The 288,358-nt window shown below is 43.9% G+C and overlaps 3 protein-coding genes across 3 annotated transcripts; 1 reads left to right on the plus strand and 2 right to left on the minus strand.

The window, feature by feature from the left end:
• Positions 1 to 20,175: 20,175 nt before the first annotated feature.
• On the plus strand, positions 20,176 to 21,209 carry LOC122395183 (magnesium-dependent phosphatase 1-like). Its single transcript, XM_043392571.1, has 4 exons — positions 20,176 to 20,398; positions 20,495 to 20,549; positions 20,630 to 20,851; positions 20,947 to 21,209. The coding sequence occupies exons 1-4, from the start codon at positions 20,353 to 20,355 to the stop codon at positions 21,104 to 21,106; spliced, it is 483 nt and encodes a 160-aa protein (XP_043248506.1). The 5' UTR covers positions 20,176 to 20,352; the 3' UTR covers positions 21,107 to 21,209.
• On the minus strand, positions 21,154 to 22,752 carry LOC122395182 (DNA primase large subunit-like). The gene is made up of 4 exons (XM_043392570.1): positions 22,574 to 22,752; positions 22,188 to 22,456; positions 21,545 to 22,110; positions 21,154 to 21,461 (listed from the first exon to the last, which is right to left on the minus strand). The coding sequence occupies exons 1-4, from the start codon at positions 22,750 to 22,752 to the stop codon at positions 21,210 to 21,212; spliced, it is 1,266 nt and encodes a 421-aa protein (XP_043248505.1). The 3' UTR covers positions 21,154 to 21,209.
• A 7,487-nt stretch (positions 22,753 to 30,239) lies between these two features.
• On the minus strand, positions 30,240 to 159,608 carry LOC122395106 (discoidin domain-containing receptor 2-like). Its single transcript, XM_043392437.1, has 16 exons — positions 159,553 to 159,608; positions 112,485 to 112,663; positions 104,934 to 105,039; positions 90,762 to 90,993; positions 76,072 to 76,219; positions 75,025 to 75,332; positions 64,975 to 65,182; positions 54,416 to 54,755; positions 52,971 to 53,161; positions 52,548 to 52,729; positions 46,356 to 46,478; positions 44,603 to 44,712; positions 40,407 to 40,607; positions 39,686 to 39,778; positions 31,693 to 31,834; positions 30,240 to 30,674 (listed from the first exon to the last, which is right to left on the minus strand). The coding sequence occupies exons 2-16, from the start codon at positions 112,582 to 112,584 to the stop codon at positions 30,324 to 30,326; spliced, it is 2,835 nt and encodes a 944-aa protein (XP_043248372.1). The 5' UTR covers positions 112,585 to 112,663; positions 159,553 to 159,608; the 3' UTR covers positions 30,240 to 30,323.
• Between the last annotated feature and the right edge of the window lie 128,750 nt (positions 159,609 to 288,358).

A 288,358-nucleotide genomic window follows, 5' to 3' on the forward strand; every position in this document is an offset into this window, starting at 1 on the left:
TAGTGGATCGTCCACGTGGGGGGATACGCGACAAACGATGTGTACTACTTTGGAGGTTGTTGCTATTTAACTTGGCCAGTGGTGCAGAAATTAAGTTTTTACAACGAAGTTGAACAACATACATTCTTCACGAAGACAATAATTATTTGCTCTGCTTTCGGGAATAAACGATTTGAACGGTTGGCAAAAAAGTATCGTTTGGCAACTTTCGGTTGAAATTTTGGTAGAATTTGGGTTTTCCGTTTCTGTTTGTTTTTCTTCGCGAACAGCATCCCTTTGGATTTGCCGCGGACATACTGTTGGCAATAAATACCTGGGGGCAACATAATTCTCCAGGACGGCGCCATGCGTCATGCTAGATTGGTATCGGAGACGCGTTATCGCTCGGCGCGACTTTACGGTATAACCTTATACCTTACACGTGTACAGGAGAAGGGCCCGCCACCCTTCTCGCGTCGTCTCTGGACGTCGTTCCGACGGTACCCTAAAATATGTCCCCCGACCGATGTATATTTTACAGGACGAGACTGAGTCTAGAAACTAGACAAAAGACTCGGTAACCTTTCCCGGAAATTCCGGCCCTCTCTTATCTCTCCTACGCGACGAACCAACAATTACTTCACCGTTAATAATCAATCGAGTTCAAGCATATCTGCGAAAAATAGAATTGAATCTTACTTCTCTTTCCCGAAGAAACAAAATTATTCCAATCAAGATAATCGAAGCCAAGCGACTTTAAACTTGAAAATAATCAGAAATTACTGAACTGGTATCTCAATGGAATGTAACTGCATTCCTTTTTCTTAAATACCTTGTTAGGTAACAGTTTTTGTTTCCCATCGACTTCGATTTACCGAGATCCGACCGCATTATTATTTCGTCCACGTAGTTCCGCGCTCCGACGAATATGTATGAAGAGTTCTTAACGAGTTCCTGGAAGCGAGCGGATTTTCAGCAATTACCAAAAGAGGTTGAAATTAAGAAAATGGTGAGTCACGGGGAATACCGATGGGACGAAATTAATCGTCCATTTGGGAAATCAAGCGTTTCGCGAGTACCGCGGAGGACCGCAAAGGCGATCCGGCAGGGCGAAGGAATTCGAGGAACCCGCTTGTAGCCGAGCGAATCGGTGGAATAGCAAAGGGTACCGAAAGGCGTTCTTCCTTCGACTTTGCAAAAGAAGGGACCGCCGTCCGGCACGTTTTTCCAAGCCGCGGAGACCGCGGTTTACAAAAGCCGATGTCAGTTCCGCCGATAGAGAGATTCCATTGGTCCCTCTCTGCTGGCGCTGCCGGGCAATATCGACGAGCGACGATCTACCCAATTAGTAACCATCGCGAATTCCCATTAGCCCATGCAAACTATCGGCCAATCTGCAGCCTCGAGCTCCTTTCCTCCGCGTACATTCGTCACCGAAAGTGCACGCAAGGTGGAATCGTCCCTCGTTATTGAGCCCTTCGCCTATCGAGAACCGATAGACAACAGTAAATAGTAACTTCCGACCGGTCGTCGATGTTTCTCGTCAGATTCCATACCGCCTGCGTTCCGTGCGCGAACGATCGAGCAAGACGTAGCCGAACGATTTCTTTCGTGGATGCATTCGAAGCTCGACACAACGATATCGATATTCTCGTAGACGACGAGTTCACCGATCGACGCGTCGGTTCCGATCATTTGAACCTGGACTCGCGCGCGTCCGTGTACTTTTGCTTACGAGTATACGCAATCGCGACCGCGACAATCGGACGAGAAACATCGTTAGGGTATCTTCATATCAGAAGTTGAGTTCTATACGAAAGACGTGTGACTTTTGTTCGATGCGACGTGTTATATGCCAAGCGTAATCGTTGGGATTTGAAAGTCAACGTCGGTGCGGAGAAAATGATGGAAAAATCGACGATTACGCTCTTCGAATAATAAATATATTATCTTCGAAACATTTCGGGATTCGAAGCAGACGTTGGATAAAGATTTTCCAATGCTGTACTGGAAACTAGGTACTTTGGAGTTCGTTCGCGACTAGTCTCTTTGATGTGAAGGCGGCTTAATCCCCGCACGGTCGGCAAAGCAGAGAGCTTCCCAGCGTAAGGTTCTCTTCGGCAATTGCATCCGTTGGCCTCTTGCCTCGGCAGATTGTTGACCGTGATTGCAATTAGTAACCCGGCGGGGGCCCTCTGTGCCTCGGAAAGGCGCGTCTCCGCACTCCCCCTTTTCTCGTCCTCTTTCTCTTCTGGCTAATACCTTAGGCCCCCCTTCTTCTTTCGGCCCTGACCGCCCCCGAACATGTCAACCGGCCGTGTAGCCGAGCAGCCAGCGGACGAGGACCAAGAAGACGACCGTAATGGACATTTGTTAGGAGAGAAACGACCGATCGAACTCCTTCGCGGCCGGGATTGCTCGTCGGCTCCGCCGGCCAGGAGACATCGAGATACCGAATCTATTCCGCGTAATTACCTGGAAAGACGCCGGCTACGCATTCAGACGGCGTAACGTCGCTCACGCATGCGGCCGCCGCGGTGAGAAACATTCTGGATTCTTCTTGGTCGGTTCCCGAATCGATGATCGCAATAACGTCCGCGGGACGCGCGGTTTCTGACAGAGGGTATTTACAACAGAACGGTTCTCCGGTTTATTTATGGGGGTCCGCTCCGACGATTTTCTACGCCCGTAGATTTAATCTAACGCCTAGCCGTCTCTCCGCCGGTGGAACCGGAGGCTCCGTTCGATAATTCACCTATAGCGTTCAACGTCCACAAAACTATAATTCAGATTCGTCCGAGATATCCGGTGGCAACCGGTGGAATTTCCCGTCTCACAGACGCGACCGAACGGGGAATCGTTATCGGGACCCGGCGTGTGCTGACGGGAAGCCACGCTCCCACGTGCCCAAAGTACGATCTAGACGCGAAAGATCGCGAAGGAGGATGCAGAACGATCGAACGGGCCGAGAAATCGATTCGCTCCCGATACGGGCCCGATGGCTCTACCGCATACCGGTCGATGAAATATTGGAACGGCCTTTTATATGCATCGTTCCGCGGTAGTTAGCCTCCGTCAGTCCCGAACACACGCGAACGACCGTGTTACCGCAGGTGCACATACGCAACGTGCGTAGGCAGCGCTGGTAACGAACAATCAGCGGCGCCCGTTACAACCGTGATTTTATGTTCCAATTTGCAAACGCGACGTTAAAAGCCCTCTCGACGTCGGCAACCGACCAACACCATCACCGTCGTCCTCGTCGTCCTCGTCGTCGTCGTCGTCGAGCGCACCGTTGTCTTTCTCCGTCTCCCCTCGCGGCGCGCCGTGAGAAAAGATTGCAGGCCTGGACAGCGTTGCGCCGTGCAACAGGCGTCGTAACATTCATCACGAAAATAATATCGCTGCGAATTAACGGCCGGGATTAACGCTCGCATGCCAATATGGAAATTCGTGTTAGAAGCGCCCGACAAAGAAGAAACAACGACTCGAAACAGTGTCTCTCAAACTTTGCGGATCGCCAAACCGAGGTTTGGCGAAACATTGAACGAACTCCCTAAAATAATCTTTTTCTTCCGAATAAAGAATTATTTACACGGAGTTCGTGGTAGGCAAAAGATTAAGAACTTGTGGCGCTGCTTTGCTAGTGGTAGGAAATCGAGAAAAGGTCGTAGGAGGGTAGAAAAGTATGGGAGGCGGCGCCACAAACTATTAATCCTGAAACATTTGTAAGCTACAAGCAAAGATTCTAAAATATAATCGACACTGACACACTATCCAACGCTTCAGGGAAGCGTGTCCCTTGCTTCTACATTACACAACAAATTTGTGATAATTAAAACTTACGACGATGCTGAGTACCTAACTTATATACACATCCTGTTCAATACTGTTTATAATGGCGAGCCCCCGAATTTATTCGCGCCAAGTATAGTAAAGAACACAGAACCGCTTGCTGGAGATGAAATTAAGCTCATCTCGTCGCGAAACACCTTGTTAATCCGAAACGGACGGCTATCTGGCCGCCATTGTTTATTAAAACTGTTTCCCATTCTTACAAGTACCGCGTGCCTTTGAAGTTCCACGCCAGCCACACCGCACGCTTCGTATAATCGAAATCTTTTCCCAGGGGGGATACTCTTACGGCGCGTTGAATATTCAACGTCGAATTGATCGATCGAGCTTGCCCGGATCGGACATACGACGGTATAAAGAAATGAGGAGCCAAGATGTTGTTGGAACAATAAGATCTCGCGACGCCGGTCGACAAACGAACGCCGAGGATCGAGGTTAGCCACCCGTTACAGGATATAATTTACATAAACCATAAACATCAGGATCGAACAATAAACGTAAATAATTACCTATATTCTTAAACTGTCGTAATAAATTCCGCGCATCCATAGTTGCCGCGGCTCGTTCCGCTCGCGTCCGCGCGATGGTTCCTATCGCGCTCCTCCGACCCCATAAAGATCTCTTTTCTCTTTCGCGCGTCGACCTCATCTTTTCCCTCTGCTCTTTTTCCTTCTTCGGTAAATTATATTTTTACGAGGCCGGATCGAGCGCTGATTACGACGCGAGTTATCGCCGTCTCTAATACAACGGAGATCCGATCAGGAACGAAGTACTAACAAAATGGATCGAGATCTGCGTTATCGCGGTAGCTTCTTTCGTATACCGTAATATACGAAATAAAGAAAATGAAAAAGGTTTCAATTGTTAATTATCGCGACGATATATAAGCTAGAGCCAGCAGGAGCACAAAAGAAACGAAATTTAAAGGAAATTCATTTCATCTGGCTCTCTCTTCGGATCACGTACACGATCTGGAACGTATGACCGAGGATCTAGGAATTCGAGAAAGAAACTTGAAATGTTGCAGGACGAGATCTCGCAAGAAGTTCATCTAGATCAAAGGCTCCGTTGACCCTCTGACTGACGAAACGCTGGATTTATTCCGACGTTCTCCACCGCCTTCTAAACAACCTGGGCACGTATACCTCGAAAGAACTAACGGAGATATACACATTTGGTGAAAGAGAGACGAACGGAACTACAGTTAAAGGAACAATATGGGTACACAACTTTCCTGCTATCTCAATCGATGCAATTTTTAGAAATAGTATTCGTCTTCTTTCTCTTAAGTTGCTTTTTTAACTCTTGAATGGATTATTGGGGCTGCTGCGACCCTCCACAAGTTTAAACTAATATTAATTCATACTCCATTAATTCATTATTTTTTAAAGGAAAATTGATTTCCATTTACCAAAATCAACATTAAGTAAAATAATTCAGTTGAGATTGTGAGTCCACTTAAGGGTTAAATACTACTCAACTTCGGTTATCTTTAAGATAATAATATAGAGAATTAACTTTGTATTGAAAAGTGTATATGAATTTATGGACCAGTCTGAAATTTACTTCCGAATAACCTCCACGGCGGTCGTTGAAATAAAAAGGTATTTCTTGACGTAGGACCTATCTTATTAACGCGAAAATTTCCGCCAATGAATCCGCGCTGTGTGCAAGTTACAGGATTTCAACGAGGAATCGTCGCTGAACCCTGGCCCATTTGCAATTCCGAATTGTTTTGGAAACTAATTTCTACGTAGACCAAGGAAAACCACCTCGGTGTGTCTGCGCGGTTACACTGTCGTGTACAGAACCTTCCTGTAAATTAGATTAGTTCGGATGTTCGTTGCAATCGCGCCGACTCGCGTTACTTCGTTACACCGAAGGGACCGCGCGACGATCTCATCGAGGGAGTTCTGCCTCAGCCTGGGACGGGTATTCCGATTTTTACTTATTTCTGGAAGTTGCCCGTGCGCTCGGTGGAAATTTAGATTGAGATGAAAAAAGGGACGCCCTCCATTACAAGTTAAATCATATAGCCGACGATCGATTCGAACGAGAAATATCGTTGAAAAAACGTGCCAGGGAATAAAGATCCTCCTCTGGCCTACGAATCAGCAATTTAATCGATCTAATTTAAACGTTAGAAGAGCGAAATACAGGCGTCTGAAAATCAGAGGAACGATTTCTCTCCGACTTTTCCCTCCCTATTCTATACTTTTGAAAATCCCGACCGACCCAAAGGAACAACCTGCTACGAACCTGGTACGAACCTGCTCGGAACGAGCAACGTTAACATATTGTACGCGTGTAAATCAAGTAAACTAATTCCGGGCGCAGAATCGAAACGGTCCACGGTGTAATCAAACTTCCAGGACGCGGAACTCCGCGACAACTGCGAGACTCGATTCCTATACCGTCTGTGTTCTGCACCAGACGCCTATCGACGACCTGACAATTACCAGCGTAACAAACTCGTCCGACGATGAGACACGACTTTGATCGAACGCCTCGTTGTCGATCGTACGATCGACGGTACGCTATCTTAAACAAGGAAATCGATAGGGTGGTTAATCCCTGGAGAGATAATCGTGGAACGGAAGCGAGGAGGAGATCCGGCGATCGGCGGAACACCCGTTAAAATTAAATAAAGATTTAACCAGCGTCGAGGCTACTTTACTGCCGGCCCCGTAGGACAGCGTGTTCGTGTTCCTGTCTTGTCGTGACTTCGCCGAGGGGCAGAGGAAGGAGAAAAGGGGGTGCTGGAAGAACGAGGGGACCAGAGTTCGAGATTCGCGACAGCTCGAAGCGCTTACACGATTTATCTGGCGGGTCCCGCTTACGGTTCGATCGTATCCAACCATTAATCGATTAATCAATTAAGCGGCCGATTAATTATCGAAGCCGAGCGCCGGTGTGAAGGCGGAACGGTAGAGGGGAAGACGCCGCGGTAATTAAATCGTCGCGTCGGGACCAATCGGACGCGCTCGAAGGACCCCGACGAGAGGCCACAAATGATTTTGTCGTAACGACGTTGGAGCACCCTGGACCGACCCTGCCCGGCTAATTAAGTCTTAGTCGTATTCGTTTGTTTCTTTTGCTCGATGATCGTTCGAGCGGGCTAACCGGCTCGAAAGTCACCGCTTCAAGGCTGATTCACACGAGACGACACCCTACGCTCCTACCGAGGCCCATACTGGTAGCGTACATTGAAATATTATCGCGCTACGGTATCTCGAGTACGCTCTTGTTCTAGCCAGTCATTTGCATGTTCCCCGTTTAACCGAGCCGCTGAAGAGGACGTTTTTCTTACTCGCTTCTTCTTTCGTTTCCACGTCAGTTCTCGCTACAAACGGATACTTGCCAAGTGAAAACGAGCCGGGTTCGTGCGACCGCAAACGGTGAATTATATTCGCGAGCCTCGGGTTCTACACAGTGGGTGTACAAAGTATTCGTGCAACGAGTTACTTGAAATAAAACTCTTTACGGGGTGTACCGGCTACTAATGGTAATCCTTTCAAGTCCCATGTTGGAATTCCACCACGTCAAGATACCACATGCAAAACCACCACACCGATATAATATCGCGTCGATACAATAACGCAAACCGACCCTCTAATGTATTCAATAATTCAGCATACGAAATTGCAAAAGTGCTTTACAATTTTAAAATAATATTGTCGATAATGGACAGCTATTCCTGATATTTTACTACAACGATACGTCTCGTGATATTTTATTTCTGTGTTGTGACTTTTTATGCAGTGTTCTTGACTGTCATATTATAAACAAAATTATTTTGAAGAAATTGAGAGCCACTAGTGGCGAAGAGTTGGACGAGAAAGGACCAATCGTGACGTCGTGCTCGCAATCTGGCTCCTCGTATCGTCGGAGTCGACTTTCGCGATAAGTACAACGGAGACGATAATGCGAAAGAGCGACGAAAAATCTGTGTATATGCACGCGTCCAGTACGGGCGTGGGAACCGCAAATAGGGGTCTTATCGTTCCACACAATAGACGATAGCAATTTTTCTCTTTGCACGGTTTCACGATGATCCCGCTGCAAATCGCGTGGACGATCTCTGCCGATGAATCTGATGCCTTTTCGACCCGTGAGAGTTAAAAAATCGTACTGGTTTCATGCCCCCTGTTCGGTGACACCTGGGAAGGGTTCCGAAACAGAAATCGATTAACGCGGATGCGGGACAGGACGCCATTGTGTCCAAGCTTTATCAAATCGACGATTATTTGAGCATCGTGATTTTTACGTATCAACGACTTGTCATAGCCTGTTCATAATGCACACAAAGGTTTCCTTGCTAGTTAGGATGGAATAATGCCTATAGAACTACAGTTTGCAAACGCGTTCTTACAGATTAGAAAGCACATGCGAATGTACAGATAATTCTAGATAAACTCTAACTTCTTTTCTAAACGATTCAAGAAACTGTGGAACCCTACAACGAAAACTATCTTTTGATATAATTTTTTTTTGCAATCTGTGTTTGAGATTGTTTTCTATTGGCTAATTGGTCTTGAACCAAATGACTGACCTTTGCCCACTATCTTTTATGAACATAAAAATCAACATTAAGTAAAATAATTCAGTTGAGATTGAGAGTTCACTTAAGGATTAAAATCTTCTATTTCACAAATTGTCTCTTTTATCGAATACCTAAGATTTTACACGCGTTCAAAAATTACACCTCCACCCTCTACTAACCATCTCCCTATCATCTTCTCTTAAGGAATTGCATACCCGTTCCTTGCGATTCAAGGACCGATAACCCTATATAAACTTCTATTTTATTCGTAGCCAAGATGATTATGTTCATACGCCGAAGTCACGTATCAATACTTAATACGCGTCTTATACGATTCTAATATTAATATAATACGTAGCTACGCTCGGAGGTACGCGTTTCTATTGATACCTTTGGGGTTAACCCGCCTTTAATAACAATCCCTGGCAGAGAGGTCGCCTCGCCATCTGGCGTCTGCGATTTCGTGCCCGTTGTTCTAAAACACGACTCGTTGTTCCAAACTGGAGAACGATCGTAAAGGCGCGTTCGCTGCCCGAGGGCCTGTGATGAATTTCTCGCGAAATGTCTGACATTAAGCCACGACGAAGTTCAGCGCCCAGGGCGCGTGCCGTGTGGTGCGTATATTTGTAATTCTAATGGCGAACGTGCTCGACTCGAATGCTCTTCGTAATAGTCGCGGTGGAATTCGGGGCTGAAGGCTCCAGGCCTTCTGGAAACAAGAACCTTCGCAATTGGGCGCGATACACAACCTCCTAGATCGCCCAGAATGTCCACATCCACCCTTTTACCCCAGAATTCGGTCGCCTGGTAGAACCGCGTTATAAACCTGATTCGCGTCAAGATACACATAATAATTCGTGTAATGCAAACATTACACGGACGTTAATAACGAGTTTAATGCACGGGCATTATGAACGACCGTTTCTAACGACCACGTGTTAAGCGAAATGATAATTTATTGCAAAGGCGAAATAGCGTGTAACGCGCGGCTCGAACAGTAGCCTCTCGGCCGCGGTGGAAATTATTATACATTCATATCATGGAAAACGTAATCAACACAGCCTGCACAGCCCACGGTTCGGCCAGGTAATGCATACCCGACTGTGAGAACTTTCGCGTTTACGTTTCGAACGGCGTTCTCGCGCTGACAAACTCCAAGGCAGACTTAACGGGCGAAAATTAATGACAAAACCGATCAACACCTTGCGACATCCTGTTTAATCGCGATCTTAAATCCGGTCTGCCTTACACCATTCGTCCGTGACGTATTCCGCGGACCTAACGAAAGGCTTTAACACCGGAACGCCTTCGATTCCGATGAGAAAAATCGCGGTTTAAGTCACCGATAAATAAAAGGTTATTGCGCTCCATTCAGCGACCGGTGGGCCTCCGAGGTCCCCATAAGTGGGACAGCTTTACGCAAGTTTTTATATCCTGTGCATTGTCACGGGGCTGGCCCCTTTCTCCCGCTTCCTCGCTCCTCGCCATCTTCCTTTAGGCCAGTCATTGATATACGCCGACCGTAAAAGCGCGGTGCCGCTCTCTCGATAATGCGAAAGAGAAAAGGCGGAGAGAAAGAAGGGCGAGAAAAGGGCTACGAAGGAGACGAAGACAACGCACGATGGTTACAGCGAACGTAGGAGCGACGACATAAATAAGGATTGTTGGTACGTGCGCGGGTATAACTGTTTTTCGAAGTACATACGTGTATACGCTTCCCTGTGTAATCTGGCCCTCCCTCGCACACCCCCACCCTCATTCATGACACAGTGAGAACCGCCAGAGGCGCTTTTAACGCTGTCAAAGATAACACGTTCTGTACGTGGCTTATTCCGTTCTATAAAGCAACCATTTATCGAGATCGAAATTTAATAGTTCTTTGGGGGTCTTGTGGAAGAGATGGAAAGAAACCCTATCTTAGACGCCGAGATATTGGGGGTCGATCGAGCGCTTGTGAGAGAAACGGTCCCTCTAGCGACGAGTATGGGAGGCAATGGACCCACAGCTCGATCACTAGTTTATTACTACGAAAACAAATTAAGTTTTGCTACATCTTTTTGTTTAACCGAAATAAAGAATTCGAAGCAACACCTGCTAAATTGTAGGTTTCATTTAGAACGTAAGCTCATATTATGTCGCTAGCTCTGAAGATGATGGGACATTTTCGTAATTAAATATTGAATTAAGCTTCCAAGTACCGCGGAGAATATGCGTACCGGCCATCTCGTTTCGAGCGATAATCGAAGTTGATAGTATATCTCTCGATGGGTCTATGAAATCCGGTGAAACAACGATTTATTTGAATTCCCGGCAACAGCAGCATTCGGTAGGCACGGTTGGGAATTAAAAGATTATTAATTGTGAATATCGAGAGACACGCCGTAGGGGGTTCCGTGAGAGGAAATGCGGAGGATAACGAACGTCAGGTTAGATTATCGTCTCCCGTGGATTTTCATCCGATCGGCTTCTTATCGTGCCGACGATCGTCGTAATCTTACGAGTTTTTACTTCGCATCCCACGAACGAATCCGAGCGTGAAGCTGCGAAGTCCACGGGTGGCGTACCACTACTAACAACTGTCTATGTAGGTGTTTCTCCTTCTCTTTGTCCTTTTCTTTCTTTTTCCTACGAACTCTACCTTAATGAGAAGCAACGTGTTGACCGATCGCAAAGGCTGACCGGTGAGCGGTCGTAATCGGCGCGTGGAAACCTTCAAAACTCGTCGAATTCTTCGTCTCCAATTTCGCCAAAAACACCGGGAACCGTTACTCCAAGCCTAGCATCGGGTTACAATTTGAATTTTTCGAACATTTCGACCGGATCCATGAATATTTAAATAGAATATTTCAAACAATTTCGTCTTACGCGCCGATTTTATCGATTATAAAATGTACATCCTATACGAAAATTTTACGAATCGTTTAAATATTTTGCGTGATAGTGTATCGACGAATGGCCCTAATGGAAATCCAGCTTCGATCACCAAATATATAAGTGTAAAGTGTGGTTTAATATAAATCGTAAATAGTGGTCGACATGCCATCTCATGGAGGCGGCGGTAAATGCATTGCCGACTATCGGTCCCGGGACCCCATTACCATTTTCGTGTCATTCGCAACGTTACCGACAGATTCAGAAATGAATTTTAATCTCTTCCATAGTCAATTCACATGTATTTACGCAACACTACAGCTGTCTGCCTATCAATGCTAATTCAATGAATAGTTTCTCAACTGATCGCCATCCATGAGAAGAGGCCGCTAAAATGAACTCCGAATTTTCAGGTCGGTATGGCAGTCAGATTCGGTCGCGAAAGTCCATAAAGTGAAACTCGTATACCTCGTCTGTGAAAATTCAGAGGTGACTTCGTAACTCCTACATAATTCCTACAATAATGAATGTATTTCAAATTTGTCGACGAGTACTCTAGAAACTTTTTACCATTTCAGTGTCGAGCACAGTGTTATTGGTTCGGAATGGAATAAGACTACAGCGCTACCAAGTAAGCGAAAAGCGATCAAAATGCGACCATTATTAGAAGCAAATAACAAAGGGAGAGTTCTCAAAGAAAACTGCCCAATAAAGAAACCAAAAATCTAACAATATGTTAATACATGTGAGACGATCCAGCACATGTTTTCTAAGAACGAAATAGGAAAGTGCAACTGCACGTACGAATTCTGATTATTACATGGTTGTAATTCGATAGTGTCCAATAAGGCACTGAAAAACGTAGTGCACACAGAAAAAGATAATTGTTAATCGATCATAGTAAACTTCCACGAGTAAAAATTCATATTAGAAAATTTAGAATCATACATATTAACTATTAAGAAAAATTAAATTCCTCACAAATCTGTGATAGAAATGTTTGAATACATGAAAATTATAAATTCAGAAAAATTACAAATTTTTACACGTTATGGAAAATTAAACAATTTGGTCTGTATACAACAGTATTTTTAGCAGTATTTCCATTGAGAAATATATAAAAAAGATATATTTCACATAGAATAATTTGTCCACTTCGAGGTTGAGCCATTCGAGGCTTTGCAGAATCACAGCTTGCTCCTTGATGATCCTGGTGCAGTGGCCAGCGTTTTGGCCAGCTTTTGGGCATTGAATCGCAATTCTAATTAATAAAAAACGCGACAAGTCAAGATCGCAACGCTAATTTATAATATAAAAATTCCAAACGCGATTTATAACAATAAAAGCAACCGCGAATGGTGATTATTCGCAACACTACCCTGAAAAGCAAACGCGAAAAATAGTAATTCGCAACGCTAAGAGCAAACCGATCAGTGCATTCGCGACACTATTCTTAAATAACAATAAAAGCAATCGCGTATGGAATTCGCAACGCTAGCCTGAAAAGGAAACGCGAAAAATAGGAATTCGCAACTCTATATAAACAAACGCGATTATTGTATATTCGCAACTCTACTTTTAATGGAAATATGTTTATGTTTCGCAACGCTAATACAAATCGCGTTTTGCTCAAAAATGCTGGCTCATGGCGTTGGTGTCTTCCGTGGTTGATTCAAATACACATGCAATAAATAAACTAACTACTGCAAACTACTATTAACTACAATATAGTGGCATATGTTGGGATGAAGCTAGATGTTTTAAATAACGCAACACTAAGGGGCAAGCAACGCGAGAAATCAACAATCGCAACGCTAATTTATAATATAACAATTACAAAACGCGACTTGTAACAATAAAAGCAATCGCGAATGAAGATTATTCGCAACACTACCCTGAAAAGCAAACGCGAAAAATAATAATTCGCAACTCTAAAAGCAATCGCGTTTACCAATCATTCGCAACCCTATTTTTAAAGCAAACTCCCGGTTTCTATGTATGCTTAAAAACAATCGCGAATCGTGTTTATTCGCAACACTGACATATCAACGCGATAAATATCTATTCGCAACTCTACGAGTAAACGCGAACATTGTATATTATTCGCAACTCTAACTTTAATCAGGGGCTATTGGTACATGTACATATAAATGTACTGGCCTCAATATAAACTAACTATTACTAGTACTACAATTGGGGTAGAATTTGGGCATTGAAAATATCGCAACAGTAAAGAAAAAAATTTATAGTATGAAAATTGCAAACGCGGTTAATATCCATTATATGTATAAAAGAGTAAAAAAACAACGCGAATCGTGATTGCTCGCAACACTACCCTGAAAAGCAAACGCGATTATTGTATATTCGCAACTCTATTAATATATAATGAAAAAAGTTATTAACACATTGACTGCCACGTTTAAAGAAATTATAGCATGAAAAACATAAATATATTAAATGATGTATTATTTGATAATTATATAGAAAATATTAGAGTTCGTTCAAAGTATTATAAAAGAATTAATATAAGTTCGAGATGGCAGTAAACGTGTTAATATTCATATTTAAACCGCGAGTTGCCCTGATGGCTGGCATGTATGGTGCAATCATGTACAAAACTACATGCATACGTGAGCCAGCCAAGAAAACAGAGGGGATGATTGGCATGTATGGTGCCATCATGTACAAAGTACATGCATACGTGAGCCAGTCAAAGAAACAAACTAACTACAAAACTACTGACGAGATAAAGTGACAAAGTAGTAACATTAATGACTTTCCATCTTCATCCGAAGATGAAAATGAAGAGCCATTCGTTGTAGCCCACTCTTGCGACAGTTTGTCAGGGCCTCTTCGACTCTTTGAGAGCCTTTTCTTTCTTCGGCGGTCCTGCCGAAGCCTGAAATTTACACCTAGGCTCGAGATTCCGTGCAATACACAGTCCTCTAACAATTCTAGGAATCATTATTGAAGCAGGTGTGTAGAAACTCGAGCAGGACGAGCGTTTCGAAGAACCTACCGCGACAGAGAACGCGACCGCGAAGAGCGACTCTAAAGTCGCGCGATTCGAAGAATCGAAAGTAAGACCAAAAGAAATGGTACAATCTGTATGAATCAGCTAACGATTCGATTCTCCAAATCGAACTACAGAAATAGGTCTGCCACGGAAGTAAAATCTGCGACAGCTCTATTCTGACCCTACCTACTTAGGTCTAAACACACACACCAGAAAGTAAGCTACCTACCTACCTAATCCCATATTTAAAAAATAGCAAAACTCATTCTCGCAAACATACACTCCACGGTTCTCACACATAATGTCCGGGCGCAAGAGCCTAAACTAGAGAGGACTCCCCGGGGTTCCTCCGACACCCGAACATTGAATACAACATTCACAGTCTAAGGTACGTACCAATTTCCTGAAATCGGCTGACAAAGGCTAGTGACTATTGCGTTTTAATTTTACATAGTCTGATAAAACTATTCGTTACGTCGTACATGTCCGTGAACTCTTCGACAGACATTCTTTACAGATCGTCGTCGGCACATAATTCGAGGGGTCTACAATTTCTTGTACCCATCTCGAGAGAATGTCGTAAAATTCTCAAGCTAATATTATTAATTATTCAAAAATTATTCGAAAAATAAGAAATAAAAGTTTAATAATTTTATTTGAATTCGTAAAAATATATTATTACAAAATACAATTTCATTTTTAAAGTATAATGAATTTTTAAACGACGCAATTTCCACATCCTAACCACACACACACACACACGAGGAAAGTACGTCGTGCACAGTACGCGTTTTAATTTTACATTGTCCGATAAATGATATTTTATATGGATCCATCTGCTTTCGTTACGTCGCGTCGTACGTGTCCGTGTGCTCTTCGACAGACATACCTTACAGATCGTCATCGGCACATAATTCGAGGGGTCTACAATTTCTTGTACCCATCTCGAGAAAATGTCGTCAATTCGTGCAAAAAATCCCCAAGCTAATAATATTAGCCATTCTATAATTATTCGAAAAATAAGAAATAATATGTCGTCCGTGTGCTCTTCGATAGACATTCTTTACAGGTCGTCGTCGGCACATAATTCGAGGGGTCTACAATTTCTTGTACCCATCTCGAGAAAATGTCGTCAAGTAGTTGTAAAAATCTCAAGCCAATATTATTCATTATTCAAGAATTATTCAAAATATAAGAAATAAAAGTTTAATAATTTTATTTGATTTCATAAAAATATATTATTACGAAAAACAATTTCATTTTGAAAGTATAATAAATTTTTATCGACGCAATTTCCACGTTCTAACCACACACACACACATGGGGAAAGTACGTCGTACAGATTACGCGTTTTAATTTTACATTATCTGATAGAAGATATTTTATTTGCCCCTCTTATGCTTTCGTTACGTCGCACGTGTCCGTGTGCTCTTCGACAGACACACCTTACAGATCGTCATCGGCACATAATTCGAGGGGTCTACAATTTCTTGTACCCATCTCGAGAAAATGTCGTCAATTCGTGCAAAAAATCCCCAAGCTAATAATATTAGCCATTCTATAATTATTCGAAAAATAAGAAATAATATGTCGTCCGTGTGCTCTTCGATAGACATTCTTTACAGGTCGTCGTCGGCACATAATTCGAGGGGTCTACAATTTCTTGTACCCATCTCGAGAAAATGTCGTCAAGTAGTTGTAAAAATCCCAAGCCAATATTATTAATTATTCAAAAATTATTCGAAAAATAAGAAATAAAAGTTTAATAATTTTATTTGATTTGATAAACATATATTATTACGAAATACAATTTCATTTTGAAAGTATAATAAATTTTTATCGACGCAATTTCCACGTTCTAACCACACACACACACACACACACACACATGGGGGAAGTACGTCGTGCACATTACGCGTTTTAATTTTACATTATCTGATAGAAGATATTTTATTTGCTCTTATGCTTTCGTTACGTCGCACGTGTCCGTGTGCTCTTCGACAGACATACCTTACAGATCGTCATCGGCACATAATTCGAGGGGTCTACAATTTCTTGTACCCATCTCGAGAAAATGTCGTCAAGTCGTTGAAAAAATCCCCAAGCTAATAATATTAGCCATTCTATAATTATTCGAAAAATAAGAAATAATATGTCGTCCGTGTGCTCTTCGATAGACATTCCTTACAGGTCGTCGTCGGCACATAATTCGAGGGGTCTACAATTTCTTGTACCCATCTCGAGAAAATGTCGCCTACTCGTTATAAAAATCCCAAGCCAATATTATTAATTACTCAAAAATTATTCGAAAAATAAGAAATAAAAGTTTAATAATTGTATTTGATTTGATAAAAATATATTATTACGAAATACAATTTTATTTTTAAAGAATAATAAATTTTTAAACGACGCACTTCCACATCCTAACCACACACACATGTGGAAAGTGCGTCGTGCACAGTACACTAACGCAATGTCAGCCGCTAATGATATATATTAGTAACAATTTTTACGAACTAAATCATCGTGCCCATTACCTTCGCTCATGCAAATAACACCTGGGCATGTGCATGAGCTTAGACAACAAACACGGAAAGATTAGTCTGAAAATCCTGACTAGAAAAAGTGGTTAATTAAATATAGCTAAACGGTTTTTCGTATTTAATTCTTAGTTAAAATGACTCGAGTTGTTATATCTGGTATATCAACAGCAAAATAAATTAATAGTGAAAAATATTATCATTAAAGAAAATTATTATGATTGAAATTTAATTATTTGAAACGAAAGACTTCATTAAGATTTTATGATAATTTACTTTGAGAATTGAAATTTATTATTAAAACAAATTTAATAAATTATTATTTTTAAAATTCAAAGTCGATTCTGTCGTCAAAGTAAATTTTTAAAAATATGAAATTATTATAAAATGCATGTTACTTTGACTCAAAAATCGACCTGTCGCGAAATGCCTTCTTGCACGTTAAATACATCATATGATGTATTAATTAATGAAACGAATATTTAATAATTATCATTCATATTCTACTCGATCGTATGATTAATATATTGGTTCCACATTATATCAATTCATATTCTACTCAATCATATAATTCATATGAAATTAATAAAAATATTGCATATAGTTTACAAAAATTGTTTTATATATTATTATAAAAATGTTATAATAATCATATTGTGTAATATTTATTTGTAACATTGAAAAACGCGAGTGCAAGAAGACCCTAGCCTGCACTAAAAAAATATAACAAATAATGTTACTACTCACGGGTACTTTTCATACCCGCGGTCACTTAACTCGTCAAAAATACTAAGTATACAACTGGTCACCCGTGTTGATTCGGATCTTTTATCCTACAACATGATTGGGGACCAGAGGAATAAAAATCACATGCGACTCACCAATGCTGAACTGGTACTTCTGGGATGACTGCCTGATGATGATTCTGCTCACTGGAAGTCATCAGTCATCCAACAGTCAGCCTGGTCCTGCTGGTTTCCAGGATCAGGTCCAGAAACTGTAAGAAAACTGCAAGAAAACAATTAGAATCTATTGTTAATACTGGAATAAATTTCAGCCCAATATCTCAATTATTCTGTGTCTATTTAGATACAAAATTGTTATGCCCTTATTGAAAAACCCTTTACTTACATTGTTTGCTCGTGGAGCAACGCCCAATAGTCCTCTTCAGTGATGCACCGACTCTAACCCCGGTAACGAAGAATTTTAATTTCAAATTAAAAAAATAATCAAGTTTATTAGATATTAAATTACATTACCGCGACCGAAGATTGAAATCGGCGAACAAATGATTCTATTCTCGCGATTCATAAAACGAGGAGAGCCACGATGCTCTGGAAATATTTTAAAATTGCGTAAGAAACACTGATTCTATGCTCGCGTTTGCCTAACTACGTTGTACGACAACCGACTCTTTAATTAAGACGTGAACGACAACCGACCGGGGTCACTTTGCCCAGAAAAACAACTGTTCCTACGCACAAACACTGAAGCTACTGGCCGCATTGCGCGCGGCCAACAAATTTTCTGGAAAGATAACAAGGTAAGGACACAAGAAGCACGCTCTTTTTTTGTCTCACTTCATTCAGAAATTCTCAATAGAAATACTGCTAATTCTTTAGAATGATAAATGTAAAATAAAAATTAAATTCTCTCAACAATTATAAATTCGAATGATAAAATGTTATTATAAATTGATAAAATCATAAAAATATATAAATAATATCTGTATAATAAATTTTACCAATCCTTATTAAACCATTTGATATTGGCGCCATTTTAATATTTCCAACTGTAATGGCGTCGATTTTTTGCCGGTGTCTTGTCTTGATTTCGAATTCCAATCAGAGACTATAACAGAAATAGAACAGAAATTAAAATGAAATGCAGTACACTAAACATATCTAATCATAATAAAACAATAACTGATGTACAAGATACGTAATTTCGTTTAGGAAAATATAATGAATCGACGCCGGTTAGATATCGAAGAAAACGCACGAAATTCAGTTTTTGCCACAATTCCGATTCAATTTGTAGTAGAAACGTATTAATATTACACGAACGCACCGTTACAGAGTAAACGCGTGTAGTAACAATGGTGAAATATCAATAGGTTAGAAATACGTACCTCGTTAATAGCGAAACGCCGACAGATCTCGACACGTCTTATCGCGCCAATTTTTCCAGTAGGAATGGCGCCCCCTCGCTGCTCCCACCGACGCTCGCGAATTGGGGAGAAGTTCCGCTGTCAGAAATCCGTTGATTTCGATTTCTAATAAGAGATTGTAACAAAAACGAAATAAAAATACATTAAAGTACATGAACGATAATTATAATTGAGGAATGATTAAATTCAAACTGTATTACAAGAAATCGTAATTAAATTCAGAGAGACATGTTAACAATTAACACCTGTTGAATCTTGGAGAAAACACGCGAAACCCGATTCACTTTGTGCCACAATTCCGATTTAATTTGTAATAGAAACGTATTAATATCACACGACAGCATCGTTAGAAAGTATACGCGTGTAGTAATAATGATGAAGTATCAACAGGTTACCTCGTTGGCAGCGAAACGTCGACAGGTCTCGACACGTCTTATCACGCCAATTTTTATAACAGGAATGGCACCCCCTCGTACTCAGCAGCGCTCGCGAATTAGGTGGTGGGTGGAGGGAGCCACCGATGTTTCCTAAAACTTCCATTTCAAGAAAAAATTCCTTGACTTCGAATTTCAGAGACTGTAACAGAAATAAAACACAAATTAAAAGTAAATGCATTACAGTAAACATAATTAAGGAATAATAGAATATCGCGAATTTGTCGATATCACAGACATCACACTAAATCACACATTTTAGAATGAATATATTTTATACAATAGTTTAATGACTACTTAAGTATTGTGTACACCACCGATTCAATAATAGGTTATTTTCTAACGAACCGAAATACTGACCACGTGCGAAATTAGTTGTTTTACAGCGCACTCTAGGGATAATGACTCTGGGAATCATATTTAATCCGATCATCGACGTCGGTAACACCACAAATTCATAAATTTTACTTTTGATGCGATATCGACAAAAAGTTTTGATCGAAAGTTATTTACGCATTATTCGGTCTTATAGTTCCAAAGTCAAGATATTTTTACATTAGGGTTTCGAAAAACAAACGCAAAAAATTGTTATCGATTGCAACTCTAACTAGAATTTGCATAGCACTCACATATGTTTACACACAACACAGCTGTTTGACTACCAACACTAATTCAGTGAATAGTTTCTCAACTGACAACCATCCATGAGAAGAGGACGCTACAATCACCTCCCCAAATTTAAGTTGGCATGACTGTCAAGTATATTTCGTCTGTGTATAAGGTTTGCATCTATACCTCGTTTATGACTGTAGGTTAGATATGTAAATTCATAAAATGATACAGTATATTTAAAAATGATCGATAGTCGCTTAAGTCGATAGTTTTCTACTACTATTATTTATGTTCAGTATTATGTAATAAACAGCGCAGTAGTTTAATAGAAAATGTGTAAAATGACTCGGCAACCTAAAATAATTGTTTTTGATTTGGGTTAGGACATTTCTCAAAGAAATGTTATTTTCATATTACAAGAAGTTGTGTAAATAAAATGTGATTAAATACGTCTATAATTGTTTCATATTTCAGATTATACTTTATGGCCATTCTGGGTAGATACACATGTTACTCCGCCATTTAAAAAGTAAGGGTTAATATTTTACGGTTATTTACAAACAAATGGAGATAATTAAATATTTATTGTCGCAATTAATGTTTATTTAGAAAAGGGAACGAGGTGGTAGATTCGTATGGTCACGTGATACGCTATTACAAAGAAGTACCTGACGTTTTAAAATGGTTATCAGATGAAAAATATGAACTTGGTGTCGCATCCCGTACTTCAGAAATTGACGGAGCTAAGCAATTGTTAAAATTGTTTAACTGGGATAAATATTTCAAGTACAAAGAGATATATCCAGGAAGCAAAGTAACCCATTTATCTAAGTAAGTTTTCCATAAACATTAAATTTAAAAAAATATTTTTGTTTCATGCGATTTTACTATTATAATTTATAATTAACTAAATCGTTTTATTCCAGAATTCAAAAAGCATCAGGTATTGATTACAAAGATATATTATTTTTTGATGATGAACAAAGAAATATTGTTGATGTTAGCAAACTTGGTGTTACTAGTATACTTGTAAAAACTGGTGTGACTCGAGCAGTTATAGAAAATGCTTTGAAAATTTTTTCGTAATTTAAATTAGATATACATCAATAATATGTACATGATTTAATTTATTAAAGATTAATATTTCGGTTATAGAACTGTTCGTTATTCATTAGATTTGATTAATCATTTAATGCTCAGCATTAACCATTGTTAGGTAATATTGTAATGGACTGTTTATAACAATGTTATCACTATTTCTTTGATCGAGTATTTTGAAATACTCTGCACAAGCAATTTGAGGATTTTGAGGGGACGTAATGTTTAATAGTTTTGTTACTTGATCATCTGATAATGATGAGCTTAAAAGTTTTTTTACAATATTTATATCAAAATTTTTAAACGGACATCCTCCTTCGTACATTGGACTAGAAAAATTCGTCTGTAATAGAATTGAAAAAGAAGTAATTAGCAGTTTTAACAACAGAATACTCATTTTTTACAATATATTAAAATTTGACTTACACACATAAACTCGCAATTGGGTGACTTATAATTTTTCCGAGATCCTTCTAAACCATAAAGATGTCTAATGCTATAGACAAATTTACGTTCATTTGATTGCCAATGATGTGAACAGAGAGAGGAACATGAATGAGGTTTGGAATATTCTTCCTTCCAATAACTTATAGCATCTTGTAAAACCATGCCACTTTCTTTTAAAAAAAGGCTATAGTGTAAACGAGCATAGTGACTAAGTCTATGCGTATTTCGTAATTTTTTATGCAAATGTTGCATACAAAGTGGAAAATTCTTAGACTCTATGTCTATATTGTCTATAGTTACACGTCCATGTCCATAGTTTTTCTTAAATATTTTATAATAGATCTTTTGATACAAATAATCAAATCTGGCATCATGATTTATAGTATGTTTTGCTTTTGATTTCATAGATATTAATTCTGTAGTCATGTATGTAGAAAATAATGATGAAAGTATTTCTTTCCATTTTGAGCAATATACAATAGCATATCCAGCATTCAAATTTAATTTCCTTTCTTTTATTAAGTCTGGTACTAATTCGAATCTCACTTAAAAAAGTAAGAATAAATATAATTTTTAAATCATTGCCCGTTAAATAACAAATTTTATTTTTTTTTATGCGTACCTTTAGTGTGAAAACAATTACAATTCTTTTTGTGATCTTTTGATACAATATGTTTAAAAACTGATTGATTTGATAAGAAAATACATATGTCAATTAATGTTCTATTTATTAATTTTTTTGTATCTGCAAGTAACCTTAGCTGGCATACAATACGTCTTAATAGTCTATATAATTGTCTAGGTAAAATATGATGCAGCCTATTTTGGAACAATAGTGTTTCCCTGACAATCCAATAGTTGCATAGATCATGTGACACTGATGCTAATAGTCTGCATTAAAGACATTAATAATCAATAGTCCACAAAGCCAATTAAACAAAATTTTTAATTTCACCTTGTAGACCAGTGAAATTAGTAATTATTACAGTTACTTGAATAACCACTTACCGCAATGAAAAATGTCCAATTTTATCATACACAGAGTTTTCTAATAAATATTCAAAGTTACCATCAAATTCATGAGCTTTAGCTTGATAAAGTAATTGTAAATATTCTAATCTAGCAAGAATGCATTTTTCTAAAACGTGAAGCGATACTTGTCCCGTAGGAGCTTTAATATAAAACATTTTTCGTATGAAAAAGTGTTTTATTGAATATTATTCCTATCATACATCCTACCGATACTTGGTAACGCATACCATATTGTCACATTCGATTCGTAATTTTAAATCATTCAGTAGTACCATATAAAAATTTATTTCTGTGTAACATGTTTACATTTTTTACGATTATCTTCTAAGACTGTGTGTGTTATTTGAAAAACCACAATTCAACATTTTATTTAATTGTTTACAATTTTGTTCTTGTATCCATTGAGTTTTAATACTTCGCGTGGAATCTTACATTTCATTTTTTAGTGTATCAGGCGACATCTATGCGAAACAGACGATGTACTTCGCGTTAAGTCCGATTTCTATGAAACGCAGGATACGCGATTGGATAGATTTGGGAACACTTATTCTTTTAGGTGGGAAATGATCGACGACTATAAGCTACAGTTCTGTAATTTAAACAGGATAAGCTTTCTTTTTTGACTGCAACCCTTGTTTTTGCAAGATATAGAGAAGGTAAAGTGAGAACTTCAGGAAATTATGGATTTTCATTGAAATATGTAATATCATTTCATTTGACTGTTCGATACAAATAGGTTTCATCGTTGTGCTTCCCGCGTACTTGAACTTACAATGTGTACTTCCACCTTTATCGAGACATACATATAAGATACATGAATAGAATTATCTTGCGCAAGACTTAGATTACTGTCAGTAACGTTTAAGCGATAGTTCGCATTTGGAGGCAGATCGATTGAAATAAAAATAATACAACAATCCAAACTTATTCTTTCGCCAGTAACAAGATACAAATATACATTAATCGTGATTTTTAGAAACTTAGGAAAAAAAAATCAGAGAAGACGTTTTTATCTAGAATATAAATTTTTTTACAATCGCTTCATTAAATTAGAAAATAAAGTTAGAGCAACACGTTCTACGCATGTCACGTTTATCGTAGAAGATACACTTTAACCGTTATAAAGTGCCGTAAATGACTAGTTGGATTCTACGCTGTAATACTGTACAGGGTTTCCCAAAAGTATCGGTTTACAATAAAGCTGAAACAATTCCTCCTAAAATTCCCCGATTATTTCTTAGTATCAATACAAAATAACGTCAACGTTTAATAGGACTATGATTTTTATTAGAGTACGACAAACGAACAATTTCATTTGTTCGAACATACAATTTCTCTGTCTTTTTAAAATCAATAACGCGAAATGAAATAATTATCTTCTCGTAAAAATTTCGTTTAGAATTCAAGGGTTAAATATCCAAGGGAGGACCCTATACACATACGTGGCTATCGAGTAACATGTATACTTTTTTTTTTTTAATGATTTGTCCCTTAAATTGTCACCTGTATAATACAAATAGTTCCTAGATCGTTGTACATTGGTATATTACCAGTCCTCGCCTATGTGAAATTTAATTACATCTTCTTGTTCGCCTTCTTAATCGCTAATTAAAATATAAATACTTATGTATATATATATATATATAATTCCCTTTACATAGTCTACTTATATCGATTTTGTTTAAGCTTTATTAGCCATAGACAATCTGCTTGGTATTTACAGAGATTAGATACAAAATTATAAACAGTTCTTAGTACAAAATAATTTTATGACTATAACGATTAAGGTTCAATAGCGTAGAGCAGGCCTAGGCAACCTTTCACGGCCTATCAGCAATTTTTCTCCCCCTATTTCTCTCTTTCTCCCTCCTTTTCTCTCTCTCTCTCTCTCTCTCTCTCTCTCTCTCTCGCCATCTTTTCGACGATAATTATCCGGATGAAAGATCAATTTTTGTCGGATTTCCGGAGTGCGATATTTACAGATTTTGTAGTAATTTTTATTAACACGATTCCTGCCAAGAAGATCCCCAACGATCAGCATCGCGAGATCTTAATCACGGTGTTGATCGGTGACGAACATTGTCCACTAAAAGTTTACGATATTTTTTTTTTAACAAAGCACTTGGAAAGTAAAAGAAAAAAGAACAATTATCGTTTGAAGCTGATAGAACTAATTAATACTGATAGTTTCGTAAGAACGAAATATAGTAGCGTAATGTAATTTGTCACGCTTCATCGTATCGAGTGTTCGAAAATTATTGCTCTACACTCTACGCAGTGGCGCATTGTAACTTCATCAAGTCTAAAACAATTTTCCAAAAGTTTCATTTTGTTTTGGACACAGCACAAAACGACACATCGGGAAAAGTTGATACTAGACCTTGAATTGTTTCGTACGTTAAAGAAGATCAATTTAAATTTTCGTTTCTTGTAAAATGTATGAAATGGATTAATTCTTTTTCAAAAATAATACCGATCGTTTCTTGAAATGTTTTCTAGATAAACGCGCCACTGTCTCTACGAAGAGAAGAACGCGGAAAGAATCGTTCGATGGAAAACGAACGTTGAACAACGCGGCTTTATGCCGTAGTGAGAAATTCTGAGATTGCCCTTGCCTGAATAGAAGATACAGCTAGGTGAGCTCTCCACAGTCTTTCGCGATTACCTCTAAGATTTCTCTCAATTCCACGTTAGGTTAACAATCGGATGTCTCGGAAATTAAATTCGACGAATACGTAGATAACAATGCTTCGTTGGTATCTACAATTGCAATAATAGAACTGTATTCTTCGCTTAAGAAAGTCAAATCCATGGAAAGTTCGTTTCACGTGATGCGATCCAATGGCGATACTTTACGATTTAAGAGCCATAGAAGTTAGTTTAAATTTTCCAGAAAAATAAACTGAGTATGACCAGATTTTTCGTTCAATTTTGTTACTACTATGCCTTGCTGTTTAAACATTCTATATAGAAATAATTTTTAAGCGAACGATACTGAGTACTACACCATGGAAAGCTTATACGAACGGATCATAAGCTTAAAAATTCCATGTATTTGGATATGTTCATAATCTTACTCGATACTGATCGAGACAGATATGTCTTTCAATGTGCTGTATTCATTTTTAAATCTAGCCTCGTCGATTTCTCTTTTCCTCTTTAAAATTTTGATCGCCATCATGTGAAACGCGCTCGATCGTATCGTAGTTAGGTAGCGAAATAAATTGCAAGCGAACCGTTCGCAACACAGCGCACAAACTCGGTGCGGACCCAGTCGCAAAATTCTACGCAACAAAAATTGGAATAAAAATGTCAATTCCACTGTTTACGATTCCCTTCTCAGTGTCAATACTACTTGCAATAGCACCAACATGGAAGATTGAACGAACACGGAAGTCTCGAGGGTTAAGCGTGATTGTCGATCCGTACATTTGTCGCAAAACATTACTTAACCAAGATGAAGCAAACAATGTCTTTATCTCGTGGAAACTCTTACCGATTGCCAATTCACCCATTCGAGTGGATCGTCGAGATCAACGTGGAGCTCACGAACCTTCGATGAAACGTCCAATTCATTGAAACCGAGTGTCTTCGAGCGAACGACGGAAAATGTCTATCGATAAAAGTGTCCGCGAACGAAAACGGCGAATCCTCAGAAATCACAGGAGAAACGATTCGCTGTATCGCGCGACAAATAACCCTCGAAGTAACTCTTTTCGACGTAGCCGTTTCGGATGGTCGTTCGCTCGAATATTTTCAATTTTTGGTTTCCTTCCCCCGCGAACAACGTAACCTTTCGACGATCGTCGGAAAACGGACATACTAGGTACAAGCAAGCTATCTAGATTATACAGCGCGAATCTTTGAGCAGAGAAAGGATTACGTATTTCCACGATAGAAAACTCTGTTTCAAATTTCAGCGAAAACAAACAAACCGAGCTACATGACGTCTCACGAGGTTCTCTTAAGAATAACTCTCCCCTTGAAGTATTCCTTGGTTATTGATAGTCAAGAACAGGCTTAGTTTAATTTCTTTTTTCGTTTCTCTACCGACCAAGATCGACTTGGCTTGAAATTGAGATTGAACGCAGCGCAAGACGAATAATCCTTTTGCTACTGAGAACCGGTAGGTACAGGTAGATACGTAGAGATATACTAAATTATCACATGAGTAGACAAGTGAGTTACTCGTTAGCAGTAGGGGGCAACGATACAGCCAAAGGCAGCAATATGCTTTACATCGATGAATCTAAACGCAACTATGAGTAGTTTTCAATTTCCCTCGCTTGTTCGGTGCTTCTTCGTCTCTTCGATGTTAACGATGCCACGACCATGTATAAAGTGCCTGATTTCCTTATAAAATGCTAAATCGTTAAATTGTTCTCCAATTGCAGTTTACCGAACGTAACTATTCTTATTTCGATGATTCTACAATATTCGTTTTACGATCTTTCTTTTCATCTTTCAATGATTTTCTCTCCCATTTCGTTCCCATTTTCTCGACACAACGACAGAGAAGCGATTCCTGTTACGTTTAAATTCAACGGACGTTTTATATACGAACGGCTATGTCTCTGATTATCTACTCCTTACGCGGCGAATTACATTAAGATATATAAATAGTATTTTTAATGTTATAACGGTAACATCACCTACATACTAGATATTGCGAATGCTATCGATAGTATTTCATCTGATATAAATACATGGAACATAACGATTCGTGTGATTAATTAGTTGAATGTCGTGAGAATAGCATCGCTGAACGAACGTTTAACTTCGAAACACTTTTGAAAAGTCGTCGTTCCCTGTTCCACCATGCTTCTTGGTTCTACGCGAGATACCAAGTCTCCGATATGTCGATCGCACCGATAAACGCTTCTTCGCGCGAAAATTTCGCTCCACGACTCCCAGAGCAACCGAATTCGATCGTCCTTCGGGTAAATCGCGTCCAAGACAGAAGACAGAGAGGAACGCAATACCGAGGACGATTCGAATCGCTCACCCTACGCTAATTTCGTCCACGTTCGCGTCAACGCAATGATAAACGTCTCTTACCTCTCGATGTACGCCTATATGTACAATATACTAATTCTTTTCTTTTTTTTTTTTATGTATGTTTGTATTGATCCCGCCTATTATATAAAGTTACAATTATGATGTGTCATAGTCGTGGTGCGAGCCACCACTTCTTAACAGAAAATATGTATACCGTTTCGCCTCGTAAATCACGAACTATGATATCTAGTCGAGCCCTCCCGCATAATCACGATCTCGATAGAAATTTGTTAACGCAGTTTCTGTTCGTCGAAATTCTAATTTAACGTTCTCGTCTGACAAGGGAATTTTCTCAATTGTAGAGCTTGTTATACCGACGGTAGGCGATACGTGATTTTAGATGCTACCGGCTAATAATTCAGGAGATATTTTTATTTTATTCTTACTTATTTAACGTCGTTACGAACGTAACTACAACAGATAGGTAATATACAAATTTATATAACAAGTTCGTTACGGGAGGGCTGGACGAATCCGAGTAATCTTGACTAAACAAAAGTCGATTCGTGTCAGAATCGGGCATACCTAGCTTACGCTACGATATACAGGGTGTTCGGTCACCCCAGGGAAAAATTTTAATGAGAGATTGTACAGGTCAAAATAAGACGAGAATCAAGTATTAAAAAATTAAATTCAAAAATTTCAAATCATTCTGAAAAAATTATTTTTGGTTGCGGGGGTTAATTACAATCATTTTTGGTGAATGGACATACCCCCGAAATCCTGCGCATTTTCGAGAAAAAAATTCAGTACTGGCGGAACTTTAAACGTTAATAACTTTTTAACGAAGCCTCCATCAACAAATTGGTATTCTTGATTTTTGTCTTATTTTGGCTTCTAGAATCTCCCATTAAAATTTTTCCCAGGGGTGGCCGAACACCCCGAATATCAATGTACCGAGATTTAACATTAAATATCTCGTGAATTATTAGGTAGTAGCATCTAAAACTATGTATACGTCGCAAACTACAGCATAAGAAGCTGTTTCGCTCTTAGGGTATTTTCCTTCAGGAGTATCGTCGTCGAATCTGAACGAATGCAATCTGATTCGTCGGTCTACCAGCCGAGAAATAATTATCTACGCGAGATTTTGATACGGTTTCGCCGTGCACGCGACAAGAGAGCTCCTTTAATCGTATCTGTTAGTTACACAAAATTCGACAGTCTTCGTTTGCTTCGACAAACCAAATTCGAAGCAAGCCTACCGAACGCCTACCGATTACGATAAATTTACGCACGATGAGAAATTGTAACCACCTACGCGTCCACGAACACACGCATTCATACTCACATGCTTCATATGTATATCATTTTCATTTTTTTTTTTTTTCTTCCGATTAACAACTTCTTCCGCAATGGAGTTTGATATTTTTAGTTACCGTATTGCAGTTTTCCTGCGTTCGTTTCTTTACGAACGGGAACAACATCGTTTCAGATACAAAATAATAGCACGCGCGTGCTATGTTCAGTTTCTCAAACAGAACTTAGGATCTTAATTGCAGCAAACGGTCCAAGAACGGGGAAACTGGCATTGAATCAGATCGTCTCCACATTCTGCCATATTAGATAAATTGGTACAGTGATCCCTCGCTAATGTTCGCTGGCTCGGGTCCGCGACGCGAACATTATCGAGGGATGAAGCGAAACGATTGCACACTTAAGGAGGTTTCTACTTTGTCGGGTTAAAAACGTTTTTTTTTTTTGCATTTTCTAAAAATCTGTACACTTAAGAATATACATTTTTACGAAGACCGATTCAATATCAGTTTCCTTCAACCTCTATCGTAACGTTTACGTACTATTTGCTGCAATTATGGAACCCTGAGCGATCTTTAAGAAATTAGAAATACGACGCGTGCTATTATTTTGCTCATGACTGTAAGAAATCACTAATTCCTTAAGTAACGAGTAATCCTTATTTACCTCGAAGATATAGATGTATCTTTAATCCATGCAGGAATGTTCACAGCTGTATTACGATTACACGATATTGCTCCTAAATTTTCGACGATCATTACGCGACGCGTTTCACGGAACTTGGCGCGAAATGGTACCCCCGGTGAACAAAGGTCGCCTCGCGTCCTCTCGCTCGATTGTCGAATTCACAGTTTCACGTTTGTATTCCCTAGAGATCTTAACGTCTAAACAACAGTTCATCGAATGCTCTCGCATTGTTCGACGTCGACTTGCGTCCCGACGGTCTTGCGCGTTCGTTCTCACGTACGAAAGCGAAAAACACCCGAACTCCCGACCAACCTTTCCGTTGTCTCGAGTTCTACGGAGGCCGGTCTCTGCCAGCCAACGACAAAATCCCGCGTTCGCCGTTGGTTTCCTCGAATCGGGTTCGAAGCAGGCGAACCCGTCGGCATCGTCGAGATTTCGAGCGACAACCGGGTCTCCTGAGGTTCAACTTCGTTGCTGGAAACCAAGATTGGACCGTTGTCGTTGTATCCGCTTCTTCGATGTCTCGTTCCCTTCGATCCGTCCGTTCGACCGAGTGAAAAGCTCGTTCCCGCCAAAAGAATCAGAACTTGGTTCTCATGGTAATCCAATGAGGGTACATCGCGTCGTCGACGGTCTCTCGGTGAGTGTTCGAGCGATTTCCAGCCGGGCAGGAGCGGCAAACGCCAAGAACATCGTGCTCATCGACGTCGCGGTACATTCAATATCAGGACGTGGGCGCGTAGCCGAGGTTCTTCCGCTGCAGGAACATCGAAATCTCCCGGAAGGTGGGCCTTTCGTTCTCCTCTCGTCGCCAACACTCGAGCATCAGATCGTAAATATCCTTCGAGCACGCGGTAGGTCTGGCCAGATAGTCGAAAAGGTTATCGGTATTCTCTTTGCATACGTTGTTCTCGCCACCGGTGTCGGTGCAGTCCGCGGCGCGATGCAGTCGTCGCAGGCTCTGCACCACTTCCTCGTCCGACAAGTGCTCGTACGGAACCCGTCTGCCGAGGTTCAAGATCTCCCACAGGGTCACCGCGAACGCCCATACGTCACTCTTCGTCGTGTACTTGCCCTGCGAAGATCGTATCGATTATCGCTTACTGCTACACGGTGGAATTTAAATCGTCGGTCGTGAGGTCAGTTACATTCGATTTCAGGGAGGAATTCTTCGACGGACAGACTGGGTAATTTTCGTTTTGTTTTGTTTTTTTTCATTCCACGCGCGTGCGCGACTTGCTCGATTAGTTCTCTTTCCGGGAAAGCGAATGCAACTGATTGCGCCTACGTGACGGTCATTCGTGCACGCGTAACGTCGGGGAAAAATTCAATCCGATTAATGATTAAGATTACATTTTTTATTATGATTGAATTAATAAGTTCATAATGGGACGTTAATAATTATACTGGGTAATTTTTCAGAAAATAGATATTAATTAAGTGAACGGGTAATGGAATTAATTATGAAATGGAAACTAATGAATTATGAAATGGATACTGAAGTATAAATTGCTTTTAGTACAATTCTTGTTTCGAACGTTCCATTTGATTAATATTTCAATAAGAAAATTTTGTTTGAGCTACACAATTGATGGAATAATTAGTGCGCGAATTGTTACATTAATTGGTTTTGATCGACCAATAACAATTCACTTACTACGTGCCTCCGTTTTACATATATTAATTCAAGAACTGTTGAAAATTTCTTCGACCGGTACAATAAAGTGTACAACTGTTTCACGAGGCTAATATTACGGCTATTATCAACGATAATAGTTGGAAAGGGGTTATCGAATAAAAATTATACGATAGGGGATGGTCACGCGTATAAATAACAAGACAACAACAATTACAGAAACGTTAAAACGAGCACAATCGACGCAGTTATTCAATTAGCGTCTGAATTATTGAACGAGACAATTTGTATAAACACCGCGAATAATGATAAAATCAATTTCGTATGTGCATATCGTATCTGCCAGTTTGACAATTCGTAAATAAGTAATAACCGCAATAACGGTTAATAAAATAATATTCGTGCTGCGTCAAACGCGTGTATCCCGTTTTATTTGGAACACGCGAACGAAGCTTACCAGAAATATGGATTCCCAGGCCATCCAGCGTATCGGCAGGGGCACAGCGCCGTCGACTTTGTAATAATCGCACGCGTACAACTCGTTGTCCGTGCCGAAATCCGAGATTTTGATGTGATAAGCTTTGCCCACCAAGCAATTCCTGTAATCGAAATCATAGTATCGATGAATACAACGAATCGTCCCACTCCGTTCTACGAACATTTAACGGACGCCATTTAATTAACTTCGAGGCATCAACGGCCGGGGGCTTTTATCATTATTAATAATTTTCTAATTTTCTCTTCGATCGCCAATTTCATTCTGTCCATGAAATTACTATTCCGTTAAATTCTGCACGCTATTCGCCGACAGGAGGACGATCAACGACGCCATTTTTCGCCCGTGACTTTCGCTTTAACCGCAGTTTGCTCGTGCACAGCCTCAAAGGGAAACTATAAGAGAATCTCGGACGATATAGGCACTGTTGGGAACCCTTTGAATATCGCGATAGGGAATGTTTTTTCAGAAATCATAATTTGTCGTTTAGTTTGGAATTAGGCATTTCTCAGATTTCTGTGTGGCGAATTTTGGGTAAAGACTCTGAAAATTCTATATCTAAAATTTGTATTCGATCTTCGGAAGTATAATTTGTCGAGATCAGGCCACGGGTATGCTACCCTCTTTCACAGAACGCACACTTTGGGATTATTCTAGGCTCGGGCCCCAGACACGCGAATCAGTTTTGACTCGGGCAGCCGGAGAATCCCCGAATACTTTTCCGACCGATTCATTGCGAATGAAAAAGGCAGGATCGAATCGATCTCTCGTCGGTATGTGGGGTGCATAGCGCGGCCGCCAATCTGCATACGCGTACGCATTCTGTGCATGGCAGCCGACCGGAAGCAGGAATGGCTGTCTGCGGGCTGCATTTGCACGTACGTGTGGATGAGCTACGTTTCCTGTACAAGCACACGCAACTGTACAATTGAACGTAGCGTTGCGGCAAACTTTACCGGCAACGGGGTTGGATCGCTGAATGATCATTGTGGATCGTTATGAGGCGGGATAAGGTTCGTGGTCGACGGAGAATGCGGATCTAGATGCAGACGGTGACGTAACGCGTACGTGAACGGATTTATACACTCGCTATTGTACATTTCTAGGACACAATTTAGATTGGCGCGTTCTGAGCCCGAGCTGTGCTTAATTACGCTCTAATTCGTCCTAAAGATCTGGGTACTGCGCTCCTCGGCAACAGTTAAGGGATCGTATTTACGAGAAGCGAGTGTATTGACTTCGACGAGAACCGTGCGCACAGGGATTGAAATATTCATAGTCCGTGACTGTTAAAAATGAAGAAAGAAAACGACAGAAGGTTATTTACTTTCGTAGTGAATTTGGAGGTCTAGGACTAGACAGGGTCTTAATAAAAGCGAATCGGTGGTCGATGAATTGCTCGGTGGTCGAACGCGATCCGTATCCATTTCGTCGGCGCGAACGTAGTAAATTTGTGTCTTCATAGAAGACACCCGTACACCACGAAATGTCTGTCTAGCAGCACTGGATTCCGGTTTCAGGAGGTGACTGCCTTTTGGTTTCAAAGACGAACTATAATTCTCACCGAGACAAACGAGCAACTGAACGGTGTTCGAGTATCCAGCGTTATCGAGTGAATAGAGTCAATTAATTTCGTCGGCGGAACAAAGCTCCAATTTGGAGGCAGAACCTAGGTAATTAGCCGCGCTTTATTGATCACTGTTATTGGCTATACCACGCTCTTGGAGTTCACCGACTACGACGGTGACCTGATCCACCGAAGTCCCGGGTCAGAACGTTAATGCAATAAGCAATGTTCACTCGGTGGATCCTATAGTCTTTGTGCGCCTTGTAGGATATCGTCCTGCGAGCAATTCTGCCTCTGCCAGCACGCACAAACGAGGCGAATTAACAGTATTTTTCAATGAATAATCTCTCATAAAATTCTTGCAATTTTTCTTCACCTTTGTTATCGTGTGTTTTTATTTTTGACTTCATTCCTTCTTATTCAGGCCGTTGATAGGGTGATTGTCCTTAACTACACTGTGAATTTTGACATTCTACTTTATCAAAGATGAAAATTTCTATTATTCGAAGAATTCCCTCGTCCAAATAGTCTTATCTCTCTATTAATAGAACGGAGGTTCAGCCGTATTCGAAAGGTACAATTCAGTAGGACAAAAGAATTCCACCGGCGCGTAGACAGTGGAAGACATTTCCCCGAAGACAGAGAGTATCCACTTTCCCGTCATTTCCCCCGACAACCGAGAAGAGTCTCCTCTTATGGCTATTATCGATTCTCGTTGCGTTGGAGTGCGCCTTTGGTGATACTTTAACGTTAGAAGCGGCGTTAGGTCGAGCATGGGGCTTCCCTCGGAGCCGTGGCGGCGTGTGATCGGTAGGACTTCGACCTCGCGATGCCTCGACGTTAGATCGAAAGGTAAGTACGGGGTCAGCTTGTCGTTGGGAACGGGCGCAGGGAGAGGTGAACGATCTTAGAAAGAAAAGGACGAGAGCAAAAGAAGAAAGGCCGTTGGGGAAAGTGGTGGGAGTCAGAGAAAGCCATTCTCTACATTTGTAATCGAAGTCGGAACAAAGGCAGTCCCGCTTACTCGGGGGTGGAGTGCCTACATTGAGTCTTCGTCGTTCTCCACGGTAGAGCTACACGCTCTTGCGGCGTGTGCGACCACTATCACTGTTTCTGGTAACACCACCACCACTGGTATCACCGCTATCGCCTCGACCACACCGAATACCGCTCTGGCTGCTACCTCCACCCGGTCCTTTCTATCGTCTTTCTCAGTACCCTTAAGTGTTTCACCCATACGCGCGTTCCCATATACTTTTATACCCGATCACACGCACGTTCCTCTCTCCTTCGCCAGGCTATTACGAACGCGCGCGTGCACCAACCTCACACACACGCACACACAATCTCTACGAACCCTTCCGTTCGCTCTCGTTCGTTCTTCCTTCAACCGGGCCAATTGAATTGCATTACCGTTTGATCAGCAATCGATTCTTTCCTCTTTTCCACTCGGTCCGGCTCTGAGAATGACTTTATACGGCGAGCACTCGCGAATAAAATAAGGTGCCGGGAGAAATTGGCTGGCGGGTGTTAGGATAAAAGTCCGGGGTTGCGGAGCCTCGACGACACATACGTGTATGTACTTTCGCCTCTTCGAATTGATTCCTTTCCCTTTGTGTCCCCAGATTTTCATCAGCCGAGCGTACCAAATAACAACCCTTTCGCGCCCTCGTATCGCCCGGTTCGGTCACGATAATGGGTCACTTCGCGTACGATTTACAGGAAGACGAGTTTTCGTTACAAAGTACGAAAGCAAATTGTTTCCGTATACACTACGTGCCATAACTGTACAACCAAAAATTTTCAATTTTATATATATTCTTGTTGAAATTGAAGAAACGGAATATACCATATTTTAGAGTAGATTCGTTATTGTTTCATAACTATAGAACCAAGCATTCGAATGTTGTATTCTGTCGATATTTTTTACTTTAGTTAATAATATCACGTGGAAGTTATTTAGGAGAGCAAGAAATGCAAACATTTTTTCGCGAAAGTAATGTGAAAATACGTGAAATTGCACAAGAATAAATCAGCTTTCTGTAATTATTCCTTTTTCATTGCCTTCCAATTTCAAATATGGTACACCTTGCTTTTCATCATTTTAACAGCAATATATAAAACTTTAGCTACCGGTGGTGTATTTTAAACGAATATCCCAGTTATTAACAGAACAGATTTTTTTCTCCCGGCTTATCGGAAACGGACGTAAATTTTCATTTTTACGTACAGCGCCATGCACGAAACGGATTGCATTTTCGAAACGGGATCACGCGCGCGCATCGCGGTCATTTGCGTTATTCTTTCGACGCGCACAGCCGCGAAGAATTTACGCGCCGTAGTAAAATTCCTGCAGAGACATATGTTTCACCGGAAATTGTCGGTTCGTCACGTGGACGCCTACCATCGAGTCGGACGTTAAGCGTCGGGCATTACATTTTGATTAAATTCCGGATCCGTCGTTGAAATTCTGATTCCTTTTGCAAGTGGATTCGCCGCGATCTCTGGTTCCATTGGGCGTCAACGGATCGTTCGACTTGTCGACGAGCCTCGTAAAAGCCGGGTTAAATGTTTTCGCGGACGCCTCTAATGACTCGCCGCGTAATTCTCGAAAATCGAACGAGCCTCGCGAGAATAGGATCCGCTCGCGCGTCACGAACTCGACGCAGCGTTTCGCATCGAACGACAAAACTAAAATTTTGTAAACGCGATATCCATCTGTTATTCGGTCGAACAATTTCAGAGTATTCGACGAGTAAATTCTCTTTTTTAACAACTATACCTTTCTCATTAATATTCCGCGTGCTGCGTTCCACTTTTCCGTGGGCGCAAATATCACATACCGATGCAACATCAAATTTGCCAATTGTAACGCTATTTTTTCACCAACCGCGAGGTGTTTTCGAACGACCCATTAATCATTTTACAACAGTTATACCTACGTTTTTAAATGGAAGACTATAAGTGAGAATATATTTTCATTAGAGAGATGTTACTTTTATTTTAATTCAAGGTAATAATGTCTCAAGCAAAACAATATACGAAGCACGTTACGTGCAAGGAATAAAGTTTCATTTACCGTTTTTTTTATTAGAGAAGGTAGAGCGAGCATTTATTTAACCATTTTACGTAACATTTCGTTCTCTCTAATGTTTATTTCAAACATTTTTTAGGATTTTTACGAACACAGGTAGTTCTCGCTTTACAAATTCTCGTTTTTGCGAATTTTATGTCTCGGTTTTACGAACGTTGTCCCGCCAAGCTGTACTTCTGTACGCGCGCGTTTATGTAGATTCCAATTTACGCTATGCAGTTACCACGCTGACGCTGTTAAGAGTAACTGCACAACAATGTTACGTGGTATTTCAAATTTACAGGTAGTTCACTTTTTACGAATTTCCGCCCAACGATAGAAAATCCGGAACTGCCTGTATTCGAACAAACCCAACAAACTACAAGAACTAGTCCTACCTTTAACCACAATTACAAACACTGGATTCCCTACTTTTAGTTATAACTGTTTATCTTTTTATAACAAACTATATTATAAGTTTAATTTACAATAGCCAGACAGGTCCAAAATTTGCCAATTTCTGTGCTATTGTTCCCTCTGGGTGCATGATTGGTGAAATGTAACGATATATCGGTCGTGGTGTCGTAGATTCGAGGGATGGTGAGGCTGGTGGCCCAATCGTCGACTTAAATCGTCCTACAGGCATTTGGAAGCACGTGCAGTGTCGTAATAATACCACGCCAAGCGCACAGGAAGCGCATCCTGGTATTCTATTAAGATTTACGAGCGGTCGTTTGAGAGACACTGGTCAACCGGAAACTAGGTTCCACGTGTTGTAAGAGCACCGCGGTTAGAGTGAATATGTATGTGGAGCACACCCACACATACGTGAATCCATACTTCCCATCGATTCGACAGGATGGCCATTGCATTTCAATAACAGGAACGTGGATGGGTTTCGTTGCATACCGGCTGTGTACGCTTTTGTTTGTGAAAGTCGAGGGTTCTTGGTCCTGAATATTGTACGCCTTACGTAGGATGTCAGAGTTCATCGGAGACCGTCGGACAATGCGGTACTAAGCTAATCTGTCAACAATATTTATATTTTTTTGTTCACAGACAATCGATATCGAATGCAGTGTGAATATCTTCGAGTAAAATTCATTTTAAAACTGAATAAAGTAATCAAGCTTCGACAGAGGCAGGTTTTGTTTTAGAAATCGTTCAAATCGGATTTTTAATTGTAATTGCACGATATTTAAGAAAAATCACCGAAACGATAATCGTAAATCGAGCGACACGTTAAACGTAGCAAAAGGAAATTGACCATTGTCAATATTAGATCGTTCCATAGAATTGGAAACGCCTTGCATTAACCAACGAAAATTCTCTTTCGAAGCGATATTCTGTGTACACTCTATAAAAGTTTATCGAACCTTCCTATCGAATTGAACGTTATTCTGGTCCAAACATTGCGAAAAGATTCGAGGCAAGACAATTTTGCGCAAGATAGGCAACTGTTAAGACTCACAGTGTCAGTTACACAGATTCTTCGAAGAAAGAAATCGAGATACTTTATAATTACGATAGACTGAAAAAATTCTTCTGTCTTTTTCGATAAAGTATTTTATCGTTTCACGAACGCATATTATATTAATTTAATTAATACTTTGGATACTTGTTCTCCGTTTTAATTAAATACTGTACGCGATCAGGCTTTGTATCGAGGCAATAAAAACTTATTAAACGTCGTCAGAATATAAGCGAAAGGTCTACGAACTAAATTTGTGTAATAATTAGCAAAATGCTCAACCGCAACCTAAAAGTTTGTTCAATTAGACCGGCGATCGTATTAATTTAGCCACGACTTAATTGTTATTTTCCGGGAAAATAAGCTACCGTTCTTGCTGTTTTCCGCTCGACGGATCACTAACGAATCGTTGATTTCCCATGAGGGGTTCTAGCTTCGTTTGTTTTGGGGCTTATGGAAATTCACCCTGGGAAAGCTATAATTTAATTTCAACCTAAGTGTACAGCAGAGGCGGTGGATACCGGACTTTCGACTTGTTTTAATGGCTGTTTATGACTTTCCAAACAACGTCACCTTTCTTCGTGAGATAGTTGCAATTTCATAACTTTGTTAATTGTTGGGAAGAACGATGCTGTATTCAGGCAAATTAGGATATTTTGCTTTGGGTGACGAGTAAAATAAACGAATCGTTGGGAACACCTTCTACATAAATCACAGACCCACGTACAACAGAATTTAAAAAAGATTCATTATTCCCTTTCTATGTTTTCTTTTAAATTTCAATTTTTAAAAACATTACGCTGAAATTCGGGCAATTAACAATAATTTACACCGAACTCTCCACTGTAGGTGGTCGAAGAAAATAAAACTTGTAGTTTTCGTTTCGTCGAGTACCTGCTTTTAATTTGTTATAAGCACCACTCTATCATATAAACATGAAATTAATTACTTCCGTTGTATGTCAACGCGTTCTTTTCACAATTTGCTTGCCCTAGTTGTCTGCAATCAATACCGGTTCGACGGATACTCGATATTACAAGCATGAGGCAATATCAGATGAATTTTTAAAAATTCTCTATACTCTGACATCGCGTGACGAACCTTAAATGGTTCATCTTGAGAGTAAAACAAATCAACATTTTTGTTACATTAAAATTGTTAATATCATAGGACTTTGAATCGAACTGTGTACGTGCTCTCCAAATTTTAAAACCGTGCTTCTGGAAATGACATTTTCCAAGTAGGTGACACGATATCTCGGGGGCCAATAAATCGATTGATTGAAAATTTGACATAAATGTGAAGTATATGTCACAAAGAGATGCACTAATGACGTTTCTCGGTCAGCAGGACTCGTTTATAAGATGTAGGACAAATAGTGTACAACTTACTTTACGATTACATGTTTCAAACCATTGTCAAACGATGGAGTTAAAAAAATAATAATATAAATGAAGCGGGTATAGAAAATTAAATGATTCAAATTCTGAATGTTTACTCGTTGGATTCGCTGTTTAGCTATGATCCGAAGAAGGGTCAAACTACTTTTAGTATTCGTACTTGAATCCACCTATGAGGATCCAAACCCTGGATTCGCTAGGTGCACGAGGCGGAGGTGATTAAAGGGCGACGTTTATACGTATGTACATCCGAAACGCGTTAACGCGTTCGCCATTGCGCGAAGTCGAAACAACGTTTACGTATCTCTCGCAGAAGGACAAAACATCTGCACGGAGATGGCGGCGACGACAGTTTGGTTGCGCGTAGCTAAGACTCGTTCATCCTCGTGGGAAGCAGAGAGATCCGCGCGGATACGTTCGCCCGGAACTTCTGCCGTACTCACCTAGTAGCTAGATCCCGGTGTACGAAGTTCAGATTCTCCAGGTACCGCATGCCCGACGCGATCTGAGCCGCCATGTAGATGAGACAGTTGAAACTGAAACGAGGAAACGGCGTGAGTCGCGGGTGGGCAAAGTTGCGCCGCGAGGCTGTAGCTTTTCGGGGTCGTCGCGGAGGGGGTTGGAAAGGGGTTGCCAGGGTCGTGGAAACGACGGAACGCGAAGGACCCGTGTGTCTGCGCGAAGGCTACGTCGCTCACGATTAATAAACGCTTCAAACTCCGGTCTGAGAGAAACTTATTGGGTGTTAACTTCGCGACGCCTTGCCACAGCGGATGAAACTGAATCTCGGCTCACGGCGACGAAGCTGATGCTACGCAGGGGAATAGCATTGAAATTCTCCGCGCAGCATGATTAATTTTCATGCGCCACTCGATACGAGACACCTGCAGCTTTGTGCCGTTAACGAGACGTACGCAAAAACGATGTCAAATCCGCAGAAATTCAGATTCCTTTCGTTAGACGCGATCTCGGTTCGCTGAGGGATTGTCACCGGATATGCAGAACGTATCGCGACACTGGGGACCCACTTTAACGATGGGATCTGACCCTGTTTCCCAGTTACAGCCATTTTTGATCCACGATAACATTCTTTGCGGTTTAGGGTCGACGATAAATTTTCTCATCAAACTTTTATTTTTATCGATAATTGAAGTCTGCGATTACCTGAGTGTTTTGACGCCGATCGGCATAGAATGGGCGTCCTCGGCAGTGATATGGGTCTTGAGAAATTGATTGAGGTCTCCGTGTTCCAAGTACTCCATCACCAGACAGTAGGGCTCCTCGCGGCAACAGGCTCCCAGGACTCTGGCGATGTTGCGATCCTCCAGGGCTGCCAAAATTCTGACGTCGCGTTGGAAATCCAACCTTAACAGATTCGATCGCAATTACTTATTAATACGATTCGAGCAATTGAATTCACCACCTAGTATATTTATGATAACCGTAACTTTACAGATTTTTAAAAATTTATATCGTTCACTCAGCACTCGAAGCTTACGCTTACCGATATTCTCAAAAATTTGAGACATTCGAATCAGTTCGAATCTGTGACAAAACACACAATAAGATTCGAAGCTTCCCTATCGACATCCTATAAACAATTTGGTTTTGATTTCTAAAAAACCATTGACATTCATGTTGCTATTCGACGTTTCCCTATTATACCATCTCTGTGAAAAGGATAAGTAGGTTGCAGAAGGTTAAGAACCGTTTCTTCGGAGGAATCTTCCCTCGATATCGGGGCCAACCACGAAATCCGCGCTGGCTACCGAACACGATGCAACGGAATCGTATCCATTTCGCTAACAGCGCAAGAAGTAACATAGGTCGCGATGCAGGACCATTCAGAGCGCATCGAAAGACCGTCCACTCCAAATGGCTGTCCCGAGCATAAAATTCATAGCGTAGGTTCGTACCGAATGTCCTGGTTTCTTCCGAAAGCGAGGACACGGTCCCCAGCAGCATGCCGCGTCGTTTATAGAGGAAACCCCACGGCGGTGAAACGTCCAGATATACCGGCGAAGACGATCGTTCTCGCAGCTATCAAGCTAGACATCAGAAAAAGGCCAGTTCGATTCCACGAATGGAATAGATTTGCATACAATGACCGGGGAGATAGGGTATCGAGAGTTCGGCGCGCTTCGTGGCGACGCGAAAGTGGAGACTAGAGGAGGGGAGGGAAGTTAACAGAGAGAAGGAGGAGGCGGAAGGACGGGGAGGGCCGAGCGAATCCGCCGAAGCAGATGACAAAGCTTCCTTCCAACGAAAATCGACGACGTCCATCGGATATCGTAGCAGTTTGGGCTTTTGTGAACGAGAAACTCCGTGTCGGGAGCAAAAGTGAAGTTTCGTCGGCGCGAATGAGTTATCTGATGTTTGCTGAAAGGGGATCGAAACGGCGCAAAAAGATGATTCGCTTCGAAGACTTTTAAGCCCCTGGCAGTTCGTAACTAATTCCAGCGATATCACGAGGAGACGATTTGTTCCTCACTGGGGGCGCGCGGAATGGATTTGTTCGTCGTAAAAAAGTTGTAACGCGTTTGCCGCGTATTTTCCATACCAACGTTTGGTTTTAGTCAGGGTTGAAATCCTTGTCTAGATTACAATTTCAAATAACTTGTCTCTTTGGGTATTTTCTATTTGGTTCTAGTCTATAATATTCCACAGTAACTAGTGTTACACCACCTTTAGTCGAGTCGATTCTGGCCCTTTTACACAAAGGTTCAAAGACTCAGAATTACCAGCCACTTTCCTATCATCCAGAGTGAACAACTTAGTCTTTGGTTCTCTTGAATATTTCCTAGTTCTAGTTTAGGATATTCCAGTGATCGCCAGACCCAAAGATAGTCGATGTCAAACATGACAAAATTTAGCGATCGTTCTCGCGAACCTCGTGCCCCGGTAAATATCTGAATTCCACCCGCAGCGTTTCCAAAAGGTAGAACGCGTTCGATTTATCACATAGAGCGATCGTTTCTGTTAATGTACTCCCGCTCGCCACGGTTTATCGTGATTTGTGTAAACATCGGTGTACCCGAAAGGCGCGCCTCACGCACCGCCATAAATAAAAACCGAAACGATCGGATCCGATCCGTAGCGTTTCCACGGTTCCTCGGCGTCTGCTCACGCAACAAGTCTCCCGCCGAGAGGATGACTTATCGCGCCCCTATCGTGACCGGAGGCCTGCTCCAATTCCCCACGTCCTTTTCCACCTCGTGCATCCACCGCGACCACGCGATCGGAGAGATCCTTCCAGGGAATAAAGACAAAGGCGTTCACGGTTCTTGTTAAGGGGTTAGACCACTATGCGAGTGGAAAAAAGGCAAAGTTTGTGAATCTTTTGCGCGAAAAAACTATCGTAAAATTAATCATAAAATTAATTAAAGTTTCCTGGCACGGTCCAGAGACGAGCAAAAGTCATAAATTTCTAGAAACGAATAAAGATGAACAGTGTTCGATCCAATATCTGCAATGTGAATTATACTATGCTATTATACTTGGCACAGAAAGTAATAAAAATTTGTTTGAATACCTTCAATAAATTCATTAAAATAAATCGCTGTGCCGCGTTTTTGTTCATCTATTATTCGAATAAAATTTTGCCCCTTTCTGGCGCGTTCCCGATGAGAACATAGAGCGCGTTGGTGTATTCTTTGATCCCGCCGCGTTTACGCTACCGTCGACACTGGTCTTTTATGTTTCGTTCCGTTTATACTTTGTTTGTCATTGAAAATACCGTTGTTTTTCTCGGTGGGTTTATTTAACTTTGAACCGCGCCGTTGAACAATGCCTGAAATTTTGCAGCTGCACCGTGGTATGATTCTATGATCGTATTATCAGCGCCCGGAGGGAAACGACGGAGAAACTTTTCATTCCGTTAATTAAATTTTCAGTAACGTAATTCGAAAATTATCAGGTTTTAATTGAAATCGCGAATTCGCCGGTTTATCTCGACCGGTGGCCTGTTTTGTCCGTCAATATTGCGAGCCATCGGCGCGACAAACGTTTAACTAACCCAAATCGTATTGCTTTCGTTTCATTCGCGGCCAGACTTCGCGCTCCTCGGTCGCCTCATTTCGCGGCCGTGAATATTCATTGGAAAAATTAATTGCGTCGCTCGTATCCGCCGTAACGAAGATTGCGCTAATGAAATTGATGGAACGATAAGGGGGCAACGGGGCGCTCGAGAACGCGACCGATACGATAAGGCGGATTGAAACACGAATGGGGGCCCTCGGTTAACGCGTCGACTTCGCAGCCATATTTGGCTGACGGGTTTATTTACACGATTAGGAATAAATTTACCAAGTACTGCTGCTGCTCGAGTAACGCGGATCCCTAGATACCGAAGCCTGATCGTAATTTAACAAGTATCGCGCTGGTTATTCGAACGATATCGTATTTCCATTCTTGTTGGAAAATCCTCGAAGACCGTCGGTCTCGCCCACGCAGCTCGAAGATGCCGCGACGTCGCTACGCACCAGAATTCGCCAGTTTATGGGGAATCGATACACCGGGCCTCGGTAGTTTTGTTAACGGTCGCATTAAGCTATCACGCGAGAGTGCCATTACCAACTCGATCGTAAGTAAGCCCGAAGTAACGATGCTGCGTGGAAACGCGGCTTCTCGCGCGTGTATATACGCTCCTGGGAGAAGAGCAGTTTCCTTTACACGAAATTACGTCGCGGTACGGACTAATCGAATCGGCCAAGTCGTTTGCTCTGCACGGGTATGCAAACGAAATGCCGGAACTTCGCGCGAAAATCTTACGGTTATTTCGCGAAACGGACACCGTCGGACGGTGCAATAGTCCATTTCCACCTTAACAATCCCCGTAGTTTTCTCGCGTCGACGTAAAATCCGATTCCCGGCGCGCGGTGTTTCCGTGTTACCTCGTTTGGAAAGTCCACGGAATGAAAATTTGGTGAAATTCGCGGAAATTTGGTGCAACGGAGCTCCCAGTAGCAATGGGAAGGAAAAAAGAATGATATTACTTCGGTTCGGGAACTTGGGTCTTTCGTTTCCACGAGACACCCTGTTCATCGAGACTACGCGTGGGAGAACTTTCGGGATATATTGGGTCTGCAAATTAAAAGTTTGAACTTTGCCTTCGGTATTCGCGATCCCTGAGCAATTCATTAGCCGTCGAAGATCCACTTATGCCGAATGGCCGGGACGAATCCCGCGATAAAAGTCGTGTCCCGCGTAACCGAACATTCTCTACGGCTGTAAAATGTTTATCGCCCACCATAGAGGAATAACGAGACGATAGAAGCGACGATCGTACGATCGAGCTGTAACAACGGAACGGAATGGAAATTCCGCGTGAACGATAGAAGGTGCACGCGTGGTATACTCACTTTTCCTTTTCGCTGGCTTCCGGCAGTAAAAATTTGACAGCGACGAGACGCTTGCCGACGGTGGTCGTCGTACCGTACTCCGGGATCCCCTCCGCCTCCGCCACGTACACCTTTAATGGACATAATTTGTTTGCGTTACACGGGAATCGTTTCCAGGCGAACGAAGAAAAATTCGTCCCGCGCAATGGCCGGCACCGTTGGCCCGGCGCCCGGTTGCATTTATTACGGAATAAAAGACGAGGAACCAGCAGGCTCGTTAAAAGTCATAAATTCGTCTAACGAGAATGGATGATCCCCGACCGCGATTATTCGTTGCTAGCAAATTTATCGCGTAACTTTCGTACGGTACCAAACATTTTCGTCGGTTGCCGCGGGTGGTCGAACCGGAAGTCGAAGGATTAACCCATCACCCACATATAGGTAACATGAATTTTCACTGAGGAGCTAAACAAATTATTTCTCCAGATTAGATGTTAAAGAAAATAAATCTGGATAGAAGTCTTAAATTTTAACGAGGCTGTAGGAATAAGTTCTGCGACAAACTGTGGTAGATATGCTAGTTTCCAATTGTCCAAAAAAAAGTATTTTTTAAAATACAAATTTTATTTTTATTTTTCACCGCGACGTCATGAAACTTTGGCATTTAATTTCTGAATAGTATTACTCTCGAAACAAAAAATTAATTTTCTGGCCCCCTTAAAGTGGAAACAGTCAACTTCTCGCGAACACGCGATGCAGTAGCTCAAGTGTCGACAATTTTTCGATCTAAAATCAGCGATCCCTTGATTTCTACGCGCAGTGCGTAAACGCAAGATAATAGACACTCGCTGTAGCCGGATTCCAGGGTTAATTTTGCGTCGCGTACGCGGTCGACGGGTGGCACGCGTCCGTTTTCGGAGTCGCGAATCGCGCGTAGTTGCGGACGCAGCTCCGGGCTGACGCGGCCGAAACGCGAGCGGAGCGTCTCTCGGTCGATCATTAACGACGTACCGGCGCCCGAACAGGAAACAAAAGGGAATTATTAGCCGCTCTAACGCGTTCTAAACTGATTATCCTCGACGAGCCAGACGAGGCGCTATTGTGACGGGAAGAATAACAGGGTGGACACTTCGTTAATCGACGTATTGTTGCGCACTGCCGGCGGCGAATTGCCCGCGTACGGCCAACAAACGGATTGATTTCTCTGTCGTCGTTCACCGACGCGACGGCAAGGAGAGCTGCCGGGGTTACGTACGCTGTTCGACGCGAAATCGACGCCGCGACGCCGCGATACCTCTCTGCCGTTTGTCGCGCGTTGTATCCTGCAGTTCGTTGCAATATCTGCCGTTTGTAATTCAACCCTCGAGGGGCTCGTCGGTATTTGAGTACCCGACATTATGCGTCAGCGCGGTAAAGCGACACTTGAGGTGCAGGAAGTGTATCATGATAATGTTACGCAATTTGTATGGAGAAGCATTGGTTTGATGTTACGTTAGCGCGATGATGATACGAACACGGAACATTCGGGAGTAAAAGTAATCGATTCTGGGCCAGACACGGTATTGGTAGTGCTCTTCTTCGGACACTGACGGTGACAACGCGTTCTAAGGAAACCTCTCGAGTATAAATATTTATAGAAATGAGCGGTTTCGCAAAAGTAACGCATGGTAATCCGTCGTCAAAGTGGACGTGACGAATCGTCGGTCGCGCCCATCGTACTGCCGTGTCTAATTTAAAATAGATATGTGCCCGGACATAATAACGATGTCGTTACCGTTCCAAAGGCCCCTTCGGCAAGTTTCGAGAGCATGCGGAGGCGATGCCGTGGGAAGAGTGGGACGCTCGTCTGCTCCAGACGTCTCTTCAGGGCTGAAAGTACCTCCTGTTGAGTCGGCGACTGAAACAGGAAAGAACAATGCATCGTTCGTGGTATCTGCCGATAATCAACGATCTATGATCACGCTAACCGCGCCAAGACCTATTAAAGGGCTCGCGGAGGGTGGACGATGGATGAATTATTCCCTAGATCTCCGTGACCGTAAATTCCTCGTGATACATTACACGATCCCGACAGGCTAACAATAATTTAAGTGACGAGATTGCTGCTATAAATTCCGACCAATCTCTCCTGGCAAAGGCTCTACTTCGTCATCGACTTTGTCGTTCGACACCCTCCAGGCTTCCCGGGACGTCGGAAATACACTCCGGCTACGAACCTTTGTTACCCGAACGGATACTCTAATCGGAACACCCTGCTATTCGCAGGTTCCATTACTTGAACGTAACATGTTCTTGTTAAATGTCTCCCCTTGAGGAAACTTTCTCTTATAACTGTTAAAACTCTTTCTGATCGTCGCGGTAAACAGTGCTGCCTCGCTACTTGCATCAGCCTGCGTTAGGGATACTTGTTAAAAACAGTTACATAATATTCTAAGTGTTATAGAACTGGCACTTTTCAACTATGATTCGGTTCTATGCAGATAATGGGTAGGCTGTTATAAAAATTAACAATTTCGTCGTTTCTGTCAAGCTTTACGAGCACGTCGAGCATGAATAATGGAGACTGTAACGTGCAAAGTCGATCATCCCGCGGAACGATACTCGATTGTCCCTGCGCGTTCGATTGTTCCGAAACTTTCACTGTTGTCGAACGGGTATGAAATACGCGTAGAGGTCACCGAAAGGACCAATCGAACGTGACGGGTATAACTTTGGACGTCGGGACGATTGTAAAGGTTACGCGACAACCCTGCCGCGTTAAACGGAGGACGATCGTTTCGGTCTAATGACGGATCACGCCGGGGGACAATGATTGGCGTCGCTACGATGCGTCAAGGCCAGGCCCGACGCACCCGCACGAAATGTTTTGACTGTTTCGAGTGGCGGCGTCGGGTGTCAATCACGCGCAGACGTCCCGACGTAGACGTCCACTTTCGGGGCATTGTGCTCGAATCAATCTGGCTGCGCGTCCCGGAAATCGCGCAACCGATTCGAAATCCCTTCCATCCGGTAGATAAGCGCGCGTCTTCGTGCCAAGAAGAGATCAAGCTGCCGTTAGAGAATCCATCGTTCAACCCAGCAGACTCTCGAGAAAGTTCGATTCCCGTGTTCGCGGCAGCCAGTCATTTTCGAATATTAAGCTTAGGAAGAAGGAATTTGACGGTCGTCTGAATAGCTCCTCGCCGGTTCGAAGGGGCTGCAAGTGTGAAAGGAGTGTGAAAGACTCTCGTTCCGACTGTTGCATACGGGGTGTCTCAGCAATCACCACCATCGAGAAAGGGGTGATTTTTTTCTTAACTTTGACGGAACTTTTTACAATTAAATCTTGCATATTTTAAACTAGAAACACTTGCAATTTTTTAATTCTTTTATGTCCTCGAACTCAATTCTCTCAAATGTCTTTTTACGCTTGGAGGAAATCGAAAAAATGTCTCACGATAATGTTGATAATGTTAATTTTCTCAAGTATATTTCGATTCGTTTCTACACTCAGCAACCATTCCTTGGTTTTGCCACGATTACCGGAACACCCTGTACAGCGAATTCGTCGGTTACCTAGTAGATACGTGCCTTAGACGCAGAGACATTCCGTATTAGGGCAGGGGATCCGCGCGAAGGAATCGGTGGCTCGACGAGAACTCGAGGAAACTGATAGAAAGTCTATCCATGCGCGCCATCGTTGCAGACATATTTTTAATACGACCCGTTCGATATTTGTTCATCAAACGGCGAAAAATATTACGAATACCTGTCCGTTTAATAAACTGCGATTTCGAAACGCGCAATATTTTCAGGTATGCTAACGTTTTCGGAATAAAGAATTCACCGACGGGCCGGTTAGTTTCGATTTTGAATTCCAGTCCGGCGAGATCCGATCGGTCGATCCGTTTCGTTCTACACGCGATGGTCGTTGATTTAGGATTCGATGGTATCCGTGGTTCGATATCCGTCGGAAAATGCACGCGACGAGTTCGGTGTTCTCGAAAAATACGCCTATGGTCGCCGACGGGGCGCGTTCTCCGCCTGCAACCGCTGGAAGAAATAAATCACCGGCGTGCTACAAATTTGGCGCCGCGTATTTTTATTCCGGCAGATCGCGGCGGTACGATTTAGGCGCAGGTTGCCGAATCAACCATCCTTTTCCCGACCTCCCCGCCCCCGTTCTGCCGCGTAATATTTCTGCAATGTCGGCACGCGAGTCGACAGAGACGGGAACAGAGGCAAGGAGGATAGAGCAACAGAGGAAGAGAGAGAGAGAGAGAGAGAGATGAGATAGGATTGCAAACGTGATTACACGACGCGCTTTCTCTCCGCAATTAACAGAGCGAACTGGCCCGGAAGCCACCGGACCGCGTAATGATGATACATTCCACGAGGGTCGTTCCGAGGGTATCCGCGGAAGGGTTCGACGCATCCCGTTGACGGCAGTTCGTTTATATGTCGGCGAACCGATCAATCGAATGATTCTGCAGATTGTGCGGAAACGTTGCTGAATACGCGATACTTTATTTGTTCGCCAGCGAATAACCCACTCGGCGCTACTTGTTTGCGCGTCAGCCGGTGTGGAAACTGTGAGCTTAGTTTACGCCGTGCTCGTTTTTGATGCTCGGATTAAAATAGTACCCACTAAGCATTTAATTCGATCGTGTTTCAAACGGGCGCACCAAATTTACGAACAGTACCGAACGATATACAAAGAACGCGCACGGGTTGATGAGTATATATGGGTCATTCCAAACCGACCGCTTTTGATCCAGCTTTTCCTACGTTAATAAATTGCAATGATTATTGCACGCTTCGTTTAGGCGCTTTAGTTATTTTAACCGCTTGCCTCCGGTTTCGCGTTGAAAAAAATGTTACGAATTTAAATAATCGTATCAACCAGCACTCTGTTCAACGATCAAGGGATTTTTTCACCTTGTCAGGTCACAAAGATCAATTTAAAAATATTTAAATAAAATTCACATTTCACAGAGAGTTCTTTATAGCCACGAATTAGAATTAATTCTATCTCGCCTGTGGTTCCTTTTAAATTAATATTTAAACATTTAATTTAAAAATCTGTCAAGCGTAGAATTTCCATTTAATATCTTTCCTTCCAGTTTCGGTTGTAATCGCATTCGTTTCGAATCTATTCGTACTTTTTATTGCAGATGTTCGGAACGTTATGTCAGCGAAGAGAAAAATTTTCCGTTTTTGCAAAAAAAATAACTAATTTAATTTATTGAATTTGGGTAGATACCACCATTAATAATTTATGGAACTTGTTTTAAGAGATCGCCAAAATAGCAGCATTGCTCGAACTTATTGTTTACTTCCCCTGCCTCGTCTCGTGCAGGGTTAAGCTACGAGAGTATTATAACTCACGACGTAAACATTTACTGGCTGTCCTTTACGATATGTCGTTTCCGGGTGCATGGAAAATGCATAACCATCGACGGAGGCTCGCGCGTTACGTGCAAAGTATCGATACCTGCTTCCTTATTGCAGACAGGGTGAATCGTCCAAGTCGATTGGCATCGTTCGATTATTGGCCAATTTAAGGTGGCTCGCGCTATCGATCCCACGCTCTTCTATCGACCTTTACTCTCGATCTGGTGATTTTTTATGCCAAAAGGGAACCCTGGGGATCGTCTCGCGCGTTTGACGCCGACGATGCCTAGCTTCTCGGCGTTTTTTTCCACGAACTCTTTCCAGCCGCTCCCCCACGACCCCTCGGAACAGTGTGCTTCGGTATTCCGGATACGAGGTACGTTATACTGTACCCACGGGAGGTATATCCACCCCAAATGGTTTTGCACTCGTTCCGCCATATTGATTTAAATTATTAATTGCGAACTTTCCCTCGACGAATAGAGTGCACGTTTAATGGCCGCTGTAGAAATGCAAGTACATTCGGCCAAGGGCGGTGATTATTTATGGATCGCGCGATAACGTAGTTGAATTTCTGCACTTCGGTCCCGTTCACTTTGTTCTCGATTTAACGTCGCGATTATTTCCTCCCTTGTTAAACGACGTTCTATCGGCCGTGACATTGCTCCCTCCCCGACCCCGTTCGGTTGCCATTTTGTATAACTTCCTGCCGTGAAATGGAATCAGGGTACGCGCACGGAAAGATCAGAGTATCGAGGGAGCTGGCGCGCGATGAACATGCTTAAAAAGTATCGTTGCTATCTCCGGTTAGAAATATACGAAAGTTATTGGCGATAGGATGACGTTGGAACGATCCTGCTTTCTGTACTTTGAGAGAATAAGTCTCGGGCTAAAAAGGAGTATAATTACTTTCTCGAAAGCTTAATTTTGTATAAACTTAGTCCTATAGTTTCGTAGACTGTGTATAGTGGTTCGAAATTCGAAGAGAAAGCAAAGTGTAAGACTGCAAGGGGAAACGGAACGTTTAGGGTCAGACAGATCTTACATTGTGTCTCGCCATCGAAGGTACTCGTACAACGAAGGAGAGGGTGATTCTATACGAGAAAACGAATAACATTTGTTCTTCGTGCTGTTGATTCGCACAGTGTTACACGCATTACTTTGTCGTACATCATAAAAATACGAGAGCTTCGTTTGATCGCAACCTGTTGATTGCTAAATTAAACAACTTTCGTCTCCCACCGAGCGCTTAAACTTTTTTGCAACCCTACTTTTCCCGACGCACTCGGTAGGTTGTGCTCGATCGTATAAAACCTTCTCGTTCGCGTCAACAATAATTAAGCGTCGTTAAAGATTTCAACAAAACGTGAAATATCCGAGTGTGAAGAGTAATTCTGATACATCGCGTAACAAATCGCCACAACGTTGCTATAATTAATCTGCGTTCCGCGTGTAGATCTTTCGAACGTGCTTTCCAAAGCCACGTTGCGTGCTGATGCGACTCGACGTTGAAACAAAGGAAACGTAAAACATGGTTCTCATGATAATGCACACAGTGTGTGGCGCGACTATTGAAACAGAGGCACCATAATTAAGGTAGATGTTGCGTTGCAAACCTCTGATGTCTCCGCATTTTCAAACAGTTGAGTGTTCTGCGTCGTGGTACGAGCGTGTCTGTCGAATGGACGAGTGGTGGATTGATGACGAGTTGCCTAAAGAATGTCTAAATACGTGACTTGCGAGGGTGAAGCTGTCGCTGAGGAACGTTGGAGAACTTGGAAGTGTATCTCTACCGACTCACAGTGGGGTATTCGCCCCGAAAAGCCGGACATAAGACGATTTTAATAATTTGAGGTAGTTGAATATGCGAGGAACATTGCATCAACATTCTTTTTTTCATTTGTGCACTCATAAACGCTACGTCGAAAGTTAAGAGATTTTATGGTACACGTTTCTACCTTGACCATTCTCTGAAACACTGTTCGCTAATTACCAATTTTTACATGTTCTAAAGGAGTTGTATGAACTTTTCCATTATGGAAGCTTTTCAGAGAAATATAGACTACACTTTTGAACAGTTTTTCCTTTTTCATCGTATATTATATTTGTATAGTTATTAATATTTGAAAATGGCCAATAATTCAGTGATGTTCTTTACGATTATTTGACTTTATTAATGGTTTTGTTATAATTTAGGGTGTCCTTTATTTTATTAAGTTTAAGTGTTATTTTGGTTTCCGTCTATACTTCTCGGGTGTTAATAGTAGTATATATTTAGCAATATATATTAGTAATAAATTGATATACAAAAGTAGAAAGTTCAAACTTTAAAATGCTTTTTCCCTCATCAAACTTCAATGAATATTAGCGCAATTATGGGAGTTTCAAGATTGATCAAATTTCATAATAGGCATGTCCGGTTTTTCAGACCAAAAACCCTACTGTGCGACTCTAAGCTGCTTAGATGGCCGGAAATATTAAATGTTAAAGGAGCATCGTCAATTTTTGGCTATTATAACGCTGATACGTGAACTGTTCTTGTCGCGAGCGTTGGTCCCGCGCGGACAGCGATCATTTGGGGGAGTTAACGTACCTTTTTGTCCTCCGTCTTGTTGCCGCGGGAAGAAGTCTTGGAGAAGATGCTGTCCTGGTCGCTGGCGCCGCTGGAAACGGCAGGTCCGCGTCCTGTGCCGTCCTGGTTGAGCAGAGGCACCGTGCCGAGTTCCGGTACCGCATAATCGTACGATGTGTCAACTGCACCGTTCGCGTACACCGCTGCGGATGATATAGCAAAGGAGGAACGGGCGCACGTACGGGTAGAGGGGGACGGTGTATTGATTGCGGTCAGGCGAATGCTTTGTTGTTTGGTACACACGTGCATACGTGTACCGTCGGGTACTGTGTACCCGTGGCGGAGCGTTTAATGTGTATCGCGCGTATATTTATACGCGGTACGCGTGTGCACGCGTGCACGTGTAAAACAACACGCGCGGGAGTATGTTCGAAACCGGCATACCTGAGTGATTGATGTTGGTGCCCTTGTTGTTCAGCATCATGTCTTTCATCTCCATAACGACTGTGCTGTAGCTGTAGTACGGGGCATACTTTAAAGCCTGGTACGGTTCTTGATAGTCGTCGAGTTTCACGATGTCCAGAAGACGATTGCCCAGATCACGCGGCAACGTCGGCAGGGAGCCACCGGCGTACCTGAAAACGAGTCCCAAAGTTCAGCCTCCTAGATCAAACGCTGGGGCATTCGTTGCAATCTTTTTATTCGCGAGTTTTTCTATTTATTAAATAATAAGCCAGCTACGCGAGAGTCGAGAGGTATTCGCGAATATTTAGAACACGGTACCCGTGTTGTTTCAGAGAATGGTAAACCAACGGTCCGTCACGCCGACACGGGGGTTGGTTCGACCTTAAAGAGCCTTTTGTAGCGACGGAAAGTGCATCGTTTTTCGAGAGGGTAGTTTTTACTTGGAAGTTTCGCCGTTCAACTCGAGCGCACGTCAGATATTCGTCAAAGGGCGGTAAAACGTTCCTACGCGCGCTTGAAACGACGCTCGCAACACGTTCCCTTTTAGGACGTTCTCCCGGAACGGTAATATCAGGTTGCTCAAAGCAACACAGAGGTTGAACATCAATGTTGAAACGTGCGTGTCGCGGCCGAGTTACGACGGAACGGAGGATCTCGTCCCGAAGACATTCGTGCCGTACAAACTCGATATATTGTCCGCGGATGTCCGTTATTGGACGTTATTGGACGTCCACTAACGAGCCTGGCGGATGGAAAGTTTATTGGAAGGTGTCTTCCGGTCGTCGTCGAGCATTCGAATGGTTGTAAAGTTCGTGAACGATATTGCGGGGTTCCGCGTTGTTAACAAGTTTTCGTAAATATATCATTTTCACTCGACACGAAATTGTAACGTTAATTTTACCGTTAATAATATCCATTCTCGTGCACCGGTGTGCATTGCGTCAATTTCGTGCCGACAGTTCGCAAACACAGTTTCGTCGAGACCTAAGCAAGGTACTAAAATCGGTAAACCTTAACGTTTGCTTAAGGTAGACACGCAATCGGCGCGAGACCGTAGGCCTATCTTGAAAGCCAATATTATTAGTAGTAATATTTACTGTGACAGCGAGAGCCACAAATCGTTTGTGTCCACATCGTTTCGTTTCATCCTTACGTAGCAACGCTATCGCTTAATAACAAATATTTAAAGAAATCTCCCGAACAAATGGTCGAGGCTCGGCAAACAATGAATGGCAATAGGTAAAATGTCTCCGAAGATTGCTCTTTCTATTCAGCGACGTTCGAGATATAAACTCCCCTTCGAGCATTAGTGGGAAATAAATAATCATCCCTTAGTTTTCCGCGATAATAATCGAACGCTCTGCATTTGCATCTTTTGAATTTCCCTGAATTTAGAAGCGTGAAAATTTAAGAACTTGTCTCACCTTTCGTCATCCTCCAAAGTGTACGCCATCAACGCGGCGCCTTTCTCGACGGTGGCGCAGGTAGATCCAAGATGAGACGGCGCCTTGCCAGTCATGGGACTGGCGAAGCACTTGCGTTGTCTGTGCCTCGAGACAATCAGAAATATCGCCACGGCGAGCAGAAGGATCACGGCGGTTAGCACGCCGATCACGACCGCCATGTACGTCGGGTCGTCGTGCTTCGCCGTCGAGACCGGAAGTTCACCCTCCGCGGCACCGTTTTTCTCCACGAAGACGTCGCTCTGAATGGGTGACTCGGTTGTCGGTGCTTCCTCTGGCGTGAAGTTACCGTGAGCCACATCTGTGCAAAACGACAAGAAGAAAATAGTAATTTGCTCCTCACTGATACAAACCCAGCAAACTATTATTTATCGTCATTTTTAATTTATACTTATTTTATAAATCACATCAGGACATTTATTCGATCGCATAACTTTGTTCAAGAGCCAAATTCGGGCTATAGAGGATTGAATAATGGAACGAGTGTACCGTTGAGTTTATAAAAATAATAACAATTCCGAACTGCGTCATTCGCGGTTCGGAACGCAAGAGATCAGTGTTCGTTTTTATCGTTCGATACGGTTGTGGAAATTGCTCGAAACCGGGTCACCGAAAATGTTGCGACGAACAAACGGGGGCTCGCTTCGACATTTCATTTTCTCGATATTAAAACGTTCTGCCCGAGAGATCGCGAATCACGAATTTATTATTTTTTTTCTTCCTTTTTTTTTTTATGGCGTCACACCATGCGTAAGCGCGCTTAAAGACCCTTGTTACGGCGAGCATTTGGGGCAGAATACATTAACGTACGAACCACTGAGTAAACGCGGAATCATTAAGCGGAAAGAAGGTGCTCGTGTGAGCGCATGTAGAGCGCATAATCAGCCTGCATGCGTTTCGATGAAAAAAAAGTGCGCAACGTTCCGCGGAATTTTCCATTTGCTTGATTGAAAGACCGCCGAACGAGTGTTGGTTGTCTAATTACAGCGTTCTCCTCGGATCTCCCTAGGGCGTTTCGTCGAGATGGAATTTTTAATAATATCTGGCTGTCTTCCCAACGCTCGAAAGGGCGACAAAATCGCGTTTTACGCTGTCACGAACAAATAAACGCGCAGTAACTGGACATTGAACAAATTTTCACCTCCCAGTGACGTGCACGCGTTTATTGCAGTCTTGCTTATAGCACGAAACGATTAACGATTACACGTTTTTGTTTTACGTTCTACTTTCTTTAATTTCTCAAACATATTTCGTAGAATCGAAATAACCGCGTATAATATCAAACGGAATATTTTCAGTAAAAACGGTGAAAGATGGACGCTGGTGAAACTTCTTTCCTTCGCGGTTGCCCGTGTATCACGTGCATTTTTCCCCCGGATGTTCATGAATCCTATCGCCGCGGTCTGTTTCGTTAAATAAAATCTTCCCAGACATCGGGAGGGACGTGGCCTCGGCCTGGCCGTCCGTCAGGGCAGCAAAAACTGGGGTCGTCGAGCAAAAAGAACGCCCAGGGTAAAAGGAAGATCGACTCGTAAGGGTGTACGAGTCTACCCAGGTTTCACCGATGAAGCCTTCCGCAGCCCGATCCACGGGCGCGGCGCTCTGTGGATTCCTGGCAGGATTATTCTGGATGAAACAAAGCTGTCGTCGCGTTTGATATCGGCTTTTACATGGCCTTGGCAAGCGTCGTGCTCCCTTCTGTCGCTTCTGACAAACCGTCTGCCGTCCCGTGTATCCCGTATGAAATCTGATATTAAACATTCTTTGCTCTAGACGGGGGTTAACTGTGAAAAGGGGTTTTGTTTCGCGGGGGCCACCCGCGTCAGGTGGTGCGGCGCACCTCGCTCCGTCGAGCGGTTCTAGCCGCTAGCTCGTTGGCAATTTAACGAAAATGAGTTTCCATGCAAACAGGGGTTGCAGGTGTCGCTGATGAGGACCAAGCCGGTCGAAGAACGTGCTCCTCGTTTCCGTGTCCTCCGGCACGGGAGAAGCGGATTTCCCTGTACCGGGGACCGTGATTTTCTTACAAAGGCGGCTTCTGCGGCGACACCTGTGGCACTCGTCGTTACGGAGCACTTCGTTACTTCTTATTTTCACAGGTTCTTGCTCGGGAATCGACTCCTTCGTACATCCTCTCGCGTAGGGTTACGGTCGCCGTGTTTGTTAGTCACCTGTTCGAGTCGCGTGACATTTGTACATTTAGCAGTGCTTTACGAGTAATCGTTAGAATCGTAAAATTGATTTAAAAAATTCTTGATCAGGAAAGCAACATTTTCGCGAATATTAATGAGACGGTTCACGAGAACAACGTGATAACGAGTATCGAAGAAGATCAAGGCACTCGAAAAACGAATCCCTCTATTTCGCGTATGTACTTTCTGTTGCGAAAGATACGGGATTTCGAAAGTGCAACGCGCTGCCCGTTGTCGATTGATACTTGGAGAAACGAGTGCAATTTAAATTAAAACGACCCGTGTACGCTGTGCTAAACAATGCGTTAAACAATGTTCTCGTTTTTGCGCTACAATTACACCCTTGTCACGGTTACGCGCGTGCAAAGGACTTCGAGTGTCATAATCGGAATTGAGTTTCCAATTAAATTCTTTATACGGCGCGCTCGTTACACTCGCGCGTGCTTGTATGCTGGATTGCGTCTGCTTTGTGCGCTACAATTGATCGAGCGATTTTTTTCTTATGAAGGAGAACGATATAGAACGTACCTATGACGTCCGCGTTACACGTATGTAAGTGAATTTGAATAGAAACTACGGCGTGTTCTTGAATTGCGCGGTTAATTCGTTCCGGAGCTTCCACTGCAAGTCCAATAATTTCAGATTCTGTTATTAAGGGGAATAACATTTAATAAAATTCCTGTTTCTCGCTTCAGGCACTTCGTGTCTCGTCGCAAAAGAAGATAAATAGAAAGAAAAGCGATAACTTAATACGTTATTTACTTCGGTTTCCCAATAACACCAGCGAGTCAGTACAAACTTTCTTAACGTCGAGACGAAACAATATGGCCGCGAGGCAACCGTTCGACTTCTTTGAAGCGACGGAGTTCTCCTTTTGTCGTTCGATCCGATGATACGACACTTTCAGCAAATTTCTAGCGGAACCGTTTTCCTTATTCCGCCCAGATCCCCGAGGTTTAGAATTCTTCGAAACAAATAATAAAATACATATTTTTCCAAAATATTAAAGTGGAATACGAGCTTATCGAGCGACGCGAATTCGTCGCGTCGAAAACGAAAGGGAGCGACTCGAAATAGAGTTCGAGCCCGCCGTATATTACCGCGTCTCGTCTAAATATTTTCGAAACTGGCTCCGACGTACCGCGATACCGAGTTTCCCGTTTAATTATAGCGGGTCCCGTAGCCCCCGCGATTATTTCGCCATCAAAACAATAACAGAATCGGTCTCCCGGTTGCCGCATACACTCCGTGCCTCGGTACAGAGTACCAGCGGTAGCCAGATTTACGATCGGATCAGGATGCTGCGCGATTGCGACAAGGGTGGGCCATAACTTACGTAGGTGGATCTTCCGCGTATAAATCATCGCGCGCTGGAGAGATGTGCAACGGGATGCCTTTCTTCGGAGCACGGAATGAAAATAAAATCAATAAAAAGATCTCGACGGAAAGGAGTTCGGTAAGGAGGCTCGTTCTTTCGCCCCGCGGTTTCCTCGCGTGGTTTTGTACCCCGTCCTCTATTTCTCTTACCTCCATCTCTTATTTATCTTTTTTCCTACGGGTTCGTTCCAGCCCCGTTGCGTTCCCCCGCGTCAGCCAACGACGCCGGGACAACGCGACGGTGCACGTGCTGCTGCGTGCATGTGCAGCTGACGCTCGACGTCAAATGCAACTAATGCGCTCCTTGATCTCGCGACGCGTTCTCGCGAAAGAAGAACCGGAGAGGAAAGAAGAGGCTCGGCAATTTTAAAGTGCTTTGATTTACCGCTGGAAACGGAAATGGAGCCGCGGAGCATCGTTTCTGCCGCGACCTGCTTTTCAGCCGACGGAGGCTTAATCGAACCGCCGGCCATTGTGAATCGGCCACCGTGGGATTGTCTGACGAAAGGATGCTTCCGGTGCTTCGAGCACATCAGACGTCGCCGCCAATCGGTGCCTTAATGCGTCCACCTCGTTTTACTTTTATTTATCGGACGCTATTGTCGATCGTTCCGTGACGAAACTGATTGCACGCTCTGAAATTAATCGCACGTCCAATTGTTTCTGTACATACATTTTCAGAATACCTTCGTAATTAGAGGTCGAATAAAACAGTTAACTTTTAATTCTACTAGGAACGTTGAATTTTAATTAATCGATTAATAAAATATCGCATAGAAATCTAGCGTTCAACGAGTTAATTTTTGCAAAGTTTTCTTGCGTTGCTATCCAGCCCGTAAATGCATTTAATTTTTCGTACTCGTTATTTCACGACTGTTTTCGTGAAAATTTTTTAACAATTTTATTATATACTTGGTCTGGCAGTTTCTCGGCTGCCCGTTGCACGTTACATTTTGAACGCATGTCGCTGCAAGCGATCGTTTTCACGAGTTCATTATTCCTCTGATCATTATAATGCGATACCTCGTAACTCGAATAATACAGTTTTGTCGTGCTTTTAGGTTTCGCGCAAAAACAATGTAGCTTTGTTTCAATCGACTTTTCCGTCGCTACGAATGCCTATGGGCACTCGATAAATTTTCTCTGCAGGTATTTAACAGGCAAATTAATTCTGTCGTATTATGTGACGGACGCTTATGGACGTTCGGTTTGCTGTTAAATAATACCAAAACGAGTTTGCATTACAACTATTTCTACCAGAAATTAAAGTCACGGAGCAGCGGTAAAATAACAATGAACGGTGTTTTTATCGTTCGTTCGATCGTTAGCATTAAACAAAGAGCAACAACGAACCATTAAAGGAAGACGTTTCACTAAAAGACATAGAATGTTCGTTAAATAAAATAAAAGGTGTTTATGTGCCTATCGCGACTCCGCGTCTTCTCGACGGGGAAAAGTTTCGGTCGTTAAGCGAGAGAATAGAGTGCGCGGAAGAGTTTGAATTCTAAATAGAATCGTAGATAACTAGATAACTGTGGACTCCATCCTCTGGAATCTAAATTAGTTTCTGATTGTGGATGGCGCAACTTCGACAGTTTACCGTACCGTTTATAACGCGGATCATTGTAGCAGAAGGGTTTACATTTCGCCGGTTAATAACGTAGTTGACGAAGTTCCCAGTTTCCAGACGACGAGCCGGGAAAGATCGCGATTAATTTCGTCACCTGTTTGCAAGGTTTTTCACGCGAACGGTGCAAGTTAATCTCACGAAGCAGCGGTCTCGGTAATGGGATTATTAACGAGATAACTTTGGGTGAATTTTTCCGCGACCCTCCCCACACCCCTGGTCCTCCTCTTTGTCGATTAATAATCGAGTATCCGGCGTGGAATCTTAGGGTAGACGCCGGAGGCGGTTCCCTAATATCGCGAATGCGAGCACAACGACGCCCGACGCGGGGTAAATGCTCGCGATATATCAGCGGAGGGACACGATATTTTGAATATTTAAGGAACAGAATGGGATGAGCGATCCTCGACGGTGAATCATTTTTAGGACAGCCACGGTAACCGGAGAGGCGGAGAAGAAAGAGGCATGCATCCACCTGGCGGGACGATTCACGCCCGGCTTCTCGTATTTCCCTGTCCAATTACGTCTCTCGCGGAGGAGAACAAGAAGGAACAGCGAAATCCCTGCAGGACCTTCGCCAGGAACGAATGGTAGCTGAAAGAATCGGGCCGGGTGCATTCATTATTCCTTTTTTTCACTCTCCCGTTCCTCTCTGTGGACGTGCTTAACGGCGGATGGAACGATTGTCTTCAAAGGGATCGCGAAAAAATAAACGGGCACGGGCACGACTTGTCGATAAACTTTTTAACGAATCCTTTTTCCTATCAACGGAACGCGCGATTGGAGGAGCTATCTGAAGGACCGTCAGACTCGATTGCTATGTTTCTGGCCCGACATTTTCATCGGGTCGCTTCGGCCCCTCCATTTCGCGCGTAGTTTCTCGATAATTGTTACTTTTGTAAATTTAACAATGTTTACCAAGTATAATCCGTGGATTATCCACGTTTATACAAACGTAGGTTCGAAACAAGGTTTTTTATAATATTTTTGCGAACTCAGAAGGCGTATATTTTCATTAAGACCGACAACGGACGATCCCTAACACGGAAATTCAAACAATTCTAAAACTTTGGGGATGCGTAGGGCGTATGTATTAATTTACTTTAAGGGGTAGAAATTATTCCTAAAATATTATTATTATAGTTCACAAATTGCACAAAGTAAAATTACGAAGTTTAGTCGAAGATTTAGCATTTATTCGAGCTAACGTTTAGACCTTTCCAGCTGCTGTATCAATATTAGGGTCACTAGAGTTACTTTTATCTGACAAGTAACACGTACGAGGCGTTAGACGTCAATTTTAACGAAACTTTGTAGGTTTGTGGAGCAGCTAAAAATAAAGCACTGGTATTACTTTTAAACGAAGAAACTCAGTTTAAGGAGTGGAACTAAGCTCGAAACTTTTACCCCTATACTATGTTTTCTCGGCATGAAACGTTATAAAGAATTTATTTAAAAAACTTTCTCGTGCCTCCGATAGATGCTCAAGATAGCTTCAGAGAGTTACAACTTTGGGGATCGAGATACCCCGGTTAAAAATATTCCTTTATTTTTGGCTGTTCTGGGAACTCGCAAATTTTTATTAGCAATAGGATGAAAATACTTTTTCGGTATTAGTAAATTTCCACCTTTAGTTTGTGGATTAGAAAACGTGGAGCCAAAATTTGAGTCCAACTCTCGTTTCTCTATTAACAAGTATGCGACGTTTGAATGAAATTCGAGGAAAAGGAATTATGTTCTACGAACATCAGTCACACGGTGGTCACATTTGTAGGGTGTGTCGTCGGACCGAGTCATTTTTCTTCGGTCGCCATTCCCCGCTTTTCATCCCCTACGGTCTGACTCTTCTTTTCTTTCGAAATAAATGAGCGGATCCTGAATCAACGAGCATGAATTTCACGCGGAGCACGCGAACGAGATCCGTATGAAATTATCTGTCCAGAGGGGACCGATTCGGTGGAGGGATCCGAGAAAGGGGTTGCCGGCGGTACTGAAAGGGATGGCGCGGACGAAGTTGTTGAAATAAAGTAGTCCGGCTGACGCGTCATTAGCAACAGCAGCCCATTGCCGCGAAGCTCATGTTTCGTGGCTTACAAAGGCCTCGTCCTTTCAGCCACGGTCTTGCTCGCATTAATCGTAGAATCCTTTCGAATTCGTTTCGTCACGGCCGCGATTCGTTCACCTGCGTGAAAAACAGTTCCGACGGGGTTCGTTTGGGGGAACGACGCGAAAGGATGAAACGCGATTACCGAGGGTCGTTGCCTAGAATCATTTATTTTACCCGGAAAATCTTACGACAACTAATCCCTTATTAGTTCCGTCAAAGGCAGGACAATTTAGCCCCTACGAACTAAAAATTATTTCCGTTTTTCGAACGAATTATAGAAGACTTTATCTCCAATTCGAAACCATTTAATTGGATAATAGAAAGATATTTTCCACATGAATTAAGATCTTTGAAATTCGACATTTTCCCCTTTGAACTTCCGCGGAGGAACGCAGCGACTTCAACGTTTTCGGCGAATCTATGAAACGAGACCGCCTACAAAATCGCGAACCAACGCATATCGATTCAGCGATCGCGTATTTCGGATCTGTCCGCGTCTTTTTCCAACTCGTTCGCTCGACGGGAAAATTGTTTGGCGTGCATTTCCGTTGTACATCCTTTGAAACGAAAAAAAAAAACAGCGGTCGACGGAACGTTGACTGGAAAACTTTCGTTGCCGACTTTATGAACCCGTTGTTGGGTTGGAAAATCTTGCTGACAAAAAGCTCATTGTGCTCGAATACCTTGCATAATATTAAGACGTTTTCTTCCATACTTGCATCATCTTCTATTCATAGTTCCGTGAGTTTTAATAAAAGAAAAAGAAGAGATTACGGTACGGGGTATCGTCGTTTCACACGCGATTCCATGCAGGCCCTGATGTTGGTACGGGCGTTGTTGTCTCTTTTTCCCTTTTTCGTGCATCAATTCTTCCGCTTCAGGAACGTCTTTGATGCCCATTTAGGAGCGTTCTCCGGTTAAATGATAAAGCTCGGAAGTTGAGTTTCGTGACACGATTCTACGAGGAGGGCAGAGTTCTCTGCCCGATTGTTCGGTGACTCGAGCACCGTTGCGTTTAATTCCTCGGTACGGTTAACAAAGAATCTTTCTCCACAGGGCCGTGGTCGGTAGCTGGAAACGAAGAGCACTAGCGCGTTTCGTTCTTGTTGTTCGTGCTTTTCACCCGGCAAAGGTCGTTCAGCCCTTTTTTTTACCTCCTCGTCGGGTTTGTACGTCATCTTCGAATTAATTGGATTTCCTTGCCGCGGTTGCGCTCCGTGGAGGCGCTCGTCGATTCAATCACTCGCTAAAAGTGAACTAATTCGTCGGAAAATAAAGCCGGGAGCCGTTTTAAGCGAGCAAGAATGACGAAACTGTTACATTTTCGCTTGACTTCTCAAGACGGGTAACTAGGGCGTAGGAGATCTAAGATCATCTTTGCGATTAGTACTCATTTTTCGTAACCTCGTTGAAATTCAAAATTTTGTCAGCGAATTGCGAAACTCCGCGTCCCGTATTTTTCAGATAAACGAAAAATCATCGAAACGATGACTTAAACCTCCAATAATTTCACACGGAGTACATCATATTTCATTTTCATCGAAACCCGTGACATCGAGCGCTAGGAGTGATCGATTTGGCGTGGAATGACTCATTAGTATTTCGACGCAACGGGAGATTAGTCGAGTGCTTGCACTGTGCTGCGAAATCAAATGCTTGATTTTATTTTTTCTCCCCCTTCCTCCCACTTACCGATCCTGTCGTTCTGATATCGTTCCCATTATAAATCCTCTTTACTTGGGAACGGGCACCGGCGGAAAATCTTCCGTAAATACGGCTAAACTCGACATAAGGAAACGATTTCCATTTGAATCGGACGGAACTTATATTCCAGTCGAGAGGATCGAGGACACTCTGTGCAACGTCGACGTGCTCCGCGATTTTATATCACCGTTGATAAAGCGCTTTCCCGTGTCTAACGTTCACGACGTTATTTCTCTCCCTCTTTCGCGCTGTGTCCCGCCCACCCCCCGTCCAGAATACGGACAAGTTGATTTCTATTGAAACAGAACGTTACCTCGTATCGAGCCAGAAACTCTCCATTCGCGTGGAAGGAAAATATGGAGCGCCGTCGAAAAAAAAAGAAAAAAAAGAAAGAAAGAGACAGAACGGTAAAACACCCGACGACCAGCCGGTCCCGGTTTGCTTCCCACCCCCGCCTACGGCCTCGGGACGAATCCGCTTTTTTTTCGTGGACGGTGCACAACTTAATCGAAATCGTCCGACTGACAGATATATAATAAGCCGTTGTCAATTAACGTGTATCAATTTATACACGCGAGCCGGGGGTTTATTTTCCAATGATTGACAGTCGGTAGCCGGCCTATCGGATTGGCGTGCAGGGGTTGGCGAGCCAGCGGATCGTGGCCCGAAAGAGGGTGGCGTCCACCGGTCGCGTCGAATCGGGAACGAAACGACCCGGAATTATAAAAAGAAACGTACCGAGCGTTTCAAATATTTAATCACCGTTTCCTATTCCCTCGGTTCACGTCTGTCTTTCAAATTTCTACGTTTCTTGCTACCCCCGTCCTGTGTTAAGTTTGGTTTTACACGGGTCTATTCTAGTCGCCGGGACAGACTATAGCTCTGTTTGAACAGAGACCATCGCTCGAGCGTTACTCGTCGATTTCGATGAAGCTCGGCGTATATAATGGACGGAGCACCTAAAAATATTACGCGCGTACCTTTTTTTAGCCACCGGTGATTCGTGCTCGAGGTATGAAATTACCCTTCGAAGTTATGGGTTGACTGGAGTTAGGAACAAACGATAAATAGAAAAGTTGCGCGGTCTTTCACGAGATATTACATGGTACGATTGGAACTTCTGCGAACTTATAGATGTATACCTTGGTATCATTTAAAGAACAGCTCTATTTTGTCCAGGAGAATTTTCTAATGCAAACTTTCCTTAACTGTTTGTTAAGGCTTTAATCTTTAACAGATTTTACGATGAAAAGGGGGCATTCGAGGTACGACTCGTTAAGAAAAGGGGTTTCTACTCCGGTGTGCCGAAACTTTTAAGCCGTATTGTACGTGTACCTCGTCGGGCTGTATTTCAAACTTGTGAATAGAACGGTTCGACAAAGATTGTGCAGTATATCACACGGAAATCGCACGTTTCGCGTATTCATCCTTTCTTCGCCGGAGCTAGCGCATCCAATATATTCTTGTTGATTGGCAGTAGTTTGAATAGGAATGATTGGTTCCGTTTACTCACCGGAGTCAAAGGTCACCTCGCTGATCATAATCCACCTATCCGAGAAGTGGAGTCTCAGCTTGACGTATTTGCCAACACGATGATGAAGCTTGATGGTAATGTTCCTCGATGTCTCGAATATCTTGTCCTCCATGTAAGTGTAGGTGATTGGTTCGCCTGTATAGTACTTCCCGCCGATGCTGAACAGTATATCAACTTGTGAAAACACCTGCAACCCAACATCGAAGGATCCATTTATTGATTAATCCTGCAGTTTATGAATTAACCGTACGTTAAAGGTGGATACAAATTTCTGGTTTGAAGAACCGAATGAAATTGTGAAATTTTGTATTTAAGAATCCTGTCAAACGAATAAACGAAACATTTTTCTGAATTTTTAGTCTGGTTTTGGAGGAAATACCAAGATCCAGAACCCGTATATCGCGATGAGACGCAGCAAAATAAATATCCATTTTTATTATACTTGCGGCAAGCTCGAGAGATTGATCGCGGTAGCCTTTAAACGCATCGGAAAACCTAAATAAGCCCGTGTATAGATGAAATAAAACAGACACAGACGAAGTATGACGTTGATGGATAGGGAGTCGAGTCGAGACCAGCTCTCGCCAAAGAAGATTTAGGAACAAAGTAAAATACGATCCTCCCACGCGAGGTGGGGACGAAAGTCGTATGACTTTTGAGGATGTTATAAAACTTTAATGCGTCTCTGAAGTTCGATAGGGTACATGATCTGATCATAAATCAAAGATATTATCCAAGGTCCCAAAAGGCTTTACTTAGCCAGAGTGTGTTGAGGTTTCGTCCATATAATCTCGTCTCATGTTGTGCGCTTTACGAGCCACCCAGCCGCCATTTGTCTGTACAGGGTGAGGCAACAACGTTATCACCACAAAAATCTCCGTTTCCTGCTTTTTTTTTACGCGTGAAAATTTTTCAGAGGGTAGATCACCTTTTCAAGGTTATATCGGTCACGATTAAAAGATTTTAATAATAAAACGATGATTAAACGGAAATATCGTTTCGTGACACTCTGCATAGATGCTTCTGCCAATAGTTGACAGGTGTCGACATTTCGCATGAAATTAGGACGTTAATTGCTTGCGGTCGAACCCCTTGCGGTGCGATAGATAACCAATTAGTTTATTGTCGGTATCGCTCGAATCGTATCGCTAGTAAAACTGTTATATTAATATCGATTTTATCGTATACTTTATTGCACAAATTTTCGTTCCTTCGATTTTACTGTAAAAGTGTACTTTGATTAACTTTCGTAAGAAAGATTGCAACAATTTTTGCAGGAATCGCTAGTCGTACTAAATCAGATGTTTCAGTCTCCGAAGAACATATCAAACATAGCAAAATCTATTATCCCGTAGTCGAGGAGACACAAAACCTTTCAAAGTTCGATAAATGGCCAACCGCAGAGATCCCTTTCGCAGATCTAATACCCGACACGCTTCCACGGGCTATCAAATTATCCGACGAAAGAAAACTTCCCTTCGGCGGCTGCGGTTCGAGTCGAAAGTCGATAACGTCATTGTCGCAAACCGCGGGGCAACATCTGGAGCGGATACGACGCCGCCGGAATCGGCTCCCGAAGATTTCGTTATCGTAACTCGCGTCATGTAAATCCAATTACGAAAGATTCGTTTCAGAACCGATGGGAGTCGGAAACGATATCCCGGTGACGGGAGAGGCGTTTATCCGATGGCATCGGTTATCGATGCCCCGGTGTATCTGTCCGCGTGTAGCCGATGGCTCGTCATAAAACTCGTTTGCTACTCCCTCGTTTCTCCGCGTGTCGACGCTCTGAGTCCACCAGCGGGGCATATTCAATCGAAAACGACGGGGACAAGCCAACCTCGGTTTCGCGTGCACCAAACGATGCATCCGGGATGCCCTTTGCCAGGGGCCTTTCGACAAGACAAATTTCTATTCAACGAAACGAACAGACATCGCAATATTTTCGGACACATTACTTCGACGCGATATACTAAGGCTCGTGGGACACATTTTTTACTATTTGTTACTATACGATAAGTTGGACGTTAGTTGAGAATTCAAATTTCACTTATTTTTAAATCGAAACACGAGTTGGAGGGGGTGTGGCTGGATTGGAAGTTGCATCGTAGCGATGGAAACTGTGGCGTTGGCTATAGTTCGCGTGTTCGCGATCCGCACCAGGAGTCAGACGCAGAGACACGGGTCCGCTCGGCTTATCCGATATAATATGTATACCGGACGAAGCGCAATAACTGATCTGGAAGTAAATCCCTTTTTTACAGTACGGTTCAACGGAGAGAAATGGAGTTTTGGGGGAGGGAAGCCGGCCCCGGACGCGAGGCTTTTTTATTCCCCGACTCCCCCAGGCAAATAGTTTCGCCGCAACGTTGCTGCAGTCTCCGGGCAAACAGAGACTTATCCTCAAAGAGCAACGTTACATCGTCCTGTCCGTGACTAAACGCGAGACTGTATGCAAACCTAACCCTTTCGCTAACGATTCTAGTCATCCTCTATGGGTACGATCAACGACTTTAGTCCTTTAACAATAAACCTATCACGACCGATCAAATGAAATAAAATTTTTCTTATAATGAATTTTACAATATTCACTTCTATTTTTATTGGTTGGTTCCTGAGACAAATATGTATAACAAAATTTGGTATGAAATTCTAGTTAGCTTTCGATGTAAATAGGGAATATATGTATAGCAAAGACGACAGGAGAGAATCTTCAGTTTCCACTGTCTTAGAATAGTCTAAAAATAGTTAAACTTTAGACGCGTGCAGTTTCGAAACCACTAGTGTTTTATTAATTATTGAACCATTGTTAGAAGCAGCAAGGCCTCCCCTTTAAAAGGTAATTTTAAAAATTTCGCTGTCTCTCTTGAGGATGCAGGATGTTTTCGGCCTCCCCGTGGTGATTTTAACGTATATAAATTGGATTTCAAGTATCAAACTAATCTCCTCCCTAAAAAAAAAATGTTTTGCTCCAATATACGTCTTCTTTGATACGTGCATATTTTTCGTAGATTATCCTATGCCTTTTGGAGTATATGTACGTCCTTCCGAGGAAAAGTGTTAAGAGTTGCGACGGCCTTCGGGCGTCTACCCGGGCATCAAAGGGGAACGCGTCGTCCATGAACGAAATTGAAATGGAGTCCGTAGGAAAGAGCATTCGTAAATAAAATTGACACGGGAGTCGGTGAACGGACGGAAGACCGTTGCATCGGGGCCGGGATGTAATCAGGGAAATTTATGCACTTTGACGAGCCGGAAAGAGCGGATGGCGACGGGACGCCGGTTCTTGTACGAGTCGAGGATAAGTATTTGCACACTGTTAGAAACGCGGCGTAGGATCTTATCAGACGTAGCGGTGATTTTGCTCGTTTTCATTTCTTCTCTCGAGGAGACCGGCTGAGTAAATTGACTCGCAGACGTCTCGGTCGTTACGTTTATTAAATTGCGACGTCAAACGTTCCCCGAGTGTACAAGGAAATTACAAAGTGATCTTGTTACTTATGCCCGAGATTCCGTGACCGGAATCATCGTACGAGGAGTTGGCATTCGTTGGCGGCGCTCGCTGCGAAACGGCATTAAGCGCGAAACCGTTGAAAGGTTTCCACGTTCGCGATGTGTTACGCGATTTACGTATCGTTCGCCCGAAACTGAGCAACATTTTGCCCGGTGGTTACTATTTTGTTCGATCTCTGCGCCTCGATTTTTACGCAAACGCGAGACTTCAGAGCACGACTTTGTTGTTCCTTTGATACGCGGCGCCATCGTCATACACGGTACAGAAACGAGCAAAATAGCACAGAAGTTACACGTTTGCGCAAATCATCTCTCTAATAGCAAGTTAATCTCATTTGATCCTTAGTTTCCAATATTTGCTACATTACACATTCTACATAGCTGGAATATTTGGCCAAAACCTGAGTGGTCTAATTCGAGTACGTAGAATCATCGCACAAGCTTCAGGTGGCCGACGACCCGTAATTCACGTTGACCTGGTTCCTTGAGGTCTGCTAATTTATGCTCTTATACTACATTGAATGGCACGCTATTGATCTCGCCTTAACAAACGCTGTTGTAGTATAAAAATGCACAGTATTCCAATTAAGAACCGTAATTTGAGTTATACAGTTAATTATACAGTGCCTCCTTCTACGTCAAATAATTTTCGTCTTTGGACAAAGTATTAAATTTGAAAATTCTTATCCGTATATTGTATCATTGTACTCTTCGTACAAAGTAATTCGTTTCTATCTTTCTTCATCTTTCGCAACGAGAAATTTATATCTGATATTTTCTTTGGTCGGAAGGATTCCGAAACGCCTTGATGGTTCGAGAGGGGCGGTGGTTTCCCCTTGAAGAACCGAAAAGTCAACGTAATTACGAAGTTGACGATTCACGGTTCCTTTCGCAGCTCGTCGTAGCTAATTTCGTCCCATCTCTCAAGACGACGTTTCCTTTTTATCCGCGTCCCGGAGCCGCCCCTTTTGGCAACAGTGGCAAAACGCGTAGGAGGGCTGTTCCGAGGGACGGGGGGAAAAGGCGGTTTCGTATCGCAGTCTATTATCGCCCGTAGCCGGCCGTGTGTTTCGCTGGCTGCTTCCGTCGAAGGGGAAAATGTTATTTGGATATCAAAGATGCGCCACGGGCAAAGCCCCGACAGAGCCATTGTGCGGGGGTTCCGGTTTATGAGCCTGCGAGGCTACGCCAGCGGTCCGGGGTCACTCTGTATATAAAATCTGGCGACGTGGAAGGGAATCTGGAGGACGATCGGGTGTTCGGTGCTTCTGTTTCGAAGGCCGACCACGAAGAGGGCACCAACCTGGCGGTTTCAGAGGTCCGCCGCGTCAAAGAGCGTCCATCGTTTATACTCCGTCGCCACGCGTTGGTGAGGGTGCTTCCGGCGTCCTTTGCGCTTAATATTCTCTCTCTTCTGGCACCGTGCGTCTGCATACTTGTGTTCACTGACCTCCGCGCGATAAGCGAGAGAATTTTATACGCGGAATTCTTACGCCCAGCGTCTACTTCAGCGTTTCACTGCTGCCTGACGTTAACTTTCTAAGCTAATTTGCAGGAAACAATTTTCAACTTTTCATATAAACACATTTCTTCACACTCTTCTTACAACGTTTCTTCTACAACCACTATTCAACTTAGACCATTTATACATCTACGTTTCGTTCTGAACCAAACACACGTCACTCACACCCCAGCACAGTTCACTCTTATCACTCGACCACAGTTCGCGCGACATATTTAAGAAATTATTCGTTCACACACTTGTTATATAATACTATCCTAAAATATTAACTGTATTTCGGGTGACACGGGCTCGCTACGAACTGGATGACACGACAGTCAACGCGTTAAGGGAAGATCTCCGCGGGGTCGCCAAATCGAAAAATTTTTTTTCGCCCGCGGGTCATCGAACCTCGCATTAATTGGTTCGAAAAACGTCCGGTTACATGGGCCGCTTGCCGAAATGTCCCGATGATTTTTCGACCTGCCAACCCCTTTCCACCGCCCCCCACCTCGGGTCACGAAATAAAATATCGTCAGTTTCACCATGGTCCCGCGTAAAATTGCGGATACCAAAAATATACTCTTCTCGCGTTCCCAGCGCGCGGACCGATTCATTGTTGCAATTAAACGGTGTTGTTTATCCGAACAAATGCTCGAATGTCGATGCGTTCGAGTGACACGGCCGAAATTTTTAATGATTCTTCGCTGAAGTATTCCGACTGTATTCGTAAACATCGACGATTAACGTCGCCAAATAATTACGGCGACGGTCGTTGAAATGGACCTTCGTGGACTGAAAATTGACGGTCCTTGTTTAAAGAGGATATTATCGTTCGACGGGTCATAGGATTTCTTTCTAGCGATATTAATTAAAGTTGAAAATACTAAATCGAGATTCTAAGAAATAATGAAGTTACAAGGGCATTGAATAGAGTGTAGAACTCAGATTCAATCGAAACCATTTAATTCTATCGCTTGAATTTGCTCGTTAACTATTTGTCGTATAAAAAGATGTCGGGTAAAAAACAATTAAGCTATGTGGTGTGAAAAACCAACAATTATCGAGGTATTTTTTAATATCTGTCGGGATATTTTCCAGAATTTTTCTCCCAGGCGCCATAAACGAGAATCATATCCCGCTATTCGACGTAAACTAAATTTTATTGCTATGCAGATACCTGTCACATTCTGTGAAATTAATTTACAGATCAACAACGTCGAAGTATCTACACGCGTTGGTGAAAACATTAAATTCCCGTATCAGGTACGGATTTTTTTACACGCAAATGTTCCATCATTTTTCATTGAAGAATATTTCGGTAACTATTGGTCTCCGTCCAGAGACTTTTACACAAAATTGGGCACTGTTTCGAGCCGTGGAACACCTGCATTTTGCAATTTTGTTAGCTGTTTGCACGTGCAATGTTGGTTTTTATTCAATTCAACAAATATTATATTTGATGGGAAACAACATTGGTCAGTAAGCAATAATATTTACCGATTTATAAAGCGAGGAGTACATTTGAAAGTCCGATAGATAACGCTCGATGCGATAAAATAGGTGAAAATATATTCGAAAAAACGGGATTGCATGAACTTCCCGCAAACAAAGATAGTCCTTTTAGTGGAATAGGTACAAAATGCGTTCAAAGTTACTGAAAGTATAACGTTGCAGATCAATGTGATATCGCAAATGGATTTCTATTTAAGGGATGTACAACTCGAACAAACGATCCCTTCGCTGTCCCAATTGTTTCGCCCGCGAATGGCATAAATAAATACAGAAAGAGCTGTCGTCGATGGCGTTTAAGAAGAAAATTCGTAAAAGGACGGCCCTTTTTGGCGGCCTGAACTAGGAGATTCCCTTAGCGCTGTACACAATGACCGCGCGATTTAGCCTTATTGATTGAAAGCGGATCGGCGTCCCTCCCTTTGAAGCGCGCGAACCGCTCAGGAACGCTTTTATCCGAATCAAAATTCGGGGTCTCCCGTTTATGGTACTGTTCAATAATCGTCCATGCATATTTCACCGCACGCGCCGGCAAATCTTTAAATGCACTGCACCGTCGAGCAAAACACTCGCGTGAGTTTAAAGCGGATTTGATACGAGCACTGTGGAATACATAGGCCGTGAACGGACCTGAGGGCTGCGTTATTGGCTCTTCAAGTGCTCCCGTTATCGTGCCGCCGCCATTGTTGTTAATATGGACGCATAAATATCTTATGCTACCGAGGGGGAGCTATCGGGTCATTCGGAAAATTCGTAGCGTCTTTCGACATGCGACAACGTTACGGGGGTTAAGGAACAACTTTTTGAATATTCTTAGAATTTCTACACATTCTTCGTCAAAATACACGTTGTTTGCATTTTGAAACATTAAAATCCTCCAATTTGCTCAGAAGTTATGATGTTTTAAACATACGCATGCAGGGTAACATTTCTGGCCATTATATTATCGGTAAGGAATTTTTTTCTCCAAAACGTGTAGGATTTTGAAAGTATGTGTATTCACCAAAAATGATCGTAATTGACCCAGGCAACTGAAAATAATTTTTTTTTAACAATTTGAAACTTTTCAATTTTATCGAAAAATTAGTTCACCTTCTTGAATTTTTTTCTCGAAAATGCGAAGGATTTCGGAGGTACCTGTATCCACCAAAAATGATTGTGATTGAGCCCCGCAACCAAAAATAATTTTTTTAGAACGATTTGAAAACTTTTTTAAATTTCAGTGAAACATATCAACGGATGGTCAGGCATCAAATTTCAGTAATGAATTTTTTTTCTCGAAACTGCATAGGATTTCGGGGGTATGTCTATTCACCAAAAATGCTTGTAATTGGTCCCTGCAGCCGAAGATAATTTTTTTAGAACGATTTGAAAATTTTTTTTTCCGCCGAAAAATTTAGGCACCTTTTACTTACATTTTATACACAGTTATAAATTTCGTTTCAAGGGAAAGTCTCTAGGCGTATTCCCCTTTCTTTTTACAGAAATATCCTCTTAATAAATTGCAAAACGAGGTTGGGAAACACTGTCCCGGTCAACGTGCCGGGCGTGTCGTTAAAAGCAAACGGCAAATTACATAAATCTGAAGTTTGAGCTGCGCTTGAGAGTTTTATTCCGCAGGCGGAAATAATTCCGACGAAGGCGGGGGCGATTTCGCATGCCGGCCACGCGCCCGCCTGTATCGCGTCTGTATCAATGCGAGAGGGGCAACCGAGCAGACGTATTTGCATTACATTATCGAAGTTAGCGTGAACGGTCGCGGAAGGGTCGCGAATCGCTGCGAAACGGAAATTATACAAGGGATCGAATTATTGGCCGCCTCTGCGACGAAGAATGTCCTCCCCTACCGGATAATGCGAGCCTGCGAACTCATTTCCGGCGTCCGCCACGCATCGGATTACGCCAGTAACGAATGACGCGAAAACTTTCCTATCCGTTCTCGAACGGACAGCGATAGCGTTTCTCTGTCGGTCACCCGGGGAATTACGTTCGCGAATTTACATTAATTTCCCGGGCGCTCGTGCAAAAACGCACACGGTTCAACGCCGCCTCGTCTCGCGTATTTTACTAATTACCGAAACACCCAAATTATAAACGAAATTCTATTTGGTCGTTCGCGAACGCACGTTTCGCGTGTATTTATCGTGCCAACAAAAGGGAGAGCAACTGGTGTATTTTCTCGAAGAGCAGACGCATTTTCATTGCGGTAAAAATGTTCGATTTCCCTTAATTGCACGTTGAACATTTTTCTAATTCGTTATTATATTTTTCAAACTTTCTGGATGATTTTACTGTTATGGTTATCTGATGACGAATATAGGGAATTTATCCAACTTTGGAGCCACTGGGAGATAAACATCCATATATAGACGGTTTGAATATTGAACTATCAGCGACCTGTATACTGATTTTTATCTTTCATTGGCTTCGATGTCGGGCAATTTTCGCATTCCCTATATTCGCTAACAGCCGTTGATAACGGTGTTGGTTCGTTACCGAAACTTTGATTTAAAAACTCTGAATTCGGTCAGAGTCCAACTGCATTCGAGGCGAACTGTTTGCTGGGTCAGCCTTAGCGACGAATCTACCAGCAGTATTTGTTACCATTCATAACGTGAATGGGGGTTGAAAGCACGATATTCTAACAAGATAACGCTTCAATGTTCCTACTACCAAGGGCTAATTTAGTGGCTACTGCACTTTCGAGAGTGACCATCGCGAGGCTCTGATCTTAATTCAATAGAGATCATTTATAAAAAAAAACTATTAGCTACGATTCGCGTCGACGAAGATAAATCACCGTTGGAAATTCTTAGCGAGGCGTACGAATTACAAGAGTTTGCCAGGGGTTAATTTCTCGTTTAATAACAAAGATCGGTTGTCCCGATTATTCCCGGTTTGGATGCAACGCCACGACCCGATCACGCCAATAAGCCACGTTCGAAGATATCGAACTGCTGGGAATTACCGTTTCAGATTGTATTTATATTCAGCCGGCGTCTGGCTGATAAAGCGTCGAGTGGAATATTCAATCAACCGTGGGGATACGGAGGACCAGCATCTCGACGGCAAGATGCTGCACGACGAAGGGAAGAAGGTGACGGTAAAACGATCTCGAACAACCGTGGATCCTAAGCCTGTTGATCGACGCTGCTTGCGCATTCCTTACGGGGACCGAGGAATAATGTCGCCAGACCGAAAGTAAACGATTCGTCTCTCCCCGTGTATTTACGATTGCGAAGACGCTCGATAGGTAATTAAACGCTACACCCGTACCCTCTTAATTCGATCTTTATTTGAAAGTTCACGACATCGGGAGGACGATCGTATCGACGTGATCGAAATTTAGCTTTCGTACGCATAGTATTTTCCAGCGTTGTAGCAGGGGTGGGACAGGGTTCCGAAACGTTCCTTCGAATTATCGATAGGAAACGTCGAGTGATTACCATTTTGATATAACTCAAGATCTAATCTCGTCTATCGGGAGAGCAATCGTCACCTACCTGAACATCCTTCGTGAACTGGTTGTTGCAGTAGATATGGATGGCCGAGAATTCTCTGACCTTGTCGAACTCGAACTTGATCTCGACCGGCTGTCCACGTGTATCGTTCCGCCAGCCTACCCAGCCCTGCATGCGATCGTTATCGTAATATCCCATTTTGAAGTTATCAGGCCCCGTCCTGCCGTCTGTCAGCTGACCCAGGCCACGACGGAGCTCGCCGTCCCAGTGCCCGTCGTAGGTGGCGTCGAAGAATTCCCATCCATTACCCCTTTTATCACCCTGGGGCATCGAATAGGATACCACGCCGTCTGCGGTAAAAAGATCAAGGTGTGAAGTCCCCCGGCCCGCCTTTTAATGACTCGCGTAAAAGCCTCGCTTTGTCAGCGGGCATTATTATGATTACGACGAGCTAGAATTTTCGACGTGGGCGTCAGAGAGGAATCGAATAACCTTAAAGTGGTATTTAATTAAGGAAGCATCCGGGGGAGGGAAGTCAGTGATCTACACCGGGGTTTCGCTAATATCTTCTCACGAATCCTTCTCATAAAGAAAATCTCTGAATTATATTCTTATCTTCGTTGATACTATTTTTAAAATGCAAACGACGTGAAAATATTGCTTTAGGAACGGTTTACGTAGAGAAAATACAGTTATTAAAAACACCCTTGGATTATTTATGGATTTGATATCTCGACGGTAGTCTCTCGAAACGTCTTTTCGCGAGTTTCGCGGGAACAATTAGTTACGGTTGCGTACGTTCGCGCGGCAAACCGTGCAACTTCAGTTCCCCGGGTTTCTTTGTATTTATGTTGCAACGCGTGCAACTAAGACGCGGCCGAAGCGTGTAACGCGGTGTGTAACTTTCCGTTTGGCTAAACGTTTAATTCGATGTTGCTTCGTCAAAGGAAGAAAGGGATAATTGTGCAAGCAAGATTCCGAAAAGCAAATTTGCGCACGCGGCAACGGTATAAGGGTTAATGGACAGTCCGGTGAGTATTCTAAGCGGCGGCAAGTTCTACTGAAAATTGGAGAGTGCAAACAGCTTACCGCTCCAGTAACATCCGTAGAGCTCGACCCGCATGCAAACCGTCCGCGTGTGATGGCTGTAGGGCAGAAAACGGATCTTGCTCGCCCACAGAGGCGGCTCCAGCTCGTGCTTGGACTCCAAATACGTGTTCGTGTTACCCTGTATTATCTGGAACAGCGGAAACGTTGGTTAAAGAGCGGGACAGTGCCCGGTCTTCGGTCTGTCCTTTGAGTTTTCCCGTTTCGCGATCGAGAAAACGTGGATTTCTTTCGCCCACTGTGCTGAATTTGACACGCGTTGGACCAACGTCCTATCGACTATTTTGTTATTCTTGATTTTCATAGATCCTCTTTGAAACCGGAAAGTTTGTTATAGGTGAACCATCGGATCTTTAGGCGACTCTAATTCCCGCGAAGCGATCGGAAGCGACACGGGTGTGGTGGTATCGCGCACAGACGCGAAAGAATCGGAAACACAAACAGAACTCCCCGGGCTCGAACCTTTCAACCCCCATCCGACGCGTTGTCGACAGGAAAAAGTGTATATAATCGTCGCGCGTCAAGGTCGCCCCTCCGACGCGCGCCAACAGTATTCTGTCAAAGCATCCCCCTCGTTCGATGACATTTATATCACGCGTGGAAGATGCGTTTCTGCACTTGGCCACATACTGAAATACCATCGTCTGGCTCTGGACATCCCGTCACAGGACGGACATCGCGTTCCATCGCGTCAGACGGGGGTGGCTAAGGACTAATTTCATCCCACATTCCACCACGTTAGGTATGACGAGAGAACGAGACGGGACGGAAGGGACGAGCGAGCGTCAGAGAGGAACGATCACAGAGACGGGGACGGGGTCGAGGAAGAGACAGAGAGGAACGGCCCTCTCTCGCGATGGGGTTGAGTTAAACGTCCATCGCCCGCATTCTCTGATCCTCGTCAGAGAGACGACCATATTGCCGACATCCACCTTCTCCCCCTTCCGTTCCTCTCTATCGTCGCGGCGTGCACCAGACCCGATGCAATATTGATTTCACGTTGTGGGTTTATGAATAAAATAAGCGGTTTATCTGACGTTGGCACAGGGACGTTGGACTGTGCGCAGAAAACCGAAGGTGGAAAAGGGGTGCACGGTCCCGTGAGATCACGCGAACTGGCGTTGCCTCGTGGCGAGCAGATAGCCAGACGCGTCGGGCTGGTGTACGTGCAACTATACGTACGGCTCTCGGTCTGGCACGATTGCGGGTGAGCCTGTATACAACCCTGTTGTACGGATAAATCTACGCGGCCGTACGAGCCGGCAGTGTTCTTGTGTGGGGCGCAGCATGCAACACAGTTGCGTGACAGAGCATTTTGCGGCAGCCACGACACATTCTGCGCACGTTTCCTACCCCCCCGTTGAACGTACATACACACGTTCCGTACCATCGGTCCCGGCTCCTATCTCTTTTTGGTACGACTAAGCATCGACTTCGACCACTGTTACCGCCTCTATTCCCAACGCGCCTCTCCATTCCTTTCTACCGCTACGCGGCAACCTTCTTTCTTTCGATTTGTTGCTCGGTTGCTGCTGTCTTTTCTTCCTAAATTATTGATTTCACACTGAAATTTTCGATACCCGCGCGATACGCTCTTTTTACAGAATCTTTGCCTGTCCCTTCGAACGTTCGTTCTCGCCAGAACCTCGAAAACGCGGGGATTTCCCGAACGATAAAATATTTTTAAAAAGAGTATAAACATCTCTTCCTCGTGACTCTTTGATAATATACGAACGAAAGAGTCGAGGAGATATTGCTTCGCAGGGGGCGTCGATACCCTTTTATTCCTTCCGTTTACGTCGCCCTAAAGCAGACGTGCTCGTTTTTCCGAAAATTCGGAATACGTGACCGCGGCGGCGGCCTCACGCGCGGGATTTTTTTTCTATAAATATGTAATTAAGATTTTCAATGTTTGAAGCCAACCCTTACGGTTTCTCCGCCCTAGCGGCGGTCCTGCCGGCTCGCAGGTCATCGTTTCCTTCGAGAAACTGCCACTTGGAAAGCACTCCCCAAGGTGAACCCTTACCTCTTGGTCGGCGTATACCTTACCGAACTCCGGCTGGCTACCCACCCCTCTGTCTGGGGTCGATTCTTTCTCATTTCGGGCACCCTGGGACCCGTGCCGGTAGCACGTTACGCCATCAACGCTGCCACACTTTGCACTGGCGTAGAAGCACGCGTTTGTTCCCCAGGAATTTAATGAGATTGCAACGCGCGCGCAGAATTTAATTTCTCCAAATGGCTCCCTTAAATCTATCGTGCGCGAGAAGACCCCCTCAAACCTGTACAAACACTATTTTCCTTCAATATTTAAAGTAGAATTACGGGATTACATTATCGCTCATATATTCCAGCGATTCCAATATAATTCATTTTCTCTAGAAAAAGTAAAAGGATCAGATATTTCAATTACTGAACGCTTAATCAGCCAGCTGTGCTTGACGACTATATCCGTCATGTGTAAAATTAGTTATCATTTGCTATTGAAATTGTAATTTTAGCGAAAACTAAGGAATATTCGTAAATTTCAATATGTTTAGAATCTTTGGAGGTCTGAAAAGGGATCGCCACAGCTAACTGCTTAAAGATATTTTTCATACTATGGTCAGAAATCCCGTTTTTCGAAACGAATTATTTTGTTTGAAATAATGACGCCTTAAATTGTCTACCTACGTCGCGACACGGTGTTTTCGTATTATTTAATTAAATTGCTAGGGAATTTAATTATGAATACCTAAGGGGTTAATATTCTACAGTTTGTTCATGGTCCTCTACGGTTCAGGGTACAGTTCTACGGTCCATATCGTAGACTTCCTTATTTAGGGAAACATCAAAGCCTCTATTCACTTGAGACGTATGAATATTCTAGTTACACGTCGAAGCAGTCCTGCTACAACCCAGATCCTTTATTGTTAAGATCTCCCATATATTCTTACTTCCATTATGCTTACAGTTAATTTAGTTCACCGTGCATTTATTTGATCCTCGTTTCACGTTATATCACGCTACGCAAATGTCATTCCATAAAAATACTGCGAGGACAGATATTAAAAAAAAAAAGAATTTAATCGTTTCCGTCGATTCCCGATTTAATGCTAACGCAGTTTCGGGTGCTCCGGGATATTGGAAAGTTTAAAAAATAAAAAAAGACTCCCCAGTGGGACGGAACATTCAAAGTAGCCGCCGTGTACGTTCCGAAATTAAATTCAACGCGATATTACGTGCCGTCGTTTTATGAAAAAAAAACTCTGACCAAAAATTGAAAATTCGAAGCTCTTCGACCCCGTTGGCATTTCGCGATAAATATGGAGCAAAGTAACCTGACGCCACTGAGTAGGCGAACGCCATTCTTCGGCGCACGAGCGTTCAGGGTGATGACTGCCGAGGGTGGATATTAGTTTTCATTACCCCCGGCCGTTAGACCTTCGAAACGCTGGATGACCTTGCAACTCTACCTGCTGGGTGCATATGCACAGGGCGAGACTGTGCGTGCCATTCTAATGCAATTTCCTGCTACTTTTACTTTCCCCCTCGATGCACGAATGCGTGCGTGAGCACACGCCAGTGCATGCGCACAGGGGTCAAGTGTTAAGCGCTGAGCAATTATAGCTGATATCGATCTGCGTTATTGTTCCGGGTTTTCTCGGTACACGCTCCGAGTGCCCGTCCATGTAATTTGTGATTTTGTGACACCGGCCACCCCTTTTCGACCGATAACCATTGTTCCTCGAAGCCTGTTTCCAGAAACTGCGAACAATCTGACGTTTCGATCGACTCTGCGCGACAGTTTACACAATTACGGAAACTTTTTACCTACCCCTCCTACTGTGCAGTTCCTCCAGTTACGCAAACTCGTGAACACATTAGCCGTACCAACCCCCCACGCACGTATCCCTGAATGCTTTTTTTAAACGTACTTGCAAAACAAAGTTCTCTTTGCTTTTATCTCGAAAGAAGGAAATACCAGGCCTGGCAGGAATTTCTATATGCATTTATTTCAATTTAATTACCCTCTGAGACGAAGGTTATATTTAATTTTCCAAAAATTTAACCACGAGTATTCGGTGTTTGTAAATTTCCCCAAAGTTTAATTCCGCGCTGGCGGAGCAGAGCGCGAAAGCAACGGAGCGCAGAATAAGTCGTAGAGGTAAGAAAGATTTAAAATAAGCGCGACCATTACTGAAAAGCTGGGGAAATTGCGACAGGGAATGTAAGAAGGAAGCTGATCCCGTTAATAGGTCGTAGAGTAGGAACAATATGAACGTAGGTACCCGGTCGACTTGTGTGCGCTTCATTCATCACGTAAATACTGTAAAATTACATTGCGGACTCGTTCCTGAGGCAGGATGGTACGGTTTTATTTTTGAATAGAGAAACGAAGCGGAAAGCTCGAGACCAATTGTTTCGCCTCGAACGAGCTTTATTATTTTCTCTTGGAGCCGCAATATCTCTTCTCCGCGCTTTGTTACGCGGTACGAGATGAAAGGTACATCTGTCATAATATCGTCATTGAAACATCATTTTTATGGCCGAAGGAAATTGAATGTAAATATTTCTCAATTGCCCCAAGACCCGCCGAGAACCACTAAGAATATCTTTTATTTTCGATTCGTTCGTTCCGATTCTTTCGGGATTGGTTATTGTACAGACGCATCGTCGGTCGGATATTGCCAATTTCGATATTATTCTCGCGAACGACTCACCGATACGCGGGAATCGTTTAGAAGAGCCTTTCGAAGATATAAAATCCTTTTTCTTAGAAAACTTTTACTTTGACAATTTTTAAAGACGCAGAGGCCTTTTAAGGAATCGATTATCCTAGAGTATGCTCGTCGAAAAATTTCGGCGTTCCAGCATTCTCCACTTAAGATACGCGACGTTCAAGTAGCTATAACTTATGGCCCCGATCGTTTTTGCCTATCGAGGTGGCGTATAAAGGAAAATTATTGCATCGAGGCGTATATGTCGCGTTCGATAGCTCCATAGACGAGCGTTTCCGTGAACTGCTTCCCTAGCATGTTATTGGATTTTCGGTCCTCGATCGAACGACATTTTTAGGAGAACGTTTTACTTATTTGCTGAACTACATATCTGCAGATTCACCTGATTACATTTTACATGGCTGCAAACATCGCAGTGACGGTAAATCGATGACGTTATCGTAAGTAAAGAAAATCCAATAATCTCCTACAAGTTCCTTGGATCTCATCGAGCACTAATAATTCAAAATTATTGGTGGCTTATTTTAATTTTGTTTCATGGAGAGAAAACAGAACTTCGTAAAAATACAATTTTCCTATTATAAATTTATATACGACTGATAATTTTACGTGCAAAACGGAGCCAGAAATGTAGAATAAAATTTGTACGACTAATACTTCATTTTCGAGATAATTAGACACGAAAATTCGTCTGGTACGCGTACGATCGAACAAGTTCAGCTAGCGTGTCCGTCCATTACTGGCCATTTCTACTTGTGCATTGCCCAAGTCGTACTCTACCCCGCGCATTCATGACGGATTTTAAAAATTCATTTCCTCGAAAATACAGCATTATACGAGCAAATTTCATTCCATATTTTCGACTTATCTCCGTGCGCAGAATCACTTCGCCCTGGGACACACTACACAGTACGAAGGATAAAATCAAATGAGATAAAAGTGTTGTTTGAAAAAGTACCTTCATGGAATACATTCGCTCCGAATAAATCCGTGAAAAATTTCATTTTATTCGGAAAAAAGTTTCCTTTTTAGATGCGACTGTTCGTTTTCGAACTCAGACTCGAGCATCAGCGTTTCTACACTTTGTAAGAATGGTTTAATCATTCAAGTCACCCAAAGGGAAAATCTTTTATCGTCTCTAGATATTCCCTCGATGTTTATATAACTACCAAAATAGAAATTATTAAATATTAAAATTTTTATGGACAAGGACGTGAAAGGACAGTTCGTCTTGCATCCGGGGCACGAATAGGGTCTTAAATCGAGGAACTATTGTATCTCCGGCTCGGTGGATGGGATCTCGTTTCCGTCGAAGCGCGCCTCGTTCCGTCCGGGTCGTGGAAAACGATTATGGCTCCTGTTAGAATAACAATCGGCCGCGATAAAGCAACCTGACTACGTATTCCGTGACGCGGGCGAATTATCTCCTGCCGGACAACATTTCGCTAATGTCCCCTGCTTCCTGTGCGTGCAACATTATAACTAACATTACACGCCGGGCTGCAATATCGCGCCGCGCGACCACCCTTATTTTTCCCGAGCCCCTCCGCACCGACATCGCCACGAAACGCTACCCTGCCGCACGGCCGTGTGTTTACGGTGCGTGATTTACGTGGAACCCGGCAGCGTCGGGATCCGACGGCCAGGAACCAACGCGTCGCGGCGCTCGCGTGTCCGACGCTCGAGCACGCATTCGTCTCCTCACGCACCCGCCCTTCTGCGCTTATCCCCTTCCGTAATTATCGGATTTCCACACGGAATTCCCGCGTCACGGCCGAACCCGGGTAGAAAACCTGACAGTTCGGGGCTGGTCGCTCGCGTGACACGATAATGACGAATTCAACGCGGCCTCCGCGAACCCGCGTGTCAGAAAAGACTCGAAATTAAATTGAAAGGAATGTGCCCAACGTGGCCCAGAAAATATTAAATATTTTTGCGTTCAATTTGCCTCAAGGCAAGAAAATAAATTTCACTCCTGTTTCTGAATCTGTGCAAAGAGTATCACGACTAAACAGCTTACGATTCTTCGAATCATCGTAGACCCATCCCTTAAATTTTTTTTAATTCGTAGGTATTGTTCTTAAGATTATCATTTTCTTCTCGTAATATCGTCGACGATCCCGGTATAAATTGCGAAGAGGAGATGGATGGCCACGGGGTTCCGTGATTAACCGACGATTTCGAGATTCGGCGCGCGGAGTTTGTCACGGCGAAATCGCTGGGCAAAAACACCACCGGATGAAACGGGTACGGGACAGAGAGAAACATGATTAAGAGCCGTTTTAAAATTGCCGCTGTACACGAATACGAGCCGCCTCCTTTGACTATGAAACCGGGTCACTCTGATTAATTGAACTTTTTGCGGAAAACCGGCCTTCCTAGGAGAAGATCCGTCCTTTGCTCTCGTTCCATTAAAATACGGGTAATTAATGCCGCTATGGGTTTCGCCGGAACGGTGATTACAAAGTAACATCGTTCTCAGGAGGCAGCCATACCGGGAATTATTATCATCATCGTCATCGTCCTTCTTTCTCTTGCTGTTGCAAGTGAGATTGCGGACGCGGAGAACTCTAGTTAAGTCGTATCTCCTGATTACGTGGTGTATTTGAAGTATTATAGGGTTTTGTTGGAAACTGACAGTAGGCTGATCGTGACTTTGTTTTGCTTCCATTATCAGGAGTGGTTCCGTCGAGTCTATTAGCTGTCATTGTTTTATATTATTATTAGTTGGATTTGAGACGCAGAGACAATGATTTTTCCAGTCTTGCGAATAAAATCGGTCCAGCGTATCTTCGACGCGTATTTGCATCTGTAATTGGTGGAGAAGGATGGATAATTTGAGTATGAGCTGGCAAAGTATCCAGAAATAGGAGCGTCGCACGGTTTCTGTATCGTTTCGTTGCGTATCCGTGGCAGCGTGACGTTTTTTGCCCCGAGGTCCCGTTATTAAAAGGTGCAATCTCATTTTAACGGCTTAGGCTGCGCTAAATAAAATAACGAGTCAAAAGATAGACGCAAAAAAGAAGACGGGAAATGGAACGGGAAGTACGTCAGTGCTCATTAAAAACTACCGTGATGGAGGAAAGGTAAAAAGTAGAACGATTCCGGGGCTTCGTGTTCGGCATCGTTCGTACCTCTATTTTTCCATACATTTTTCTTCGAACAAAAAAAAAAAGGAAGACGAAAAATAAGAAACGACGTAAACGGACAACCGTCGTACGATAATTGGAACGTGCTCGCGAGTGTACGAAAGCACGCCAATGATCCAGCGTACGAGCGTTTCGTTTTGCAAAAATAATCCTTGGGATTTCTCGAAGACAGGTTCACGATCGAGTCGGATAGAGACCGATTTTGCCTCCAATCGGCTGCCATAACTGGCGCGGAGCTCTATTTTATCGTCGTAAAAAATATACCCAAAGTTAGACACTATGAAAACAGAATAGAAGACGATCTCGGTTTAGTAGAACAGAATGAAGGAGACTCCGAATTTGTGGGGGCTAAATAACCCCAAGTTTGTGGGATACGCGGAGGTTGAACTCATTCGGAAAAGTCTAGGGTGTTCTAGTTGCCGTCGAGAGTCTGAGGGCTCCTAGGAGTTTCGAGGACCTCTGAGAGTCTAGGGTCCTCGAGAGACCCCATATTTCCCAAGAATCTTTCGGATCTTCAAAGATCTCAGCAGCATACCTGACCCGTGGAACCCACTGGGCACCCAGGATCTCTAGAATCACACGAACTCCTCCAGAATGTCTAAGGATCGCGGGGAATCTCGAGACTCCTCGAATACCTTGGGCATCGCAGGACCACACAGAACTTCAGAGATGGTCGAAACTATGGACGCTGTCGGTACTCGCGTCCCACAAGGCCAGGATTGGTTAAATCGTTTTCTACGGGACCAACTCGTAATTAGTTTGTACCCGAGTCCACGCGTTCGAAATCTCTTGTGTTGCAACGGCGCTGGGATCTTCTCTATCGAATTCCAAGAGTTGCCGGACTCAAAGGATTTGCGATAGATGCCCCGCAGATTACGCGCAACAAGCTGATAGAATATGGAAGTACAGAAGTTTTCGATTCTAAGTATCGCTCGTTTCGTTGCTTCGTCTTGGTTTCTGACATTATTAACCCTTGAAAATTTATGCAATCCTCCATTAGTTCATTACTTTTTAGATGTTTTAAAGAAAAGTTGATTTACCAATTTGGTAAAAATAATTCAGTTGAGATTGAGAGTCCACTTAAGGATTAAATTACAAACAGAACCGCGCAGAAGGTATCAAAATATTTTATTTAAAAGAAACCTTATCTCGTTAAGCGTATGATTATAAACCGCGGAAAGTTTCGGGATGACCTAATAATCCGCAGATTGTAAAGACCAGCTAAGCTCGTAAAAAAAAGAAGTAGGAGGCCGTATCCCGCGAGCACGAAGAAAAGAACAATCCCATTTTCCGCGAACGGGATCGTCATTCCGGCGCGTAGCGTACGAATAAAATCTTTTCGAGCAAACAAGCAGCCGGCAGTAAAACAGCGAGTGCGTCTTCAAGTTCGGGCTAACCCCTCTCGGGAACGAGCGAGAGGGCCATTTCCTGCAGACTGCGGTCCGCAAATTGCACGGTGTTTCCCCGGGAACTTACATCGCGGCCCGGAAAATCTCGTTTCGTTCGTCCGCGGTGCGTCGATGGAATCTAGGAAGGCAGAAATCATCCGGAACACCGGTTAATTGCGACCGTTCGTTATTAAACTCGAACCACCGAGAAAAACGAGCCTCCTTCTTGCACTCGCGAACAAGAGAGCACGCGACGAGGAACGAGGAAGGAGAAGCTTGTTGGCGCCTCGAGCCTTAATTACCTCTGGCGGTCTTTTGAAGCTGCGCCACCGTCGTCTTTGGTCCCGTGACAATTATTATTACGCGGCGCAAAACTCGCGCAACTCGCAGACGAGCGTAACCGCGGACACACGTACGCCAGAAAATATTCCCAGCGCCTGTTTCCGCGACGCGCGTGCCCCGAAACGCGGATGTCGCTCGCGTGTTCCTGGAAACTTTAGGCTTCCGGCCGTGGTCGGCGTGCAGGACGTTCGAGAACGCCCTTTTCCTCGTTTCCTTGGATAATTTCGTGAGAAAAAGGTCCAAGAAATTCTGACGGAGCTTTGAAGGCAAATTTACCCCCGAAAAAAGGGGAGAAATTCGTCTTCCTTTTGGTGGAACCGCGAAGGATCGCGCAGGAGAGTAATTAAGAAGTCTTTTCCACCGCAGGATGGAACCGCGATGGGCGCGCGAGATTAAAATCCACGCGTCTTGTTCGTTGCGTTCTGTCCCCGAAAAGACGGGAGGAATATTTGGGATTCCTGTTTGCTTGAGATAGATACGAAATTATATGGTTATTCTACGTAAGAAAATAATCGAGATACTGTGTCGAGATGAACAGACTGGGTCTGTGGGAAGGGAATTGTACTCTCACTGATCAGACACGCCACCAACTTCTCGTCTCTGCATGTACAGTGAGGAGCAAGACTGAACATACATTTTAACAAAAATAATAAAATTGATGGATGAATAAATGAATACAAAATTATTTTCGTTAAAATGTCGTATGTGTGTTCAGTTTTGCTCCTCACTGTATATTCGCGATCGAGTATGACTAGTTTGACGCGTCTGCCCATTATTCGGTATTTCTACTTGCACTATAACGTTCGTACGGATAAATTTATTTCGTTTTTAAAAATTAATTCGAAGTAGTAGCTCTTATATAAGACGCGAATACGAGCTGCGTAGAAAACGACGTCCATGCGTTCGATCGCGATCGTGATTCTCGATTTTGATGTTCGACCCGTTGTAATTGTTCAATTTACAAGCGGGACGAGCGGCCGCTAACGAGTCAAAGAAGAAGATCCGGCGTAGACCGATAATTGGGACAGGTTGATCGCGAATTAGTGAATAATCATGAGGATGGAAGTTGGTCTTTGCATGAAATCATAAGGTTGGACGCGTGACGAAGGCGTCGTCGTCTCGAGAAGCCGAACGAAGTTGTACAGTCCCCCGGTGCATTAGCGCCGGCGCGAGTGGTCCATCAATATTAATAAGGCAGTAACTGGACAGCGGATGTATAGAGACAGTCGATCGGATAACCCATTTATTAAAAAAGAAACCTGGCTCCGTTGCTTCTCCAACGAGAGTGGATTTGGAGTTTTATTTTCTACCGGAGTTACGAGCCGGATCTCTTCTACGACGTAAAAGTTTGACGGTCGCGCTGGCCGCTTCGACGTCGGCGAATTTGCATTTAACGATGATATCTGCCGACGTGTAATTCGAGCAAAAATATTTTACAAAACCGCTCGAATACTAGTTATGCCGGCTATCGCGACTATCTTTAAACTTTGTTGCATTTTATTTGCCGCGCAACTTAAGAGGCGTAGGACTTCAACACTTCGGAATTTACTTTATCGCGGACGTCGTAAACCAGGACGAGTATCTCGTGCGCGTTTAGGCTCGATCGTTGGTCGCGTGACCGCTGTCACTTCCGGTAGTTTCACTACGGAGGAATCATCTGGAGTAAAAGGAGTCCGGTTGATCTCGTCTAGACTATGAAACCAATTCCAAACAAAGTTTTTGCTCCAAAGTTTTATGCACCTTTGGTGTCAACGACGTGTCGTGGCTAACGATCCGAAAGTCGTCGCTCCATTTGCATAACGCGGACATGAATTTTCAATGGGCCGTACCTGGAGGCGCGCAGACGGGAGATTGTATCATTGTCGAAATTAGGCGTAACACGAAATCACGAAGTAGAACACGCGACATTGGCGAGCTTAGGGTCGTGGAGGAGACCGCAGTCCCTTGGCACGTTGATCCTGGCGCACTTGGTCCATCAATATTAATAAGGTCCTGACCGGACAGCACGGACGCGGAGACGTCCGATCGGATGGCCAATTTGCCCGACAGCTGGTCGAGTTTCTTTTTTTTTTCGTTACGCCTTTCGGGTCGAATCGTCTGCTGGTCGGATCGTAAAGCGAGCCAGGATCGTTCGCGCATTAATGACCGTCGCGTCACCGGAGAATCGCACCCGAGGGTACCACGGCTGGTCGAGGCTTAAAGTGTCGTAATAGCAACACCGACCGACTCCATAAACACTGCTCGACGTAAGGGACGATAACTTCGGCAAAAACGTGTCGTGTCGCTCTCGGCTAGCTTCTTATGAGTCTCTTAGTAAGTACTAAGTACGGGGCTATATATCGATTCCACCTTCGACCGGCACTTGTTACAACAGCCCCGGTATCTACCTTTCGATAGTTTGTTAAGCCCCTTAAACCCTTGACGTACGATATAATGTCATTTTTCAAACGTATACTATTCAATTTTGTTTAAATTTGTTCGTACAAGTAATGACCACGAAAAAGGATGGATTTGTTTTATGAATGTGTTGATTTTAATATATAAGATCTGATGATGAGTGAGTAGCCTCATGATAGTGAAACTTGACATTAAGAACCACATGGATAATATTTCACAATGATGGGGAAAAAATCAACAAAAAATAAACGACGTTTAGAGGTAAAATGCTTCTCATCGGCTCTAGCAAGCCCAAAGTCAGATTTAGTACGAATAATTTATTCGACAACGCTTTAGTTTATACGGTACAGATTGTTTCGATTCAACGGTGACAGCCTAGCATGGGTGGTGAGTCGATTGGCAAATCGTCGCTCGTTGTCCTTCATGGGTCAGTCCTTCCCAAAGGCGAATTCACGCCCACGTAGTCGCGTGCGGGGGTGGTCGATCGCGAGTTCGAGGGCGTAAATGGTCAGGTTCCAGGTACCACTGGACAATGGTCTAATTAAAGGTGCGCGGCGCATAATTTACGACACGTCAATTCCTATCGACGAGCGAGGCAGTAAGACGCTAAACGTGTGCAGAAATTTTACTCCGACCAAGCAACTTCTATAACTTAATTCAATTGTATTCTCTGCGTAATATTTGTATAATTTGTTTAATAAGAATACCCCGTTATTCCAGATTTATGATTACGAAACAAGAATAAATCAGCATTCGGTAATTCTTCCTTGCTATAGTGGATACAATTTATCCTTCCTTGGCAAAATATCGTTTCTTAACACAACTTCAAATATAGTACACTTTTCATTATTTTATAGTTGCGACACTGTGTATATCTTCCAATAAACGTGTGAGGGATTAATGAAATCTACCCGAAAAGCTTCGAGACCGCTGCTCGAAAATTCGAATGACGAAGAACGCGAAGTTGGGATCAAGGAGCCCGTCGGTTCGCCGGGGTGGATTCGCGAAATTCACGAGCGGAAAGCTTAAAGGGTTCGTCTGCCTTGGAGATCGACAAAGTGACGCGCACCGCCGGTACGAAATTAGCTTACGGATTCGTGATAAGCGGCTTACGCTTCGAGCGGGATAATCCCGCTCGGGCGATCTTCGATTCTTGATCGTCGAGCAGAACGCTTTGAGCCACACGCGACCGCTTACACGCTCCGCGGGCGTCGTCGCGAGTTCTGCGCCTCGAGAGCCCACCACCAGGAATAACAGTCTCGCCGCCTTAATCGGGATGGAATTATTATTCCAGGCCAATGACCAGCCAGCGGCCAATTTGAAATCAGTTTCGACTATTCCGGGGCGGCAGCTGCACGCGCGTCGATCGCAGACCGGGAGCAGATGCGCGAATCGCCGACGATAATATTCATAAATCACGATATCTCGAGCCGTCTTTTTTATTTTTTTTTTTATCAACGACGACCCGCGTGCACTTTCGATCGCAACCGCGTTTCGAGTTCTACGAAACGATGACTACCGAACGTCGGTTTTAGAATCTCGTCACACGGACGGGATTTTGTCGAAATTTAAATACGACTATCCTTTCGACTCACGGGGCCGAAAAACTAACTCCCAAAAGAGTTTGGTAAGCACGTAACAGCGATAAACTCGAAAGTCATCCGATGTGGCGGCAGTCTTCAAAAACTCTCTCCGACGAAATTTAAGGGACGTTCCTTTTTACGACTCATTTTTCTTTGCAAGCATGGTTTCCAGATATAGCGACTTTACAACTTTATCGCCTACGTCTGAACCGACGGGGTAACCCCCGGAAAAATGTATTCCCGCCCACGCATTCACCGACTGTCGGGAGGAGGATCTCGCGTCTCTAGGGTTTCCCGAATTTCGCTAAATCAGAAGGAAACTGTCCAAATTATAACTCCACGTTCCCCTACGTCGAACAGAAACTAGAATTGACGTTAATACCAAAATTGCAGAACTATATCCACGCATAGTTTAGTTATCGAACACTATACGTACATAGTTGTACGTGTAAATGATTTATAATAAGGTTGATTTACTGAATTGTTCACTTACACCCTCGCAATTTAATTTAAATGGTGTTCGCGTAAAATTAGTTGGGGAAGGCAAAGTCATTATTTTGTTGTTTCCGAATTTGCTCGCGAAATGGTAACGATCCATCACAAAGGTCCCGGCGTCGTATCGATCACCATTTACACTCCGTGTCAGGGATTTAAAAAAAATTTAAACACGACGTACACATAAAATTAGCGCGGGATTAAATTACTATTTTGTTTGGTTCGAATTTGTTTAAAAAATGGAGGACGTCGAAGTTCGCGAAATGGTAACGATCCATCATAGAGGCCGTTTCTAGGATCTCGTCATCGAGCCATTCCATGTCATATCGATCACTTTCTATGCTCTGTGTTATCTAGTTTCTTGAAATTTGAATACGTCTCGTTTTTTGATAACTAAATGACAAAATTCAATCAAAACGAGGGCAAAATCTTTGACGTGGATCGCGAAGAGCGATCGACTTGGCATGGAATGATCCCTTCAGAATTTCGTTTGGTTTCGATCCACGTCTCGTGACGACGAACGGCGTGTCGGATTTAAGCGATACGCGTCAGAATCGCGTCGAATTAGCTAATGGACGTCACGATAAAGGCACTCACCTCTTTTCCTTTGATATCTCTGTATCGAACCCACTTGCCCAGACGTGGTCGCCAATACTCGAGCAGATACGCCTCCGCGTACTCAACGCCCAAGCCGTTTCCGAAGCGACCTTGGGTACCGGTACCCGTGATCAAATGAACCGTATGAAGATCGATCTCCAACCATTCTCGGGCTTCCTGGGTGATCTGATTCTTGGGGCACCATGCGCCGCCGAGATTTTCCGCTTTTAATCTGAAACAGACGAAAGTATTGTCTATATAAGCAACGTCTTAAGAACGTCTCTTTTAATCATTTTGAGCGTGACAATTAAAAAAAGAACTTTTCTTAGGAGAAGTCTGGCATCGACTTCCTTGGGATTAATTCCCAAAGAAGACTTTACTTTGGAGGGATTTAAGATCCCTTAAACGCGAGGTGACGTTCGAGTAGAAACGAGTAACTGCTTGAGAAAGTATTGTCCTTAATTTCGTTTCCAAGCAACTCGCAGATATCTTCGCGAAAACAGTAGTAATGAAATCGTAGGGTTCTTAAATTTCGAAGGGAAAGTATAAAAGGAAAATGAAGCAAAACACAACGGTAGAGATTGCAACTTTAAACGCGTTTCGAAGAAGTTTCTCGGTGTCGGGGTAAAGAATAATCGGATAGAACATTCTTGAGAAGATTCCTCGAACTTCCACGACTCGATCTATCCTCAGACATTCGAGGATCGTTGTTTTCCAGCGCGGCTTTCAATACTTTCCAAACGTAACGAATTAATTAAGCCCGAAGTATACCGACGAGACTCCACCGTCCCGTTGTTCCTGAAAATTTAAAAGCTGAATTCCAATATCGTCGCGAATACCTCAGCTTGTTCGTAGGCAACTTTAATACTTCTACTTTAATTTTTAATTTCAATTCTTTTTAATTTCGTTCCCGTTTACACATTTTGCTTTTAAACGTCTGTTGGTGGTACTTTTATGGAAAAAGGCTTTCACCTTAAGAAGTTGTTTAGAAGCTGTTCTTGTATAACAGTCTAGAACTTTTGTAACAAAAGTTTCATGGAAAAAGTTATCTCAGACCTTTAATCAGGTTCATAATATAAATAAAACTTTATATTTACATTATTGATAAACTGTAGATAATAGTTTCAAAACATAAAAAAATCAGAGTTTCTCTTGTCACATCGTAATGTTTATTTTTAGTTTCTTAGAAATTTTATTCAAACTACAACTTTTATTATCAAGATCTTCTATTTATCTGTTTGCATCGGAACTTATAATGCGAGAACTTTTATTATAAAAGTTCCATTTCAACTGTTTCAGCGGAACCTATTGAAAAAGTTCCATAACTGTTTCAACCCCTGTACAAAACTGTTGGTACAAGGGAAGGAACCACTGGTACGCTGTCCGTCAAGGATTTCGTTCACTATTATTGATGCTTTTCTAAAAGATAGCATCGTTTTACAACGTTTAAGATGATTTATAAATTGTAGAAATTTTCTATAAATTAGACAATCGTTTCACAAAGAAATTGTAACGTTGATCTCTTAAAAGAACCGATATATTACGAGGATAATACACATTATGCACGTAAGTTGCGTTGGATATAGCGTACCGAAGTTCAGGCATGTTTATCCAACTTTCCCGTCACGTGTGGATAAAATAACTGTTAAATTAGAGGATACGGCAGGATGTAGAGATGCAAGTTACGTAAAACTTTTTCTTCACCGGGAGTACCAAAAGTGGCCACTCTTGAACATTGTAGTTTAAGCATCCTCCAACCTGAACCTCTTATTAGTAGACCGAACTTGCTCCCTTGATCTCGAGCTTGGGATGCACGCTCAGCGCGCTAGGGAGAAAAGAAACACGAGTTTAACCACTTAATGAAACCCAAAGTGAGTAGATATCCCGGATAGAGGGTGGTATAAGTGATACTACGAAACTTTCAGAATCACCTTCGTCACGTGAACCCTTAACACGCACCGGCCACGGGCACGGACGTCTTTATTTCCCGGAGATCCGATAAATGCGCGCTGCCGCTGGAAAAACTTCGACGTTCCGGTCTCTAATTTCGAAGCTGTTAAGCTCGTTTCACCGTTCCACGGGGAAAGAAGTAATTTCAATCGTCATTAAAAAACAAACAGCGGACCGCGCGCACGGGGAGGGAGCTCATTTGAAATTAAAAACGAGTAGAATAATCATAACGCCTGAAAATCTCGGACCCTCGCGAAACTTCCTCGTCCTTGGAACTACTGTTCGCGAACTTTACGGATTCAAAAGCTTTGGGAACAGTACCCGCGTTCGCCTCGTTGACGCTCGTTAGAAACAATCGACAAAAATAGCAAAATAAAGGGGTGATTACGTCGAGTGGAATTCGGAATATCCGTTTTAAACAGAATTAAAATTTACATAAAAGAGTTGAGCTTCTCTGATAACGAGAAAGGAATCGTCAAGTCCTGGTTCCGATTCCCGTAAATTTACCGATTAATAATTCGGCTACAAAGCCTCTATTGCAGTTTCGTTACTCCTGATTTCCGTCTCATTGGGGTTTGCAGAATTAGCCCATGAAAGGATCATCATTAATATCGAATACTCTCTATGCATAAACGAGATTCGGAATCCCCTTGCGTTCGCCCTGAATGGCTTCGTACGAACGAGTTTTGCGAGCAGAGTCGCGATTTCAAGAAACCCTCGAAAAGAGTTTTTCATAAAAATATATTAACCTGCACGTTAATAACCGGGTATCCAACTCGAAGCTCCGCTGGAAAATTTTGTACGTTCCCGGAAATATCGTAAAACCGCTTTGGTCCCCATTTTTCGAATTTTACGCTAATTTACGTTTGCATCCAAATAGTATATGCACAGGGCTTTGGGTACGGAGGTTTCAAATTTATACGCTTATTCGCTATCTGATCCAATTAGCTAAAAATCCTACTAGCAGGGCATGCGAAGCAAGTACTCGATCGATACTTATTCCAATATACACACTCCTCGATTATGTAATTCTCTATTGTTATTTATAGTTTTTGAAAAGGCTTATGGTCGATGTGTCTAAAGAGAAACGCTCGAGGTATCCTGGTTATCGAACGCCGATGGAAAAGTTGGTGCATGGGTTAGGAGCAGCGTTAAAGGAAAAGGAGAAAAGCGATCGACGGACGGGGAGTGTTACAAACTGTAGCAAGAGTTATGGTCCACAGAAACACAAGGTAAACGAGGAGTAACCCAAGAACCCCGCATTACATTGTCGAGGGGGAAAAAGGAAGGAGAGGGAGCGGTCCCGGGAGCCGGTGCATCCTGACGTACAGGTGATGTCGATCGAAGGTGCAACCTGGCCATTTAATATGTCCAGGTTGTAGCCGAGGCATCGACGCTGGCCGTGCTTCGGTTTTAATCTTTGGGGGTCGAAAGCAAGGCGCGGAGAGCTCGGCCGTAGCTGGCATGAATAAAAGATGAGGCGCGAAGCGCCTTCCCTAATTGCGTGGACCGTTTAAATGCTTGGCTAAGAGAGAAGCTTCTCCTGGTCGTAACGACACGCTATACCTATATACGTGTTGGTATATCCTTTGGAAGGTGCGAGCTGAATAGCGTCGAAGGACGGCGCGGGGGTGCCGAACGTCTTGGAGGTTTAAGCGACCGGGGGACCGGAGTTTGTTTTAGCGACGTGCATTATTCTTCATTACCCGAATATTTCGAGGCGTGCCTTAACAACGTGTACCCCGGGAATATTTGAGCCGTCTCTTAATTGCCGACCGGGGAATCGTCGCGAGCTCCCGCGATTACGATACGGATAATTCAATTTTTCTCCAGACCCGAGAGGGGGGGGGGGCAACGGGCCCGACGCACCCGGCAATCTTCGCGCAATTTTCAAGACGGAATTATGCCCCCCCGCCCCAACCTCCATCGGTAATTCGCTTTTCTTCGCCCCCTCGAATTAAACCGCGGTCGGTTCATTAACTTACTTGCAATTTAACGGAATTTCATTACGCGACGCGTTCTCGGAGATTTTACGATTTGTTTCACGCGGGAAGGGATTATAGCGGGGCTCCCTGCTTTCGAATTTAATTTCCTTTTGTGAATTTAGAAACGACGCTGACGAACGTTGAACACAAACAAATTAACACTGTGGCGCGACGTGTGTAATAAGAGGTTCGGGTCGGTGGATGTTTAAACTACTATATCCAAGAGTGGCCACTTTCGGTACTCTAATTTAACAATTGTTTTATCGACATGTGATAGTAAAGTCGAGGATATATGCTTGAACTTCGGAATACTATATTCAACGCAACTTACGTATCATATAACTCACATATCGGTTCTTTTAAGAGATCAATATCTTTATAAAAGGATTGTCTAATTTATAGGAAATGTCTACTTAGACTTAAAACGAGATGAAAATCGACGCTTGTAAACACACTACCGTAGTCCATCACCGAACTGTTCTTCGTCCATTAAATAATCGGGCGTACATGGCGCGTGGGAGTGGGCATACCCGGCCGCTGACACCGAAAGAAGGTAACGAGCGATACTTTTATCGGCTCGCAGGGAACATTGACACTGGTATCCGCGTTGGATTGAAGCGAGTCCAGTTTATCTAAACTCGTTTCACCTGACCGCCTCGTCCCGCTCCTTGCGGCGCTATTTACTCGATGGGGCGACACCGATGGGGACCGTCGTCGGTAATTTGCAACCGAGTTCAAATTAATGCACGTCTGCGGTATTTTTCACGGATTGTATACCCGCGGAATGAGATCGCGTCGCGCTAATAATCGTGCTTAACGGCCATCAATGCGAGAACGATAACGCCTGGCAGCGTTTCTCGCGGGCGACGCGGCTGACCGTCGTTATAATAGTCGCGGCTGCTTTCGCAAGATTTACAGCTCGCCCGGATAGAAGTACCTCTTTATCCTTAACAACCGGCTCGGATGGACTGGTTTCCCGTTGTTGGAACAACGGTCGAGAAGGCACGCCGATACGGAGGTAACGACGACACGACGAGCGTCGCGACGAGCCGCGCCGGCAACCTGCAATTCCGGAGACGGAATAATAGACGAGCCCGCGTAGGTCGAGTTTATGGCGTTTAAGCACCGATATCGCCGCGAGACGCGTAAAATCCGCCCGTACTCGTTTCGCGTCGGGCGTTAATGTTAATTGATATTATTCGGTATTAAGAACTAATTGATATTAACCGTCGTACGTGTGTTTCCTGATATACCGGCGACATGATACCGGTTGAACGTAAATTGGTCCCGCGGTCTCGTATGCAAATTGAACGTTCGTAAAAAGAACCGAGCACTAATTCGTGCGCGTTTCGTCGATAGATTACGTGTACACCAGGGTTTCTCAAACTGGAGTCCACGAAACTTTGACTCTGTAACCAGACCATTGAACGAGTATCTGTTTTATTAAGTTAGATTACTGACTTTTGAAATTACACCTAACATCTCCCACTGGAATTTCTGAGGAGCGACGTTCGTAAGTTACGCTACTCGTGAATTTCCTGTTCCTTTCATCAATAGCAAAGTTTACAATATCTCTTCGTGGGAAATTTGAACGGCCCCCGTACCGATTTCATATTTTCCGGTTTAACGTCCACCGTCGGGCGCTATTATCGTTTAAGTTATTATTAGCGTTCCGAGTGATAACGTCCCATCACCAATTCTCCCCCTTTTGTAATTCCTGTTTTACCCGCCATTTAACCGCGTTATGTCCGCTTACAGCCTACACGTGCCATTTAGAACGTCTTTTTGCAGCGGTTCCCGAGAAAGCATCAGCGAGCTGTGTGGTCCCCGTTGTCGAAAAAGGACGATCGGGAAGAGTCGGGTCGCCTTCCGCGCGAGGGGGCCAGACGCACTTTGTTTCGAACCTTCGAAAATCCTCTCCTTCGCGTCACGGCCGAATGACGGACGGACGGCGTTAAATTGAGCGCGGCGGAGAGATACCGTGACTGATTTAAATTTTCCATCGCGTTAACCGCTTCGCGGACGATTCTGCGTTCGGTGAAATTAGCGAGGACGTGACACCGTTTGTGGCCGCTATCTCGACGTTATACGACTTGTATTATGCAAACCGTTAACCAGAGAAATCGGCGCTGCTGGCAGGCTTCGTTTAAAAAAGGGAAAGCAATGTCTTTGGCCCGATGAAATAACCTGAATGGAGACTTAAAAATACAAATGCTACATATTATAAAAACAGGGTGTTCGACCACCCATGGGAAACATTTTAATGGAAGTCGAGTAGACCTTACATCTTATGGGCTTTCATGACTCAATCTGACTTCCATGACGACTAGAAAATTTTTCGACAAAATTAAAAAATTTCAAATCGTTCTGGAAAAATTATTTTCTATTACAGGGGTCAATTACAATCATTTGTAATGAATAGACACACACCTGAAATTCGAGTAGGTGAAAGTAGATCGAACTTGTTCCTCTGTCGATTCTCATTTCGTTTTAAGGGTCGATTGAAAAAGAAGTTTTTTTTTGTATATGAATGTAACCGAGAGTGAAACGAAACGAGTTGACACATAGCAAAGCAGAAACGAAGAATGCATAATAATCGCTTGGAGAAAAAAACGTATCGGATAGCAGGCGGTCTAACGACCACGCCACGCTGTTATCGTCGGAAAATTTACTCGCGCCACAGTATCGGAGTATAGGTTACAGTATATTATCACTGTCCCGAAACTTTTACGCGAAGTATCTCGTAAACTAGCCTTCGAGTAAATTAGCCAGTAGCACCTAAAACCATATATCGCTGGCCTCGTCGTAACAAGTCCTATCGGTACGAGAAAGTACTAATTTAAATATCGTCGATACACTCGAGGTATTTCCTTTGTACGACTGTACCACAGTATTTGTAACTATTTATCGCCGTCTCTCGTTCCCTGATTTCTCAACTTTTTTTATTCGTCGACTCTGTCGTTATTAACAATCGTTGATAAATCTTGCGGAAAGATAATCTCTGAAAGGAACTGTCTTCGATATAACCTTCGATACAGCCTTCGATATCCAGACGATCGGTTCGGATATACTTTTGCTACCACGACTTGATTCCTCGATAAGATATATCTACTCGACGAGATTAAATCTCTACAATGCAGCAACGTTTCTGCTATTATCGTTTGTCTTCGCTGCTTCTTCCGGCTTCTCGCTGGTCACCGTGTAATCTCAAACAATCGAGAATATATACTCCCGGTAAATAGTGTACGGTGTGCTCCGAGGGAAGCGTCCGCCATACTCCCGACACAATGTGCACGATCGAACAACGTATACTTTGAATTTCGAGTTACACTCCGTAATAATACAGTGATATCGGGGATATCTTATCGGTGAAATTGAATCGATATTATGCAACTGAGTCTCCTATCTTGGGCTTCTTTCGACTTCCCACCAGTTAACGCGCGATCTTCGACAATGGGGAAAAGACTGCGTTACGAAAGAAGATCTCTTCATCGACAAAATGTATGCGATCGTAATAATGCAATTTAACGAAGTACTGAGAAGAGAGCTCTGCAATTCTTTGTAAGAAATTATTCACCCTCAGATTTACGACGTGGAAAAACAATTCGAGCGTCTAAGTGAATTGTGAGCAATGTATCACGAAGAAACAAACAGAGATACATGGAGCGTCGAGTTAAATGGCGTGACAATGAGCCGATACCAGGACCGGGGATATCTGCGAAGATTGAGGGAACATTGTAGCCCACACCTCGTCGTCCATGCAATAAACGTTATCGCGATACACTGTAGTCCGGAGAGAGTGCCACCTTAAGGGTCCCCCGTCGGGGTTTCTTCGAGAAATCAACAAGACATTCCCCGGCACTTAGCAAACGAACTTTTGCCGGTGCCAGCCGGTTCCTCTCTTCTTTATCTGCGAACCCGCCATTGCGGAGACGTTCCTATTCTCCGGTTAGTACTGCTACGAGGCATTTCAGGAGCCCCGCTTATTGAACTCGTAGAAATTTGTCCCGTTCCCGTGCGATCTGATACCGCCGCGCAAATTGAATTCCGGTTTTCGATTCTGTATCAGCGAAAACGCGTGTAACGAATAATAGCGCGGGACACGGTGCCCTTAATCCGGAATTATTGCCCCCGCGGTTCGCGTTTCGCTTTTTCCCTTTAATTTATTTATCGTAACTACGTAATATTCCTTCCTTTTACACGTGACAGTCGTGGCTCGCGGACAAGCTTTTATCTTGCATCGTTTCCTGCTTATTACTACATTTCGAATATCAATCTGTACGTAAATTAGAACCGATTAGGAAGTACAAGTTAAAGCAACTATTCCTCCATACAGTGAAAAATATTTTGCAGGTTTTATAAATCCGTAAGCGGAGGACGTTTCTCATCATTTTTCCACCCCATGTCCCCAAGAGCCCTCGATGCGTGTCAAACAGTCCCGTCCCGCAAAGGGGTAAAGAAATACGCCCGAGAACCCGGAGCGAATATCAACGACCCATCCTTGACCTAAGACAAGGGTTAAGGGAAGCGATCGAAAATAGGATTCACCTCGGTATCGTCGTACGCGAGCGTGTAATCGACTGTAAAGCGGCGTCAGCCCTCGTGGCCGTACTCTTATCTTCGCTCTTTAAATTACAGTGTATCAAGTAATAGCCTTAAAAGCCATTACTTGGATAAAAAAGCTTACGAGCTGGACGGTGCTCGGTCCTTTGCCGCGCGTTAGCGTATTTCTATCTCGCCAGCATCGCCTCGTATCTTGACAGCTTTAATTTCTTCGCATCGCGGAACCAAGGAATTGGATTCCCCGTGCCCCTCGGAACCAGCATCGCGGCAAATTGTTTTCTTCGCCAAGATTTACAACCGGGAACCAGACGGGACAGTCGTACGTAGAAAATATCCGCGACGTTTCGAACAGTAATAATAAAAGTTTCTATAAACAAGAGGACGAACGAAACGCCGTTTTCAGTCCCTCTGCATAGTGCATTCACCCGTTAATTGCAATTGAATTCGTCCGTTGAATCGGCTTGTATATTATCGCCCGAGGGAAAATTCGACGTCGCGAGTTACCTTTTGATTTCTCGATCCGTTGCAATTTCGTTCAACGGTGCCCCTCCCTCCGCGCTAGGCGTCTTAATTGCGCCCATTCTGAAAACACCGTTCAACGGGAAACGGGAATAGAAGTAGAACGAAGAAGACGCGCGAAAGAACCGGCGAGATATTCTTGAAGCGAGCAAAAGGCGGCGGGTCGAGTCGAGTGCTCCCCTTCTCGCGACGGCACACTCGAAAATTGTTGTGTATTCCACACGGAAAACGGAGTCGTTTCACGATCCGGGCGGAGGAACTTCCGGTACCGTCGTCCATCGGCGAGGCTCGTCGAACGGAAAGTTCGACGCTCTTTTTTTCCCCCCAGTTTAATTTTCAACCGCGCGAAAACCGTCTTCGGGGATTTATTCATCGATCAAACCCGGGAAAAGCCGTTCCAAATTAAATTATCGCGGCAACGTTACCGTTTCACCGCCGACCCTTAATGAATGACGTTGGAATACCGTTTAATTAAATTACAACGCGAACGTGTTTGACATTCGGACGAACTTTCGCCGGCAAACGAAATAACGCGAACATTTTTTACCTCTCCCATCGAACTCTCTGAACGAGGGACATCGACTGGCCCCCCGGGCAACTTTGGTAGTGCGATTTAGTGTTTGTTTGCCTACTGAAAAATTCAACGTACGGGAAATTTGATTAGGGAAATAATAGTAACGAGAATTTTGCGAGACCGAATTACATTTTATAAAAGGGTTAAATGATTTATGGTGTTTCGAAGATCACTTTCGTTACGAATTGTCACCGGTGGGCCCCTGTAATCGTCTTGGCAGTAATTTAAAAAATGTCTGCCCGCAGAGAGAATTTAAACTCGGTTAAACAATTGTTCCCCGCGATTAGAAATAATAGAAGCATCGTGGTTCCTCGAAGGAATGCGAAGGATTCTTGGAGCGTAGGCAGCGATTCCGTTCCATCGGCGACGAATATAAGGCGTCCGGGGCAGAGCATCGTCGGGGCATTCTTTTCCCTCTCGTTACTCGGCGGCGCATCAGCCATTCTAAGCACCTTCGCCCGGGGTCGCGGTGTATTAAATTAGACGGTGACGTGGACGAGCGAAGGAGGCTCTTGGATGCGACGCGGGGGCGCCCCGGAGCTCATCAAGAGTCAGAGGCCCATTCAGCCGGTCATTGTCTGCGGTAATGGAATGTATTAATATCGGAGAGCCCGCGGGGCCGACAACCGACGCTCCGTGTTCCTCGTTGCCCGACCGACCGGCTTGGCCCTCGCTCCGAGTTACAACCGCGGCCTGTAGAGCGGATATGTCCCGTGGGATGGAATATTCGTATAAACCGCTGTTGCACTGCAACCGCCGGTGAATACTGGACCCTACGCATTAATATCTAAACGTCGGGGGATGGGGAGAGGCCGTGGAACACGAGAGACCGACCGAGCAACAGAGAAACAGGCCAGGGAGGATCGAGGGCTGGCGCACGCGCCGCCATTGCATCTCGTATTCATGCGTTGCACTGCCGGCTACGGGAGGCGTTATACCGCCAACCCTTTTGCCACTAGCCCAGGCGTAATATTCTTTTTACGTCGACCAAGCCCCGTCAAACATCCTTTCATGATAATTGCATCAGAAGCCTGACGGCACTTCGACGGACGATGGTCCTACCAAGGCGATACGCGGTCGCCACGATTTTAATTTTACGGTTTCTACCCTCTCTAATGATTTTCCATTGATTCGTAGTTAGGCATAGTTACGTACAGAGCGTCCAAGTATCGGTAATTGTTAAGAGTATCGTAACTACAGAATCTCCCAGCTATTAGTATGTTGTTAGACTTCATATCGAAATGTCAGAAGTATTTACTAATCGAGAATTCAGAAAACCATAGGTACACATGGGCTGTGTATCAAGCTCTGTTGCAAAAATAATTATAATAAAATGAAATTTAATTTCATCAAAAATTTCAATTCCTTCTGGAATTTTTTTCTCGACAGTGGGAAGGATTTTGGGGGTATTTTTGCCCCTAATATGATTTTACTTGTCCCCCGCAAGCAATAATACTTGTTCCAGAAGAAATTGAAATTTTTTTTTTTCGTCGAAAATCTCTGGCACCCCCCTTTCGATTTTTCTGAAAAATACGATATTCATTTTTGGCAAATTTATTTGACGATTTACAGATAAATAGTCTAATACGTCTCTGTAGGTATCCCTGGGACGTATTTCAAGCTCCGGTTCAAAAAATAATTGGAATAAGATAACATTTAATTTCATCAAAAATTTCAATTCCTTTAGGAATCTTTTTCTCGACAGTCGGCAGGATTTTGGGGGTATTTTTGCTCCTAATATGATTGTAATTGACCACCGCAAGCAATAATACTTGTTTCAGAAGAAATTGAATTTTTTTTCGACGAAAATCTCTGGCACCACCCCTTTCGATTTTTTCGAAAAATTCGATTTTCACTTTTGACAATTTTATTTGACGATTTACAGATAAATAGTTGAATATGTCTCTGTAGGTACCCATGGGATGTGTTTCAAGCTCTGTTTCAAGCTGGTTGCTTGTATTCCATATTTGTATTACAATTTGTTAATAAAGCTTTAAATGACCTATGTTTATAAGCGTTTTGTTCTTATTTAAAACCTGGAGCACCCTGTATAAGGAATACCATCAAATTGTAGAAGAATTTTGTTCGAATTATTAGCAAATCTCTAGGTGCAAATTCCCTCAAGCTGACTTGCAATACCTTCGACTTCTATTAGTAATAAGACTAACCTACCATAGCAGGAAAGCGCGTTGTTTGTTCTAGGAACACCTAATGTTTCTTCCGTACTTCTTATCCAGTTCATCGTCCCAAAAACTTGGCCCCTCTCCGCGATTGCAAAGGGTTTAATTGCTGCACGGTTATTACGTCGGTTTTCCAATCTGAGTTTCATATCGGTCCCTATACCGGCATAGCGTTATTGCACATTTCTGATACGCTGCTCTGTGCTTTTGACCAGCGTTGCATGACTTTCCAAAAGCGTTCAGGACAATTGATCACGACTCGTTGATTGCTAAATTGCACAACTTTGGCCTCACCCTCGAGTGCTATAACTGCACGTTGCGTTATAACGTCGTATATTGTACATTCGAAACGGTGGTGTGTCCTGCGTCAGTGACTTCGCAGGGTCGAAGGATTAAAATCCGGCGAACGACGTTAAATACTCGTCGAACGAGCCAAAAGCGAAAACGAAAGTGAACTCATTGTTGGAATACTCGATCGGAAGTTCTTTTCGAAAAATTAAGCCGATTCTATCCGCGCGACCGTGTCTGCTTCAATTTAACAAATTGCCATCTTTTCCTTTGGCAAATAAGTTGGAAAATGAAGGAGCAGGATCTCTCTGGGAAACATCCGTAAATCTCGGGAAGGTTGTGACAACCGGAATAATCATCTTCCATCCAGTAATACCGACATAGAAAACTAAGCTTCCATCCGCACGACACACCGCGCCACAGTCTGAAAATAGCAGTATATAAACTATCTCCGAGAGGACCGGGACAATCATCTTGTATCTGTCAGGCAGCGTATTTCACAAACCATACGTCACAAAACGAATACACATCCATTCGGTTAAATAGTTGGAGATCGCGTTATTGCGTTTTCCGTTTTAGCTACACTATATTTGTTCGACCGAGTGTCGTGCAATACCTTCGCGAACCACTCTGAGAAATACAATAAACGAATCGGAACAAATACGCCGTTCTTCTATTTACGTTTCGTTATCGTTTTTTCGCTTGCGAACGAAATGAATATAAAAATTGTTCGACTTCGGTCGACGAGCGTTCCTTTTCCGGCGTCGCGTCGCGCGGCGTGATGAATATGGAACGGGCTTTCACGCATTCGATCAACGGGGGGATTATCGAACTATCCGCGGGGAATTAATTGCAAGGAACAGGCGTAGATAAATAGTCCCGCGAAGGAAGCGTTTTGCGTAAGTGTTAATTACGGGGCGAACCCCGATTCGTGCCGCGACGCGACAAAAAAAAAAAAACCGTCGTACACGCGGCCGTTGATTTAATTGCACGTTGTTGGCCGTAGAATTTATTCTTCCCTGGAATATGCATTAGCCGGCGATTAGAATTCATCAACTTTCTCGCGTGCCGCTGGAAATCGAACTGTTCGTTATTATTTAATCGCTTTTCTTTTCGCGTGCGACGCGACAGTGAGAAACGCGAAATAATTGCCGCACGCTTTCGCATATAAAACGGGGAAACAGCCGCGACGGCCAGATTAGAAATAATTACCTCGCGGGCGCTCTGCTCTCTTTGTTTACGCGCGATAACGTCTTTCGCCGTGCGCACGCATACCCGATAAACCGGATTTTACGTATTAACGAGTCGCCGGGCGACGCGACGCGTTTTTAGTATTCATGGCGACCGCGTCGCCCGTAACCGACACAATTAATGAGTCCTCAAGTATTAATTTCGTTCCCGCGTTTCGAACGATTAAAGCTGCCTACTTGTTTCGCCTCGAAACCCCTCATTTACTTTCCACGATGTTTTCTCGTGTTTTTCCACCGAGCGAATCGCGCTCTCGAGCGAAATATTTTTTTACGTGGGCGTCAACGGTACCCGAACGATTTACCTGAACGACCGTACGGACCACTTTTTGCGAACGATAATGGCATAATTGAAAAAATACGCGATTTAATATTCGTATTCGTGCTTGTACAGATTTAAAGATTAAATGTAGATTATTATTCAGATTTACGTCCGGGACGAGATCGCCGGAAAGTTTTGCAATTGGTTACAATTTTACACGCACAATCGGACGTCGTAAAATTACCAGGGTTCCCGGCTTCACCCCATAAACCAGCAACGATGGAACACTCGATCGACCTAGTCCGAAACTGCTCGGCCGTTATATCACCAGCCGTCTGTTACAAACTCGCCTCGCAAAATCCATCGTTACAACGGCTATTGGCAGATACAACTTGGCGTGTAACGCCGTCGTAAAGACGCAACGCATCCCCGTGGCGAGGCACGACGATGGCGGTTTCTACGTGGTTCGGGGGTGCATCGTGTCCCGGTCGATTACGATTCGATGGCGCATAGCCAACCTAACAGAAGGTGCCGGTAGATACGAATGACGAATGGTGGGTGTATCGGGGTGGGCAGCCTATCGAAATGAAAAACCGTCGCTTACCGTGCTAGGTGAGGACCGACGTTTCCTGTGTCGAAGGTAGAGCTGGCTGAAATATCCGCGTCCGGAATCGCGCCGGATTCCATGCCGAGCGGCGCGATGCATTGGGCTGCAACAAAAGAAACCATTCTCCGTGTTAAAAGTACGTTTGGTACCTTGAAATAATCATTTCTTACTTCTAAATACTCTCGAGGATTCGTATCAGGGGTGTCACGTGGAAGCTCGATATAAGCAAAATTATAGACGACTTGTATCTCCTTTCATTAAATTATAAAGAGAAGTTAAGTTTAAGTTAATAATGATTACTCGAATGCTGTATCTTATTCTGCTTAGATTTTATTCTGTTCGTTAACGACATGTCTGAAGACTTTTAAAGTTTATCATTCTGTTAATCATCCTTCCTGTAGGGATTCAATTCAGAATGACCTTGCAACATTAGAAGGGTGGTGCAAATCTAATAAATATTACCTTAATTGTTAAATATAATTCAGTTCTAATAAACACTTCTTTATGTACAGTTGTTTTATTAAGTGATCTGTGATCTGTGAACCATCCGCGATATTTTTACGAGACTCCAATGCTAGTAAGTTTAGAAGATTCGAGATCAGTTTTAGGCACGGCTTGCCCAGTTTTGGACGCAATAAAACGGAGGAATGCATGTTGTGCACTTTCCCACCCTCTGCTTACGTTTCATCGGGTGACCATATGATACTTGGTGATTCGGTAAGAAAAAAAATATCGCTCGTTCAATTATTCCTTTAGAGAGAACAAGAACGATGAAGAATTCTCGATTACTCGGTCCCAAAATACCAGACTGCCCCTTTAAAGCGCGCACGAATTTACATAGGACCCCGTGCGTGCATATCGACGCTTGGATCCAACCTCCCCCTCTCCTCCCGTTGGATCATAAACGGCTAAATAACCAGCTAACCGAGATGAATCCGGCGGATAGAGCCGGTTTACGTTCTTGTATACGACCGTCTCTCCTTGGAGGAGTAGGGCCAGGGCGACGGGAGGAAGGACTGCCTCAACGTTTTCGTATCTTCGGGACCGATCAAATTGTTTCATAGGGGAACACGGCAGCGTTACGAGGACGCAATGTATCCTGCTACCAGGAACGGCCTATCTTGATACAATATTGTCCGCTGCAACGACTCCCAGCGTTATTTACGGTTTTGTTTGCGTCACGCGTCGTTGTGTCGTTCCGCCGGCGAAAAGTTCGAAACACCTTGATCGCGAGTCGACGAAACGCGGAGACACCGAGGAGCACGGGTTAATAAATCGATGGTTACGATCCTGGCTGGAATTCCGACTAGAACGGTGCCGTCCGTAAATCGAACTTGCTCCAGGTATCGCCATTTTACCCGTAACCATTGTTGATAAAAAATATTCCGGGTTCTGGGTCTTTTTATCGAGTCGATTAAAGTTCAGTTCAATCAAAGCACGATGTCTTTTTTGCTTGAGAGTTCGAAAAAGCGAAACTTAAATACCTGGTAACGCCAATATAAAGTCTAAATAATCGAGTGTCCTTCTCATCGTTTACAATTAATAGCAAGTTTGACCGTTTCGAGCGATTTCCGTATGCAACGATGAATGTCGAGTTTCGAAGATCGGCTGATTCGACCACGAGAATGGTCGGGGCAGGCAGAAGGGGGTGGGCTGGCGTCGAAAGCTGCGCCGATTGCAATTTATGCATATCGAAGTTCTATTACCAACTAAAATGCGGATCGGTAAAATTTGCTAGAGCATCGTTCGCCCGAATGGAGCGAATACAGGGCGAATAACGATAATACCTAATGCCGGATATCGAGTGCAGGTGCACCGGAACGCCGTGATGGGAGGTTGGAGCCTTGTGCTTCGAGTAGCCAGAGACCCCGCGAGAATTAATGGCGGGGAATTCGAGCTTATAACGGAAGGAATCCCTGCTAAGCCATCGAGAAACAGAATGGGCATGTAGGTGGCCATTAATATCGGTAAAAGTTTGTACCATCCTTGGACGAATCCCCCGTCGTAATTCTGCCGGTGGATTTCGAGCGAGGCGCGTTATCAACGTAAGATGAAATTCCTACGGATTGCGAATTTGTCCCGGGAAGAACATCGTGTTTAGGACGAGGGTGTGGGGGGGCCTGGCTGTATAATTACGCTAATTTGTGAGAACTTGGGTGGCGCGCAAAGACGCCCTCCAAGACCAAAGTGTCTGGGAACACCAGAGATTTATCGTATCGACTGTCTGGAAATTTTGACGCCAAACTTTGATTCGACAAATAATTAATCGCTTCGAAAACTATTCAAATTTGACTGTCGCGAGCGTTGGGATTACGCGATCGAGCAATTTTATCGATGACTTAAACTTATTTTATCGATGCTTATAGTTGGGACACTACGTATTTATGGCAGATATTTACAAGAGAAAATAAAGGTAAAATAAATTCTGGTATTTTATTAGTCACGGGGCACTCGTAGCAATACTTTAATAATACAGAATGCTTTTCGAAACGTTTACCTAAGCGAAGTACGTCTCAAGATAAGCGCTTGTGCGTCTGAACATTTTACAAACCCCCGACTACTTTCTGTTGTACATTAGCGAATGATGTTTCCAACTTTATGCTCGCTCATGATTATAGGCAATATCGTTGGAAGACCATTTTTCATCTCTCCTTTTGTTTATTCTGCGCAACGTTCTATTTGTAGATTGTTGTAAATATTGTAGGGATATTCCATACAGCAACTTTTTATTTTACCGTGTATTTTGCCCTTTTCGGGAACACGAACCGATTGCGTGGAACAGTTAGTAACGGTATAACCATTTTTTGAGTTTCCACGTAGATTTTATATGCATTGAAACAGAGAACAATTGAATTTATATAGTATCGTTTGCTTGGTCGCCATTTATGTATTTGTTGTATTCAGTTACATACGCCAACCATCGCGTATTGTGAAGCCAGGAACTGTATATTACAAATCAATATACAGAGTTACCTAACTGGACTTGAATTACTCGCGAACATTGTTTCACGCACCATTAATTACAGGGACACTTCGACGGGTGTCACTCTAACTTCTGAATCGATTATGGACTAGCACTTAGAACGATGGCCAACGTTTCGATCATTCGCATTAGAAATTATTTTTACGCTTTAAAATATGAAATTTTGAGCGATTTAAAAATTCAAGGTTGCCTCTAGATCTTAATGAAAAAGCTACATTAAAACGAGATTAAAACGTTTAGGATAAAAGGCAGTTTACTGCACTCGACGCCCTCCTTGACACTGTGCGACTTTTGTTTGACAAATTTTTTCACGCAAGGAACAGTTTACGAGCAAGTTTAAACGAAAACTTTTAAATTCGCTGCTCTGATGATTAATTAAAAGAATGACTTTGAAAAAAGTTGGTCGCGGAGAGCACTCAGGATGAGAAGAGAAAATTAAACTTTTCGATCATCATAATTCTCAACGTCTTTTATATATTATTTTAGTTGCTTGATAATATGAATATAGTTGAGATAAGAAATGTAACGGGATATTTGAGAATTCTAAAAGGCGATATTCGATGATATATTCTTACTAAATTCGTTCTTGAGTCACGATGCAGACTTCGATCAATAATCAAGACGAACGAACGATAGATAAAAATCAATAGAAATAGATAGCAAAACATTGGAGCCTCCGGTGGAGAAGACAAAGAGAGTCCTCGAGAATCAAACATGGAGTGCTATTATTATTAATGAAGCCTCAATATATCGCGCGCGTCTCGCACCCCCGGAATTCTCACGACCCTCGCGGAACTTCTCGAACCCCGTCGCAGGGTAAACTTGGATCGTTCTCCGGTAGAATCCGTTTCCTTTGTCGGCACGTCCGACCTAACGAGCCACCGGTGAGATATCGCGCTCGTAAATCGATCGTGAATAACGGTTTCGAAGCGCGGAAAACCGAGCCTTCCGAACTTCGAGCGACGAGTATGCTCATACTTCGTTTAAGGAAATTTCCGCGTGTCTCGGGCAAGAAAAATGGCCAATATCTGAGATTAACAAATAATCATTCGACGTTTCCCTTTCCCTCTTCCCCCTTTGTCGATTTACACGTCGGGTTCATAACACGACATTTATTCTAGAATTTTTCTTATAAAAATATTAAAAATAAAAAAAAATTGGTATTTGATTCTGTTATTATTAACGATGGTGTAGTGTTATCTGTGCTAATTTATAAGATGACAAGATCGAAGAAAACAAGTGATATCCCGTTCGAGGATTACAAGGACCAACATAAGTAGAAATATCTAGTAATGGACAGACATGACAGTCAAGTTTCGCTTAATCGCTTTAGGACTCAACAAATATTCATAATCAATTTTCTGGAAAATAAAACATTTTGTAAAGAAGTTTTATTACGTATTTTTGTTTCACATTTTCATGTAGATTGGCTGTAATATCATTTGTAGGACCAGTTATTCTATTTAACGTTGTCATCTGAAATTTCCTCTTCGGTATGTACCGAGGAAAGTTAAATAGCAGTGTAGTTGAAAAACTAAAATTTACGTGTAAGAATGGACGTTCAAAAATCATTTACATTTTGTCCCAGTTTTCAGATTTACGTGCCGTTTAATGTAACCCAGTTTTTCACGAAACTACATTTACCGAGCTGGTGTTATTAAAAATTCAAACGCTAATGAGTCAATTTTCACGAAGTTTGTCACGCACGAGCGTGCAAATTAGAACCAGCACGATATCAGTAAAAGAAAGTTTAAATAAATGTTGCAAAACATTATTAATCTTTGTTCCAAATATCATCCATTGGAAAAGAAGTTTGCGCCTAACTAGTTTTAAATAACTCAGAATTAATCGGTCCATTTTTACTAGAAAGGTCAGATCCAAGATGGTTCACGCCTAATATACCTACGATCTATATTTTAAAATAAATTGACCCATCGAAGTGAAGACTGCCATTCCTATAAGTTTCGTTCGAACTCAACATTCACGAAACTTGAATTGCTTAAGTAAAAATTTGTTTCGAAATACTGTCGATCACAGATTGATTGCACCCAATAAGAATGTTATATTTTACGACCCTAAAGACTCCTTTACTCCCTTAATCCGACCGATGTTCGACGTTAAGACGCTCCTTTCGCGTCACCCTCGTTCGATTCTCGACGATGTCCGGCGTCTCTTTCAACAAACCTACCCTTTCCGGCCGAACGGAGCGCTCCGTTTCTAGAAAAACATCATTAATTACTTCTACCCTATTGACGCCGCGATGAATGGGGGCGAAACGGGGACACTTCTTCCCCCCCGTTCTTCCGGCGAAATTTATATCGCAATTAGGAGCAGGTATTTGATATAGCCCGACGACGGCGCTTCCATTTCTTTAATGAAAAAGCGTTTTCAATGAACGGCCGTTCAACGAAACGAAAGTTATGGCGATATTTTCATCTTTTCTTACATTTTCGACGTTCACCATGTCCACGGAGTCTGTTCGAAGGAACCTACTTTGTACTCAATTTGCCTGCTCGATCTAAATAGCATCTTATCCGCTCTGGCAACGAGATCGAGACCCACAGATTTCATTTACGGAGGTAGAATTTTAATACTGTTCGTATCAATTTTATTGGATATTATTCCCATCGAATTCAAGCGAGAAAATTAATTGTCCGTAAACTTGTGAGCGGTGCTGCAGTCTGTCGATATAGTCTGGAACTGGATCCCCGAAGAACAGGTCGTTTATCGTTTATCGAGGTCTCCAAACAATTCCGATACTTCCGACGAGTGAACTCGTTACATCGAAAAGCAACGCCGCCGAGGCCGACAGATCGTTTAGTCAAACTAACGGGCACGGTGGATGCTGACTAAGCCACTCCGACATGCAAATCGATGCACGCCGTTTTTTCGTGCGGACAGAGGACCGATGATCGATCAAACGCTCCACGAGACCAACTTGCGAGACGCCTACCGTGAGATATTTACTTGGACGTTTATTGACCCATTGAATTCCAAGTTTCTCGTTCGATAGACGCAGTGGTGCGCCCAGAGAGGCGCAACGAAGCAATTACACTCGTCTCTCGTGCCACGAACGCCTATTTGCATACAACTATTAAAATTTTATTTATAACCTCCGGACAAGGTAGTTCCCTCCATCGTGTTTAACAGCAGGTTGCAAGTTAAGTTGGTAAATTTTTTTGAGGACTGTATTTTGAGCCCTGACGTTGGTAAATTAGTTATTAGGTAATATTATTGGCTAAGAGCAGATATCTGAATTTTTTACGTGCACGCCATTGCGCAAACAGAGGGTGGTTGTTCCAGCATGGAATCTCTTCCGCGCTTTAAATGTTTTCCTCTCTCTAACTTTAACACAGCACCGAGAGTTGTGGAAAAGTAAGGAATTGAAGGTGCAAAGGTACACCCTCTCCTGTTGCAACGGAAACCGGTTCAATTTTTAATCAAAGTTTTACGAGATTAAAGGCTCCGGATGTGTACTTTAGTATCGAGCTCTATCTGCTGAGATATTTTCTTACAAATCGTAAATTCGAAAGTTTTCCCATTGAACGTTCCGCCGTTCGAATCCAAATCTAGATATTTCATAATTTATGTAAGATACTACACTGCAAAGCCCAATAATTATGCTTGTTCGGATAAAAAACAAGTGTTTATTCCTCTAAAAAATGTGACATCGATTTGAATAATGCTCTACGCGTTAAGCGTATATTGTTCGTGTTACTTGCATATTTAGTATATTTTTCCTGCACAAATGCATACATTTCATGAATATATGCATATTTTATGCGCATAAAAGTCATACCGTTCCATGCATATTCTACGCGCATAAACATTCACAGTCTATTCATAAGATAATGTGATTTTTGCATTCACCGCGCGCATTAATTTAAAACTTATCCCAGTGAAATATACCCCATTCAGTATTACAGAAGAAACCAGTCGTAACCTAGTTCCGTCACTATCAATTTGTCAATGAAACTAGTCAAGATCTCCACTTAGTACAGTGGTCAACGAAAAACGATTCGAAACAGAATAAACGAGTTCACCAGGACGTTCGAATATTAACACGAGCGAGTAATTCCGTTCGCTGGGTTTTCTAATTTCACGCCATCCTCGGCTCGTTCCGATTGAATTTTATCAACGCGAAGTTGCTCGATTACCGCAAAGTTTATTTCTACAAAAAACAAAACCGTTTGTCGTTGATAGAGAGAAAGGAGCCCCGCGTCGGGCGAACCTATCGCGAGTTCACACGACTGCCCTCGGCCTCCATCCACGATCTCCGGTCGTCGACACGTTGTTTAAATACAACTTCCACCGAAAAGTTTCCAATTTGTGGGCCGGTGGCGGCCAGTGCACACCGCGTAAATCCAGCTTTTACCGTGCAGGCGGCGAGGCGGACGCGGCCAAAGTCGATTTCGGATCGAAAGTTCGTCGACTGCGGTCAAGCAGCTCCGGCCGCGTCGTGTAGCGTCGCGGGTACCGACGCCGGTCGTTAATAACTTATAGACGAAGTTTCGCGATGAAAACTATAAAGCTCCCGGGCAGATTACAGCTTTGTGTGTACTTACAGAGGTCTACGGCGCGGGTCGTGCCGCCCAGGGCGAGAAAAAGCAGAAGGTGGACGGCAGGTATCGCCCTCCTGGCGAAGAAACCGAAGCTTTTCACCATGGCTCACGGTTCGCGCGAGGGCTTCACCCTCGCCCTTTTCTCACCGTGACTCTGCTCGTGCCATTTCTGCCTCGTCAACCTGAAACAAAAAAAGGAAACGCAATCGTTATATGCTGTCCCTAACGACACGCGGGGGTGGAAACGACCGCGATGACGGGGGATTCCAGAGGGTTCGCGCGTTTTGTCAAACGTTGTACGCTTCCGTCGAATCCCTTCGAATACACGATTTTCTGGTTTGCGCGGGGATCGGTGAATGCACCGCGCGAATTCAATGCGAGGGTGTCTGCAGTCGAAGATCATCGGGCTGTAAATAACCGTTCATTTATTAACACTCTAGACTTTAAATGAAACGAGGACGTCTGAGTGTCGCGATACAGTTATTACGAATCGAACCAAGTTGGTCGAATTCTTCCTCCACGAGTTGAAGGGCTTCTAAGCCACCTGTAATTCGAAGATACAACCTGACCAGCTTAGCAAACGCGGCCATCCGTGGCCACTTGCGGGATGGAAACTTCGTAACAACGTGAAAGCCACGCGCCAAGATACGAGGGCGAATCGTACTTCTGACAGATATGGGGAAAAGAAGAATGGATGGGTCCCTCTGTTCGCTGGACAGCCACTTCATCAATTGAGCTGTCCGAAATTATCGATGGACTCTTTTTTCCACGAGCCTAATATTCGAAGATGGCCACTGTCTACATGACAGAAATAAATAGAATGTTTTCGCAATAGCTGTCGCGACAATCCCCACTCCTCTCTAAATCATTGAAGAAATTCAATTCTACGTAAATAAATTACATAAACTCTATCTTCTTTAACAGAGAATCGTATCGTATTCGACCCTGTTAATTTCGTTCTGGTAAATTGTTGGCAGAAGGGCGACGGATGTCTCTCGAACGGAGAACAATTTTTAATCGACTTTTTCCGCGCAGATCGTAAAATTAATGTAGGGGTTAACGTCGCGGCAACTTCGCGGACTACCCGAAGAAAGATAACAGTACGTGTAACCCGCGAGCGTTTGCATTTAATTTGGAAAGTTATTCGATCTAAGTTGAATGAAAAATTGAAAGAAAATAAAGTTCCGGCGAAATTTAAATTTCCCTTCGGATTAATCCGTCGCCTTTTCAAAGGGAAGAACCGCGGGGGACGAAGCGGCTCGAAGGTCGCGTATGGTCGCCGCGACGGACGAACTTTAATTTTTCATCGTTAACGATTATTTTCATCCCGTTCCTACATATTTATTTATCTCCACGGGCAATTTGCATGAGAAACTAAAGGGAAAAAGAATCCACGAACGGGTTGGCTGCCCAAAAAAAAGAGCTCCACGAGTCCCGGGGGGAGTGAAAAAAAAGAGAATAATAACCAATTGGAAAAATAACGCGGTTAAAAACGTGCCCCGAAGGGCTCCCCGAGGCCGTCCCGTCGATGTCATCCCGAGCCATTTTTATTTCGGGCCAGACAACGTGTTGTTCGAGCGATATAGATGTATCATTCCTAATTATACCGCGCTCGAACTCTGATAGATCGATACGAGGCGCACACATAAATATTCGTTGCACTTGACAGATACAGGGTGTCTTGATATAACTGTCATCTGTGCGTGATTGGTGAACGAGGGGATCAGATGTTTGCGAAAATTAAGGTATTTTTCGACCTCGCTTCGTACGTTTATTAAATGAACAATTTCAAATATCAAAATATAATCGTTTCCCGAACGTGTACACAGAGAATGATGGTCGTTTATAAAATCTTGCGTTAAATTTCGTTTCACGCTTCGAGCACTTTCGCGGAAGTACACATCAGATTCCCACCCTGGTGCATCCTATCGTTCACCAATTATTTCGCGTTCCGCACACGCACATACACGTTGAGACACTTTGTATATCGACGGCAGGTGGCGTGGTAAAGCGAGAGCACAAATAATTAATTCACGACCGGGGGTTACGCCGCGGGAGATGGCTATAGATTTATTAGTTCGACAATGCTGTCCGCGGTACACGTCAGAGCGGCGCTTTGCGCTCGACGTGGTTGTTCGGCGTCGGGAGGGGTACGACGACGACGACGGGGACGTCCGTTGGTAAGAAAGGTGCGACTCCCGCGTCTGGACTTTGATGGAGTACGCCGCGGTAATTGCGCCGGAAGTGAATAAGTAATGGCGAACGGTAGTAAGAAGTGGCTCGGTCGTAGGCCTCGCGTGCTCGCATCAAACATACATGCAAGGAACTTACGGCCTCCGCGCCAGAAAATCCACAGTTTAGCGCGCTGTACGCGCGTACCCCGTATACTTTGTTCTACGCGATGTAGAGAATACGCGGACGATAGACGTATTCCCGGTCTCGTTCGCCCTTTGAAAATTCTTCCGGCTCGGTCGGGACTCGTTACGAACGACCCAAGTACGTCAGCCACGATTGCTGATCAAACAAAGTGCTCCGACTGCCTACTATTAGGTCTATTGCGGGCTCGGATGAACTTTTCCGTTCCCTCCCCCCCTCTTTCCCCTGAGACGACGTCCAGGAAAATGATGAGATTCGTTCCCGGCGAACGTGGTCAAAGGGAACTAACCGACACTTGACCGGAACCGCTCGCGATTCCAGGCTATGCAAATTTTTCAATTCATCGTTCGCGCTCGACGAACTGCCTCTACGCGAGACATTCCAATCGTTTCCCTAACGAAATTATTCGACGATTTCTTTCCATCGCGCTCTATCACCGGGGAAGTATAACCAGGGGACGTCGCGAGTCGATTAACACCCTTTGAACTTCCAAGTTTAAGTGCTATCAAATCTTACGCTTGATTTTGATTGTCTCTATTATTTAATGAGTAGCAGATGATTTATTTTATTCTTAATATTTTTCTACGAAGGAGTTAACGTATGGAATAGTTAATAGGAATTGTTGAAACTTCTTTGGGTATGTAGCGTCAAAGTAAATATCAAAATAAACATAAAAGAGAGCATAAATTATAACAGTAGTTATAGTCATCTGATAGAGGATTAAATACCCTTTAAAATGAGCGTTTGTACGAGTCGATAGCTTTATTAGTTCCGGAGATATAGCGATTTTAGTTTCAAGTCGATGCGGTGGCTAGTTCCGGGGATATAAGGGTCCGGAAGCATTTGTTTACGTTCATTGAGGTCAATGAACTCGCGCGCCTCAGGTCAATGAGGCTCGGCGCGACGCGTCAGGCGGAGACAGAGATAGTGAAATTAAGAAAAATACCCTCTTACATAAATTACGATATCTCGAAAACGGGAAGTCGTATCGACAAAAACCAAAAACCATTTTAAAGGGAAAGCTTGCCCGCTTCTGGCAGTGGCACAATTATGGACAAAACACTAGTATCTTCGGGACTGCGTGCGTGTAAAGTTCAAAAATAAAAAGGATCGTTTCGCTCGCATTCTACAGAACATTTTCGATTATTAGGACACTAGTCCCGCATGGAATGAAATTAAGAACAGCGAGATTAGCGTTTGTGACAAGTTTTTAAGATTTCCAAGCACCGGTGCGTTATCGTCGACGTCGTTTACGGCGGCTCGTTACGTCCCGACGTCGCGAAGCCAGGTTTTCGCAATTATTATTCCATCGACGCGACGGAGGAGGTCCGTTTTACGATCGGCGTGGCCCCGAGCAATATAAGCGCCGGCTGTATACCTGTTTATACGTTTCGCGCGGGCATATGCGTGTCGAGGCGCTACACGTATAACCGCGAACGTAAGAGCCCTGTTAAGCCCAGGGTGTAAGCCGCGAAGGCTCCCCGTGATATCCTAGTTCGACGTCGAATCTCTTCGTTTGCATAGCAATGAGTTTATGCAGATTAATACACGCGAAACGTCTACGCGGGCATCGTCTCGTGGGATGTAAAGCACCGGTATCTACACGGATTCGCGGGCGTGCATGCATATTTTATTGGCGGCGTCGCGAGCTTAAGGATTCCCGATCGTATAAACCCAGCACGCGCTGCGCGAAACCCGCCCGCGATTTGTCTCCCTCTCGATGTCCCATTAGTTATAATCCGGCGGACCGAGACTTTATCAAACAATGGACGACCGGCCTGCTTGTTTCTCTGGATCTGATATAAACCCGCGAGCGGGGGTTGTACAAGCTGCTTAGTAAATGATAGAACACGGATAAGTGTAGATACATCGATCACTTCCTCGTTGTTTCTTTTCCGTCGCGAAATTTCGCTGCAACCAGTCCGAAACACGGGCTTAGCAAATTGGGTTTTGGGCTCGGTTTGAAAGTCTCTGTAATTTAGTTTCGTTGGAACACGCGAGCGCGTTCGCCAGGATTATGCGCTTAGGAAAGCGGTTCGAAGCGGGGCGGATGAGAAAGAATTTTTTTTTTTGTGACTGATATCTTGGTTTCGATGTAAAATAATAGGTACATCGTTTAATTGTAGAATTGTTCCAAGTTGAAATTGTGAGACTCGGAGCTAAAGGTTGAATTTTTAAAACTTTAAGAACACACGTGTCGATTGATTCTTGTTTGTTTCTTATAGCCTTGGCCTGCCATGACGTGTACAGGAACTTGTTTTCCGTATAAGCGACAGCAGCATGCCACGGGATGTTGCATGCTTTCACTTAAAAATAAATTTAACGTAAACTCATGGGCGTCTATTCCAGAACTCTGTCAGTTTAACAGGTCCAACTATATTATTATACCGTGTACATGAAGATATCAAGTCGTATGTAACTACGGACAGGCAATTGTTCAGAATCACTATGAAATGAAAAACGCACGAGCTCATCGAACGACTTAACATTTGAACTCGCAAAATTCTTTAGATTCGCTGGTCACAGCGCGGCTGTTGGTTAATTCTCGGGTCAAGTGGCTAACTATTTCTGTCAAGCCCTTAAGTTTGCACTCGCATATTTGTTGGCACGTTTAAACGCTCATCAGCGCTTCGCTATCGCGTTGCGTGCGTTACACAATCACAGAAGTCACCGAGAATTCTTCTGGATGGGAATTACGTTTCATCGAGCAACGGTCAATCACAGAGACGATAGCAATTTACATGAACACTGTCGTCAAAATGTATTACTAAGATGGAGATCGGCGAGAACAATTAAACAATTAGCACCGAAGAGAGTCAGAACTCAATTGGGACAGTTATTGTTACCGAGCTTCTTGTTACATTGTGTAATTTGCTCAGTTTGCTCTCGTTCCCGACACGAGTATCCCTGTGCCAGTGAAGTTGTACAACCTGAATCTTGACTAAATGTTCTAATTGCACTTGGTTCGCGATACCCCATGTTCGAAGATTCGAAATTAGACGTTATCGCGACTCGCGCAGCACGATATTCTGAATTATGAACGAAGTATGAGCAATAAATACATTTCTTTGACGGATCTCTTACCTCCTTTTGGTCTAGTTAAATTGTTCTTGGCGATAGACTCGATATCGTAGACATTCCGAAGCTCGAGCTACAATTTCTAATATTAATTTGCCCGGGAATCAGTGGTGAAAGTAGGAAGCTTGAAATATTTCGACTGGATTTTCGCGACTCTGCGTCGTTCACAGGCCATATTTTATTGCGAGGGGCGCCAAAGCTTAATCGATGACGCGATAACGTCGCTAAAGCATCGCGGATCGATCTGACGGGGTGGAAAAAAAAGCACGGCCTCTGAAAAAGTAGTCGTTACCGACGGATCGTCACGTTGACCTTAATTACACGGTCGAGTTACGAGAAAAGAGCTGACAACGTGGTGGTGCGCTTTCAAGAATCCCTGCAACAAGATGCAACCGAGAGATTGGTAATCTGCTGCATCATCGAAACCTGGACGATCCGGGACAGCGGCATGGAAAAACAAAGGGGGGAAAATAAAATGCTCGCCGCCAATGGCGGAAAAACTGATGCTTATCTTATTCACGAGTATAGGCAATCGCTATTTAGTAGACGGCTTCTACCGACGACCGCCTACTGGGAGCTTCGAATCGAAATAGTAAATTTAAATTTGCTTTCAATTCGGCGGAAAGAACAAGTAAAACAGTGAACTGATTAAAGATTCTCAGCAAAAATTCTCAAACATCAGAACATAATATTAAACCCAATGTTTCGAGGAATAAACAGTTAAAGTTAAAAGGGAGAAATCTTTCTGCTTGATAATTCGCCGCACCGTCGGAATTCGGTCGCGACGAGGGGGAACAATGGTGGAAAAAGAAAAGCTGGTCGTCGACGGGCGGAAAAACGATACTTATTCGGCTCGAAAATATGCGTGTTTGCCACGGGGAGAAATACGAGCAGCGCGGACTGTTCGGATGGAACGTTAATGTCAGTTAATTATCCATAAAACGCCCGAAGCGGCAGATCCGTTTTCGAACCGGCGGTACTTGTAACGCGTGGGCGAGGCTCCGTGTTTTCTGGAATCACGAGGTCCGACAGAATTTCTCGTGTCGATTTCGGACCGTGAAAAAAACGCCATTCGTTTACAGCCTTCCCCCCCTTCGCAGACGTTTCTACCGTTCTTAGGCCGATCGGATTTCTCGAGGGACTGGCTTTTAGGAATTCATTCGAGCAATTAAAATAACTTACCGCGTTCTTAAACATCGACGGGAACGCGCCGAAACTCTCGATACCGTTCCCTTTCTATCGACCGTGTTCGTTATTCGTTTCGAGGATTTATTGTGGGATACGTTGTACAGCTATGGTCGTTACGACTGTTCGAACGATAATTGTAGAGCGCGTAGAGTTGTACAATTTGTCGCGGAGGCGATCGCGCGGCCATGGAATCGGTATGACGTTAACAAGATCGTGTACTATCGCAGAATTAATTACACGTTTGGGAGAAATTTCTTCTATAGATAGATTTTATAATCATCTCGATTTTAGCTCAACTTCCTTTAACCCAAGTTTCGAAGGTTGCGTTAATAATGTTGAGGAGTTAATATTACAACCGAAGTTCGTAACAAAGTAACAATGTCCCGGTTTTTGGTCCGTGAACTTTCTATTATACTTTGTCGGTCGAAGGAAATATCGATTTTCTCATTTTTACATTCTTCGAAAGTTCGAAGCATTAACGGCTTCGTAAAGTTTGAAGTCAGAATTCGAAAAATTGATACCCGTGGAACCGTTTCGAGAGATTCGTTTTATATTCCCGGCCATCTGACATCAAACTTTAGAGTGTTCTTTTCAAAACAGCATTTTGCAAAATGACGGCAGTTTTATCCCCAGAAGGAAATCGATTTCTTCGCAAGCGCACCCTTCGCGAAGTAGACTACACAGAATAGAAAACTGTCGACAGCGTTTCATCTTTTTATAAGCAAAATTGCTACTATCGAGACGCTTCTTTTTCAAACGCTCCTCGATGGCTCGTTCTAGCTTTCAGAATTCTTGATATTAAAAATATCAAAAACAATTCACACCTATATTTCTGTTTCGTGTGTGTTTTAGGATCAAAGACGAGACACTGTTACTTTGTTCGATCGAACGGTTCTTGTTAGTTAGCCTCTCTGCTGCCTCCATTCCACGATTTTTCTCGAGACACCGCGTTTCATCGTCTCAACGTCGGTATCTTATTGCGACGACGTCAAAAGCCTCGCGACGCGGACAGGAGAATCTCGCAACGAGCAAAAAGACATCGTCGGATCAAGGCAAGTTTGCGGTTTGATCCCCGACGTGATCCTCGTGTTCTGTTCGAAGGCACGCTTCGACGACTCCAATCCATTTCGGTCCGAATTTCGCGTGTCCTTGCGTAAAAAGACGACGCGGACGTTAGCAGCGCTAAAAGTTTCTTCAAATATTTACGCAGAAAACATTTGGTCTTCCTCGTGGACGAAACCAGTAATAACAATCGTAAATATGACTCATATCGTGTTTCTCTATCGGCGAAAGATACGTCGACTGGCCAAGGACAGTCTCTAACGAGGAGGCCAAAACCCGGTTTTTTAATTAGTCGTATCTTGATTTATAGATCTCGCCCGGTTGTTTAAGCGACATTCTCCTTCGGGGGTCAACTGGCTACTCGTTTTCGGAGAAAACCATCGCGGACTATCTCGATTCTGCCATCAGAATAGTAAATTGCTGTTCCTTCTAAAACAAGTATTTGGCATACCTGTATATTAATTTTCCGCAAGAAATTACTTTCGAAAACTGGACCTACGATGAAAGATAACATCGAAATCGAGTACACCACAGAAAGATTGTCGATCGAATAATTTAATGGCACCCAGTCGCTAATAACGTAGCTGTTGTGGAAGAAGAAAGTGCTTCTTTGACTGTATCCTCCATCCAATCTCATCACGGATCGTTGTCCAAATAAATCTTATTTTTTTTAGAAACCTGTGATCGATCGATCTCGAAGGATGTTCCCCGTGAACAGCGGAGCCAAGAGCTACCCGAGGCCGATGACTCGGTAAAAAGTCCGGTTTCTACGTTCGATTTCCACCTCCCGCGAGTCGTTTTCGCGATTTCACCAGATTTTCTCGCCTCTCGGGACGCTCTGTTACTTAGCGGGCAAGAGTAATGGAGAAAGTATGCCGGACCCCCGGTTCATCGTTTCGCATCGACAGACATCGCACGGATAAGATACCTTGAAATTATAGAGGGCTTTATACGAGAACCGTGTATCGCGACGTTTAGATTTATGGCGTTGTATGTAGAGGCCGGTCGACTTTCCATTTATCAGAATGGTACCTGTAGCATTCGGGGGGAGGGGGAGAGGGGGGGGGCCGAATGGCTGCGAAACATCCGCAAACTTCGATCCCCGCGAACAAATGGATGGAGTTTCGCAAAAGAAAAACGCGGACGGAAAAATCACAATGGAAGGCGGCTTTCGGATGCCTCGACGTTCCCTTCCTATTGTGCGTCGACTCGTGAAAAATGCACACTGATTTTCCGTAACAATGCCGGCGAAAGGAGAATTTTACTGATCGTCGGACTAAAGAGATGTACCGTGAAATATTTCAGCCATATCGTTCCGATCGTTTTCCCTTCGCTGGATCCGCGTCTACGTAACACACGATCGCGCCAGCCCCCCACGGAAAAATGACCCGCGGTTTGTCACGGTCGTTCAATTACTATTACGCTGCACGCGATACCGTGCACACTTTTTTTTAAACTTGATAGCAATTTTTCGCAACGACGGGCAAAATAAAACGCGAAACGGGAGAAATATGTATCGTTACGGATGGCGGTCCATTAGATTGAAATTGTGCGTTCCCCCCTACTAAACAACAAATGTACTGTGGCGGCCAAGGCGCCACATACGCCTTAGCCGTTCGAAGCCGCTACAATGTATGGTTGCACACGAGACGATGGTTGCACACGAGACGATGGTTGCACACGAGACGATGGTTGCACACGAGACGACCAGAGCCGCGTGAGCCGAAAAGCCGTTGTCGTCGTCTCTGACCGTCTTTTGTTTTTGAAGGCCTCTTGGTACGGTGGCGATGATCGTACCAGAGAGTCGAGCGTAACCCGCACCACGAGTCACGTCGTTGTACGACAGCAACTATACAATTGTGCGGAACGGAACAGGGCGGAGTCATTACCTTCCCGATCCCACATTGGTGACCCCGACGTGATCTCGCCGCGCAAGTAAAGTTTTTTTAAGAAAATTTGGACATTTTTTGTATACGGACAATATTAGTTAGTGTAGAGAAATAAGTGTATAGTGTTAAGAACATAAGGAAAGGACACGGTCTGACAAATAGTAGGCGCGGTGTGTGTGTGCGGTGAAATTAATCTTTTGTGACCAAGACTGGTAAAATGACTGACCCTACCGTTAACGCGGGACATCCGGGAGTGTGCCGTTGGCAGTTGATCGCGTCGCTGTACGAATACCCGAGTTTTGTCCGGGAGACCCGGAGATGTGGTTTTCGATGGTAGAGAGAAGTTTTGAGGTATCCAATGTAACGTCGGAGACCACGAAATTCGGGTACATTCTCGGCGCGTTAAGTGCGCGACACGCCGCGGAAGTAAGAGACATTATCATGAATCCTCCGGCCACGGATCCGTACACGACGCTCAAAAATGAGTTTATTCGCCGGCTTAGTGCTTCGCAGGAACAGAAAACGCGACGGTTATTGGAACACGAGGAAATCGGGGACAGAAAACCGTCCCAATTTCTTCGTCACCTGCGCGGATTGGCCGGTACGGCTTTTTCGGACGGTGTATTGCGGACGCTTTGGATGGGCCGACTACCTGCTAATATGCAGGTGATTTTATCCACGCAGCGGGACACCCCGCTGGATAAGGTAGCAGAGTTGGCAGACGCTGTCGCGGATACGATGACACCGCGGGTACACGTCACGGAGGCCGCGATTACGAGCGTATCTGCATCCTGCCAAATACCCCCGCCGGGCCCGAGCATCGAGGCCATGTTAAACATTAAGATGTCACAATTGGCTCTTTCCTTGAGGCAGGAAATTTCTGCCATCCGTGAATCCTTGGTGGACCAGGGGCAATCTTCCCGTCGCAGGTGGACCCACCGAAATCATCCAAACTCGCGCTACCGCAGACGATCTCTATCGCGATCGCGAGAGCGGCCCGCGGGAGGACAAATGGACCATCAAGGGAAATGCTGGTACCATTGGCGGCTCGGTCCGGTCGCGCAGAGGTGCGTTGCACCGTGCAATTGGAACGCCACGGATCAGGGAAACGACCTGGGGAGTCGTTGATGGCGGCCAGCGACACAAATCCAGCATCACGCCGCCTCTTCATCTTAGACAACAGCTCGAAGACGGAATTTTTAGTGGATACCGGGGCCGATTTGTGCGTTTTTCCGCGCCGCCTGCTAGGCGGATTGCGAGAAAGATCGGAGTACCAGCTGGCGGCGGCGAATGGGAGTGTAATTAACACCTACGGGACAGTGTCGTTAAACCTGCACCTCGGCCTACGACGGGATTTCGTGTGGCGATTCGTGGTTGCGGATGTTACAAAACCCATAATCGGGGTAGACTTTCTCGATCACTTCGATCTTATGGTGGACATCCGCAATCGTCGCCTCGTCGATCGGACCACGTCGTTAACGGTCCGCGGAACACGAGCCGAGGATGAAACGCCGTCGGTGAAGACAGTAGCAGGGACTACCGTTTACCACCAGCTCCTGATGCAGATGCCGGAACTTACACGGCCTAGCGGCACCCCGATGAGGACTACGCACCAAACGGTGCATTACATCGAGACAACCCCTGGACCACCCGTTTCCAGCAAGCCTCGGCGGCTTGCACCGGACCGGCTCAGGGCTGCCCAGAAGGAGTTCGACGCGATGGTGAAGATGGGCATCGCTTGTCCTTCGAAGAGCGCGTGGTCAGCACCCCTTCATATGGTTCCGAAGAAGGGCGAAGAAGCTTGGAGGCCTTGCGGTGACTATAGAGCGTTAAACGCACGGACAATTCCCGACCGATACCCCGTGCGTCACATTGAGGATTTTGCGCAACAACTGAGTGGCAAAAAGGTATTTTCCACAATAGATCTCGTCCGAGCTTATAATCAGATTCCGGTTGCGTCGGAAGACGTCGGAAAAACGGCCATTACAACGCCGTTTGGGCTTTTTGAATTCCCGTACATGTCGTTCGGGTTACGAAATGCCGCGCAAACATTTCAGCGCTTTATCGACGAAATTTTACGCGGTTTCGATTTTTGTTACGCGTATATAGACGACATTTTGGTCGCCTCAGAATCCCAAGCCGATCACCTGCGCCATTTAGAATTATTATTTAAACGATTAAAAGATTATGGCATTGTTGTTAATCCGAATAAATGCACGTTCGGACAGGAAGAAGTTAAATTTCTAGGCTATCGGGTAAATGAAAGCGGCACTCAACCTTTGCCCGGCAAGGTACAAGCCATAAAGTCATTTCCCCTTCCGAAAAACGCGAAGGATTTGAGGCAGTACTTGGGAATGCTTAATTTTTACCGCCGTTTTATCCCAGATGCCGCTCGCTTTCAAGCACCCTTGAACGACCTTCTAGCCGGCAATTTAAAGGGCAAGACCCTGATAGCCTGGACTTCGGAAGCGCGTCAGGCTTTCGAAAATACCAAAAATAGTTTAGCAAACGCAACCCTGCTTTCTCATCCTGCGGTCAACGCTCCATTGTCGGTTACCTGCGATGCTTCTGATTACACCGTAGGAGCTGTTTTACATCAGTACGTCGGCAACGAACGACAACCATTAGCATTCTTTTCTAAGAAATTAGGATCTGCCGAAAAGAAGTATTCAGCTTACGACCGGGAACTACTTTCTATCTATTTAGCAATAAAACATTTCAAACATATGCTCGAAGGCAGACATTTCACGATTTTTACAGACCATAAACCCATAACTTTCGCTTTCAAACAGAAATTAGATAAATGCTCTCCTCGACAATTCCGATACCTAGATTACATTGCGCAATTCTCTACAGATATTCAACATATTTCCGGTAAAGACAACGTCGTTGCCGATGCACTGTCCAGAGTGGAAACGGTTAACCACTCGATTAATTTCGAAGAATTGGCAAAATCGCAAGCCCAGGATGAGGAGTTGCAGCGGTTGTTGAATAGCGAATCTAGCCTGCAATTACGCAAAGTCTCGTTGCCTGGCACGTCTTCCGAAATTTTTTGCGATATTTCGACTAAGAATGTAAGACCTTATGTCACCCCTCCTTTCCGACGCGCAGTTTTTAATATGTTACATGTATTATCACATCCAGGTATTAACGCGACGATCAAGCTCATAACGCAACGTTATGTTTGGCCGTCGATTAAAAGAGATGTTCGCACGTGGACACGTTGCTGTATACCGTGCCAAAGATCAAAAATTTCCCGTCATGTGACTGCACCATTGGCTACATTTGTTAAACCTTCTGCGCGATTCGAACACATTCATTTAGACATAGTAATTTTACCGGTGTCCGAAGGTTTCAGGTATTGTCTGACCTGTGTAGACAGATATACGCGGTGGCCGGAAGCCTTCCCCATGGTCGATCAGGAGGCCCAAACCGTAGCTCGAACCTTTTATGACGGTTGGGTAGCGCGGTTTGGTGCTCCCGTACGGATTACCACCGATCAGGGTAGGCAATTCGAATCCAAATTATTTTTTGCGCTGAACAATTTAATTGGATCCACACGCCTTCGCACAACGGCGTATCACCCAGCGGCCAATGGGATGGTAGAGCGTTTTCACCGACAGCTCAAGTCGGCTATAAGGTGCCACGGATCCGACAAGTGGACAGAAATACTTCCGACGGTTCTACTCGGTATTCGTTCCGCCTGGAAAGAAGACCTCGGCGCTACCTCAGCGGAATTAGTTTATGGCGAGCCATTAAGATTACCGGGAGAGTTCTTGTCTTCGCATTCAGCGGAAGGCACAGAAAATGCTTCCGATTTTACTAATAGACTACGCAACCATTTTTCTAAATTGAGCCCCTCTAATGCTTCACGCCATTCCGTTAATCGTACATTCGTTTTCAAAGATCTTAGCAGTTCAACACATGTTTTCATCCGAACAGATTCACCCAAAACCATTTTACAACCCGCTTATGAAGGTCCATACGCCGTAGTGCGCCGAGGCGAAAAAACATTTGCAATAAACATTAGAGGTAAGGAAATAAATATATCAATTGAAAGGCTAAAGCCTGCTTATATGCTAGCAGAAAACAGACCGGATCCCGTGAGCATAGAAAATCAGCCGGTCACACAAACAAACGTACCTGACAATGCGCCGGTTATACAGCAACGTGTTACGCGTTCAGGTAGACGCGTACGTTTTCCCGAGCGATTTCAAATTACGCGGTAGTACTTAAGGCTTGCGCATTATTATAATAAGTATCATATACCATTTATTTTTTTCCATCACTTTTATGTACTTTCATGTATTTTTAGGTATTACGTATTATATATTAAACTCCATGTAAATTCCTTTTTTTTTCAACTCTGTTCAAATACTGTAATGTAAATCTTAGTTAGGATAACGTATTTTATATAATAGAGTAAATGGTAGTGGTAATGTAGTCGGTCAATTTTTCGTAATTGTGCCAATTACTGGCAGGGGGGTAGTGTGGCGGCCAAGGCGCCACATACGCCTTAGCCGTTCGAAGCCGCTACAATGTATGGTTGCACACGAGACGATGGTTGCACACGAGACGATGGTTGCACACGAGACGATGGTTGCACACGAGACGACCAGAGCCGCGTGAGCCGAAAAGCCGTTGTCGTCGTCTCTGACCGTCTTTTGTTTTTGAAGGCCTCTTGGTACGGTGGCGATGATCGTACCAGAGAGTCGAGCGTAACCCGCACCACGAGTCACGTCGTTGTACGACAGCAACTATACAATTGTGCGGAACGGAACAGGGCGGAGTCATTACCTTCCCGATCCCACAGTACCAATGTTTATATGAACGAATGGAGATGGCTAGACGATCAATGATCCATCTGGCTAAAAGAGATAAACACGTTTTCACTCGTGGTTCGAAACAGTTTATTGCTTCGATAAGTAGTAACTGATAGCTTATCAGTTGATAATCGCCAGTTTTGTCGTCCAGTAATAATTGCGCGACTGCTGTGGTGCAATGATTGAACTTTTCTTAACCGGAATTTTAATCCGTTGGCAACTGAAAATTAAATTAAAAGACGTTTGCTTAACTTTTGTTTTGTCCGTTGGCGCGGAAAAATGACTGAAATTAAGAAAGGTGGAAAGTGGAGAAAAACATGAATACGTTAAAACAAGTACTTGGGAATAGAAAGGGAAGCTAATCGAAGAAAGGAAGTTAAGTGCAGGTAAAATAAAAGCTGGTAAAGGGCTAAAGAAAAGTGAAAGAAACGAGAGATAAAGCAAGGAGGGGAATTGTTAAAAAACAATTAAAGACTAGTCAAAGAAAGAAGAGGGGGAGAAAGTAAGTAAATAGTGCAAAGAAAAGATGTCACACCATAGTAAAAGAAAGGATTTGTTTTTTAGTTCCTTTGGAAAGTTAAAGAATAATACGGTTGCTGGGAAACAAATAACGTCAATTTGAGTCTCATAAGTAGCGTTATACGAAATTGATCGTGGAATGCGGTTGGTTTTTCGTGAGCACCTAACCGTGGAACAAGTGCAGCCGCCTATTCACCATGCGGTCGAGTACATACTCGCGACTTTGACTTGTATAAAGTCGTTGTTCTAACGCGGGACCACTCGACTCTCTCTCGAGTGCTCCTAGAAAAGAGCTAGACGACGTTCGTCTTGAAGAAGAGGACCCTTTTATGGTTTTCACCAACTTACCTCGCCAACAAACCCCGGAGACGTTCTCTCTGCAATTCCTTCGCTGCAACTCCGTCGAGAGCAAATTGAATTACAATTAACACTGGCGGAGTGCTTTTGAGCTTCCGGTATTTTTGTCGCCTGGAAACACCGTCGAGCCAACTCCGACAATTGAGGTCCCGGGGGGGGAAACGATAATAATAATCAAATTCTATCCCTCCGTATCTCGTCAGGAGTGTTGCAAGAATCGCAAATTAATTTACAATGTTTGCCGTTTCACTAATATTCGAGTTTCCACTAGCTTCCGTTGTTTCATCCTTTTTACAGGTTTCACCCTTTCCCAAGTAACCAGCGTACGATAAAATATTTACAGTTACTCCAACTCGTATTATTTTTACCAAGTTTATCGCACCAAGTGATAACCCGATCGAGGGAACCCAAGCTCGAGTAAAAAATAAATTTGCAAGTTGCACGACTCGATGCGATGGCCTGACGAAGATGAAACGGTTAGAAACGTTCGTGCGAGACGAATTCGTGTCCAATGTTCAAAGTGGTGCGCTCGAAAAATCAAAGTAACAAATGTACCTGACGAGGATGATTAATATTTTAATATCCTGGCAAATACTTGCAACTAATGGCCGCGGGAGGGGGAGCAAGTTCAAAGGAACCAGCAAAGCGAGAGCAGAAAGTCAATTAAGAACCGCCGGGCGCGACTAACGTGCTCCGCGTCCCGTTATAAATAGTTTTTAACGTTAAACTCGGCACGCGTCCATCGGCATTCGTGCGCGCCGGAACGTGACTCGGATTCCACGAAACTTCTTGCCCCCAAAGTACGATTTTGCTTCCGTCGAAGGGCCAGAGTATCGCCTTCCTTCTTGCAATCAAATCGGGTCCGCTAAATTTCATTCGGAGATGTTTGGTCCAGACTTTGTTCTCGAAGTAGATTTTCTAACTCCTCGGCGCTAGTGGACGAGAATACTATAAATTACAGAAAAGATTTTCCATGTAACGTTTCCAGTTTGAGATTTAGCGAGAAAGTTTGGAGAACATCTTTTGGAGCACATCGAGCTATCTTATAAAAATCCCAATGAACTTTTGGCGTTGCAGTCGAGCTTAACAACGACGGTGAACACATTTACGCTTCCAAGAGGATTATGATCAGCACTTAAGCCGAGTACTTTCCTGATGGGACGAAGTGGCCAAGTACGTCTCCCTTATTGTGCTCGTAAATGATTTTATTCGAACCCCGGTTCGCCAACTTGGAAAGGCGCGCGTAAACACTGGAGAGTTCATGTCAAATTCATTTTTGCCCCACGGCCAACCTGCAATTTGTCTAATTATTTCGCTCTAAGCTATTGTATCAGTCAGTCTGTGTTTTCCAAAAGAATTCGGAACCAGGAACGAGATGACTTAAACCTCCCCTAATTTTACGCGAATCCCATCGTATTTCAATTTCACGAAAATCCCTGGCCCCGAGGGTGAAGAGCGATCGATTTGACGCGAAATTCTTTCTTTTCACAGGATGGGGGAAAAGGGACACGCGACCATGGGGCACCGTTCGAGCAGACAATTTCGTGCCTGTCCAACCCCGGGCCGTGTTTGTGTTTTTAACTACCCCGCGGCGTGTAAAAATGCCCCAAGAATGTAACACGTATTTCGGCGGCCCTGCACCGTAAATAGATGCTCGGAATGTTTCGAATTTCTCGATCGACGGGCACACAAGGGGGGACATTTGCATAACTATTCGACTTAGCCGCGTGCCCCGGTGACATCGGTATTTGTTCATCTGTTCTCTAATCTCGCTCCTAAGCAAGTCGTTAGTCTTCTTCAAGACGAACGTCGGCCAAGGAGGCGACAACCGTTGCTGAGTCATTCGGCTGATGCAGTGAAAAGGGGGAAACCTGGCGGGGACGGGGGGCCGGAGCAATTGAAGTTGGGCCATTTCCAAACATAATTCTCTTCGATCACTGAATTACATTCGGATCTTCGCCACCGATTCGCTGAATTACAGTCGGATCTCTCGCCACCCCTCCTGGTTCGCTGTTTTCCATTCCAAATGCCGCCAAGAGGGATCGAATTCAATTTTCTATCGTTCATCGATACTTAAAAATTTGCGAAACGTGCAGTTCGGTGTGACTACTTTTAGGGAATACGTGAATATTTAATACGATTACGGATCAGACTGCCTTAATTCTTCGATTTTCTCATTTATTTCAAATTTCAAACGGTTTTTCTGAAGAAGAATCCCAACGTTAATGCAATTTTTAAGGCCAACGAAGACGTGCTCGTCGAATTGGAAACCCTCTCCCGAGACTGACATTTGGAAACGATTTTATCGTCTCAGAGATCCCTCCGTTAATTAACCGATTGGACGACGGATTTGGAAGTTTTCGCAGGTCATGCTTGATTTATTTCTCCGACAACTTTCCTGATATATAAAAAACGTGCACGCTAAATTTAAGATCGACGCGACGGTATTTTTCTAAAAAGAATGTTTTAAATGCGATCCAATTGTTAGGTTACAGAGTAAGGGCACTTCCTGAGTTGGAAACGAGCCGAGAATTCCAACCTTCTTGGAAAACTGTCGTCTCGCGTAAGGTGGCTTTGTTAATTAACCGATTGCGCGACGGATTTATTCCGTACGCTTGGGAGCTCTTTACGGGCCACGCTCGATTTGTTTCTCCAACCTCCGCGCAGCTCGACGTTCATTGGTCGTTTGCGTGATTTATCATCGCGGGACGAACGCGTACGATAATGATCGGCGCGGTACGAAAAGGGAACGTTGTCTCTCCTGGATAGCTGGTACCATTTTTGGGTCAATCGATGCCATCGACGAGGTTGCTCGTTTTGCAATTAGTTACGGTAAATAAAAGTAAGCAGCACCGTCGATCAATAACTACGTAATTGAATAAAGTAATCGTATCGGTAATTGGACGTTTAAGGAGCAGTTCAATTTTCACCGGTGAACAACTGTTGCAAACTTTTATCACCGATGGCTGCAAAATTACGAAATTATTTGAATACAAATACCGTAGAATATTGTACGAATTTTAAGAAAATTGTCCGTATCGATGGTCTCTCTTCGAGGCAAACGCTTTAATGGCAGCTCTGAGTCACGATTTCTAATTTAGTTTCCCATTCTTTGATATCTTCAATTTATTTTCTTGCCTTTTTGTCCGCTTATATTCTTTTATTTACAGCGCTAATGGACTTCTCCATACACTGTTCGGCATAAGTAAATTCGATGGCATCCTGGAACCATAAGAATAAATAGGGAGAAAGATAAGGGGATACGTGAGCTGCATGCATCGTCTCAGTCTTCATCCGGCCACTTTTATTTCGAGACGTCTGCAACATTGTGTTCGTAAACCACTAAACCCATTATTGCTCGTAGAAAAATTTTAATGTAAATCCGTGTATAAAGAAAAATGTCCCCCTTTCATAAAAATTCAATTCTTAGTTATGCTGGATTCTCCCGTGCTTTCATTTTCTAAGTTTGAATGCTTTATTCAAATATGCCGTTTTCGAGTTTTGGTATCGTTAAATAAACTCAAAAATGTCGAAAATTCGGTGGAAAAGTTAGACTGGGTATATAGTAAGGGCCCGCCCACGAGTAGCGTTTCGTGCTACGCCAACCACGCGAAATCCTCGTTTCATAGCGATTCGTATGATCCGTCGCGTGTAGGTTTACGTGCATTGTGGCTGTCATTTTAAATTTTGATTCGTTCCAACGTTTGCACTTACCATGACTGAGTGTAGCCAATTTAAATTCTGATACGTTCAAACGTACAAGCAAACGCAGAAGCCATGCATAATAAAAGTTGTTATTGGAAGACGAGGAGGAACTCTTTTCTATAGATAATACACTTGAATATAAATACCGTAGGATATTGTACGAATTTTAATAAAATTGTTCGTATCAATGGGCTTTCTTCGAGGCAAACATTGTAATGGCAGCTCCGAGTCACGATTTCTAATTTAGTTTCGAATTCTTTGACATCTTGAGAAGTGTATCTCATTTCAGTTTGATTTACAATAACTATTTTTCAAGAACCGTCTTCCTCGAGCTAGGTAATTATAATCAACTTTCCGTGGAATTTCAATCATTTGTCACAATATTGTCGATAATCAATAGACGGTGGCCTCACGTAAACTCGAAAGCCGAATGACTGACGTTCGCCTGAATAATGCAAGAAATCTCCAGAAGCGTACGATTACCGATGCATTCGCTTTAAAGATTCATCGCGAATCACGACCCGTTTTAAGGTATTTTCCAAACGAAGCCCGTCCATCCGTAGCGTCCCAAAAAAAATTTGCAACGAATGAATCTCCGGGGCTCGCGGACCAGAATCGAAATGCATCGGTGAAATTTTGGCCGTGGAAAAAGACATCGTACACCGTATATCAGATCCATTATTTATACGGATACACGTAACGCAAAATACGTGGATTTTCGATGAATCGACCGACAGCGAAAAGTGCATGCACCGCGGAGTCGATCCGCCGAAGGGAATTCAGGAGTGTACAAAAGCGAACGGAAAAGCGAAACCCTCGACGAGCTTTCGCGTGCTCGCGTGCACGTTCACGTGCGTGTACGTTCTCACCTACGTGCCCTCATATATGGTTACCTTTCGCAATAAAATACAGCGGCACGTAAAACGCCGACGCTTCCCGGCGAAGCAAAGAACAACAAACAACGAGTCAGGACGGACGATTTACATGCATAAACTGCCTTCTCTTCAATTCTTTTTATCCCCCCCTTCCCCCCTCTGCTCTTCTCCCTTTCTCGCTCTTTCTCGTTCCCGTTCCGTGCTATTCTCGTTTCGTCGTCCCTCTTCCTTCATCCGGACCGCCACAATTTCTTCTGGATTCGCTTCCTTAATAGCCAGCGATTTTCCCGCGCCCTCGTAACCCCCAACACGAAACGAAACTGTGATTTTAATTTCGCGATAAGTCCTTGCAGATCAACGGAAAGCAATAGAAATTTTTTACAATGTATCGACGATGCTCGGTGTGATAAATTAATAGGGTGGTCATTCACAGGATTTTTAAAGCAAATAACGTGTAACCGAATTTTACAGTGTCATCGAGGTATAAATTATCACTCCCTTAAGAGCCTAGAGTTGAGTAGAAATAAATTTTTTTCTAAAGCATTTTACTATTTCTGAATCCTCGAATTCGCTTAAGTTAAGGGCGGTCTAAAATCGAAGCAAGCTCCCTTGTGCAAATAAAGTTATTGCTGCTAGAGTTGGTCCACTGGAGAAGAAAACGAGATGGCTACCTGTGCATCGTGGCTAGCAATCGTACAACGAGAAAAAAGCTTAACGAGAACCGATGGAACCATTAATCATGCGAGATATAAGTAGGCAGGACGATTAAAGGTTTCTGCTTCAGTTCTTGCGCCGAATGGAGCGGTTATTTTTAAACGCCATTTAGAAGATTGGATCGAAGAACGTCCAATAAACCGAGTACCACAACGAGTTATTATACGTTTTACAACGCGAGTTGCATTCTTCGTTAAAGCACCGGATTATTAATAACATGATAATTGCTCGCAAAGTATAAAATAACTGCGGAGTCTCGTGGCCGGATTGACGGGGTAACCGTGCTTATTAAATCCTAGAAGAAGCATACTTGGAATGCTGTTGGTAATTTTTAATATCGTGTGTAATGAAAAAGGACCAGAAACAAACGAAAATCATCTTCTTTCTTAAGATTTACAATGGTTGGTCAAGTAAAAGCAAAACAAACGCAGATCGCTAATCTTTTTAAGTGAGCAGGAAGTACACGAAATCTCTACGTTGCATAAGAAAGTTCAGAAGGTGAATATAAATTCCAACAGTGAAAACTCACGATCGATTAGGCATAGATGTTAACGCACATTAGTTCAAATAAATATATAATAGCTTAAAGATCGTTTGTGCGGTTATTAAAATGTGTAATAAAAATTATACTTTTGGTAGTTATCAAAAACTCAGTGGAAACAATATTTCTTGCATTCATCAACATACAAAACATTGGTAGATGGTTTGCAACTTGGCTTTCTCGTTGTAAACCCGATTACCAGACCATTGTTTACGGTGTTAATATTAAGCTAAATAGACGGTTTAACGGTATCAGTAATTTTCTGGGCACTGTGTCTCTGTTTATCATCGTTCTCATTAGTTAAAACGTCGATGTAACGGCATTTGCATAAAATGATTATCACGTCGCAAAAGCGGGGATTAATTTAATCCACGAAACAATTTAATCGAATGTCTTGTCCCTTTGTGCGATCCGTCGCGGCAGAAGCGACAAATTACGGAGCGTGTAACGAAGCACGTCAGCCTCGATGAAAACGCATTCACCGGCGGAAGAAGGAACGAGGTGATTTAAGTTTCCATTCAAAGTGCCGCGGCGGTTCTTAAATTACGCCTTTCATGTCCCCGTCGCGCTCTGACATGTTTGTGCCCAAGGAATCTTCCACATTTTCAAAATAACGTCTACCGCGCGGAGAGGTAGCCTTTTATATCGTCCTATTAAATCAAATACCAGAGAACGGCCTCGCGCACGAGATGCCACTCGCGAAAGAACGCGATTCGACGCGATTAAAAGTGATTTCCAACCCGGCAGCTGCGACAAAAGGAACAAGAAACCGCGCGAAAAATCGTCGCGAAAAGCACAGGGATTGTAAATCCGCCTTTGCGTCAAACAATAACATCCATAACCCTTTCTGCCACATTGTAACTCAATGGTCACGCATTTGGAATCGTGGAATAAAATATTGCTACCCTCTTGATTCTTAAATTAGTGAATATGTTTTATAAGTGATGGTATTAGGGTAAATATACTTTATTTTAATTATTGCTAAGAGGAGAAAAATAATATATAATGGTGTATTAGTATTCTGAAATATATTTAAAAGCTTCATGATAGTGTAGAATGTATTGGTACCGAGTTTAAAAAATTATAATTTCCTCGAAATATTCAGGGTGAATTCACGGAGCAAAGGCAAGAGAAGGGTTTCCATGGCGTGTAAGAAATTTACATTGCAAATTATCGTACACATTTGCAAAAAGGAACGAAACGAACAAAAATCCTTAAACTGGTGAAGCGCGATTCGACACGGGTTTTGCAGGGTGCCACTTTGACAAATGAGCCAACGTTTCTGTGCCGGTCGTCAAGCGTTTGGTCCTTTGAAGCGACATCCGGTCGCCACCGTGAAAATAGAAGACAATAGCACCAGTCCAGGTTTCGCATATTTCTCAGATCTGACACTCGACAATTTTCCATCTACTCCATTCGTGTTCTCGTTGCACTAATCTATCCGGCAACGACAACACATATATTTCCATTCTAACGGTACTACTCGATCGCAAAATAACACAAAATAAAATTATTCCGCTTCTGAACTGCGATGTAAGAAGGCAGCTTCCATTTTGTTAATTTGTTTTCAAAGTTTCCAGTGACTGCTTAATAGTTTTGGAGTCGAGGGGTCGATCAAAGCGATTGGGTTATTAAGACGGAAAGAGGCAACCGCGCTCAGGCAAGGCAGTTAACCTGAAACAAGAGCAGACGCAGCGGAAAGATGGAGGATGCAGCGTGTAAAACAGAAAAGACCAGGCGCCTCCGCGAACAACTACGACTTCTGTGCCCTCCGGTTCTCTCTCCGCATTCCGTCACTCTGTGTCTCGGCGCCCTAACAAGCCTCTAATGAGGAACGGGTGTTACTCGTGTCCTCCGCGGTACTTTTGCGCAATTACCATTTATCACATCTGCCTCTGCGCCGTTCCCCGCGTTCCGGTCTCTCTCTCTTTCTCCCATTTTTTTCGGCCCACCGTTGCTCGTTCCCCTCCTTTATTTTTACTTGGCTCCGTTCATAGAACGCGCGCTGCCCACCGACACAATGAGCGGGGTGTTTGTTTCGACGTATCCGGCACGTCGTGTCTCCCGTACACCCGACTTTCCGGTCAAATGAGGCGCCAGAGATTACAAACGGACCGGTTGTACCCGGGATGCTGCCAGTCCTTGTCTCGGACCAGTTGACTAATTCGCAACGAGACGCGACGCTGGGGCTCGCGAGCCTCGAATTGTTTTCGCGTTAAGGTAAACGCGGCTTGGAAACGTCCCTGGTAATTAGACCTACGCGTAGGACTTAATAATGCTGCGACGGGAATTACTCGAAATATGGAATTATTCCCTATTCCAACATTTAAACGACATTATACGTACAATAATTGTATTAATCGCATCCTTATCTAACACACAATATTATTTTAGCTCCACTGTTATTCTTATTGGTTGTTTTCTGAGAAAAATATGCAGTCTGTCTTGCCTACCATGTTGTACGCACTACATCTTATAAATCCGTAAATAAATAAATATCAAGCTTTTTCTAGGAAATAATTAATTAATAAAAATTGCAAGTAGTATGGTTTATAATATGATCAACGAAATTTTTGCTTTGTTGGATCATTCTGAATCTCTACTGTTTTTAATTCTTCTCGACTGCGACTTCGATCGGCGAGCATCGTTTTATTCGACTACGCCTTGCCATCCGTTGCGTAACTTCGCGATTCCGTTCTCGAGAAGTTTCTCATTCTTTCGAACGAAAAACTGCTCCCATTTCGTACGCTTCCGTTGTATTAAAATTTTGACTTCGCGGGAACTTCCGCATAAGCCGGAATTGGTGATAGTTCAATGGCGCTAAACCCGGGCGAACAGGACGGACGGGAAGGAACGTTCCAACCTAGTTCCAGTTACTTTTCCCGAGTTCCCGTCGAAACGGGCGGTCCCGCGTTATACAGCTGGAATACAATATCTCTCGCGATATCTCAGTATTGGCTAATTCGGCTCGTTTCTCTTTAATTGCCGCGTTTCGTTGTTCTAATTACGAGCGATACAGATACGAATTTACGTTTTATCCGGGAGGAGCTCGTAATACAGAATTTGCTTCCGATCCCGGCTGATGCAAAGCAGGGATCCTCTTTGGACGTGTTCGGCCTTCAGAATCGAGGGCAATTTCGATTTTAAGCTTCCTCGCAGTTCTTTCGTTATTTTCTCGGAGAAGATATTGCCATTTTACTTAATATACTCCTAAAATCTATTATTCCCGAATACAGTGTAAAATAGTAAGATGACACTTAAAATTGAACGTTCCACTTTCGACTTTTTCGAGGAAAATCGACAATTGATTTTCTTTTCGCTGTTTCGTATAAAATATACACAGGCTCACGAAAGTATTCGAACGACGACATATTCCTAATTAAAATTGACACAATCCATGTAGTTGACTAATTGAAATTCTTGAAAATAAGAGGTCCTACACATTACTAAAACTATTATTATAACTTAATTTAATCGTATTCTCAGCGCGATATTCATATAATTTGTTTAATAAGAATACCCAGAATAAATCAGCCTTCTGTTACTTAACACAATTTTAAATATGGTACACTTTGCTTTTTATCATTTTAACAGCAATACATAAAAATTGAAAATATTAGAGTGGTTTTATAGTTATGACACGTACTCTATACAATTTCAAAATATTTAGTATATCGTCATCGTTCGAATAACTCGGGGTAACCTAGGTATCGGTTAACTCGACAATGACCTCTCGCGACCAATATCTTCGCACCAGTCGCGGTTCTAGATCGCCAAAAAATTGAAGAATGGGAAATCGGAAACAGTCCTCCACGGTTTCCTCCGATCGGGCGTTAATGGATTCGCATCTAGGGAACGTCTATCAAATTCCCGTCGATTCGGAGGAACTGGAGCACTATGCTTTCCGCGGCATTCGGGTTACCGTTTTCCACTCGTCGCTCGTAAGAACGGGTTCACGCGCGCGCAACAAATAGATCGTCGAGAGTTTCCCAGCCCCGGTATGCGGCAGACCTCGTCGCAGGATTCGCGAGACTCGCGCGGATCTTGCAACTGCCCCAAGTTTCTCGCCCATTATCGCGGCCCCGCGTTCCCCGATCGATTCGAAATCGTTTCATCGACGATCCCGCGCGTTCTGCATATCTCTCGCGTGCTGAACCCCCGCGAACGGAGAACAGAAATCGTTCTTCCGTGGTTGATTACTTCCGTTCGAACGTTCGCGCCGCGCCCAAGACGAAAAACCCACCGACAGAAGGAATGGAAGAGAGGAAAGTAGGACGTCGCGAGATCGAAAATCAGCTTCGTACCCGCGACCGACGACCCCGGCCCTGGAAATTTCCGGGCCGGTGATAACGTTCCGCTCGGATAGATCGTATCTTTTTCGGTGAAAAGTTGACCGAAAGAGATGGAGAGACGCGGAAGAGAGATCGCGAGATGATAGTTTCTTGGGGCCGTGTCAGGCGAGGACGGAATCAAAGGAGGGATCGTCGCCTTCGTAGCCCGTGCTCTACATGTTATAGGTTACCACGTCGTTATACGCGAATTGAGTTACGGAGGTTCGTCCCGGAAGAAAGGAGAGGATGCGACGAGGCATCGCGCAAACGAAGTGGATCGTTAAAGTCACGCTTCGATATTCCCCTTCCACGCGAACAACAGTTTCTTAATCTTCCAGGCACCGGAGATGACTTTTCTTTCGAAACCTCTGGAATTGTTCGCGAAAACGAAACTTCGTTTCGTCACGATCTCTCGTGAAACTTAGTTTTACAGCCCCGTTGAAATTCCAGAGTCTAGATTTATTTTCCTTAACGTTTGATCGCGAGAATTAATATTTTTAAATCCTTGGTGAAAAATCGGGCGTAGAATAGTAGTTATTTGAGGACGAAGATCTAGCGACCGTTGAGGGTTGAGTTTCTTCAAAGCGTGGAGACAACCATTTTATCAAAATTATGGGAAGATTTTACCTAAACATAAGTCGATGCTTCTCTAGGAATTATTGTCTCCCAAAAGTGAACCGCAATATGCACGAATAGACGCGAAAGGCACAGCGTTATTAGCCTAACCTAAATTTAGGAATCGAGGTAACGACGCAATTAGCAATAAAGTGGGTAATGGGTCCATTGTGTGGCGCTGTTCGAGTTCGCGCTATCTCCCGGTCGCAATAGACGATTCGATATCGAAATAAATAATCGAATTGCGGTTTTTAGCGGGAAGAATCGTACGAAATAATCCCGAGGGGGCTGCCTCGACCCGGAAGCGGCAAGAAAAGTGAATAACAAACGGCTGGCGTAGGAAGGGGAAGACGACGGGCAGAAGAAAGTGGAAACAGTGCGCGAGAGTAGGGCAAGAAAGTCGATTTACACCGTCGTGCGCGTGTTTTTGAGCGTAGGAATTCCTCCCGGGCGTTGATAGCGTTTCTGGGCGGATAGATCGAATCTCCGCGGGTGAAAAGTCGACTGGTCGTTTAGATGGGCATTCCCCGAAGGGCGGAGAAGTAAAAAGGATAGGAGGCAGTCGAGGGTACGCGAGGAAATAGATCCCAGGGATTCTTTCGAAACGGTTATTTCTCCGTTCATTAAGTTTTACGGTCTCGCGAGCACTCGGTTGGCACTGTTTCTGCGAGCGTAGATCGCGTGCTTCTCTGCGATTTTCAATGGCGCGCGACCTCATTACCGAAATAGTACTCATTATCGTTCCTGGCCGTTGAAAAGAGGACCCCGGAGGGTCTGAACGGGGCGAGAGGTATTTCGTCAGGGTGTTACATACTGGGCACTCTATGTAAAAAGGACCAGGCTCGCTAATGACCACGAGTTATTCAGCGGCACGTATATCTGACCGAGCAACGAAGGTGCAGGAACATCGAGCGGGATCGTTGAAAATACTTAGCCCCGGTAGTTCTTTGGTTATGGTCGAGTACCTACGAACACGCCCCCGGTAACCAGATATTCGTACAAGAGTTAATACGTGTGCCTCGACCGACCGCGCGCGTACGCATTAATTTTATTCGGCGACCAGCGTTAATATTCGGACCTCGTGGCAGCCACGATATTACTTCGCGAATTATTCGACGAACGGGTAAATTTATTTTCTAGCAAAAATGGTCTGATCTCGCGTACGAATATCACTGAAATGTTTAGATTCGACGTTAAATAAAAACGATAAAACACCATCGAACACTTTTACAACCCTTATAATCGTTTGTTTATTCACGCGAATACTGCACATGGTTTGATCAAATTTAATAACAGTCTCATATTTCGTAACATTCAATTTTATTTTACTGTTTATCTTTGTTATGTAACTATCATCTATACTTGTATCTACTTCTTTACTAATGGGTATATAATTCCGTGAATAAATAAATAAATAAAACAATTATAATTTTTAATCAATTCTATTTTTAAGAATCGAGATACTTACTCGATTGAACGAAGAATCTAATTCGTGGTTTAACCAGAAATTCTACGCGAAAGATAGGTCGAAAATGTAGAATGAAATTTTTTTTCACGTCGAGGCTTTGTTTTCGAAAAAATCGACTTGGAAAATTTATGGGGTACGCGTGGAGTAGAGTCTGAAGCGGACATCAGCACAAGTAGAAACAGTGAGTAATGGGCGGACAGCCGCCGCCAAGCAGATCGAATTCGATCGCACGCGTATTCGATAAATTTTCAAATTCAATTATCTCGAAAACGAGAAAGACTAAGAGAATATTTTATTCCGTGCGTTCGACTTATTTTTTATACGTTAATTAATGTACTTTTGATACCGTGGTATAGTAGTTGCTACCGTGCTCCTGTTCGAATTTATTAAACTGTCGATTTCACGACATATTTATCTTTTCTCTGAACGGTGAATAATGGTGGAATATCAAAGGAGCCATTTTCGGCTTTATGTCCCATTGTCTTTATAAATGCGTACGATAACAACGAATTTTCGAACAATACGGAACCTCCGAAATACACGTGTATTCACAAATAAAGCTGGTGTTTACAGACAACGATAATGGGCGATTTAGCCAATTTCCTGGAACAAATATCCGGAAAGCAAAATCTGGGTCCAAATGTTTTCGCAACGTTAAAATTAAACATTATTTCATTTATTATTCATTATATAGAAAACTACGCGATTTAAATAAATAAATTACGTATTTTTACCATTCGAATCGAGTGCTCCAACTCATTGAACAAGAATTAATTCGTTAAGCCGAAGTTTAATAGCGCGTTCCTGTAAATTATCGAGAAATTTGCTTGGAAAAATCTCTGCCTTCGAACGAGGTGGCCACCACGAATATTTAATAATCAATTACTTAATTGTATTGTCCCAGAAAATATTGCACGTTTCAAAATCTCGATCTATTCTCTCCTTAACTGCAATGGTGGTCACTGATGACCGACAAAGCAACTACATCATCAAACCATTGAATGTTTCTATTTTTCACCCTGTGATTTGAATAAATAAATGCTTAGATATGGGAAAATAGCAGTCAACGTGTTAAATTATAATCGCGATAAAAAGTTACTCGATGCATGATGTGATGTATGATTTTCTGTCATCTTTATGAGGGTAATTGTATTCTTCCGCAATGTTATGCAGGTTCTTTGCATGCAAAAAGCTCTGCATATTCAAATTGACGTCGTTATCATTGTTAAATCACCTCTTAAAAAGTAAGCCGTTACTCGGAAGAGGTGATAGTCGACCAGGTGCGCAGGTTGTTCACCTCGCGAAGGATGGCTAATCAACAGGGCTGCATTCAGACATACGAGTTGAAAGGTAACATTTATAAAGCTAATAACGTTCGCGTGTTTTCGTTTCACATGTTTTTCATAGTCAAAGATAATTAAAACCTACTTCACAAAATCCTGTTTACTTTGTACGTATTACAATTTTCCTAAAAACCAGAAAGATTTTTAATCAAATCGATAGCAACGACATTATCAAATGATTTTCCCGTATCCGTAAAAGTTTCCTTCAGTATCTGAAAAATTGTAGCTCCTCGAAGGACGAGACTCGTAGCTACGGCCCAAGCCACCCCCCCTCAATCTATATCTGCTTTCATTGGAAGTTGAATCGCTATAATCACTCGATGTTGCTCGATACTTTCCCCGATGCAGTAACTTTTGATTAGGGATGTTTTTACGGGACAGTTCACCCCTAATTGATTTCCCTCGCCCGCGACTCCCCGCCCCCGCGCGCTCCGTCGACTCTTGTAAAAGCCGTCCTCCATCATTTTTAATAATATTTTTATAACGCCGTAAAAGAGGCGTATAAAAGGCAAAGAAGCGCATAGACTATAGTTTTTATTACCGTCTACAGAGGCCGAGACGCAAGAATGCCATTTTTCAAAGTTTATAGGCAGTAAATGGTAAGCGAACGGTGGTAGAAACGTACATTATTTCCGCGAGACCGTGGCCAGCGGTATACTTCTTGTTTTTTCTCACCCCATTTCGGACGCTATCGGTTTCGAGTTTTGGCGACGGGTATCGAAATGATGCCGTCAAACGAACGGTCAAATTACAAGCACGCTGATGAGCGCCAAGCGCGCGGGATTTCTATTTCGAACGTGCTCGATCGATGTTATACCATAAAACACGAGTTTATTGTCGACGGTCGCGCGCGCGCGCGGTCGTCAACAAATTTTCATTTAGCCGACGTGCATCAAGTTTCCAATTCGACGACGCATTACTGACCCACCCCCCCTCCAGCCGCCCGGCCCCTTGTAAATCTAAATAAAAACCATATCTCCCGGTCGCCGGGCGTCAACGTGCTCGCATTAAAAACAAAAATCGCCCCGTCGTTTTTTCGCCAATAAAAAATGTACACCCGTTGGCCACGGTAGTTTCGATGCGACGTGTAATCCGTGAAACATAATGGTAATCCCTCGCTAAGCCGACCGATGAAACATTACGTCCATCCTGAGTGTATCGACCCCCGCGAGAGTAACATTTTTTTCGAAAAAATATTTATATATCTCCTTCCTACTTTCGTTTTTTCCCCGAAAATTCTGGGAAAGGTTTTTTCCCCCGTCGGATTTGCGAATTTCCGAATATTACGCGAGCCGTTCTCCAACGTTCATCGCTTATAAATTCCCCTCGTCGTTCGCTTTTTCACTTTTAATCGGAACCTTTCAATAATTTCCCAGGTATTCCGTTGGATATCGATTTAATTAACTGTTAATTCTGTTGTGTTTCGCGTTTGAATAAATTCTATTCTACCCCCGGATCCCTTAAAGAGGCTTTAATTCCTCTCGGTCGGTTGCAGATTCGAACGGAATTATTACCGTGCAACGTTTGATTATTAATTTTATTTCGTCCCAGGTATTAGCGTTTTCAATGAAATTTTACAGCGTATTCACGGAAATATGGGTGACGGGAACGGAAAATGTTTGACGGAATATTATTATTTTCGATCGGAGAAGCTCCGGCGAAATAAATGGTATTTCATTTTTATTACGCGCGATATTTTAGTCTTGCGTTAGGCTGAATGCAAAAAAAATCTTGGCTGTTTGCTTTTATCGAATGCTTTTTAACTTGAAATTTATAGAAATTGTTTGGCATTCAGGGAGCACTCTCATTCATAAGAAAAGAAAGGTGTTATAGAATTCTTAGCAAGAAAACTATGGGCTCGAATAATACGAAATATAATCGTGAGCTCGTGGACTACATTTCCTACGTTTTGCCATTTTTTAATATTCACAATGCGAATGCAGTCTGTTTGCAAGACTCGCTGATGTATGGGTTGCGTACATCGTCCGCTAGGGGGACAGAAATTTCGCCTTCCATATCACCGAGCATAACAATTTCAAATAAATTTTTTATTTCATTCGAGTGCGGCGAACGCTGGCACTAGAATAAACATTTTTAGTTGAAAATTAGTACCCTGGCGAAAATAGAATTTTTTCCAAAATGAATTTTCAATTAAAAGTACCGTATTTGTTAATTGAAAACGAAATTCCATGCTTTCGATTGCTTTTGCTACCAGCATAGAATACGTTTCAATATATTATAATCTTGGTAGACGAAAGCTTAAATTCCCCTCAGTTTAAGGAATTATTACTTTGTTTCAGAGAAAGTATTTAACAGAACTCTTGGTTTCTATGCCGCCCACAAGAGTGGGCCCGTTCGTGCGGATGGCCAAGAACATTTTTAATCTAAAAATAGAGGAGTCCGCGTCCTAAACTCTCTCGTTTTACAAATTCTATTTAACTTCTGAATGAAAAGAAATTCGCGTAGGTTTCCCGCAGCAACCCAATATCAAGCAAGCGCTGAATATCAAACACTCCCGCGCGCGCGCGCCCGATCCTAGAGGATCGTATTTAACGGAGCTCCAAGAATTTCGAGTCCCGGGTGGAATTTCAAGTTTCCTTACCAGCGAATGATCATAAAAGTGGCTGTAGAAAAAGTAACGAAAGAGTCAGATAATCATTTTTACAGATCCCAAACACAAAAAGACTCAAATAAATCCTTGCAACTACTTGATAAATCCAATAACAATTGAGTAAGAAATTGATTCACAGTGAGTGGCAGTACAGTTGTGTTCGACGACGAAAGGGGTTGAAATACATTAAATACCAAGCAACATCTGAAATGATTTGGAATTTAAAAAACGAGTGACAAGCCAAGTCTGCATTATTTTTGGAGATCCTGAACGCAGGAAAATACTGAATAATTCGAGGAATCATCGTCAGGTAAGAAATTGGGTGGGATCGAGTGGCGTCGGGGTCTGGCGGCAAAAGGGGTTGATTGATAACCGGCCGCGTTAGAAATACGGTGAATATCAAGCACTCTTGCACGCGCCATCCAGGAGGATCGTATTTAACAGAACTCCAACAATGCTTTCCCTTTCCCGTCCGTCCTTTCCTTTTCTCGCCTGTCCCTCTGCGTCTTTCAGCGTTTCGTGCTCATCCTCAATGTGCCCGCGTTAAATAACAATGGATCCGTGGAAGTGGGACTACTCGAAAACATTTGCCCGTTTCCTCGTACCGTTCCTCCTTTTGTCGCGATTCATTCGTCCTCCCGCATAATGACGCGGCGCGTCTATGGGAGCAGCGCAGTCGCATTCACCCCGTCGACGGCTCGCCCAGCGTCTCCACCTTTTGTCCTTTCTTCTTCCGCCGGTTTAATTGTTGCGCTAACATTTGCCCTGCAGGCATCGATCCGGGGCCAGGGCGAACGCAATTACGTCCAAGGTAAGGTGCACCTTGATTTCGTTTCCCCCCCACCCTACCGCGACAGAGATTCTACTTCGTTCCTGTTGGAAATCTTTGTGTCGACTACCGGAAAACAAAATCTCTCCTCGAACCTCGAAAGTGTACTCCAGATAAGGCTACGACCACAAATTTTTTTTTTTTACGTAACTGTTCACCACTGATGTGGAATACTTGTTTTTATACACACGTTTCACTTGCTTGCAGAAGTTTTTTTACTGAGGCCCTCATTATCCATATTAGGCTCATAGTGCTCGTAATACGGAATACTATATGTGCCTAATATGGAATAGCATAATATGTCGAATTTACACTTTGATATTGATATTTTTCATATTGACTTTCTAGTAAGTCAGCCTTCCTGGGTCCATAGTCCAAATGTCTATAGTATCGATCGAAAGATTTTTCCAAATTAGCAACGTATTCCATATTAGAGCAACTGACCCTGCTGTATATTAATGTATTCTGTATTTGCAACAGTTTTTAGTTCATTCCGTGATACTCGACTGCTTCTAATAACTCGAATCCTTGACCGTTCGAGCGGCTGCAGTTGTAAAATTCACGAAACGACGGTGCAACCTGCGTTCGTTTCTCGCGTCGCGTAAGAACATTGCAGAGCGCTTTTATGGCGCGGCTGATTTACCAACTGCGAAGATTAAAATTCCAGCGGTCGTTAAGGAACTGAAAGCATCGCGAATAAAGGAAATTGTTATCTCACATGTTTCCAACTTATTTAAATGCTGCGCCCGCCGCGGGTAATTGACCCTTTGTACTGCGAGAATTTTTTTAATACGAACTACTAGCAACTCGAAGGGAAATTTCTGAAAATTAAACGCTCCGTTTACTCGAGAAAATTACTAAATGTAAATTTTATTCGTTCGTATCGTTAATACAATTTGCTCGATCGTAAACAGAACTTGAACCGAGTTGGGAAAATATGTGTGTTGGAAATATCGATGAAGATATAAGGGAAGAATTCCAAAAATCGTGTGTACAAAAGATAATAAAAACATTTTGCGATCGAAACAAAACCTCGTAAATCCGTTTACGGAATTCGGGGTTGAAAATTGTATATTCAATTCAGTTTACGTTCGGTTAATATCTCGAGCACAATCCTGCGCACAACAATAGGGACAATGCTTTTACCAAAATCGCCAATTATTAGATTTTTCATCTCTCGAATATCGTGTATAAATACGTATTTCGTTTTATTTCGCTCCACTAATACCTATGCCTGTATTTAGCTAAAATATTATTTGGTTAACATTCGTGTTTTTGAATTTTGTGTGATTTTTCGCCTTATTAAAAGATTCTTTTTTCGAGAGTCGATTTCTGTTTAACACGTATACAATTAACGCGGAAAGAGAGGGGAGGAATCAAAGGGAAATATATTATCCACTTCAAATATAATTCTCTTCGTTGGTCCTTCAATGATTTAAAACAGGATCCTCCGCTTTCTGGGTTAAGTTCCCTCAAGAACCGAGGTTTAAAGAAAACGTGAAAAGCCCCCGAGAAGAAGTTAATAAAAATTACAAGTCGAAGCTCGGCGAATTAATCCAGCTATCTCGGTTAGTTTCGTTAGAGATCGCTGGGGTGGTAAACACCGCGGACTGCGAAGGTCCGCGATCCAATTTTTCAACGCGTTTATGCCCGGTGGGCAGCGGCCAGCCGCGGGGGCCGAGTCGTTGGACGCGCAGCGGGGGTGGATCGGAGAAGAGGAAGAGTTTGCGCAAGCCGGTCTCTCATTAGGTTAGGGCAAATTAGCACGCAAATGCAAACACACGCGCCCCTCTCCTCGCCCTTACTTCTCTCCACTCGGCGGTCTCTCTGGGGGAACGTTCTGTTTCGAGATTGATTATCCCCTATCGGCTCGTGCAGCGTTTCCTCCCTGGCGAAACTTAGCGGGCCAGCGTCGATAATGCACAGAGTACCACGGACCGACGGTACAGGGGTTTGAGCACTCGGGGCCGAGGGGAGGGGGGGTTTGATGGTTGTTCCCCGGTTTTGGAAGGGTAGAAAGTGTGGAGATCGTAAATTTCCGGCACGGTGAGATCATAGACTGCGCCGAAGATACACAACCGGCGAGCGTGCAAAGCCGGATAAAGCTTTGCGGCGAGATCGCGGTTAATCGGCCGCGATCTGTAAATGTTGTTTTTCCATTATTCGAAACCGAGGGCGGGGGCGTGGTTCCCTCGGTACCGGGGAATGCGCGAAATTCCCGTCGCGACGGGTTCTTTCCCGATCGCGACTCCCGCCCGTGATTTATTACTTTCAATAGTTTGACGTTTATCCGTCTTTAATTCGTGCGTCCCCGGGGCGTTAATCGCGCCGCTCCGGAATCCGCCTTACGTTACCGCGACGGCGAAAAGGGACGAAAAAAGAGCGAAACCGCGGTAAGAATTTCTCCCTTATTACCGCGCGATGGCGGACTAGTTGGAGGGAAATACGAGAAAGCAGCCGCGTAATTGTTTCGAGGGGCTGCGGAAATTCTTTCTCCCGCGCGACTCCGCGCGAAATTTTTGCAAACGTTGGCCCGCGGGGAATTAGTAATCCGATGGAAACAGTATTTCTCCAACTTTATTCTCCTTTTTTGGCTACCGCTCTCTCTTCGAGCTTTATTTATCCGCGCGATTCCTCGCGAATTGTTCGTTAAACGGAAATAACGATATACCTATATACAGTGAGGAGCATAACTGAACCAATAATCGCAAGTTTTCTATAAATCATTATCCATTGCTAAGAACGTAAGAAATTTTTTTAGTAATTGATGTCTTCTCATTTGGTCGATTGACTAACGCTATGGTTTCCCGCGACTTGACCGTCATTCAAAATACAAATGATTTTTTTTAAACAATTTGGAGGAATTGTACACATATTTATTCTTATTTTAATTGCGTATTTCTCTGTTTAATAGATTATGAGCAATTGAATGTAAACAGTCAGTCTCATACTTCATATCATCCAATTTTAAGAAGATAGTTGCATAACAAAGATAAACAGAAAAGCAAAATTGAATGATATATCAACAAATTTTTTGATGTAGGGTTCTCGAAGTTTCCTACAATTTTTCACCTTAAAAAGATTCTTTCTTCGAGTTCTTTTTAACACGTGTAGAACATTTTGACGCTGACTCCTGGGCGAGGGGTGGTTAGATGGCCCCCGGTTGAGAATTCCTGCGTCAAAAGGCAAGAGTTTCGCCCGAGGAACGATAACGCGAAGTCAAAGGGTCGAAGATCGAACGGGACGCGGGGAAACAGAGACAAGGGCTGGGCACGAAACGAGCAGGAGAGGAGCTCGCGATGGAACGGAAGAACGCGAAATCGGATTTTCCGAGGCTGCTTAATGTATACGATTTCCACCGACGAATATTCCCCCGGCCTCTATCTTCGTTCCGTGGAATCGACCGGCGAGGACAAAAAGCGACGAAGGCCAGCGGCAGTCGAGCAGAGACGGAAGGGGGGTTTCGACCACATAACTTTGAGATTAATTAAATTTAAGCGCTGTTAAAAGGATTAATTAGCAGTAGGTACTTTTGCGAGGACACCGAACCTCGGGACAGAATTATGTCGAGACGAAAGTTTCCTCGAAGGGGAATGAAACAGCGGGGCTCGAGAGTTAAGGGTACGTTTACAGTACGCCCGGCGGGCGGAAACTTCGCCGCTCGACTTATATCGGATCATTTGGTTGTAACAGAGCGTGACATTGACTTTAATTCGGTGCGCACTTTGAACTGTGTGCTCAGCGTTTTCGCGGGTATCGGGGGTATTTGCGTTTCGCCCCCGTCGACGTGAAAATGTTTCAAGCAACGCGCCAACCCTTCCGGCGAAATTAACGAAGTGGTCCGGAAGCGGACCGCGGGACACGGAAACGAACGATCCACGTTGGAATGCTTCCACGGTGTACGAAAGCACTCGTCGATACGTTCTTTTAACGAATATATGTCAACGCGAAACTCCGCGAGAAATGTTTTTCGAGAAACTTCCGCTTTGAAGGTTATGACACGTGCGCCAGTTACTCTAGCGACCCACCTGCGCTCAGAGTTGGCGGAAACTTTGTAATACACAACTAATAAAACTACCGTATAGCAATTCGTTGGTGACATTTATTCGATCGAACAACAGTTTTCTATCTATTCCTTGCGAAATATTTGACATATAATTTATTATTATTCATCGCCAGGTGTATATTTGTTTCTCTATGTAGGCAGTATTCGATAATCATTCGAGAAGTGCATATATGTAGGAGGTGGTCGAGGACTTGTGAGAGAAGCATAAGTTGAGCTTAGCTCTCTGCTGGCGAGTGCTGGACCTATCGCTAAAATTCTAACGAACGAAGAAGAAGGTATTCTCATGGCCCGAATCCTCCGCAATTCCCAGAGAACTGAGCATCGACTGGTCGAGTCTAGCGGACGAATTCTGGAAATCGGTTGTCGTTTGCAACAACGGTGCATTGAAATTTTGCATCGGATCCGTAAAGGCCTCGCGGTGATAATTTAAACAACAGAATTCGACGAGGACGCATTGTTATGCCGCGCTGCCGGAGTATCGTCTTACCAAATATGCTTCCTGGCTGAGAAAGCGAGACTGACAAGAACCACTCAGGCTTGAGTAGCTTGTATACCTCGCAGGAGTAACGGCTGAAGTACTCTCTAAAGCCAGGAGAGCCGAATGTCGAACGGCTCAGCGTTGAAACAACCAATTCTAGTCCGTGAAGTATTCTCCGCGGTTTGAGAACTAATACTTGCGAAGATGTTACTATAGTTTACAGAAGCGCTTTAGTACACGGCAGGCGAGCCGAATTGCGCCTCTTAACAGCGTCCATTAATACGCTAGACAAGAGCATAATTCGAGCACGTTTGCAACGCGCTATCCCGCCATTCGGTCGGAAGGGATTCGCGTTGTTTCCGTGAATTCGAACGCCGCGAATAGATCGCGAATTGTTTTAGAAAATATGCTGCGACGTGACCGTCCTCGGATTCCTGTCACGCCTTTTCGAAGACTAATACTTTTTACTACAAGCACTAAAGATGCGTTAAACGTAACGAATTACGTATTTGATAGTTTTTGTAGAATAAATTGCCATAGTGAGCCAATTTTAGGGGACGAAATCGAAAAGACTCCATAAATTCGTTTATACGTCTTGGTGACGCGACTAGAATTTCAGAATTTTCAGGGGAGCATCCAGGGAGAAACTGATATCCGAAGCCACGTTTCTTTAAAGTATCGTACACCAGAGACGAAACCTTACCGGGGGAAAATTGTAAGTGATACGAAGCTGGTCGGAACATTTGTCTGAGAGCAAATCGACGTTGGATCCGCTACGAAAATAAATAGCGAAGTGGATTTCGAATAAATTGGAGAATATAGAATGGCCGCATCGCGGGAGTATTGGCAGTTATCCAAGAATTTATCCACCGATGTTGGCGTATAAAAATTTCAACGTTATCAGGATTGAACTTACAGCCTGTTCCTGCCGTTGAATACCTAACGAAGAAAAATAGAAGAGGCCAAGTCCGTTCGTTCGTTGACCGATGCGTGTTCCATTTGCGAACACGTATCTTCGTCGACCTTTTTCTTTTAATGATACAATCATCTGGCGAAATTACAAGCCTCGTCCGTGCACCAGTCATCATTCCCGTTCTCCATCTACTGCTGCTTCCTTGCACTGATTGGCATAATAACGTATAGGTTCGACTACAGTAGATCGATATTCGAAACAGCTGCTTCGTCTTATTATGCAAAAGAATTTTTAAAAAGAATTATACCGAGAATTTTCACTAAAACTTTAGACGCGTGCAGTTCTGAAACTATTCATGTGTTTTACATAATTAAGCCACTGTTAGACGCGGAAAAGCTTCCTCTTTAAAATGGCTTTTTAGTTATGTCGATACGACTTTCGGTTTTGGAGATATCGCAATTTAAATGAGGGGGTAAAGGCTTTTAACGCGTATTAAAAATACTAAAAGTTTGGACACGTGCAGTTCCGAAACTATTAGTGTTTTATTAATTATTAAGATACTGTTAGAAGCGACAAGGCCTCCCCTTTAAAATGGTTTTTGGTTTTTGTCGATCCGACTTTCCGTTTTCGAGATATCGTAATGTATGTAAAAGGGTATTTTTCTTAATTTGACTATCTCTGTCTCCGTCTGATGCGTCGCGTCGAGTCTCTTTGAACTCAGGCGCGCGAGTTCATTGACCTCAATAAACATAAACAAACGCTCCAGACCCTTATATCACCGAAACTAGCCACCGCATCGACTTCAAACTAAAATCGCTATATCTCCGGAACTAATAAAGCTATCGACTTGTTCAAACGCTCGTTTTAAAGGGCTTTTCATCCTCTATCCAATGATCATATCATTTACTATAATTTTTGCTATCTTCTATGTTTATTTTGAAATTAACTTTGACGTTACACACCCAATGAAGTTTCAGCAGTTCCTATTGATTATACGACTGGTAAAACTGGATTATAAATTGTTTATTTAATTGAAAGTGAATTTAAATTTGTATACAGGATGTTTGCCTAATTATTAATCAGCATTTTTCATAAATAAAAAATTGGTCATTCGATCAAACTAAAAATGATTTCCGTTTGAACGAGTTCCCTCCGTCGCACTGGCGAGCAAACCAAACAGCAAACGATCCCGCGGTCGAGAATATAATTACCCCGAAACGGACAGGAAATAATTTCAGCCCTGTCCAAGTACTATGCATCACTCGCGCAAACCGATCGGGAGAGGAAGTTTAACGACCGCCTGAGCGTATCCAGCACGGTCCGTCTCGATCAATGATCCCCGCTTGCGTCGTAAATCTTCTTCGAGTTCCATTTCCCGCTCGATCTTTCGGAAAAGGTATCGACTTACTTTCACGCGCATTGAACGCCGTATGAAGGTCTAAGACGATTCAAAACTTCGATAAGGCTAGAAATACACCATTGTCCAGATAACTGACATGAAATCGGATCCATGTCGTTTCAGTTATCCGGGAATTTTCCAAGGAGAAGCGAGCATCATACGAATGCAAACTAAAAACTTTTAGAAGACGACGTATGTCAGATCACGCGTCGATCTGATTTATTAAAACTTCGAACTATAATCTTTCAGTCACATTTCGATATTGTCGTTTTCGAGGGCGAAAACATAGAACCTTGACATCCGCGAAGTCACTATTACGTCTTGTACCGAGGGATTACAAGCTTCCCTGGTTAAGCTCTCTCTGTAAACTTTGAATTGTTGACGGAAGTGCTACCAAGCGTTGGTGAAGTTTCCAAGAGGTGATTGAAAATTCTAAATTCCCCGTCAATTTTGTTAGAAAACGAACACCTGGAAACACTCTGAAATTTATCCGTGACATAGTTTTTGAATAACTATTCAACATTTATTTGTTTTCCACCAGCCGATGTACAGTTTGAAACGGTGACAATAGCCCCCAGAATGGAGGTGCTGGAAACATATTTTCATATAAAAAGATTTAATAAAAATGTAATTTCACTGACAAACAATATATGGAAAGATTCGAGGATTTTGATTAATTTTTTTCATCCTTTCAAAGTGGATGAAAATTAATACGTGTCAAACATTTTTCCACAAACTACTTCCACGAATTTCACCAAAATGGCCGTACCCAGGTTCGATGTGTTTGTTCGTCAGGCTAGTCCGCGTAGGAGAAATTGGCCGAGACACGAAAGAAGCATAATAACGTCCAATGTTCGGTATAGTTGAAAAATTTTAGCAGTCACGAGGGAGGTAGGGTAGCTGAATGGATCACCACGTGGTACGGTTTCCAGCACGACGCGTCGACGGACGACGGAGTCGGGGGGTTGAAGGCAGCAGAGGGCGAGGCGGAAAGAGGTTGAAGAGGGACGGTTAGGTCGCTAGTCTCTGTCCCCGGGGGCTCAGCTGCGGCGGCACCACGGTGATCGATGTCTCCACTCTCCGCAATTTGAACAATGTCCCGCTGACTTGGACAACCTCTCTCTTTCTCTCCCCGTTTCGTTCCTTGCCCCCTTTTCCGCCATTTTCCTTCTCCTCCGCTAGTTCCATACCTCGTTCCCTTTTTTCTCCTTTCCTCCGCCGACCGCCATTCTCCGCATTCCCCGCTAAAATGAACGTTATACCCAGAAACAAGGACGCGAGCCCATTCCTGTTTAATATTAGGGTGTTCCAGAAAATACGGACGCGTTTAAAAGTGCCAGATACCTGCAGAGTGTTTCCGAAATCCCGCTACGAGAGAAAAACTGTGTCGAAATTGCACGTTTCGATAGAACTGCTATGAAACCTTTTTAAAACGTTGCGTGGCGTATCGCTTACTGGTTCATAAATACACCGTAATTGTTCTCTCTGGTACGAAGTTAGTCGTTTTGTTATTTGCCCTCTCTTTTCATAAAAGCATCCCGGCTACGAGACGATTCAAATACCGTTGGGACACTCTAATATTCCGAACAGTGGTTCGATGCAAAGAGGAAGAATACGCGAGCGTACACAACGGAAAAAGCACCGACGCTGAGCGCCGCGACGACTTCTTGCCCCGATGGAAGTCTGAGCAATCGCGAGTTTCTTCGTGCGGGCTAAACAAACGCACGGGGATGAGAACGTCTGAAACGTGCCACGGAATCGAGCTTCAAAAGCCCTTGCTCGTCCATGCGTATTGTCGTGCTTTCTTATTGAGACAAGTGCTCGCAGACAGGACGATAGGAATCACGACAGACGTATCGCTGCTGTCACTTTAATACTCCTATTCTTTGCTCCTAGCGATTATCCGGTTGACTGTTTCCTTTTCTGAATCCGAAAACGGAACTAATTCGAAACCACTTCCGCTCGCTTCTTATCAAGAGCTTTCATATCGAAACGAATTCCCCCCTTGTAAATGGGACGACTTAGGAATATTACCATCATCGTTGAACAAACTAATAACATTTCAGATATAAATTGTGAAGTTTTGATTTATTGAGAAATAAATAATCTTCTTCTTGGTTTCGTAAAGCAACCCTCAAATGATTTAGATACCAATTGTCGTAGAGATTTAAGAATGTTTAGTATAGATTTCTGGAATTTCGTCTTAAAAAAAAATCTAAACGCTTCGTCTGACTTTTTACAGGTTTCCGTGGCTTCTACGCCGCTGGGAACCGCGGGAGTTTTTAGTTAACGGAAGTTTATCGATCACAAAAGTCGGAGGGTAGGCTACGGGCGATTCGATATAATTTTCTTCGGGGAGACTAACTTCGAATTTCGTTCCTTACTGGCTTCGGGCGTTTGCCCTGACCGTACATGTAGATTTTGGTTAGCGAGTCAGATCAGGCAGGTACGTTGAGATCAGAGTACGTTTGCCTAGAACCTTTGGTACAATAGTTCTCAAAGGGCCTGACAAGGAGTGTGCATACCTTAGATGAATACAAACAATGGCGTGGGAGAGACCGATGGCGCGCGGAATTGCGGGGTAACTTATTCAAGGGTTACGTCAATGCGGAACGCTGCTGGTACTTTGAAACTTTAAAAGCAAATTTCTCCCATTGTCCGACAAATTCCGATAACCTCCAGCTATTCGCGATTGTATTAGCGCTAGCCTAAGATCGCGCGAAGGAATCGCCTCGAAGATCCCCCGCGACTGTCGCGAAGAAACGATAAACTTTGCACAGCGCGATCTCGAGTTGCGCACTGATTCGATACACTGTCTAATAGCAAGTTATCTTACCATTTATTAACACCAACGGGTCTTTGCCCGAATAATACTAATCTTATTTGGTGGAACGAATCGCGGAGTTTATTCGAACTCGCCGCAGAAAATTATTATTCTGAAAGGAAGGCGATTTTATCTCCCAACGGAATAATGCTCTAACTCGTAAGGCGAAAATTTCCGCGGTACAATTAAAAGTTGCTGAAACGGGACCAAAGAACATTAGCTGATTAAAATCTTTCGACCAAGAAACGTGGGAAATTCGGTAGCAGTAAAAGTAACCAATTTTGTTCCGACCCAATATTAATATCGAAAAGTCTCCTTAATCGCTTACGATCGTTTCGTCGTGCGTATTTGCTTAATTCTGTCGCAGACTGGAAGCTCCGAATTAATCGCGTAAGTCGTTCGCCGTGATATTATGTCAGAATTAAACGAGGAACCGATTAGATTCTCCGGGTGGAAATCAAAGGAAATTAATTTATTTGCGCGGAGATTGGTCCCCCGAAGAGAGAAACGGAGTCTTCGCGCGCGCGAGCCGTATTGAAATTCTGTATTCTCGTTGAAAGAGTCGAGGGACGAGGACGGGGAGGGGGAGGAAAAAAAGAGAAGAGGAGAAGAGAGTGGCAAACTTCTCGACGAGTTTACGCGCGTCCTTTTCCCGTCGTGGCTCGGAACCACGGAGAGTGAAACTTGGCCCCGTCTGGAGATGAAAACCGTGGCGCGTCACGGCACGCCTTCGTGAGCCAGAATCGCGGTACGATTTTAATTCCACCCCCTCGTGGAGCGCCGAGGACGGGTCTTGACTGCCGCGGAAACCTGGATATTCGGCGCTTACGTTTCGACGTGATGAATATTTAGCGTCGGTGCTTCAAAACGTTAAGACGCCTCGTAGACGCGCAACTATACGGCAACGTTAACCCTCCCCACCCCGCCCTCAACCAGTCGTCTCCTTATCCGACCGTTTCATCCCTTTCGTAATGCGACTTAACAGGTCGTGCTTCCGTCTTAACTTCCCAGCAACAGGAATTCGCTGTTCCGCCGCGTCGACGTTGTTTACGACTTGCCAACGACATTTACTATAATTACGCGACCCTTAAAAAACTACTATGCTGATGGTTCCTTTGCGGTGGTTAACGCTCGACCCTAAACTCCTGCCTCCAACGTGTTATTAACAAGTTCACTGCCACGCCGCCCATTTATTGCAACAAATTTGAGGATACTTTGGAAATTATAATTTAATTCTTCTCTCGAGAAGTCTGAGGAAAGTTTGAGAAACACTGTGTTAGGCAATCGAGTGCTTTATCAGCTTGCTGCGACGCGTCATAAATTCTGTAGATAGCGAACGGGACGAATAAATATTTGCAAGCTGCGCGTTGAAGTGAAACAAAAATTTAAATTAACTAAATTGCTTGCGTCATGTATCTCCGGTGCAATTTACCATTGATAAATACAAGATTACATCGAACGTACATTCTTCTTTCCAGCCGCCGCAGAGACAGTTCGAATTAACTTAATTATATACTGGTAATGCGTACGGTATGATTTGCTAGTCGATTCTGATAGTTCAACGAGCAAACGTTTCAAACAAGTTTCGTTGCTGTATTGGTACAGGAACTAGTTACGTTTTAAGTAGCATCGTATATTTCTCATTTCATATTCACCACGTTCTCCGATTCGCAAACAATTTAATTCACATCCAGAGCACAATCTGCGACTACTTTAATATACATTTACTTCATTTTCAAACACGTACTTATTTCTTTCTATAAACGGGACCATCGTCGGCAGGAATATATTTTTAACCCGTGACTAATCTGAAAAAAGGTTCATCATGAAGTTAACTCGATAACGCTACCAAGACTGGAAACTACGAAGAAAATGCATTAAAAGATTAAATCTGGTATTTGCTTGCAAATTAGGTAATCCGCTTAAAACGTTACTTTGTCGCAAAGTAATACCCGCGAACGGTAAACAAGAAAATTGGAATAATTGCCCGAGATACATTAAACACGGCGAAACTACGATAATAACGAAATACCCGGCGAACGTCTAATCAAGCGCGGCGCGCGTAGGACTAATTACACGGCAAGCTGCAAAATAATTAGCGCGGTAGGTCGCGGGATACCCGTTATTAACGAGAATTAACAGCGTTGGCAAATATTTCTACGCCGCTGGCGGGAGCCGGACTCGCGCTCCTCCCTTTTCCCCTTTAGTTAATAATAACGAGAATCGCCAACTGTCGCGGATTTTAATTCGAAATGTTCAATTAGCGAGCGACCAGCGAGCCGTGACACGGCCGTATCATCGCCCGTAACGACTGCCGTCGTTCTTCGGCCAGCATAACAGGCGTAAATTGGAAAGTGATACCGAATTCACGCGTCACTGGGTGCACCGTGCGATCAGCGCGTTAATTATAGATATCAGGAGGGGGCGGGAGGAGGGGTACCGTTGCGCCGCGAGTGTATTTTAGGTAATTGGGGGTGGGCCACCGGCGAAATCGTCGAGCACCCTTTTCCCGGCGTTCAACTTTTCGTGAAAACGTGCGCGTTGATTCGCGTAGACGGGATACAATAAAAAAAAGAAAAGAAAAAACGGCGTAGGGGGAACGGAGCAGATTTTAAAAAGTTCGTCCATTTACACCAGTCTTCCTCCCTCCGTTGCGTTTAAATCGTTCGACGGGACGCGTAACTCTCGCTACGTTAATAATTTCGCTCGCTCGAGATCACGCCTTTTTGTTCTCGTTGTTGCAACGAGAAAATTAGCCGGGGAGAGGTTCGAGTGGAGATTCTCTATGTAATCGATACCGCGGCAGCCACCGAGTGTGTCGAAATGTTGAATCATCTCCACGTTCCGGTTCGTTATACGGGATACACATCCGCGAATTAACTTTCTGAGACGAGACAAATTCGTTGACTTCCTACCAAGGATGCTGGAGAAATTTGTGAATTTTATAACCTTAATCTTGATCAACAGAATTTATTCTGGAACGAATCGAGTAAAGCAAATAGCGCATTTCGCTCTGATAATAAATATTTGAACGCGTTCAGTTCCAAATACTTTGTATTTTAAGTACACAGCCGACTTAGCAGCCTTGCTGTTTGCAACCCCCTCCGTAATGCTCTATGAATAATTTCACTGTAGTTGATAAGAGGATTACGATTTCTAGTAACGCTTCTTCGTCCCAAAGACGAACAATGAACTACAAAGGAGGCTATAATTAATTTACACGCGAATATTATTTCGCTACTTAGCATCGATGAAATCAAAGTTTCTTTTCGTTTACAGTGGATCATCGTTGCAGCGTCCGAATACGAGTGGATGTAACTGCATTTGGAAGATGCGGAGAGTCCCCGGGAGCGTTCGACGAGGAATGGTTTGATAATTCAACACACGGCGGATTTGGATGCCGCGGACGGGAAAACGCGGCATTCGTGGGGCCGTTTGTGATTTAGCGGGATAGTCGTCGCACGATTTCGTCGAGTCCGTGCTCGGGGAACGAAAGGGTGCGCGGGTAGACCAGCGTCACCCATAGAAGCGTCCACCTACCGGTTTGTACTTCCTGGCGGATGACTCTCCGGTGTACTGGTGTTAGGGATCCATTAGCTAATGGCCGCGCCAGCCATCTGCTCGATGCTAGCTTTTATTCGCCCGTTGCGGCGCTCTCTCTTTTTCGCTCTTTGCAACCCTACCACCTCGTCTTTTTCTCGCCTCCCTTCGTTGTCCCGCGGCTTAGCCCAGGCCCATAACGGGGACCACCGATTCATTTATTCGCATCTTTCTTTTTCCCCCCCGTAAGCGAACCCCTTGGCCGCCGCGGTTCTTTCGTGGTTTTCGTTCAACATAGGATGCCCGCTACGCTGGTGTTCGTTTCGTTCCTTTCACGTGACGGAGAAAAGTCCAGAATTGTCCTCCGGTTTGCGACAACGAAATCGACCGAGCCACGCACGCGTCCTTTTCGTTACGCTGTTCGCTGCTTTCGCGTAGAAGATGGCCGAAATGGCCGCATTTTCACTAGTTTTCACCCCTACGTTTTTAACAAGCTAGTACTCCAGAGGTCGGTATCGTAAATGAATATTTATTAACCCTTAAATGGATTACTCCCATTAGTCCTCCATTAGTTCATTATTTTTTAAATGCTTTAAAGGAAGCATTAAAAGTCAACATTAAGTAAAACAATTCAGTTGAGATTCAGAGCCCACTTAAGGGTTAATGGACTGATCGATTTTGAGTAGCTTTAAAGCTACGAGTACGTATGGAATGCCATTTTCACGGGAACCATCGGGATTCGCGATAGTTTTAGAGATAACATCTGTAACCTTCTTTGTCGCGTGTGACTGATCGTTTTGCAACAGCTACCAGCAACGCGATCGTGCGGCTCTAATGCACGGAATGCGCAACCGTACGAGAACTATGTCAACGTTATTGCAGCGTACGTTCTTCGTCCAGCCGTCAGTCCGTTATTTATACGAGCATATTTTTGCCGCTAGTAAAATTATATCCTCGTAAAAAATTCAAAGAGATACATGCGGGATTTAATTTCCGGACACCGATGCTTGGGCAGCCCCACGCGAAAACTGCATGCACCTTCGGAAAAAGTATTATTTCAATCCTTTGTATTCGTGGAGCTCGATTATTAATTCACAATTTTTACTACGTTTTTAAAGAAACTATGATACTGTAAAGAAAAACATTATGGGAAACCAAATTTACTTTGTTCGAGTGCAATTAACGTTCGATCGACTATTAATTAGTAGAATGAGAAATAGGCTGAGGAAGACGACCGGGGAAGAATCCCAAAAAGGAGAAAAAGTATAGCACACCGTGCAATAAGACTGAGTAGATAGTAAGTAAGGGAAGTCATAAATAGAGTCAGGATAAGAGAGATATACATGTAAGTATCTAAGCACCCAATAAAACATCTTGAAACTGAAACTGACTATTAAATAGAAAATGTGCGATATTTACTGGCGCATCGTAAATACGAGAGTATTTACTCGGCGTTAAATGAATTTCTAAATCATGGAGTCGCTACCTAGTAAAGAAATACCAATAATGAACAATAAGTATACTGACCTGAAGGATAGCTTGAACTTTTGAATCCTAGTACAGTCCTTTTTCCAACGAACCCTGCAACAACACGAACAATAAAAATTAATAAATCGTTTCACCAAACAATATTTCGAGAGATTCATTCGTATTTTCTATTTGTCACAGAAAATATTTGATACATTTCTATATGGAGGCAACGGTTATTCGATTTGCAAAATTGCATATTTCACTGGTCACGGTGTTCCAGCGGGATCGAGAGGTCTCGCGCGAGAGCTTTCTTTGTCTCCGTTGGTATTGGAAACTCATAGACGTATCCAAGAAAATTCGTACTCGTCGAGAAAATAGTCGGAAAGATCTCGAGGGTGGCCTCGATCTTCTGACCGTGGCGCTTCATGGTATCGCGGTCACCGCAACGGGAACGAGAGGCGGCTCACGAATCGCCAAGATTTACAGAAATATTTTGACAGAGATACACGTAGGAACGTTGCATATTTCATCGGTCACGGTTTCCACGGGATCGAGGAGTCTCCCTCGGAAGGGTTCTTTGTCTTCGTTTGGTAGACTGGTCGGCTCAAGGGCTTACGAGTGAGGCTGCGAGGTTGAAAGGGCCATGCTCGGGTACTTAAACGCGTGATATATGCGATATACACTCGATGCTGCCCACAGGTACTTACCTGTGTACTCGCGGGCAGGTAGAGGGCATGATCTAAGGCCGACTTCTACACATGTTCGCCTACTTTACATTGCGGTGAGTAATGCGCCACGGACCTGGCATTAAAAGCGCCAGTAAAGTCGGCTTTGCCAAAGGGTACAACGCCGGCGACTGGTACCAGACGCCGTGCGTCGGGAAGATGGACGAGAGGATACGTACCGACGCTAATAATATGTCATTAAAAGCGGTCGTTTAATAAAAAGTAAACAAACGAAACTTTCGCGCATCGCGATTATGTGCAAATGCAATTTCCAGCCAGGTTTTTTATTCGGCAGCCAACGAGGGCCGAGCTGATATCATCGATATCGTCCACGCGTCCTTTCAATGTAAATTTCGCCAATTGTTATTGTGCCGCGATAACACGCCGATGGAAATCGCCAGATACGCTCGGTCGGAAAATTTCAAACGATTCTAATTCGGTTGGCTCGACTCGTTCGATTGTAAAATTAAATATTTCGTTTGGTTTATCGGCGACGTTCTGAAATTATAATCTGTTAGAGACGCGAATACCTTCGCGACCGGCAGTAAAAGAAATTAAGCATTTAGATTCAACGATGACGTTCAAGATATCGTAAGCTGAAAGTCACGCGCGTCGTACGTTCCGATCGTCGATCGTTTTGATAAATAAATGGTTGCCGAATGGCCGCCGACAGCGAAGGTTAAGAGTAGTGAAATTGAAATTCACGCTGCGGCCGCGCGTACGAGCGATTCAATCGCATCGGGCGGCGATTTTGCATTTAATATTGCGCTCATTGTTTGTATGCGGCGGGATTAATTTTGCGTCGCGGTTTATTGGTTACGCCGAGCATATTGCTGGCTAATTTACCTATCGAAGGCTGGTAGACTTCACCTATGCTCGATAAACATTATTGTTCGATCGTAGATTATATCTACACACGGAACGTAATCGTCCCATTGACAATACAACGTTACTGCCTTTTCAACCGATACCGGGGAAGCGATTTATTCGTTTATCGCTTCCCATCGCTGGTTCGTTTACTTTAATCGCTCCAAAATTATGTAATCAATGTTCGATAAAAATTTGTTCGTTGTAAGCAGACGGTCCATTCGATAAACGAAACATTTTCAAACTATTTTTAAAACGGATATAATGCACAGAAAAATTTCCATAGGTATCGTAGTTGCTAGAAACGTGGACGTTAAAGCAATTATTTGATTGCTAATTGTTTAACTATTTCCCTCCGACAAAATCAACCAGTTTTTAAAATCCTTCGAGGGTGCACGCTGCTCGAGTAACTACTGTACACAAGCCGACGTTGTTGTTTTGGAGTTTCGCATTACACGTCTGCTTTCCTCCAAGAAGTGCACCTACTAATTACCTGCTGCGTCAGTCTCCTCGTTAACTGTAGACGAGCAAATGGAACTGAGAACAGAGAGGAATTCCGAAATAACGGTTAACTCGTGGCAACCAGTACCGGGGATCAATTCGAAATTTCCGCCGTCAGGATTCGCGATTTCCTTGCCGCGTCTTTCCCGGCTTCCGTCGCTTTTAATTATCATCCCGTTCAATTAAAACAGTATCGTTTCATAAATATAACATCGATACGTTAATGCGCGATAAACATTTTCATCGGCAACGCTCGACTGAATTTATATTCCGCGGAAAATGTTCTGCCCCTTATTTACGCGATGATTTTATACACCGTAAAGAGATAAAGGAAAATACAAATTCAATTTTAGACTTGAACGCAACTTGAAAATACGATATTTTTCCGATAGCCAAAATTTATATATTTAAATTTTGACTCGTACGAGAATAAAATTCGGATTGAGAAACACTGAGGCGTCCCAGATATCGATAAAAGGAATATTCGATAAAATCAGTGGTAAATCGTCGGAGCGATGTTCGCCGACAAACCAGAAGTAACAGTCACGATGATAATACGATTTGCCGAGCGTTGTTCTTCTTTTTCGTGCCGCGACTCGCGATTAGCTATCCGCTCGGAAGTTTCGACGTTGACTGGAACCAATTGTTTCCTTCCACAACTGCTCCTCCTAATTACTCGTCGACAGCGGAGCCCTCGCTCGGACCATCCCCCTTTTTCCCGGAGACAGAGACGCGGCCAGCGAAGAAGCAATCAAGGGAAGAACGAAGGGGGGGGAAAAAGTAGAGACCGGTCCGGTGAATCGAACGGCAGGATTCGACAGATGAAGAGGAAAACGCGAAAGGAAGACGAGGTGGAGGAGGAGGAGGAGGCGAGACGCGTGCACGGTACGCTCCATTCATCCCGGCAGCCGCCTTTATGTACAGTAAAATTACATTGAATCACAACACGTTGTCTGGCCTAATTAACGATGCTCGACGCACAACAAAGTTGCGTCTCTCGCGTCCCCCCGGGACCGAATAATTGAACGATACGACTTAACACGCTCCCTGCGTAGCCCTCGTAACGAGATGCCAGTTTTGCATGTTGATAAAGGGTCGTCTAGCATTTTGGAAACGTTGATTCTTCCATTGTTTACCCGACGGTTCGCAAACTTTCTGTAAAGCGTTTAATCCGAGCGATCTGGATCCGGTTTATTTGGAAATCGTAAAGTAAAATGAATCTCGCGTCTCTCCTGGTAATTTATAAAGAGTCTACGATTTGGATGAAATAATAAATGTTATTCCTTATGTCGACGGCGTTGATCGACGTGCATTCTAGCATTTCCTTCACAATAATGTATATTTATTGCATAATTAAATTAGAAGTGTATTTTCGACAATTTTGGAGAATTTTAGTATTCCCAAAAAATGATCTATCGTCTTTAGGGGGATCCCTTTGAGGGAGTTTGGAAGTCGGTGTTCCGTGGGGGGGTTAAGTTCTCGATGAAACGGTAGGAAGAGCGTTAAATGGCGCGATAGCCTCTAATGGCTCGAAATAAGTAGCCGAAGAGAAACAGAAGAATGAGATCAAAGGGTGCGGACCGTGGTGAATCGAATCGAGTGGCACGCCGGAGGAACAGGAAGCGAGGAACGCCGAGGAGAAATGAACAACTAAGCGGGTACACATCGGTGTCAAAGTGGTCGAAGGCTGCCTGGGGTTCTTTGTTGCGCCGCTCGAGACGCCCGGGCATTATTAAAATTGGCCCCGCGGAAACACTTAAAGGCTCGGTCGGCCGGTGGTCCGAGCCCCGCAGGCGTCTGAATTACGAGCCAATGTACGTTTTCAAACGGCAACACGGACGACACTTACTTCCATCCTTTCATCGGAACTTCGCGTGACGAAGTGAAACCGACGACGTCGAAGCATTTCGAACCACCGGAATGATTTACGCGCCGGGCCGATCGTTCGCGCGACACGCCGTTTAGAAATCCAGTTGCATTCAACGACGTTGTTCTTTTGGAATTTAAATTGCCACCTGGTCCATGGAAATTCAAATCTTTGTATCGTTCGAGCGTAAGACGTGCCGATTATTGGCCAAGCAGATGGTAAATGTGTAAATAGATATTTATGTCTGACCCAGTACGATCGATCTTTTCTTTTCACGTTACGATTTTAGAAATTCTGGGACCGTATCGCGTTATGATATTACTTGTGGGGGGACGGTCGATGGCACGGTATCGACATGCATGGACTTTTATGGTTCCGTATAGGAATTCTCGTTGTACGGACTATCATACTCGAAGGCTGCCCTTTCTTGGAAGCACGAAGCAATCTCGAAGACGCTTCCATTGCTTTATCTGTGCATTCATGGGACTGTTGGCCGTCGTCCGGCTGTATCGAATGTCCTGACTCAACTTGATTGCCGTAATACCGGGAAAAAGCTTAACGAACGGATTGTTGCTTCGTCGACAGTCGAAACGTGCGGCTGTCACGACGCCCGATGAATGTCTAACAAGTTACGAGGCATTCGTTAGCCGCATGCAGAACCGTCTCATTGAGACGCTCGCGCGAGCGAATATCTCCATCCGCGGCTAAAAGTATTTTTCGACACCTCACCTCCGGCTAATTAAATTGTAAATTATATTCCCGACACGGTCCCTTCTCTTTATACGCGATATCGCGCGTCGCGTGATCCCCCCGTATCGTCGATAAAAAGACGACGGGGAGCGTCGAGGGGATGTAACGAGTCGATTGTCGGAACGCGAGATCGCCGCGACGAAGAATGACTGCTTGATGTGTAACGACGAGTTCATCGGACAGAGACGAATCGCGTGCAACGGAAAAAACTGCCCAACGATCCTGCCACTCAGGAGTCGTCGGTTGTCGTCTGATTATCGAACTTCCGTCGCTGTTGGTCATAGTCGATGCTAATTGCCGGATAGTTTATCGCCCCGGAAACTCCGTTGGCTCTGGTGATTTACGACTTAACGGGTGACTCGCCATTTTGTTTTTCGGATATATTTGCCGAGAGAAACTCTTGCGTTTCTCTGTGCACGCGAGGGGAGTGAGAATTGCTAAATTGCTGGCGGAATAATTTTCAAACGTTTTAAGGGACTATAAATGTTTGTCGAAAGTGATGGATGCTCAATGATCCTGGCTGATAATGCGAATCAATCATTACCTCGTAAAATTCCAACTATGGATTCCCCGTTACTAGTTGATTAACGTTGAAAAGGAATGGATCGTGTACACTGTCGTTTAAAAGTTAGTCCTAAAATAAATTTAGTTGATAGGATACATTGTACGTACAATTCTATCTGTACTAGTCAATATGGAATAAATTTGGAAGTTTCTAACGAATATTAGCCTCCTATCGTGCCCAAATAATGAAATAAATATATTAAATCGTTCTTGCACAGATTCCCATTTTAATAAGATTGTATCTATAGAAAATCTTTTTTTAATAAATTTCGTAACACGGTCCAGAGTTTTGAACGGCAGTGTACATCGGATAGAAATATTTTTCCGAACTTATAGACCCTGGGCGCGAGAAATAGCTTGATGGACGATCATCAACGCGGTCTAACGGGAAACGCGCTATGGATTTCGACTTGTCGAACGAATGACGAGTGAAACGAACTTTAAAGGAAGATCGTACAGAGACGAAGTGGGACACGGGCGCATGCAGAGGGAGGACGAAAATTGTCAGTCGGGATTAACGTTGTCCGTAGGCTCCAGCGTGCATTACGTCCCAGGAAATATTGGCAATAATTCAAACGAACGTTCCCTCGTACCTCTGCTAGCTTCCTGGGTCACAGTCAATCGCATCGAACGATTATTTCGATAAACGACAAATTCTGGAAATTCAGTTTCCAACTCGAACCGGTCGACAGTGAAACGTGCACGAATCATCGACTGTAGTTCGAGTGAAATGGGAAAATTGTCTGTGAAATCAATATTTATTTACTAAGTAGGCGTATTGTCTCATTTACAATATAGATAAACGAATGTTATGGGTTACTGAGAGTTTATACAAATAATAGTTCTATATTTAAAGATTTATTTATAAAATTGAAATAAAATTATTTGTAGCTTTGAGTAATGATATTATCGTTGAATGTGTTGATATAGTACCGTTACCTCGCGTTAAACATGATAAGAATACAGATGATCAGAAGACAGAAATACAAATATCGATGTGCGGTGATCATCCATCAAGTTATTCCTATTCGATGTACACTGAAGCTCAAAAGTTTGGGGCAGCCTTTGAACTTTCTGATATAGTGATAAATTCAATAATTTTAACCGTAGATCTCTTTAACGTTGATTAAAAAGGAAAACTTTGCTTTCTCGAACGCTTTAATGAATTGGAAGTTTTGAAATAGGTAATATCCGCTGATGAACCCGCGCAGAGAAATTTGTTGGGATTACGAGTTTTCATCATGGTTGACTTTAATGTACCTCCAAAGGGTATTAATATTATTCGCTATTTTCGCATCAATGGATAGAACGTTCGTAGCATGCACTCGTTGTACAATAGCTTAAAGCATTCGCATGAATGCGAGAAAACGATACATTCAGTACACGCGGTAGTTCCTAAATTTTATTCAATTTTACCATTCGCGAAAGATTAATTTACAGAAATCCATCAACGTTGCTATACGCATTTTATATTAAAGTACGTGCAATTGTTATGATATCAATTACGTTGTTTGCGATTATTATAATATTAATTTTAAAGTAAAATAACGGGGCGCGTTAAATTATTGAATCAAATATCGATATTCTCATTAATTTAAGATATTAATTACCGCTCAAAGGCTTTACTGTAACTTCAAATTTAATCAGAATTAATTACATGTAATTGAAATTGTATATTCATTATATAACAGACATTTTGTCGAACAATTCAACGAATATTACGTACGTCCCTTGTTTAATTATAAAAGCGCCGGAAAGGGTAGCGGAAAAGAATGTTCGAGATCAATATGAATTTTCATTTAACATTCCGACGTCATGGTCGACAACATGTAACGCACAAGTCGATGGTCGGAGAAATGCGAAGAATTTCATAAATCCTGTCCCCGATTAATTTTCAATATTAGTGTCGCTACTGCATCCTCGATAATTAGGCAGAATTCTTATGGGAGCAGAATTTCGGATCGTTGCACGCGGTCGTTGTGCGCTCGACTGCTGACTCTTCGTTGTAAATACGCTGATCCCTTTTGAGCTGTACGCGCGTGCATCATTTCCGCGAAAATGCCTCCCGATATTGAACATCCGCTCATCTAACCGCGCATCTCGCGGTTATACGAGAAATTGCTTAACGAACAGGATACAGAACGGAACTAGCTATACTAATTTCGTGCCATGGAACACTTTACCGCTTCCAGCGGACCGTCAGAGTATCCAACAACAGAACTTTTTAATACGTTGGTTGCTACACCTGTTTTCCCCGTCTAGGGATATCCTCGACATTTTTGCAAAATTATAGTTCAATGGAGTTCTTGTCACGTACATTTATGTATTCTTTAAATTGTCAAAAGCACAATAATTCTTTTAATTATTCTTGTTATTTTCTTTCCGTTTAGAATATCCATAGCTCAAGGTATGCGGATGTATCTTTATACAGATAACATACTCGGAATAAAGTTGAAATTGTTGTCTAAGAATGACAAAAAGACATTTTCCTGACTTCGTTCCATCCAGGGGGAAGAAAAGCTACGCGCATTGTTTGATGCAGCAAGAGAAGTAGCAAAGGAAACTGGAGAAGAAATAAAACGAGACATTGTTGGATTCTGTTCACTGTCTACGTTACACTGCATTCTTTATTCTAGTTATAATATAAATTGCATCACTCGAAATAGAAACATAATAAAGTCGAAAAGATGTGTAAGTTATAGGGTTGATTCCATTATCTAATCAACAGGACTCTTGCTAATATAGATTACTCTTTTCTTTCCTGAAGATAACGTAATTTTTAACAGAAGTAATGTTGATATCAAACTCCATTCTGTCGATAGAATTTTTTTAAATATGTATCAGTTAATGAATCTTGCTATCGCGAAGTAAAAGTGATTTATTTGAATTTTAAATAAGCTTGGCGTAAACGCAGTAGTAGTAAAAATGTCCGATTAAAAGCTCGTCGTGGAAAATCGTGTCATTGATCAACGTGGTCCCGGGATGGGGAAAGGGTAGAAAATATATTATAAATGAAATTGCCGACGCTTTTGAAGGAAACACGTTCGTTAATACAAGTTCGAGCGGTCGGTTCTTGAATATTCATCCCGCACGATGTTTCACAATGCGCCATTGTTGCATTTCAATAGAACGGTTCTCATTGTTCAAATGTAATGCTTGCACGAGCCGACCGCGAGTGGGGTCGCTCATAAACACTGACAAGCGTGAGAACCACGAGACGCTGCTCGAGCTTTCGCGGCGCACGCTAATTTTTGCGACGCGACGCCTCGAATCTCATTGCCTCTTTAATTAAGGGGTAAGTTTATGCCACCTTCGTGGCGAAAAAGAAGGTCGAAAGCATTGTTTACGTAACAAATGATACTTCGAACTATTAACTATTAACCACTACCATATACCTACCTAATTAATTGTAAGTGAAATTTTTACATTTTATTCTTCTATGAAACAATTTTTTCCCCCCCAAACGTATTACAGCATTTGCATTTTTTTTTAATAGAACAACCCGAATTGCGTTACATAAATCGATTTTTTGATTCGCTTCGCGTACAGGTGTAGAATAAAGGTATCGAAAACTCAATATTGTAGAAAATATTTCACATTTTTTCACAATTTGCGCCGTTTTGTTTTGGCAAATAACTGGGAAAAAAAGGAATTCCAGCGAATTGTTCAAATTTCGATGGTGAACGACGAAACGATCCGTGAAAAATATGAGAAAACGTATAGAAAAAAAATGTTTAGACCGATGGAAGTACGTTTGAATAGTTTTTGTAGTATTCTAAAATAAAAAGGTAAATAAAATATTTGAAAATATGGGACAAATATTTGCAGTCCCTTTCAAATATTTTATTTTTAAAAATGATTCGAACGAAAGGAAACTATTTTCTATTTGCTATTTCAAATAAGCTTTCGAACCTGAGGTTATTCAGAGCTAACAGCGGAAGTTTTACGCAAAGCTTCTTTCGTTCAACTATGTAAAATTCGTGATAATCGCTTGTACCGCGAAGCCGCAGCGTGCTTCAACAATCAAAAAACGTAATTACTCCATTCAATCACCCTTTTCGAGCATATTACTGGACAAAGCTACATTGACCCCATAATTATTCACGCAACTGTAATATCTAAACGGGACGGATTTAACTGAACGTTGAATTTCTACCTCGCGTGGAAATTGTTTCACGGCGTCTGAAATTTCGTAATCGCATAACATTTACTGAATATTATTCAGTACAGTTGAAGCATTCGCGCGAGTTCCAGAGTCCTGCGTTCCCTGTGATTTTCGTTAAAGTTGATACTTCCGGTATGAGACGATTAACTCTTTCACTCGCGGCGTGTTAAATTTAGTAGATTGAATTTCGTACGTTTTAAAACAGAATGGAAAGCAACTTCGCCCTGTTATTTCGCGTTTTCCCATATTTTGTGCATGCATACTAACGCCGTTGAATGCGTATTGTCATCCACCCTCTAACGAAGCAATTGGAACAAAACGTTTATTTATTCATTTAAACAGGACGAGGACCCTGTAGTGCAACAACGTTAACACGTATAATTAACGTAACTATGATTAAATAAATTCTGTATTCTTCGTTAGTTGGAATAATAATGTTTTCAGAAAGTACTTCCAAGGGTTGGACTCTTCTCATTCTTGCACAGCCTCGAATCAACTTAAATCAGGTCGTAAGATCCGCGTCCAAACGACTATAATTACTAGGAATTATTTCGTGGTTTCGAGCCACGTGCAAAAAAAAGAAAAGGAAACTCGTTCCTGTCACGGGGAACGGAGGCCTCTCGCGTTTCTGAAATCGAGAAAATCGAGACACGCCTGTGACGGCAAGGGGATAATTGCACTTTTGCGATCGGTTTCGCCGACTCGTTGCTCGAAACTACCGCGTGCCGTTGCGGTGGGCTCTGTGATATTAAATGTAATTGGCCCCCGTGTCAAGCAGTACTTTCCTCCGTAACTGGATGATAAATGACCGTTCCCGTCCATAGTGTGTGTGTCAGATTTCTCGAGAAACGACGATTGCGTGAAAGTAGTCTTAATCCGCTCCTTCGTCCCGGACGAATCGTGAGAATCTTTACCCTCGACGCGGGATAGAGACGCGAACAATATCAAAGGAACAGTTCCATGTTCTGGAGACCGAAGATACGGAAGCGTTTTGGCTGCAATACGATTAGAATGATTCGATGTTCCAGAAAATTTCAATGAAAATCGCTCGAGAAAAACAATAACTATGTTCAATTATTCAGTAAAGATAGGTTTCTTAGAAGCTTGGTGACTTCAACTGATGTGTCTTGCTTCTATTTTTATGAATTTTATACGTTTTTTAGTAAAACATATTCTCTAAAATTTTTGTAGCAATTTTCTAGAAACAAGGTACGTCACCAAAACTAATAAAGGTATCTGAAATTATAACAGCGTTTGAAATATATATTTTTTCAAGTCTGGAATTGAAATCAACAGAGAATATGAAATATGTTTCTTTTAATATTCTTTTTCACTCAATTAAAATGTATCGATTTCGTGTGACGTTCGATGGGGACGTCGAACAATTATATAAGATTCGTTTCCAATATTAAATGTTAACCTCTGGCAATGCCTCCCCTCCGAGATATACAATGAGGAACGAAATTGAACTAATTAACATGTTTTTGTAGAAAATAATAATTTATTTTTCTATTCTAATAGAGTACGAAACGTATCTGTTGTTTATATTAATTAACAATTGTTTTACTATAATTAACAGGTAGCAATTTGTTTCAACTCGTAAAAAAACGGTTGGTTTGCAGGTAAAGAATTTTTTTCTCGAAAGTGCGTAGGATTTCGGGGGTATGTCTATTCACCAAAAATGATTGTAATCGATCCCTGCAACCAAAAATAATTTTTCCAGAACGATTTGAAAGTTTTTAATTTTGTCGAAAAATTTGTCCACCTACTCGAATTTTTTTCTCGAAAGTGGATAGGATTTTTGGGGTACGTGTATTCACCAAAAGTGATTGTAATCGACCCCCGCAACCAAAAATAATTTTTCCAGAATGATTTGGAAGTTTTTAATTTTGTCGAAAAATTTGTCCATTTACCCGAATTTTTTTCTCGAAAGTGGATAGAATTTTTGGGGTACGTGTATTCACCAAAAATGATTGTAATTGACCCCATGACCCGAAAATAATTTTTCTAGAACGATTTGAAACTTTTCATTTTCGCCGAAATTTTAGGCACCTACCCCCTACACCCTGTCGATTTTTCTTAAAAATTCGTTTTCGATTTTTAGTAATTTTATTTGACGCCCTACAGAAAAGTTGTCTAATACTTTTTTGTAGGTATCCATGAGCTCTGCTTCAAGGAAATCTTTCCTCCTCGACGATAATAAGCGATCGCACGCTCGGCGAGTTAACGACCACCGCGACGCACCGGGGGATGCGATTCGCGTCGAATTCACGGGGTCCGTTTTCCTCCTTCGACACGCTTACAAGCGGAATTGCTTAATGACGATACTCGTTCTCCCGTTCACTTAGTTTAGTATGATGCCAATGGGGAAACCGCGACATAAGTGGATGGTGTCCTGTGTGCTTCCAAGCACTTATACGGTTAAGTGCACCAAGGGATGCCAGAGGGTGCAGTCACACCACCGATGAGTACACGCTACCAACGCGAGGGGATGCTGCGGCCAGACTGGTTGCCGTTGCTTTTCCCGAATTTCGCGATGCACGAGGACTCGTCTAACCGAACATCAGCGACAAATATCGCTATTATTCTACCGATAACTTAGATTGTTGATTCCAGAGAATGGTTATATAATCTTCTTAACATGCACATGTATTATATTACACATGTATTATATTACACATGTAATATTTTATAATACTCACAATATGATTTTGATTTTGGCACGTGTTTACTTTACAAGGCTCTAATATAGACTGAAATGGTCGACACACATATATGATAACACATTCCAGAAGGGACGAATATGGTTTATAAATCATAATGCAATTAGTATGGATAACTATTCTTAAATTTACGTTTAGTTCTCCGTCGAGATTCATCAGCAGGGAAAAGCAGATCTCGTTTCTTGCTAATTGCTCGCCATTCCAAATTGTTGTTTGAAACAGGCCTTCGTCGATCTCGCCTGAAGGTTGACTCGCGAGAGCGAGTAAACACTTTCATCGTATTACCAAAAAATCTGCTTTATTAATTCGCTCGTTCCTCAAAGCCCGTTCTTGGTAATTAACGGCCGAGCTCGTTACCGAGCCCCATTGTTTAACTCCTTCGTAAATTAAACGAAAGAATTATATTAATCCCCCTCGGAGGTAACATAAAATTCGAGCCGCGGCTCCGGAGGGCAGGGAATTTATTTCGCGAAAGTTTCGTAAGCACCGCGGAAATTATCGTCCGGCGAACGACAACCGTAGGGGTGGGGGGTAGGTGGGGGGGGGGCCAGGGACGAAGAGATGGTACGCGGAAGGGCGGCTCGAGCGCGTAAAAAATCGTCAATATGAGAGAGTGTCCAAAGCGGGGAGGGGGTGGTCGCAGTCGGGGGGGTTTTTCACGGCGGCCAGCCCCATCGTTCTCTGTTCTTTCCTTGCCCGTGTTGCTTTCTTTTTTATCGTTGGTCCACGTGGCCGGAGGTACGCGCGCTGTCAGATCAAAAGCACGAAAATGCGGGGGAGCTGCGGCCTGCGTCCGACAGAAACAATGAAAGCAAATACGGGCAATGGAAAACTACCGGCACAAAAGGACGAAAAAGCGGTCATTGCGAGTTACAAAGGGCCGCGCGCGGAAAAGTACCGTGGATATCCAGTTTGGGCAAACACCAAGGTGAATAAAAAAACAATGCACACATACCGGCTGAAAGAGGGAGAGGAGGGGGGGAGGGGAACAGGCTGCTGCACGGCGGCGATATTGCCCAAAAACCACCGACTGCGGACCCGATATATCGGCGGTCGCAGACGTAACCGTCATATGCTCCGTTTTACCGACGTGTGCAACGCGCGTCAGGTAAAAACAGGGGTTTGGCCGATCGATCGAGGTTAAAAATAACGTCGAAACTGCCGAGCGAAAAAGAAAACCCGCCGATCGGGGGGACACGGTAGCGATAATTGAGCGTAATTTGTCCAGCGAAATACCCGCGAAACGCAAACTAATGCCGGCGAGCGACGTCGCTTATCGCGTCAATTTGCGTGTCGAATGAACGCCGTTGTACAAATTACGCCCCTATGACGCGAGGTTCGTGTTCGAACCACAAATAACGGAAGTCTATTTTCGCGGATCGAGCAACCGCCCCCGCCCGGTGCTCGAAAATCCCGAAAACCTGCCCAAATGCGCGGTTTTCTTTTTATTTCGGTATACGACGTTTCACGCTCCGTTACTTCTATCATTTTTAACGTTCAAAGTTGTCGTGATATTTTCAGTGTCTCATTTTGTTAGCGAAGTCATCTTCTATGAATTTACTATTAATATTTTGCAATTTGTAGAAAAATATCGACCAATTAATCTAGATCATAGACGATGCACGATAAAAACAAATATAAGGATTAATCGATTTCTATATGTATTTCCATAGTTTAGTTATAGTTACAAATGAATCTATAAAGGCAGACATGTTTGTAGTTTTTTCCCCGATATTTTCAATATTTTCTGATATGTTCGGTAATACCAAAGCCAAAAAATATATTTTCAGAATTTTTGTTTGCCCGCCTGTCCATCCATCCGAAAATGTTTGTTCCGCCATAGCTCGAGAACGACCGAACATATTTCGATAAAACTTTTTCTACTCGTAAACATACGAACGACGAAATAATTTACCAAACTATAGTTTACAATTATTTTTAATTTGTAGTGTATGGAACACTTTCCATATAGGCGAATACAAATTAACAAATAACGAGATTATCATTTTGGCCATCTGTCTGAGATCGCGGAACGTCCAAGTAGCTGGTCGCGGTGGTGCATCACGGAAACGTCGGTTCTTTACCGGCGAACCTGCGGTCTAATAAAGTAGCTGGAATCAAATCGAGCACTCCGTGGCTCCGGAGAACGAGGAAGACCCAGATGTTCGGATACGGAAAGGCCGCAGATGCGAGATAGTAACGCGACATCGAGCGTAAGACAATATCGTCCGGAACTGAGTGTATCGCGCGTCCATGGTATTACCTGCAGTGCGATTGAATTCACAAACACGTAGAATATTTATGTCTCGAGTAGCTAGATCAGCGGCGTGCACAGTTGGGCAAATTTTATTTCTCGTATAACGAATACAAATTTCAGAGCCGATCCTCCCATCGCGTTTCGTCTGTAAATTCTTTCCTAAATAAAAATTACATGAAAACTATTGTCCCATTAACCCTTTACCTTACAATGACCAGTCTGATTCATTATGATATAACAAATTTAAACAAAATTAAATAGTATAGGTTCGAGAAATTATTTGAAATTAAATCGTACGTCAATGAGTCAAGTAAGGGACCATTAAACGGTTTAAATGATTTTACCCTGCAATAAATTCGAATAAAATTTTGTTTCGCTATCAAAAGAGGGACGAATTATGTCCACTCGTCGAGGGAGTACTTTATAATTATGTATTAGTATTGTTCGATGCGCTGCTTCCGTTACGCGCCCCTTTCTTTTTTAAACGGGGCTTCGTTTGAGCCGTGGAGAGCGAAAGGAAGAAATCGAATCACCTTTAATATGCTTCGTTCCGACACGAGCGATTCAATTTCTGTGCACGCACGCCGTAGACGTAAAGTGCGATGCAAACCCCTGTGCTATCCTGTCGGCCATGCGTTTCTCTACGTGCCAAAGGCACCGAAGTAATTGCGAAAAAGAGTTATTCCGCTGTCCAGCTGCCTTTCACCCGAAAGCACGACGCGCGTTCCCCGGGGGGGAGAGGCCGCCATTGACTACGGGAGAGATATTAAAGCGCCGAACGTTGCTTTTCATCGAGATGCAAATCCACCATCTTATGACCAAATCCCTTTCGAAACCTGCCACGGCCGCGTTGTAAAGTCGCCGCTCTTTTCAGCGTCTTCGAAGATTAACTTCCCTATTACGTCTCGTAGCTCTGGCAAAATACAGATCGTAATTGTAATGAACCCTCTGAGAAAATATCCAACTACGATGAACAAATATATAAATTGTAAACTATGAAAATAAAGTAAATTATATCCAGAGTGTTAAAAAAAAAAGATATTAAGTAATTTTTGAGCAAGTCGACTATAAAACGTATGATATCTCGCTTATTCTTGCTTTTACAGCAAAACCATTTACGACAAAATTTGTTGGATATTAAATTTAGGAACCTTTCTGTTCCATATAAATTTTCGATACAATCGATAATAACCCAGATATCGGGCAGACCCTTTCTACCATCAATATCCAAGAGGGCAAGCAATAGCAGAGCCCCAGCCATTAAAATGAAAAACGTTATACGGCAGTCAATTCTAAAATACTCTTTTTTTATTCAAACAATATTACACAATATATACACGAAACCCTAAATTTGCAGTTCTATAATTTCTACACTCGCAGTTTATATGGTATTTAGTTCGAATTAACCATGCATGGAATTTTTTCTGTATACATATTTGTTCGGTTACAACTCCCACACGTTTCGTAAAACTTTGTCAGCTTAAAAAATGGGTCATATAATTATTATTATTTTTTATTTCCCGTGCAGAGTAAATGTAATTTTGAGCAGATTTCTCGAAACCGACGGCCAGGCGAGCGTAGCCTTGGGCAAAAGCTAGTAATTACCCAAAATTCCAGAAAATTCATGGAACACCTAATTAACGTCTGCCTACAACGAAACCGGGTTCGATGGATCTTTTGTAATCACATTTAATTAATTAAAACGAGTCGAGGGAAACAGCGCGGCACGTTCGGGAATGGTACATCGAAAATATAGGCCGAGTAATTCATTATTTCGATTCCGCGATGTTCGCGAGCCTCTCCCGGTAATGTTACGCGCCCCGTAATGATTATGATTTTTCGAGTGCACGCATATAACGAGCACCCCTCCCGTTCGTAGCGCGAAAACACACACGAGGAAACGGACGAGCTCGCATTTACATTCCCGTCTTAATTTGCGGCACCGAAGCGACAGACGGTATTTCCAATTGAACACACCGACGACCGACGAGGGGCGGTGAGTTCGCGGCATCGATACACGCATGTGTACCCCCGGCGAGCACTCATTTTTTTTTTTTCGAGTGCTCCGTGCACTTTGAATTCTCTGTCCCCGTGTCCATTATACTCGAACCACTCTCCGGCGCTCGTATTGCCGGTAATAATTCGTACGTCTGTCTCTAAAGGGGGAAAAAGTGTCGGGGTCCGAAGGAAGAACAAACGACAAGTGGGAACACGTGCAACGATCCCGTATTTGATATCGGGAGTGGCGCGTTTCAGGGCTCTCGTCCCTCTGTTGCCTTCAATTTATTTCACCTTTCGTTTCTAAACAAAAGATCATTCTTACCGCCGCTCGTTCACGACGATCGCGTTTCCCGATGCATGACGAATCGTACGCGTCATCGTTCCTCCCCTGCACCGAATCGTTCTCGAGCAACTCCCTTTTTTTAGTTCACGGAAGAACGGATTTTAAAACTGCGTTACGATAATTTTTAATTTTCTTTAAAATATAATTTTAAATGATTTTATTAAAATTCGCGTAAGTAACTGTAAGTTCGTGGATGTAACGACCTGGTAAATAATAACGATTCTCCGATTTGAATAAAAACGAAAGAGTGGCGTGAAAGCACGAAACCTCGATCTCCGATGCTAATTATCCGTGTCCCCGCGGTACGGGCTGTTTCATATCGTCGAATTAAAAGAATGTAAGCCGAGTGCGCAATCTCGAGCCTCGAACTCTTAAGAAATTACTCCGATCGCCTACGCTCGGGTCGGTAGGCGAGTACGCGAGCGAATCGTTTTCCCACTGTTTAAGCAAATTGAACGCGGCTAACGAGACCAGGTGTGTGGCGGGCTCGAGCCAGTCGTGTCGCTGCAATTGGAGAAACGACGGGGGGGGAAAAAAGCGTAATCAAGCGAAAAATACTGCCGATTCGTTCGCCGTTCATACACGAAATTGCTGTCCTATACGTTGTTCCGGAGTCAATGACGTCGAGCACGCTAATTCACGTGCGCGTGCAGAACGGAAACGTGCAAACCCAACGGGGAGGGTTTAGGAAAGATTAACTTGTTCGAGCAGTCGCCTAAAGAATTTCATTTCAATTCGTTGCTCTTAATTCCTTCGCGCCCGCGAACGACGTGTTTCGCGACCCAATATCGACCATTTAACGATTTTTACGATACATTTCCCTATGGACAAATCGTTTCAAATATTTCGCGATGCAATTGCAATTGTAAAATTCTTGGAGCTCGAAATAGTTCCATCGTAATTTCACTTACTTTCTTTACATCTATAAAACTGTGCAAAATTAGTAGAGCAAGTGCAACGTATTTGATGCAGTCTTGTATTTTTTATACGTTGAGCAGTCACGATTTGAAATAGACAGAAAGGACCACTTTCAAGAAGGCTTCTCCGTGTTCCTGCATTTGCGCGTCTATCGGGATGACGACGATTGGGTATAGCGTTCTCTGTGCAAGCAATTTGCACAACGCACGCGTTGCTATTGCGTGCTCCTAAACAATGGATCGTGCACACGTATCGTCGAGTAGTGCATCTCGACATCGTGACTCACCGAAAGGAACTAATAGTGCAGATCGACAGCAAGCAGTAGCAACGACAGGAAGTTGATAATGACATTCTCCGATGCTTATAAATACAAACACGAGCAGACGTAAAGGTTTATCGGCTCGAAACTAACGGCTAGTACCTGACAGACTTTTTCAATTCAAGCTTACACGCAAAATCTTTGTTCCGCACTCTCGACATATCCTTTCGAGAAGTCACACCCTGTTCGGTTGTACCACGATTGCAGAGACATCCTCTGCAGCTCGATTCTCCCTCCGAAGGGAGTTAAGAGCGATTAAATTTCGTCTCCCTGTCTTTCAGGTTGAAAAAGCCTGCTCCCTACCCAGAGTACTCGGCTCGAAAGACATTACTACAGTCGAAATTCGTCATTTATTGCGCCTTCGACAATTTTATGTTCAGAAATGAAACAGTTCCGAGAAGTTTTATGTGAGATTAACGCGAGATAATATATTCTGGTATTTAACGACATAATATATTCTTGTTCATTTGTAATTTATCACCCACAGTTTCTGCAGATTGTACAGCTCGTTATGTAACGCGGGATTACGAAAATTCTTCGCTCCTGAATATTACAATTTAAGGAAGTATCGAAGGTGATCCAAGTTGGGCAACCCTTCTCCGCATCGACGTAAAAAACCGATACCAGGCTACGAGCCGGAGGAGAGGGATGGAAAGCCATCGGGGAGGAAGAGCACGACGCGACTACTCGAAGAGAGGGAAATCGAGCTACGTATGATTCTATTGAGTAGAGCACATCTGGTGCGGTGCATTGTGCTGTACGTTGCGCTCATCCCGTCATCCGATCTCCGCACGATGCAACCGCGACTCTTCGGAAGAAAGGAGAGGAGAGCACAGCGAAGCGAAGAAAGGGAGGATGGACCGCGAAAGAAGGGACAGAGAGCTCTACCCCTTTCAGACTCGTGCCAGACCTTTATCGAGTTATATCGTCATACCTGTCAACCAATAAATCTGAGCGAGCCCTTTCACCGAGGCATCCGTTCTGATTTATGACGGAATTAATATTAGATCCACCGAAAATATCGCCGATATATCGGGCTATGCGATTACCGGGGCCGAGACTCGGGGGAAAAAAGGTGCACGCGAGTCGACCCGGCCGGAATCGACTATCGGCATCGGATACACTGCACCCGAAACCCCGTGAATTATGCCGCGAATTTTCACAAGGGGTTGAACGGTGCTTTGACTAACCTCCGACCGTTTTGTTCTTCGCCCGATGCTTCCCCGGCTCCCCCAACATAATGCGAATTTTCCGCATCGTGATCTTCCGGTTCATTACCGAACATTGCATTTCTATTATCCCGGCGAAATTTTATGTTTGCGATTTACTTCGGTGCCTGGAGGGGAATCGGGTTAGTTACGGCAATCGTGCCTTAATTTTAGGATGTTTTAACAGTAAATGTACCACGACTTTTTTTTGGGTTAAAAAATGGACAAAATTTGGTATCAAATTCTGGTCAGCTTCCAACGTAAATAGAAAATATATGTATAGCAAAGACGAAAGGAGAGAATCTTCAGTTTCCACTGTCTTAGAACAGTCCAACAACGCGTATTAAAAATACTAAAACTTTAGACGCGTGCGGTTCCGAAACTACTAGTGTTGTATTAATTATTAAGGTATTGTTAGAAGCGGCAAAGCCTCCCCTTTAAAATGGCTTTTGGTTTTTGGCGATCGGACTTTCCGTTTTCGAGATATCGCAATTTATGTAAAAGGTAATTTTTTTTAATCCGACTCTCTCGCTGTCCGTCGCGTGTACAATAGCCTATTCACGCGTATTAAAAATACTAAAACTTTAGACGCGTGCGGTTCCGAAACTACTAGTGTTGTATTAATTATTAAGGTATTGTTAGAAGCGGCAAAGCCTCCCCTTTAAAATGGCTTTTTGTTTTTGACGATCGGACTTTCCGTTTTCGAGATATCGTAAGTTATGTAAAAGGTAATTTTTTTTAATTGGACTATCTCTGTCTTCGTCTGACGCGCCGGACCTCTTTGTCGCACGTGCATCGTCCTGACCTACCCCACGAACGTGACCGCCGTGACCTAGTTTCGAGCGTAGTATTTCCAAGAATTTACTACGCACTGTTTACTTTTGATGCGCGCGCGAGAGTTCATTGACAATGCACTTCCGCATCTGGCCAGCGCATCGACTTGAAACTAAAATCGCTATATCTCCGGAACTAATAAAGCTATCGACTCGTACGACCTCTCATTTTAAAGGGCATTTCATCCCCTATCCAATGACTATATCACCTACTATAATTTTTGCTATCTTCTATGTTTATTTTGAAATTTACTTTGACTCTACATAGTCAAAGAAGTTTTAGCAATTCCTACTGATCGTACGGCTAGTGTACGATAAAACTGGATCATAAATTGTTTATTTATTTGAAAATGAACTTAAATTTCTATGCTGAATGTTTGCACAATTACTAACCACCGTTCATAAAGGTATACATAAGAGTATACGCTTCCTAGTCTCTATTGCAGGGCACACCTTTAACAGATATTGTTGAGGCAACATCCAGGCGAGACGAAACCACGGGAAAACGCTAGTTTACAATATTCTAACAATGTCTAGGAAAATTGAATGCAGTTGGAACTTCGACCCGGGCAGGAAATCTGCCAGCTCCCATTCTTCCAGCACGAGGAACGTGTTCTGCGCGACAAGGAAACGCGGAGGCATCGTGCAAAATAACGTCGCGGAGGCAACGTCTAGATGGGCATTGGAAACAGCTACCCACGGAACGACGGGAGTCCCGTTCGCTGGCTGCTTCTGTTCGCTTATAATCTCGAGTACATTTTTCATGGCAGCGCGTTACGTTACATATTTATGTCACGCCCGGTGTCCGACTCCTTTCACGTCGCTGGATATGCAGAAGCTGCACGAGAACCGTAGGACGAGGCTCGCGTGGCTCTTACAACGTGGCGCCCATTAATAATTTAGCGAGCCGAACAAAAGGGCGATACTTGAATTTGATGTTGCCCGTGGTTCTCCATCCCTCTCTCGTTGTTCGTTCATTTTCTATCTACGTCCTCGTTTCTGTTATCCGTGACTCGACGCGGCCCTTGTATCCCTTGTATCACGATATATATAAATCCTTTTCAGGCGCGCGTCCACCCTCTTCAGAGAGAATCTGGACGGACGGGGATGAAAATGGAAGCTTACACGCGATTACAGACCCTCCCTTGTGCCGGACCCTCCGGCCAGTTAGCCTACTTTCGAATAACTTTTGACGTAGCACTCGAGCAAATAAACCGGTTACCGGATGGCAAGGATCCATTGTCGAGTTCCCGATGAATTAATGATCCGTCGTCGCGGCGTAATTCGCCCTTGGCAGCGACGGTTGAGCAACCGAGTATCCGCGTTTTCAAACTGGCCGTTACTTTGATGTCGGCCACGGTTCGCAGTGCCCCGAACAATGACGCTCGCAAACGGAATGGGAGCAAGTGACTCGTTACTGTTTTTTTAATCTCCTACCGGAATGTAATTAGAGACGCGCAACTGCGACGTCGAACAAACGGCGCGCAGCTCCCTTTTGTCGATTATCAGGCGAACCGATTGTCCGTCGTTGCCGCGAGGTCGTCGCGTCGCGCAGAGTTTTTAACGCAGATGACAGATTACACACCGGTCGTTGAATTTTTCAATCGGGACCGCTTTGTGCGCGGCCATCGTCGCGCACAAAAGGGCGCGCGACCCGAAGATCGTTTTATTCAAACGCCCGCGATCGCACGCCTTTCACGTGTCACGGATTTGCATACAGGGTTACGGCTCCATTCGCTAGGTAAAATTGAAATAATCTCGTTATGTAAATGGACGCTCGACGGCGCGCGGCCTCGACCAAGCGTCGAGAGCGTCTTCGTCGCGTTCCGCGGTTATTTTCACCGCCGCGACCAACGCCAGAAACGTCGAATCATCGCGTGTCTTTTATCCGCCGCGGCTGTCTCGCGAAATCACGAGCCACTCGGTTAACCCCCGAACTCATTTCAATGCAAGCACCCGCGAAAGAATACTGTCCACCGTTCCCATCGACCGTCGAGAATCCCGCCGAGAGGATTTTATCCAGGCCAGCCATCTCCGAACGCGTGTTTTACTGCCTCCGCTCGGCAGACGGGATAATAAACGTTCGCGACAAAACGGCCACGAGCGGAAAGAAGTTAATAGGAATCTCTCGAGTTAATTAAGAAATGATAATAACTCACCGAACGCGACTTCGCGTTCGTTGTTTATGAAAGAGCCGTTCGTAAGATCGCGAGAGCGAGCGACGGAGGCTGTGCTCGCTGTAACTCGCGCGACAGTAGCGCACGCATCAAGATTATGACACCAGCTCGTTACACGAATAGCAAGCTTACGACCATTCAGCACGAGAGACGTCGCGCGACCGGCCTTATTACGAGTGCAACGCGCGATTCATCGTAAATTAAAGGAACGAAGGGAGCAATCAGCAATCTCGCTGCAGACCGGCGAGATAAGGCTCCTCGTTGAATCTCGTTTAAGGCAAGTGTGCCTAAACGAAGTCGCTGCGAGGGAGAGACTCGTTCTACGCGTTATGTATCTCCCGTTCAGAAATTCCTCGTCCATTGTCCTGGGTCAGCGATGCCAGAACGGAACAATTTTTTTCCTCCAGCATCTCCCAACGCTCGGACGACGAAACGATTCGACAGATAAATACAAGCGCGGAGGGAGTCGTTGGCCTCGCCGAGAATACTTGAGAAACGCATACGAATGTCAGCCATCGTCAGAAACCGGATGTTTTGCCTCCTCAGCGTCGACTTTCACGGGCAACGCGATCAACTTATTCGTAATAATTGCTAATAACCGCCGAAGGGGGAGAATTATTGCTCGCAATTTAGATCGCGTTATCTAAACGCGCATTGCAACGTGTCGCGACTGCCTGATGCCACGGAATGAATGGACGTTGCTCCATTCGTGCTTAAAATACTCGATGGGATCCTGAAATTGTGAAAGTTTTGGACGAAAGTAAAGATCTCGAAATGTTTCTTCGACGCCCAATCTGCTCGTTCGTCAACGAAAGTTAAAATTTGTTTATTATCGAGAGATTCGTTCGAGCTATAATTATACGTCGTTGAAATTGTAATAAATAAATTTATGGGCTAACTTTATTGCGCTAGGTTTAATGATATTCCGCCATCTGGTATTCCGTGTTTGCTCTTGTTACATAAACGCCGTGTTGGTAGGGCGCTCTCGTTGCGTTATTGTAATTTCCCGCCGCGAAACGGCAAACATATTTTCGATAACCGCGTAATCGAACGCGCGAAACCGGGTGTCGGCGTTCAGAAACCCGGAAGAGGAACGCGGTTAACCTTAACGCACGGCTATTAATTCGTAACTGCCGTCATTAATGCGAGAGGATTGATAAGCGAGCACTGTTAAGTGACCGAGGCAGACGCGACTTTGTCGATAATTCCAATGACGCGACGATTACGTTACGACCGTTCGGGATTTCTCGATTACCGTGCAATTAATAAAAGCGATAAACGAACGCGGAAAGTCGGTTGGCGCCAATCTGCTCAACGATAAATGGCAAAAGTAGGAAGGACGTTTCAGAGAAATCGATAATGAGCTCGCTTTTCTTTCCACCGCTACACTATCTATCTGACAGCAGCGCTTGCGAACTGTTTCGTCTCGCAACGTTCATAACACACGGCTTTCGACTCCCATTTCCATTTACCCGTCTTGTCTGACAGTTTTTTTTTCTAAATCACTCGCATGAATGCTCGTTTGTTTCGAAATAGTTACATCGTAGCTTAATGATAAAACATTTGAAGAACAAGGGATTTCAAACTGAATATTCTATCCTCAGAAACTGAGGAATATAATCTAATTCTCAAGAATAGATGTCAAAGAAAATATAGTTTCCAATTGTCTGAAAGCAAGAGGTTAAGTCTGACAGTCAACGCGTGAAGAAAGATACAATAAAATAATTTCTTTATCCTCGCGCTTATTCAAACTTTTGCTTCGCTACAATGTTAATTATGTGTATACATAGTTATTGTGTGTCTGGTTCGGTATACTTCTGGTACATACTCGAGCGAGAACCCTGTTTGCGTTTCCTTTGTCGCAACGAACGAGCCACATCAGTAGGCAACGTGGCTTCGCCGCTTGCGTTTCAGGAAGATCCACACGCGGGGCGCAAATTAATTACAACAGCGTCATTACGGTTCGCTGTCTGCTGTATCGGCTTTATTACCTTTGCGGATACGTTTTTCTCCAATTTCTAGAAGGCGAACCGACGTTACGGTTACTGTATTTCTAATTTAAATAGAGTTTCTTCGGTATATCTCGTGGGTCGTGCGGAGTTTCCGGACAATCCACGAAATTGAATCAAAGTAAGAAAGTTCCGAAGAGTAAAAGAAAGGTAATTGCACGTTCATTGGTTTAACCGTGAAGTCAGGAGCTCGGGGAACCCCGTCGAAAGTGAAATACAATCGGCGTTACGTTTCGACGGGCGAATTCCATTCGTGTACATGCAACCGGCGCGGGAACGGTGTGGGTGACCGAGGTAAGAAAATGGTGAGGAAAAAGTGGTAGGAGACAGGGGGAGATCGTATACGCGGGCGAAACACGGCAAAGCAATTTCTGTACAACCACGTTTTCTCGTTTCCGCGAAAGGAATCTTGGCCCGAGACGCCGGAGAATTTACATGCCCGTTTTACATGTGTGCGCTGCCGTCTGTGATAAAGGATGAACTCTCATGAATGGCCGAGAACGGTTCGCGGGGTTCTGCCTTATTGCGAATTATTCCGTACCACTGTATAGCTTATCGACGCTCTCCGTGAAACCTGACGAGCTAGACCCGGCTAGAGAGAGCGAACACTATCGATTTCGCTGTCGTTAATGATAATTAAGGCCTGGCACGATGAGATTTTGCTAATGGAACATAATATACCGTACGCGGTATCATATTATTACTCGATTTTCCGAGCAAAAGGCACCGGCTCTCGTTCAACCGAACATTCTCTTACGCGCTACACCCTCCATTTTCCCTATCATTTTTTTTCAACCCTTTCGACCCCTCCATCGGACTCGTTGCTGCGTCTCGCCTGGTCTCCAACGTACAACCGAGCGAATAATTCAGAGGAACGTTTATTAGGAGCGTTATTGCACGCATTTTACTCGCGAACTTTCGGACCAAAAGTTATTGATAATCACCGACGTACGACCACCCCCCCACCACGGAGTATCGCAGACCTCGACTATTGGCTAACCTTTGCGAATCCTGAACCAATGAACCAACACAGTTCCTCGCTCCACGACCTTTAAGCACGCCCACGCCGAAGCTACGAGAGGTTTCGAGTAAATGATATGTTTCGGAAATCGAGGGAGAAACACTTCGTCTCGATACTTGGCGTTTAACCGAAAACAAATATCGACGTTCGCATTAATCGATCTTACGGAGATGGATCGAGCTGCTCTTAACCTCGATACCGAGAACAAGTACCACCATTCGTATTAATCCCGCCTTTCGAGGATCCAAGATCGAGAAGCAGTCGACGTTTAGTCTCGTTGTGCGTCGTTTAATCCAGAACAAATGCAGATCTTCGTGATATAGCGAATTTGATGTTCGTGTAAACTATGTTCAGTGATTTTTAGTACGATTACAGTGCCAACCCCAGAGCAATGTTCATTTTACGAATCATTGCTATAACTCGTACGATAGAGCAAGGAAAAAGTTCTAAACCGTGAACCAGTCGAACCTAACAAAATATTGCACCGTTATGATAAAGTAAATTTACTAATCCAATTTTTAAGTTTTAGTCGACGATCGAGGGCGACGTAGACGACTCCCTTGATATGTTAAACATAATGTTACCGCTAAAGTATGAGAAACCGAGCGAGTAAAGGTAAAGCGGACGGAATACTCGCTGGTTGTTCCAGATAGATGGATTTTCACGTCCGATTAAATTCTTTCCGACTGCGGTGTTCTGTGCGAACGCTCGAAGAGCAACGAATTCGTCATCCGAAAATTCTTCCGCTCCGCCTTTAAGAGGCAGCGTCGCGTGTTCCTCTCGCAACAGGCCTGCGTTCAGCCCTCCTTTCGCAACCCGCTGTTTCTGCTCCTTGCCTCTGTCGAGGAATATTAATTACGACCACTTCACAAAAGACACCGACCGGAAGTTTTTGCCGGCTATCAAATGCAGAACAGGTTAATTAAATTCTCGCCGCTCGCGGCTCGTAAAGGGACTCCTCCCGCAACGTGGCCCGCACAATGCTCGGGGTCAGAACACCTCGAGACTCTGTTAATTAGGCGCTCGATGAATACCACTACTCTCGTCCGAAAACGCTTCGAGTCAGTCTCCATGATCTCCCCGTCATCCATCGGACGCTCAAATCTTCCGACGTGGCCGCGTTTGCGGTCTCGACGATGGACAAATGTTTAATTTAAATATTGGTAAAGATTAATTTAAGTGAGGTTTGAAGATTGCGACTCCCCGATCCTCGAGGTTACACCGGTCTCGCGAGTACGAGGACGTGCAATAAAAAATCAAAAGCAAACGCCACGGGCGCCGATCGTTCCTAACTTTCGGTCTGTTTCCGTCTGGGATGCAATTTACGAGGAAGTGACGTGATTCGGACTTGTTTGCAGGGAAATAGACCGGCTAGACCGGGGGTAGAAACTCTCTCGTGGAAATGTTTTTCAATCGTTTCGTATGTAGGTCGTCGTTTCTACCGGACGAAGCTCGACCGAAAAAGTCATCGGAAAAAAAGAGTTACACGAATGCCTTTAAATAACGCGCGCATTAATGGACAAAGGGCGTTTAAAGCGGATCCGTTTACTTTCGAAAACGCCGCACAACGCGGTCTTTGTTCGATGATCAACTCCAGGAAGTCGCGAGATAATCAAACTAATTAGGCGATACCATCGATGCACGGTCAGCGAGGATTGATTTCCACGGACGTACAGACAGAATCCCATAAGCGTAATTGGATAGAGAATACCGCCGCGCAGTTTATATTGATCGGAATGTTCACATCAACGATGTAATCATATTTGTCCAGGCATGCTTTGGAACCCATTCCATTGTGTTTGCTTAATAATTATGGATCGATTCTGCTATTGGATAATATTGACCCCTGTTACTGCCACATATCACTTCGTTGCGGTGCATAAATGGATAACGGGCCAACCGCAATCTAGTAGACAGACGAAAAATCATGCCGGTATGCTAAGTACCCTACGATTATCGCTTCCATATTAACGATTTCGTTGCGCCCTAAGGTACAGACGGGCCAAAACAAGTGGAATATTGCTTCCATGCAACGACCCCGTGTTTCATTTTATTACGTAAATAAACAGAGTAAAACAGGGTATTCAATTTCGAAAAATTCAGGATAACCGACCCCATTTGTATAATTTCAAAAAGATACGAGTTACATTCTCTGCGATTATAATTTTGAAGGTTTTCTCTAAAACAAATGGATTATGAAGAGACATTCGGAGTACAGTGCGTCGTGCAATATCGTATGAAATGTCCACCTGTCGTTGAACTCTCTATGCCTCGTTTATCTATCTTTCGCGGTATCGAAACTTCGTTCGCGGATTCATCAACGGCGGTAAATAAAGTACGCGAAAAATAACAGCGATACGTCGTTATTGGAAGCTTTTTCAATTATATACCGAAAATGATCAGCGAAATTTGACACGAGCCGTTGCAGTCGTGTTTACTCACACGCGCGTAGCAGGTTTTAATTAACGGGTGGAGTGGCGCGAGAGGGTTGTAGAAACCTCAATGCATTCCCCTCGACCTACCATAGCTGATCACTCCGGAGGTATGTAACTTCGTGTACATATATGGCGACGTTGGTGGCCTATAAACCCTTCTGGGATTACACGTGCATATGCGCCTATATCGAAACTACTTGGATAGTCGCTGGACATCAGGCTTCCGGCCATTTCGTTCGTCGAAAACGTATGGATCGACGGCCGCGGACTTTTTGACGCATTGCTACGGAAACATTTCCCAACAAACTGCATCGTCGATTCCAAAACATTTTCGAACAAATTCGAACGCGTTTTATTACGTCGTGTTTCGACGCAAAGATCGCGATTGAATTCTTCCGCCTGGTATTAATATTACCCATTATTACTCGTCGAAAACCCAAACTTCGCGACTCGAAACGAAAATCCAGAGTCCGCTGGTCGAGCGTTAATTCGGAAAACGACGCTTGTACGATTTTCGTTGGTGCGTCATCGGTTTAAATCGTAAGCTTATTAAAATGCTTTCGTTTTTTTCTCCGCGACTTCAATTAACCGGTTAAGCGTGTACATACTGGTAGTTTCGAAACACCCACGGTATGTGTACGGTCGCGTGTGTGCGTCGGCCGATGTTGGACGCCGAAAAGTGTTCGTTCGCTCGGCGGGGAAGGTGTTACACGTATCCCAGGGGCAGCGGTGCATGTCGGGCTAATTGATTCCCAACGACGACGCGCACGTGTCACGCGTCATCAACCGCGGCGTCCATATGCATATACGGGGGCTGCCCCGCGTGTTTTATGTATATGAAGGGCGATTTCGCCCGAGCTACGAATGGCTGCCGCTAAAATTCAAACGTTCCGCGCACGCAGCCGCGAGTTTTGCTTCATTTGGACGGACTCGAGAGATCCCGGCCGCGCGAATCGGATTTTTAAGAGCCACCGTTCGGCTCAGCCATGCAAAATAAAGGACGTAGCACGCGGCACATATAAATGGGGACATGAATAATAATCGCCTCCGTATCGCGACCGATATCGACGTGCCGTTAAAATATACAGCGTTGCGCCGATGTCGACGATAATTTGTCGGAAATGCGTGATTTTCCGCGTTACACGGCCCGTATCGTAACACGAGCCAGTTTCACCGGTGGATTAGCAAAGTAAGAATAACAACAAAAATTCGAAACTTGGCTATTTTTATACCGCAATAATTTTTCAAGAACAACTCTCCATTAAAATCATAAAAAATCGAGACGATTTTTTCGTGTAAAAAATAATTCAAGGATTAACACGTAGAGTAGATTCCTACCGGTATCCGCTGTATCGATAAAATTGAATTCCCCGGAGATGGTACAATTAATTTTCATTATACCGATCATTGGGCCAAAGAAACTACACGTGCTACTCTTCGATCAAGTCGTCCACGATAATTCAGTGTAAACGTATGGGCAGCGATAATTGGAGATAATGTAATCGGATCTGTCTCCTTTGATGGGAGATTAACGGGTCAATCTCATGTCAATTTCTTGAGCAATCAATTGCACGAGTTACTGAAAGAAGTTCCATTACATGTCGTACGTCGCATGTGACTTATGCATGACAGTGCACCGACATATTTCAAGCAAGCAGACAGTTCTTGAACGAACGATTTTCTAACAGATGGAGAAGTCACGAAATAATATTTCTTTCGACAAATATATATTATTTATTTATTTTATTGTGTATTCTTTGCCGGGAATTTTCGTTGTTTTTGTACTTTCAGCTTATTCTATACAACGTTCGGCATTTTCCCTGGTGGTAGCTAACCGCTACACTGATAAATTAACCGATCTCGAGCGACAAGTGTTTTCCGCTCATGCGTGACTGCGATCCACGCAGAAGGTACCAGCGAGCGGAGGCAGGGACCACGTGTCCATTTTTCAACGTTATCTCGGATCGTGTCGCGTTATTAATGAACTTACAATGCAAACGGGTTGCGTACTCTTGACGTATGCACGGTGTAATAAGGCACGATCGTTGCTGCTTCATTGTCGTTGGGAGTCGCGAGGGATCTGCCGCTAGGTTGTCGAGATTCGCGATAGGACGTGCCACTTTCATGGACGCTGCTTTCGAATACGACTGAATTTTTTATTTTCCCCTTTTATTAGAACGCTCGGTACTGAATTGGCAATCTTTAAGCGGATCGCTCGAGCACGCCAACAACCAGACTGGTCATTCAATTTTAAATTGAACGTTCATTGGAGTAACATTCGTTGCAATCTTAATCATTGGTTCTAAAGTTCCTTTCATATCTCCTGAAGAAGGCTACAACGCTTAGTAATTCAAACGTCGTCGCATAAATAAATCACTATACGTAGTTATCGACGTTGGTCGTTTCCTAAACAAACTCTCCAATTTTCTCTGATAAATTATGAATACAGCAAAGTAAAAATTGAAAACGTAATAGCCAAATTTTAGAAAAGGTGACATTTTCAAATTAAATAAATACCGCGTCGCGATTCGAATATAAATGAGAGTTTCTTAGAATATCATTATAGAAACGATCGTGTTGAGAAAGTATAAACTCTTGTGCAATTTTGTTAACAAATTGGCAGTATTAATACCGGCATTAAAAAACTTGTACATCGAGCACTGGCTTGATAGCCAATTGGGCACGAATTCATCTCTGTATCTCGTCGAAGTTTCTTACAGAGTTATGAATCGGTACGAGGCGGAAGTAAAAGCATTTTTAAACCGTATTCTCACAGCCCGGTGAATCGTGAGTGCATCAACATATCTCGAAAACAAAACGGTCCAGCATGGAGTGGCGTTTAATAAATGTGAGAGCCCCGGTGAAAGCCAAAACTCGACTGTCGGCGGGCAAACTTCCCTCTTTGGTTTATTTAAAATTCAAAAGGAGCGGTGTTCGTTCGTTTTTTTTTTACAACGACGCACGGTCAATGCTGTCTATTACAGGGAACTTTTAAAAAGAATCAAGGCGGCTCGCCAGTGCGCTGCTACTGCATTAACGCAACAAATTAAAACGTTCTTAAATACATAAACCGCGAAAGTTCGTCAAATTACTCCTGAACGCGTAATCGTTAAAGTTTACAAACGTAAATTGGAACAGAGTAACGAGATTCTAGAATTTTTTAACTCAATTTTTCCGACGCCGTCGCGTGCAAGAAAAAAATTCAACTCGTTCGAGTGAGCTTTGCGCGGGAGAGCTGTCTCCTTTTCGGTCGCTCCAGGAATCGAGCCCGACGGTGCGCCGCACGTTCCGTTCGACGTGCAAGCTGCATTTTATTAAAATAGTTGGCCCTAAGTTTTTTAATAGAACCACCCAACCGCGTTGTGCTTTTTCTTGCCCGCCGTTACGTACTCGCGGGAGTAACTTCTCTTTTTGCCCCGCAGCGGGACGTAAGTTATAAGAAAAGACGCGGGCGCAATATAACTGCCGTTGAAATTTCGGTCGACGGGGAGCGTAATATAATTTTTCCGCGGGCGCGCCGTCGACGAAGTTGAAAATCGGCGAACGCGTCGACCGGGCGAAACTCGAGACAAGAGAATCGTTTCGACGATACACCGCCTCTCCTCGCATCAAACGGGGAGAAATCTGAATTAAATCCGCTAAAAGGGACCCCCCATCGATGAATGTACATTTCCCGTCCGACGAACAAAAAGGCGACAACTAAACGAAAACAGCGAACAACGAATTGAACGATGCGATAAAAGTAAAGACAACGGTGTCTTTTGTAACGAGCCAGAGAATACGACGGGCAATCTCTCTTTAAGGGGATCGTATTTTCCTGCTTTTACAATATTTCTTCCGTTCCCCGGGCGGAAACAAAGCGTCGGAGAAGCGACGTTGATCACCGAAGTTTCCAGCACCGAAGCGCCGTGTGATATTTTAGCGATCTAGGGACAAAACCGTTGCGCCGAACAAACACTTCCTTTCCTTGACTTTACGGGTCTCGCTGCTAATGGGAAAACATAATTAAGTGTATGTTTTACGTTTGCTCGTAGTCAAAGACACAGCGATCCCAGAAACGGAGTGGCACTTTTCTGAACGGGATAATGAAAGATTTATGCCGCGGACGATATTGAATTCCCCAATGGGGGGATTATCTGTTCTTTAAATGGAACTACGCTATAAATGAAAATTATTAAAATATAAACGTGGTCATAATCTTCAAACTTGTTCTCGACTTCATCTGCTTTTAAAATTTCGCCCGAAGTTACGTTTCACAGGGTCCAAAGGCTTTATTTATCGTCTTCTGAATTATCACCTAAATTCCCTTTCGATCGGGAAAGTTACACTGGTCGACACCGAGAATCACGACTGACAAGTCGCGGAGTTCGTTTATCATCGACACACGCATTACTTCGGTGCCCCCTCCCCCCCTGGCCCCGGCATCCATCCAGCTATCCTGCGTTTCCGGTTAGCGATATTTTGCCCTTTCATTAAGCGACGAAAGCTACGTGATTAATGGAGTTCGGTTACCATGCGGTTTTCACAGAACGGCGCCCCACCGACGGTCGACGTCAGTCAGAAGTTTCGCGGAGCGCGATACAAACGCGTGGAAACGAAAAGGTTTAACGAATGAAAGGCTAGGGGCGGTGGGGTTGGAGGGAATCGCAGGATCGTTCGGGCGAATCGTAGACACGGTGTACTTTTTTGCGCGCCCGACGAAGCTTCGTATTACCGGGCGAGCGTGACTTTCGAAATAAAAAAATATCGAGGGAAGAATTCACGGTGGCGCGTCGGTGCGTGTGAGAGAATCGGGGTTGCCACGCGTCAATAGACACACGGTTCTAACGAAGGGACCGCGGCGTTCCTGGCCGCGCGCACACCCTTCAGTTTTACGAAATGCAATCTTATCAGCGCGCTCCACGGTTCCTCTGTGCAACGAGACACAACGCCGGAACGGAGAGGATTTTATTCGAAACGCAAATAAGAAATAACTGTTTGATGTAACGTTACTTCGTGTGCGCGGGTTGCAGTCAAAGGGTGAACTTCGCGAATATGTACATTCGCTAATTTCATCCATTAACCCCTCAGGTACGACGCGACTGTCGATCTCACGAGTCACCACAAAGCTTGTCATTTAAATTTTAGTGATTTTTTAAGGAGTCGCAGAAAAGATAAAAAAATAGGTAAATACTGTACGGTTTTCAGGGGATAGAATTTGTACGGGCGTATTTGAAGGGTTGAAGTATGCTTCTGCTAGCGAATGTATATTTTGTCATTTAATAATTCTTGTTATTTTACTGGAACGTCGCTAACAAAAATTTCATTCTAAAAATCCGTGTATAAAAAATCGAAAAACCGTAAAATGGGGTACCGTGTTACCCCGAAACTGTATTGAAAATGTTGTTTAAAAAGTGTCTAGGTCTGACGGCGACGCAAGTTTCGCGTAAAAAGACGCGAACGCGTACATGTGCGTGCATGTGCACGTGTACCCGCGATACAAAACACTTTTATACGAGTCTGCATCGGCAGCTATATGATCCATGCGCAAGCGACCTCGGCCCCTCCGGGACCTTTTCACGAGTGCGCATAATGCGATCTCATTTTATTTTGCGCCTCCCCGTTATCGTCTGCGTTCGTATAACGCCGCCGGCTGGCGTCCACGAGGAAGAGAGAAAAAAAAAAAGCGACGAGAAAGGAAAGAGTCCCGCCGTCCCTTTTTCAACGCTTCCTCGTCTTCGCGTAAACCAAAGTCAAGTGGATTTTTCGCTGGCATTCTTGCGCTTCTATACACACGAGCGGTTGCTTATGCGTTAATTTGACGAAAACGTTGCCGGCGCGATACTTTCTTCCTCCCCCACTGTCGAACGACATCGCGAAATACGACGTGAAACGCGGATAGACGGGAATAATTTTTTCGCCATTTCTGATATATACGATATTGTCTACAGAAGCCTTTTATAGTTCCTTAAATTTTGACTCCCAATTACGTAAATTTATTTCAGAAATTTTGTATTTTGTCTTGAAGTCATTGGGCTAAAAAGAACTACAATTATAAAACAAGATGCTTCCTGAAATTCTCCGAAAAATTTTTTCCTAAAAATGTCACAGTATTATGAAATTATATACAAGAATCTTTTAATATACGTTTGTGTTATTTTTACAGCAAAAATGAGTAAAAAAGTCTCTATTATACTCTACTATTAAAGGTTGAATTTCATCGAAACGTACGATTAACACTTTGGTGTGTCTCCTTGTTGGATTCGGGGACGAGATCGCGTCGTTATCGATGGCGAACGACACTCGCGGTGAATCGAACCAGTTGCCGATCGTACCACCGGCCGCAACGATTATCGAGGGGTTAACGATCGACGTGAACGGAGGTATCGTAGAAAACAACGTGACGCGTCGTTATTGATTGTTGCGTCGGTCGGGGCCGACGTCGGGTTAGGTGCACCGTGCGTGCACCAGAAGAAGATGGATATAATGTGCGAGAGCGTATGCCGCGGGCTCCGACCCTCGACGTAACAAATTGTTTATTGCCACATGCTCGACTCTCACACCGTACGAAAATGGAGGGGGATCGGTCGCGACACCGGCCTTGTAAACACCCAATGCCAATCTTCACCCATTGCCGTACGTACGGTCCTTCCTCGTCCCGGGGTTGCCGCAAGTAGAGACGTGAATGCGTCCGCGCACACGCGCAAACACGCTCAAACACAGAGGGGGCAGAAAGCACTAGGCCAGGGGCTGGAGTCGGTTACTAAGGTCCATTACAAATACCCACCGAACGATCCTTGTTTTATTTTTCTTTTTTATTATAGACGGATCACGCCCTGAGCCCGGGAGGCTTATGTAACGCGTGTTTATGCCTCGTATATAGTATAGAGAGATCGAAAGAAACGCCAGTGGCGTCAGAGGTGGGGAGGAGAAGTCGATACCGCCCCCCACCTCGGCGCTAGGTCAGCCTAGTGACGTATCTCTATTGTGCGTCCTCGAGAAGTTGGCTAGCGAAAGGAATGCAGGTCTCATTGGTCCCTGGATACCCATGTATCTTCGCTATTGGTCGAAAGTGCGTGCCAACTTCTCGCGAACGCGCAGTAGTCGGTTCGAAAATTGGGCCAGACTACTGTGCATTTGCAAGAAGATGGACACGGGAGTGACAGGACTTTTATTGGTTCCATAGCCCCTACCTATAAGTTTCTTGCTAGCATATATCACGCGATTATAGGAACGATTAAACTCTAATCCGATCACCTAGGTGATATTGTTTACGACTGCAGTTTAATACCGATCTATCAGAGGCGGTGTTAAATTATTCAGTATCGCGAGAGCGGTCTGTCTGGTGAAACTCCTACTGGTTTTTCTCTCGATCTCCCTACGGTATACGCGGTGCTTCTTTTCTTCTTTTGTCCGTCGGTACCGCGACGGAGGGAGTCTGAACACGGAGATCGACCGGACCAAGAAGAATACTCTGGGATATTCTCCTTGTGCATCCAGATATTCATGTAGGGGCTCTCGAACGAGAGGACGCTATTATGTGGCCGTAAGAACGCCGATATATATCCGTGGCATTCGAAAGATTTCAATTCCGACGACGGGTCTCGCGACAGGGAGACAAAGTAATCGTCGGGGATCAGGTATTCGATATCGGGAAATAGTGAAACGATCGCGCGACGCCTCGACACACCAACTTTAATTCAATCAGCCCGGGCTCTCTGTCTCGATTGATCAATATTTGCCGCGCGATAGTTCTCCGTGTGCGGTTCTGGCTTCCAAGTTTTCGCACTGCGAACGGAACCCGCGGGGGTCCTGCGGCGAGGAAGACGTCCACCGACGGTAATAGGTGTCTCCAGGGACTTCTGCACGGAGTGGCGGATTGTATGCTCACGCTGCTTCGAGAAAAACCAGCTCGATAAACGATCGATGGACAGGGACGTCGGTGACGCGTGTTAATTGTATCTACAATTTTATCCTATTTACTTTCTGGATCAAATTATACGGTAGAACCGTTTATTCACGTTAAACACAAATTTCCAACTGATCTCAGCTTGGTGTGTGAAATGTGCATATTTTTTGAAAATGTCACGTGATCTTACACTCGAGTGGTTACACTACTTCCAAAATTTTGAAACATCGCAAATATAAAAAGCCGAGAGTCCACTTTCACCCAACTTATCAGAATACATCGAGGCACCTTTTGTCGTTTTCTGTACGATACTCATAGCTCGTCTTAGGGGTTGCGATTCCCAGGTAATAAGGTTTCCCGTCTTTGATCGATGAGCGACGACGGAGTGGCGCGCACTACAGTCGGATATCCCCCTTGAGAAAAAATTCGTACCTTGCTTTTTCGAGTTTTCGCATGGGACTAGGTGGAAAATGTTCTTCCTTGACGAGGAAGAACGAAATCGATTTCTTCGACCCCCTACAACGACACGTAATGGTACTAATTGTTACTTTAGGTATAAATACCTTCCAAATCTGTAAATTTCTGCAGAATGTTTCGATTGTTGACAAATCATTTTGTTCTTAAAATACAAATTGTAAATGTAAACTCTGTACTTCAACGATATAAAATACCTTTAAGTTTACCTCTGTGATTCTCTGGTCAAGATGCCATCAATTTTATCCGTTCTTTAATGCAATGTTAAAGAAATATGCGTCGATCCTGCGGAACAGACAGCCGAAGAGGCAGAGTACGAAGGAAGCTGGCCGGAGAAACACGCCGTGGGGGAAGGTGAGACCAGCAGGAGCAAGAATGGCGGGCACAGTTCACCTGACAGTTGTTATCTTATTACTGATATCGCATCGCCGCCGTTCGCGTCCCGTCCCGGTTTCGTCCCCTGTCCTGAACAAATGTTTGCGCCGCGCTGCCGCGGACAGATAGTGGTGCAAACCGGTAGACCGGCCCTGCGGAGGAGTCGGGCTTCCTGTTTGCCCTCGAGTACGCCCCGCCGCAGGAACACGTAACACGTACATGTACCACTAACTCGCGCGACAAACGAGTAAACGCAGACAAACGGGGCCATGGTCGACCGTGGATCGCCCCTACAACCCTGCGAGGGGCTATTTGGGTTAGAACGAGTTATCGCCTTTCGGAAGTTTGCACCTAGTCGCGTTTTCCGAAACGCTTTCCGTACCGTTCGCTGAACACGCGTTCTCCTCGCTCGTTATCTTATGGTAATGGTCGGCAAGCAACCTTCCGGTCGAGAAAAAACTCAAAGCTTGGCGTTTAAAAAGAAAGGGGGAAATTAGGAGCCAACCCGGAATCGAGAATATCGAAACGCAGCCATTTTTCTATATTTGAAATTTTCCTATTTTCTTTAAGTTGATTCCACTTCTAGTATCGAGTAGTTTACAAACTGTTTCTATTTGCGTACGGTGCTTTAAAAACGTTTGAAATTTTCGGGTTAGCGAGCGTCCCTCGTCGAGCCAAAAGTAGCAGTAATTTATTCAAAAACCGCAGCTTGTCGACCGCTGATTGATGGGGATGCGCCGCGCGTATGTACGCGTTTCTGGTGGTATGAGCTAGTTGGTCGAATCTGTCGTTTCGAATTAATTTACACTCACCGCGAGGAGTATGTTGACACGTTTGGCAAGCGTATTCTTAGTCGCTAAATATTTGAACATAGTAAAAAGAAGGATCAACGACTGGCAGGGATTGATTAATAGTATCATCAACCCAGTTTCGTAGACTGTAACGATGAAGCATTTTTTTTAAATTATTCTATTAGAAACAACCCTAAGAACGTCTTGTCGAGGCTTAGAAAATATGTTGGAATAAGAGCAAGGCTGTCTTGCTTTTCATTCCGTTCTGTAGATAATAGTGTGAACCACTTCTCGGAGCCATAACTCTCGCGGAAGCTATGATGATTTATACCATACGCTATATCCGAACACCCAACACTCGATTTCACGTCGGACGCGCGGAGAGAAATATTGTAAACGCCGTCGGGTCAGAGGGGTTAAGATTTGTTGCGCGGGCAACATAATTTTTCCAACTGTATCACGGTCACATTTTTTACATGGAAAGACAGCCCGAAGGTTCGTTGCACCGGGACCCGCGAAGTGGTAATTCTTTCGTTCGCTGTATCGTCGTCCAGTCGGAATAATTCTTTAAACAACGTCTCGGTGTAACTTGAAGCCATTAGGGGTGGCTTTCTCGTTACTTTCGCGCGTGATAATGCGTGGGTGGTTCTCGCATAACGGAAAAACAGTCCGGTGGTCTTTTTATCCGCGCCGTAGTTTATGGCACGGAAACGGTATTAGCCTCCCCCGCCGATAAATATAATGTATTCCTTCGGTATTTCGATACGGGCCGCGAGGTATCGGTGGAAAAGCATATTTCGCTAAGACAAATGATGCATTGCCCTCGAGGAAATATATCAGGCGTGAAAGATACGGCGCGTGTGTTAGATGAGAAAGGAAATTTAACGCGAGAGCATCTCGGAGTTCCCCGCGTGTTACATTGGGATGGTGCATGCCACTGCACGAAGATCGATTCTCGGTCCAAAGATACAACTGCCATTCCATGCCAAATCGATCACTTTCGAGCTTGGTCCGTGGTATTTTAGTGAAATTGAAACGTAACGCGGTTCACGAAGAATCAAGGATACTGCGTTTCGTTTTAAAAATCTGGGAGATTACGCTTTTTCATTAAGAACTAGCCCTTCGAAGACACCTCGTTCAGATGTGTTAATTTAATTATTGCATTTTTAAAAAGCAGTTTCGTCTCTGTTCTAAACGGTACATGGTGTTTATTGATATTTCCTATTTACCTTGGATCTGTAAATTCTTATTTCGAGGTGATCGATTCGGAACGGGACGGGTCGCATGGTTTGCGGACGAACAGATGTCGTCTTTACGTAACGGCGTGCCGTTGCGGATCTTAGGTGGTCCAGAAATTCTATTGGTGGAACGGATCGCTTTACTGTCCGAGTGCACGGACCCGACGCGCTTTCCCCGAGCTAAACGACAACTCGAAATAGCGACGAGACTGACGTGCCCGACGAGGAATCGCACGCGAGATTATTTGGAAAGCGGTCTAGATGCAATCCGACCGATGAAGACGGCTCTGACCCAAACAACTGCTACTATTCGTCCACCGAATCGCGATCTACTAGCAGCCGAACAGGTGCTTCTTCGACCGCTTCCTAAATTAAACGCCCTCGATCTTTACTCGGCGAACGATCGTTTTAGACACGGATTCAAATACCTGCTGCAAATCAGAAATACCCTTCCTCAAAATGTCACGTGCGCAGGAAACAGGCTTAAATAAATATTACAAAAATATAAAGACGCCGTGAACCATTTTATCCAACGTGTAAATTCTATTTTTAAAGAAATAAATTTCTGTTGACTCGTGACGATCAATTTAGCAGAGAATTTCTCGATGTACAGGTAGCCACGTTTTCCACGATTCCTTTTGCAGAAGCGTCTCCGTCGTTTCATTAGTTAAATAATTTAGCCGGGATAATAAACATTTTATCGTATCCCCGAGGTGTAGTCTCGCGTGCTGGCGATACCGAAACAAAGAAGCTTGATATATTAACGGTAACGACGATTAACGCGAGGAATTACTCGACGGTAATAACAACGCGGCGATGCTCGCGGCCGATATGGCGTCGTTAATCGTGAAAATCCGTATAAAAATGTTTACGAGAAAGCCGAGTCCCCGACGGCTGAAATCGACGTGTTAATCGCACGCGATGCTGACAGTACCGTGCAGAAAATGTGACTGTAATCTCACGCGCGTGATCACTCGGCGAACAGGCCGATTATTCATTATGTGGCCGGAGCCGTTTCAACGCGACGACGTCGTGCTGGCAATTACTTCGAGGCTGGTCGCGGTGCTCGATAAATATTTTGTTCGTACGAAATTAAGGTTTCGGTATGTCGCGACGCTTGCACGTTACGACGCCGCCTAAAGTGCCGCGGTAAATTGCCGCGTCTTCGAGATGACCCGGCGTCATCGTTCGTTACAACCACCGACCTTATAATTGCTCCAACGCGAGCAATATCTGTCCCCTCCGAGCGAACGCGACGATAAAAGACGCTACGCGATATCTACGAAGAGTTAACGAATCGCCAACGTTTCCCTATCGCGGGGAGAAACATCGAACAGTCTTGAATTGACCAGTAATTATCGTTTACACAGAACTTCCATTCATAATCTGGAACGTATTAAATCAGATGGACTTTAGCACTAGATATCCGTCAACAAATTTTATTCTACGTTCTGAATAAATATGCACGTTTCCTTCATAGGATTGCCAAGTTTCGCGAATATCAGAATTTTTAGCAACGCTCGGGGAAAAGTACGAGAAAAACTGAATTAAAGTTGGATACCGCGACTGCACGAAGGTTTCATTTACGCGACCGGTATTTACCGTAATCAAGTCCGCTATTGACGTTCGGTGATTAGTTTAATCGCATTACGGTACTCGTTAAATACGAATGAGGCTGTGAAAAGATATACCGAGCTATCTTGCGACCCACGATTTTCACTTGCACGCGGTTGTATTTAAATTCTCGTGATCGTACAAAATTTCGTTGTGATATTAAGAACGCGCAAGAAAAGAAATATCGATACTTTTCGAGTTCCAAACCGGAAGATTCTCTTAAGAAGAATGGGCTCTGCGAGAGTAAGTAGAATGAGGACAGACTCGAGCAATTGTCCCTTAAGAAGGCTGACTATAATGTCTGACCTAATACGATCGGCAAAGAAGGTTTATTCTTCTCCGTGGAATACTTTTTCCATCTCCAGCCCACGTATTTGATATTTCACGTTTTTAAAATAATTCTGTTACTAAACTAGACAACGTTTCAAACAGCATACAGAAATAAAGAACATCTATTCGTTCGTGGATCCCATCGACCCTCCAGTCACACGACTGAGCAGATAAATCTCTAACCTGACGTTATATTCGTCGACTCTATGAAAAATAAATAAGTCGCTTTCTCGATAAAGATTTCCGGATGTAATATTCCGTTTCACGGGAAACCGAGTTTAGTCGAATTTCGCGAGTTCAGCGTCGAACGCGAATAGCGAGGGAAACTCGTTTCCCGTGGATCGACGTTGAAATTTCGGTCCAGTCTGTGTTTGCTATTTTCACGAGCAGCGAGGGTGTAACTCCTAAATAATTGCGCTTTTAATTAGGTAACGCCGAAAACGCGTTGCTAATTTTCATTTAATTTCTGCTCTATAACGCGTTCTATTCGACAACGCACAGTAACCGTGCGTCGGGAATTTATTATCGCGAACGCGCGTAATTAAACGTTCGCGAATATTTCACGAGATACGCGAGCAATTTTCCCCGAATCCTTAATGAAAGCTTATTAACTATTATCGTGGCCATAAATCCACCGTCGCAGTTCCTCGAATATTGAGTCATGGGGGAACGGCGCATCGTCGTTCTCGCTGAGCTCGCAAAAAACCCGGTATCTGTTACCACGCGTTCTCCAACTTCCTTCTAAATCATCGTAGTACCAGGAAATATCGATTCCAATTCCATACACCATAGTCGAAGCACACGAACCAGCACGCTGGAATGTTAATCCCACGAAACGCGAGAATTTTGAAAAAAACACGAGCATCTACATCAATCCGGACACAACTGGAGATAAGTGCAATCGGTCAACTTCTATTCTTGTAAATGAAATTATTAGCAAATATATCTGTCGTTCGAATAAATTATTTTGCTCATTAACAACGCGAGTCCAGTACAGTAGGGTGAAAAGTAAACTTCTGGTAGCGAGACGGTGTGGATACAGTATAATTTGATGGCAAAAACGCGGGGTAACTGTAAACATTAAAAAATATTTCGCCCGCTAATAACGCATTCCGCTCAAAGTACGAAGAAAACTGCTACCCGCTGCCGTTCTCCCCCTCCGACATTTATTATGAAATTCGCCAACTCGTACGCGGAAATGCCGTGCCCGCGAAACCGGAGAATTTCGAAAAACACAACGACGAGAGTCGACGTTAATTCGGGTAACTCGACGGCCGACGAGATGCTAGTCATTCGTTTCATTGCGTTCTTCGTGCCGTGCCCGGTTGAATCCACCGTTAATTCGCCCGGCGCACAAAGTGAATTTCAAATTGTGATCCGAAAATTCTCATCCTGCTTGCGGTTTTATCTTTCCGCGCGTTTACGATACACCCCGGTGGAAATACAGTCGCTGACGCGGTACGCGCGCAGGGAAACAGGACAAAACAGAGAGAGAGAGAGAGAGAGAAGGAGAGAATGAGCGGGAGCTGTTGCTCCGAAAATACGCACTTCGAGTATGCATCAAAGGCACGGCCGGACGTGCATATTCACTGGCCTACGTTAATTTGATTGTTCTGTTTATTTCTCGTAAATGAAATTAAAATAGCTCGACTTCGCGGGTCGTGCAGTTTCGGCGACTGTGGACCAGGGCACGAGAAAGGGCGAGAGAGAGACGAAGAGGGAGAGAGAGAGAGAGAGGATTGAACGCGGGGGCGGTGGAAGCTTATTGCGACTCCACCTTTTTAATTAAAGTTTGAAACTGAACTAGCGCATGAAAGAGGGTTCCGTGGCCCCGAGCGAAGAGGAGCACGGCACATAAAATAGTCAAGTGTAGCTTTCTTCTTTGCCGAGCTCTGTCATCCTGCTTGTTTGACATTCTTGCCATTATAAAATGAACGACGACGCGGGAGGGGGGGGGGGGCCACCCGTGGTTCTCTTCATTTAGAAATGAAATTCCGAAAGTTTAATCATTTTATGACGCGTCGGCGGCCATTATGCTATTAAGTTGCTCCGCGAGTTTCGCGCGTTGATCTCTCGTTCGTCACAAAATTAGGATCTTATAGCTTTTAACTTTTAATTGCTCGTCTTATCAAACGCTCGGTTAATTTATTTAATTTATGTACGCGCGTACCGCTTCTCGAGCAGTTACTGCCACGCTAACGAGACGGAGTCGCGGCGCAACTGGTAATTACGGATTAAGAAACCTTCTGTTACTGTGCGTTACTGCCTCAAACTCCTATCTATGGGGCAAACGACAAACTGTACAATTTTGCCTTTTACTATTTTTAACTTTATGCTGAAACGATAAATACGTACGGTAGATGACACTGGTGATTGTATTCTAAGTTCGATTAATAGACGCGAGTTACCAGTTTAACAACATCAGCACTTCGAATTCCAGAATTTATCGAATTGCACATTCGTAGCTCTGGCGTAAGAGTAATATGTCCATGCAATATTAATAGTTTCAGTATCTATAACCCTAACATGAAATTTAATTTATAACTGAGAATGATTGCGTACGGATATGAATCAAGTGTTTCATCAGAACCTAATCTTGGATTATCTTGATACGAAACCAGAAACGGTTTTAAAATAATAGATTATATTTCTGAGATTTATCTTGATATATTACAGGAGGAAACATACCCAATGGCGAGTTAAAGTATGAATTCATTTAAGGCGTTTAAAATTTTTTTTACGCCACTAAATCTCAGAATTCTTGTAAGGAAAACGTTACGTGGTGAAAAAAAACAGTAAAAAATCGCTGTAAGTAATGCTGATGTATACAGGGTGATTCTAGGAACTGGAACGAGCCAGACCTCTTCCCTAAGCGAAGACAGACAAAATTAGCGGAGAAAAATGTTGCACGGTTTAATAAGATTTATCTCCCTTTGGCCACATTTTCCCCACAGATACAACAAATGGTAGCGCATCGTTCTTTTACGTAAATCGTTTTTTCTCACTGTTTTTCGAGTTACTCGCCAAACGGACGGCAACAAGAAAGGTTATTAGTACCCACGGGCCTGGACAAATTAACGAGATCGTGCAAGAAAAATTACACGCCACCGACAAAGTTCATCGTTCGTTCTCAAGACTTCCCAATACCATTATCTCGTATTTAAAACAATATTAATACGATTACAAAATTTTGCCGTGGGTAATTATCGACTTATCCTCGATATATCGGTGGTTACGATGCAATTTGGTACCTTAACGAGCGTGGATCGATCGACGAAGATTAGGGAATAAATTAACGATGTTCGTTTCGCGGTTGCAGCGACGATTAGTCAACGGGACGCATGAATAAGTGCAATTCGCACGAAGTGTCCGGTATCTAATTCAGTTTCATAAGCTTTGCACCGGCATTGTGCCGGAGCCTGGAACCGCCATTAATTTCGCTAATGGTTAATCAATAAACAAGCAAGTTGCGAGTGGTATTCCACCGCAGGGGATGCACGTGTATTTGTATGGATTCGGACGATCCACAGGGCGGTGCAAGAAAGGCCACAATAACGTTCTTCCGTGTCCGTGGTGGCGAGAGCGCAAGAAAATAGGCACCTGTTCGGCCCACTGTTGCGCACACGGTTGTTCCAATGCCAGGAAAACGAGGGGGCGCTCCAAAGGGGGGAAAAAACGAGGGACAGAAGACGCGAGGCGAACGAACAGGAAGAGAAATTATCACGGAAGAGACGCTATTTGTTATCAGTCCCGAGTAATATAATGGCTCATATGGCTGTTGATTGATGTTCTTACATTTATACACTGTTCGGGGCGATCTATATTCAGTAGAACGTAATTTAACTTCGTTCGCTCTTTGTTACGGGTACCCAAGAAAAATCGTGTTCGTCGAGCACGTCGAGTTATTTTATCTACGCTAATAATACAACCGAGCGGGGGATGCTTGTTCGTAACGGCGTCAATGGTAAACGATCCAACACGAGGTTCACAGACATCTTTCAAAAGGATCCGAGCAGGCTTTGGAAAAGATTGGATTCTGGGTGATTGATGGTTTAATAATATTTCTGAAGAACATAAAATGCTCGAGAAACAATCTTACGTAATTAATCGATGAATTATTCGCCTTTTGAAGCGCAATAAATTTTCCAGTAAACTGTTGTAATAATAAAACCGTAGGGGAGGATGTTTGCCTGTAATGACATCGACTGCAAAGGGCTCAACATATTAGTCATTTGCCAAATGGATCAGGAGCAGATTTCGGTAATGGTTCGGTTTCGAGGTTCCAATTACTGTCTGCGAAATGAATTAAAATGTCCAGAAAAACATGGGAAGTCCGACGAACCCGCGGCACGGATCCGCAGAATTATTCAATTCGCTCGCTACACCTCGCGCGCGGGCATATTTTATTCAAGTGCAATAAATTTCGCGATAATTCGCAATAAACGAACAGACGGAAGTACAAACGCCGTAACAGAAATTTCTGTTTAGCAACATCGTTCGTTAACCGGCTGCAAACGAGTATTGGTCGTTCGACGCTATAGAACTTCTTTACGATAATGGAAAAATAATTGACCGCCGTTACTAATGACGATGGAGAATTATTTTGACGCCCGAACCGGTCACGGGGAACGGTCCTAATTTATTTCGTAATGCGTGCGTTTCGACCGCGATGGCGAGTCCTCATCAGCGACTTGCGTTACGCTCGAAACGTGGGCATTATAAAATAAATCAGATCCGTGCCCCGCTACCGGTTCCAACATCAGAACAATTCTCCGCGACTGTTTTGTCTGTGAAGAAACTTCATTACCGCGGCTCCAACGAAATCGATTCTATATTGCTCTCGAAATTACGAGACTGCAATTTTCTAAAAAATTTCCTGACGTTCCCTCGACGAGGCGGCGCGTAAACGCGATAAATTACTTTCGGACAGAGCCGTTGACAATACGCGGGGGGCGAAACTTACCGCCCGTTCTCCGTGTACGCCTGCACACGCGTGTTTAAGTAGTTTCAAAACGCGTCGTTCGGTCTGCGATTCACGTTTTCCGGCGACAAAGAGAAGCAATTTTCGCCGTGGTTTGGCCGCCGTGCGGACGCAAACACGCTGATTGTGCGCGATTAATTATTTATGCGGCGGTCGTTTTATCGGGAGGGTGGGTAGACCGTTGTAACTGACGATTGCGCGAAACCGTAGTTCCACGAAACGCGTTATTATCTGAGAAAATTGCGTGGCTGGTCCGAGAGAGAGCGAGTATCTCGGCCGCGGAAACACAGAGAAACGGACACGTGAATGGATCGCGATCGCAAAGAGCCTCCTAAGGAGTCGTTGACATGAAGTGTTATAAGTAGAATGACGTGCCACGGTACACACGCCGCGTTACACGAGGAGAATTCCTTATCGCGCGGAAGCAACCAGTGGTGCAGTTTCCACGTGGCCTTATGACAGCCACGTCTCGAAACGATTAATATCAGCCAGACGTGCCGTGCACACGCCTGAAACGCGATCGTCCTCGTAATATGCACGGATTTCGAGAACGGTGAACGCTCGATAGTTTGTGGATCATCGCGCTGTCGCCCGGAAACAGTGAACCATCGTGGAACGTCGAAAAAGGTATTTTCGACCGAAAACATGGTAGATACGCTGATAAATATTTTTTTTTCATATTTTAGAGACACACGGAACATACGTTGCACCGGTATTGAACCCATCGTATAAATTCTACATTTTTTCAAAGCAACGGTCATCAAACAATTTATTTGCAATAACCGAATGCGTGTACGCAGTTCATCGGTGGTTAATATTTCAGAATTCAAATAAAAATTGAGTCGGAGGGGTCTAAACAGATCCATGCATCGTGAAAATGAAGACTGTGTTTCGTGTGTAAATATAAATGGGTCCACGTTCGCGCAACGAGAGCACGCCATACATCTTTCATACCTGGAATTCTTTCGTGCCTTCGACCAGCATAAAAGTATAATTCCGTAACAATGACTCTTCCAAAGGATGTATTCACGTGGGTATTTTCGGAGCGAACAATACGTGGGATCGTAAACGATCCCCCTGGAGATCTAAGAGCCACCTAATTTTATTACCGTTCCCCGAATCTGTACTTCCTCCTCTACGGTTTACAAAAACGTTTTAAATAGATGCTTTGTTTACCTTCTGATACGAAGCGGATCAAGGTTTAACGCTAGGTTACGAAAGCTCTCAAGACGCAGTTCGTAGTTCTTCAACCGTGATATCGAGTTCTTGAATAAGAGGGCCTACCGTGGAAAAGTCTGACGACTTAGGTACAGAGAACGCACACGACCGTCAAATGGAGTACAAAGTACCGTGTATAAGTACACACGTTCAAAATATCGCAGCACACGATCGTATTTACATGCTGTAGAAACACACGTACAGAGACGGGCAAAATTCGTTGCTCGTGGAATAGAAATTGGAGTTCAAATTGTAAGAAACGTTTCACGATGGTCAAATAAAAAAGTAATTATTCGGTTGAACGAAAGTTGCGAATCAATACACGTTGATTCTATTTGTCATCTATTATTTGGGGATTTCCTAATTTGAGTATTTCATGTTTTGGTAAGTATTGGGTTAGTTCATTTTCTTCATCGTTGAATGAAAATTGTACTACGATGTAAGAGATGCAAGAATGTCCCAAATAAAATAAAACAAAGTTAGATAACGCTTTAAATGACCACAAAAAAAAATATATTTCACGACATAAAAAGAGAATAAATCTTACTAGAGATGTCGAGAGATATTTAAATAAATTTGTAAACAATTCGAGGGATATCCAGAATCCACTGTTATACTTTCAGGAACGGATGATTCTATCGAAGGAAATGTGGATAAAAGACATAACATTCCACTTTCCATTTCTATCAAGATAATGACCAAAACATAAAACTGCAATTGTTAGGAAATAGTTCCTTATAAATTGTGCAATGAAGATTAAATCACTGTCTCTGTCACCGAACTTAAATGTAACTAAAAATGTGTAACACGAAGTGGAAATTAAAACTCGATGACATTACATTGCAAATAATTAAAAACGCAACAGGAACATTTAATATTCATTAGAATTGATTGTTTCACTAAATAAATTATTTTTGGCCAGAACGCTCATCCTAAGATTTAACAAAAATTATTTTATTTTGAACGAAAACGACTATATACATAATAAATGTTTCGATAACAGTGAATATTAAATTTTGCTTGATTTAATGCCTGATGGTCATAAATTTTCAACGAACAGACTTACAAGTTATAAAAAAAGAACTCGAATCACATATTGAAATAAAATTTGTTTGCAATTAATATTCAAGGTGGTTAAATAAACATAAACGGACCATTTTCACTGCGAGGTATCTTTTACATATGCACACATTTACATTGCATTGCTCTGATTAATGTTCCATAAAATTTTTTATTTTCACGTTATATTGCAGATAAATAGAAATAGACTATATCAATAATTTATACTTTCAGCGTTAGCCTCTTGTACGGAAGGGGACCATAAATCAATGGTCGAAATACTAACAAACTATGCTCGAATACGCGATACCTGGCTCTACTGTTTCTATTTATCTCGTCGAGTAATAGTTACTCTATACCTTTCTAGTTTCATTATAAACGTGTTTTATCCTATCTGATACGCGATCGAAAGTAGCGAACGGTTTTCACCGTGATAGACGTTGCACGTAGCGCGCGCGCTATCCAAACGGAAGTTCAACTGTATCGCTCAAAGAATATTGGCTGCCGGGAAAGGAAGCACGTCGCGCCGCGCACGATCAAGAATTCCAAACCACGCGTAAGAAGTGAGGTCTGTCGAACTGACAGTAACGACTGGAACTACGTTTCCTACGAGGAACGTGTTCCGCGCGCTGCTTCGGCACCGGCGCGTCCGGGAATCGTGAAACGAAAGTGAAATAAATAACAAGGTGGCGAGGAACCACTCACGTTTCCTGACAGCACAGGTGATCGTCGGCGATGCGTTCGAGGTCTCGTGCCGTGGGTGGGCGCAGAATCGTTGCTTTCCTTCTGCTGGTAGTTTCGCGCACTGTCTTCTCGTCGAATAGGTAATCGAAAATCACGCGCGTAACGTGCAACTTCGCGACACGACACCGCACAGAAAACACTGACAGGAAACCTGGCGAATACTCGCGGTCGTCGGGATTTACGTGTTGTCCGTGGTTAGGTTGGCTCGAGCGTGCACGTACGGTTTTCGCGCGTCGCGACGAACGAACGTGGGTACGGCCAATCGACGAAGGCAATGCGTACCCCTCGCGACCCCGTGACGAACTGAGGATCGCGCTGGCGGCGCAGCGCCACCGTGACCCGTGGCGACACCGCGTACTAAACTCGCACCCGTATATACCGCCTGTCGCGGGCCCGCACACGCGACCAGCAGCGAGGACTATCTTCAAACTTCGGCCAAGTTCTGGCTCCCCGTCTTTCGCGTTTTCATTTCACGTGACGGGACTCATCGGATCGTAAAAACGCTCGAGAGAATAATCTGATCCTCGCGATTGCGACTTTACAACTTCACTCGGCCTCGCGTGCGGATGAACCACTCGAACGCCGGACCGTTAAACGGCGATAGTTCGAGTAAGAACTTCGAAAGATACGCCATCTTTTTTTTACATCGAATGTAATTAACGTTGTGATTTTTATATACGCTGACCCATAAAAGTATCAGCGTTTACTCTCTTTCGAATTCACACGTAACCCTTCTCCATATTTTATTAGAGTATCTTGGAAATATTTGTCGATACAGTCGCGTCAAATTAACGAAGATTGATCTTAATAAGTATGGAACGGTTCATTAAATTAAATAGAAATTAATATATCGGTTGAAACAATATCTCCATACATGTCATTGTTCTGCCACCTGCTCCGAATCCGCCCCGTTCTGTATAATGCTCGTGCTCCAAAATATCCGTCCAGGGTTGGGTTGGAGCCAATGACCCACCACACTAGGTCATTCGTAATTTGAAGTGAAAAATACAGAAATAATCAGCAAATATAAAGGAGGCAAAATAATTTTCACGTCGTTGGGAAACGAATGACAATCTTACGATCAATTATTTAATGAAACTTACATTTTAAGTGAACAATTTTACGAGACGGTCGCTCAGCCGCAGCCTGCAACGATTTTTACCAAATGCATATAGAACGGTACTGTTAGATACCTACGCGAAATAAAAGAAAGGCTCTAATAAAAAAGCAAAGTTCACTTCGCGACCCGTTTCACGTATCCACATAAAAACAATAGTTACCTCTACGGAGAACCGTATACGATCAGTTTTCCTGCGTACCCTCCATGTTGGAAAATAACCGTATCGATCATTTTATAAAAATCACCTTCTATACGTATCCATTCTTTGCCTCCCGTTCCCGTTATTTTCTCCGTTAAAATGCAGCCACGAATGGATTTTAAAATTCGAGTACGGCGTTCCCAATGCCCGGCGAACATTTTTCTTTTTTCATTTTCGTTTTTTTTTTCGTTTCGTAACATGGAGCAAAATATATTTTCACGAAGTACAATTCCACGGGTAGCTGCAGATTTCTCTCGTTTTTTCCCCCCTTCGTTCCCTTTTACTTTTTTTTTTCTTTTCATCCTTTCAATGAATTTGAGTTACTGCACGGGCACTGATATTACTCCGTTTTCATGACTGCGGTCTCACATACGAGAGACTACGTCGCACGCACGCCCCCGTCTTGCGCGCGTTTTACGATTCAGGGTAGACCCCGAGGTCTGATTCGGTTCGTCTGGCGCGACGAATGTCAAACGTCGACGCGAACATTCACCGGCTCTGCGGAGGAACGAACGGACCGTGTAAGAGGATTCCTTTCAGAAACGTAACCTTGGGACAGCTCGCACAAGGGATGTTTTGACGTATTAAAATGATAGAAATATCATGTCCCCGTAAAATTTAGTTTTCGTCCTGTCGCCCATAATTGTCCTCCCGCAATAGCGACGCTCCTTTCTTACCAGATATTCGCCAGTTTCGTGCCTAAACATTACTCTCCACTCGACGTAGAATTCATTTGTTTCTTATATCTAGAACCACGCTGGGAATTGTATACATTTCCCTTTCACACGTACATGTCCATTTATTACATTTTTGACGTCGAGTTTCATCCAACGTCCGGGTAATTCTTCATTTTTGACTTTAGCTACGTTTTGCTTTCGCTTTTATGAATACAACGTTTCCTTTTTCCAGGGTTAGGCTTGCAACAATTATTGAATATTTATTTTAAATCTAGCAGATGCTAAAAGCGTTATAGAATCGGATGAAAATTTAATTATTGTTAATTGTACTAAGATACTATAGGTGAGATGGATTTCGCGGTTATCGCTGCCGAGTATGTGGTTCATCTATCCTGAATTGTATGGAATAAATGGACTACCTATCGGCTCCATTGCGGTTAGCTTCAACATCACGATTGCTGGTGGAAATTATATCGTGTTAATAAAGCTTAGTCGATGAGAATGGCGCAGAGATCTGCTCGAAGAACACGGTGATTTTAGTGTAAACCAGTTAGCAGACTTTATAATTTCTATTTCATAAGTCGTTCGCAAATTTCTACCTGAAGATACTATTTTAATTCATGTTCAAAATAAGCAATTCTATAACTCATAACCTATGATCCAAAAACGAGTAATCCGCCGGAGGTCGAAAATGCGTAAAATGTTATTCGCATTGTCAGCTGAAATTCTCACGGTTCCGATTACACGGCCGGTCCTGAAACGTCGGTAAGCGTCGCGGCAACGCGATGGAGAACAATATTGCATGGCCATGAATCAACCGTACACACTCGAGATATTGCTCCCTACTGCCTCGCGTAGGATAATGCGAGTCGATAGTACGAAATCACTTCAGAGAATCAATCAGCGGACGTGTCGTGAGCGGCTGAACGGAACGTAAGACGGAGTTGTATACACGGGCAAACGATCTTGCGTGCGACATATGTACGCCCTCGCTACACACAACGGATCGTTGAAGCACTTTAAGCGAACGCTGACCTTACAACGTATAAACCTCTAATCCCATTTGACTCGACGTCTTTGACAGTGCCTCTAAACTCGTTCCGAGAAGCATCTCCCGGCGCTGTCTCCGCGCGTGAAATCGACAGCTAGCACGGACGACACGGAATCACCGGGTTACGGCTATAAATTAATAAATCGTTCCATCGATTTAAGAACCCACCGCGCGTTTCTTATGCGGGGACGCGCGTCGATTATAAATTCGCAACGGGCTGCAAGTTCTACGAACGATCCGTGCCGCGCGGAGACGAGCAATAATCGATTACTTTCCGATTAGTATTAGCGTCTGACCATTCCTGTGCTCGATAACATAAAAAAGATCGGCGAGGAGGGAACTGGAAGGACATTTTTTTTTTAAACGTTCGAACAAACGCGTGCGTATCTCCTGAAAAACTGTTGAGCATCATTAAGTGAATGATGATTAACGGGTTAATAGTGTCCCGACGATCATATTGGTTTTGATTACTCGTGGTGTTCATTAATCACGATTATTGGTTACCCGGCAATCCCAATCATTAATCACCGTTTTAATAACGCGATAATCATTAGTCAGATTACATTTCGGACAACATTGGCACGTTGTTACGAGTTTCAACGGAGCGAATCCCGTTCTTTGCGCCGCGATGCAATCGGAAACGTAAAATAAGATTTTCACGGAGTAATTTCTTCCTGATAAGTGGCCGGAGAGTTCAGCTTATCCGGCTACTGGAAAAAGAGAAGCTGGAATTGTTTCTACGAAGTACGCCGTCATTACACTCCTTCCTTTCTTCCAGAAGCTTAGATTTAGTGGCGCGCGGAAATAAATGCCTTCGGTGTAGCGAACAACAAGAATCATTTTTTACCCCCGGTGGCAGACTTATTCCAACGCACGAAGGGAAGCACGAGCTTTTATATTCTTGCTCAAATTGTATGTCACTGACAAAACAGACAATAATTGTACAAAGTACCGCGCGAGATAATGTGCTACCAAAGATGAAAGTTAGAAGATACAAATAGATCCAAGGATCATCGCCCTTGGAGCAACAAAAACTTTCTTTTTCTCTGCACACTGTAAGGTAGAAATTCCAAAAGAAAAAATTAATTTTTTTCTACGACTTATTTTATTATAATTCTATATTTCTATAACTGAAAAAATAGTTAACAAACATTCACGTTTCGTCGTTTCTCAGTTCCGTTACCGAATAAAAATGATTTAAATTTCCAATGGAGTCAACAAGCAAATAACACGGTTACATTTTCTAAAGGTATGATTAATGTCGATGGTACCATTTACATACACATCAGCGTATTATTTGAAAATGCATTTACGAGATTCCATATAATGCGCGTTACGCGAAAACTTTTAATGCTAAAAATTTGCAAACGTCACTAACCATCCGTAGTATCGAAGCATAATCCATAAAATGCAAATGTTTCGTCGCCGCGCGTTGAATAATAATTGAGCCGGTGACGCGTAATCGATTGAAAAAGAGTAATGATTTTTTCCGTTAAGATTTAAAAGCGCCAAGTTTTCGCAGGTTATTCCTCTCCGTACGGTTAATAATTCACAAAATGGCGACGGTTCTACCGTCCTATCACTCGAACGATAAACCTCGTCGCGATAAATCGATAATAAAAATGAATCCTCGCGTAAAAATTTGTAGCCTCGAGAAACGGTTGTAATTAATCATTAAGTGTGTTGTTTCTTCGCGCGCCCCGCCGAAACTTATCGTCCCTTTAAAACCGTAGAGTTTCAAAGGTGGGCCGGCGCGCGTTCGATATTTTGTTATGCCATTAATAACCACTGTCTCGTTTCTCGGTAACAGGCTTTCTCAATTAATCTATGTTACGAGTGTACCGAATGGCGAGGGGGATGTAAAAGCTCGAAAATTAATATTAACGCGTCGGGCAGAGAAAGCGACGTATGTATCTGCAGTCTGCAAATCGATATTTTACGCGGTCGATGTCAATGGCTAATGAAAACGTCGAATAATCCGATACCGATGTAGATACGCCATGTATTGCTGCGCTCCGCTGATATTTTTGTGCTCGATACTTATATACATATTCCATGAGCTGATTCCGCTGACCGTACACGTTAGGTCAACAAATTGCCTTTGCAGCCTTGGCCTGTGCCCGATCGACACAGATTTGACAAAATTTAACCGCACGTACCCGGTGCCTACGTGCTCCGTTCTCCTTTTAAGTGAAATGTTATCGATCTCTCTGACTTTTAACAAACGCACTCGGTATTCGGCCTTTACGAGCGAATTGGATCATTTTTACCCCGAAACGGAACGAAAAATATTATGCAACCAGCCGCTAAGCTTTCAGCTGACAAGACTTACCGAACAAGCTCTGAATATGAAATACGAAATTTGAAATTTAATTTTGATCCACGATAAGCCTCGTAACTATATTAAAGGTAATTTAAAATTCTATTCGTTTCGCTCTGAATAGCGAGCAATGTAAATAACTTATGTTTTGTACGAGAACAACAGGGTGATATCAATTTCAAACAGTCCTGTTTTATTCTGGAAAAAGTGCAACCACGACAGATATATCCTATTCCATTGGTAGCATTTTATCGTACATTTACAAAATTTATTTAAACACGAGGAATATTCAAATTATGCGAAAAAGTTGAAACGTTTCGCGTTTCATATTGAAAATGATCTTAAATTCGTGATATTATCAGTTGGCACGTCCGAAATTCCATACATTTCCTCATTACCGTGCATGTAATGGCGAAGCGTCGACTAGATGATAGTCAGTTATCGATCCGAATTAATAGAATAATATGTTCGTTGAAACGAACCCCCGTGCAAAGGGAGAATACGATTGCATCAGAATCACTCCGCGCAAATTTCGTCGGATATTAAGCGACTTTCAACGCATCGTTCGTTCGTAATAAAATTTCGCATCGTCCGTCATCTTTATACTTAAACCTTTGATTTTCATGGGCCACAGGTGTCGTTTCTTATTTGGTACGCGTCACGCGATTCGATTTTCCAATTTACATCAATTGTTCTTTTCAGAATATAATTATTTATATTATCTTTGAAATCTAACGTATCGTTTCAGCAGTTTCGAATAGCCGTGGAGATCGATCCAGTAACAAAAATGGACAGAATTGAAACGGTTGATAAGAAAAACAAAGACTGCAGATCGATTGTCCCAATATGATAAAGTAGACAGAGATACGATAGATACGATAGATTTGATGAAAGTTTGTATTCCATCAGAGGATCTTCGTGTGGTCAAAAAATATAGTACTCCAATTGCTTTGCAATACTTTTGCAATGAATATAAAATTTTCGTTCGTTGAATATTTTACCTTACTTCCTACTTCGCGGTTGATAACTTTCTATGCCCCGTGCAATAATTATAAAACCACATAGATCCTAGCTTTTCCTACAGAATATTCATCTTTAGCAAGTACTACCAATATCCATCATTCTTCTCTAAAAACAACGAAGCGTTTCGAAGCCACGGTTTTACGTTGACAGAGATGGAAACCATCAAAACTGACTACGTTTGGCCAGAATTTGTGTCGGGGGAATCGAAGAGACGAGCTCACGATGTTTCTTCGATCATTTCATCACAACTATCCAAATGTCACGAATACGTCATTATCATCTTCCCATTATCAATTCTCTCTGGAAACCCTTTAATAGCAAAATCCGGCCAACGGTTCTATCCCAGCTTTGCAATTGATCATAAGCGACGTTCTCCTCTCGTTCGCGAAACCAATATTCAGGTGGAATCGATGCGCGCTCGTACCAGCGAAGTCGAAAGCAGCATGAATTAATCGTATCCAATCCCGGTCGATTTGCTATGCCACAGAGATTCGAGGATCTCTGTACGCGCGCGCGCGCGAGCCCGGGATGAATGCTCTCCGCGTTCAAAAATCGGCGCAAAATGGCCAGGTTTTTCGGTACTCTCGATAGGGCCCCGGCGCGATTCTGGGCCAATTTACAGTAACAGACGCAGCGTAAGTAATAACGTCGCGATATAAACGCAAAATACTTGGCGGACGGGCGGGTACAGGGAGAGTGAGCCGCGGTGAGGGTTGACCTGGCAGCCGGATCGATCCACTCTACGTAGAACCTAGCCTCCTCTTTCACGTTTGTACCCCTGCGCCGCGCCTGCTTGCGCTGATGCCAGCCACAAGGTATCCACGTTTTACTTCCCGACATTTCGTCTATCCGGCCGAAATCCTGCGCCGCATATTTAGGCCGAATATTTCCGTTAAATGGCCCATACATGGTCGAGGTTTGCTGGAGGTTTGCCCGCAGGTGAGATCGATTGTCTTCCTTGCCGGGCAGACGGTCGATCAAATCCGTGGGGAAGCCTCCGATAATCCCCTACGTGCTCCAGACTCCGTAAGTCTTATTTATCGAGAATTCAAAAATTCGTATTAATCATTTTCGAAGCAACCACCGCTTTGCAATTTCTCACACCGGGCTTAAGAAGATTGTGTTTGATAACGTTCATCTTTCAACTTACATCCCATTAATAAAAATTAAAAATTCACTGAACACAAAAGGAATTCTCTGTTCATTTCATCCAAGACAGTCCGTATTGCGAGAGAGAATTTTAAAAACATATTTCGATCAAATCCGACTAAGAACTTCGTAAAAACTTCGGCGAAAGAAGTTAGCAGTTAATGGCGTTAAGCGACCCATATAAGCCAGGGGTTTATCGGAGATTAAGCCGCGGGTTTAGTCGACAGTCTTTCCCGATGATCTTTTCCGGAAGAAAGATGGTCGATCAAACCTGCGGGCAAACCCTCCATTTGTGTATGGGCTGCTCAAAGGCTGGTTCCCGCGCGTTGTAAATTTCGATCGGGACGAACTCGAAGAATGGCCCTGGACTTTAAGGCGAACTTTCGGGCGTGAAATTTTCAAATCGATTTAGAAAGTTACTACGGCTGAAGAGAGCGGAACGAAAGTTTGCCCACCTTCTATGAAATGTTCGGGATTCAAAGGAATTGACGTTTCCGCCCTGAGGGCCTCTCGATTGAGTACATATTTTAAAAAAGAAATTTCAATAGACAACGCGGAAATTCGGTATTTTCCTCTTTCGTTGCGTCGAAAAATCCTTAGCAGCGATATTACTAATAAATTATCGTAAGCTTTCTTCGTTAATTCTTCCTATATTCGGGTGAAACCGTATATTCGGACAGATATCGTCATGGAATCGAAATTACATATCAAGCAGGCTGCATTATCGAATCGATACGGCGTAATAATGCTTCGTGACAATGCCCAGTAGTATGTTGCATATCCATCAGTTCTGTAAAATAAGCCAGCTTCAATTAGGGGCTCTTCCGCGTCCGGTTCGTTCGCCGCAATTGTCACTGTTTAGCACCTTGTCAAATATTTGGTCCGCGTTTCAGAGAAGAAAAAGAATAAAAGAAGAAATTAAGGAAACGTATATACAGAAATGGAATAATCTTCTGTCGGGACAAAGCAAGGTAAACGCTTTTCAAATAATTCAAATAAATTGATAGGTAAGAATTTGTCCAGGTCCGGTCTCGAGGTAGACGTCGCGGTCTTTTTCGTCCCGTTTTATTGGCAACGGACGCGGGTTTCAGGATAATCGGCGTCTCTGTATCTGATGGCATCGGGGCGCATTCTACCCATCCGCAAGGACTGCTCCAGATATTCTGGCCAAACATTCCAATTAGCTCGACCGCCTGCCACTGAACCGCAGAAAAGGATCGAATTCCTTGGGCGGTGGATCCCGTGGACGGACTCGGCCGAAATGGTGACACAACAAGACGAAGGGATTCGGGGATGTGCACATCGTCGCGCGTTATTTAACGAATTTACGTCGACGGCGGGGAGGGAGGGTGGGCCGCGGGGGGAGGAAGAAAACGCTCGACCTCGTTCCGCGACATTCGTGAATTGTGGATGGAATCGGGCACGGGTCTGAAAAAACCGTTAAAGCACCGATCAAAGAGCCATGGTTATCGGATTAAACTTAAATTAGATTTGAAAACGAGGGTAAATCATTCCTACGACGAGTTGGAAACAAGGGACCGTAACTAGAATTCATTACGGGCACTCGACAGATATAAACGGCACGATTGGAATTACGCGAACCGAAAGAAACTGTTCGCCGGCGGTATAGTCGACGCGGTAATGTAATATATGGTCTGTCATTATTCTATGACCGACTTACGAACACGGGAGACCTGGGTCCACGATTTCGCGTCTTTGACTGCGTTTCCCACGAATCGTTGTACAATGGACCAGAATTCATTCACGGCACGACAAAAGTAATAGACTTATTGCACGTGGAAGAGTACTCTATAACTATTTCTCGTATAACTGAACTGCTTTAAACGAAACGACAGTGACGTTAGTTACATTCCTCTTCTTCTAAAGTACGTCAGTAATCAGATTCGAAATCCTATGGGATGAGCTTGGATCTAACTAATTACGGCTAACATATATATCGTTCGAACAACATTTTGGCCAGCTCTGACGATGGTCCAGAGGGCGTCTGCACGGTTTGGATTCCCCGTTTCCTGACCCGTAACCCGGAGGATGTTTAAACTATCGCTTCAATTAACGCGTTTTCTGTCTTCCGTGCAATTGTGAAGCTTTTGATGGGCAGACCTTACCAGGTCGTATCCCAATCCGAGATCCGACGGATCTCTTGCTCATTGCTTCGAGGAGATTCTCTTAGGTACCGGAACTACTTTAGGATCCAAACTCCTGCCAGCTTCTGAATTGTTTAATGTCTGGAAGCAGAAACCCGACCTACATTCGTGCTAACCTTAAACATAGAGTGCCCCTTCTGTCTAAGAGTGTCGGCCGCGAGCGTGTCGTTTCATTGTGTCAGCGTCGGTTACGTGTATGACGCGTCTATTATTGCTCACTTTGGCCGGTTACGTGTCCCCGTGCTGAGATTCAGCGCAACCAGTATCGGCAGCTTATTTCTGAAAGGGTGGCCCCGTAGCTATTCCGACGATGAAGGGGTTTAGATCCGCATTACTACCGTACGGGCCGCGATTACTGTATCTGACATGACTATAGCGTCCACATAATGGTGGCCAGATGGACGATCGTGCCTTGTTACCGAGCTAGAATCGACTCCACTGGGTGAGCCGTGTAAACCGTTACGTGCTGTGTTTTATTAAAAGGTCTAGGCAATCAACCTTCGCCCAAAACAAGGTCTCCGGTGGAGATTTGTTCCAAGGACATAAATTTACACGATGTTAATTTGCATCTTGAACAGTTTTAATTTTAACGGGTTCTAAATTCTTCGGTTCAAAATTAATTCGGTTGTTCTAAATGCGTGTATGACATATGCGATTAAGGAAAGCGTATGCAGAGTATATGCACTTATGCAAAATTAAATATTCATATTATTATACTAATTCATGCGCTTTCGTATTAATACACTCTATAAATGCGTAAAATACACAGTTCACTGATAACTCTCTGTTTACCTGACTGGAAAATCTGATTGAGCTCCTGGGTCAAATCAATTTGTTGATAAACTCTTCCAAGCGCACCCACGTAATTATCTATAAGCCCACGTCTGTAAAAGTATTTAAAGCGGGACAGAAAATGCTTTTAAAATTACCAGCTAATTTCTCGTTGTACCTTGTCAGCTGTTTGTAATATAAAACATTTTAAGGTAAATATTACTAGATATTGGAAGCATTATTCAGAGCTTCAAATATTTATGTGGCATTCCATTAAAAGAGGGTGGTAATTCCCGTCACCACCCTGCGGTTCCAGCGTGGGAATGTAGGTCGTTGTTGCAGTACTCTATTTTTATTTCCAATCCACGTCATTATTATATTTATTCAAAAACGTGTATTATATGTTCTCTGTATTTTATACTTTCTCATAACTACGTTTCGATTCTACTTTTCCAATATGTGTGCCCACTATTATAACTCTCCCAGCAACATACGTTCCAAAGAGTGGGGGCGTGTCTACCCGCCTCCAAGGGGGACTCTCATACCCCATACACAATTAAAAAAATACAATAATGGCTTTGATAACGATGTAATTACACGCACGATGACATCGTGGCATATTTACATCGCTTTCACACGTTAAACATAGCGCGTTGGAGGAACGCCAGTCGCGCAACCTTTTGCGTCGAGTTCAACCGTTTAGTCGTCCGATTCCAAACGAATTCCGATCCCATTCGTCCATTTGGCCGACCTCGTTTTTAATTACATAATTACTGGGTCATCCGGAATGTCCGTAGCGTTGTACAATAAATGATATCGTCAAGGGAGTATTTTCGTTTTTCGAATTAGTTTTTGGGTCATATTTTTTAGATTGAGATGGATCGAGACGTATCAATTACATAGAAAAGTTCTATCACGGTATATAATATTCTCTATTAATTATTAGAGGATTATATTAATACCGGTAAGATTCCTTTTGTGATCATCGAGGGTAGTTCTGCGAAGCTCCAAAGATCCGAAGATCACGAACTTGGTCTAACCCCTGGCTTCGCAACTGCCAAGGGGTTACTGGACTCGGAGTAACTAGCCCTCTCTTCGTTACCCGAGTCATAAAAGGAAGACCTACTTGACCCTAACGTGCAATGGCTGCAAGGATATTTTCCTTTGGGTCTTTCTTACTGACTGAGTCTATAGATCAACTCTCCGAGGGCGCAACCCTTTCTATAATCATTACTCGGAACCGGGAGATCCATGTAATGTGTACAGGGGAATAATTTGGACTCCAACCGGTGTTTATTCGTTCTATATCGTTGAACAATTACGCGATGGAATGTTTGCCGTAAATAGCTGACCGAAAGTTGATTTTCATTTCATTTCGTTATTACATTTTACCGTTGACTCTTTACATAAAGCTAATGACATATCCCTATTTCCTTAATGCGTACAGGATGACACAGTAATCGTAGTGCAATCGGAAAGTGAAATAAAAAAATGAAACCGCGTCAGCTGACGTCCGCGCGTCGGCAGTAGTATGAGTCCTCCATTGGCGCGACATTTACGCGCGTATTCAGCAATTAATAACTCTAACGCAAAGCCTCAAACGCAACTTCGTCATTCTTGATTTTCGTCTAATTATAACACGTAGAATCGTCTCTTAAATTTCTGGACACCTGTGATCGAAAACTTTGTCTATCCAATCTACAAATTAAGTAGAAATTCCCGTTTTTCGACCGCCTATAAAAGTTAAAGTGAAAACGTGAGGAACCTACTGTCCTTAAACAGTGTTTAACTATGTATTTAACAAACTAGGAATATAATTGTAATTCTATTCTAGGAGATCTTCTAAAAAATTTTGTTTTCAAGGGGTTGCACGGGAAAATGAAATTTTTGAAATTCCATTCGAGTGGAAGAATAAATAAACCGTGTCATAAATTAACATTGTACGTTTGACAGTTGTAGTAAAGGATATTTGATAAAAAGAAATGGAAAGTAACCGTAAAGGACAAGATTCACGGTGGTCGAAAGGTGACTCTTGATTTACGTCCTGGTCGTGACAGTCAAAGTTTGGGTCGCGACACGGTGTCGCGTACTTGACATTAGCTAGGATTGGAGGTCTTCCTGGAGTGTACCTAAACGGTTGCTCGCCCCGGCGTTGCGACGCGCGGTTCGCGCAGGACTCTTACCCCGCTGGTTGAGGGAAAAAAGGAAGTTTCGAGGAGGATGAACAGAGACAGCCACCGTGTGTGACGAGATAGACGACGAGGCTTCGCCCGGACTTTGCTCGGTAATATTTCGAAGGGTTTTCCCAATGGGATCACGAGCGTCGGTCGACGCGGGGGTGGGTAACGTGGGCGAGGAACGATCCATCGGTTCCCGGGCGTCGAAAAGGGACGTCTCCTGTTTCGCGCCCGGCGCATCCTTAAAGCCTCGTGTATCCTACGACGGCACGAGCTGCCGCCAACTAAGGTGCCGCGAAACGACGAGGTGTTCCTCGATGTAGTGGGTGTAGCAGGGTGAGACGTACACAACAAGGGGTCGGAACATTACACCCGCCCCTCTCACCCCGCCTTGTGTGCCGCGTAAGCGCTGTTTATGGAGACCGCAGGCGGCATCTCCCGTCGAGCTTAGCGTTACTACTGCGCCCAGCCAGCCTCAGTTACGAGCGAAGGGATTTTCTGCCGGATGAGGATACCATCTACGACAGCCGCGCGGGCTTTTCTGGCACCCCCTTTTCCGCGTCCGGGTCTCGGTTTAATGTATAAAAATAAGCTCGTTCGACGTGTATTGTACGCGGTCGCGAAGGATACGCCTACAACCGGGGCTGGAATGAATTTGAATATCCGACGCGCGTGTCGCCGAAACGAGACCGCCGATTTACTTCCCCGCCCGCGATTTCGATCGCGTCCCGGGATACCAGCTTTATCCGCGCTGATAAAGCAGCAAGCCAACCAGGGAGACCGGGGCAAGTCGATACGGAGACATTTTTGTGACGCCCGGTATTTGCACAGTCTAATCAGAACGAGAAGCAGGTTCTTGCTCGTGGGTTTTAATGACAGAGTACACCGGGGAGGCATTAACCGACGCTATTTCATTATTTCGAGCTTCCGTCGAAAGTAAATAAAAGCTGCACGAAATTTCGTATCCTGGGATTTGTTTGACTTTTCGTCACGTTGTACGAAGATACAATTTTCTTTTTCGTTATACACGGCAAAATAATTTTCATAGCAACATATTTGTATCGAGCATTTTGACGTTTAGCCCTGGGTTGTATACTCATCGCTAAGTCTCGTTCGGCAAATCCTTCTTGAGACCTGACTAGATGTTACTGGTTGGATGCTGGCTTATCGGAACCACAAGAATCGGTTTAAGCAATACGCTATCTAGTTCAACATAGGTTGTTAGAGAGAGGAGTTTAACAGAAATTTTTATCCGCCCAATAGTCAAGTTTATTTTCGCGATAAGGACCAAATGTCGAAGCGGAGATTAAACCAGCTACCCTTGTCAGCTTTTTGCTCTCGACGACCAATCCTTTCCGAGTCGATCGCTTATAATATTCGCGAACGAGAGACGCGAGGCAATTTAAATTACGGATACACCGCGATATTCGAGGATAGCGGCGAGGGTACAGGTTATTTCGGGGAACGAATGTTCAGACGGCGTTCTAAAAAAATTATTGAGGCATTCGCGAAACGGCCCTAGCATTGTATTTCCTGACGTTTACGTACGAGTGCACTTGAACGGAATGGTTGCATTACGTTGAATGCGTGCCCTTTACTCCGCGATTTAATGCAACCATCTCGAAAAACGCGGCCGAGGGAAAATGTGACGGAGGGAAACGGGTCGACCGGGAACGAAAAAAAAGGGGGGAAAAATGAAAAAATAGGGAGCACCGAGAGGGAGAAGGACGGGCCGGCGGATTAAAACATTTTTATTCCTTCTTTGTCTCCCTCGTCCGACCAGGCCGTCGCTTAAGAGGCATTGTTTCATAGCCACTCGCACGACGGAACCCAAAGGCCGGAGGCGCTATCGCGTGGACTCTCCTCACCTTTCGTTGTTACCCGGCCCTCTGTTGCCTCTCGAGAAATTATTTTTCTCCGCGGACAGGTGAGACGCGTGCAGCCAGCGAGATTGGACAGACGTCGGCTCTCACGAAATGCAAGCTACTTGATAGAAAATAAGGGAACGGGAAAACAGGAAGAACGCAACCGGGCCCGCATACCGGGAACGATCCGAACGAAACAAATCTCGCTTTGACGGTATCAACAGAGGCGTTTCGTCTGTCCGTAGTAGAACAGTCATTGGGAATTTGCGAAATGTAAAGGCACTAGCACCTGTAGTTAATGCTTCCTGAAGAAATGGTGCTCCCACAACCTGGAAAAATATGGATGCGAGTTAGTACATTGTCGACACTAAACCAACCACGACTGGTCAGATAACGGATTCGGTTATTGTAAACATGTTTTGGTGAAATTACAAAATTCGGAATTATTCTGGAAAAATTATTGTTAGTTATCGGAACTAATAAAGCTATCGACTTGTTCCAACGCTCGTTTTAAAGGGCATTTCATCCTCTATCCGATGCCTGTACCAACTGTTATTATTTATGCTGTCTTCTATGTTTATTTTGAAATTTACTTAGACATTATGCACCCAAAGAAGTTTCAGCACTTCCTAATCAGCAGTTTTTCGTAAATAATTGTTTTCTCCGGAACTAACTACATCTTATTTAATTAGCGTCCGAACTCTAGCCTTTGTCTCTTCATTTATCGAATTACACTCGTTCAAACTTGCGCGCCCTTTCGCGTTCCGCGGCGAGAACGATCGTAAACATTAAGGATCCCTTCCCGAGCAAGTATCGCCGCGACATTTGCTCCAATTAGCGGCCCTTGTTGGACTTAATACTTTTCGCGCAGCTGAAGCCGGCGAGTGACTCTTCTTAAATTGCCGCGCGACCGAGTTCAAAAGCTCGACCGGAGGTTTTCAAGCCCGGTCACCCACCGAGGTAGATTAAAAGCTTCGCGAAAGCTTCCTACCATCACTCCCCAGTTCCTACCACCCTAACGTTCCCCTTCTGACTCCTTTCTTTTTTTCTTCTTGTTTCACGATATCTAACTGTTGGTAAGAGGCTTTCGCCTTTGAAGTCCCACACTTTTGCAACTTGTAATTCTTTCATTAACGTACTTTCCTCTCAGTATTTTCACGTTTGTGGCCGAGCAAAGCCGTAGAAACCACCGTCGTCGATGTGCTCGCTGCCCCGGTTTTCTCGGTCGTTGTTCATTTTCGCGACGTGTACGATCAAACACGTCGAATCTGGGATTTTGATCGTTCGTGAATGCATTGAAATTTTACGCGACATTTTGTTTCTTTTTTTTTTTATCCTGTACAGCGTCATCGAGGCCTGGTCCATGGACTATTCTTCCCTTTGACGCGGAAGCTTCCTCATTTTTCTTCCTTTCCTTTTTACGTCTTATTTTTCCTTCGACAAACTCTGACGGCGACTATATTCTTTCGCGATCCGCTGATGAGCATCGAAGCCTGTATCGATTTGCATTGCCTGCATTATTTTTAATAATGCCATAGAGCCTTCATTGAATAAGCAAGCGACGACTCGGGCTGTAATTTCAACTACCATATCAAATTTATGAAGTTCATTAATGCATACGAAGTTTTCAAAAAGTAACAGCAAATTAAATATTTTGCAAAGTATAATACAATTCAATTAGAGATACAAATGATATGCCCTTTTTCTACAAAATCGCCGTCCTTTTGAATATGCTTATCACACCGTTGCACCAACTTCTTTATTCCATCAGAGAAAAGTGTTTCTGCTCGTGCCTCCGGGCAGCAGTGCGCTGCTTCTTTAACTCCGTCCTCTGAAAACGTCCCTCAGGGGTTCAAACACATGATAATCAGAGGGGGCAAGGTCAGGGCTGTATGGGGGACGCTGTGAGATCTGCAATCTCAGTCCCCGAATGGTGTCAAGAGTTGCACCAGTCGTGCGAGGTCGTGCGTTATCGCGAAAGAGAAAAACGCCTTTAGACAAAAATCCTTTGCGACGGCTTCGTATTGCTGGCTTCAGCCTCAACGAGGACTGTTCACTGTAGAGAGACTCGGGCAAAGCGTAATCTGATTACACCAAACGATCTCTAAGTGCACTTTTACCTTGTACAATTGTTTTCCTTTTAATTTAAATTGTTCAAAAATATCTACGAGTTCCGTAAATCTATCGTTAAGGGGCCATTCTACCTTGTAGGCATGAAAAATACGTGTTTCTTTGTGATTTTTTTTTGCGTGTTATTAAAGAGCGATTAATTCCGGATTTTGTAGATACATTTATTATATATTTAGCTATATTTACGAATTTTTGCAACGCATAATATCTATTGATTACGCTGTTTTTGTTGATCATCAAACAACAGTTTTTACGAACGGCACCCGACTGCGTACGTGATATCTTGCGAACAAGTTATTCGAAATCCTAAAACCAACGATATCCTTAATATAGATGAGTGTGGTTATAGCATGAACTAGGATCTTTTCAAAAAAACAAAAAATGGCAAAATGGCAGCTATTTTACGAAAAAATACTGAATATTTTCATATATTCGGTTGCTTTTTTGTTAATAAAAGAAAAAGTATTGCATATATCGCAATTATCCTAGTTCATGCTATAGGGAGACCAGTTCTGAAGATACTGTATAAATTTGATGTTGATATCTTGAATAGTTTTTTAGTTATCACGCACGCAGTGCCGAAAGATGTTGTTTCGAGAAAAACAACTTTAAAGTTTCACGTCTAGTTGTTATACCTACGCGCGGTACATTTCAGCAGGCTATAACTTCGTTAGGTTTCCGAATTTCAATTTAATATTTGGTAGACATATTTTCGAGACTACATACTAAAGGAAAATGCAAAAAAAAAATATCGATTTTTTTAATCCCACAAGGTAGAAAGGCCCCTTAAGGATAAAACAGCGCCTCGTAATTTGTGAAATCGATTTTTCTATTTTGACGAAGGTGCGCGACTCTTTGACCGTTGTGCACGCGAAATCCTCGGGCGTTTCGCGAGCCAATCGGTTCCAGGACGATACATAAAAAAGAAGAATTAGTATATTTCGGCATGGCGGCGACCAGAGCCTGTGTGCAGAGGCTCGAATGTCTGGCGTCCGTGAGTCGACTCACCGGGCAGGGGTGCCGCGAGGGTGAAAATAGGTGGTGGCTGGTGGGCTCAGGTGTTTCCACCGGCATGCCGTGGCATAGCGGGGCAAAGTGGTGTGGTCGATATGACTGAAACTACCCCACCTCCCTCCCGGTGTTCCCCTTCGATCCTCTCTATCAGACGCGCCTCCCTTTTCTACCTATCCCGTACCCTCTCTTTTAGCATCCCCGCACACGGCGTTCTTTCAGCCGTTCTCCTTCGTCCGCCGACGGATCGTTGCCGCGTGATAGTACCGGCATTTATCGAATGTTACTTGATAATATTTAATCGCGCTGAATATCGACGATCTACCGGTCAATCGTTTAAATTATTCAGCGTCTATATGCATCGTCGCACGGCGGCGACGGACGAAACCGAGCAAAAAAATATCAAATTTTCAACTATGCCGTAGGCTGTCTGAAAATTTTTAGCCCGTTCGAACGTTCCACGCACTTTTTTTTCTATGTACGTTGTATCGCGAAGCGTATCGTTTCTCTGCGATATGAGTTACATAAACAAGTTTTATAACTGACAGAACTCGAATCGTAAAATTTAATGATCGCTGTTCCAAGGAGATTACTGTGCGCTCAGGTGTTCCGCGAGGATCCTCCTCCGTTCGGATCCGGTGTTACTTAACTTATTTAACGATATCTCTGATGCTATTGTAAATAGTGATTGTCTGCTGTATGCTGACGATTCGAAGATTTTATCCAGGGAATAGAAAACGATTGGATCGAATGGGAAGTTTCAAGGTAATAATAAGTAAAACGCAATCACGAGTTTGAAGTAAAGCGCTAACGAGATTACGTATAGGCGTAGTACCGTAGGACTGATAATAATTCGAAACTTCGGGTCTCGTTTATATAAATATTGCTCCAACTCCTTCACTTCCTTAACACTGTGTTACTCTTTCGCCTGCGTGGAATGTGGTTCTATTATCTGGCCCCCGTGTTACAAGACACGTGACGCCATGATTGAGAGCGCGCAGCGGCGATTTCTTCGGTTTGTTTTCTACCGCACCAACACGCCAGGGCCCGCTTATTGTCATAATTACGATCCTACACAGCCGCGGCTCGGGTTGTCGACTCTTGCGCAACGCTACAAGACCGCCTGACATTTTCTTTGTACGCGGACTAATCAATCAGTTGATTACCTGCCCTGATACTCCGCGCGAAATAAATTTTTGCGAAACGTCAAACAACATTCTACGGTAAATTCTTTGTAAACTGTATCCGCGTTCTGACCAAAAAAAGACACACAAGACGAGGTTTCGCTGGAAAAGCGACCTACCATTTGTTTTCAATTTACTAAACAATTGTACAACTCGTCCACTAATCCCGGTATTAATTAATCTCTACACGGAAACGTCCCGCGTATTACGCATTAATACCTGTCGTACGACTTACAGCAACTTAAGCTGTATTAATTGTACAGCGCCCGGAACGTTAATTCTCGCGGTAAACGAAACTTTTTCGCGAATCAAATTGCCCACGAAAATAAAACTTTGTTTTTAGACAACTGAAATTGTACTTGTTTTTACAGACCTATCTAGATTTATTTTCTTTAACATCTAATCTTGACAATTAATTGTTTTAGTTCCTTGGTGAAAAATCGTGTCACCCGTATGTGGGTGCCATGGCAGTCAATGTGTTAACCGAGTGCTCATTAATTTGAGCGTCGTTGTCGGGGTTTGCGTTCCCGCGAGGAGGCTCGATTCCATTTCGTTTAGCATCCGACCATTTTTTTTGATAAAGCAGACATTACGGATGACCTTCGACCGAAGGAAAAGTATCCTGGGAGTTGATCGTCGGTCCCAAAACGGCGAGGAAAAGCATAGCGTGATCCAAGGCGGAGAGGCATCCGCAGCTGGGGTCATTTGTCGCTGACGGCACCCACGGGAAATCACGTGATCGAGTCTCACTCTCCGTGTGATTGCCACTTCGTGGACGATCGATTCCTCCAAACAGCCCACAATGCCACGTTTAATATGTGCCGAATGGCAGGGCGTCGCGCTTCGACATCGATAACGACCCCGGCCGTTTTACGTAGCTCCGTTTCAAGTCGTGCATCAACTTCGCGCAACCAGGCACTCGAAACAGTGAAAAATTATCTCGCCCAGAATCAGCGACCCTGCCCGGCTCGGGGTTACAGCTGGTTGGCTATTTTCCAACGTTTTATGCGTTTTACGCGAGCGTTTTATCGCCCGGAGCGGAATACGTTTCGCGACCGAAGGGCTGCTCAATATCGCGACGAACGCCCAGGACGGGAAGACGTCTACCTTCGGGTGCTCTTTGTGAGATTATGAGGCTCGAATAACAATAGCGATTTTATCACACTATACGTCCTCAGGGTGGAGCATTTAACAGAGAAAGTTGAGCAATTTTACTGTAGTAATTTGTTCTATTTCGCGAGGAAATATAGAGAATTTACATTTTCGAGCTATAAATCTGAAAAAGATTCTTAAGGGGTTAAATAAATTGAAACGTTGGAACAAATTAAAACAGATGGCACGAATTCGAGGCAAGAGTCAGCCGGGCTGTTATTAAGCCTGACCTGTAGAAGCATAGAGGGACGAGTTGCTGATTCACGAACGGCCGGATGTAACTAAAGATAAGTTAAAGTAAAGGGGGGATGATTTAGGATGAAGGTTTCAGCCGCGTGCATAATGGGAAGAGTGGAGGGAAATGGAAGGACGTGATCAGGAGAAAGATTGTAATAACGACGTGTAGCTCGGGATAAGGAACAAGAGAATTTGGTGGAGCGAAAGACAGAAACGGAGAGTAGGGATTCGGTTCGAGCGCTGAAAATGTTGATGGCAGGGAATTCAGAGTCGAAGTGTATTATGTTGCGTAGATAGGATGGTTTGTGGAAGCGAAGAATTTTATGCGCGCTACGAGAGGTCGAAGATTCATCTTTGCGTCATGTTCAGCCAGACGAATTCAATGAGAAGCAGGATGATGTGGTCGTATTTATTTTGTGAAATGAATTTTGTGACAGTGATAAGACAGGATCGTAACATTTAATAAACGAATCGAAAAGAAAATTATATGTACGAATAACAGGATACCTAGAAACATGGGAAAGTTTTGTAAAGCGTATGTTTTATAGCACCGAGCCTCGCGGAGTTCTGTGGAACGCAACAGTAGACGCAACGCTTTACAGAAAATGTCGGAAATGGATTTAGTATCGTAACTTGTTGCGATCGAGACGTAAGATACGAGCGGAACCAGTTTAAAGCAGTATCGTTTATACCTAAGCTACTGAACTTCGCCAGCAACAAGTTATGATTCAGAGTATCAAATGCCTTGGTAAAATCGAGCGCTACAATACGTGAAAGTTTATGGGAGTTAAACGCACGCAATATACCGTTTGATAGGTGAGTAAAAGATGTTGCGACGCTGGAGCCATATCGAAAGTCCGATTGGAATGCCGGAATTGCAGCAGAAATGCTCAGATATGTTTCAAGATTGTTGTAAGAAATTCTTTCGGAAACTTTCCAGAATAAATGATAAATAGAAATTGAACAAATTAGGAAGAACAGTAGAAAAAGGAACAACAATACAATACTCGATGTAAACATATTAGTCGAGGGTATTTCTCGTAGAATCCTACTCATTAAAAAAATTTTGTGAACTTTAGTGCGATTTTTGGAAGCACACAAGCGAAGTTAATGGTTGGGGGCCGGAAGGGACTGTCGCTGAACGCGATAGTTCAATTTTAAATTGGGTAGATTCGTGAGAGAATAATTTTCAATTAGCGTAGAGTCTACAGAGTCACGTGGAACGAAGTCGATGAAATGGCTATTGATGATAGAAGGTTCTGTAAATTGGACGCGGGAGTGGAAGCCGAAGCTGAAAATAAAATTTCAAAAGGTTCGCGTGAAAAATGAGACGAGAGACGCGGGAGAAAATGCTTGCTTTCCAGCTTTGAACGAGGTCGTATAGTTTTCGATTTGTTTGTAATTCCGGTTATTCGGGCCATCTGTTAATCGGAGCTGCCATTATTTGGGACAAATCGAGAAAACAGCTAGGATTTTCTTCGTTCATTTGGGTCACTGTGCCGTTTAATCGGGACAGGCAACTGTGGCATTTGACATTTATTTTCCGTGGTGTATATATTTGTGGAATATTAGAGATTGCTTTGTGTATTCTTTTCGATCATTAACGAAACTTCAACTGCAAATGGTAACTGGACTCTGAATAAAGCTAATACTACATGATAAGTCCTCAAGTTCTCTCAAGTCTTGAGACACTCACCACCAATTGTTGTTTGTTATACAGACCATCGAGGCCGTGGTTCGACTTGTTTTCTATACAGTTCGACCGTTCCAGAGACGAGGGGACGTCTAACGAAGCGATTCATCTTACGTCCATCTTGCCGAAAACTGTCAAGCTCGTTCGTCGTACGGTCTTAACGGATCGGCAGGATTTAGCCGGTAAGTAGCAAGAAGCCCCGAGAATTCGGCTTTTAGGTACACGGATAACCCGACAGAAAGTACGCGGACCCTGAAACGCCGGACTTACTTTGACAAGAGTAGTAAACGAAGAGTATCGGTCGGATACGACGTATGGCGACGGTGAACGAAGTTTACCCTTCCGGATCAGGGCACTTTCGAGCGTGTACGCACTGTGTGTACGAAACTTTCCGCGTCCCACTGTCCTGTCGTTTCCCCGGCGAGCGTAATTCCGCGATCGGAGTATTCGGAACTCTGTTTGGGGAAGATCCATTTCGGTGACGTTCAAGTTCTCCCTTAATGCCCGGCTATGAATCTTCGATTCGGACCGGTCACTCTTCGAATTTCCGCGGACCGCGGTGAACCCGGTCGACGAAACTTCCGTGGCTGACGGAAAATTGAACGACCCGGGCGCGATGAAACGGCCGAAGAGATTATTTATTATTCATTAAAGCGAAACAACGCGGAAGTGCTTAGCGGAGAAAGGTTATGAAAAAGTTTTCATTCTTCCAGATTGTAGGGGAGAGAAAGCGATAAACTATTCAAACTCGCTGCAGCTCGTAATATCCTTGATATCGTTATTACTTATTCCATGGACAAGTAATAGGAAACTTTCCCGCCCTTATAAGGTATTCTAATCCTTTGCATTACTTTGACCCTATTCTCCCGCGCAGCTTGCTAAAACAATCGTAACTTTTCCTGTCTCCTCCCGCCGCGTTCGCCCGTTGCGTATGCAGCCCGCGCTGTCCCGATGAATATTTCATATTTACGTTATGTTGCTGACTGGAGTCGGCGGCATAAAGCGACGCGATTTTCAGAAGTTAAATTTTAAAATACAATGCCCACCCGAAGAGGAATAACCCTGGCTATCCGGCGGCCGCATAAAATGTTTGCGAAAGGACTGGGGAAATTATTTGAGAGCAAATTCTACTTACCGACCCGCGAAACGAAGAAATGTTCGCGGGAAGTTCGAGGCGAAGAACACCGGGGCTTCCCTTTCGCGTTACTGTTCTTTCAAAGGATTTTCCGTGGCTTTCGTTTAATTAAATGATAGAACAATACGGCCGGGTTAAAAGTTCGCCCGTTCCATCTTTAACGCGCGTTAATTCTACTCTGGACGGCTCGCGGGCCGGGGCCTGGTCCGCCGTCCCGAAATTATCTTCCAGCAACTCTGCAAAGAAATTTAAAAAACAAATTGAGAAGTTGTTATTATTTTCTCGGGATAAAAAAAATATTTTTTGCGTTATAAAAACATGTTTGAAAATTGATAAATTCCCTAAAAATGGTTGTTTGGTTTACAGAGGGATATAAACGGTAATAATTAATTTTTCGTTATTTTCCTTTTCTATCAAGTTTTTCTGCATACAAACGTTTTGCTCTGACAAAGTTTTCCTCAGTGGCACCATAAGCGAGGATCATAAAGTAAACTTGAAATACTTCTAAGCGAAGTTCTCCAAAGTGGAGGGCACGTGGTTAACCACACTCTGCCGCGTTATTGCCATCATCGACGATTAGCTACAGATGAACGGTAGTGTTTGACGCGACCGTTGGTCCCTGTAACGAGGAGGTTGTCGACCCCTAGTTTACACGGCCCCCTCTCGTTTTCACGGTAAACAGAGCGCGTATGGAAGAAAGAGATTATCGGACCCACAGGGTGCACCGGCCTGTGTATTCAACGAGTGTTCGAGGCGCGATATTAGAACCACGGTAAGATTAATTCGACATTCCACCGCGGTACACGTCATCGAAAGTGGCGGCGGCAATAATGGATTACACGGTCATCGGATGAACTCGCCCCCTCTTGCGTATTCCCGCCACCCCGATCGCGATCGTCGCTAAGCCGCAAGAATAAGACTTTATGATCGCGCCGAATGAGAAAAACACCCACTGCGAGTGCAGTGAGTCACACGCTGTTGCGAATATACAAGCCGTGCGTTTCCAGCAGCCGCGTGGGGTCGCGAGGGGTGGCGTCTGCTCGTCGCGGGGCGCCCATATCCGTCAATATCGCCGAGTGTTCTTAAGCCCATATTACGGATCTCGCCAGCACCTGCGTTCCGCTCTCGCGTCGAAATCGCTTTGACGACGAACGGAAAAGCGCGGCGAGAGGAAACGATGGGGGCCGCATGGAAAGGGGGAGGAAATTCAATTTCTGGGGTGCATATTAAAGTCGCTCGAATTGTCCGGCACGCCGAGAGCCAAGGTCCGTAGGATCATGGATCGAGTCCAGGATTTTTCTTTTCAACGTCCACTTTGCAATAGCCTTTCTTTTTCTTCCGTCGATCTCTTTATGTCCGGGGACAAACGGGTCGCCTTTCATCTCCGACCGGACCCTTTGGTCGCGCGTTACGCGGGATCGGGGCAACGGTTCATTTATTATGTTAATATTTGCTCTTTCGGGCCAGAGTCGGCCGCTCCGCAGGATGATTTCAGAAACTGGGCCAAACCGTAGACATTCCCAAAGCGAAGACAGCGTTAATACATTCGTCGCCGTGGATGAAATTTCCATTTGATCGTGGCCGTCATTGTTCGCTTTCGTTCAAACATTTATAACTATTAGACTACGTTTGTATACGAATATTATATGCACGATGACGCATTTCTCCAATAATACAAGAAAGAAAATTCTAATATGTTATACCTCTCGTTCAAGATGTAACTATGGTATTCCAGGTTTTGTAATAAATTCTTCTGTTTTCGTGACGCCTTGAGAATCAGCTTGGTGTACTTTCGTGTCCGGAACGACGTTGTTTGTTTCCAAGTTCTCGCTCCGAACTGTGCTGGATCCTTCAGGTATCGGTCTTATCAGCAAATGGAAGTGGAGAGGGGATAGCGAGAAAGGTTTTTCGCGTTTCTAGGCTCGCCAGAGGACTCGTTGGACTCGTGGATCGTTGACCGTGCCTCGGATGCGAGGGACTTTATTGCGAAACTTGTATTTACGCTAATGTGACGTCGATCGAGTGCTTGCGGAAATCTTGAGGGACCTGCTCCAGGATCATCAGTTCTTGTACTTGTCTACACTTCATTCGGTAAGTTATGCACCTCAGAATATCACTTTGTAACTTATTGAAAGTGTGAGCCAATAGTATGTATAATTTGTGAACGAATGTATTTTGCACGATTCTTTCCAGTTCAAATGAAATAACGTGATCCCCTGTCAGAGGAGACCGGTGTTCGTCCAATTTTCAATTTGTTACGATACCGATTCGAATTCTGCTTTTTCACGCCGTGGCCATCAGTCAAAAGGCGTTTATCCACGTTGTCCGTTCGATCGATATTATTTCCGGCCCTATTACAGTCCACGCCTTAATTCAATTTATTGCCTTCTATGATCCCTCGGACGCCATTTATCGCTTACGAAGAATCTGAAACCTTACGGTTGGCCCACTATGCTCTGCTGTCGATCTATTAATGATACTTCTAATCCATCGCACCATCCAACACGCCTAACATTTATTACTTCCTACTTTGGTCGTAACGTATGAAACGTCCGTTTCGTTGTAAGAGAAAAGAACATCAAACTCCAACCCTCGATCGCATAATGCCATTTTACGTATTAGCAGACTACAAAATACATTCTATATTGAATTATAAAATACATAAATCATCGTCGGTACATAAATTTAGTTAGCGTTACGCAAACTTGACGCGTGACCCAAAGCTGCAACCCCCTGAAGATTAGGTTTAAAGAACGCAGAACGTTCCAACGGGCGTTTCATATATTACAATCACGACTCGGAGAATTGATGAATCGAGATCAACGCGTCGGGGAATTTATAATAACGAAGGGAGGGAAGACACGCGTTTAGAGGCTCGTTTATACAACATATTTTCTGCCCCGACCCTTTTTTAACGATTCGCGCCGCGATGCTAATTACCGTTTGCCGCGCTGACTACAAAGTCATTATTTATACGGGTCTGCAATATCAGTCGTAAATGCCTACCCCTTTTCAAGGGGACGTTCATGCAGAAAGAAGCCGTGCACGTGCGGCTAATAAGCTTTTTTATCGCTGACACGATCGGTCGCATTTATACGCCGAGCAAAAAAGGGTTTTATTTAATTATACAGCTACGTTATACGTTATACGCTGTCGAAACGTCGCGCGCGGTTTTCAAACCGTTTCGATTAATTTCGGGACCGGTACGCTTTGTGCCGGGGGATTTCATTAATTGAGCGGCGAAAAAAAAAGAGAACGAAGATGGAACGAAAGACACAAAATGGCGGAGCGGACGACGTTCGAGAGAGCCCCGGTGTCGATTAAAATTCAGGCGATAAACGCTCTCGACGTTATTTTGAATTTCCGCTTTCGCCACGAGGAATCTTAATTTCCGCGAGTTTAATCGAATCGTTTAATTAGCGCTCTTGTAGTCGGCACCGTCGCGAAAGTTAACTGACAGACAGCCGCAGACTAGATCGAATTATTCGGGATTATTAGATTAATACCGGCACCCCCTGTAGAAAAGTTATGATTTCGGTTTATCGGCGGGGCGCGCGCTTGATAAGCCGTTTCGGGGCGGTTTCGCCACGAGGAATCGAATCCTCGTGTGCTCTCGCCCACCTACGAGTTCTCTCTCCGGTTTCTTCTAGATTCATAGAATTTCATAGCGGAAACACGGTCGCCCTCGAATCGTTTTCCGCGTGTGCCAACAATCGACTTCAATCAATAAACCTCATTCAACGGAACGAACAAATGTGCACCGGCTGTAAAGTTCATTCCCGCCCCACCTCTCACCCCGACTCGTACTTCCCCCTCGTATAATTCTCTTGTGGAAACCGAGAGTCAAACATCGCCGTCCGTTCTATGCGCGTATGAAAATTTTCGCCGATTCAATGAAATTAATTCCGGCCCGGTGCGCTAATTTCGCACGGTGAAAAGGTACTTTGGGGAAAAAAAAGTTATTACCCTTTTCCGCCTCGGCGACCGTTGGTCCCGGAATATTAGTTCGTTGCTCTTTCTCCGCCAATCGGAAATTGATGCTTGCTGGAGCGTCATTAAATGAAGAACACTAAAAAAATCATGCTACTTTTGGACAAGCTTGGACCAAAAGCTATCTTAAAAAACTATCCTAAAAGCGAATGTTTACACCTATTTGTGCTCGTGAAATATCAAGAAATTTGTATAATTTGACACAATCATATTTAAGGGTGGATTTTATCTCCTGCTTTTTTCCTCATCAAATTTCAACGAACCAAATACCCGACAGTTGGTTGAGGAGACGTCGGACGTCCTCTCGAACGGACGTGGATCCACGGTAAATTAAATAAAGGATAAAGGGTGGAAGATAAAGTAGTCAGATCGCGAACTGGTCGGATCCAGCGAGCTTACTTAGGCCAGGGCCGAACGGACGCGTAATAGACACATACCTCGCGCAGGGCTCGCGCAAGAGGCTTCACGCAGGCTACACACAAACGCGCCGGGTTTACCTAAGCATCCGAAACGTACAGCCCATCTGGGATATTACGCTCATTCCTTTCGATCCCCTTGCCGCCCTCTCCGATCCGCCCTTACGCGAGGAGACTCGTCGCGGCGGCGGTGGCGGCGGCAACGCGGAAAGATATTGCATAATGTCGGTGTATCGACAGGGACCCGGGACTTTTACCGAGATTTATTTTTCAATGCACCGCGGAACGATTCTCTGCGGGAATATAGAGTAACGTGTAGGCGGCCGGGGTTCCGGAGGCTCGAAGAAAAAGGGGGAGAACCGGCTCGGGGCGTCTCTGCGTACTCGATGGCCGTGCGGCGAGAACAAATTTCACTCCTGTAGCACACGCTCGATACCCATTACATTTCCTTGGATATCGCCAGACAGGATACGCGTGCGTGTGTGTACGAAAGGGTGGGGAAGGGGGACGGTGGCGGTCGGAGGAGAAAAGGACACTTCAACCATCTCTCATCCACGGGAAATGCACCTGTTTCGTGGATGTGTATAGATATCTGTTTCCTGGAAGCTCGTTGCGTAACGGAGACTCAGCTGTTTCGACGCAGTCAATCTCGTTTGGGGGATTCGGGATCCTGACGTCGCGGGTGCGCGCCTCTCTTTATTTCGTTTTATGCCGATGCCGGTTTTCGCGCGTCTTTCCGTCCAACGGGGTCGCGTTCGATTTTAAATGGTCCTAGACGAACGACGGGGTTTGTTTCTCGTTGGTCCGGGAAAGATTCCCCGTGTCGACGACCGCTCGACGCGCCTCCGAGACGGATACGTTTTCTCATTGATTTGTAGATTTTACTGTTTCGGTCTTGGTTTTATAGTTCCCGCGTTTATTTCCGACCGCGAACCAACCACCGACGTTTACTGCTTTTCGATATTAAATCTTTAGAATCTCGTTCGTCTTTTGGTTTAATTACGAAATCGTGGAAGTAATCGCCAAAATCGCGAGCAAATATCTCGGAGAAACTCGCTCCCGGGGAAGTTTAGACGCGCGAAAAGTGCTCGTTTCCGGGAGTCTTTTTTCAAAGAAACGCGTCCTCGACGAACCTGATGACATCTGCGACGGACTTCCTTTCAATGAGTCTCGTCCTCCAGCTGGTCCTCGTCGCGGTTTAAAAAACGCATTTGCCCTCTATCGTTTTCTTGCCAGGGAGTCGCGACATTGTTTGTTCAACGTCGTCGCCGATACAAACTCGAGATCCAACGACTGCTTTGACAGATTGCAGCTTCGTCGGAGATACTCCAACATTCATTTTTCACAAAGTGTTAGACGCACTGTTACCAGAAGCTTTTAACGACCTACATTTCTTTCGTTGAACTATTTCCACGAACGATTCAAACTCAAACATTACTGTTGTATTAAATTATAATTTATTTAATAATCGCCAAAAGGGATAACAGAAAAATCCGAGTTCAAAAAAACGAATCATTTCGTATTAAAAAAGAATGGGGTTTCGGAGAAAACAGCCTGTAATACACTTTTTAGCCCATCTCGTATATTTGCTTAAGGAACTACCGTAACTCGTAGGGGCGAAAAACATCGACAGGGATAATAATAACCGTTTTTCGAACCTCGGGGCGGCCAGCTTTTATACTAAAAATCGTAGACGTATTCAAAAGCACGAATATCTTCTCGGGCTGCAATTAAAGTTCTACAAAACACGTGGCCGCCGCGATGTCATTTATTACGTTCGTGTCATACGGGACGTTTATGTGACGCGTAATAGAAGAACGATGATGAATGACGTTCCTGGGCTACGTTGGCCCGCGCTTTGTTTAAATTCTAATGATCCGTATTATAAATAACAGCACGCGCCAACCGTCGTCCATTGTCGGGGAAGACAATGATCCACGTACGAGGACTCGACAGAGGCGAGAGGTCAACGGGACTCGTCTCGCCTCGATCGCGATCTCGATCGTCCAAGTGCCAGTTGCAACAGCTTCGAATCAGATTTAATCCGGGGTCGTACGTTGACTCGACATTGGTTCGATCGAAGATCGCACGATACATCGTCGACCCTTGAAAATGGCACGCGCGTGCTCGAGGAAGGGTTCAGGGTCCTTTCGATCGCTGAGAATCAAGCTATCGGAAACTGTTATCTCTTTAAAACAATTTTTCATTTCGTTTGAACCGTAAACGCAGGAAGCGGGACAGGTTGAAAGGAATGATTTTAAAAATTCCTCGGGAGGTTTAAAATTGGTCTGTTCCGGCGACGAAGGGTTAAGGCGTTTCGATGGAGGCTCGAAGTTTCCTCTGACCGATTCCGATTCAGCGGTATAATCACAGAGATCGCTAATAGCGGTGCTATTTGGTAGCTTGCAACGATTCGCGATCGTATGGAATTACGGAAATTATTCGCGGGGCGGAGAACCTGATACGCGATGTTGAATTTTTCGCGTTTCCCCGTCGTGTTCCACGGGTTGCGTTAAAATTGACGAGGCCGTGTACTCGTATCCGCGCGCACTATCGATACAGATATCAGGAGGAAAATGTATTTATATTCCGCGTACGCGCAGCCCCACCGATAGGAATACGAACCGAAAATTGGTAATGGACTTTTCGTGTTTTGCGCCGATCAAATTTTCGAATTGAATCGATTCGATCGGCCCCCCACCGTGACGCACGAAAGGAGAAAAAGGGGAATATAATTTCGCGAAGTTGACCGCGCAGATAACGGCCGCGAAACTGGGACGAACATTGTACAGCCTTTCGTCGAGTTTTCGTCGTACGCGAGTCTCGTAATTTCGCTGTCAGATCCGAGGATATACGGCTGGCAATATTATAATCGATAACCGCGCGTTTCTCTAACGACTCTCGTCGTTCAAAGCGACCCGCTCGCTCGCCTACTAATCCTATTAACGCGATTGAATAATTTCGCGCCGGGCAAAAACCGGCTCGTGAATGTTGCAAATTTCCTTCGCGACGCGTCTCAATCACGGAAACTCTGCACCTGTCGAACGAAATAAAATAAAAGAATCGAAAATGAAAAATCATCCATTGGCAATGTCTAAAAAATCGCGTATTTTTAGTTTCTTTTTTAAATATTTTTTCCGCAACTGTTTTCCATCAGAATTTTTTACGCTTATTTACCGATAGGTAGAAATTTTTCGAAAGTAAAATATTACATTTTTCGCGTACTAGAACATAGTACTAATGGATCGTTTTTCACGCGTGGTAGAGAATATTTTTGTAGTTTAATCTCAAATCCCTCCACCTACGCAGCATTCGATTGTGTAGGTTCTTCCATTGTAAAAATCATTAACAGATACTTCCGTGCCCAATAAAATATAATATTCGTTGGGTCTCTATATTCCATAATTCTAAATAATTTTCGCTGTTAACTGTACATTCTCTGCGTATTTGAGCAACAATACGAATCGCGTATTTTCAACAGTTTGATGAAAACACACCACACCGACCCGCTCCATCTAAAATGACATTCTGTGTGTATTTTATAACCATATGAAACGAGCCAATATTGTTTATTTAAAAAATGTTTGATTTTGTCTATTTCGAAAGCCCGCGTCAATATCGAATATGGAAGTCGTGCAATATATCCCGATGGACCACGTAGCTTTTCATATTTCCTTACAAATACGTTTCCAGGGTACCTGGATAAAGAGACGGACCCTACGAGCAGGGATAGGGCGTTTGAATCTGGATCTCGCGATTCGAAACTTTAATACTACGAAAATTCAGACATATAACGGAGGAATTATTTGCATTTTGATATATAAATATATAAAGCACGTAATTAGCTATAAACTACGTTTCTTTTGTCCAATTCTTTAGACCAAAGACGACTCGAAGATCGATCAAGACATTTAAAGGCGACCGAGACTTTCAAGACCAATCGAGGCTTCGAGATCTATCGAGTCTCCGGTTTCGAATAATGGTCTTCGAGTCCACCATTACGTTCGAGGGAACGAGCGAAGAAAGAATCTCTGTTTCCCGTACTCGTCGTTAGCACACGCTGGCCGGTCCGCCCAGCGGTGAATTTCCCGTCTCCGTTTAATGCCGTCGAAGTAATAAACCGAGGAAGTAATCCTCTTTAACTGAATTGTTAAAGCAAATGGACGGCCCAGATTTTACAGACGCTCTCCGGGATCCATCACCCATTTAATATCGCTCACGGTGCGCGCAGCTCGTAGCCGACAAACGGAGATAGAAACACGCAGAAAGGGAGAAGGAGACAGAGAAAGAGAAATAAAAAAGAGAGAAAGCAAGTTCCCGCCGAATTTTACGGCCGATGAAACCGTGTATCGGAAAAATTCGCGACGAGGAGCTCGCCGTGCGCAGAAATTTTCGTTATTCATCGCGCGCCGCCGCCGCGAGTTTCGAGGGTGGCCAGGCTACCGGAAATCACCCCCGTTTATACCGCAACCGGATATATAACCGACCGAGCCTGTCCGTCAGGCGTCCGCAGCGGACCCCGCAACGCGGTACCGTCGTAAATAATGAGTACGCTTCGGTATTTGTTTATTCAGGGAGCACTCAACGCTCCCCTCCCCCTGGCTCCGCCAGTAACCCTCCCCCCGACCCGGTGTGGTACCTACGTCGACCAACTCCGCCACCCTTTTCCAGCGACGGTGGTGAACTGCAACACGGTGAATCATCTCTATTATTTACGACACCACAATTAGCTAACCCCGAAAGCATCTATCCTTCACACCTGACTGGACTTAATAATTCAATTAACTGACGTGCTGGCGCGGACGCACGAAATCTTCCGCGGACGCGTCGCTTCGACAACGTCCGGTTGCGTTTCCACCATTGCCGCTCCAAGGTAAAAACGTCCCTAAAAATCTTTAACTTTCCGCGTTTCACCGTTCAAAAACCGTGTAAACAAATTTACGTCGATGTTCCCACTCGAATCGATAGTGCAAGCAGGTAGCAATCGAGACACGTGGAATTAAAATGAAATATATAAAAGTGTTTCTGTTCAACGATTCCTAACGCTCACAGATATTTTCGTTGGGAATTTTTCCCCTCTCGAGGCTGTGTATACATAATTATTTCCTACTTGGAACCGTTTTTATAGCTCTCTACCAAGTACTGCTTTTATGGCTCTCTACCTGTAAATATCTAGGATAGTTTTCTAAGAATCCACTCGTATTTCGCAACGTGACGTCGCTGGCAATGTTCGACCTCTGTCGTGCCCATTCGCTTCTCGTAATTGGATTCAACTTTGTTATTAGAAGATGGATGACAAGCCCGAACCCGTAGTCTGTTGATTTGCCTAATTCCTTGAGTGCTACCAAACTGTTACCAGTGTCTAATAATAATCTAGTAAACGACGTCGGTATTGACAGTTCCCAGAACACTCGATTCTTTAATTCTTGTATTTTTACAGGAACAACTGCGGCTTTTATCTACTCTAAAATATTAAGAACATTGACATAATTGCTAGAAATCGACATCGATAAGTGAAAATTCAACTAAACAGCCCTCCGTTCGTTCAAAGCGAATCCCAGCAAATAGGGATCCACACTGACGCTGCAAGTTTGCTTTCCCGAAGTTCGCCAGGACCTGGCGTTTCCTCAAATGGATTAGCGTCGACTGAACGATGATTAGACTTGCAGATTCTTTCGACCCACGTCTGTGAACACTTTTCCCGATTAGACATTCCCTCGTACATCCAAGATTCGCAGAGTTCAGAGTTCATAAACTATCCATGAAAGAAAGATAAATGTAAGGGTAATACTCGACGTTTCAAGCTTACCGCAACACGGACGAAAATATCGCTAATTAACGCTAATATCGCTAAGCAACAGGTTTGGTGAGATCACTTCGATTATCGCAAAAATTTTCAGGGTTTTATATCGATTCAAATTCTCACGTTCCAGATACATCACGACGAGCCCCCGGTGCGATTTTCTCTATTCCGCGGTTAAACATCCGTTCCGTTTTCTTTTCCTCGCGCGACAGCGAAGACCGATGGCTTTCGATGATGGAAAATTGGAAAAGAATCCCCAGCGTGGAGTTTCGCAAGGAACTGGGGACGGAAAGTCAGAGAATTCGCGGGCCAGGAATTTCCCGGCGGGAGTTCTCCGCAGCCGAGAAGTTTCGTCACGCGACGGCGGAAGTTTCGACTGCAACTGGTGCACCGCGAAATAATTGGTTCCGCTCGTAGAATCGACGAGTCGAACGCTCGAGGATATACGAGGGAGAAGTCAATAAGCAAACGGACATTTTTAATTTCTGGCAAGGTTAAGCGCCCCAACATTGTCCCCATCTCGATGGGAACACGATCTTCAGAAATGGTACAAATATCGCAATGGATTAGGTACGTCTCTATAGAGAAGATAAATTATTTAAAAATTCGATTTGTTTTTCGATTTGCTTCCATAGATCATCCACGTGCCTGTCGTTTCTCTCATTTTTAATCGGTCGTGTCCGCGTGCCGCTTACAACTTGTAGCACGTAACGAACGCGCACGTCCCCGGCGACGACGAATGTTTTCCAGCGCGTCGGCCAGTAACTTCCGCCATAACCCGGCCCCATAAAACCGTAACTCCATCTGCTCGCATCCGTTGCACAGTCGCGGGGAATGTCATCGCTGGAAATTGTAGACGTTAAACCGAAACGGCCCGGCAAGAATAAGGGGTTCGTTTCGTTTCGCTGATTGTCGGATTAAAAAATATTGCCCGGGACCAACGTCGACGATGAATAAACGAGCAACAACTATTTCCTGCCCATTCACCCTCGACGGCCACGGAGATCTACAGCTTCGCCACTTCCCTCTATCCGTTTAAAGTATTAGAAAAAATTGTGATTCGAGTGGGTCAGACAGATATTCCAATAATATATAATTCGGTAGATAGAAAAATTGTAATGGGAGATTTTAGAGGCCAAAATAGGACGAAAATCAAGAATACCAATTTGTTGATGGAAGCTTCGTTAAAAGGCTATTAACGTTTAAAGTTCCGCTCGTACTGAATTTTTTTCTCGAAACTACGCAGGATTTCGAGGGTATACCTATTCACCAAAATTGATTGTAATTGACCTCTGCAACTGAAAATAATTTTTCCAGAACGATTTGAAATTTTTTTTTTTTGTCGAAAAAAAGCACCTACCCGAATTTTTTTCTCGATAGTGGGTAAGATTTCGGGGGTATGTGTATTCACTAAAAATGCCTAATTTATATGAACTTTTTTTATTGTTTTCATATATAAAATTTAGTCCTGAAGTGGGTCTAATGTATAAATTGTACGTGTCTGTCGCTCGCTATAAAGATACGTGTTGTTCAAATATTAATAAACACGATTTCCTTTAATCGTTTTTCGAGAAATCCAGTGGGTCGTAGGTTCGAGGCTCGTAACTACGGATAACGCCTCCGGCTCGATATAATTTTCAGCGACGTGCTTAAGTGCGGGCTTTCTTTCGCGAGCGTGCAATTTACGCCTCGCGGAATCGCGGCGCCCCAAACGCGACCCGTTATGAATCCTCGCCATAACTTTACATTTGCGGCGATTTCAATCCCCCGTGGGGGGGCTTTAGGCCAACACGGTAATTCGTAATTATTATTAACGATCCGGATGGGGGGGGACTACCCCTGAACGTCCTGGCACCCCTATGTTTTTCGATTTTCGTCTTACATGCCCGCTGTGCTCGTTTCCCCCGCGTTGCTTCGCGCTCGGCCAGGTCCTGGTTTCGCGGGTCACGTCGCCGAACGATGAAATATGAAGCCGCGGCGGCAAAAAGCCGGGGAACGCGGAAAACGCGGGCCACGACGGCATTATTTCGCCGTATTCCCCCCGGGCCTGGGTGCAATTGAAATATTTATCAGAGACGTGTAGGTCGGGAGAGGCCGAGGAGACATCCCCGGAAGACAAATAGGTTTGTTCCACGATAGGCCAGGAGGACCATTCCGACGGCACGATCACGGTTACGATTTGACCCGAGAAATATTGAACCGCGTTTGCGGATCGGTAATGAGAACCGCCGAACCGCCGCGGAAATTATTGCTTGTTCGATAAATCGCACGAAAAACTGTGCCATTGTATTGTCGGAGGGGGAATTATTCTTCCCGGATAAATGGCACTTTAGCAATTGGAAACGAACGTAGTGAATAGCTTTCTCTTCTTTCTTCCCGGCTGATACGAGCTACCTTATTTACTGTCTTTGTTGAAATTAGATGAACGCGATATTGTTTTATTTCTACGCGCTTTACGAATGCCTCTATCTTTTCAGCGAATATTAACCTCGCGTTGCGCGACCTGTTGTGCACGGCTACTCCCGCTGTAATGGCGATTATAAATGAAAAGAAACTTATTTCTCATGAATTCTTACCAAATGTTCCTTCTATTTACGAAGTAATTTTTTTTAATATTAACAAACAAGCAATGCCCAATTGCAAAGAGGGATGCATAATACAAACGGTAATACGGTAATGATACCAACATGAAGAAATAGACTTGTACCAGTTCCAAAAAGAAAAAAGCTTTACATTGCAATGTATATGATTCGTTGCTTGCTTCGCTTTTCAATCCTCGCCATTGAAAGACAATTTTGCGCGACATAATGTACTGCACGGAGAAAGAAATATCCGTCCCGGAGGAAACACGGTACCACGACCAATGCGAAACGACTAAAGGATTTGCAACGTCCGAGATACGTTGGCACAAAGTGCATAATAATTCCTGTTACCGTGCACGGTACGCTGCGAAAGAAGTTCAAACTGTCGCGCAATTACTTTCCTTTGAAATAACTTACATTGCCCGAAACGTTCGCGTTCGTGCTTCTTTCACAACTCATTAGAGACGCTGTCTGTCCTTTCTTGCGACCACCGGCAGCAGACCCGTGATACTTTTTGATTACGGTTATCCGGGCGATTTCAATGAGATCGTCGGCGGACAGCGCGGAAAGTGGACACGACCAAAGTGGTTCAGTTTTCCTGACAACTTAATAATCCTTCTCTTTCCGTGTCATCCGCAGAATCTTTTCTCGCTGTTAAAGTAGACCGGTCGTTCGATATCCGGCCGCGTCTCCCCGAGACATTCACAGAGACGCGTTCGTCAATTAAAAACCCAGCGTAGGACGGAAACGGAAACGGAGACCATTGGGAGTCAGTTTTACAGCGGTAATTGCGGACCCCCGATCGATTCGCCGAGAGAACCTTGTTAGACAAATCCAATTCTTTGTTCGTCGACGATTTTGCTAGTTTACCAGGCTCGATTCCGACGCGATTTCAACGAAATAAACAGGCGTCTTGGTATTTCAGCGATCTCTCGTCGCGGGGCCAGCTATCGAGACAGCGTGATCCGGACATTGACGGGTCCAAAATAAACCGTTGCAGTTTGTCGAACGCGAACGGTGCTTTGCTACCAGCCGATCTGCTACGTAACAACGTATCGAAGCCGATGGTGGCCCGATTGTTCGACCAGCTTCCAGGCCGTAAGCCGGGCGATTTTTCACGCTTGCGGTCGTCCGTGACCGCGCACGTCCACAGCGTTTCATTTGGCACGCGCCGGAAGTGGGACGGGTCCCAGAGACACAGGCTGCCGTTGCTCCGTAAAAACTCCGACCTCGTCGATCCCCGTGCGAGCCCCGGTCTCGCCAAAATGAGATTATCGTCGGACGGAATTAAGCTTTCGAGTTTCGAGCGACACCGCTGCGGCTCAACTGCCCATTCGCGAGATAAGCAGGTGACCCTGACCGCTTGCTGGACAATGTACTCGAGAAACGTTGGTCAATTAACGTGCGCCAGTCGGTTGAAACACCCGCAACCAAGATTATCCAATTGACCACCGGATAGAGATTTCTTCAAAATATAATTTAAAATGTTATTCCGTTCGCAATTAAAACAGAATTCTACCTTCAACCCTTCGTATCACCTGTATAGTTCTCCAGCAACGAAAACAGGTGTCGGAGAAACTTTTGCGGGAATTTTAAAAAACTAAACGCGTCCATCTACGGGAAAATGGTATAAAATGTTTCCTTGCGCAATGCTTTTTTACCGAAGGCGACGCGTTGCTGGCTCAAACCGCTTTAAAACCGCGAAGAGAAATGTAAGGGTGAGTGACACGTGCCCCCGCGCGACTAACAAAGAGTTTTAATGAATTTTACTGTACGAATGAATCCGCGAATGGAATGTAAGCGGATGTTAGTTTAATCCCGCAATTAATTAATTACTTGACGTCAGAACCATTTTGTTGTTCAATCTTCTCGTGCGCCGCTCGGTACGATGGGAATTAGTCGGAAACGTGTTTCAATTTAAAATTCCAAAGTTCGAAATGGCGTAAAGTTCTCGGTAAAAGTCTGGCGTATTATGTGCTACAGGAATGCGAAATATACGGCTTGCCAAATGATTTAATGTGACCCGGTTCGAATAAAACAGAGGACTCTGTCAACTCTGGCGTGACTAATGCCTGGTGTCCACTTGAGAGTTTCACTCTTGAAAGTTCGTATCGAGAACAAGAGCGTTTTCATACGGACAAGTATCATTTACTACTTTCGTATTCTTTCCAATTTTGTAACTACACAATATATTGTTTTTTATTAAGCACTTGAACCCATACGTACAGATAGTGCAGTAATTTGCTGTTTTAGAACAAGACCAAATTCATTTCCTTCGACATTTCTTAAGCAGATTAATTGTTTTAGTTTCAAAGTGAATACTTTATTACAGACTCGTTATAGAATAACTATAGTTAGATTTACCTATCGATTTCCAATTTAATTACTTTAAAAATCGCCTAAAAACGGCGCCTTGGGGAATACCTCTGTGAAACGTTTCGGAACCACTTCGAATCGCGAGTATATATCTCCGTCTGCGAAGGGCCGCGCGGTACGGGCCAGAAAAATGTATAATCCCTTCACCTTTGATCGAGAGGCGATCTTACCGAAATGGGATTATCCCCGGATCGGTTGCCGGGTGCTTAAAAGAGTGCTCCATCGCGGCCGAGTTGCTCACGAAAGACGAACGGTCCGTGAAGTGGCACGTGAGTCACGGGGAACCGTACTTCTCTCCCATTCATCCACTCTGCCCCCCTCCCCGAAAACCCTTGGGTCGTTTTCTCCCATTTTCCCTTCCACCGTCGGTGAGCACAATACCTCGCGGGGGATATCCCGTGTTTATAAAATAAATCCCCTCATTGTTGCTCGGCAAGGCGAGAGAGTTGCCCGGTCGGACCGTGGCTCGGCGCGTAACGCTTCGGCTGACGTTGCAGGAGGAACGAGAAAGAGACCAGCCTCGAGTGGGGTGACCGTGAAGAGGGTGGAGGCACGAAGAAACCGAGGGGGTAGAAAGACAGGAGGAAGCACAGGGAAGAGGGGTAGAACTTTTGTGAGGCCGTCAGCTGCCATAGCATGGAACGAGACGCGTGACGTTGGAAAAGGGCGGATTATAATATTTCTGGGACCGAAGGCTAAATGTTATGTTCTGGAATCACGGAAGGAGAACGCCCCATCGGCGTCGCCCGGTTAATCTCGCTCGCGTTCTTTCGCTCCTCGCCGTGAACGCGTGGATTCTATTGCGTTTACGAACCGTGAACTCGCGAAGGGGATTCCCCCAGACTACCCCGGTATCTCGGTGTCTTCGCCAAGATTTCAGACACGGAGAATACGCTGATGTTCCGGTTCGCTTCCAGACCTCGACTCCGCGGTATCTTTATTAAACGGATTACTTCACGGTAATTAAAAGTAAGTTTGGACTCGAGCGTATTAAACGACGACGCTTCGCCCCGGATATTTAGCGATAGATTTCGTATTATATTAACGTTTAATATTCGACCACGTCCACGTTATATTTTGAAATAAATGTTCCGATCCGTCGGAAATAATATAAAAGTGCGGTTGGAAATTAAACTGGTAAGGCGATTATCGGCGATATGAAAAAGCAGAAGCCTGAAATTAAAGACTATATTGAAAATTTATCCGGCGACAAAATTCGAAAGGCCGAAATGCGCCGGTAATGAATATTCGGGTTTGAAAAGGCTAGTTGAACGAAAAATTAAAAGGAAATTCGAATTTTAAAGGTACATTTATTTTTCAATTTCAATATTTTAACAGCGTGCGCCCGCGATCGTATATATTTACCACCTGTCCTTTTCAAAGGTAGGTGCCAACGACCCTCGATCGAAACGATTACCCCGGAGATCCCGTAGACGCTCTTTTAACCGATCTGGATCGTAGATTTAATCAAAGTGCATTCAAGATGGATAATTTTGTCGGTGTTTACGAATTCAGGGAAGCCGGGGCTTTCCGGCGGGTTAGGTCCCTTTTCGAGGTTCTTAGGCGGACGAAGGCAAAGGTGGAAGTCACCGGGAGGTCGTAATACGTGCCGTCGTTCCCCGAGCTCATCAGTAACGATAACACCGCGCCATAACTGTTCCCGTAATGGAATTCGTTAATACGGGATGTCGTTTGAGACACCTCGTTTCCGTAATCTCGCTCCAGCCAGGTGTACGGCACTCCGGATACTCCGGTTGAAAAAAAGACTGCCGGTGTATCGTGAACGGTAAACACCTCGTCGTCGATGGGAACGCAATTTTCGAAGGACGATACAACGATGCTGCCTGTTATCTTCCGTTGTCTGGCAAACTGTTTCTGAGTTCGCGTAAATAGATATTTCTCGACGAAGATAAATGCTCCTGACAACGTCGAGCTTGGAACAATTGATGACTACCGGGGCTTCCCTTCAATTTCCTTCGTTTTTTAATGGATGAGTACGCCGATACAATTGTTGAGCGCGAGCACCGAGGAAGCTGAGCCTAAACTAGACAAATTGGGACCTCTGGTAACGGGCAAATTTGATTTGTAAATAAATTAAGAGGTACACATAGTCCATCGAAAGATAGGTGAAAATAGTAGCGGTTAAACTTATCAAATTATGTTTCTCGGTGGTCGTTATGTACATTTTTATGAAATCAGTTATTTAAATTTTTGTGTCAAGAACGTAGAAAAGAAATAATTTCCGGAAAGTAGGCGAAATTGCGACGGTGCGCGTTTCCGGGAGCGCCGGAACGAAATAGAAAAAAAAAGGTTACGTCCACGCGAGTAACGTCAATCGAATATAGACAAACGGCTTTCATCGATTCAATTTTGACAGACGTCTCCGATTTTGTATAGTAGCCCCGACGCTCCTAAATCCGGCGTCAAGGTTCATGTTGTCACGAACAGACACGGACGACGACAGTTTACGATTTTACGTTGGCAATTGGTGCAAACGTCAATGTCCATTACGTTGGCACGTGTGTACTGTCAATCACGTACGGCAAATCGTTGGTGTGTTCGACACTCGTACACGAACGTAACGCGCGTGTGTACACACTCGAGCAGTCCACATCAACAACGCATGGATGCACGGCGAAACCAATGCAACGTTTAGGATTGGCTCAGGCATAGTGAGCGGTCGGTCAGCCGGAGATTACCGCGGCATAATTACCTCGGCACAGTATACCTGCGACCTCTGTTTAATCTGCAATTAATGTTTCAAATTGCCATAAACCCACGGAGTAACGGATGCCACTTATCAACGACGATAACCAACTGAGGGTGTGCATTGTTAGCGCGAGCTAAACAATGCAACGCGGCCAGCATTGTTACATGCCATTCCCAGCGGTATCTAGCATTTGTACCAACTTTCCTTAATTTTCTATCGCCGTGAAAATTGGCGGAAAGAACGTTACGACGAGTGAAACTCATCGTTGTTCGGCGAGACGATAAACAAAATCTTTACGAGCATTGGATGGCTAGTTTTCCGAACAGACGCGCAGCAGTCGTAACTATTAACGTAAAAGGCAATCGTATCCCCGTATCCGTGTGCTCACCCTCTGAAAATCTGTTCGCGGCGATACATATGGCCGGCCGTGGAAGGAATCCAAATGGTGTACATATTTTCTTGGTCGTAGGAAACCATCGAGGGGTCGCGAAGTAATTCGTGGTTATTATTCGTTTACACCGAGCTCGAGGGGCCGAAACGCGCCCCCTCTTTTATGTACCGAGGAGCAGTATGTTATTTCGGGGCACTGTCTACTTAGCTACTTTTATATTCAATACATTCGCGAATAGTGGCTGGTAGGGACGTCTAGTAATCCCTCAGGACACGGCGTAGACCCATCTCAAGAACGAAGGTACCCGCCATAACGTCGGGCTCCATCGAAGGGTTACTGCCGCCTCCGAGGGAGTAAAAATATATCGGGTCTATTTTTCAGACGTTGAGAGACGCAATGGCGACCGACCCATAGGATTCAAAACGCTTTTGTGCACCCTGTTTTACAGACCCTCTCCAATTCGATCGCGCTCGAGTTATCTCGAATGGAGGCCACGGAGATTAGAAGGGAACTATGAATTTGCCGCCACGAATTTTATTCAATTATGCGATTAAGCGTAAATCCTCCATGCACGTTCGAGAGCGTTTCAAAAGATCACGATAGTTTTTTACGATCCCAAACAGCGAACATCCACGATGCGATTACGAGTGAATTATGAATTTCATAGCGTCGATATTCGCGATAATATATTATCCGATTAAGTGCCGATCCTTGCAACGAATCCAACGAATTCCCTGGGAGGAAGACTCATTTCACTACTCTCGTACAACGCGTAGAATAATGTGTCTTGCTTACAATTTTTTTCAAGCCATAATTCGTCGAGGAATTAAATATTTTATCAGAAAGAAGACGAACACGTTTTCTTCACGGCGTGATTATTTAAAACCTATATTTGGCGCGAAAAGCTACGCGGTAGAAAAATCGATTAATAATCGATGGGACAAGAATTTTTGTTCGATTCGGAGACGCTAACGGGCTGAATTATGGGGCCAATCTCGTTACGAATCCAATAACAACACTGACATTGACGTGACCCATTTCCATTCAAGCACGATACAGTTTTCGCCCGCCCTGTTCCAACCCTTTCGTCACGTCCAGGTTGAAATTCCCGTACGAAAAAAAAAAAAATTCAAAAGGCGCGTGTGCAATCCACGGGAATGTGTCAGTGGAATCACTCCCGTCGATTTTTGTTACGATGCGCGCGTCGACGCGCGGACCGATGCAAATATCGCGACGTCGGGGTCCGGCGTCGGGAAAACGACGCCGCGTCACGATTCGAGAGCGGGTTGACGCGGCCGCCATTAGTCATCCGTTAATGCGGAAGCACGTCCAGCGTTCGCAAATATAATTGGCGCGCTCTTGCGCGTTTTTGGCCGTCGAACGTCAGCGCGCCCCGTCCCGATAATTTATTCATTCACGGACTGACGGTACCTTGGGGTCTCACGGGCCACTGGCTGAAGGGAACTCGGATGCATCTCATTTTCGCATCGTCGCTTTCCCCGTCGCGATGCGCTTATCTATATTTATAAGAAAAATTTACCCGCTAATGGACACGGGAATTCTGCGACTTCTTTCGCCGTGGCAACTCGATACTCGAGAAAATGCGATTCACGAACCGTCGTCGACGTCAGTGAAGTCAGTCTCTAACTACAGTCGCTAACGCCCCGAATGGAACACAATTTCGGCCCCTATGGCTCACGTTACAAATTAACACGCTGAGTGCCGAGTGAATTTTTCATAATTCTCCATTCACGTCTAACGCCTCTCTTAAATTATTATGCAAAATCTAGTAAAGGTATTTGAACGACGTAATTACTTTCCAGCATTCCCCAATGACTTTAATTTTATTTAGAAGTTTACTAATATCAAGGTTCTTTTTAAATAAAGGTTTTAGACCCATATCTACTAAGTGTAATCATAATTAGAACCATAGACGGTGAGCCAATTTTGAGAGAAGTACCGAAGTTTAGGACACGGATCTATCACCCTGCCAAATTTCATTAAAATCGATCAGAGTCGCGTCTGGGACTTTCCTCGTAAGAGAATCGAGGCGTGTTAACCTCTTGATCCGGGGATCACGAACATATTTTCTGCCACCCAGCTTCATCTCATCAAGGGAGTAGGAAAGACCATCCTTCTCATCTTTTAAAACCACAGAAAATAAGTACCCGAATAACTCTTCTTGACTTAAAATATATTTGTTTGCAAGGATATTTTCTCTAGGGTACTTCTTTTCGAATTGAGTCAATTTTTTATATTGCAATTTCTCCATAAACGAGAGCTAAAATTGCCTTGGTACAGTCCACTCAAATATCTATGTAACAATATTATTGCACATTGCGAAGGGTCGAATTGCTTTGGTTTTAAATTAGAAAGTTATCCCTCCGATCTTCGTAAATTTGTACGAAAGCTACGATAATCGTGCTCCATTTATCTGCTCGACAAACTTTTTTCTCTCTTTTTCGTCGAAGCACTTCTGGCAAGATCCGCCCAGATGCATCGTTTGCTTCTCCGTAAATGTGACCCTGGTAGTCTTCCACGCCGCGTCGTCGCGGAAAAAGCTTCGCGTTACTTTTATACCGTTCGCGCGTTAGATATCATTTTTCTTCGCGTCAGACGTTTATTAGGGCGGTTATTCAAATTGCGTTGTTACGCGCGCCGCATAATAGAGGTATTGAACGGGAGAAAAACGACGCCCCGTGACTGATGTATCCCCCGCAACAGTTCGGTAATATTTAATATGCTATTTACATTTCGCTGCAACCAGTAATTCATTACACCCGCTCCGGGTACGTTTGTTTTCACGATTCGTTGAGCATCGAGTAAATATCCATTTGCGATTCTCGACAGGATTAAACAGCAAAAATCAAGTTTGGTTGAACGACTCTTCACGTTACGGGCTCGCTACCGGGTAACCTACAAAATACAAATACGTATAGACGAGCTTCCTGGAGGCGAAAAATCGACATAGATACGCAATTATCAAATGAACAGATTTTATTAATGCGACACTACTATTAATTGGGAAGTTTCTAAGGAAACCAGTGACAACCGTATAATCCTTCTCTAGGGGTTAACGGACCCAGACGATACATCTCATCCATTACCTCCCAATACACGCTCCGTCTTCATCCTTCAACTTCCACTTTCCCCAGCCAGCAAATTTACAAAATTCCATAACAAAACACAAGATAGAGGACTCCGAAGTATAAGAAAACAAAGCGTTGACATCGTACAAGGGGTTCTCTCCCCCTGGTACTCGCGAACGATAAACACGGAATGTTATGATAGCTCGTTAACTAATAGCAGACCGGGCAAAACGTGGAAGGTCAGTGTGGTAATGCGAGAATCGTGTAGAAAGCACGTTCCGCGGTGTCAGGGAGACGGAGAGAGACGGAAGAACCGCCCTCGAGTCGCGGGGTTACAGCACACTTGCCTGGGAGGAAGAAGGTTAGGGTGCTTTATGAAGGGTTAGACAAGCGTGCGTCGCGCGTCGGTTCCTTCGCATTGACGCCCGTATTATGCGCGTGTACCGCGCCTATTAATGCGCTGTGCCACCCTGCAACGGCTCGTCGAAGTCTCCGGGGGGGTGGAGGGAGGACGTCGGAGATGGCGTACGTCCGACGCCAATCGGGTAACGCTGCAACGGAGTGCCAGGAAATTAGATTACGCGTGACCTCACCCTCCCCGACCCTCTTTCGCCGACACTGACCCCCGGGAGTCGAAGGAGAGCATCGAACGTGGTACCATCCCCCGTCCCGATTCCACCCCTGGCCAGCTTTATTCCCCGATACCGCTGCAAGATATTCTTTACCTTGAAGCTTTTATGAGTACCCTGAAATATTAACCCTTTGCGCGGCGAGATGCAGCGAAATGTATAATGCACGGTCCGGGGGGCACGTATTGTATCCGAGTGAAATACGTCGGATGTCGGAGATGATATCGAACGGTTCGACGATACGCGCCTAACTTCCCCCGGCGATCGGTATTCATTCATATTCCTCGATCCGTAATTGTTCTTTGTTCCAACGATGACGATCTCATCGATAGTTTTTTATCTCAAACATAAATATATAAGTGAGCAGGAGAAAATAGTACAGAAAAATTTAGATTTTCATTTAACCCTCGGTTGTCACATTTTGTTTAATTGCTCCGATATTTAAAAAAATGGTGCACGATACGATTCAACTGGTTACGAATAGCAACTGCAATGTTTATGTTATTAACGATCACAATTATCTCTCTCGTTGCTACGTGTCACTAGTTCAACTCGCTGCAGCTATAAACCGTTTAAACCCATTAAATCACGCGTGGTAAATATCCCAATTATCGGCACATTTTGCGCTAAATTATCGGCACTTTGCAGTTCAACCGCGGTCTAGAATTACATCATAACTTTTATATTCTCGGTTGACGCGCCATTCAACATCGAGCTTTTGCTAGACCGCATAAATAAATAGTAATATATTCTTGTTCCTTCTTTTCGCGGCGTTGGAGGACGCGCGAAATATTGGAAGCCGCTAATTATCGGGATCGATTTCAGCTGGGAAAATCCCGTACCGGGCACGGTCGACACCCCGGTCGACAGGGTGCAATGACGCACGGGATCGTATAATGACAAAATGATACGCGCCGGGGGAAATGAGCATATCGCAAGAACGGCCCCGTCATTCTGCCGTAATTATCGATGATTACACGATGGAAATACGGTCGACAGAGGAGGTCAGGGGTGATTCAAAGGCATCGAAGTTGAGTTCGCGGGGCTCGCGCCGTTGTGCACATCGGTTCTGATACGACGCGGAAACCCTCTGACGGTGCACTCCCTTCGCGCGAGCCCTCAAGATATACGTGCTCCTCCATTGAGTCGTTGCCTAACGAGTGGTTCCATCGCGTAAGTACTGCGTCGAGGGTGACGCTCGTACCTGCCGGCGAAAGTTAGCCTTTAGGCGGAAAAGCTTTTTATTTCGCAAGGGTTGTGCGGGAAGAAACGGCTGGATACTGCGCCAGCCAGCCGATGCATTATGCAGCGACTGTTTGAAGTCTTTTCTTTTCTTTCGTTCCTCCTGCCTTTCCTGTTTTCCCACCCCCAAAACCCCATCCTCCGCCCACCCCCCGTTGCTCCTCCGTCATCCACCTTTCTCCCGTTCCTTTTTGCTTTCTCTCTACTTTCACGCTCTTTCGGCGGGGCAGCGGCCGTAACGCGGCAGAATTGTCGGTGAAATGCGCGCAAATTTCACCGTCGCGCCGCAGACGAGACCCTCGAGGGGTAGCGACGCCCGTTTGACGACACGAATGGAAACGTTTCATGGTGAAGTGGATTGATTACTTAGTTCAGTAGAGCCACCAAGCAGAAACGTTTATACGGCCATCGTTGTATTCGGTGAATAACGTTGAATTAATAACGGGGTAGTAAATAGAATAATTTCATGGGTTCGCCCTGAATTGTGCGCCGAGTTACGTTTCCGGTGGAACGGGAACGGGGGTGTTGTATTACGCGCTTCGGAGCAAACTTTGTCTCTTTAATGGAAGAAAAATCGTATTATGCGGGACGATGGGCATCAAGAGACAGATGCCATTTGCCTACAAACTTTCAAGACGCGGAGGGAAGGATTCCCATTACGAACGCAATTATTTAGGCAATTATTGGAATATTTTTCCGCGAAAAGTCTGAGGAATACACGTATCAACTTTTAACAGACCCTCCCGGGGATTTTTTATTATTGGAGATTCGAAGATATCGACTAGAGTCTGGCTATTTGCCACTAAGAGAGGTTTAAGAAATACTAGTCTGGCGAATATGGTGGGCGAGGTTACACTTACCAGCCAACCCCTAACAATTTTTCTCGAGTGGTTCAAGATGCACGAGGTCTCGCAGCATCTTGGTGAAACACAACAGCCTCCCTATTCGGTAATTCCTGCGTTCATTTTTAATTTACATAGTTTCAAATATACAGTACAAAGTAGAAGAATAAAATATCTGATCCAAAATTTTTCGTTCAGGTTTACGAGAGGAATACCAATAAAGAGTAGCAGTTCTAAAAATCGAAATGTAACTTCGCGCTCCGAGTTTCCTCCGTATTTTTGTAAACACGCGTCGACGACTATTTTTCTCTCGTAAATAAATCATATTCCGTTGCATTCTGCTCGGGAGATACAAGCTATTCCCCATTCGTCGGAAGAATCGCGCGTCCGATGTCCGAAAACGGGTGGAACGCTCTTGTCCAGCCATAAAACGACGCCCATCGTTAATCATGGCGCGGAGAAAGGTACGATGAAAGGTCCTGTACACGCGTGAGATTACGAAACCCGATCTGGGGAGGCTGTGTCGGGAGAAGAATCGCACAAGACACCCACCAACACGTGGGTCCAGACACGGTCGCTGGATCCGTGAGGTGACGATAATTTATCCACGTCCGCGTCCGAAGAAAGAACGTTTCCGCGGAGATCCGTGTAATTTCGTGGAATATGAAAATACAACCGTTAACGAGGGGAACTCGGATAAATTCACTGTCATTACGCGGTCAGGAGTTCCCCGTTCGTCGGGATGATTTACAACGGTCGATAATTTATCCATTTTTTCGCCGGCCTCGAACAGGACAAGAGAGTGCGTTACACGGTGGAAAACGGCATAGTCCGATGTAGCGACTGGTAATTTGCACCTCGTGCGCCCGTAATCACCTCGCCCGAGGACAATGCGTAGCGCGGATCAAGATTAATTTTTACACGGAAGAAAATGGCCGGCTGAAAGGTGTACCCTCCGAGGCTTTGACGAGCTGGTATCAGGAGGCTGCCTTTCACGACGCGTGCATCGTAATTACCGCGATAATTTCGGGGATACAAACGGAACGGTATTCTCGCGGGGGCCGTAATACCTACCATTACTCGGACGCAAAAAGGGCCAATGACTTTCCCGGTCGCCATTGTAGGCCCCGGGATGAAATGTTTAGCATATTAACCGGCAACCCTGGAAATATACGTCCATTAGTTTTCCGAGGTTAAGGTCGTGATTACGTTTCCATGAAACAGTCGTGTCTCGGGGGTGGGTTTCCAGCTAAAAATAGCCGGCGGATGCTCGAAAGTCTGTGGTCCGTAATAACCGCTTTCGTCGAGAACAAAACCCTCTACCGACCAGCGAATCGTAACGAACGAAATCGCGGAAAATTCTGTTTACCCCTAATCGTACGTTCTCTTTGGATTTATCTTTACATCAACGATAAATGCTCGCGATATTTTCATTGACACCGACTTCCGTCGACGGATTTTATTTACCGGTACTTCGAAATCGCCAACAAACGTGTCCTCGACATTGTTTTCGTCCATAGTATTTCATCGACGCTCATTCCTGTCAATACTGTTTACCCGTAGTATACAGGGTGTTCGGCCACCTCTAGCAAAAATTTTAATGAGCGATAGTAGAGGCCAAAATAAGACGAAAATCAAGAATACTAATTTGTTGATGGAAGCTTCGTTAAAAAGTTATTAACAATTAAATTCAAAAATTTCAAATCGTTCTGGAAAAATTATTTTCGGTTGCGGGGGTCAACTACAATCATTTTTGGTGAGTACACATACCTCCGAAATCCTATCTACTTTCGAGAAAAAAAATCGAGTAGGTGCTGAAATTTTTGGGCGAAAAAAAATTTTTCAAATCGTTCTAAAAAAATTATTTTCGGTTGCGGGGATCAATTACAATCATTTTTTATCATTACACATACCTCCGAAATTGTACGCACTTTCGAGAAAAAAATTCCTTACTGAAAATCCAATTAGGTGCCTAAATTTTTCAACGGAGAAAAAAAATTGCAAATCGTTGTGGAAAAATTATTTTTGTTTGCGGGGGTCAATTACAATCAGTTTTTGTCATTAGACATACCCACGAAATCCTGCCCACTTTCGAGAAAAAAAATAGAGAAGGTGTGAAATTATTCGAGAAAATTAAAAAATTGCAAATCGTTGTGGAAAAATTATTTTCGGTTGTAGGGTTCAATTACAGTCATTTTTGGTGAATAGACATACCCCCGAAATCTTGCGCATTTTCGAGAAAAAAATTCAGTAAGAGCGGCACTTTAAACGTTAATAACTTTTTAACGAAGCTTCCATCAACAAATTGGTATTCTTGATTTTCGTCTTATTTTGGCCTCTACTATCGCTCATTAAAATTTTTGCTAGAGGTGGCCGAACACCGTGTATATGACGAATTATTGTTCATATACGCGCTGTTTGGTCGTTAAACAACAAGGTTAGATCATAATCAAACACGCGATGCATTATAAAATATGAGCTTATTAACGACAGAATATATTAGATCGTTTATGCAATTTTTTAAATAATGTCTACTATTTGGTTCAACGTATCGAAGCGAAGCTACCGGTTGAATAATAATAATTTATCATACCTAGAGCAAATATTGTCGATATCGGTGAAATACGGAATTCAATTTTCTCCTGTATCAATTTTTGTTTTCTTTTTTTATGTACGCTTGGAAATGAGTTAAAGCTCGACCCAGTTTCTGGAATCACTCCGCGCATTGTAAATAGTATTTTCTTATATTCGTTGCCGCTGACTGTAAAGGTTTCGATTTTATGTTACTTTATACATTTCAGATATTTTTCTTATAACATCTTCAATATTATTGTGCACAGAATTGCATTGAACAAAATAATAGTAATAATATGTATTTATTACAAGGTATTGCTTACGTGTTCGTATAATATGTACTGACGTAGCATTTATGTTGAGATTTCACATTTTGAGAGACATTTTACAAAGCCCCTTTAATGGCGATCGGGCCTTCGGTCAATATGACGCCATGAAATATTCATAAAATGTCCATACCGCGTTTGTTCAAATTTGATCGGTCCACCACGACTTATGTCGCGACGTATCGCGTCGATTCAACAATTTCTTTCCCCCTATCGTGCGACATGGCAACCCCTTCTAACTATACGCGAGCCTGCAATCGTACAAGCGTGAGAGTAATCGCGCGTGACTCTTTAACGCGGCGATCAAGCTATATCGCTTAAGCCATCCCGCGTCGACGATAGGATTAATGGGCACGAACGCAAGGACAATTTCGAAATGGCACTCGACACTCGTGCAGAATTGCAATTGCATCGAGTGGCGAGCCCATGGTCCGGTGCACTTCTGCTTCGACCAAAGGGGATGATGTCGCCCGTGGAGATCGGAGTGGCGCTCGGAGTTAATCACCTCTATAAAAACATTAAAGAGGCGGAGTTAATCTTTTCGACGGCGAGTTTGTACTAGCGTCCTCAAATGCTTTGTAAAAGCAACCAGAGCCGGGGCTGCCGGGAATCGATTCGGTCCATTTCGTGCTTTAACCCCGAAAATCACCAACTTTCGAACGAATTCGAAGGGGCAGCGAATCGTACGATCGACGAAGGATATTGGTTTCGCTTGTTTGCGCGTTTCGCTTGTTTCGGCTGCTGTTCATCCACGGGGAGTGCCCGTTATTAATATAAACAGAGAATCTAGAAATGTTATACGGCATGCGTGAAAATATCAAGTTTCCGAACAATGGATACGGAAATGGTGCAAGTTTCGTAATCACAGATACAAGATACTACTCGGTTGCAAAGAAAACTATTTAAACTATACAAATGAATCGTAAATGAACGATCACTTCTAGATTCGACTGATTGCCTCAAGAACTTACATTTAATTTAAAATACGTACTTTTAAAATTACGTTTCCTTCGAAACAACTGTCTAAATTCTATTTCGTTCGTCAGCCTGTCGCCCTTCCCTTTCCTACCCGTCCCTTAAAAAAGAAAACAAATACGGTGATCGACAATAACGCGAAACTTTTCTGTCGTTGGCAGAGGAAGCTTCTAAATGATGAAAATCGTTCGTTCCCAACGTCGTCTCGTCGAATGGGAAAGGTGGCGGAAAAAAATGGAGGAGGAGCGATTGGTTGGCGAGGCGGGAAGAAGGGTAACAGGGACAAGGGAGAAAGTGTCGCGTGTCTCCATTCGATTTGGCTTTGCACGAGTGCCATCCGGCAGCTGGGCTTCGCCCATTTATAATTCCCTGTATGGAGTACGTGGCGTATGCACGTGGGTATATTGCATTGGACACGGGAGCGCAACACACACCATTTCGGATTACACGTTACCAGATGAAAAGCGATCCTAGGACGAGGAAGAGGGCGGCGGTGAATTTGCAAGCAAGTCATCGTATTACCCTCGTTATTCCCGTTGTTATCGGTCGGATACGTAACATTTATTCGCCTAACGCGAAGAAATTCGATAATTCTATGTACGAGATAATTCCTTTCTCTCCAACGTAGGACCTCCATTGTTCGAATCGAGAGACAAGAGCGTCTGGTTAAGAAAATTTCCCGGAGGAAAACCTCCCTATTAAGATTTTATCGTGAAATGTGCTTCTACGAAGCAAAATCGAGCCAAATGTGGTGACTCGCGTTGAGATTCAATTAACAACGATCCACCGATCGGTGCTCTCCGCGCTTTTAGTTAGATGTTAAGCTTCAAGGTTAATGTCACGGTTTCAAAGACGTTACCCAGCCGAAGAACCGTCATTTTGTTCGCTAGAAATCCGCTTAAGCGACTTAGAGGGAGGCGAACGAAAAAAAAACCTCTGTCGCATCAAAGAAGTCAGGCAAGAAGTCTCGTGGCCATATTGCTTCGTCCCGATGTTGAGAAAAGTTTTCGCGGTCTTGCTGGTTCCACCGAGAAAGTAAAGCAACTAGTACATGAAGTCACTGATTTTCGTTCTATTTATCTTTCTTTTTGAACGATCGAACGCAGACACTTCGAATCAGACTTTTCTGCTTACTGTTACTTTTTGCTTTCAGTACCAAAAATCATAAATTTATTTTTAGTTGCTCCACAAACCTACAAATTTTCATCGAGTCCGACACGAGGGAGGTTTCATGGATGTTCTTTATAAGTAAGACGGCTATGTACTCAGAAATTCCAATTCATCGGAGAACTCAATTTATCGTCCGAGTAGATCCCGTGTGCAAACAAATTTCGTCGCATTATTCACGGAGAAACGATGACTCGAGTAGAAAAATCCCGACGTATTTTTGCATGATTACACGCGCGGAAGGAAGTGTAAGTTTTCAAGGTACTTTGACGGCGGCAGAAAGGCCGAGGCTCGTGATTACTCCTAATTAATTGACGTCTTAGGTAAATCCTTGCTACCAAAGCGTAGGGACGAAATAGGTCCGAGATGGGGAACTTGCGATCTACAGACCGCAAGCGGCCTTTCGAAGCGTTCCACGCTGTCCTTTCGCATATTTTGTCAATTACGGAGTGGGAAGTTTGTTGGTATAATCAACGATCAAGGATTCTTATTATTTTGATTAATGTTTCTACCCCTCTATAGTATTAAAGTTGTGTGCATACGAGGCTTGAATCGGCTTGTCGATGTTGATCTATAATTTAAATATTTTTAACTTTGATCGTGCGGTTGATACGTCAGTTGACGTTTATATTTTGTATTAATATCCTGGATTATAATTTTGTATATTGAAAGAGTTCCGTGGCAGAGGTCGAAATGTATATTATTTTAAATAATAGTATTTGTACTGACTATCTGCGTGTTTAATTAACAATGTCAACCACGTGAACGCTGTTATCGAGGTGCCCATTGCTCTGTGGGTGACGTCCTTTATCGTGTTTGGTTCGTAAATAAAATACTGGAAAGAAAACGTGGACTAAAATAATCGTTCGCCGGTTTGTCAGTTTCTAAAACTGTATAAATAATCGGTACGCGCACAAAAATATACAAAATACAAAATACATATTGAATTTGAAACGTTAAAGTTGCCAGCAATTTTCCAGTTTATGTTTCATAAAAAATATTCCGGCTGTCAACGTGTTCACTGACAGAGCAACACGCGGATGTGAACGACAGCCCGGGTACACAAATCGAGACAGTAAATGAAAAAAATGTACTGTCGTTCATTTTCCCCGTTTGATCCGTGGATAAAATGCGGATATAACGCGGACTGAAAAATCGTTCGTCGGTCGATAGATTCTAATTTACGAATAAAACTGTACGGAAGTTCCCCAAGTCGCTGTAGACTTTGCCAACCTGTCACTGGTTAAGCGAACGGTTTATATGATAGTTTGTGGAGGTTTCAATCGGAGAATAGGGTGGGTGCTCCAGCAATCTGATTTGAAAGGGGCGAACCATCCACGGCATTGTCTTTCGCCGATTGTTCCTTCTCCAAACAATCCACGGAGATCGCGAAATCCTTTGGCGGCTGTGTGATCTTTTCCAAACATTCGTGTGCTTTGTCTTCCTTCGAAATTTCTACGTTGTTGAAATCTACGTTCGTTGGTGAAAAATGAATTCTTAATATTCAGTGCTATACAATTATCGCATTCGTGCACTTAAAAGACTACTTGGTAAAGTAGCGAAAGGAATGTGGGTTTGATTGGTGCCTAGACTCTCGCGTATCGTCGCTATTGGCCGAAACGATGAAAGTGGGAATAGGTGCCGTCCCACTAACTTCCGGCGGACGCACAGTACCTGTCGAAGGATCGACGAAGTGGGCTAAGTGAATTAAGCGACTCGGCTGGCAGTATTCACTGGTAGCTGTGCCTCATGCATCAATCCACTGTGCGTCTTTCCGCAGTCCACGTAAAGGGATCGGTGTAATTTCGTAAATGCGTCCAATAGCCGCCCGCTTAAGGTTGACAGGATTTGCGCGAAGCACACGGCGAACGTTCCGTTGCAATCTCCGTTCGTGTAATTCATCTCGGCTCACAGATATGCCAGGCGATCGCGCCGGTTCGAGATCCACCGAGACGCGGTCGCGTACGCTGTTCGCTGGCAAAAGGGGATGGATCGTCTGGCGGGACTTTCATCGGAATCGAGTCGAAACCAGGGACGCTGTCGCCACGCGGCAAAGGCGTCCCTTTGCTTTCTTTGAGCCTCTTCCTTTGACAGATTTTTTCAATCAGTTGGATAGCATTATAGTTGAATATTGCACGCTCGGTACATTAGGGTAATGGTGCGTTCGCCGTGAATGTGTGTGAGAGTCCCGTGTGCGCGTGCAACGCGAGCACGCGCTGGTTTCGTTCGAAATTCGTAGCACCGATGTGACAGGTGTCTGCCTACGCGCGTGGCATGATACTTTCGCGCGGGAGATAATATTGGAAAATGTCTTTTCCCCGTGCGTTTTACATTTGGACGCTCTTTTCTTGTCGCGAATATTGTCACGGTTGCCGCCGCAGCTTGCTGTTTGATAGGGCTGTCGGAGGTCGAATTATACTTGGAAACGACCTGTCGAGCGTCAAACTTATTTTCGTATCGGGCGGAAGAAACGTTCGCTGCGGAAACAATAATCAGGTTAGCGGTTTATTAACCAAACAGATATTATGGGTCAATCCGAAAGTTGTCTGTGGAGTACGAACAACTTTTATTAGTTCGCTTTAATCTCTATCGTAAATTTTTCTCCACGTAAAATCCTGTTAGAAAAATAATTGTATGGAAAACTTTATCTAGCCACTTCCAGAGACTCGTTTTCGGCGAAACACCGAACCGATGGGTCCGGCGGAAGGAAAAAACGTGATCGCGTCCGAACACCTTCGAGGCGTTTCGCGGGCTTTTTTCTGCCCGGACGTTTCTTTCTCCTTTCCGAGCGTGTACGGGCATGGATACGACAGGCAATTTGCATTAAGTTAATTGAACCCGAGCCCAGGCTTCTCTTTTTACAAGACAATGCACTTACAGCGGTTTCTTGCGGCTGCAGACTGTAAACGCCAGCGCTCTTTCTCTCGCCCCGTGTTCCCCGCGGTAGCGTTAAGAGCCGTTTCTCGCGAAAATACGAATGCGCGTTGCGGATTATGAACACGCCGGTATAAACGTCGGTCCCGAGGGCGCGCCGGTAATTAATTCCGAGCGTTCTTTCATATTATTCTTTGCCCGCGCGGTACATCGCGGCCCCGGATCGGACCGCGCGCAACAGGAATGCGATAAACGTGAAAAATTGCGTTACTCGCGCCGTATCGTGACCGCGTAGCACGGGTTCGCTGCCCGCGAAAGGGCGCCGCTGACATTATCGGCTCCAATGATGTTTCTTCCTTTCTCGGAAACACCACCGAGTGGAAGACTTCCCTCGAAGATTACGATCCTCGACGGACAATTCTGTTTCGTACGAACGGACAACCGTAACAATGGGGCATCCAAAAAATATGTAAGTTATCGCGACGAGAATTATTGAAACTAAAAACGGTAGATTAAAATATCGAAATTTTTAGCGTAAATTTGCTCAAATTGTATCTACTATTTCAAGACATACAAATACAAAAATGATTGTCACCATTTTGTGCAGGAGAAATCTGTGTGTACAGCACTCAGCGGTAGCGTGTAGGAAACACGGGAAGAATAATATTGTGAAAGTCACATGCTCGGTTCGGCGTTTCGGCGCAGCAGCGTACCACGGAAAACGCAAGTGCCGCCGGCTACCCTTTAGTTATCGTTATCGTTGATCGAGCGGCTCTGTAATCTCCGGCACATCCAGAACGAAAGAGAAAGGGAGAGGAGCGATCATTGACGGGCACCGTTAATTCATTTCACGAAGCAATTTAGATAATCCCTCGGAGGTTATGTTTGGCTTAATCAAGGGGCGGGATCTCCTGTCCGTGAAATGGCGAAGGGGCTGCATATGCTCGTGTCCGAGCCGCGTGGAAACACGCGTGTCAGAGCCACGATCACCGCCGCCCCATTCCGTACCGATGCGTTTCCAACTTTTCGAGCTCGATGGGGCGCCGATAGGGCCGGCGAGTATCGCGAGTGCCCGTTTGTCGTTTTAACCCTCTCCGAGTTCGCGTCTTATCTCGACGTCCCGCATCCTTGGGAAATCAAGCACACCAACCACCCCCCCGGGTCTCTCGACCATTTGCATAAACACAATTAGTTGCTCTCATTGAATTATTCAAAACGTCTGAAGCTATCGTCGAATCCTCGCCTCCCTCTATCAGGGTTCAACCCCTTTCGGGGGTCCTGTTTCGTCCGCGTCGACTTTCATCGGGCGCGAATTGAAAAATAACATTCGAACGGCCCAGCTGTCCATCGCGTCAGGACCACTCTTAGAACTTAATCAACGTTACGATCCTGATCGTCGATCGCTGTACTCGTTAAAAACTGCCCAGTATTTCGTGAGGTTCCTTTTACTCGTTAATCCATAAAGTAGGTTTCCAACGAAACGAACGATCATCCAGTATTCATCGAACGGCAATGTTGCGATTGTGCTGGCTATTTATAGACGAGAAAGTCGCTGGCAGCAATGTCGCTTCTTAAGAATAAATCGCAAATAAAAGCATGGTGGAAAAGTTCAGGTTGTATAAACGCGGCACATGTCGCCCAAGTCGGATAAAGGGATAAAAGTCAATGGAAGCTGGTACAATGTATCGCACTCCCCAAGGAGAATGTCACGACATACAAAAAAATTTCAATTTTCATGCTTTGTCGCCAGAAAGAGCGAAACGTGGTTCTGCCTTAACAGGAAAAGTAACACGAGAGAAAATCCAGAACACGACTTCATGGCCAACTGGAATTCAGTACAATACTTGAGAATTTACGACTTTTTTTTCTATTCTCCTTGCAAACTTCACGTTTCTTACACCGGGGATACAATTTTTCTTTACGTAGACTTTCAGACAGAATCGGAACATCCAGATTGCTTTCTGGTGCGGTGTAAAATCATTGTTGGATGCTACCGTGTACTCTCCGTTATACGATGAAGTAATACCTCTAGAGACAGAGAATATTTGAACCGGGTTCCCAACATAGTCTTCTTCGCTGAATCTCGCTCGTTCGCCTTGTTTACTACGTTTCTATTATGTAAATTCAGCTCATTCGTATTTAAGGAACATTTACACATACATTTTATACATAAAACCAGATTCAAATAGGATAAGAAAGACAAAGTAAAGAAATAGGTCGAGTAGTTTACCACGTTCACCAACAGAGGGATACGTTTAACCTGTACTTCTCTCGCGAGCGCTCGACCGACCACCTATTTCTACCATTTCTCTCGCTTCTTTTTGCAACAACAAGCCACCGTGCTAATAATTTAACGATAACGGACAATTATTTTTTAAAATCGTGAAACGGAATTGGAAATTTGTTCAGAGGTCCCGGGAATTCGTTTGAAAAATGACTGGGTAAGTTTGCTCGCGACCGGCGTAGAATTATCGACGATCCGTTCTAAGCTCGACGATTTACGAACGTTTCGGCATCGCGGACAATAACGTTCCGGCAGGTGGATCCATTCACGAGACACGTCCACGCCCTCGAGAGATTACGTCGGGCTCGCGTGGAAGCCGATGCTGCGTCATGGGGGCAGAGCACCCTCTGTGGCTGTGCACGACCACCGTGGCAGAGGCCACCGTCCAGGAAAGCGACGGTTCACACCCCGGGAACCCCTCGTTCCGTCGAACCGTGTTTCTCCTGGCCGCCGCGTGAAATTTAATCGTCCCGACGCGGGAGTCGCCTTCGAATCGCCGAGGGTTAGATGATGTTGCGCCACTCTGGGGGCGCCCCCTTTCCTCTTGCGTTACGAGCGTGTATCGTGACCGTGAATAATGTTGACGAATGATGATGATGCGCGCGCTGCACGGGCTCGCAAGCTCGGAGGAGTCCGGTTCCGATCGATTCCACGAGGCACGTACGGGCGAGAAAAAGATCGCTTTAGGGAATTACCCGCCAGCTCTGGTAAATAAAGGAACACTCGGCCGACGGTTCCGTCGCCGCTGAACGGATTAAGCAATTTTACGTTAATAAAGTAGCCGCTTTTACGGCAAATTGCGTCGAGCAAGTTTACGTTTGTCATGCTCGGGGAAGCGTCGTTGTTTATCGTCCGAAAGGAAAAATGAAAGTTTATTCGATTCCGTTCTTGTCGTCCGTTTCTTTCCCTAGAATTAACCGAGAATAACGACAGGACTGACGCCAGGGAAACAACCAACCGCGACGACGCCTACTTTCTAATGGCTCTACCGCGATTTGAGTTCAGAGACAAAGTTATTATTTCTTTAAGAAAACGTCACTTATGAAGTTGATGGTATGTGGTCTCAGGACTAGACGACTAAACTCATCATCTTCGAAAATATTGGTTATGCAAATTAATTAATATATCGACGAAGTAACGTACGTTGGAAAATAACAATTGCACCTCTCACGTAATGAAATAACGAAATATTATTGCTTGGGCGCGCACTGCTGGCGGCCCGTACGACCGACCCGCGTGTGGACCGCGCCATAACGAAAGGCTAATCTATTTAATGCTGTAATCTACTTAACTATATTACGTATTTGTGTTCTTGATAACAACAATGACTCGCGACGAAATTGGGGCGTCCAAGTAAAATACCCTCGACGGCAACCCCGAATACAACCCTCCGTTTTCCCTCAACGAAAGGTTTCCCGACCATTGTCATATCGTTGGAACGAAACAATACTACGAGTTTCCGGGGCGATGCAGTCGCCGGGAACCGATTCAGATATTTATTCGACTTATCGATTTCTAATAAAATTTCCCGATCCGACAAGTGGACGGCTGGAACGGCACAGATGGGAAAACGGACCGGCGACCACCTTACACGTCACAGGGTAGAAAAAACATTGGGACGAGTGTTGGAGTCAAGGGCGACGTGGTCCTCTCACGACCATCTTGTCACCGTAACTTTAACCGCCCTTCCAAATATTATTCCCCGGTAATCAAGGGTTCTTGAAAACTTTTTTAACTGTCGCGAACCCGGGTGACAGTGACGCGCACGTCGGCCCTGAATATTTTTGTAACCTTTGGCGATCGCGACGAATGCAGCGCGCTTTGTTTTCACAGAAAGCAAGAGCGAAAATTGAGCAACGCAGGCAGAGAGCCCCGTCCTCTGGGGCTTGCTACCTTCTTGGATATTTTTTTAACAATTTATCCGGTCGCGAGCGATCATCGGAAATTGTTATGCGTGTACGCCATTGGCGGGAAAAGATAAATACCGTCCGCGGTATTCAAAGCCCATTTGGAGAAACCCGCGAACACGCGAACACCGTCATTTTAAATAAATATGAAATTTATTTTTATCGAAAGCCACGGCATTACTCTACTGGGCCCAAATTGTCGCGGAATTAAAATTTCTGAAGCAAAAAATGCACGCGTTTCGTGGTAGTGGCTAGCTCGTGGGTCCATAGCAGCCAGAAACGATTAAAAACAGTTTAATTGTTTGCCGAAAATCCAAAGGGATTCGTACAAAGGTCGCGACAGGTGAGCTGCAAAAGGGAGTCAAGGGAGACAGAAATTTAATATTTCACTTATAATATCTTCGCTCCAATCTGGCCGCGACAGGTCTGCAACTTTGAAATGAAAATGCACGCAGCTCGGCCCTCCCCCCCATCCTCTTGACGGACAGCCCTTATAAATATTCAGAACGGGACGCGAAATAACGCGACACGCGAGACCAAAGGCATTTCTTATCATTCCGTGGCCGAACTCACCGCGCCGCGTGGTTATGTACACGCGTTATCTCACGCATTGCTCTTTGGTATTGACCGGCGTCGTGTTTTCGTAATTACGAGTTTCACTTTCTGCCGCCTGGTTTACCGTTTATTTTCACTTCTTTTTCGCGGTCCTGTACACGCGACTGCGCCGAACGCGAACATTATCGCGATCGGCCGGGACGAGCAAAAAAGGGGAGGAAATTTCAAGTGGAAACGCCGTATATCTTTCCGCAAGTGGTCGTGTATTTACGTAACCACCGTTTCTATTTTCTTTTTTTCACGTTGAAAAGAGAGGAAAAATTAACAGAGACGAACGTTTCACGATACTTTTCAACGTATCGTTTTAATACCGGTCCAACCGAGGAGAAGGATTATTTATAAAATACATTAAATCGAGGAAAAGTAATTATTTTGTAACTGAAGAATTTGATATTCCACACCCTCTCGAAATATTTGGAAGGCGGAAGATGTACTAGACAATCCCAAAATTGAAAAGAGAAACTATACAATCTTCTACAGACATGTATTTTGAAACTTTTTGTCAAGAATGTTGTCTTAAAATAAGAGTGTGTATGAGATTTTTTACGATTACGATACCTTCCTTCGCCACAGGTCGAAGTGTAAAAAATAGTTACAGGGTGGTACGGCCGACGTTGGGGCATCGTACGCTTTTACAACGCCGCTAATAACGTTCCTCGTTAGGTGCCAAAACGGATTAATTTACGAGCATAGAGCGCGCACCCGTACATGCGACGCGTATATTTGTTTATGTTAATGTTTCGTCGTTTGTCGTTCGCGCGTGGTATGTACTTTATTAAAATTCGAACGGTTTTGTTGCCGTCTCGCTTTCGCCAAACAAAATCGTTCGGGCTTTTTAGGCGACGATAATATTAATTTAATGGGACAGCGGAGGCTGGAAACGAAATGCATTTTCGGGTGGACGTAATAGTATGCCAAAAACAGTGGGCCGGACAATTAGCGTGGATCCCGCGGGTTCCATAAACTCGTTTCTCGTTCCTCGCCGCGAATTCGGCCTCCGTTCTTCCTGCTATCTGCGCAGGACGCCGTGCGCGGTGATAACGAAAATATTCCATTAATTTCTCGTCCATATTCGATTGGATTTTGACAGGGATTATCGAGGATGCATTAAAAAAAAAAAAAAAAAAAGAAAAAAAAGTGGAGGGAGAAAGAACAGGCCACGCGAATGCAACGGTTTCAATGGTATCGGTATTATTAATGGCCACCGAAAGCACCGTCGCGTTATTCCAAAATATTCCGATAAACGAAAACCCTCGAAATCTCTACCGCAGATTTTAAACGTTCTAAATAAAAGTTCATGAAGCGCGCGTGATTATCGGCCGACGCGATAAAAACGATCGTAGTCGCGCGGCCGTAGCATAAACGTGATTTAAGAGTTGAATAAATGCGACTCTTGTGCAAAATATACGGCCAAGGAGCACGATACCGATGTTTTTAGATGAGCGTATAAAAAATGACGAGCGCCCCAGAAATCGCGTCAACATCCAAGCGAACTTTTCCACCCTTTTTCACCCCGTCGACTGCCTACGAAAGCACCGTTTTGTTCTATTTGTTTCTAACGACGCGTGTGTGACACGTTGCGTGCCGTTTACATCTAGTTGCAAAATCGCTGGCACCGTTCACGCGATCCGACTTGCATTAATGATGTTAAACGGTAACGAACCAACGACACCCCGACCGGCGGCCAATGACCGTCGGAGCCATAATGTCGGAGAATCGTTCGATGAAAACCAGTGGAAAGTTTCGCCTCGATTTTTCGCGAAACATCGACCGAGAACAAATTGACCATTTTGCAGGGCATTGTTATTTTTACGGTGGAAATCATTTTTAAGATTCGAGATTGAAACGCGACGATCGAAGCTGCACGCGACGGAGCACGTTAAACGTAATTCGCTATTACGACGTTGCGACATGAAATACGAAATACGAGGATTTCGGGCGCGTTGATTTGGATCGGTAGTTCCCAAACTTTGTCGGGAAACCCAGCCATTAAAAGGGAAAAAGTTCTTGCGTCTAAGATAAACGATAGGCTTAGAATGGTACAAGAAAAATATACTCGTGCGATTAGTGTGCTTCGCGTGTCGACGTATACCGAGACCCTGATCCGACCATTGATCCAGAGATCATAAGCCTTTATTATGTTACTGTTAAAACGAATGTGCTTCGTAACATTTAATCTATTTCGTTTTTAGAAGGAACAACGCCAGGGTCTATGGTTTGCGGCGACTGATTGCATATAATTACTTAATAACAAAAAATAATAAAGGGAAGAAAAATGAAACCGAGAGGTTCTTATTGTTTGCAGGTTAAGCGCATACTGCCGTCGGTTGCAATAAAGATCGGATCTGTGAGCAACGTGCGTTAGATTTTCCTTTGTGGTAGACGCTTTTGAACGAGGAAACACGGGCTTTATAGCTTACATTAGAATTCATTAAGTGGCAAAACTAATGTACGTTTTTTACCCTTAGTGCAATGCACGTACAGCATACGTTTATTTAATATTGCTTCGACCGCACGTACTGCGCTTCAGGGTATACATTTAAAAAATTGTCGGATCCATACCTGGTCCCAATAAAAATTCATTTTCAATAATACGTACTCGTAACGAAATATTTTATCTGTTCGTTCGATGTAATTTCGAACCATGAAGGACGATCGTGTATTAAGAGCAAACGCGTATAAAGCTCTATTTTTACTTATCAGAATTGATTAAGATTAGATTACGGTTCAGGCATCACCGCGGGGATATTAACCCGTGACAGAGCGCAGTCGATCCTTTCATTAATTAATGGGACTGTGTATGCGTTATATACGCGCGCAATGTCCAGAAAATCATGGCCCGCTGGAACCCGCGCACGAATATCAGCACGGCGTTGGACGTGTTAATGAAATAACGATATTTGGTTTCGCAACGTCAAAACCGGAAAAATAACAATAGCCGAAATCGAACGACCGTTGGCTCGCTTTCGAAGTAACGGTGATAAAATGGCGTTGCCCCCGGTACGGCGGTACTGCCATTAAAATCAGTACGAAGCTATTTGTACGGGTTAGGCTCTCAGTGAAATTTATTTTCAATCCCGGCCGGGTATCTTTCTCTCCGCGAGGTAACCCGGCTAAACCTGGCATGAATATACTGCGCCCGCGGACTAGGTAGCTGCAGTACGTGTAAACTGCTGCTTCGGACCGTGTAACTTCATGACAGCGAAACGAATGTTGCAGCCGGAAGCGCGTAACTATTAAGACAGATCACCGTCGCATCGAGCATTCTCGCGAAAATGCCGGCCGACGTTCGTCGCGCGTCCTGGGAATTTTATACGCCCGCGATCCGCGATATTATTCCCTTTCCGTCGCCCATTAAACGCAATACGCTTTTCCATTTCGATGAAAAGCGGAATATGTTAAACAACGCGAACGGATCAACAGCAAACAGAAACACGGCGGCGTTGCGCGCTCTAGCGAATATTGTCAATTGACATATTTGATATTGCATTCTGGCGTGCCAATCTAATCAAATTTTGCTCCTTCGCTCGGTGGAAATTACACAGAGGGAATAAAACGCGAGTCGCTGCGCGGAGGGTATTTTTCGATCAAATTAATTGAAAAACACCTGATTTTTTGGATATTAAAAAAACAAATATTGCCGTAAAAATGATGCTGCTTTTGCCCACTATTTTAAATTTAGTCATCGAAAAATATAAAAAAAAAAATACAGAAAACCGGGCACGTTAAATTTTTACGTAGAGCGATATTTCCTCTCTGATATATTTTTTGGCAATACGATAGCGCGTCTGAAAATCACGAAGTGCAAGAAACCGCAGGGTCAAATTTCGACCGACAGCAATACTACCCCTCTGTTATATTTCATAACTGCGGGGGAAAGTAAACAAATTTCATGTGGGGCATAACGGGGTGCTGTTTTCGCGTGGTTTTTCGTTGCTATGATTGCAATACGGTAACCCCGCGGGTGTTTACGTTCTCGACAACGCGTAAAATCAAATATAGTTGTTCGGTGCACATATAATCAAGTAGGAGGTATAAAAACAAAATTAGTGAAGATATTTAATTTATCATAGATGTCCCCATTTTCCTACAGTGATGAATTCAATGCGGAAGCTCGCGAAATCGCAATTCGAACGAATACAATTAGCACCCCCGCTCCGTATTTTTTCCAAGAACCGCGCGCAACGTTCGCAATTCGTAAAAACGGGTCAGATCGCGTCGAGCCCAAAAACGGAAAACGTTTCTGGCACATAAATCTTGAATCGTCGCGTAAACGGATATTAGATATGCGCGGCCTCGCGTGCTGTATCGGTGCCGGGAGATATCCCAGCACGATGCATCACCGTGATGAACCCCCGCGAGTTCGCGGACCCTGCAAGAGCGTTCGGAGGGGGGTTCGTGCTATCGGCGACGGAATTCGAGCGCGCTTTTTCGTTTCGTATCACGCGATCTATGAAACATTGATAGAACGCTGGTCAGGGAACGAAAAAAAAAAAAAAAAAACACGGACAGAAAACGGACAGAGGGTTTTGAACGCATGCGGAACGACCATGCATCATCGTTCACGCTTCATCCCTTGATATGCAAGCACGTTATATGTATACATTTATATATACGTATGCACGTATGTCTACATATGCGCGTAGCATGTATATATGTGTACATACGGCAATGTACTGGCGCATAAATCGAACTTTTGCATTTCCGTCGTCGACGGTTGTCCCCCCTCCCTGTTCCCTCATTGCCAAGCGTCGCGTGCTGCGTACAGGAAACATTCGCTGACCTGCCGTGTTTTTTGTCCCGTTCACCCTCCACTCCACCGAGTGCATTCCACGTATACGGCGAATTTATGTCGTAATATTCAGACGCGCGATTCGAGCGTGTCCCGTCCACGATGATAATATCCTCGCGATCGAACGGAATCGCGAAAAACTTGCCAGAGTGTGGCTTCGGGATATCGGTGTTTACGGGAGACAGTAGACATTGTCGAACGTCGTTTTAAACTACGAGGCGTAGATTTGCCTGGCGATCTTACACCGACGCGAAAACGCTATTTCAATTACAACACGTTGAAATTGATCGAATTAAGAAAAAATTTTGTAACGATAATAAATTACTAAGTAATTAATTGTCCGTCTAGTATCTTTCTATACTTATTTTACAGCCGCGGTTCATACATGTATTATCGACATTATTCGAGATATAAGGTTTAACGCGTTTACAACGGACTGAATCACCGGTGGTACATTGTACATGATACAAATAAAGGCCCGTCGCGAACGCGTTAACCTTTCTTTTGCAGGGAAATATGCACATACCGAGCATCGAGATGTTGTGTTGGACCGCCTGATCGCCTTACCTCGCCCCACTCCTCCGCCCATTAATGCTCATCGGTTAACGGCTACTCTGCTTCGTGTCGCCGGCCGCTGTGTAAAAATTAGCGAGGTTAGGTACGTGACAGCTTCGCATCCAGGTACGTAGATACTTATTTTTTGTTTCTAAACGATTCTAATCGCTATTATTACTCACTCCTTGCACTCCATCGGTGCCTCCGCATAATATTAACACGTTTTTATGACAAATTCAGTCGAAATCGCGAAAAGATGCGAATCGTTTTGTCACGTTTTCTTGCATATCTAATCGGCATCAATCGAGTCTCTAATTTGTTGTTTGTGATATCACAGAACATATTTCGAGTTCAGTTATTGCTTAATTACGATATACGTACATTTATTTTAACGCATTTGATAAAAATTTGTGTTATTTCTTGCAAAATCTCATTGCTGCTGCACGAGTGAAAGGAATCTCACCGGCACGTAGCGTTACCATGGCAACGATCGTAACAAGTATAACAAGCGACGTAAGTATATGTGTATATTTTGTCATGGCTTTTTATCGAGTTCACGTGTGTGATTAATCGTTTTTTTGTTTCAGATATTTTGTTGATCGCCCGCAATGCGATCGATAGAATCAGTGTTTGTTTCGTTTCATATGTTTCGCTTGTCGAAGTACAGTGGCTTCTGTTAGGTTATCGTTTCGAGTTTAGGAACACGCGAAAGTCGAGACAGTGTTTATTGCGTACTTCTAAGTATTTTACAGAGCATCGGGGCTCTCTTCTTTACGAATCGCGATAATAGAGTCACTTGTTCGCCGATGTTACTTTTCGGTCGTATTAATTCATTATCGTTTAATAATCTTTAACGATTTTTACAATTTCTTTCTTGACAATTAAAATTGCTCGTAATCGGTAGTAGAGTCAGTGCATCATTTAAGAGGGCTATTGGGCGATGCTGTACGAACGAGAAATGTAAGTACAATGTCATGATACTTTGTTATACATACGCGCGTTTAGATAAAAATTGATATTTTCATATTTTTCTATCTCGGTTAAAAATTTATTAAATTATCAATAAGATTTGTTCAGTTTCGTATATATAGAGTGTTTTATATTAAATTAAGAAGTTTTATAATTTTAACAAGAGATTCTAATTTTTTTTTCTTGTACTTTATAGTTTCTACATCTCGTCCCTACATCCTGGAAACCAGCAGGACCATGCAGACTTCTCTGATATCTCACTAGGCAGCAGCATCGTCATCGTCGCAACGACATTGCGTTATCATAATCAACAATTGGCGAGTTTCAATTTTTGTTCCTCCAGTCCCTAATCATGTTGTAGGACGAAAGGTCCGAAGCAACACGGGCGACTGGTTGTATACGTAGTCTTTTTAGCGAGTAAAGTGACCGCGGGTATTTTTTATACCCGTGAGTAGTAACACAGATTGTTTTATTATTTAGTTCAGGCTAGGGTCTTCTTGTACTCCGCGTTTTTTAATATGATAAATGCTCCATGTAAAATAAATATGAGCATACAATTCAGTAATATTAAAATGAAGTTACACATTAATGATCATAGCATGAATCCAATATGGAAATGTTTTTATATTGTTTATATATTGAATATTGGTCGTTATTTACATTTTTCTCGTTACGTATAAAAATATGATTTGATGATTGTCCATCAAAGATACTAAAGCCTTTCATTACTCGTTTAAAAATATGTTGTTGCATATCATGTACAAGAAGACGATCCGCGATAGGTAGATTTCTGAGTCAAAGTAATGTGCATTCTATATTATTTTCGTTTCTTAACAAATTTACTTTGACGACGGAATCCTAGTAAGGGTAATTAAATATCTTAATTAGTAATTTAATAACTTTGCTTCTATGAATTAATTTAAATATCCAAAGTAAATTAAATTATCCTTAAAGTCTTGATTGAAGTCTTTGTTTTACGAATAATTAAATTCTGTTCATAACAAGTTTTTTTAATAATAATATTTTTATTATTGATATATATTAAAATTCACATTTAAAATAACTACTGTCTCGTTATTATTTACTAATCAGTCTTTCTAGTCGAGGATTTTCAGCATACCTTTCCATGTTCATTGCCTATACTCATTCACGTGCTCAGGTGCTACTTGCATGAGTAAAGGCAATGGGCACGATGATTTACTTTGTAAAAATTCTTAATAATATATTTCATTAGCGGCTGACATTGCGTTAGTGTACTGTGCACGACGTACTTTCCACATGTATGTGTGTGTGTGGTTAGGATGTGGAAATGCGTCGTTTAAACATTTATTATACTTTAAAAATGAAACTGTATTTCGTAATATTACATTTTTATGAAATCAAATAAGATTATTTAAATTTTATTTCTTATTTTTTGAATAATTGTTGAATGATTAATATTACTAGCTTGAGAATTTTATAACGAATTGACGACATTTTCTCGAGATGGGTGCAAGAAATTGCAGACCCCTCGAATTATGTGCCGACGACGATCCGTAGGAATGTCTGTCGAAGAGCACACGGACGCCTACGACATATTATTTCTTATTTTTCGAATAATTATTCAATGATTATTAATATTAGCTTCAGAATTTTATAACGAATGGACGACATTTTCTCGAGATGGGTGTAAGAAATTGCAGACCCCTCGAATTATGTGCCGACGACTATCCGTAGGAATGTCTGTCGAAGAGCACACGGACGCCTACGACATATTATTTCTTATTTTTCGAATAATTATTCAATGATTATTAATATTAGCTTCAGAATTTTATAACGAATGGACGACATTTTCTCGAGATGGGTGTAAGAAATTGCAGACCCCTCGAATTATGTGCCGACGACTATCCGTAGGAATGTCTGTCGAAGAGCACACGGACGCCTACGACATATTATTTCTTATTTTTCGAATAATTATTCAATGATTATTAATATTAGCTTCAGAATTTTATAACGAATGGACGACATTTTCTCGAGATGGGTGTAAGAAATTGCAGACCCCTCGAATTATGTGCCGACGACTATCCGTAGGAATGTCTGTCGAAGAGCACACGGACACGTACGACATATTATTTCTTATTTTTTGAATAATTATTGGATGATTATTAATATTAGCTTCAGAATTTTAGAACGAATTGACGACATTTTCTCGAGATGGGTGTAAGAAATTGCAGACCCCTCGAATTATGTGCCGACGACTATCCGTAGGAATGTCTGTCGAAGAGCACACGGACACGTACGACATATTATTTCTTATTTTTTGAATAATTATTGGATGATTATTAATATTAGCTTCAGAATTTTAGAACGATTTGACGACATTTTCTCGAGATGGGTGCAAGAAATTGCAGACCCCTCGAATTATGTGCCGGCGACGATCTGTAGGAATGTCTGTCGAAGAGCACACGGACGCGTACGACGTAACGAAAGCATAAGAGTAAATATAATATATCTTTTATCTGACTATGTAAAATTAAAACGCAATAGACACTACGCATTGTCAGCCGATTTCAGGAAATTGGTACGTACCTTAAACTGTGAATGTTGTATTCTATGTTCGGGTGTCGGAGGAACCCCGGGGAGTCCTCTCTAGTTTAGGCTCTTGCGCCCGGACATTATGTGTGAGAACCGTGGAGTGTATGTTTGCGAGAATGAGTTTTGCTATTTTTTAAATATGGGATTAGGTAGGTAGGTAGCTTACTTTCTGGTGTGTGTGTTTAGACCTAAGTAGGTAGGGTCAGGATAGAGCTGTCGCAGATTTTATTTCCGTGGCAGACCTATTTCTGTAGTTCGATTTGGAGAATCGAATCGTTAGCTGATTCATACAGATTGTACCATTTCTTTTGGTCTTACTTTCGATTCTTCGAATCGCGCGACTTTAAAGTCGCTCTTCGCGGTCGCGTTCTCTGTCGCGGTAGGTTCTTCGAAACGCTCGTCCCGCTCGAGTTTCTCCACACCCGGCTGTGTATTGCACGGAATCTCGAGTCTAGGCTTAAGTTTCAGGCTTCGGCAGGACCGCCGAAGAAAGAAGAGACTCTCAGAGTCGAAGAGGCCCTGACAAACTGTCGCAAGAGTGGGCTACAACAAATGCTTCTTCATCTTCATCTTCGGATGAGGATGGAGTGTCATCGTTACTGCTATGTCACTTTACTTGCCTGTAGTTGTAGTATTCGTAGTTTTTCAGATGGTACTTGTACCACACCGATTAGTTTTTTAGGGGCAAATCGTGGTTTGCATTAGTGTTGCGAAATACAAATAATCGCGTTTTCTTTCAAGATAGCGTTGCAAATAATTTAAATTTATCGCAATTAATTTTAGCGTCGCGAATTGAATATTTTTGTGTTTGTTTTTACGAATAGCGTTGCGACATACGAATACTAATCGCGTTGCAAATAATATGAATTTGATCGCGATTGTTTTTAGCGTTGCGATTATTTTTTCGCGTTTACTTTTCAGGGTAGGGTCCAGGAGTCACAAAGTTGCGGTATTAGCTGCATCGGCTGTAATTCTCTGCAGTTTAAAACGGAGTCCTCGCTTCGTGCGACGCTTTCTTTTGTCGCACGAATTAAATTTCTGCATTTAACGCGGGAATACTGTATCGACGGTCTTTCCAAACAAACCGTCCTCGCAAGGAAAGGAAAAGTAGACAGTCTTTTGCTTGAAACGCGTATTCCGCGAGGAAAGAGATTAAAACCTGTCGGAAGTGTGAAAAGCCCACGCTCGGGTGTACCTTTCGTTCCAGTGTTCTTTTCTGCTCGGTCCGTTCTTAGTCGGCGCGCGTGCACGCGGCCGTTTTTCGACACTCGTGGGCAACGGAGGCATAATTCATGCAGAGGCCGCGGTTAATTTGATCCTGAATTCAGGCGAAAATAATCTGCCGGGTTCCGGGCACCGCCGCCGGATGAGTTTTACCTTTTCGAATCGCAAGAAGCCCGGGCCCGGGGATTGGAGACGAAGGGAGAGAGCCGACCGGTCAGAAAGCCGGAGGCATGCGCGATGAGCTTTTCTCCGGCAGCCCGAGCCAACGAAATTAATATTTAATTTTCTATCCCTCATCCGCCGCGGAAGTTCCTACGGCCCTCTTGGCTTATACGCCACCGTGCTCGTGGTTTTATTGCCCTGGTGGCCGAGCGTACACGGTGCTCCATTGTTTCGCGGCTGTATTATATTGCCACTCGAAACACGGTACTTTCTTCTTTGCCCTCCCTCGTCCCTCGGCCCTTGATTGCTCCGACGACGAGCCCCACACGTCCGACCAAGCGTCGAGCGTGCCAACATGGCGAATTAACTGCCGTGAAACCGATAATCCGACGTCCACGGTACGGTTCTTTAAACGCAACGAAATTGAAATTTGTTCAACGTACGATCTAAGGCCTATCGCGTGCAAAGTTAAGGTCATCGGCAATTTAATGCTTTAACACGTTGACCGCCACACCAAAACCGTACAATTTTTTCGAGACCAAAACTTCCATTTTAGACAATTGTACACTGCATAACTTTAAATTTGTCTTCGGTACTTCTTATCGTAACCTCGCTAAACTTCGTTCTATTCAAATTTATTTAACATTTCAATTTCAATTTCAGAACGAATTGTTTTAGTTCCATAGTTGGTAAAGTCTTGTCACGCACTGTATAACACAGTTATAAAAAAATGTGCCGGAACTAAATACAGTTGTAAAAATTGCTTTGGCGGCGTGTACACGGTGCTTCGTTATTTTCGTGATCATATTATATTGGCACTCGAAGCACGGTACTTTCTTCTTTGCCCTCGAACTACCCTTAGCCCTTGATTGCTCCGACGAGGAACCCCACACGTACGATCGAGTGCCGCGCACGAACCGAGCGTGCCAATATGGCGAATTAACAGCCGTGAAACCAATAATCCGACGGCGACCGCGACGCTGCGTACGCCGCGATTCACACGTTACGCAAGCCTCGTTGTCGCTGTTACGATTCAACGGACGTTTTAATTGCGCTGACCACGATCGGGACGAAGAATGAGTCACCTTCGGTATTACCGGGAAATCGATCGAAATTCGAACCGAATTGTCCCCAAATTCATCGTTTTATCGATCGAATTTAAGAATCACGTGGTACTTTCATTTTTGAGAAACTAACCACCCTTTATATGCCATATATTTTATTCACGATTACGTAACTTTTAGATTATGGAAGATATTACAGAATTTTAGAAGCTGGCTTCCAAATTTGCACATTTAAACCTCCGTTATAATTTTGATGATATCTGCGTAAGCTACGCTCGGGGAGATCATCCTTACTTAAATATTCATATACCGGATGAATAGCTTCCGCGACACGGGATCTAAAGCTAGTTCGTACGCAACTTGCTTCAGCTTTCCTGCACTTACATTAGACAGACGCTCCTTGAGAACAATTCCCATGCCTCGACGTATACGTTGCCATGATGCTCTTTCTTCGTTAAACCAAATATGGTTTGCATTCTTAATTACCGTTCTTCGTCGGATAGAAATCAAATCCACTCGAGGCAGTTCAAGTTAGAAAGAAAATCGTTGCGGTTCGTGATTTATTCTCTGCCATACATGTCGATTTCGTCTTCAATTTGATGAAAAAATAGGTCACACATCTGGAAACGATCCCGCGGAGTCCGTGCGCGTTTAAAAATTTATACCGCCAGAAGAAGTTCCTGATAGGCAAAAACTCGTAACCCCTGGCGCTCGATGGAACCAGGTGCGCCTTCCGACGATCGTCCATAACTGGTTTCGCAATATTCAACGGAACCCACACAAATTTAGCAATCGGTCCAAACGATCCCTCGATCGTTCGCAGTAAATAAAGATTAAAGTCCTGGGGTAATCGAAAGACGCTAGACGTAACGGGAGTTCGCACGGTGAAATAACGACGGAGCTACGTTCAAATTAGGCTCCTTCGGGCTCGAGAAACGAGCCTGGGCGTTGCCTTTTGGCTACTCCGTCGGTCCCAGAAACGAGGATCAAGAATCCTGGCCATTTCTCCTTCTCCACCGGCAGGGAACCTTGAGGTTAGCCTCAACTAATACTTGCACTCGAGCTCCCTATGCGATGTAACCTCTCATTACCTTCCTGTGTCCGCCACGGCTCTTCGAGAATCTTGCCCACCTTGATTTGATTAGCATAATTGCACTTACCCCCGCCCGTCTGCCCGGCCACAAATTTGACAGGGAAGACTAGAGGAGAGGATACAACGTCTCGGTGTCTCGTGGCGGTTGAAAGCGATAATGATTACCATCATTTTAATACCGGTTGTAATAATGATCAGCCAGCGCGGTAATGATCGGCCACCGTGTTAGCGGAAGCGTCACGATGGCTTCTTAACGCGAGGCGCAGCCTCTCGAGCCTCGACGTCGAGAAATAATTTATCGAAACGCTCACAGAGCATGAATTAACGCGACGTTTCGATGCTACAACGATTTTCATGTACGGGAGCCGCGTTTCTCGGGTACGCGAGACTCCTCTCGGTCCTCCGTCTCTGTCAAAACATCTCTCGGTGATATTAAACTCGGGAAACAGCGCGAAAGCGAAACTGTTTCGAAGCTGACTGGATTAAGATTTCAGTACCATTACCATTAAAGTACCATTACGATAATTTTATTACAGTTAAAGACAATGTCAAAACGAAATTGCCCATGAAGTTTTAACCGTGGAAACGCGTTTCACCCTAAATATTATTTTCTAATAAAATTGTCGTTACGACCAAAGAGGAGGGACGCAAACTGTTCCGTAATATACTCGAATTTCACCCAAAATCCCTGGCATCGAGCGCAGGAAACGATCGATTCGGCGTAGAATAACCGGATAGGAGAGACTTTTCTCGCAAACAAAGCAAGTCTGTAGCAGCCCCATTGTTCGATAAATAGGAACGCAGTGTTGGGGTCGTAGCAATTGACGAACGATAATGCAGGATCGTTTTACGCGAAAGAAAGCGACGTCGGCGTTGCGTTTCGCCCGCGTGCTGATCTTAAAATTCTGTCGAAAGGGGACACCGGTTAAATTGAATGTTTACAGCACTCGCAGGACATTTCTATTTCGAGGGTGACGGTGGGCCGCCCTTCGAAGCGGATCGTCTCTAATGTCGTTGGTTCAAAGAGGCCGTGCACGACGTCTACGACTTATTGTTTTCGTAACACCCTTTGCTTCTCTGCTTTTAATCCGTCACCGTTAGCAACAACGATAGGAACACGTCTGATCGTTGAGCCCCTTCCCGCGAGGCAATATTACTTAGCGTCGCGCGGAATTTCGAAATGGACGAGTCAGCCGCGCCGATTGATGGCGAGCTGCCCATCGATCCGCAATGGCTATAGGGTGTGATAATGAAATATCTTCGTAGCCGTTATATGACTGTAACTGTCATTGCATAAATCTGACAGATGTCCGTTTTAATCCGTGCTATTAGTCAGTGTCACGAAGAGTTTTCGCGTCGGAGGCGTACCGTAAAGTGCGATTCATCGGTACGACGATAATGAAAACAGGCTATGGAGCGTTGAACATGATGTAACGGTTTGTTTATTATCCCGAAACGAGCTCGGTTATTAACGGAAGATTATTAATTGCGGCGGAAACGAACGCGAGATTAACATAAATAAAACAAACAGCCGATCCGCGGCGCGTACCTCGGTGTACCAATCGCTGTTAAATTTATATCCTGGCAACCGTGAACCACCGCGACGGAGAGCGAGATTGAAGGGTGCTGCCACCCTACGACCGACCTATAAACTCGGAGGGTTCTGCGAATGGGGGTTGTTCGCCATCGTCGGGAGAGTTTTTCGCGAGAGAGCGTACCTTATCCTCCCGGCTGTGGAAGTTCTCTTTATCACTTACTCCCTCGATATTGAATTTCATCCGGCTGAAAATTTCGAGTCGTTCGATCGAATTTATCAACTTTCCCGTTGCCCGTGTCTCCTCGCGTCTCGATTACGCGGGTAAGAACGACAGAATTACCAAAAAAAGTCTAAACGGGGCAGGAAAGAAGAAGAAAAAAATATTTTCCGCGTTCCGTTACCTACCGTCTTCCGCAGCTGGAAATTTCATTTCAACCCGGGCCTGGCGTTCGCATCGATACAAATTTTAATAAACCGTCGGGTTCGCGGGAAAAATGCATGCACTCCGAACCGCGATCACACTCGAGGGCAGCCTCGATTAAAGCCTGACCGTTTTGTACTTTTTCGCTGGCGAACGATCCGACCTGGTGCATTTTGCTCGTATATTCCACGGATCCCGGAGCCTCGTGCTCATAATTGAAAATCACTGTAATCCAATATCCTTGCTCGGGGGTGCGATATAAAACCGAGAGGATCCCGCTTAAGGTCGTTCCGCCCCGACCGATGCCGACCAATAAGGAGAGTATCGCGGTTACGCTGGAGGAACCTCCAAGTGCACCAACCCCTCGCCCTCTGGGACGAAACCGCCACGCGTACACCCCGTCGAGAAAAACTTGGACACATTATAAACTGTTATATTCCATTTTTATTTTGAAAATGTGTGTACGAGAGATCGGTCGAGTGGTTGACTCCTTGAACGAAGACGACGTGTCTGTTTCAAATCACGTTTTCACGTTTCAAATTCACGAGAAATTGAAGAAAACAAGAGCGTATAAATATCTTCTAGATTCATTGTAATTTTAAATATCGAGTTTTTCCCTGTCACGATTTCTTGCGCCCGGCTACGATTTTTTCGAGCGAGTGTACACGTACGCGTAACATTCCGCGTATTGTTTCCCGATGGGAATTCGACTATATACCTTGCCACAAAACACATTGCGGAATCTTCGCGACGGTTTATTACGACTTACGGTGATGCTACCCGTACCGAGGTATTTACAGCTCGGCCATTCTCGCTGCAGCCCCCTTTACGGCTGGTGTCCGAGGACGTCGGTGACAAAGTGTAGGGAAAAATAAGAATTATCGGAGGAGACCGCCCCGTTAAAAGGAGATCGTGTTAATGCTCGGGGTGGTACGAGGGTTTATTATTGGCGATCTTTTACTCTCTTCCGGATAATGGGCGGAGTGTTTTCTCTTCTATCGGGGGAGAAATGTCGCCCTCGCTTCGTAATTGAACTTTATGTTCTATCATTTTCATACGTTCGAACGCCATTCTTTCTTTTCTGCAATACATTTAGTTGGCGCGATGTACTTGTACCTGAAACACACGATTTATGAAAAATAAATATATTCTACTACCCCCATTTGTTACTCAAGTTCTATCTTCGTATTGTCTAATTTCTTTTAGAGAATATCGTCAGAAATCAATATATCGATAAATAAAAAAATTCGAGTTCCGCTTAAATGGAAGATTTACCGCCGCTTCGATCGTCTCGCGTCCGAAAACATCGTTCCCGCGATATTCACACGAAGTTTCATACGCTGTTAGGATCTCGGAGACTTTCGAGACGTATTTTTCATCTTTCCCCTCCTCGAAATTCTTCCTGGCTCGGTGATAACAAAATACGTGGCCTGTGCATCGTTCTTGAATCATAGTCCCGCGAGGTAACGCGGGGGAAACTCACTCCGAGAGGATTCTCGCCAGGACGAATGATTCCACGCTCGGCCGTCGTTTCTGTCTTTGAAGTTTTCAGCATAAATTGTCATTTGTTCCGCGTCGCGTCGGTATTACGTGGGTCACTTGGATCGCGACAGGAAGCTACTTTTTCTCCGGCGTTCGTCGCTTCCTCGACTCTTCTTCTTCCGCGAAGATTTCCACCGTAGCGGAGTGGCTCTCCAGAGCCCGGGGGCATCAATTTTATAAGACTGAGAAATATCGACGGCATCAATAACGGTTTATCTCGAATACAAATTGCCACCCCGAGAGGACCACTGCCTTAAGAAAACACTCGTAATCCGCGCAGAGTGAAACAGGGGCGTAGCGACAGGTCGCCGATGCCCCGCGTCGCGTATTTATCGCCCCGGGGCGTCGCACATCCTTCGACCCTTCGTGTTTATAGTTCGTCCGGGTCCTCGGCGACGTTCGAAATTAATTCCGTCGCCCTTTCGCCCACCGCTGTTCGACTTTTCGCGTAGCGTAAATTCGGGGAAAACATTAACGCTGCGTTCGCCGGAGGGTCGACGATCTCGTTCAACCCCAACGCGACGATACGTCTCGATTTTATTTATGCCCGCTTAGAATACATATTTTACAGCCACTGACGATAAATCTATTTTATCAGGATCCCAGACACTTTGTTTCGTTTCGTTTCCACAACGATTACCACGGCTGTCTCGGATACCGCTTATCCGGTATCAGTCTGTTTCTTCCAGCGTTCCCTGTTCTTTTATCTTTTCGGCCAGAAGCAGAGGCCCCGGCTCGACCCCATTGTCGAACCACCAGACGATCGTTTGGCATGGTTTAATGGCGTGGCCGGTAGCTGCGATGATGAATGACGCTACCGGAACGGGAGACATTCGGCGCGATCCACCGCTTCAAGGGCTTTTTTGTCACGGGAGCTCGTTACGTACCGGCGCCAGCCTGGCCAGCAACTATGCGCCAGAAACAATGTTGACTAATCGCTTTCCAAAACTGCGCTGAAAAACCCTCGGCCATAATGGCGGCCTGTTTTTGGGGCCGCGTCGGCTGCCGGGCTTCTTTTGCGCCACGATTCGCGTTGCTACCTTGGTCTTCGAGGGCTCATTTACGTTTTTCAGAATTTTTAGATAATTTTTGGCAAATAGTCGACTGTGTTATATTTCTAACAAGTATCAACCTTCAACACCTACTACGAGGGTAGTTATTTCACAGTTTGAGCGCCACTCCTTTCGTTCTTTTGAACAGAAAAAAAGTCAGGATCCATTAAATAGAGATCAAAGATCGCAACATTAATTATTTTAAGAAAATGTGCAATCCACGTGCATTACAATGTATCGGGTGTCTCGAGGTCGACGAATCGAGTGGTCGCTCGAAGATGGCGAGTCGTTGAATTTTAATCGAATCGAGTGCAAACGAAGATCGCTTCCGACTGCACTTTTCAGCCGGTATTCTAGACAATTAAACGTTGACGTACTTCAAATTGACACTTTAACGCTTGACTCGAGTAATATCGATATATACTGCTCTCCCCCGCGAACGAAAGTCGATTTAAAAGCGTTCGATCCTGAATATTTAACAAACTCTCGATCGAGACAGCCGTCCATTTATTTCTATTTTGGAAACGTTCCACGCCCATTGCTTATTATCCTAATTTTCTTCTAGGATTCCGTTCCAGGGCTCTCGAGGGTGTGGAACGCTAAGAAATATTCCCCTCGGAAATTTGACTTCTTTTCCCATTCCTCATTGATCCAACGAATTAGTCGGTGGAATAATTCCATCGCAGCCGAAGAAAACAAACCTTATTATTCCAGTGGCTGCGACTAATTTGATCGGAGAGAATTTGAAATGATAATGCGGACAAGTTTTTCTCGCTTTAGGTTCGTCGTTAAACCCGTCCCGTGCATATATATTTCTCAACCGAGGAATCGTGAATTATGCACGTCTAATATTCTCGTTCTACTTTGTTTTTCTATTTTCATTCGATGTAGCTTTCTCTTAGTCGTAAAAAAGTGGCGATCAGTGTGAACCTTTCCAGGGTGTTCGGCCACCCCTGGGGAAAATTTTAATGGGAGATTCTAGAGGTCAAAATAAGACGAAAATCAAGGATACTAAATTCAAGGATTTAATTTTATTTTTGACGTAAATGCAACATGGCTGTTGGCCTACTGGCCAACTAGGATGCCTTGCTGGAATTTACACGGACGAGAGTTTCTATCTACGAAGCCAATGCAAGACAGTCAAGCTATACTATGGTGCTTGCGAACCAAATTACCTGTATTAGTACGTGCGCACGTTTACAAGCATCTTGCGCTTAGCCAACGATATTATGGTTGCTCTGAATTACTTGTTTGATTGCTGTACACGGAAATCGTGCTGTATAGCGAATCGTCATTTGCTACAAGCTACAAAATCGAGGTTCCGCATCCAATCTGAAATTCAATAGTATACATTTTTCTTCAGCCATTTTTTTTCGAATAATTTCAACCTGTCTAAAAATCGCGACTTTGAACATACTGTCGTGTTCATCGTTCGCAAATTCACCGTGTGCACAGGTGTCTGCGTAGCAATAATTCCCAGGACGTATCGATTTAGTAAATGAAGCTCGTCCCTTCCATCGCGCGTGCAACATATTCCTAACGATGGGCCATAAACGCGATTGATATATTATTAACCGCGTCCATTAAAGGAAAGCACCTCGGTCGGATGATATATACGAGCTTTTTTGGGGGGGATGCTATCCGACTCGTACCACCCTGGAGAACGGTCGGGTGAATACGAGAAACGAGAAAGAGAGGTTTCGACGTGGCCGCGGGGGCTCGAAAAGAATAAGAAACGAAAGAGGGAAATGCTCCTGCGTAAATTTAGCTCAGGGGTGACAAGAGACCGCCATGTGCTGTCGATCTCACGCTTCGAGGCTACGCAAGTGCAGCAGCATGGTCAAAGGGCGAAGATCACGCTACTCGGAACACGCGTACTCGCAGGATCGGTTAACCCTTCTTTCGTGAAATTAACAACGACGACACATCGAATAGCGTCGTTTAAAAAGTCACGATATAAATGACAATAAATGGAAGGTAATGCGATGTTATGCATCCGATGAAATAGAATTTTTAGCAGGAAATTTCGGGCGCGACAGATTTCATATTGCCGAATCGTAGAGCAGAAACGCCGAAGTCTTATTTGTAAAGGAACAAAGTATTATGTGTACCGTGTTAAGGAAACTTTTACAGAAGGCGAACGGAGTTTCCTATGGGTATATCCGGCGGTAGCATTTAGAAACCGAATTTAATATCCACGAGAAGTCGTCGGGAAACGCATCGAAACGAACGATTCGGCCGATGTTGAACAGTTTAATATCCGAGGGACCCGCCGGGGGCGATTTCCTTCGCGGAGGGTGAAAATCGTTGGAAAGTCATTCGCCTCCGTTCGCTCGAGGAAGCTCGTATGCCCTCTCTCCCTTAATCTTCATAGTTCCGGTGATATTCGTGAAAAGTGAATTTGACCGGGCAGAATGAAATCGAAATGTTTACGGTTCCGAAAGTTTCAGTTACGCGGAACTTTGTTCCATTGACGACGTCCCGACTGGATGCCAAGTTAATCTTATCTGGGGCTTGAGATAACTAGATGTCATGCGCAGATTTTCTATCATTTTACTATCAAAGATACTTTTAATCTTTTAATCTCCCTATCAAGCAGTTCTCTTAAAATACAAATATCTAAAACGTTTCTTTTGCGCGTACGCTTATCGCGGAAGCACTTTCATATCGATAAATAGAAATAAAAATAATGGAAATATTTCAAGCGGACAAAGTTACCAGGCTACTTTGCACAGTAGAGTGTTCGGAGGGGGTCCTTTCTAAATCCGTCACACGCAACCGTCGCGCGAAGTGTACGAGCGTTGATATGATTTCATCGCGCGACGTAACCGAGGAGGAATTCCCCGCCAACATTTTCCGCGGCGCTCAAAATTCCCGTCACAGCCCGCGGAATGTGGGGGAGGAAAAGACACTCGAAGACATCGGAGCCGCCTCGCGTCGAGAACTTAAATATTCTGCGGTGCTCCTCCGTAAGACCGATTCGAAGAAGATTTAGTTTCGCGAAAGGGCGTGGAAGGCGGACAGAAACGGCGGAGGAGCGTCGCGGCTGCCGGCGACGAGCCCGAGGGAGACAAAAGCGCGGAAAGAGAGGAAACGATGGGCACCCCCGTCCCGGCGTGTCAGTTTAATGGAACAGAATTGAAATCATTTGCCTCGCGACAGGCTCGGCGCGTCGTCGTCTTCTGAGCTTGGCAGTCCGGTCGTCGTCGTCGGTTCATAGTATTTTCCTTCCCTCCTGCTTCCCCTGTAATTGAAATTCTCGAAAGCACCGACAAAAAAAAAAGAGAAAGAAACGCGAGGAGGGTTACACGAGAACGAGGGAAACAGAAACCTTTCGAGACGGATAGCGCCACTAATGGAGTCCTGGTTAAGCGTTGGTCCGAGGTACAACCTTCATTACATTTATCTCCCTGGGTTTGTGGTCCTCCCCAAATGTCGGCCCGGAGGGTCCTCCCCCATCGAAACATAAGGCCGTTAAACGATTTAATTCAATTCGTAGGACGCGGAAGGGCAGAGGGGCGGCTGCAACGAATTTAACGCCTCCGATAGTTTCGCGCTTCGGAATTCGCTGCCGTCGACCCACCACCTTACCTCAGCGTTTTAACACATTGTGCCCTCTGTGTCTGCCAGCC

Source organism: Colletes gigas, unplaced genomic scaffold (genome assembly GCF_013123115.1).
Source record: "Colletes gigas isolate AHSC1104 unplaced genomic scaffold, ASM1312311v1 Colletes_gigas_Sc00005, whole genome shotgun sequence".
In the NCBI taxonomy this organism is placed as follows: Eukaryota; Metazoa; Arthropoda; class Insecta; order Hymenoptera; family Colletidae; genus Colletes; species Colletes gigas.

Bases quoted from the DNA above. Each gene is read 5' to 3' on its own strand.
- LOC122395182 (XM_043392570.1), bottom strand. From the start codon at position 22,752: ATGTTTTATATTAAAGCTCCTACGGGACAAGTATCGCTTCACGTTTTA. The intron at 22,111-22,187 runs GTACGCATAAAA...TACTTTTTTAAG, and splicing joins TAATTGTTTTCACACTAAAG to TGAGATTCGAATTAGTACCA. The intron at 21,462-21,544 runs GTAAGTCAAATT...ATTCTATTACAG, and splicing joins CCAATTGCGAGTTTATGTGT to ACGAATTTTTCTAGTCCAAT.
- LOC122395183 (XM_043392571.1), top strand. From the start codon at position 20,353: ATGTGTAAAATGACTCGGCAACCTAAAATAATTGTTTTTGATTTGG. The intron at 20,399-20,494 runs GTTAGGACATTT...TTCATATTTCAG, and splicing joins AATAATTGTTTTTGATTTGG to ATTATACTTTATGGCCATTC. The intron at 20,550-20,629 runs GTAAGGGTTAAT...ATGTTTATTTAG, and splicing joins GTTACTCCGCCATTTAAAAA to AAAAGGGAACGAGGTGGTAG.
- LOC122395106 (XM_043392437.1), bottom strand. From the start codon at position 112,584: ATGGTGAAAAGCTTCGGTTTCTTCGCCAGGAGGGCGATACCTGCCGTC. The intron at 65,183-75,024 runs GTAGGTGACGAT...GTTGGGTTGCAG, and splicing joins AGTTCACGAAGGATGTTCAG to GTGTTTTCACAAGTTGATAT. The intron at 54,756-64,974 runs GTGAGTAAACGG...CGTTTTGCACAG, and splicing joins CGAGGTGACCTTTGACTCCG to ATGTGGCTCACGGTAACTTC.